This window comes from Oryzias latipes, chromosome 3 (assembly GCF_002234675.1).
Source record: "Oryzias latipes chromosome 3, ASM223467v1".
Lineage (NCBI taxonomy): Eukaryota > Metazoa > Chordata > Actinopteri > Beloniformes > Adrianichthyidae > Oryzias > Oryzias latipes.
In genome coordinates, this window is record NC_019861.2 from 21,002,495 (window position 1) to 21,276,363 (window position 273,869).

Below are 273,869 nucleotides of genomic sequence, written 5' to 3' on the forward strand. Positions count from 1 at the left end.
CGTGATGACAGAAAAAAACAGGCCATCATTCCAGCCCAATGTGTGGAAACACTTTTGAATTCTGCAAAGACGTGACGATACAGTGTGGTAGAATGTTGTTAGAATGTTCTGTTTGTATTTTTTTTTATGTGGAAAAACAACAGTGGGTTGAACTTTATGAGACTGAAATATGAATGGATTTGTCACTAATTATTGTTTACTAGTTTGTTTTTTTGTTCACATACTGTATTTAATTTACACTTTACTGTCTTGCAAGAAATAAGAAATACAAGGAATCTGGAAAACTTCACCTGCACTGTTCAATACCCATTTACTGCCCCTGGAGATGTATAATATTTGCATTTTTTCCTGAATTTATCCCCTAAAGGCCACAAAATGTCCCCTCTAAAACAAAGGAAAGTCATATTGATGTTCATTCATTTTGTGTTTTGCTTCTAAAAGGTTTTATACACATGTTGGCAACCAAATGTCAGAGATGCATTGAGTTTTCCATTTAAAAAAAACAATCACATTTCTGAGTAGACATCAGACTTTCATACCTTCACTCTCTAAATCAAACAAGTACAAATGACAGTGTGGATCCAAGAGGGATCTATACAACTAGTGAATCCATAAAAAAGGAGAACAAAGACAGACGCTCATCCCTTTTAATGAAGTCAAAAGGCAAATGTCACATGCCCTCCCCTGCAGTGAGGCGTTTTACTTTACCATTTACCTCAAATTTAAAACAAAAAGGTTAATCAGACATCATGCATGCTCGTCTCCTGTTTGTCCCTGTGGTACCTGTGTGGTATTCATCTGTATTGAATGCCAGCAGTTTGAGGATATTGGGAGGAATATCCCAGCATGCAACCCTTGATCACTTCTTTGACTTAATTGACTTCCTTTAAAATAACGTGAATTTTTCCCTAAAACCACAAAAACAAAAAAGATGTCAGATTGAGTTGTTTGTGTCATCTTTGGATTCTTCAGCTGAAATGATAAAAGAGGAAAGAAGTGTTAAGTGTAGGTTCTGAGAGGAGATTGAATGTGAGCCATCTAAGGAAATATACTGTTAAACAATACAACACCAGGATTCAGGCATTTAAAGGATAGTTTAGCAAACACCAAGAAAACAAAAGCACACCAAACTTCAAAATAAGGAAAAATGAAAAATTAACAGAGAACTTCTGTTATATTTTTAGTAAAGACAACAAATGCTTTAGGGTCCGACTCCAGTCATCTTTTAATCTATTTTCAAATCTTTCCCAGAGGTCTTTTAATTATGATTATGTCGTTTTAGCCAAAAACAACAAATTCCAAATACCTGTGCCGTTTTCTAGGACATACACTCAGGACCATAAATACTTGGACAGAGACACATTCTTTCTAATTTAGTTTATGTACATTACCACAGTGAATTTTAAATAAAACAACTCAGATGCCAACTGAAAGCTGCTGCAGTAAAGGCCTGGCAGAGCATTGAGAAGGAGAAAACCCAGCATCTGGTGATGTCCATGAGTTCAAGACTTCAGGCTGTCATTGCCAACAAAGGGTTTTCAACCAAATATTAGGAATGACCATTTTGTTTTCAGTTATTTCATTTGTCCAATAACTTATGAGCCCATGAAATGAAGGGACTGTGTTTAAAAAATGCTTTAGTTTTTCACATTTTTATGCAATCTTTTTGTTCAACCCATGGAAAAGGTCTGCACTTCAATGGCATCTGAGTTGTTTTATTTAAAATTCACTGTGGTAATGGACAGAAACAAAATTAGAAAAAATGTGTGTCTGTCCAAATATTTATCCGGACTGTAGTTTCTTCAGAGCGGCAGTAGTCCATTAGAAATTCCCCTCTGAGTTGTGGGCATCTGCTCATGATTCACAACGATTTGAATAAGAAAAAATATTTAGAAATGTGATTTTTAGTTTAATTTTCTTTTTATATGTCCTCCATCGGAGAAAAATCCTACAAGAACATGTTGAAAACACCAAAAACACAATTTGCTTTGGAGCGGGTCTTTAATTAGTATCAGCCCAAACATATTTGACTAAACCAGTGAGTCAGATTGTACTACTCTTGTTTTTCTAAACATCAGTGAAAATCTTGTTTCCAAAAACTGTAAACAAGAACATGTTCCTTCTTTTCAGTCAATGATATTTTTTATATTTGTAAATAAAGTCATTTTCTTTTTTTGCCTGATTCTATAAGTTTCAGACTTTTAATCAGATGTTACTGTAACTCAGTACTTGAGTATTTGTTTCAGTTACTTTTCCATTCTTGAGCAATTAAATAACCAAATGACTACTTTTTTCAATCTTCTTGTGTAAAGATATTTTGAAGCAACACTATTCTTACTTGAGAATTGATACTTTTCTTGCCTCTGCAAGAAGCCAGATTTTAATGCAAACACTAAACATGTTTTCATTGGAATACTGATGCAAACACACAGACATATATAAATATCTCTTTTGCTTAATTGCTATGGTTTAGTGTTAGCCTTTAGAGTATTGAGTTCTGAACAAACTGCATTGAAGACAAATTAATTCAAAGCTCCAATTAACCTTATTTTCTACGGTAAGTGAAAAGAGGATTTGTGAGTGTTACACATTTCATAATCAATAAAATTGAACGATTCTTTCAAAGCCTTCTATTAGCCACTAGCTATTAGTGGGAGTTGTAGTCATTGCTTAGGCATTCTTGACTTAATGCATTTCTATTTTTCTGTAAATTCAAAACATTTTGCAGGCGACTTTTTCCAGCTGACCACTTCAGGTCAACCTTAGTTTACATTTCTAATTTTCTTCATTATTAAAACCTCCGTCTGTCCTCTAATTGGGTCTCTGTTGATCTGAATCAGCCCTTTTCCTTGCCTAAATAATTGAAGAAGCTTTACCACTAAGCTTTAAATCCATATAACTGCAAGGGAAATGTATTCTTATCTCTTAATTCAATCTATCTGATCTTTGACCAGATAGTCTTTTTTTCCTTGTTAAACTGTAATCCCCAGCTGCCTCATCTGCCTAAACGAAGCGTGCAATTTGCAGACATTATCGCCTGGGGTCTGCACAGCCTCCACAGCAGCAATCAAACACGGGCAGGATGCACTTCAGAGCAGCATAGAGGGGAGACCGAGTGCCCAGTGTGAAATTAGCCAGAGGAGAATGGTGGACTTTGGTTTTCCACTGACCACTAAATGCTTTAATTAAATGGGGAATTTCCTCTTCCTTCTGAGTAATAACCGACATCCTCAGACGCCCTTGGCAGTGACAAACAGCAGGGAGGAATCCATGTATGTGTGATTTTGTGCCCTAGTGGTTTTGATGTTCAGAAATTGTGCCCAGGTACACAACTCTGAAATCACAGAGGTAGAACAGGGCTGTTATTGTGCTTTCTGTCTTCAACAAAAATGACCTCTTTCAGGAAGCTGCACAGTGCAAAGTCATGCTTGTACTATTTATTATACTTCATAGAACAACTGGGGCTGTAACTGTTGTCTGCTTACAATGAGCAACTGCCAACGTAGTTGCGTTGTTTTCATTGAGTAGAAACTGGAACATTTTATATTCAACTATACAAGATAAAAGACTGACATTTTTCTCTTTCTAAAAAAGAAAAAAAGAGCTTGGTTATTTATTTCAAATGTTCATCAGCATAAGAGGCACAGCAGTTTGCTTCCAGTCATTTTTGAAAGAGTCAATTCAAAACGCCAGTACATTCAACCCAGTCAGTTTCAGTGGCAGAGCTAGAGGATTTTATATGGGGGGTGGGAGGGGGGGCAGAAGACTTTGGAAGGGTGGCAAATGAGAACAGCAGAGTGGAAGGCCATTACAAATAAAATGACAAAAAATTAGCTTTTCAAGCAGTTCCTGTTTTTAATGCTTCTTTATGCATTTGCGATGCTGAAAGCAGCTTAAATTGATGATTTCTTTTTATTTTAGTCAATATTAATGCTACTTGACTCAAAAATTGGGGGGCATGGGGCAGGGACAAAGCTTTTTGCTGGGGGCAGCTGATGCCTTCTACGATTTGGTCGTTCACAATCAATACAGTCCATCTACAGTTTGCAAAGTACAATGTGGCTGTTTAGGTTTACTGTTTACAGAAGCACAAGTCAAAGTAGGCTTTAACGGCGAAGCATTCCTAGAAGACACTATCTGTATGTGACTGTACTTCTGTGTTTCTCTTCAAATTAAATAAGATCCAGTGTCCACATAGTTTGACAAAAATACATCAGAAACCAAAGAATCAGGAAGTGGACATTCGATATTTAGCATACCAAAAAAAGCTGTTTTTAAGCCTGAAGTTTAAAGAAAAAAAGTATGGATTATTTTTTATATGCGACTTCAGGACTCAGCCCACAAAATTTGAATGAATCAGAAGTTTTCATAAATATTTAAAATGTCTTACATTCAAAGGGAATTGTGAATCAAATGTTTATCTTCATTTAAAGAAATAGTAAAATGAACCATAAAAACAAAGAATGATAAAAAAATCCCAATTTTTCATGTCTTTGTGCAGTGTGCATGGCTTATCATTTATTGACTTTGCAGCGATAGGCAGAGAGCAAAAGTCTGTTAATAATTGATATGCCTGACCATGAGTAAATATGTAATCTGCATTTTCCTAAAAAGACTGTCACTTCCAGCTCCGTTGAGTGAAGATTTGAAAATTAAAATCTTGACTTTTTTTCTTTAATTGGTATCTATAGCATGCTACATTATTTATTGCAAATAATTCATGAAGCGTAGACACTGCACAAACAAAAATCGAAATCCCAACATCCTTTCCTTACAGACTAGTGCTAAACAAAGTGAGAATCTACAGAAGACTTTTTCCTAAGATTGGCATGGAGGAGCAGACCTGTAAAACAGAGGGACCTGACAGCCTCGTCTTCGCCCCAGCATGTAGTTAGATGAATGTACTCTCTTGCAGAAAGTGCCTGATAAAAGATTACTGTGACACTAGGCTGTGTTTGACTTTATTGGAGCAGGCTAAAATGAGTCTGAGCCCACCCAGATTGCTGCCCTGCAATATTATAGATAACGCTGTTCATAAACATAGGATGATGGATCCTCAACAAAGCAGAACCTACATCTACAAGCATCTAGACATCTGCCTGTTCTTTTGTTGTTTGTTTTTCTTTATAATGGCCAGAAAAACGAAACGTTCTCCTTTTCTGTGTCACTTTACCCGGGTTTTAACTTTTATTACCGTATATTTTTTAAGAACACAGATGGCCACCATTTCATCACACACCTTAAATGCAGCTCAATTTCTAATTTCACCTGACCTACTGTTGACTTATGACTTCCTCCTGAAAGTTCCTAGTTCTTAATCCATTAAACAACAGCACCCCCTGCTGGACAAAATGGATTAAATCTGATCAGGATAGTTTACTTAACCCTTGTGTTATCTTAGATGACCCCACACTTACATTGAGGTGTTCTCCCTACCATGACAAAGGTGGATAAAGGTGGAAAGATTTCATGTAATCCATGGACACCAGTGAAGATCACAAATCATTGAAGAAAAAAGATTCAGCGCACTGTCTACTGGGTCTAGATGACCCAACTCCCAATGTTAAAGTGCCTAGGATAGCACAAGTGTTTAAATATTCTCTTCCATATCAACTGTAAGAACAGCTTTGAATAATGTGGCCAAAACGATGAGTTTTTGTATCAGATAGTTTATTTAAAAGTTCTCATTGATTTAAAAAAAACGTCTTCTGACATTTAGAATTGCTTGATAGTGTCTAAACTCTGACAAGATCCAACACATTGTGGAGAAAATAAAATTGAGCCCTGTATTTTTTTCCACAAGAGAAAAAAAATCGTTAATGCAAAGCTACATGCTCGCCAGCAGAGTGCACCAAAACCTTGTTTTTCAACTGAAACCCCGGTCTGCTAACTTTTAGTTAACCGTTTGAGTTTTCTTGGCTGATGTCATTGCTGCTGCTCAAAATAAACAAAAAAAAAATATATCAAATTAACTTTAAAGGCCCAGATGAAATTTGTCCTTGGGTTCTCAAGCAATTTTTAAGGCATCAGTCAGCTAATTTTTTCAGTGAAAAATGGAAGCAAGAGAAAGCAAAGCATTAAGTTATCTCTAAGGGTCCATTTCTCACATTTTACAAGAGAAGAGAAACATGATTTTAAAATTTGCAACAACATGGCATAATGTGCTTTGCTGTGAGTCCTTGACCCATATCGAATTACCATGGAGACCCATCACAGCCATTTAATGCAGACTCTTAAGAAAAGTCAGCAGAACTTCTGACAATAGCTCACACACACCAGCCAGAACTCTGAAAAACAAAAAAAGATCAAGCAGACAACATGGAGCGAGAGTAGACATTACCAGTAGCATCATAAGAGGATAAACCAACATTTAGACAAAATCTGTGATAACAGGTTTTTAATTATGTAATGAAGAAGTCCCTTGTATTATAATACACTATAGTTTGAGCCCACAGTATTTACTATAACATAGATATTAAAGAGTTTGGCTAAATTTTATGTTTGTGAAATTATACTACAGGTGATTTTTTAGAATAAAATCTTTTCTATTAGATTAAATGTCAGCTACTTTGAATAACTTTTTAATGTTTTCGTAAACTTAATAAAGCTGGCATGTGCGTATGACCTGCTAGTATACATGTGTAATAGCCACCAACCATCTAACACGTCATTTGGTTTATGTTTTGCTTACAGACAGTTTACAGCTTTCTTTCTTACTAAGCATTCCCAGACTGCAGAGCAGGATATCCTCACTCATCCACCCGCACTCCCACATCCTCTTTTAACAGATACTAAGCCTTTTCTAAAAGAAATAGAAGATAACAGAAACAGTTGATGAGTTCCGATTTCACTGCTTGTCTTCACTTCATAAGCTTCAGTAGGGATGTGATGACCATGTTCTCAAAGGGTCTTTAGTGAGCAAAAAGTTAAAGTTCAGGGCCCTTGTCTATGTTGACTGTAACTGTTAACATTTTTTTTTTATTATTTAACCAGAAAACTGGAGACCTTTCTGAATTTGGTTTGTAGTGAAACTATTTTAAACATGGAGCAAACAAGACAAGAAGACCTGTAGACAAGATGGAGCCTGACGTCATTGGCCAGAAGTGAATATTATAGAAGGAATCTAACTCAAGTGTTCAGAATTGTAAACAAAACAAAAAAACAAAAACTTTAAGCTCAAAAACTGCAACTGGGGCGGCCGTGGTGCAGCGGTAGGGCGGTCGACCCATGATCGTAATACTGCAGGTTCGATTCCCGCATTGCACGCCCATGAGTTGAAGTGTCCTTGGGCAAGACACTGAACCCCACCTTGCCTCTGGTGGTAGGCAGGCGCCTGTGTTCGGCAGCGGAGCCACCACCAGTGTGTGAATGTGTGTGTGCATGGGTGAATGGGTCTGTGACTGTAAAGCGCTTTGGGCCTTGTAGGTAGAAAAGCGCTATATAAGTATACGCCATTTACCAACTGTTTGGGTCGCCAGTCAAAATAAATTTTTTTCAAGCAATGTTTTTAAATGAAATTTTTTTAAGCCATAATTTTTCCTAACTTTGTTGGTTAAATGTCTTGTCAACAAAAATAGCAAGCAGGGAATTGTGGAAAATGTAAAATGGTTTGTCAAATTTCAGTAAGAGAAAAGTGATGACGTGACAAGTGAAAACTTTTGTTTTCAAGCTTTGTAGACAAAAACTGGGACTTAGTCTTAAACAAATGTCATGCCTTAGAAGTTAGACTTAACACCCCTGTATTGGCTTTCTTTTTGAGGAACACTGACAGGGTACTTGTTGTTATTGCTTGTAAAATGTAAGGACAGATTAATAGTTTGGGACACTTAAGTAAGTAGAGTATACATACTCCCACCCTTAAGTCTGGAAGCTCACAGGCAAAAATCCTTTAAATGGTCACAGAGGCAGGTGGTACTTTCGGTGCTTGTACCCTTGAAAACCCTTTGAGTATGGGCAAAATTTCTAGTTTCACTTGTATTTATATCTTCTCCAGTTGTGCGATCAAATTCGGGCTCAAAGCTGGACTGACACAGAATTTCTCTCTGAAGGGTCAAAATCTCTTCCCAGTCAGTAGGGTGAAGCCTTGCATTGAAGTGGATTTCAATACTCTTTACATCAGGGTCTGCAGATCACCTGCCATTCAAGACTTTGAAAGTCCTACAAGATGAAGCAATACGCTGCAGGGAGAGATGAAACAAGATGAGTGGAAACTAAATGATTACAAGTAAGGCTTCATCTCAACTAACAACTTTCTGCAAACGTGACAACCACTTCCTCCCTTCTTTTTCATTCTTCTCTTATCTCTACAGCCTTCATCAGCAGTTTTCCCAGTCTTTTTAGATGCTTGGATTAGTGTTTTGACGACCCCACCCCCCCACCCGATGAATCACGAAAGTCGAAGCTTGCTCTCATCGGAGATGCTCGCAAGTCTTTTTTTGCAGGTCTAAGCCAAGTGTTCCCCACTAACCTACGATGGTCATACGTTTGAGCTCTGCAAAGTTTATTGTGTGAAACGAAACAGGAGCTTAAATATACACACACATGTCATTTGTCAAAATCTGAATCTTTAAAAGTGGTGTTGCAATTGATGCACATAAAGGGAACTCTGGTCACACTCCAAGTCTTAAGTCTAATAAAAACAATTCTGGATCCGAGTCAAGTTTCAAGTTAATGCATCTGACACTGTGAGGCCCAAGTCACAAGTCCTCATCCCTCCAGCAAACCATCTGACACTTTATGACCTTTCAGAAACAGACTGAGAGCTGCAGCAGAACACGGGCAGGCTTCTTTCTTTTGGACCACAATGAGAGTCTGGTAATGTGTCATCATACGAGCAGCAACAAATGAACATCAGCTGAAAAGAGGCTGCAGCCAGCCATCTTCACTTACACACACATCTGAACATGTTTTGGACAAAACACTTACTTGAAAAGAAGTGAGCAACCTTGGGAGCATTTCAGGCAGACTACTCTAGCAGTGCTTTACTTCGGTTACTCTTCCCTAGGCCGGTTCAGTTAATCAACTCACCTGTTCAGCGTCCTATTTAAGTCCAGGTGTGCAAGTTGTTCATTCTCTTCCTTTACTGCAAGCGCTGCGTTCGTCGCCCCACCCTCCTCCCCAGCTTCCACCTGTGAGCTCCGTTAGGGGTAGTTTATTTCCCTAAAGTTTTAAGGAGATCTTGTCTTATGTAATTGTACGGCGCCTTATGCCAAACTAAAAGAATGTGAACATAAATATCTTACTGCATGAGTTGTCTGACTGAAATGGAAAAACTCTGGAGCTGGTTCCCTCGGAAGTTAACTGCTGAGTGGCAGACATATTGAGCAAAGTGGATGTTTTGTCAGCCCAACACAAATCACCACTTTAAAGATAGTGTGCTGTTAATCTGTTCCACTCTGTTGTTTAAATTCAATTTAAATTAAAAAAACAAAAAAAGATATAACTATCTTCCAATCGGAGGTAGGCTGCTCTACCTCTCCATCACGGCCACCCCTTAGGAGTTCAATTACACTCAATCTAAATTGTTTTAATGCATGGACTTGCTCATTACAAGAAATACCAGCATTTTTAAACTACTTAATTGAACTATATAATCCTTTAAAGTATAAATGGCTGTAATACTGGGATGCTGCAACAAGGTTGTATTTAAAAAAGAATAAGTCCAGACTAGACTAAGATTTTAAAAACTTTACCAGTGCTAGTGAAAGTTGCAACTCCAAGTATGAATTTTAAACCAAAGAAGGCTGAAATAGCTTTTCTATTTTGGTTGGGGAAAAAAAAAAAAAAACTATGAAACCAGTTGGGATGCTCTTACTTTCAAAAGTTCATACTTTTTTTGACCACATTTTATTGTGAAAAGGCTGTAGCAAATGTTGCTGTAAAAACGTTACAATAAAGACAAAAGTCAGTGTGCAGTCTTAAATCTCTGGACTTTTAAACTTTTACAAAAGCTTTAAAGATAAACTATTAATAGCCGGTTTATATGGAAAAACAGGCACACAGATAGCAGAGGAACCAATAGTTCCTTTTTTATGTTGACCTTTTAAGGTAATAGAGCTATAGATCTGTTTTTGTTTTTATTAACATATTTTCAATACATCACACATGTTAAACATTCCCTCTAGATGCAATAAACTGCCAAAAGTAGATGAATTAAAGTGAATTATTTGTTTCCATAGGATTTTTTTCCTTTAAAACCTGATTGTAGCTCTTTTACAGAGTTTGAGTCTGTGGCAAAGACATGAATGCAAACCTTGCACAGTTCAACATAATCTTAAAGGACAGCTGCTGCACTGGCATGCATGCTGTTTGGAGAAGGGTATTCTGGGGGGAAAAAAGAAAAAAAAAAGAGTTCAGATAAAGAAGGCTGACTTTGGAACACTGCAACACCTGTGTTTGCTGAAACAAGGCAGGCTTGACTTTCTTCTCTGGAGGCTTCCAGGAGCTCCACACTCCCTGATTGAGTTTTACATTCGAAGACAGGAATCCACAGACTCGGGTAGCGCAAAGTGAGAACTCTGCCGAGTGCGACAGACCATCAGTTGGAAGTTTGCAGGGGAAACAACAGACTTTTAGTACTGTTTGACACCTCCACGCAGCAGTGAGAGCAGCTGCTTACACAGAGATGCAGGGAATCTCTCCAGTGGGACTGAACCGCAGTACAGACATCCACAGCCTGGGTTTTTCCACAGCAGAAAAGCAAACTAAAAAAAAAAAAAGAAACGTAGCGTGCAAAAATTAAGCACAAATAAGATCATTCACAGGATTTGTGTCATGTCTTCCATAATATTTCTGATGATTTTTTGTGTTTTCTTTATTTAATAGAAGTTTATCAAACTAGTTTCAGTCTTGAGGGTCAGATGCGTCCACAGGAATATTAATTTATTGGATTCAGAGCTGATCTGGAAAAATGATCTTTGCCTTGGACCCATGTATGTTTATGCTTTAGAGGCATAAATAACCCCCAGACAAGTCATCAAGTTTACCCTCTGTGACCAATCTCAGGCCTTTAACATTACTGTTTGATTTTGTAAAAGATGTGAAAGTTAAAGAGTTGTGTAGCAATTAAAGCCATAAGGTTCACCTTTGGCTGGATTCATCTGTCCTCTGATAACTGTCCTTAAACAAACACGGGTGTTCCACCATTTAATTCAACCGCCTGCTCTTTTCAGCACTTCAAGTGCCAACGCCAGCGTCAGATGGTTACCAAAGACTCTTGGAGTCTGAGCAAGAAAAACAGATGAAAAACAGGGGCTGAAGAGAACTGCTCGCTTCACATCAATCCAATGTGGCCTTCTTTTGAACCCACAACTACACCTGCCTTAAATCTGAAAACACGTGACTTTTTTTGTTTTCTTTTTCAACTTTGCAAATGTTTTTACTTTTGCTTTTGCATAGACCATAAAACAAAACTTTCCATGAAGTTCGTCCAAACCAATAACATTTCAGATTTTACGGTGGTTTGTTCAATCAGAAAGGTTGAGAAACCGAAAGGCTGAGGCTAGGTTTGAAGTCTTTCATCTACAGCTGATTTTGCATTTGGCCCATTTATTTAAGATTAATCTGGCCTACTGTTTTGCTAAATAAACAGTTTATTTTCTAAAGCTTCTTTTAATTTCACTATGGATGGTAAATTGTTCAAGACCACCTTTTAAAGTTTACATGTATTTAAAATAAAATTCAAGTATTATAGGCAAATGGTTATCGATAATATTCATTATACTTTTGGAGACAATTTGGATACAAATTTGTCCACTAAGAGTATCAAAGGAGCAACAATGTAATTTTTAATCAAAATTATTCACTTTTTTTATTAAAAAGAGTATTTTTCTGTGTTTCTATAGTTATTCAAAATGTATTGAGTCTTTTGTTAAAGTAACTTATCAGCACAGACAGGTACCTTCAAATAGTGAAACAAATTTAAATTATTTATTAAAAAAGGTTCATATAAACTTTGTTAATGTGGAACATAAAGAGACCTAACAAGTATCTTTTATGTTGTCTGACTCCCTCTGAGCATCTGGGATTACTTAACCTTAAATAAGACATTCAGATGCAAAAGAGAACAAAACATGCTAGGATTTCATGAGGAAAAGAAGGCAGTGTGTTTCTTTGGTCTGTTGATTCGATACGTGCATTTACATGTGAAACTCATTTATTTACAGGGTCAGACAGAAAAACTGAAACAGAAAGCAACCTTTGTTTAGCTTGTATTTCACTGTTTTATCTAGTTTCTTTTCTCTCTGTGATAAAATAGATGAAATAAGAGAATATAAACGTTTTTTGTTCAACAAAAATGGCGAGCCATTTTGGATATCCAGCCGTTCAGTTTAGAGCCATATGCCAGATTGGACGAGGAAAACAAAGATGTATGGATCCAGTCATCTATAAGTCGATGCATCAGAATTGAGCAGAGCAGGGAGTACATGGCCTTGAGGTTGAATATTTTATTTAACAACTACAAACTTATTCCAATGGCGTTTTTGTCTGCTCCTAATTCACAACAATTTGAATAAAGAAATACTCAGAAAGAGAATGTTAAGCTTAATTTTCTTTATATATATATATATATATATATATATATATATATATATATATATATATATATATATATATATATATATATATATATATATATATATATATATATATATATATATATATATATATATATATATATATATATATATATATATATATATATATATATATATATGTCCTCCACAAGAACATGTTAAAAACACCAAAAACAATTTTCATCGGAATGTGTAATTAAAGTGGTCATCCGAGACCACCATTGTATCCTAAAGTAATGAGGTCAATCCCAACCGTTTTTTTTTTTTTTTAGATAGTTCTCTTTCTCAAAAACTGCTCTCACTTTCAGTTTTCTGTTATGATTTATGTTTAACAGCACTTGGTACCTCGAGTATTTATTCTTATCATTTACTTGCACTAGTATGCAGCACTATACCCCCCAAGCATCTAGTTCACGTGCCCACTGTAACATTAAGTCTAACCTCTCGCTCCCCTGCTCCAGTAGTGTCCACATGCCTGCGTCACACTTCCGAGATGGGATCCAGATGGTTTCTGGGCTCTTTCATGTGTCAAAGCCTCAAATCAGGATCTTCATTTCTAAACTTGTGTTTGTTCAGGCAAAAATAGGGCTCACTTTCCTGTGTTTAAGTTCATGTCAATTTTCCAAATCAGAAGAACCACTAGCTGAAATGTTTTTCCATCTCAGCCACACATGAATACAAGTGGAAGAACAAAAAGTGCTGACGAAGAAGGAGAAAGAGACCAGGGACGCACAAAAAAAAAACCTATAACACGCAATCATCCATTATAGACCTCAGCTTGTGTTGTCTGAGGCTCAAGATGTGATTTTTCTTAAGGGATCTGTCAGTCCTAGAGAGAGGCATGCTGGGAGATTTGGATGTGTAGCATCATTCCTGGCAGCATATTTAGAAACTTTTGTGTACAAAAGTTCAGGAATTTAACCCTTTCTAAGGAAGCATATAATGGTTGAACTGAAAGTGTCAGCAGCCCTTTGAGGATAACCTAAAACAGTCTTTGTTTTTTAACCACTCACTCCAAGGAAAGAGAGCCCAAAATGAAGCCAGTTTGCTAAACATCAGAGTCCAGCCACCACTAAAGAAAATATAATTAACGGTTTGTGGAAAGACAGGTTTTTCATTGTATTCTGTTAATTTTGCTCACTTGGACTAGTGTCTGTACCAAATTTCAAAAATAGTTCTGCTTGCATAGTCATCCACCCACTATCATAAGTACAGTGTATAAATTGGAGAAGTAAAATAACACATAATATATATGGTCCTTCTAGACGAGAAATAGCACATATGAAATGATATCCAGACAGAGCTGGACAAACATTCATCTGGAGTGAAAATTGAATCTGCATACAATGTGGAAACAAGCATTCAAGCATTAAGCTCTATTAACCCAGGGATGCCTATTGACGCACTTCAGCTCTAAAATGAGCTTAATTAAGCATCTTCATGAAAGCAAAAAAAAAACAATGTTATGTTTTCATTACTGGATGTAAGTTCAGGCCTCAAGGGGTTAAAAATATGTTTTTGGAATTACTATACTTTTAATGTGTGCAAAATTGGGTCCAAAAAAGTGAACATCTTTTTTTAAATCAGAAGTGCCTAAGTATTTCAGCTTAAAGAAGAAAAAATAACATTAAACATGATTGTATAACTTCCTGAGGGCTACAAGAAAAGCTAATAAAATAGAATATCACTTGGAAGTCCACTGTAACACTTCAAAATGTGTCTATGCATGCTAAACCAGTGCTGACATTCAAGTAAGTAATGTAATTAAGACCCTAAAAAAGTTCTGAACATTCATAGCCACATAAAGAAGTCCCAAATGAGAAACAAGTACCTTTCTAAACATTTATAATAAACCACCTCAACTAATGCTCCACACTATGAGGAACTAAACCAGAACATAACTGTACACATCTTAAAGCTTTCTCTGTGGGCTATAAACAAACATGTGCTTGATGTCAAAATTCCAGAGTTTTAATAACATTAAAGACTCAATTATGATAAAAGATAAATGTGATGAAGATCAACTCAGTGTTTGCAATAAAAACAAAATTGTAGATCTGGAAACATGACTTTCCAAATATGTCTGCTTGTTGCTTCTTTGGATCTTCTATGGATCTCTGAATAAATGTCAGATCAGCTGAGATTCTGTAGGAAGCTGCATTCCTCTCCTCTTGCAGAGTTAAAGTAAGCATTTTTGTGTTGAAACTGTTTTATATATATATATATATATATATATATATATATATATATATATATATATATATATATATATATATATATATGTGTGTGTGTGTGTGTGTGTTTTCACACAAAAAATGTTTACTTTAACTCTGCAAGAGGAGAGGAATGCAGCTTCCTACAGAATCTCAGCAGCCATGGGTTCAAAACACAACCTCTCAATGCAAACGTGGTAATGGACATCAGTTAAAGACTCACTAAACCAGTAGTCAAAAAGAGCAGATTTCCCTTTTTTCCCCCACAATTCAGCTTTAGTTTGTTTTAATCATACTATTTTTTATCTAACCATTATTTACTCAGAAGGTATGATTTGAGCAGAGATTACAAATGTCATTTTTAGGACTCTCCTGGCCAAGAGCAGCAGCACAAAATACATATGTATGTCAGGTTGGAGTTAGACTTTTTTCATAATAAATCCTGTTTCATGTGAAACTCCACATGGCACAAGTGCTTCCATGTGTGCTTCACAAAAAAAACTTGCTTAATCTCTGTTGGGGTCACAGGGCTGCTGGAGCCTATCCCAGCAACTCTTGAGTAAAGTTAGGGTACCCCCTGGTCAAGCTGCCAGTCTGCTGCAGGGCCACACATGCACACACTCCAACAGCCTTCTCTTTGTGATAACCTGTGCTAACCAGTACACCACCACGCAGCCACCCTTTCTTAACTAGCCTACACAATACGTTTAAAAGGTACACAAAAGAGGATTTTTTATCTTCTTTGCACATAAATATTCAACCCATTTTGAAACTTGCAAAGTGTTGTTTTAGCAGTAGAGGCTTCTATAAACTAAGATCAATGGTCATATTGGAAACACACCTTCAGTATTACAATTTAAATACATCAACTGACTATCAACACAGACTGTGGATCATTAAAAGCATTTTTCATACTTCGGTGGCATTTCCAGATGCTCAAAAGTTCAACTTTTCAATTTTTAAACAATAATTTATAGAGGTAAAACGCAGAAGAAGCACACACAGTAATACAAGCAAAATGCCAGACCCACGGCGTGACGTGGATAAGCACATGTAAGGTAGAATTGCATTCCTTCCAGCTGGCGGAGTGGATACGCTCAAAAAGAAAATTATCCTATTACATAAAACCTGAATAGCTTAAGGCTGAAATGGGACACAGTGTGCTTGCTCAGGTAAAAAATAATTTGGTTTTGTGCAAAGCCGAGAGCCGTTTATATGATAGAGATTAGAACAAGTCATAAATAGGAATAAGAGATTTTGGATGAACTGATTTTATTTGGAATATTCTGGCGATAACGTCAACACCTCATTCAAAAGAATGCACAAAAAAAAAAGGAACAGCAGTACTTTTTTGCTGACTTCATGACCAATTTCTAAGAGCTGACATGTTTTCTCTCTCATCTGTATTTTTTTAAGCAAGTTATCAGAGATGTGGACAGATAGCCAGGTAGCTAGTTCCATGGCATCACTTACACTACTCCTTAAAATATGGCTGATTGTTTTAACTGAAATAGAATTGCAAAACTAAGAGCAAAATCGTGCATTACCAAAAAAAAGGGATCTTTTGTTGGCTTACTTATTAATCCTCTTTATATGTATCAAAATACACCCAAGAACACATGTATGTTTTTAAAGTAGACCTTTTCCACCATATGCTTTGTGTTTTATTAATAGGACAGGCTTGAAAACACAGTCCCCATCACAGAACAGCAGAGATTATTTGAGACATTCTGGATTTGGCTCTCGTAATCCCTGTTAGAGTGAAAAGAAGACTTAAAAGCAGAGGATTTGTGCAGCATCAATGAAAATGATGCTCTGTCCAACAGCCATCATGTAAGGGAACAACATGGCCCTCCTGATGTACATGGCTCACCTTTCTGACATAAGATATTGCCTCAGGTTTACATGCTAAATAACATAATAAAGATGCATCTGAATTATTTTAGAGCTTTGAAAACTTGACAGCAAAAACCGTCCTTTTACAGGTAGTTTACTCATAACGAGTTACAAAAAATGCGTTATGCACCTCAAAGGATACAATCTGCTGCGTATTATTTCATTGACGTGCCATTCTGAAGAAGTTAATCTTCTCATACAGCCACAAATTCCTCAAATGAGGTTCAAATCAGTTGAAATTTTGTGCCATAATTAATTTTTTTTCACCAACAACTTGCAAAAAAAAATAAGATACTGGCATTTACCTTTTCCTGCTTCCATTTCCCGAGCTTCCTAATATGTGCTGCTGTGACACGGCACTTTCAGGTGTAGGCGTGGCTAGTTGTTACATTTAAATGCTTCACCTGCGTGGTTTGTCAAAGAGAGATTAAAAGTACTATGTGCTGCTGTAAGTTTGTGCAAAGCCATAACCTAAGTTTGGTCAAAACCCAGCAGGTTTAGCTTCAGCAGTTTGAAGGATGAGCACAATTCTTTATCGCCATTGACAAAGGGAGTAAAGAGAGTCAGCACATTTGCCAGTTCAAGCCATTTATCTGCAACATTTCCAGCAGCCTGTCTGACCAGAGATTAACTGAGGCTGAATATCTGCCTTAAGGGAAAAGTTTGGATCTGAAGGCAGTTTTTACTGTAACATCACCTCACTGTAAGGAATAAAGACAATGTTTTAAATAAAATCTTTCCTTTATTTACATTAAAAACAATTTTAACAAATGGAATGTTTAATTTAAAAAAGGGTTTTGTGAGACGTTCGTCAATTTTTGAACTTTTATTAATAGTGAGCCTTTCATCAGTGAAGCCCCACTATGAAATGGTGTGATTTATACACTTTTTTTATTTATCACTAACTCACTTATACAGATTAAGTATCTGTTTGGGATAGGTATTGAAGCTTCTACCAAGCTATTTAATCTTTTAAAAAGTACTGTTTAAAAAAAACACAACACATTGAAATGTATGTAAAATACTTTACTTCCATGTAGTGCAAAAAAGTACAAACACATCCTATATTTGTTAAAAGAAAAAAAATATATATATAGATTTATAAACACAACAGAAGCAAATTCACATGTTCACATCATTTTTACTTAGGGATCATTTAAAAACAACAACATATTTATTTACATTAACAAAAGGAACATTTTTTAGCATTCCCAATAGAACAAACAATAGAAAAGGCTGTGTCTGCTGAGCATAGGGACAAGACTGAGGTAGAAAATAATTAGGAAGGTTGGATAGACTTCTGTTTGGCTTTTTGAGTTTTCATTGATTTATTTATTACACGTTTTTGAACTGTCCTGTATGCTTAGAAAATTTGACAAAACTTAAAATATCCTGGCATTCTGGCTTGAAATTAACATATTAGTCTTGGAAAAGCAAAAAATACTTTTATCTCTTATTTTGATTAGGAAAAAAGTCTTGTTTTCTGACACAGCAGTTGCGGATTGTTTACGTGTAAACAGAAATAGTATTGTGTCTGAAGCTGTGCAGAGCGATGCTGAAGTTTCATATTTTCTCCAAAGTGCACAAATTGCAGTTTACCAACCCTAATTTTAATGATATTTAACCTCAAATATAAAAAAAAACTTTTCATGAGGGAAAAAATGCAACACATTCAACAGTCTAGGATGGGGGGGGAGGGCAACGCTGCTTTTCTATAGACGAGAGTAAAAGAAAACAAGTCAAAGGAAAAAAGCAGAAAGCAGAAAGCAGAAATACTTGTTTAAAAAATGGATTTTACTTCTTTAACCTTGAGGGACCGGCTGCTATGAGGCTGCTGTTTTTCTAAGACCCCATCACCATCAACACTTACTTAACTCTGCTTTTCTCATCAGACAAATGCTTCTCCTCCTCAGTTCTGCGGCCGAAACCCCTCCAAACCCTCACTGATCACTTCTTTCTGACCACCCAACAAAAGCTCTTTTCTCATTAGAAAAGCTTACCGGTAGATGATCAAATGTTTATTAGCTATTTGAAGGGGCTTCACAGTCAAAAATGGAGAGGGTACATCTTCACTGGGTAAGAAAAAAGAAACTTAGGACAAATGTGAACAAAACAAACCTGTTGATATCCTATAATTCCTTTTCAAAGCGAAATATAAATGCTCTGTACATTGTGATTAAATACAGTGTTATAAGTATACATTCGCATGTATGTAAACCACATAATAACAGGAGAATATCAGTGTAAACATGATGGATCTTATCTCATTCCCAGCACCAGCTGTTCAACTCACTATAATGTGTATATATATATATTTTTTAAACTTTTATATTATTAAAATCTGCAGAAAGATGAGCGGACAAAACTGAAGAACTGTCATGGGGCCAAAGTGTCAAACTAATGAGCAATGAGTCAGAGGAATCCATGGGGAGTTGACTAAAGCCACAGAAGGATGAACGTCACTACATCCGACCATCCTGCCCGCAGGTTTCAGATGAATCCCACCCTCACAGCAAAGAGTCGAAACGAGCCTCCCTCCATGTTGCTTTTGCTGAGATTTTTCAAAAAAAAAAACACAGACATTTACCACCAATTAATACATCATGTGCTGACAGAGTTTTACAGAGTCTATAAATGTAGAGAATTGATGAGAAAAAAAGTCATCGAGACTGAAGGACCGTTTTCGAGAATTTTTAAAATGAAAACAGACTTGATGGAGAGTCGTGGTTTACTCAGTTCATTTCACTTACCACGTGTTCAACTGGACGACTGTAATCAGTTCATTAGTGGAGAAACCTTGAATCTAAGCCATGATCAATAATCACAATGGTGTCTGATCACAGATTATAGTCAGTGTAGAAAAGCTCTGACAGCATTTTCAGCCTGGAGTAACTGGATAGGCTGTGATTACCTCTCTCTGGCAGAAAGCAGACCAAACGTGCCATAAAACTGGCGCATGGTGCAGCCTTTCGCTCAGGCATTTACTGACCTCCTGTCCCAATGCCCTCACTGAAGTGTTTGCAGTTCTGCATTAGGTTTCAAAGAACCAACCTTGAAGCCATTCAGCACTTTGCACACTCAATTGAAATGCCTGAATAAAGTAAGCAAAGGTTCCATGTGTGGCCTATTCACAAACCAAACCACACCATTAGTCTCTCAACCTCATATTCCAGCAGAATGGCCACAGAGACTTCTCTGCCCAAACTGGAGCTGCCCTCAGACACAAGAGGGATTTGTAAAACATGGTGCGCATGCGGGAGAGCTGCCACATTCAGAATCCCCATAAACAGAAATTAAGAAAGGAGGGAGAAGATACATGACTTTACTTTGGAGATTTTTGTGTTTCAAATTTAACAATAACTATTTGGTTTTCAGTCTAACACTCTACTCCCATTTAAACATAAAAAAAAAGAGTGTGGACACACTTTTTCAAGTTTTATTTCGTTAATGAGTTGTTTTTATCAGACTCTAGTGCATGGCAAATTACAAAATTATACTTTTCTTCAATTAATATTGACATTTTTTTTTTACCTCTTTTTTAGTGTTGTAAGGAAAAAGGTTAAAAATGACATATGGTACCCTAAATACAGTAGTTCTATTTTGTTATTCATTCTTAAGAGGAAAATCTTGTAAAATGTCTCCTACAACGTCATTTTAGTGTACGGTAGTTTGTGAAAGTACTTGTGAGAGGACTTTTCTTTACCCCCACACCAAATGTGACCAAACTGCCCCCAAATATATGAATGTGTGAATATGACGGGCTACAGCCAAAAGGTAAGGTCTGTGACTGTACATAGACTATACACCCTCCCAACTCCTTAGGGCACATATGTCAAACTCAAGGCCCGGGGGCCAAATGTGGCCCTCCATGTCATTTTATGTGGCCCCCGAGAGCATAAAAGTTTTTGATTTCTTAAAATAAAAAATAAAAATTGGTGTGTATTTATTCATAACTAGGGGGAATCTGCCTTGAAATATCGGATTGGGCAACTATACATTAGGATTTAAACACTGTCCATATAACCTAACCTGACAGAATCAAATTTAAAAGGATTTATGGTAGAGTAACAAGTAAACATATGTTTTCTACGCAACTGTAACTGTCACTTTCAAAAGTTATAATAAATAAAGAAATTAGTTGTTTAACATTAAGGAGTAGTTACTTGTATGTTTCATTACATTTAGTTACATGTATAAGTTATATCCTGCCCTTTGAGGACAGCCGCTATACTGATTTGGCCCTCGGTGGAAATGAGTTTGACACCCCTGCCTTAGGGCATGACCTAATCACATTTACATCCATAAAGTAGCATTGTCAGAACAAAAGGAACTCAACTGTCTTTAAAATTTCTTATTTTAGCAAAAGCTCAGATTTTTCTGAGACACTTCAGTTTCATCATATGATATGTGACATTTTCTGAGCTGGAACACATCATAGTTTACATGGATTTTTAAACACAGTGGTCAGAAACTGATCGAAAAATTCGGCATAATCTGTTATTCACAAAAAAGGGAGTGCTACCTTTCAGACTGGATGCCGTTCTTCAGGACTCCAGCATAGCTCTTTCTCCTTTCTAGCGGCAGAACATCAACCAAACCACCAGAAGCTTTGATCACCCCTGCATGGATGGCTGCTTTACAAATACTGGAGTTCTGTTGGGGTATGAAATGTTTAAAAAAAAGAAAGTTAAAAGACCATGTTGCCAACATGAATATTGTTCATTTTTTCATTATTAAACACAGAACGCATCACATCAGGGCTGATTCAGGCTGTACAAAACCCACATGGATGTTCCCATATGGAGTTAGGTCTGAGTAACAGGCCTGGCTCCAGAACAGCAGACAATATGAGTCCTTATCAGCTGAGCAGCATTACTCAATCAAAACACAGAGGACACTGTGCACACACCCTACCAAAGACTGTAGCCAGATGTCAGCAGCATTTAGCCCTTGAAATTAGCTTGCCAGACGTCCCTTAGGCCCGAGTGGCGCTGTGAACTGTCCTTGTCTGGATGTCGGCAAAGCCTTGTTTTCGTTTTTGCTAAATCCAACATGAGCACAGAGGAATGCCATACAAGAAAAAACTCAAACAAATTTGGTCTTGTTGTGTAATGGTCTTGTTACGTACTGTTCTTAATCCAGATTTATGAGAATTCAAACGCTGATCTTAACCAGTCCTCCTTCTTAAGTCTACCTCCTCTGATGTAACTTAGCCTGGAATATTACTCAGTTGAGCATCATCATTGCTTCATATGAGTAAACACATTTTTGCCTTTGGATGGTTGCCAGTAGTTCTGTGGTTAAGGTTAGATTCCTACATCATCATCTTGAGATCATCTTCTTTGCCTGTGCTGATCATTTTGAGGGATTACCAAATGAGGTGTGAAATGCCCACAGTAATGTTTGTTGGCAGCCTTGATTACATTCAAACTCAAGCTTCATGTTCATGTCTGTCAGTGTTCAAGAACATTATTCTCCAAAGGACAGCCCTCAAAAATATGTTCCTGCAGTTCCCAGCCTGCTTTTTATTAGTAGCCAAACAAATTTATCATAAGAGAACAAAAGGTCTTAGATCAAAGAACAACAATAGACTTTCTGTCCTTTATAGCAAAAAGGTTGTTCCATTTTTATGTTATTGATTAATTCTGTTTATAATTCATACTTATTTTTTATATCTAAAACATCTCAATCATTTACATTTGACCCACATTTCTTGATATTTGAGATTTGGGGATTTTTTTTTTTCCAGAAACAGTTAATTTAACCTGTTGGTGTCTCTATAGTAAACTCTTCCATAGATTCTCCCTGTTGTCTGTAATGTAATTTGACAACACAATGGCTGTCTTAATGTTTTTTTTAATTTTTTTATTTCTAGTACTTTAAAATTGGTTTACGGTCGTTTTACTTTTTCACTTCTAATAGTGGTTAAAAAATTGTACTAGATCATTTGAACATGCTGGGATTCTAACATTTGTTATTGAAATACAAATATACATGTTTTTTTTGTCTGTGGTAAGATATGACAACTTAAGGTAAATTTTCCACATGGTGTCATAAAATGAGATCACCTGTGAAATTACATATGAATTTGGGTTTTTTGTATTACTGTAATTGTAATTGTAAATGTAAGGCAGAAGCAGGCATCTGAGGGTCTCATCAAGATAACTTATAGGATTAAAAAGATAATTATTACTCACATCTGCATAAACGTTGCTTCCAATAACAGGAGACCAGTAAGAAGGCTGTGTCTTGCAGTTTGCTGGACAGAAAACTCTGGAAGAGGAATCAGACATGAGTACAGCCGAACACTCATGAAAGCTGTTCATTTAGCATCAGTATTAAAAAGGCAAAACTTCAATCTGAACATTTCGACATATGCATTTATGTCTGTACAATCCAGTGTGAATAAACATTTTTAAGATAAACCCAATACAACAATAATGTTAGATACAGGAATTATTGCTTTAAAGAGTTTAATAAATCTTCAAATTGAAGCAAAATTTCCTTCTGGAATAAAATGATTGAGCAAAAAGTAAATGGCAGGATGTGTAAATGCACCTTGGACAGTGTGAGGAGGGTCTTTTGAAAGGGCAGATTTCAGCCACAGTGGTGTAGCAGTCAGCCGTATATTCTGTCACACAGAGGGAAGCACAAAGAACTTCAAATGTTAAAACCAATATGCAATCCAGAACAAAAAAAAATCTTCTGGGGAAGAATTTTCATACCTTCCACTTTGCTCACGATAAAGGAATTAGCTGGTTTGTATTTACTGTGAAGACAAAGTGTAAACAATGAAATCAAAATGTTTGTCTTTGTTGTAGTAGCTAAAGAAATCCCCACATTTCATTTTTTACGAAGCAAAATGAATTCAGCTTTGTGTTGTGTTTATTTAATGGAAAATAGGTTCACATAAATCGTTATTTGCAAAGTTTATACCTTTACTTTAAATCCTATTAGTGGTTTTCTGTTTTGTTTGAGTGACATTTCATATAAGGCTATATAAAAGAAAAATACATTTCTACCTGAGCGATTCAATTCCATTTTTTGTGGATCTGACAAAGAACGGAGACTTTTCTGTCCTTGTGATGTCGACCAGTCCTCCATTGTTGTCAATGACACCAGCATGAATAGCAGCACGGCAAATACTTGATTGCTGTATTGATTAAAAGTATGTTTTTATTCTAATATGCTGTGCATACAAGTGCTGATAATATGCTAATATGCTCGTTTTATCAGAAGACTCACAGCATCATAAGAGACCGTTCCCCAAACGTTTCCTTTTGCATGCAGACAGTGAGCTGGACACTTGTGTCTGGAAAAGATTTTACATTAGAAAGAAACTGTGCTGCCATCTTGAATGAATAACATTTTATGTACTTCAAGATACATTTGTAATATGTTTGTTTTACTTTATTTTAACAAACTGACCTGTTGCAAGTTGATCCTTTGCACTTATCACGCAGTTTAGTGTCACACTTGATGTTATGAGCTGCAACATTAAGGACATGAATTAAGTAAAGGGGAACATAATCCTTCAGCTTTTATATTTTAGAATAACTCTGTTTCTACCAAGGAAAGTTCTGCTGGAAGGCTTTGCAGCCGGCGCTCTGGGTGTGTGAGGCCTTGTTGTGGGGCGTTTGGACGCAGACTTCCTGGGAGCTTTTGGGGCCGGTCTCGGGGTGGTGCGAGGAGGCAGCAGTACCTGAGGCTTCTCTACCTCGTTCATGTCTGCAGTTTCTGAATGCTGGGAGTCTGTAAATAGAAGCAATGTTTAGAGTTTAGAGTATTTTGTAATAAACTATCTATTTTCAAAGTTTGTTATATGTTTAAAATTTACAAGTTCACATGAGTAGCAGGGACATGACACATTGCTCTAATTGGTCAGTAAATGGGCACGAAATGTGTGCAAAAAATTCAAAATTGAGTTCAAACCACGTAATACATCGGAAAATTTAAAAAACAATAATAAAGTCTCTTCAAAATATATTAATGGAAATGTCCGGGCTGACCTTTGTAGCACAAATTATTCCGACATCCTCCTCCAAAGCTGGGAGGGCACTGGGAACAGGGGCGGCCGTGCCGGTATGGGGCCTCCCCAATCCAGTTTCCCCTGTAGAAGTGGTGTACAATGAATAGCATTATGAATGGAGAAATTAATCACCTGTCAAGCATTCATGTACTCATAGCTTTTTAATAACTTCAGCACTCGTTGGCTTTAGTCAAAGCTCCAAAGCTTTTTGCTCCTGCAGACTACTGAAAGGACTCTTCCACTTCTATATTATCTGTTGTTTACTTTGGAAAAAGTTCTGATGAGATCCTTAAACTTCCAAAACCCAGCAATTCCCACACATCTACTAAACACTGTTAGCTTTGACAGCTCTGCAAGAATGTGTGCAAAACATTGAAAATGTATTGATCATACTTTGGGGAATAGTTGCACACAAGGTAAACAGCGGTCTCCCATATTTCTCCCCACACGTTCATCTTTGGACACACATGCACGGCACACCCCACTCGGTTAGTGGTTGCCCAGACGAGCTGTAATGAAGAAAACAACTACATTAGTGCTTTGCATTTTTGAATGAAACCACATCTGGGAAAGTCAAACACCAAACCTTGTTTCTTTGGTTCTTTTTTTTGTATCTTGTTTTTCTCTTAGTTGTTTAGAAGGAAGCTTTTAAACCATCACTTAGGATAAATGTGACTACCGTATTTTCCGGACTATAAGTCGCACCGGAGTATAAGTCGCACCAGCCCAAAAATGCATTATAAAGTAGAAAAAAACACAGATAAGTCGCACTGGACTATAAGTCGCATTTTAACTTTCACAACCTTATATGACACAATCATAGCAGACTGTTTATCTAATAATTTCACAGTAATTTTTTCTCAAACTTATTTATTTATTCTTTTCATGAAGCATCATTGGCCAACTAATACTCTGTTTTCATCCTGTATTTGTAGAAACAGTTGTCATTTTTATTGCATTTCTGAATCTATGAAATCATTGGAAAATAGAATATTATGTTGTTAGCCTTCAAGATCTTACTGTAAAAAAAAGTTTGCTGATTCTCTGAGTCACTTAACATCCTCTTAACACTTAACATACCTCATACATCAAATTGACCCAGGAACATCATCTCTGTTCCTCACAAATGAACATAACAGGAGGGTTAACAATGTATTTATTTCAATTTATTTCGAATATAAGTCGCTGCGGAGTATAAGTCGCCCCCCCTTGCCAAACTATGAAAAAAAGTGCGACTTATAGTCCGCAAAATACGGTAATAGGATTTCCAGGAGTGAGTGTTTTTTTTTGTCACAGTCAAAGGCACACCAACCAAACCTTTTTTTCTCCTTTTAAACATTTTTCTTAACTTGAATGAACCAGTGAACATATCTCAATTATTAGCTGACAGTTTAAGCTTTTAGAAAATAAAGTATGAGCTGCTTGATAAATATAGTTTTTGCCATTTAGACAAAAATACAGAGCAGTTTAATTTTAAACTTCTCTTCCGTCTTTACAATCAGGCTCTCTGAGGAACCTTCATCTTTTTTCTAGTACACTTGGACACTGGAAGTGGTGAGTCAGCACTTGCTAACACATGTAAGCATTTGCTGGCCATTCAGTAAAACGCAGCCAGACGTAGCAATAGAGTGTGACTGCCTGGACTGCAGACACATTAACAAATATAAGACAAAGGCAATGGTGTTGAGGCTCAGTTGTGGCACAGCTGACTCCCAGTAACATCTTCAAAGGAAACCAGGTCAACCAGTGCAGGATGTCGGGTTTGTTTGGAATTGACGGCCAGATGGAAGCGATCAGGTTTCAGGAGAACGCAAAAGGAAAAGAGTGGGTATTTCTGTAAACTCCACCCAGCATCAGCAGAGAACAGTCTTGAGGAAAAGGAGGCCAACTCAACAAATTCTGTTTCCTTTTGAAAGGTTTTTTTTTTTATTCACAGAACATTTTCGGCGTATCTCCACGTCTTCTTGCAATTCTTTCTTTTTTCTTAACTAACTGCTGAAGTAGTAAAGAAAACATTCTACAAATAAGTAATGACAAATAATCTTGTTTCTTTATTACATATCAACATTACCAATATCCTCGCTGTGGTTCAGCAGCGCCTTACCTGAGTATAATGTGTGCACATGGGCCCGGAGCAGCGCTCTGGACACCAGGGGTTGCACTCACTAGGGTATGGATAGGTGTAATCTTTGACTTCATCATACCAGGCCTGAACATGGAAGGCAGGCGAACGGTATCTGTAGGACACACACACAAAAGTATTAAAAAAAACAAATGAAAGACTACAAAAGGGGACAATCTGCAAGAGCTGTCAGGTGCTAGACTGTGCAAGCACTTTCTGAATCTCCCTTCACACTCTCAGTCTTCATGTGTGTGAATTTGACCTGAAGAGAAGAACCATTGAACGCTCGGAGGAAATCAAATCAAGTTTGAAAAAGGAAACGGAATCGGAGCAAGCATAAACACGGTTTCATCCTCTGATAAATCCATTTAAGCACATTATAAACATCTCTTTTTATGGTGCTGAAAGGTAGAGAGCTTATTAGTGGATCAGAGAAGGAGAGTAAGGAAAAAAATGCTTCAGCTTTAGGATTTACTGGCACAGGACAAAAGGAAGAGAGTAGGGAAGGAGAAGGAGGGTAGATTCCAGGAAGGGCACCTGCTGCTCTGGCAATATGCTCCTGGACACAGAAACCAGCTGTCCGCTCAAAGACCACTTCCTAAAGGTTCCTCAAGTTCTCTGGAGAAGATTATGATCTTTGCATAGTGGTTCATATGGATGTTAGTCTATTAATGAAACATATGTTTTAATCTCCAGGGGGGGCATCATCATTATTTTTTCATTTAAAGAAGGGAAAGCTTTTTTAAATGCTTGGCTGACATTTGTAAAGAGACGTAGACTGGCAAAAGCACTAGGAACACATTTTTTATAGTTCATCCATCATCCATCTTCTGATTCCACTCTGCCCTGATCAGGGTCAGGGGGGTCGCTGGGGTCTAAGGTAGAGCAAAAGCAGGGTACACCGTTAACAGTCTGTTGCATGTCCACACGCAGACACACTCACACCAAACGGACAATTAAGGGTGCCATGAGGCATGTTTTGTGCTCTGGGGATGAGAGTGGCCTGAGGGAGCCTGCACATTCACAGAGAGAACATGTACGCAACACACAGAGCCACTACACAGCCCTGCAGCCCTCGTGTTTGAAATAGTCTAAACTTAACTATTGTTTTTTCCATGAGTCTAAAGCCAACTCGGGCCTCCCCTGTTTTTACGGCAACAATAAGACAGAATGTGGAATACTAAAGGATATGCCTGTGTGTGCTCTGAACACAGAAGAGTCTGCTATGTTTGCAGAGTGAGAGTTTACAAAACCACCTGCTCCGGTCCGTCCTCTCACACATGGAATTGCAGTCAGCTGCTGGATGTGGGGAATCCATGTTGTTAAAGTTCATGTTTTTTTTAGCCTCTGTCCATGGACTCTGAAACCATGCATGGAGGTTTTCAAATGACTCCTTTTTTCTAAAGAAGATGCAAGTGTGCAGGACTTCAATGATGTTGCACAGAGGTGATCATAACCAATCAGAGATCTGTTATGGTTTTCAATTTTTAAAATCCGTTGAGCTTTGCTTTGACCATGAAAAGCTATTTTAAAGAACTCACAAAAAGCAAACACTGAATGAATTTTTCAAGTGGTAAAGCTGCAAGAAGACTACGTGGAGACAAAACAAAGCCGTAAAGATGTCAAAGAGGACTTTCCAGCTTTAGGACCTTGAGATCTGTCCAAACAAGTCCAGGTCATAATTCCCCCCAGATACTTGCTTAGAGACTGGTAATGTAATCATAACAGCTTTTGGATTTCATGGTGCTAAATCATTAAGAAAATCTGTTACGGTAATGAGTTTTTAATTATATATTTGTTTGCTTATTTATTGGCAGAAAGACAGCTAAACAGTTTTATATATAGACCGGGACCAGAAAATTTACAGCAAACTGAATTTCTGCTGTTTTATATAAATAAAACACTATTTCCACATAGTGATCATTAAAAGTCTGGCAAACTGTCCAGAGTGTACCCCAGCTTTCTGGGATAGGCTCCAGCATCCGCATGACTCTAACAGGAATTGAGTTTGGAAAATGGGTGGATCTTTTACCAGATGGACAAAGCATTTAGGAGGAGCCAAAAGAAATTTGTTTTAAATGGATTATTTGAATCGCAAAATGAACCGTTCCTTAATAAAACAGATTAATATATATTTTTTAGGAAAAAATAAATATTTTTCATGCTCAAAATAATTTGTAAAAATCTCATAATACCGCTGACCTTTTCTAGTAATAAAGACAAATAGAAAACTATGAGAGTCTTCATAGACACAAATAGAAAAGGTTTTATAATTTCTTACCTGCCCCAGTGAACTGCCAGGTTTTGTCCAATAGACATGAGCAGATCCTGAGGTCCATGCTCCCACCGACACTCCTCTGCCCACTGAGTGGCAGAGCGCTCCAACTCATCATCCCAGACCTGCAATCAAAACAGAAAAGTTCTAATGCTGAGGAAGAAGGATTTAGACACGTCCCTGCAGTAAGGTTCCCTCTGCATCATCTGGATCAAATTCTGACTGTCAACTGACCTCATGCTTCAAGGCTTTCATTTCCTCTCCATGTTAATGAGACAGATCTTTAACCTTTAATACTATCATTTGAGTTTCCTGGCACCTAAAGCTCTAAAAAAAAAAGATAACCAACAATAACAGCAGAGTCATCTAGGTTTCCTGAGCAGGGTTCCTTGCAAGGAAGGAGAGTAGCGAGGAAAGCTGAGACGACACCTGACTCCCTCTGGGGAGAGATCCACTGCAAATACAGTGAGGCCTGCACACAGCCTGGCCCCTCAATCCACAACTGCTCAGGAAATTTCCAGCCTTTTGCTGGTCGCTAAAATGTATACACACAGACACCACAATAACCCCAGTCATTTACTGATGCAAACACACACTCTGCTTGTTTCATGGAGTTTGAGAGCACTCACTTAATCTACAGACATTTTCCTACAGGTTTCAACCACAATCCAGAGACATGCAGTCTTTCCGTGGTTTCCAATAACCCTCTGTTTGTATCAAAAATAATCCTCCTGTACCATTGACAAATATTCCAGGGAATCTTTGTTTTTTGGTGTGTTCTCTCATTTATTCTACTAAACTAGGCCACTTGCAGGTTTGAGTCAGCATTAATATTCTAGCTGTAAAAATGTGGCACAGCAGGCTAGCAGTGAGGTGAAATGATGATCGTTTGTTTCCAGGAGGAACACCTATGATTTTATTGCAGCACCCACTCTTTTCTGAGCACCATTAAACTTTAAAGTCTCATTACTAACCTTGTTTTCACAAAATGAGACCTTTCAGATGTGAAGCCAAAAATTGAAACTGTTGCTCTGTGTTAGATTAACAAAAATCAAGAGCATGTCTAAAATAAATAACCTGGTCTCACCATGTGCTCCATGTTTGCTGCAGAAGGGTAAACACTGCTTCTCAGCTTGTTGTGCAGCAGAAGAATCTCTTCACGGTCAGACCAGAGAATGGCTCGCCGGCTCCTGTTGGCTGCTGCATCACTGGCGCCTTTCTTGCCTGCGTCTTGCTCATAGCGACTCAGCAGCTCCCTCAGCTCTTTGGAGTCGGGCATGAGGAGCGAGGAAGAGTTTGTGACACAGAGCAGCAGGAGCGAGAGGATGAGCAGTCGGTGAGCAGAAAAGCAGGTCATTGTGACACTCCAGCTCTGAGTTCCTTCCATGATGGCTCTTTTTCAGTGTGCAAGCTGCTGCTTATAGTCTCAAACACAACCTACGGAGAAAGGGTTACAGTGAAAGTTTCCCTGCTGGGCAAACAACACAGATGAACTAGTTTAAAGTAAAATTAGCGTTCTTTTTTTGTAGAACTTATGTTTGCTGGTTAGGATGGCCTAAACTAACTGTTTTATAATCTAGGTTAATCCATCATCAGAGAAGTTTTAATCTCTCCAGGTCTGTTTTAATCCGATAAACATTCAGTATCTAACTTCACACTGAAAGTTGCTGCCCTCCACATCAATCCCAGCACTCTCACCATGATCCTGAAAAAGAATCACCTGTTCTCATAGGCTGTACAGGTAAAGCACAAATTTATTTGTGCATTGTGTGAATATAGATAATAATTTTCGATTACTATTAAACTAATCTGGGTGTTGAGGTCAGACACTAAAAGTAAAGACCTGAGTTCAGCTGAGAATCTGTGACCTGAGTAAACCTTTGAGCAAAACATTTGATTTCATTCACAGAGAGCAGCAGTTCTCTGCTTGACTTCCTCCTGCAAGGCAGCAAGCAGGTGAAAGATAAAAACTCTGGCAAACATCAATTTAGAAAATTAATATGAAGAGCGACAAGCAGTCAGTCAGCGTGTGATCAGGAGAGATTAAAAAACAGGCCAAGTTCTCACTTGCGCAGGTTGTTCTTACCCTTGAATCCCTTCATGCTTTTCCTTCTGGCTGGGGAGGCAGTTTGAGGTCTGGCACCAGTTCTCTGTCAACATGTCGTGCCAACTCTGGGCACTGTGAGCCAGCGGGCAGCCTGGCACCACACCCTTCTGCCACTGAACCTCCACCAGCTTCCCTGTCTGGGCCCTTCTCATGGCTATCAAGAATTTTATACTAAAGTGACAGACAGCACAGAGATCTTGGACATGTGTTGTCCACATCATTTCTGTGATGTCCTCTTTGGCCCTGCCAAGCTCCTGTCTGACCCTGATGAGGACCTGCGTCCACTCCAAGCTTGAAAATAAACAGCAGCTGGTGCAACAGTGAAAATTTTTGAAGAAATGCACATTTGAAATATTCTTGTTCACTTCATCATAGTAAAAATCAAAAGCGAAGCTGAAGCTTTGTTGTTTTTTGTGTGTTTGCCCATTTTCTAACCTTTAAGATTACAATCTTAAAAATCTGGCAACTAAATTTAAAAGTATTACCTTTTAAATTTCTCAACTGTGCCTTTACAATGAACACTTGCCATTGAAATACATGAAAAGACTGTAAAGAGTGTTAAATCTCTCTGAACGTGTGAAATGCAAAACTGCAGCAGACTACCCTAAAGCTACATCTTGCAACCAAATGTGCGTAAAATCCCATCTTTTCCTCACCTCTGTTTTCCAGTCAGTGTCCAGCTGTGTGAGGATTTCTTAGCAGTTTTTTTTTTTTTTTTGAAGAGACTGTTTTTTTAAATTTCCTTTTGGGCGGACTGGGCTGCTGCTGCTGAATTCTGGTGGTGTTCTTCAGGCTCACAAGGACTGTGTAACTCCTGTGCAGATCGGAGAGCCTTATATAGCTAGAGAAGGAGACCCCTGAGGAGCACAGGAAAAAATGACTGCCTGCACTCCCCCACTCACACATCTTGGCACACAGAGCACCGTGCGCAAACTCATGCAGAGGACACAAAATGTAATTAGTGGAAACAACACCGTGAATGGAAAAAGTTAAAAGCTGTGCATTTTAGGAACAAGACTTAAGTTGCTGGAGCAGAAAAACTGAAGATTAAAATAAAAAGATTTTACCCAAAAAGGTTACCAATTAGAAAAATGTTAGCATTTTTGCAAAACTCACCACAGAAACTATGGAATAAGTTCAACAAATAAAAATGAGCTGTCAGCTTTGTCAGATTTAGGCAACTTTGCTGATAATTGCCGCATTTGTGTAATCTTCAAGTCAGAATTTACTATAAACAAATGTGCTTTTTGTGTCATTTAAAGGAATTCTAAATTAAATGCTTTAGAAAAGAAAAACATAAATATTAAATATGAATGATAATCCCTAATGTATACATTTTAAGACAAATATCATTTCTCTAACAAAATCCACTCGGTTTCCTTTTATCACAGCATTGATAAATGACTTCCTTTTGATTGAATACTATACAGCTCTTTGCTGTATTTCTGCTCATCCCAGCTTTCTTACAGGTAATATTTAAATGAATGGCTGTTTTATCTGGCAGAAACACAGGGTATTTGAGTTTAGTAAACACTAACAGGAATGGCAACCAACCTCCCAGCCACTCTGTTACTTTTATTCTTTTCCTGTTTAAAAACAACTCTAAAAGAAATGTGGGGCAGTTGGAACATTCAGAACACAGATGAGGCAGCGTCCTTTCAGGATTAAACCATCTTTTGGTTCCTAAATAACATTTTCTAATATTTAAGGAGTGAATTGTTGACTTTTCTTTAGGTTTTTTTTATGAGCACCAGTTGGTGCAACTTAACTTTCAACCATAGTGAGCACTCCTACCTTCATTAAATTTATTTCCTCAGACATTGTTCTGAAATAACCATGAAAATAAATGAAATTCTCTGGGCCTGCCTTCTATTATTGAGTAATATAGAACAGAGTACATTGTTTGCATGGGTGACATAGGAAGTCAGGTTTTACTTAAAGTTTTTCTTTAATATTACAAAATTGTTATTATTATTGATGATAATTATTTAGGATTAGGATTAACTGGGAATTTAGTAGATTTTGAGATAAAATGCTGTGTAAAAACATTTCTCCTCAATTCCAGCCCTTCTCTTTCCAGACATAGTAATTAGAGACTTGAAACATTTTCAGAATATTCTTCTGAAAAATTCTATCAATGAGGAGAAGGGTGAGATGGACTTCAAGGTAAATTGAGAACACATATATAACATGTAAGTATATAAAAAAAACACATTTTAAAAAGGATTATTTTCTAAAGCAAACATATAGGAAAGAAAGACAACAGAGCCTTCCAGAAAGTGACTAAATATGTATCTGAAAAAGATACACTGCTGGAGGTGCAAGATGAGGCTTTTATCACTGAGTCCCATCCTTAACCTTAAAGATTTGGCTCTTTTATTTGCTTTGCTGATCCCAGTATTGGAACATAGCCCAAACATTGGGATACTGTGGCACAAGTGTCATTTTCTTTTAAGATTATCAAAAAGAGATTAAAAAAAAAAACTAGAAGTCTAAGTAAATTTTACCTATGTAATGTTTTTCTTTTCGTAGAATAAAGGCTAAAGACAGGGTGGCAGAAAGGCAAAGGACACGAACTTCAGCAACTTAGTCAGGCTGGGAAATTTAACAAAGGTTTGCTTACACCCCCATTTTACATTTTTATTCTTTTTAGGTTTTTATTGCAACAAGTCCTTTAGGTTTTACATTTAAACTACAGATATGCAGTACATGTTATTTCTGGGGATTTTGTCACCACTAGATGGTGCCAGACTTTCCTTTTTGTTTTACTTCAATCACAATTAATTCAGTTCCACAACATGAATGTGATTTTTTTTTCTCTGCAGTTTCACCTTTGTAAAGCATCATCCACACATTTGAGTGCAAAACCACGCTAAACTAAAGGCACTTCCAATACAGAGTTTGTGTTTTTATAGACAATGCAGAGATTGGAATTCTTATTTTATTTAATCTTTTTTACCAGTACGGAGCCCCTAAAGGGCCATTGATGAAAAATTTAAAGTTGAAAAAAAGAAAAATTTAAATAGTTCCAATCTTTTTTATCAACTGGTGGTAATATAAATTGATATTAGTGTCACATGAGCTCAGAATGTTTGAACTTGCAAACTTTGATAATGTATACAAAGGTGAGAAAACTTGAAAGCTGTTGTGGAGGAACATGTGCCCCAGATGCACACATGGAGCCTTTAAACCTTTAAAGCTCTTCAGCTCAGCTGCTCAGAGGAAAGGGCCACTTTCCACTGCTGTGCTTTCACGCAGACGCTGAACTCTGGAGCTCACAGCCAATCTGAGCTCTGAACTACAGCTTGTAAAGATGATGGAGATGGTGAAAGCTGCCCCTGGTGAACACACGACTTCACCGCAGGTTACAAGCATTGTTGTCCTCCTTCCATGTGGATAGGGCTCCTGCCGCTCCTCTGAATTCTTCCAGTTCAGCTTTCAGTCGACAGTTTGTCGCAGAGGAAGTATGTCAGCTTCGTCCACCTTCTATTGTGTTTTTATGCAGAAAAATGCAGCAGGATTGCAAGAACGTCAAAGAAGCCACTGAACGCTTTCAGGCTGGGGGCAAAGGTCAAAAGGTCACAGCTGAGCTCCACTTCAGAAACGGTTCAAGTGTGAACACAGATCTTGGAGAGAGGTTGAAACCCAGTGGCCATGTTAGTTTTCATAAAAACCTGCACGTTGTGTGTCAGTGTGTGAGCTTGCGTCCTTTCTCCTAAGTAGACATCACTGTCTAAAGAAGACGAGGAGATAATGAGCAGGATCTGGACGGAACAGCACCCACAACTACCGTATGTAACTGCTGCTGGAGATGAAAGTGAGGCACTAGAAAGACAGTTTGGATTTCCATGATGGAGGAACAAAAAGGTAGATGTGACCAGAGCAGGAGCTTCTCTCTTAAAAACCCCTTCTCAGGAAACCCCTTCTCTCTGGAAAGCTGTGCTTATTCAGAGTTGACCTGACAAATATTCTGCTCCACTTAACACACGAACTTGGATTTAATGCTCACATCTGTCATTTTGCACAAACATTTTTGTGTTTTAAAGTCTGCCGTTTGCTGCAACTCACTCAACATGGTCATGTTGATCACTCGGGTTTAAAATTGCACACCAATGCTAATCCCAGACGTGTGGTTTTCTCACACCCCTTAACTACTGTGAGGATACAGTATACTGTACACAGTACATCTTACAAGTCTTCAAAAAAAAATCTTTTTGGTTGGAGTCAGAATTTCAGATCTTCAAGTGTAATTTTATCCTTTGTTTGCATCTAATCCTCTGCAGGGGATTTGATAATGATCCTGTGGCAAGTTGTAGATATAATAAAAACAATGCTTCATCTTCCAAGATTAGCAGTAGAACGGAGAAAAATACATTTGCCACAGTTGTTGATTCACAAGACTGGACTACCAAGTGTCAGCAGCAACTGTAAAGGCTTTCAAAAAGCTTCAAGTGCTGCTCTAGGTCACAGTACAACGATACAAACGCACCTTTTGAGAAGAAAAAAAAACAGTAAAAGAAATTAAGGATGAATAAGTCATCTGCATGTCACTCTTTGGGCATCTAACCTCAGAACTTGTCTGAAAAGAACACATGAACTAACATCAGTAGACATTTTGTAATTTTCTCTTTAAGTCTGCAGGACCACAGAAAACACAACTGACGTCTGACATTTACAGGAAAAGCTGAGCTGGTTGTAGAGCAAAGGAGGAAATAGCTAAAGCTAAAGGACAGTTTGACTTGAAAGGTCTCAAATTCAACCCTTATAGCCATGAGTCATGGGGAGCCGGCAAAACTTCAAACAGGAGTTACAATATAAGAAAAAAACAATTGTTTAAGTACATATCAAGAGAGACATTAAAATACACTAGACCACAACTCTGGATGGTTTTGGTTTATTGTGCATTGTTTTGCAGGCCAGTGTATGATGCAGAGGCTGCAGAGGTTTTCAGCATTCACTGAACTGTAGGAAAATCAAGTACTCTTCAGACTACACTTATTTAGCAAACTGCTTTTTGCACAATCCTTTATTGGTACAATAAAACAAAATAAAATGCTGGAGGCGTAAAATTAAACAGACAATAGATTTGCTTTTTGCTTTTGCTTTTTTTTTTTTTTTTTAAGATCGATATCCCAACGATTCCCAGCAGACAATAGTGTTAGGAGTACACTGAAAAGGGAAAAAAAATTGATTGAAGCTTTTCACCAGCACACTTTCTGACCAGCCATCAGACACCAAGCCCAAACTGTACAACAGAAGTTAAAGGTGTCCGTTTCCAATTCACATCTTTAAACTTTTGTTTTTAGCAGGGACAGGAAAATTGGCAAACGACGTCCCGTTTGAGGTGGCTTGCAAAAGCCAATGGAGTAACCAAACAATGTGAAAATGACGATGCATTAACCATTTACAGAGAATGCCATATCTTCTGTGCAATTAGGTATGGCAAGACATCAAATGACAAGGCATTACTGATTCAAACTGAACTGAGGGGAAGGCAGTAGGGCCAATATAATTTCCTTTGGTTTACCTGGGAAGTCTATTTAGAAACCCAGAAAAAAACTAAACCAATAAACAGCAGAATGTAATGGTTTGAAATAATGCTCCAAAAGATTTTAATCACATAGAGACATTATGACTGAACTTTGACTAAACCTGTGGAGACTTTTTGCCGATAAAAGTAATGGTACTCTGCACTGTTCTTTCATCACACATGGGAAAAAAATAACAGTTTAAATTGTGTTGAACAGGCAGATATGTAATAAAAGGTGAAGTCTGCATGGGACAGAAAATCTTTTTTTTTTTTTAAATAAAATAACTTCGAACTGTGTCAAAATACTAAAGCTGGTGTTAACACAGAGAAACTGATACTGGTGGCTGAAAAAAAGCCTTAAGTACAGAAAGAAATTAGGAAAGGAAAGACAAAAGAAATAAATATCAAACAAAACTACTATGATTTCATTTTTTTGTGCTTTAACCTTTAATTTCTTTCAAACTAATTTCAATGCAAGCCTATTTTTCCCAATGGGAGCGAAAGCTGTACTACACAACTTATAAAGAAAAAAAAAAATTTTAACACAAAAATCAAGAATTTAAGCAAAAGCAAACGCCGTGTTCTGCTGTGCGTCCAAGGTCTCTCCACAGAGCCAGTCACTGAAAGCGCCACACTTCCTTCAATGTGGCTGGGGAAAAGCCACACTTGTAAATAAATGTGTTGGGCTCATTACCTAAACTCTTACATTACACTTGCAATAACCACTCGGAAAGCATTAGACTTTCACAGCCAAAGAAAAACAAAAAAAAATTACATTTAAAAACTGAACCCGATGGAGACTGCTGTCTGCACAGATGGGTGACAGAGCTGTGTAGCTCAAAAACACTGATAAGCAGCAAAGACACAGGTGGAACCTTTACTGAGAAAGAGACAAAAAAAAGGAAATGTACAAAGTAAAAAAGGGCAGGTTCCGATGAGGAATTTGTCTCGACTGGCTGCCATTTCTCCAGAGTAAACTTCATCTAAGGAATTAGTAGTCCTTTAGGAAGCAAACGGCTATTCCATCAGCTAGACAACCTTTTTTCCTTAAACTTTAAACATCTGAGTCTAAATAGTTGAAAAATATGCATTTGCTTGTCATATTGTAGTCGGTTTATACTCTGTGCACAGAAGCATATTTATCATTAAATTCTAAAGCGCATTAATATTTTCTTTTCTCGATAATCTTTCTAAATCTTAACCAAAATACCATAACAAGGTTCTTTTTAAAACAATTAAGCTGTTACGATCTGATCCACCGCACCACGTTTTTAATTTTTACTTTCTGCTTTTGATGGCTCAAGATGCATGTGGACTTAAAAGCATCATAAAAGTGACAACATGGTGGAGGAGGAGTTGGTGTCAGAGAAGAATACAATCTGGCCTTGAGAGACTCATGCTGGTGCTGGGCCTTTTTGATGCACAAGGGCAAATAGGCTTCTAAAAGTTGCAATTTGATTCGGCCAACAGTTCTCTTTCACTAAAAGGCAAATAATATTCATTTTCTTAAAGAAAAAAAATTGTTTGGAAAAAGAAAAGACAACAAAAAAAAACAGTTCCTGCAGTCCGTGTTCGGTCTAGATAATCCCTCCTGTGCGAGTGAGTCTGCTGTTGGGCCAAACTGCAGGACAAGTCTCAGGTTTCTCACCTGCAACACCCCCCCCCCCCCCATGTCTGTTGATTCGTCAGTCTTTTCTTGCTGATTTAAAAGTATAACCACTGAGATAAAGAAAAATGAAAAAAAAAATCTGCCGTGGAGCATAGATTATTCACAGATCATTTTTGTGAATGCAACTTGTTTTCTTCAAAAAAAAATTTAAAAAATTGTGACGAGGAAAAATGCATTGGAAAAGCTGGTTCTGAGTAGAGCAGAGGCAGGAGGGAAGAAGAGGAAACTCTAGCGAGAAAACAAGTTGGGCAGTGTTCCTGTTCATTAGTTTGATGTGTGCATTTGGATGTATCATTTTCTCAAGTGTATTTGGAGATTGAAGGTGTGTTTGTGTGCATGCGTGCGCATGTTGGTAAGCAAGTTGTGTGTGTAGAGGTGTCATGTGTGCGTCTACAGCAGGTCTACGCGGCGATAGTACAGCAGGTATGCAGTGCGCTCCGCAGTCTGCTTCACCACCTGGTACTGGTTGATAATCTTCACTGTCTGGTCGTCAATACGCAGCCAGCCATTAAGACCGATGTGGAAGACATCCGTGGTGTAATGTCCGCCTGTTGCGCTGTTTCCGTGGTGATAGACAACTAATGGAGTTTGACCATGCAAAAAAATGAATTAAAACAAAAGACAATTACCAACTTTTCCAACAAGTGGCATCAACTTGCAACACACGTGAACTAATGCAATCATAAACACACCTGCAAAGAGCCTATAAGTTCTTTGGCCTTTCAATATTTTGCTTCTCACTCCAGAGGACAAAAGATCTAAAAGGAAATGAAGGCAAAGGCAACAATTAGTCCATAGTCAACAAGTTAAAATGAACATGTGGCTGATAGCGCGTCCTCATTGTTTTGTTTAACAGCAGAATCCTACTGACAGGCCGAAACAATACTCGGATTTTACTGAACTCAAGCAACATTAACCATCACTAGATTGATGCAAAGCTTCAGGGTGGATTGTGAAATGCTCGTCAAAACGTACCTTTGCTGATTTCCAGGTCAACAGGATAATCAACGTTCTTAGTGAGTTTCTGGCAGCCTCCAGTCTTTTCAAAAACAAATCTTTTAAGATGAAGCACCAGAACAGGCGGTAACTCTTCCAGGGTTACTCTTCGACTTATCTCAATCTGAAAGGAGACAAAGAAAAAAACTTGGAGGTGCCAGGGAGTACTCAACATGGCATTTGCCACAAAAAAGGGACTGCAGACACAAGCATAAACATAGACAATGCAGTAACAAATGAGAAACAAGAACAGAGCAACACAAGGTTTTGTTGGGCCATGAACTTGTAGAATCCTTCAAAGCAGTGACTCATAAATTATACAAAAAATATTTATATATATATATACATACACACAATAAAAAAAAGTTTATCATCTCTTACAAAACCCAAAAGACCTACAAAAAATGTCCATCATACAGCTGTGATGGAAATGTTTCCTCATGACCGAACGCTGATGCTTTTTCACCAGCAGTTATAAGATCTGTGCAAAAGCCAATTTTCTAAATATATTCTAAGAGTGATACATTTTACAATGCCTCATTTTATCACCAAAATGGTAAACCACTTGTAATGCCACAATTATAAAAAAAATAGTTGGATATACTTACAAGAATTTGTCCACTGTCAGGCTGAATAAGACAGTGACAGTCAAGATCACAAAGAATGCTTTCTTCCTAGTCTTTTTTTTTGTAAATATACCTGTAACCATTGTCAACATAGGATAAAGGGACACGTTTGACGTACCTCTTGCTTGGTTTTTGAAGTGTAGCCCTGGACTGACTCTCGAGCCACCAAGGTTTCTAGAGCCTCCTGGACTGTACGGATCTTCTCAGATTGGATGTCCAGCTGCAGGGTAAAGAAAGGCTGCAGAGTGGCTGACTCTTTGGAGTTTTGCTGATACACCACTGACCTGAGAAAGAGAAGCGTCCGGTAAGAAGCTACTAAAGTCAGGGAATGTTTTTAACGCAGACTGTGGTTTAAACCAGTGAATTTATTTTAGCATTTTAACATTAGCATTTTATCCTTAGGGTTAAAGGCAACAAAACTGGTCTAATTTTCTTTCTTCTTTGTACACGATGTTTGTTTTATAGATTAATTTATGCAAAATGCAGATCCAGTTTTTATTTTGAATGAGCACCAGTCAGAAAAACAAAAACAAAGGAAAACTTAAATTTTAACAGCTCATAAAGATAATAAAAACCATTCTGTTTAAATAAAATTACTTCTCAAAATCAAATACAAACTCCTGAACAGTGGCCAACTGCCTTCACTAATGTCTATAAAAGTCCATAGACTTAAGACATCTTTAATGGGCGGACACTGCACTCTAAAAAGACCTTCCTACATTCTGTTTCCTTCTGGCACACAAATGTTCCTGAAAATAAACTTTGAGGCAAAGTGCAACAAGCTAACAGCAGAACTTTGCCAGACCATAACCCCAAAGAACATATCATTAAGTAGACAAAATCCACTGATTTCTATCCAAACATTGAACTGAAAGTAAAGTCTTTACTTGAACTTCACCCCTGCTCAGCTTCAAAAACTTAAGACTACAGCAAAAAAAAGTCACTTTTAAATGCTCAGGTGATGAATTTAAACCCTTTTACTCCCTCTAATTCTGCAACAGCTCAAAATCCTCATCTGCCAACATACCTAATGTGTCCACCAAAGATATCAGTAATAGGTGTGCGAACAAAGTCAGCTTGGCGAGTGATTGAAATCTTATTTCGAGGACCAACTTGCTCCCACTCGTCATCACTTTCTTCTTCCTCCTTATCAGGAAGATCCTCCTCCACACCTGGCTGGGACTCTGGGCCATTGGGAGTCGGAGCTTCAGTTGGATTACAAAGAGGAAATGATCAACTATTATAAACTGTGGCATTTATATGCAAGAAACAGCAATGAAACTAATGGTTCTTATTCAAAAGAAACTTAATACCATTAATAAAACTGATTAAACAAAAATGTTTAATTGTTTGCTGAACTTGCATGCTTTGCACAAATTTCCCATTTGTAAAGGAATGTAATTATCAAATATTTAAAATGCACAAGAGATTTAAAGGGTTTTCATTTAAAAAAAACGGAGCTACGTTTTTAAAGCATCCGCTCTGTGATGAGATTAAAAGAATTGCTTACTCTCTTCCTGAGGCGAGATTAATTTTTTCAAAGCCAGCATTTCTTCATGCAGTCCATTGAGTGTAAACCCAAGATACTCTTCTGCATCTTCTTGTCGTCCCTGAGAGCAGACCACAAACACAAGAGCAGTGTTTAAAACCTTAAATGAAATGCATGTTGAACATAAAAAAGGTGGAAAACAATAATTGGAAAAATGTAAATACCAGTAGTTGTTGATACTAAGTCAATCTTTTTAAGAACTAAAGTGGGTTTTGTTTCATTTAGCAAAGTAACAACTGAGTCAGGCAATGAAAAGCAAAAATTGCTGATCCAAAATGATTTTATCACAAAAACATCTTTATAAGATAAATCAAGAACACAATGTTCATGAAGAAGCATGCTTCAAGAGTCACCATTAAAATTATTGTGAAACATTCAAAGACTGCAGTACCTTCTCAGAGAGACTTGATTTGATGAGAGTAAGGAGTCTGTAGATGTAAGTGGGTTCAAAAGGTACACCAGGACGAATGTCTTTTGTAACTTTTTCACCGGCAGCTGTGAAAAGCGACAAGATAATCACTCGCACCGATTGAACATAATCCCAGAAGTCTCCAGATGCACAGAGGAACACATTACCTTGCTGCTTGGTTTTGGATGGCACAGGCATATTGCTGAACTCATTTACCAGCCTTACACTGTAGGGAGAGAAGCATCAGCTTAATCTTAAGAATTCAAGGCATCTTGGGAATCTGGACTAAGCATAGGGATATGTAACTTACAAGTTGTCAATCATGGGTGTGGAGGTACATGTTCTCTGCGTTTCATTATGCAGAGTAATGGACTTCATCAGATGATACATAGGAGGACACGCGATCAGGGCCTGTAAAGTCTGAGTACTTGGAGTCAAAGAAGAAGAAGAAAATCAAAAGGTTTATTAAGCCAAGCTACACTTTTTATGGGCTACTTGATAAGTCAAAGAAATCAGTCTAAACTGTAACTGAGAACCAAATTCATTTTCAACTGAATAGAACATGATGTGACTCTTGGCTGTTATTACTAATACTGAAATCTTCCAGTTACTTTCAAGTTAGAAAACATGAAGGATGTCAGCATTTTGACTAAATGCAATAGAGGGATTTGAATACAAACCACACCATTTGGTCACATTAGTTGTGTTTTACTCTATGCCCCAGTAACATTAATATTTTGTGCAATTTTAACTTCTCTGCATTATTATGACCCCTAGGGCAATTCTCTAAGATTTGGTAATAATGATAAAAAATGTAGCTGTACATACTCATCCTGCTCTATTGTTGCCATCTGTAATACTGCAACACTGAAATATCCCCATCGTGGGACGAATAAAGGGTTATCTTATCTTATTCATGGCAAGCTTCTTTTAGTTACCGTAAGATTAAATTTAAAAAAGACAATCTGCAAGTCCAGCGTTCACTGGAAGTCTTGAAATGGGTATTAACAGAACTCAGTTGAAGCAGAAAAGGTTCTTACTGCCCTACTTTTCAACCTCAGTACATTATGCCAATCCAACACTAACAAGTTAACAAGCAATGTGTAAGAATAAACACAAAACTAGGAAGCTATTTTAGATTAGAGAAAAAAGCAAAAATAAACATCAGTCAAAGGATACAGCGTTGATATAGCACCAGTTTCCTTTGTTGATCAGACCTCTTGGCTGCAAAGACACTGGTTTATGCATCAACTTCACATTCTCAATAATTTCTGAGGATTCAAACAAATACAGTGTTTGTCAATAGGTTGCTCCGCACATACTTGAAGTCATAACACAACACCTGCTTTGTAAAGTTTTTGAATAGTCAGAAATGTTCCTTTTTCTCTTCTCGCCTTAGGTGCAAAACCACCAGAGACTAAAAAAGAGCCAAAGATTTTTTTTGTACCACGCCTAGGAAGGGATACTGTAACTCAGGAACAGTTCCCATGGTAACGTGGATTGTCTCAGCCAAGTTACAATAACAGAAAGAAATAGGGAGAGTCTACTTTTAAAATGTGTATAAATATCTGAGCTGTGAAAGGTGATCACTGAAGAACATTTTTAAAATATAAACTATTGACTATCTTAATTAGGCAAATATCACTATACATTTATTGGCTTTTCACTATTGGTGACTATTTATAAAGCTGAATAGGAGATGTCAAAGAAAATGTTGAAAATTAGAACTCAATACCACCTTCGGAGGCTTTGTTAAACTAATTCATGTTGACCCTGGTTACAAGGCAGAAAATGTGTGTGTGTTTGTGACAAACATTTCAAACTATGCCATAACAAGCCTTGCTTCATGTCCAGCTTTGTATTTTTGAACACATCCTCGGTCTTGACACATGGCAATTCTAAAAATGGGTTATCTTTTAAAAAAAAATATGTTAAATATATGCAATTAACAATACGATAGCTTTCAGAAACCCAGCCACAACTGGAAATGTCATTAAAATAATAGTGCATGACTGCCATCTAGTGGCCACCTTTTCATGTCTACATTTTGTTGAAGGCCAGCGAGAGCAAAGCCTAAAAATAATTGAAATGTTTTTCTAGCTTGATGTAATATGAAAATACCTACTTCTCAGAAGATGAGCCCCGCTGTTTCACCTCCTAACATTAATTTTAATGTTATTACCTTAATGATTAAAATCCAAAGCATTACTAATAAAATGAGTAGAAATTGTACTAAAGTTTAAAACCTAAGATGAACAACAATAATGCAACAAAGATGAACCACAACTATATAGTACCTGCAAGTTTAGGAGCAAATGGGTCCTCTGATACATGTATTGGACCTTCTTTAACCTCCTCAACCTGTTCAGGTTCTTCTGGAACAGCAGGGGAGGGAGACACAACATCCACAACATGTTTTACCTCTACAAAGGCCGGAGGGCCCCCAGGAAGAGGCTTTGAGTTGTGAAATAGGCTTGCCCAAGATTTGGGAAGATTGGCAGTGGGTGCAGCTGAAACTGCAGGTAATTGTGCCTGCTCTGACACTACAGGCTGAGCATTAGAGTCTGGAGCTAGATGCTGACTCTGCTCCACAATTTCACAGTCTTCTTTGAGTCCACCTGTGCTAACAGGCGTACTAGTTTGTTCTAGTCCATTGGTAACCCCACTGTCTGCTTCCTCTCTCCTCTCTAGTTCAGTAGTCGTAATGGAAGTGATATCAGAGGGAGCAGCCACAGATTCTGAAGGAGGAAGAGGCGATTTGGAGCGGGGACTGTGTGGGGAGACTAAAAGTTCGGGGCTCTCAAAAGCCAAATGATCTTGCTGCTGATCTGCAGTCCTTGGTCCCTCTGTCATCCCTCTACTTTGAGAGGAGGATGAAGAGGAGGAAGTTGCATTGTTACCATCTGATAAAGAGGCAGTGGCACTTGTTAAGTCCAAAGAAGAGTCATCTGGGCTATCACAAGTCCTCTGATTAGCAGTGGTTGTGGGGGCAAACACAACATTTGTAGATGTTACCAAGGAGACAGGTCCAGGAGTGGAAAGTTCATCCCCTAAAAATGCCTTACTGTCTACATCCTCAGTACTGTTGTGAGGGCCTCCAAGTACATGCCCATTCACAAGTGTTGTCACTGACTGTCCATCGGCCACAATGGAGCCGCTGCCGTTTCCCCCTCCTAATGGGTCCAGGTAGTTGTAATATCCTGGTGGACGTTTTTTCTTTTTCTTTCGCTCTCTCTGACCCAGGCTTCCAGGTGCATCCATGTCTTGGCACACTTGGTGATTGTCCAAAGCCGAGGCTTCAAAATCTGGCCCATCCAGGGAGTTGAAATGGCTTCCATCAGGAACATCCGGTGCTGGAAGTGTCGTCTGCGGCGCCTTCTGAACTGACTGACAGCCCAAGATGAACTCCGGAGCCTGGGGGTTGAGAGTACTCGAAACCTTGTACAAAGGATCGTTCACCCCAATTGGCTTGGAGTCCATTACCTCGTCAACACCAAACTCAATGCGTTGATAGTCCTCTGCTGCAAAAAATACTTCAGTCAGTTAAAAAGATATAGCAATCTTAAATGTAGTCTAAGACTTAAAATTAGAAATCTTTATGTATAGATAGAAAAAATACAGATAATTTTAAACTCTCAGAGCAATGGAAATCTTTGCATCGTAAAATGCAAACTTTGTGGCACATTTCTTTGTGACTTTAAACAAACCTTAACATTAAGATTTGAGAAATAAGTAATACAATATACTTTAACAGCCAGAAAATATTCAGCAATTTGCCAATTTAATTCCAACATTTTTTTTTAATTGACCACATTGTCTCATTTCTGTGCTAAAAAGGTCAAATGTAATCTTTGCTGCAGATCTATGAATTATTAATTTAATTGATACTTCAGAAAAGCTTTTTTCCCCTCAAAATAACCAAAATCCTTTTTATGTTTCATCAATATTTGAAAACAAAATGACACAAGTAAAAGTACTCCATGTTTGGTTAAAATGTATTGCACAGCCGCTAAGTATGCATTATGCAGCAAGAGGTGCAAGAGTGAATAAACAGAAAACATTAGTAAGTAGGAATCAAAGATGTCGTTCAACTGATTTCAACTGATGCTTTAACCAATTAATACTGCAAACACTGATATTCTGCAGGAGTTAAGAGGGCGTTGTGGTTACTTCTTTATAATAGATTTAGAGGATAGTCTGTTAGTGTTACTGACATTGCATTATATTACAATTAATTTCATTCAACAATGCATGTTAGCAACCACAAAAAACAATTCTATGCCCCTAGCAAATGTGCTAAAACTATGAAGTTTGTTTATTTTATTTCAATATAAATCCTCTAGATGAGAAAAATGCCTTAAATGCAAAAGGATAAAGTGTTTTGAGCATGCAAAGCTCTGCAGATTTTTGAACAACAGGCAGGAAGAAGAGTAAAGATGCATAGATTTGAAAGCCACCAGCTTTGGAAACTTGGATTTTTAGTTGTAAAGACAATGTACATCAGCTAGTCAAGCCACAAGGTGTCAGACCCCTGAACTCACCGCAAACCTGCAGTCCCATTGACTCCATTATATAAGGTACAGCAGGAGTGCAGTAACTTCCTAAATAATCAATACAAATCAAGGAAAGGCAAATGTTATCTGAAAATCAATTCCACTAAAACACAGGTGGCTGTTAAGACATTTGTTAACCCAATATGAATAGATATATTTCCTGGAATGGTCACAAATCTTAAAGGCTTCTCTGGTCTAGTCTACCAGATTAAGATGGTGGCTGAACAAGAAGGACAAAAGAGCTATTTTTTTTATTCTAAAAATATGTTTTTTACATTTGCGATATATTTTAAACAATATATAGCATTCAACAAAAACTTGTAAATTGTGCAAAAAGAAGTATATTTCCATCAGGTATTTATCAAGCAACAAATGGAAACAAAACCTAAGCTCTTGCATTTGTAAGATTTGCTGTAAAATGGAACAGCAGTTGAGACATCATTGGGTAATTTGAAGCAATTGTCTAGGGCTGATGGTGGGCTAACACCCACAATCTAAAATACTGTTGAAACAATAATAAAGATTTACATACCAGAAGACTGACTGATACATGGAAGCTTGTCATTGAATGGAGGAAGCTGTAAAAATTAATAAATTAGAGCAAGTTAAGACACATTTTACCAGGTGTTTTGTTTTTAAAGCTTTCATGATTTATTTTTTCTTGTGAGATTAAAGACAGTTACAAAGAGAGAAAGCTTTAAAGTAGAATTACTAAAACAATTCATCTGAATTAAATTAATTGTAAAACCTGTTGCTTCCAGAGTGCCTTTTTCTTTTTATCAACAAAAGCAACGAGAATGCCACTGTCAGTCATTGTACTTACCTCAACATAACATCGAGGAGTCACGAAAAATTGATTGATCTCATCAGGACTGAACTCTCCAAAGATGTACTAAAGAAAGGAAAAATGAAATTAATTAGTCAAAGAAAAAAAGTAGTGTCAAACACATATTCCTAACTCAATAAAACGACAAATGATTGGAAAACGGCATTAAAAATTGTCATTTTAAAATTGTATGAGCATTTTCCGTATATTAGATGGTAGAGCGACCAATTAAAGGGACTGAACAAAGGTTTTAGTTGGCAAAAAAAAGTTTTCAACATGTTAAAGAGAAATTTCTAAAAAGAAAATTAAGCACATCAATAGTTATTTACTAGTTTTTGAAAAATTCCTGAAATTCCAATTAAAACTAATTGATTCTGTACTAGAGGTACAAGACAGAAGTAGTATTTTTTGCCTTATAGCCCTAAATACAGACATTGCAGATTGTTTAAGAAATCTTTCCTTTTCCTCTCTCTCACAGGGTGTGTGACTGATTAAACATTTGAGATGGGTGTTTTTAATGCATACAGGAAGGACTATGGTAGTGAATGCTAAACAGCGCAATTCTATCTGGGTCTAAAGGATTTCTTGCAACATCAGTTCCAAGGATACAGCAAAAAGGGTCTCATCTTGAATTCTTATCAAGTTTTAAATAAGGCTATCTGAAATTCATGAGTACTAATATTTCACCATTTGTAAACTGTAAAATTAAGTTGTTCTATTTTTAGTGTTGGCACCTCAGAGTTCTAAAAAATGTATCACATTTTCAGGTAATCAATCCTTTTAACTTTTAGGATCTCTTGTGATTTTGTTTGTCCTTGATGAGCAAAAGCCAAAACATGAGGCATCAAACACATATGCAGTAATTGTAAAAAGAGCTAAAATTATGATGAGTTAACAACTGTCAATATATCAGTTGTATTATTCTTAACAGATGTCCCACATAACTTAGGCTCAATGCCACTGAAGTGTCAACATGAGTGCATGGGGGGGAAGCGCATGAGAAAATGAAAAAAGAACTCACTAGCTGTGTTGTTAATCCTCTCAGTGCAATAAACAGTAGAACGTGAAAAGAAAGGCATAGAAAAGAAAGTGCAGCCCAAGCATGTTACTCTTTGCAGATGAGGCCCCACACTCGGGCATGCATTGCTGAAATGGCACTACAATCAACAAACGGCCGGCTATAATCCAACGGCCTCAGGATGGCTCAACAGAAAGAATGTCCCTTGGTTTCTTCTGTAGGCATGCCACGCGTACCTCTCTAAGCTTTCTACACTGTTAGTTTGGACTGTGGGTTAAAACAGATTAGCCATCTGTATGATTTCCGTGTTATTTAGAAACAAACATACATGCAAGTGCAAATACATTTAACAGTAGAGTAAAATGGATACATTAGTTGTACAAGCTTAATCTGACCTATGTCTTTATCTTAGTTGATTTTGGGTTTGAAAATTTGGAAACATGATGAAAAAGCAGAAAACAAGCTGAAATCGACAAACGGATGTTAACCTCTAAGTATTAAGGATGCCTCAATTCTCAGTTTAAAGTCTCCCTTCAATCGTCTTTAGTTCTATTTTAAAATTGTTCCCAGTGGTCTCAATTATGTTTATGCCATTTATACCTGGTATAAATACAGATCACTAGCCACGCTTCAGGACACAGCAAGTTATTTTAAGTTTAGTGAGTAAGCGGACTTTAAATGGGCAAAGTGCTGTTTTGAGCAATTTCATCTCTTAGTTGGGAATTTTAACTCTCCACTGTGTTAACTTTTTCTGTTGTGTTTGTTTCCTTCTTTTATTGTTTGCATATGTATATTTTTTCCTTCACCTTCAACAAGGAGACCCATCTTTATCTGAGGCTAATCAAAAATTGTGTTCTCTAACCAAAAAGTAAATGACTAAAGCTGGAAATGGAATAAAATACTGGCAGTATGAGCAAAAAATTCACATATACATCATATATGATATAACTATCATATCTGATAGCTATATTGTTAGACATTTTGCCCACCAATTAACATACTAGTAAAAAAAAGCATTTGGTACGACACAAAAATTACATTAAAGTTGGTAATAAAAAATTATTAAGTGCAAAATTACTTAAGGAAAAATATCTTCAGAAGTAATTCAAAAGAATGCTACAGACCATTTGATCTAATCTTGAAAGTGATCATTAAGTCTAACAGAAACAGCACCTGGAACAACCAGGTTTAACTAGTAAGCCTTTCTTTCATATTTGCTCAGTTTTGTGAGAACAACTTTCTATGAATAACCCAGACTAAGTACAGACTGCAGAAACGTCTTTCTTATCCCAGTGTAAAGCTGTTTTAAAAAGTTATTTGCCACTCCAATAGGTGTCTTGCAATAATGTGCACTTTGCCACACTTGCTCTCAGTTACTATCACCAGGTCCTGGACAAAGGGTAAAATGATCACCTTTGTGACAGATTGAACTTAAAGTTTTTAAAAAATTTAAAAAAATAACTTTGTGACCCGGTTAAAGTAGACTGTTGGAGTGTTTTAAGTGACTGGGTTTACATTTCTTTGTTAATCCTACACAAGCTGCTGCTAGTCCAAACACTAATTTACCTGAAGTTGGGTAGAGAATAAAAGGGAATACTCCCAGACATACAAATCTATATGATATTGCCTGATCTGGTAGCCACACACTTTCTCTAAGCAACTAAAATCTGAGTTTGTTAACATCCAAACACTTCCAAACAAGTGAATTTGATATTTCCCACTAGGTAAAAAAAAAGAGAGAGAGAGAAAGAAAATAAAGTATATTTAGTTCACAATTTTTTAAAAACACCTGCTGTTTTCCAGCACACAAACATACTATTTTTTTAAAGGCCTATATCATACTTTTAAACCTTTCAGAATAATCTATATCCATATAAATGAAAATATATTACCATTGGCAAAGCATAATTTTTTTCTTTAAATAAAATGCCAGTTTTTGCAGTTCATTTTCCAAGCCGGAAGTAAGAAAACTATCCCTGGCGCTGGGTGTGTGGGTGCTGGCTGACCATTTCATGACATCAACCTAGACATGGCCTCAGCAGTATGTCTCCGTTTCATGAAAACGAACATTATCCGAACTTTTTCAAAGATGGATCTGCATGTTGTGTAGAGCTGCACGATATGAGGAAAACTTGCGATATGCGATATTAATGATCAGTATTGGGATAACGATAAAACTTGCGGTATGTGAACAAATAGCAAAAACTACCAAAAACATCATTCCCCTTTCATTGCAACAGTTTAAAAATTATACTCTTATTGACCCTCGTCGACATAGGAGACAAACATCTAAGATAAAAGGGGTCCATCTGATTGGTCAAATGCATAAATGGATTTATTTGATTCATTAAATACTTTAAACTGCCATAAGACTTTTTTAGCACATTTAAGGTAACTATTTTATTGCAATTTTCGCAGTCTTTTGCAAAATGCATATTGCACAGCTTGATGTCACGATAAACTTGCGATATATTGTGCAGGTCTAATGTTGTGCATATAAAATGAACGCGTTTTTGCCGATCATTGATAGCTCTGCAGAGAAAGAGTCTGTGTGTGTGTTTGTGTGGGTGAGTGTGTGTGTTAGCTTGGGGGCGGTGCTAGCAGGGTAGAGGCTGTTCCTCACGTTGTTACGTCACAATGTTAGAACCCACTTGTTTTTGTGGACTAAGAGGGACTGGTGCTCAGAGAACTGGGTTTTTAAAGGAATGCTTAGATATGCATGAATGGAGAAAAATAATAATTTGGGATTTCTTTTCAAGAGGAATTAACACTATAATACACCTAAAAGCTAAAGAAAACCCTGAATTTTACATGATATCGGCCGTCTAAAATCACATGTTTTAGTAATATGATTGCTTGTAATAGTTTGTGTTCTTAATAACCTATACTTAATAGATCAATGGGTATCATGATGAGAAAATGCCCCAACAGAAATTAGTCTTCATGGTTGTACTTCACTGATTTTTTTGGAATAAATTCAGGACCATTTTTTTCAATGAAAAATAATGACATTTTTGCAAGATTTGGCAACCAAAGCATGCCAACCTGGTTCAGGTAATCAGAGTTTTAACATCCTTTTGTCTACAGTCTGATTTTGTCAACATACCTTTGAAGAAGGAGTTATGTAGCTTCTAACCATGTGCAATGTTAGTGAAATCAAATTTTATCATATTAGCTAAACCCATTTTTGAGAAAGGAAAGTGCACAGATGGTGTAAAAATATTTTCCTCCTAGTTTGTTGAACCTTTTATCTAAACTTTGTCTTGTGCACACTTCATTGAGTAATTTTTCTACTTTGTACTATCTGCAACTCTTGTTTTATATATATATATATATATATATATATATATATATATATATATATATATATATATATATAAATAAATAAACAGGCTAGCAGAAAGGTCTGCAGAAAATATAGCAAAGACATGTGTTGAGTCTTACTGCCCATTGCGTAGTTAATAATACACATGTCCCCTTGATTAATCTGATACAAATCAATTCCGCCTGCGGGAAACATGGTTAGAAACGCAACTTCAAGAAAACAATTCCCAGTTAATGCTCAGCAGCTATTACTTTAAAGTTTAGACTTGACATATTATACACAGAGCAGTTTGGGCCTTCCACATGACGACTTGTTCTAGCATCTTACGACTGGCAACGGCTTAATGAACCACAATCCACGAAACTAGTTTTAGTAACGACCCCAAAACGGTGCAGACGAACACTTTAATCCCACACCACCATGTCAAATAAATGCGTTCTCCCGACGAAGGCCAAGGTTGTCACGTTGTATTTAGCTAACAAGCTAGCGGACTGTCAGCAAAGTACATGCACACCACCTGTATAAACGCGGTTAGCTTGCTAAGAGCTAATGACCTCGAATATATTTTTGCCCCAACTTTAAGCAACTCGGAAAAACAATAATTAATGCAGACAAAAGTGTTGAACAAGTTTACTACGACTCTTCACATCGTTTTCACAAGTTTTTGGTTGCAAAGCGAGTTATTAAAATGAGGCTTAAAGGACGAAGGCCTTTAGAATTACTGACAGTTGGGGCCATGTGAAAACACGCAGCAATTTTCTGACATTTCACTCGCAGAAAATGTCATGACAATCGTAAGATTTCACGTCGAAGAGTCGATGTTATTGTTAATTGTATCGAGTACGCTTTCTAATTATCAAATTAAATAAAATTATGGCTTAATAATAGGAGCAACGGAGGAGAACCACTGCCTCATATATGAATGGAGCATATGGCCTATTGGCTAACGCTGCCATTCTGGATGTTTGAGACTTCGGGGGGTATTAACAAGCACTTTTCACGACCAACACATTTACTGAGTAGGATAACATTCAAACAAACCAAGATTATACACCTAAAGGCATAACATTTTTGTGAAAATAAACTATTGAAGACTGACGCACAAACAACTCTTTTTGGTAAACCTGCAAGCGAAAGTGACGCTGCGTTTGCTCCTTGCTAGCTAACATTAGCCAAATAGCTTTTAGCTACCTGGTTACTGTGAGAAGCCATGCTCCCAGTGAGAATGTTCTCCTCCGCAAGACGAAAACTCCTCTAGGAAGGCGTTATGGGGTTGTAATGACAATTACAAGAGGTCCTCTACTCCATCGTAATTGTCAGCTCTCCAAACGGTTCTTGGCATTCAAACATTTCGATCCATGAAGCGGCCAAGAAATTCATGCTGCTCAGCTTGCCGTCGCCGCCATTTCTGCGAAGCATTCCCCTCGTTTGCTAACCATTGCACAGCCGCGCGGTCCGTGGAAAGCATGAGTGAGACGAGTAACCACAAATACTTCCGGTGAGTTTTGGCCTAACAACTTCAAAATAAAGGCCTCCTCGTATTATTATCATTATTATTAATAATATATTGTTGTTGTTGCGCTTTAAACAGTTCCCATTAGTTTATTTCTTATGTTCATGAAACTGAAATATAACAATTTAAAAATCATACAAACAATAAATTACAGACAAACTTGTATCGGTTCTTGGATGTCCTCTAGAATTAGACTGCTATTAACCCTTCAAAGTGTGAATTTGTATTTATGTATTTGCATAGTGCTTTTCCCATCCCTTGGGTGCTCCCATCAGGGCTCACCACAGCAGATCAGTTGCCACAATCCAACTCTAGCTTCTGTACCCATTCACTCCTCTTGGATTTCGTCCCAGTTGTAACCACAGCCTCCATCTGCCAATTTATTAAGTGTCCCTTCTTTGAATATGTAATCTAAACAGTAAAATGTTGTGTTCAAGTATAGCTTTGATCGTCTTTGGCTTCTAACTTTCTAAATTGGTTTTGATTTTCAGTAATTAGTGAGGAATGCTTGCTTTTTTCTCTCTCCATGTTTGAACTACTCTAACATTGTTAACACTGCTTTAATACTTACATTTGGTCGAAACTTAGTTGTCGAAGTAAAAGACACCCTCAGACAAGAGTTTACAGGCATATTTTGATATGTTTGTATTAGCCTCTTTTCAAGGAATTTGGGGAAAATGAACTACATCTAGTGTCTCCCCACAGATAGAGTTTCTAAGCCTCATTTAAAGACATAGCCACTTTTATTTACTGCGTTTTGATTTCCTCTGAGAGTCACCTATTTATTTATTTTTTTTCATACCGTGTTTATTGATAAATTTTACATTAAAAAACATTTATTTTTGGTGTCTAAACCCTTTGATTACTTTGTCTTTTTTGTTTCTTAAAATAGCTTTATTGCTATGCTATCCCTGCATTATTTTTTTTCTGTGCATCAATTTGGTGACTGATGTCTTTTTCCAGTTACTTCAGTAAAACCAATTGAGTATAAACACGACCTCCAGTTAACAACCACATTTATAATACACAAGAAGCAAAAAACATCAGCCAGAGATTTAATTAATGGAATTTTATTAAAGGTATTGACCTACCTTTAGATTAAAACCAAAATATCTTGTAAACCTGCAGCCGATATAAGTAACCAGTGGGTTTGCTGAGCAAAGGAGATGGACACATTTTTACTTGTCATTAAAAATACTTGATTGGATTGGTTCAAAGACTTCACAATAAAAGTGGTAAAGTTGATTATTAGAGGAAACCTTTATGCAATATATACAAGACACATGTTAATAAAACTAACATGTCATCAAGCAGTATATATTTCTTTGTTGCTGCCCAGTGAGTTTTCTTACATTTTTTTGTGAAGTTAACTTTTATTGTTCACTTAAAAAAGTACAAATAAATACAAAAATATACACGATTAACACTTGTAAAAACTGTACTTTGTCAGAAAACCTTTTTTAAAGTATCTAACTTAATTCAGTCAATACTAATTATAAAATTTTAAGTTGAAGTCAAATAAGATTACAGGTTCTTCTAAATTTCAGAAATGAATGAATGAAAACTTTATTAATCCCAACAAGGAGAAACTCAGTTCCAGTACATCTCGATGAAGAAGGTCAGATGTTATGTTACATTTAAGCAGTACCATTGTATACTTCTAACCAATATACATTGTGTTTGGATTTAAATTCCAATAGCAGCTGGTAAAAGTTCTTAGTTGTATGACTTAAACTCAATGTATTTCTTTTCTTTTTAACTTATTATAAATACTTTAGTTGATCTTTACATCTAAAGATGTCTCTTTTTTTACTAACAAGCTGCCATCAAAGTAGAACTACTGACTGTAAAAGAGAGCAAGACGTGTTATATCTTTTATTGGTTGAACTTTTTTTAAAGAAAAAAATGTCCTGTAGGAATTGAGTTTGCTTATGTTAGTTTCACTCTAATTAAATCGTGTAATTAATTTTATTATGAAAACCGGAAATGCTTGGAAGTGTCTGGGGTTGGCAGATTATTTTTTTCATCTGTTCCCGTTTTTTTTACCATGCTGTCACAAATGATAATTGTATTGATTTTTTTTATTCTTTTCTTTTCTTTTTTCCATTAATGTTTTTTTTTTATTATAATAATGTTTTTTTAAAGAAAACCAATTATTACACTTTGTTGTCATGGGACGTTTCAAATCCTAAGGATTTACTGACGCAGTAATCTGTTAAATACATTCTCGGATGTTATTCTATCATTATACTTGAAATGCTAAATATATTAACATTTACTTGATATTTTAGACAAATTACACACATGTGGTATACGACGCGCCTTGGTAGGCGTGGCACAGCAAAGGTGAACAGGAAGCGAATTTGGAAAAGTTGGGTTTGTTTTTCTCTTGCGTAGAGTTTGAAAAAAAGGTAAGAAAGAATTTTTGCAAGCTAGTCTTTCGCGATTTAGATATTTTTATTGCATTTTTGTCTTGTTTTTAACTTAAGTTTGATCAATACCTTCAGTTTTTTTTCTTTTTCTTTTACTTAATCCTCCATACTGTCTCTGACTTGTAGGCTGCTTTAAGTTTTTGTGGTCCAGGCCTCCACTTTGTTCGTGAGAATCTGTAATAGGATTCCTGTCCATAATCTTCTGTAAGCAGAAGGAGATGCCACAGAGGGAAACACACAAACAGAGGAGCAATGATGTGTATGCAGAGCACATGAACAGAGATTACAGTCACAATGGAAAACATTCTCTGTACCATGGCCAAAGTCCCTATTATGAGACAAAAGTTGTGGAGAAGAGAAGCTCAAATGATGACCGGAGGGCCAAGAAAAACACACATGAAATGAGAAGCGTCTCCCAAAAGCGGCCGTCTTATGAAGACACCGGAACAGCCTCCAGCATGTAAGAGACTTCTATGAATACTTCACTTTAATGAACATTTTGGATGACATGACACGATTCCCTGCATTGAAACATGACTTCCATAGGTTTACAGGAAGTTCAGTGTATCACTCTGAAAGAGAGTCCTATGAGCAGCAGCAGCACAGACAGGCTCTGTACAATTTCAGATACATCTTAACTACAAGAGGCAAGTGCATTTCATTTCTTTGTGAAACATTAAAACTAAAGCTACGACCTTTTTACACTTTGGATCAAAGTACTGATATACTATTATTCACTCTATACACTGTGCATACATTATATTCTACCCACAGATGAATCATTTTATAGCTGTGAGTTGGATATTAACTTCAAATTGAATTGGATGCTGTGCAGAAACAGGTGTAGCTTTTTTAATGGTCTGTTTATTTGCAGGTTGTTCGAAAACCAAAAACTTAAACAATTAGTGATTAATTTCCCCTTTTTTTTAAACTAACGGTTATGTAAAAATACAAATAGCTGGAAACAAAATTGAAAAAGTGAGTGTATCTCTAAATGTGTGAACAAGTAGGCATGCAGGTTGAACATTATCTCAGGTGTTTTATAAACTTGAATGTAGACATAGAATCATATATAGATTCAGAGTCCACTGTTTAATTGATTTTGTGTATTTATTTGTTTACATTTTGTTTTTACATAAATTGGGGTTACTAATGAAACACACAAAAGGAGAATTTAAAAAATATTACAGTTCTTTGGAGAATGTCCACATACTTTAGGGCTCCAATGTTTAAAACTGAGTTTTACCAACTAATCATCTCCTAAACTCAAAGCACCTGCACAGGTTTCTCAGATGTCATTAAATTGGTTCAGCTGGGTTCAATATGGAGAAGAATTCCAACTGAACAACTATCCAAAGGACCATCATTGATCCCCTCCATAGTCTGGATAAACCACAAACGTTCATAGCAAAGGAGGCTGACTGTTCACAGAGCGCTGTGTCCAAGCAGATCAATGGAAAGTCTAAAGAAGGGCAAAATGTGGCAGAAGAAGATGCAGCAGCAAAAGAGACGACAGTGGGCTTCAGGTCCCCAAATCCAGGTCTCCAGGCCCAGTGTCCTGTTGGTTTACCAGAAACCCTGCCTTATTTGCTGCTAATTACCTTGATCAGGTGTGTTTAGCCAATAATGAGTCTAAATGGCAGGTTGGTTGGAAAATATGTAGGTCACCGGCTCTCGAGGCCTGGATTTGGGGAACCCTGATCTAAAGATTCAAGAACCTGGCCGATATCCAGAAAGAGTGGAATGAGGTGAAGAAACGGCTTCAAAAACCACCACATTTAGAGGCTTTTTGCAGATGGGCTAAAACTGGGAGATTCCTCGGGTCAAGCCACTTCTGAGCCCAAATGCCCCAACTGGGCCAAGTAGATGAAAGACTGGACTGTTGGTCAGTGGTCCAATGTCCTCTTTTCTGATGAAAGTAAAGTGTGCCTTTCATTTGGTAATCAAGGATCTATGGGTTCGGAGGAAGACTGGTAAGGAGCAGAACCAAAGTTGCTTGAGGTCCAGTGTGAAATCTCCACAGTCTGTCATGATTTGGGCTGCAATGTCCAGTGTTGGTGTTGGTAAACTACACATACTTCAACCCAAAATTTAATGTTCTAGAGAACTTTATGATTCCTTTGGCTGAGGATCTGGATGGACATGTAGATTTCATCTTCCAGCAGAACCTATCTCCTTCCCATGCAATAAAGTTTTGAAGATGGACACATTATTTTGAAAATACTTTATTTAATTGATTTGATGTGATTATAATATCTTCATCTTTTTTGCAAAAACTGAGAAGTAAATGGTGATTTTTCCACAATATTCTATTTTTTTAAAATCCTGTCTGTATGGGTATACTGAGCTGGAACCCCAATTTATGTAAAAATAAACAAATACATACATTAAAATCAATTCAACAGTAAACAATGAATTTATATTCTGAAAATGAATACATGTTTCCATGACATTCATTTTTTTTGGAAAGGGTCTGTATGTAAATGTGTGTGTAAATATGCTCACTGGCCACTTTATTAGGTAGACCTTGCTAGTACCGGGTTGGACCCTCCTCATAGAGTTTGAAATGCTATCATCACACAGTTGCTGCAGATTTGTCGACTGTACATACAGAATAATAATCGCCCGTTCCACCATAGAGTTAGACATGGTCAGCAACAATACTGAGTTAGGCTGTGGTAACAGAACCATGCTCAATGGGTACTAAGTGTCCAATGTGTGCCAAGAAAATGTCTCCCACACCATTACACCGCCACCTGCCTTAACCGTTTATATAAGGCAGGATGGATCCATGCTTTCATGTTGATACCTAAATCAGACCCTACTATCAGAATGTCACTGCAGAAATGAGCCTGTGCGAATTGTAGCTCCAGTTTCTTGTTCTTAGCTGACAGAAGCGGCACCGAGTGTGGTCTTCTGCTGCTGTAGCACATCTGCTTCAAGGTTGGACGTGTTATCCATTCAGAGATGCTCTTCTGCAGACAGCGGTGGTTATTGGAGTTACTGTTGCCTTTCTATCAGCTGGAACCATTCTGGTCATTCTCCTCTGACTTCTGGCATCAATAAGCCATTTCAACCCACAGAACTGACGCTCACTGGATATTTTCTCTTTTTCGGACCGTTCTATGTAAATCCTAGAGATAGTTGTGGTGAAAATCCCAGTAGATCAGCAGTTTCTGAAATACTCAGACCAGCCGTCTGGCACCAACCATCAAAGTTACTTCAGTCCCCTTTTTTCGTCATTCTGATGGTCTGTTTGAACTGCAGCAGATCATCTTTACCCTGTCTAAATGCTTTGAGTTACTGCCATATGATTGGCTGATTAGAAATTAAATTAAAGATCAGTTGGACAGATGTGCCTAATAAAGTGGCTGGTGAGTGTTTATATAATGTGTTTTTTTTATAACTGCCGTTTTAGTCTTCTTCACGTGTGTTTCAGGTCTCTGCCAGATCACAGAAGTGTTCCTGAATCTGATCATGGTAATCTGTGCCGGAGTGCCGTACAGCAACAATGGGGGTTACCGTGACTTGGCCAGTCTCGGAGGAATCTACAGTTATTACTTTGGGGGTGCCGGTGCCTTCACTGGGACTGATGCAGAGAGAGTGAAACAGCTTGATCAACAGTTCCATCAGATCCAGAAGCCCCCTTATGTCATGCTCATGGCCTGTGGCGGGGCTTTTATGACGTATGCTTGTGCTATGCTTGCGCTGGGAGTTTTCAGAGTCCCTTACCGTTGGCCCCCCATGCTGGTTGTGGAGGCTGTGATGAATTTCCTGATAGGCCTTGGATACATCCTTCTAATTGCTTTTTACTTTCTTGAACTGAGGGGTGTCTACAGCACTGCTGTCTGCATTGAGAGAGAACAGATGTACAAGAGTAAAGGCCACAAAGGTTTTGAGTGCCAGTTGAATGGTGCAGATATCGCAGGAGGACTCTTTGGGGTTTTTGGGGTGTGTGTTTTCATCTTTGGTTCAGTGGTAGCAGTCAGAGCTTTTAGGTCAGTCCGAAAGCTGAAGAAGGAACGAGCAAATGAGGAAGCAAACGTTTAACACAACTCTTCTTGTGTTCGTTTTTTTGTTACTGATGTATGAACTTTTATCAATTTTTATGCTTTGATTTTACACCATTGTTTGTAGTACTTTTGTATCACATAATCAATTTTATTCATGTTAACTTCTTAATTCTTTTAACCCTGAATCTTTTGTAAAGAAACAATAAAATGCTCAAAATCTGATCATTGTTTTTTCAATGAAATCAAATGCCTCATTCAGACAGCAGCAACAGTGAAAACTAAACAAACTCTTTTAACCCCAACCCTTCTCCTTCAATGTTATTTGAATTATCATGAAAAACTTTTAATCCCACATATATAAACTATTAGCTTTTTTATGTCGATTTGTTTGTACTCAGTCAAAGATTTTGTCCAATTTATGATGTCAACTCATGTTTTGTAATGTTCTAATTGTTCAATAAAAAAATCATCTTTATGAGACAAATGTCATTTTTTTCATGGCATCAAAAGCAAACACTGTAAGCTTTAAAATGTAAACCAAGTAGATCGTAGGAACATAAAATGTCAACTGAAACAAAGAAGGTATTCCAATATTGAACTAACAGGAAAAAAATCTTGACATCATTTATTCAGCAGACATTAAGAGAAAGTAAAGGTGATGATTGCATTTATTGAATGAAATAATTAACTTGGTGACTACAATGTCAAAGTTTTATTGCTACTTGGCTTTAGAATGAACAAAAAATGTAAAGTAAATGAACATCCAGTATTCACTTCTGAGTAAGGTCTGAGGCGTATGATTCTGTTTGGCAAATAGCAAAGGTGCCGACTATGAGTTCAAATAATAAATAACAAATCTTACAAGTACTAAATGTAGTTTTCAGAGGCAATCTGCATGCTAGAAAAGAAACAGAGACCATTGATATGCTCAGTTGTGTACAAATAAATCACATTTGTTATGTTGACTGTATCTTAATGTTCACCTATATTTCAGACATGCTTTGACATTGAACAACATTTACATTTACACTTTCACTATTTCAATGACAAGTTTTCTGTAGAATCTCCATCATTTTTAAAGATGATGGAACTTATGTTAGGAGAGCATTTGAAATGTGCACAATACATTGATTTACAAAAATAAACATCAGCTTCTTGGCATAAAAGGAAAAGAAAAATAAAGCATTTTGTAAAAAATAATATACAAAAATGAATGGTGGCATTAAACAATGGCTGCTTTGGTCACATATTTACTAACCGGAGCATCTTTCATCATTTGCACTTTCACACAGATTTACAGTCGGCCAGTTGTTCACACAAGCATGCATACACCAATTTTGTGTGGGTGCTAAAGCTTTCAACTATTCACAAACATAGACACTTTGGAATATACTTGGACAAATAGCTTGCCGTGTTCAAAGGGAAAAAAGAAAACTGTAAAAACTCCTAAATGGATCATCCTTTGATCTATTTTGGTGAATAGAGGGACTCATTGCCTCCACACAAACACTCTACAAAGTTAAAGGGAAAGTCTTCAGAAAATGCAGACGGATTCACACCCCAGCACTCAGTTTGGGTATACAGTTTGCATAAAGTCCCTGTTCACCAAATGATGGACAACAACAAACAAAAGTTTCAGAATGAATAGGAAAAAGGAAATTAAAAAACTATAAAAGCCCCAGCTATGTCTATTATACATACTCACATAAATCTGTTTTCATTTTTCAGAGAACTATTTAAATTAGGGTGAAAAAAGACACTCTGGTTTACATTTAGATGTATTTTTTTATGTTTTTACTATAAACTTTCTCAAGGTTCTGCAATTGTCTTATAGGAAATTATTAATTAAATTGAACGTCTCACCAAAAATGAGTCACTTTTGCTAAAAAATTAAAAATGTTATTAAGTGAAAGTGCAGATATTATAGTTCTGATTTTGGCAGTCAGAGCCATACAGTCTAATGTGATTGGTATCACAAGCAGTGGATGATAAAGTGACTTGAGGCAAATCTATTATTATAATGCAAAAATAAAAATTCCAAGAAAGAATTTTTATATGTTTTGATAACTTAGAATAAAAATAGTTGAAAAACCAATGTGCAAGTCATGTTTTGGGATTACATTTTTTGTTTACTGCAAAAAGGGAATTTTAAAACTGATGTCACAAAGAAGAAAGAGTTAAAAGGTTTGTAGTAGATGCAAAGCATTTTTTGAACAGATGTTTTGATATTTTACTATAAATGTGCGTGTAAAACATAAAGAAACTTGGGAGCAAAAAATAATTACTTTGTGAAAAAAGCACATTTTCGCCTACCAGCAAATCCATCGTCATTAAATAGTTTGAAACGTTTCCCTTTTTCATCATCACTTGGACATCTTTGCACAATAAAGTGATCAGCATGTCCACTTAATAAAATAATTTAGTCTAGTAATCTGTTTTCTTTGTAAAAGTGCCTTGAACAGTGTTTCATCATTTCAAGTGGCAGAGACAACAAAAAGGTAAGGCCTCAGCATTGATTTCTTCCTCCTTCACATGGAGCTAAAAGAAAATACCCACAGAGCCAAAGATCTCACCCACAAACAGGACATAAATGGGACGATTCAAAGTAGTTTAAGGCGCGAAGGAAGGTCCAGCAATGCATTAGCAGTAGAATCCCCAAAAGAGTAATACTACAGGGCTGAGGGAGGCTACCAAAAATAAAAGTTTAATATCACTGACATGACTCAACTTTGACAGTCCAACAGTGCTGCTTCCTCCAATGGCTCAGAGTGGGGAGGGTCCAGGCTGGATTAACTGAAACTTCCAGGCTAAATCATCCATGCCTTAAGTCCTTCTTTAAAAAAGAAAATAATACATAATTTATAAAGCATCAACTAATGTTTACAGAAAGATCTGATATATTTTTTTATACTTTTCATTTGCTAGAATGATTGCTTATTAATTCCTAAGTGTCCTAAAGTTGAGTCATGGCCTCTGGACTTAAAATCTTCTTCCTTAGATGATACAGCATTCATCCCAGTGGCTTCATCAGTGTTTCACTCTAATTTACTTGTTACTTACCATTTTTTTTTTTTTTTTTTGGCAGACAGGGGGTCATGCGCTCCAATGTCTGTACATGTCCCAAATCTCTGCCACTTACAGGTAATAACAAACAAACAAATGAAAAAAAAGAGAATTTTAAATGATTGTACCATACATGTACCATGGATACATTTAAACAAAACATGTAACACAAACTCATGATAACAAATTAAAAAGGTTAGCAGCCCCGAAAGTGTCATAAAATGTGCAAATCTAGATACTTCTTAACAGTTCACAAAAATATGTCACAGAATGACGTCATGACTATTATTTATGACTATGTCTTTTTTTGTTCGAATTACTGACATAGAGTGGCAACTTTAGGGCCTTCAGATTTCTATTCTCTAATAAGTCAACTCATTTGCTTTGATTTTTCCAAAGAAAGCAGATTTTAAGGGAATATTTGGTCATGTGCATCAAACAGTTGAGAGTGTATGCTGCCTTGCAAAGTGCAGATTTATTCTGTATAATAGATTTCATACATATTATGTGGGATTTAAAAAATTAAACTATAAAATGTGTAGCAATGTAAATGTAGTTTCACATCTTTAAGGTCTGTGACACTTTTATTGTTTCTTTTTCTTCAAGGGGACTTTGGTGGAGGAGGAGAGGAGAATCTATGCCAGAGCTAGTCTCTTAGAGACACTGCCCCTCCTTCAAATGCAATAACAAACTCGTGTCCCAAAGCACAGTTTTCATTATGGAGCACTTGGCTGCATCATCTGTAGTAGGCACTTTTCAAGTTTCAGTCATGGTGCTTCTTTCCAGGACCTGAGAGACCACGGAGCCCCCCCGGAGAAGCAATTTGATCCGCACTTCTTAAGCAGCCTTCAGTTTGTTTTATCTTCCATGTAAAGGGGAATGCTGTTGATGTGTTCAAGCACACGAGGTATTCCATTTCAGGTTGTTCTTCTTTTTCTGTGCGACTCCCAGCCATCATCTCACACTCTGTTTTATGAACTGTAATCCTTGTGTCATCACAATCCTCTGGAATACCCCCTTTTTGTTTCTCAGTAATGGCACAGTGTCATTAGGTGATTATCAAAGTCCCGCTCACAAAATAATTGTATGGCAACTTAATTTGAAACATTGCACATGTGAGAAAAATACATGTGAGTCAATGAATCTGCTTTGCTCTAGAGGGCAGTATCGTAGACCTCCTGCTGCAGGATGGGAGCTGGGCCTGGGACCAGGCTGGAGGCAAGTGTTGGTGGGTGTGGATGATCCCACACGGGGTCTTTTAAGGACGTGGGTGTTGATGGCGCAGACAGACCTGACACTTGAGTGCTCTGGCCTTTTAGCTGCTCTCTGACTTCCTGCTCCAGACTAGGAGGCACAATCAATTGGTCCTCCGGGTCCTGCTGTGCTGGGGCTGTAAAGTAGCCAGACTTTTTCTTAGGCACCTCCAGAGCCACCTCGATGAGGTTGTGACTGTCCTCTGGGGCCACTACAGAGCCATTGGACAGCTTTTTCCCAAACAGGCTGGAGGTGGAAGGAGACTTCTTAAGTTCTGCAATCTCTCGTCCACATACAGCCAGCAAGCAGCCGTTTGTAGCAGAAACCACCACATTGTTTTTTTGGGGCATTTTGCCATTTTGATAGTCAGAGCAATGTTTTTTAAGGACCGAGTTCTTGGGACTCTCAGGGGCCCCTGACCGAAGTTGGAAAGCACAGCAGTGAATATCCACCTCCACTTCTAACTTGCTACCATTGGACATGACGCCCTCAAGTGGACCTTCATCATCACTGTCCAAGCCATTGTCAGATTGCTTACTTGAAAACATAGTAGAAGTTGGTTGCCGCTGGAATATTCCTGGATGGGTTCCTGTCCCTGCTGAGCCCGGTACCATGATGCCACACAGTGCAGAAGAGGGGTGCAGGCTGCAGCGCCTTTCTGGACGGGATCCTGGGACAGAGGAAGGGTTTTCATCTGAGGCGGTGGACCCCGCCTCACTCCCCACCTCTGAGGCTGATGTTTCACTGCTAAACTCAGTGACAACACCACTGCTGGAGGAGAGGCTGGCTTGATCATTGGGGGTTGGAGTCACAGAAGAGAGCACAGGGGCTGGGGGTGTTAATCGTGGTTCAGTGGTTGACACCGGAGCCTCACAAGTGCAGCTATCCTCCCCTATCTGAAGGGACACCACCACGGCTCCAATGTTGTCCTTGCAACCATAACTCTGGGCAAGTGAGCACAGCTTTTTGGCAGCAGTCTGTGGATCTCGCACAGCCTGCACAGTGCACACGGCTTCCTGGTAGGACACTCGTTCAAACAAGGCCCGATTCCCCAGGATCAAAAACTCATCCTGCGGACAGAGGGACTCGGTGTGCACCCACGGCTTCGGAAGCACCCAAGGAGACAGGTAGGAGCAGCCCAACAGACGAGAGCAGCATGTGACTCCACTCACTTTGTTGTCCTATAAAATGCCATTAAATCTGCAGATTAGTATAAAGCCCCCAAAGAATATGAAGCTACTTGCTAACTCTAATTGAGAAGCTGCAGATGATAACCAAGATTTGAGAGAAATGTACTAAAATTCTGTACATTACCTCTGTTATTATGGCCTTGTGGAGTTTCACCCTTTCCATCTCTTCGTGGCAGCTCTCTAAGCTGTAGACCTTTGAGAGCTGAACAGGTCGTCCGTTGCGGCACAGAACAGCCTGGCAGGTGCCAACGTTGGCCACAGTAAGGCCAAGGTAGCCTCCAGAGTCTGTGGCTTCATGATGAATGTAGCACAGCAATGCAGAAGCACCAAGTTTCTGCCCAGCCATACCAAGTTTCCTGTCAGAACAAGAGCCAAAAACTCAGCGGCTATTGCAGTCACAATTTGAAAAGAAAGACCAGTGTTGTGACATTGTGTGCTTAGAATCCAAAACTCAATGAATCTTTGTTACCTGTGTGAGGTGAGGAAGGTGTTACACATGTACACACTGTCAATGCTGGAGTGCTGCAGTTCTTCACACAGTACATCTCCCATAGTGCACTGCAACAGCCGAGGCACTTCTTCATTGCGATCACCGTCGAAGATACCATAGCATGCTTCCACGCCGTCTCCAAAGCGATCGACAGCCAACACAGACACACATAACCTGCCCCAAAAACATCCCCATCATCAAAAACAATAAGAACAGAGTTCTGCCAACTGATAAGTGTTAAGAGGATACTCTATTTATTTAGCAAAGTATCCCACTGCATATTTATAGATTTACAGTAAATGTGGTCTTAAAGTCCAAAAGCTTTATTTGCCATGTTTTCGAAAATGATAACAGTTTTTGTTGTATTAACCCACAAATTTGACCTTGATTTGAACTGGCATATTTTTTTCTAAAGACATTCATTATTGTCAGGTAATCATGCACTGAGATAAACTGAGCAACCCACAGGGGGCAGTACAGCAGCACACAGCAGAATTAGTTGTCCCAGTTTTATGCTGATGATATTCAGCATGTTTTCTTGGATGCTTAGGAGTAACACCTTCAGTTCTTGGATTAATCAAAATACTTGATGTGTGTATTTGGTTGTGAAAAGTAGCAGTCGTTTATTTCTGTTTTAAAACAGTACCAGGAAGCAGTGGATGCAGTTTATTTTTCCAAGACAATATACTTTGAAAACAGAAACAAAAATATAGCAGAATTTGCCTCAAAATATTACTGGCCATATCTTTGCTGAATAAAAAGATAAGTCCATGTGTGTCGCATCTGTACTTGTAAGGAGTAGTATATTTACAGCTCTATGTGCAACCAAAAAGAGTACTTTGTTAACAAACTATACATGTTTCCAGAAAAAGTGTAATCACGGGAGAATATATTCCAACAGTGGGAGATAATTCGTACAAAGCAGTTTAAAAAATACAGTAGGAAGAGGCGACAGAATCTATTGAAAATTTGAGGTGAATGAGATAGGTTCAGATAAATGTAAATGCTTTTGACCATAAATAAATAGAAGAAAAAAGCAGTACACACTTGTTCCTTTGACCGGTCATTTCAGAGTAACCATGGCTCCACGGACAGGAGGAGCTGAGCGAATCTCCGAGTGTCGCAACGCATTTCTGGTCTAATTTTAAGGTAGTGATGTGACTGGAAAAAAAAACATATTGCATGACAACATCTAGACTCCATGCACTGAGAGCCTGAGGAAGCACACTATCATCGTACAACACATTTAGATCAATTTGGTGTCAGAATGTCTTTTCTGCATATTTTTCGTATATTAGTTATTAATTATGTTTTTTTGTTTGTTATTTTTTATACACATATTTGTGAGTATTAGAACCAGGCTGGGTTACTCACCTGAAGAGGTTGAGGGTTTTGTGCTCTAAAATGAGGTTGCTGTTTCCCGTCAGATCCAGCTCTTGCAGGGTTGCAGGCAGGGATTCAGCGAGCTGGATCTCAGTCAGCTCATTGCAGCTTAGATCTACAAGCTGCACACAAAAAGGCAAATGTGAGCTGGGTGTGCTGGAGACCATCATAGATACTGTTCCCATAGGTTAGTTTACGTAGATGAAACAAGGCTGACCTTGATCTCAGGAAGACTGAGGATCTCTGGGAAGACAGTTAAATGATTCGAGTGTGCTATGAGGGTGTGCAGTCTCTTACAACTAGACACGGTGGAAGGGATACTCTTTAGTTTGTTGCCACTTAGATTTAGCTCCTCCAACAGTTCCAGCTTACTCAGCTTGCTGGAAAGAATAGATTAAAGCAAATAAGTGAGTGAAGAGGTAAATCTCAGAAATTGATCCATCAGAACAGCTTTATTTATTTAAATTCTCTCATACTGAGCAGTGACTCACCTGGCAGGAAATGAGAGAAGTTGGTTGTAGGCCATATGAAGGACATGAAGGTTACGGTGTCCAACCAGCAGGGCGGCACAGTTCTCGTTCAGGTTGTTACCTGACAGGTAGAGTTCCTGAAGTGTGCTGAGGTTCTCCTCTGATTGGCTGCTAGGAGGAATACTCTCCAGGGCATTGGCTGATGCGTTTAGAAATTTTAGACTGCAGCAAAAGACAAAGAAAGGGAATAAATGTATTCATTAAGTTTGTAGTCACCCAACATATTAAAACCTAATGAACCTAGTGGACCTAAACCTGGTGAATCAGATTGAACCAATATTAATTATAAATCATTTTGGCAACCATAAGTGATAATATGAATCGACTGTTGAAATCAATCGTAACACCCTAGTTATTGGGCTCATTCACTGTTGTTAAAGCACTTTAGCAGGACGATGGAATAAAATGCTGGGGAAAAAAACATTTTTAAATGTGTTGTCAAATGTAACTGAAACAGAATGACTTTAATTAAAAACATCAAATACATTGATATTTTTTTAATAACTTGAAATGTTTATTAACGGTTCAAGTTCAAACCAATGCCAAAAAAATAATCTTAAAAGAAAAACTAAAGGCCTTAAGGGTTTCAAATGTGCTTATTATTTTCATTTGTAGATAAAACTAAACTTAACAGAAAATCTATATTTGCTTTAATGGTTGATTGATTAAATAGCAAACCATAGAAGGGAAGAAAAACAAAGTCAACTTATCAGATTGAAAGTTTTTAATTTCTAAAATAGCTGATGTTATCTCTTCTGCCTGCTACTTGGCATTCAAGCAGTTTTCATTGACACTCTGTAAACTCCACAGGGATTGTTAACATCTTAAGGCCCAGAGGTCTTTATGTCCCATACACTGATTATAAATAATTTAAAAGTACTTTTCATGAGTTTAGTGTCCGTCAGTGTTTTTTTAATCAAACAGAACGGCTCTCTTTTGTGTCATACAGCCTTTACAACACATGTCAGGTAATCCATTTCCATAGGGACGTCCCTGCAGTTAGATCCTTGCATTAAAAGTGCAGTAGAGCCTTCCAGCAGCTAATGGGTGATGAATGATTCACCACAAAGGCAATAAGTGAGGAAATTATGTAAAGTTATGGCCTGCTATGCTCCATTGATCGTGACCATCCAGTTTCCACCTTATGATTTAGAGCAAAATCAAAGGAGACTTACTGCCAGCAAGCCTTTTGAAGCGAAGAAAAAAACAAAATAACGACTTCAAATAACTTCATAAATAAAAAAGACTCACTTTAAGGCCTTGCAGAAAAGACTCTCAGGAAGCTCTTTTAGCCTGTTATGCTGGAGGTCTAGGGCTTCCAAAGGAACATGGTCAAGTAGGTCAGGCAGTCTCTGCAAACGATTGTTGCCCGTTAGCAGCCTCCTCAAGCTCAAGCTGTTAAACAGTCTGTTTTAGGCCACAAGAGTAAAAGACAAAAATTAGGAGGATACAATGCTGACTTCTGTACAAATAGACAAAGAAAGTCATTGGCACACGCAGACCGACCATCTGTGAATTTCCTGTTTGATCACACTACTACTACCCTGTTCCCTGTTGGTCACTAATTTTGACCAAGGGGTTAAATGTGGATGAAAAACAGGGAAGGGGACATTAAAGAGAATAAAAATAGCTTAAAAAATTATTTTAACAAACAACGAAATTCTCAATACTGACCTAGATCCGAATTTTTACAATCAGAATATAAATTACTCAAAAAAACTACAAATCAGCTTCACATATTTAACTACTAACACAAAATTACAAATTATCTTTTTATCTAATCTTCCACCCATCATGAATTTTCTGAACCCGTTTTATCCCTTGGGGCACATGTGTCAAACTCAAGGCCCGCGGGCCAAATGTGGCCCACCATGTCATTTTATGTGGCCCGCAGAACATAAGAGTTTTTAATTACTTAAAATAAAAAATAAAAATTGGTGTGTATATATTCCAATCTAGGGGGAATTGGACTTGAAATATCTGATTGGGCAGCTATACATTAAGACTTAAACACTGTCCACATTACCCAACCTGACAGAATCAAATGTAAAAGGATTCATGCTAGAGTAACAAGCAAACATGCTTTCTATGCAACTGCAATTGTCACTTTAAAAAGTAAAAATATATAAATAAATGAGTTATTTAACATTAAAGAGTAGTTACATTTATTTTTCATTACATTTAGTTACATGTATAAGTTATATCTCGCCCTTTCAGGACAACCACTATGCTGATGTGGCCATCGGTGAAAATGAGTTTGGCACCCCTCCCTTACGGGGTCACAGGGCTGCCGGAGCTTAACCCGGTCTGTTGGACAATGCAGGGGACACCTTGGACTTGGAGGAAGCTGGAGTACTTGGAGAGAGATAGATAGAGATAGATAGAGATAGAGAGAGATAGAGAGATAGATAGAGATAGATAGAGATAGAGAGAGATAGAGAGATAGAGAGATAGAGAGAGAGAGAGAGAGAGAGACAGATAGATAGATAGATAGATAGATAGATAGATAGATAGATAGATAGATAGATAGATAGATAGATAGATAGATAGATAGATAGATAGATAGATAGATAGATAGATAGATAGATAGATAGATAGATAGATAGATAGATAGATAGATAGATAGATAGATAGATAGATAGATAGATAGATAGATAGATAGATAGATGTTGAACACTTCAGGGATGCAAAGGAGAGCCATAGTTTGGAAAGAAAAAGTTACAAATTAAAGACAAAGAAAGAGCCCCCTCACCTGGAAGGAAGTTCAGACAGGAGGTTGTGCGTTATGTCCAGCACCTCAATTTTTCTGCAGTCACATATCCAGTCTGGAAGGTATTCCAAGAGGTTCCTGTCTCATGCATGGTCACACAGAAAATACAGAATCAAACAGAGTAAAACAGCTAGAGATACTAAAACAAAACAGAAAACAGAATCTGTTTCTAACAGTATAGCTCAGAATTCATCAAACTCTGTGCTTGTGCATAAACATTATCTGCAAGCAGAATATGCGGCATAATCGGCAGAATGATTATGCCGCTTTTAGCCAGAGTAAAAAAACCTTCATCAAAACCTACATAGCACATACGTCATTGCTACAAACTGTTTTCAACAGTATTTTATGACTGATCTTGATTCACTACTTGTGTAAGGAAATACTCAGAAATGCAATTTAAGGTTATTTTCTTTATATATGTCCTCCATTGTGAAAAAAAGTGCTATAAAAAATGTTAAGAAAAACATAACTTTCATCAGAGTTGTTCTTTAAATAGTTACTCATGAAAAAAGGTGGTCCCAGCTTAATTTCACTGAAATGGTCTTTGAGGGTACTTAAAGTTGTAGCTATATATATACCTATATATATAACAGAACAACATCCGTGATGTGTGGAGGGGTCTAAAACACATCTCAGGACATGCTGAGGCTGGAAATGGTCGCCAGGTCACAGGTGACCAAGCCTGGGCAAATGAACTGAACCTGTTCTTTAACAGATTTGATTCTGCCCAGCCCCCAGTCTCCACCCACACGGCCCCCTCTTCACACCTTTCCAGCTCAGGCGTCTCCTCCCAGCTGCAGCTGTTACCACCTCAGCACCAAACAGTCCACTCTCCCCTTCTTCCAACAGAAGCAAAGGGACCCCCCCAACGACTCACAGCACCAGACCAGCCATCGCCCACCCATCCTCCAACCCCCCTCTGCCTCACCCTGAATCAGGTTAGGATGGAGTTAAGGAGAACAAAGGCCAGGAAGGCAACAGGCCCTGACAGCATCACCTCCAGGCTCCTTAGGGAGTGTGCAGACCAGCTCTGTGTGGTGATGCTGTTCATATTTAATATGAGCCTCAGACTGGAGAAGGTACCAGTCCTCTGGAGGACTTTCTGCCTGGTTCCGGTTCCAAAGGTACCTCGTCCTACGGAACCGAACCACTTCAGACCTGTCGCCTTGACTTCCCACCTGATGAAGGCTATGGAGAGGATCATCCTCAGCCATCTCCCCACTCAGGTGAGCTCAGCACTGGACCCGCTGCAGTTTGCATATCGACCAGGCATCGGGGTGGATGACGCCATCATCTACCTGCAGCATCGGGCCCTGTCTCACCTGGAGGCCCCTGGGAGCACTGTGAGAGTCATGTTTTTTGATTTCTCCAGTGCTTTCAACACAATTCAGCCATCACTGCTGAGGAGGAAGCTGGAGGTTGCAGGTGTGGACCAACATCTGGTTGCTTGGACCATCAACTTCCTCACAGACAGGCCACAGTTTGTGAGGCTGCGTGACTGTGTGTCTGATGTGGTGGTCTGCAGCACGGGGGCACCTCAAGGGACTGTGCTCTCCCCATTCCTGTTTACCCTGTACACATCAGACTTCACCTACGACTCCCACCACTGTCATCTGCAGAAGTTCTCAGATGACAGTGCCATTGTGGGCTGTGTATCAGGGGGGGATGAGCAGGAGTACAGGGGGGTCATCACTGACTTTGTTAGCTGGTGTGAAGTTAACCACCTGCTGCTTAACACCAGCAAGACAAAGGAGCTGATACTGGACTTCAAGAGGTCCTCACCATCACAGTCACCGGTGAACATCCAGGGTTCAGACATTGAGGTCGTGGACACATTTAAATATCTGGGTGTTCACCTGAACAACAGACTGGACTGGTCCAACAACACGGATGCTCTGTACAGGAGGGGCCAGAGTCGCCTTCACCTGCTGAGGAGACTGAGGTCCTTTGGCGTGTGCAGACAGCTGCTGAGGACCTTTTACGACACTGTGGTGGCCTCAGTGGTCCTTTATGGAGTTGTGTGCTGGGCGGGGGGCAGTGCAGGCAGAGACTTGAAGAGGCTTAACAAACTGGTTAAGAAGGCCGGCTCTGTCCTGGGCTGCACACTAGAGCCCTGCGCGGGACTATTTTCTTCATCCCGCTCCCGCCCGCACCCGCCAAATTTCTGACCAATCCCGCCCGCTCCCGCAACGTATGCGTTACACTCCCGCCCGCACCCGCAATATGTATGTCCACTCCCGCCCGCACCCGCAAAACTCATAGAATTTAGTCCCGCACAGTAATAGAGATGCATTGATTTTGTATCGTCTCCCGTCCCGCAGGAAAAAAAACACGTATTTTTATTGATATTATCAAAGAGATTCATGTCCCTCCTCCAGTCTCATCTTTTCATGCATTCCTCTTTTGTGTAATGTGCAACATAATCATTAAATATATTTTCACAAATCCTGTTCGGTAAAAAAAGTGTGCGTGTGTCCGCGCGCAGACAGATGGCCTGAAGCGCGCTGAACCAGCTGGGAAAGATGCAGGTCAAAGTCATTTGCAGGAAGAAAAACATTGTAATGGTTCAACAGAGCTGAAAATCTATGAATTATTTTTTTCCTGACGGAAAAATACTTTTTTTTTTTTTAGCTTCAGCCTTTTCCCGTTTTTGCTGTTTTGCGCCTCAGTGGGGCATTGGCACGCAGATCTGAACACGATGAACCTCGTTTGAGGTTCTTTTCTGCTTCATCAACTGACATCATGTCCCTGTCAGGAAACCTCTGCTTCTTCCTTATCCCGCGCAGTGTTGCCAGATAGATTGACAGCTCTTTCATCCTTCTGTTGCGCTAGAGCGTTCCGACTAACGTGTTAACCTGCTATGACCGTATTTTGCGCTCTCTGTGTAGAATACACTGGGAGCGCGGGGAAAATAACTCTAAGCTGCAGAAGATGTGAACAGGTAAACAGGTAGAGAGGAAAAGCAGGTAAAGAGGCGGGGGAGGGGCTTTGGCTTCAAACTCTGTCAGAGAGATGAAAACACGGCGTCAGATTCAGACGCAGCTTTCACTGCGGGAGTTGAAGCAGAGACTTTCTCTGGGATGATTCTATGAACTCAAACATGGAAACGTGATTATCAAGCAGAACTCTTTAAAATAATAAGTCTGATCTCTCCACATTCTTCGTGTCTACCATCATTGATGCACACATCGCTCCATGCAGCGATCAGACCAGAACTTTAGCTGATAGCTCCGCCCATACGCGACCGCGGTATCAGGCTTTAAAGAACACAATTTCTAAGAGGCGGGGCGGGGCGCTGCACACCCCCAACAACAGGTTAGATGAAAGTGGCCATTGGGCGTCTCTACCTGGTGCCTTCACGGAGCTTCAGTACATAAGACTCCAACAGCCGCACAGCCTAACGTAGTCCACTATTATATATTCATGAGATATTCATGGCTAAACTGATCCCGCAGAGTTTTTTTTTTTTGCCGCCCGCTCCCGCCCGCAGTACAATTCAAACCGCCCAATGCCGCGAGATTTGCGTTGGGTCACGCGGGACCCGGCGGGACCCAATCCCAATGCAGCCCTCTACTGCACACTTGAGTCCATCGAGGAGGTGGCGGACAGGAGGATGTTAGCTAAGCTGACATCCATCATGGAGAACCCCTCCCACCCCCTGCACAAAACTGTAGAGGCGCTGACCAGCTCCTTCAGCACAAGACTGTTGCACCCTCAGTGTAAGAAGGAGCGCTACCGCAGGTCATTCCTCCCCACAGCCATCAGACTGGACAACACCGTGTCAAAGTGACACTCCACGGTCCCAGGGGTGTTGTTTTTCAATTTTAAATTGTTTTTTGTTCCTGAACAGTTGTTTGTTTTTGTTTTTGGTGTGAACTTCATTAGTTATTTCTGTATTTTGAAAAAATTTGTAATGTGTTTTTTTTACAGTTTACATGTTTTGCAGACCGCATGTTTTTTACACTTTTGCAGCTGTATTTATTTAATATTTATTTCTTTATTTAATAAGAATCTCATTTTTGATAATAATTTTTCATAATAATTGTAGTAATATTTTTAATTATCTAATATAAATGTCATTTGTGATGTCCTTTATTGATGTTATATTATATAGATTATTTCTGAATGTCGTATTGCTGCCACAGAAATGAAATTTCCCCATTGTGGGATTAATAAAGTCATCTATCTATCTATCTATCTATCTATCTATCTATCTATCTATCTATCTATCTATCTATCTATCTATCTATCTATCTATCTATCTATCTATCTATCTATCTATCTATCTATCTATCTATATAGAATGCAAAGTTGCTAATCTCAAGTCAGGACTGATCTAAAGTGCAGTCAGAGCTCGTTCCATGTTGTAAAACCTGCTGCTGTGAAAAGATGTGTGGAAAAAAAAAGTTCAGTGCTGGGAAACTGCTGTTGAATTTATTCTGACTGCAAAATATCAGAGTTGTTTCATCAAATGACCCAAGAAATTACATCATCCTGAGAAAAAAAAATGCCTAAAATGTTTCCGTTAATACTGATAGTTCTTTCAACTCCTGAGTGTCTCAACCATCAAAAACCCTTGAAGTGAAACTCAGATCTAATTTTAAGGATGACAAGGACACTTTCATTCTGAAACTGCCTATATCAAACACTCATCTGTGCATTGGCATTCTCTAATTCTTTCTACTTAAATGCATTGTTCTTTGCTCTCACTGATTTTAATAAGCAACACATAAATAAATACAATACATAGAAATAAAGTGATGTGTATTCATTTATGTATTTTAAAACTCTAAGAATCTTGGCGTAAACCAAAAAAAATGATCAAAGGACAGCCAGTCTGGCCTCTCATCACTGCAAACCCAGACAACTAGAGCTCATCAAGATTCCTTTGAAGCTACAAGGTGTTGCACGGACTTTCGTCACCTACAAGACCAAACACTTCCTCAGAGCTTGTCTGTTGGTTCAAAAGTCTCACAACTATTTTTTTCAATTTAATTTCAGTTATCTGGTTTTAATATTTATCCAAAGTGAAGTGAAACCTGATCAAAGGTGTTTTGAAGATCCCACTAAACATAATAAAAAACTGCCTATTCGTGTTGCGATACAGAACTCACTGTGAGAGGTCCATGTGTGTCAGCTGATTAGGGACTGGATATAGGTTGACTGTTGTAAGGCCTGTGGAACAGTAGACAACATCAATGAGACACCTGGACTTCCTCTACACGCATTTTAGAGATCAATGTTGGCTCCATTTGAAGCATAACCATCAGACAAAAGCTCACTAAGGCAATCACGGCAGCTCAGTCATGCTCTGTTGGACTCACGGTTGCTGCTGGCGTGAAGCGTGCGCAGTGTGAAGCCGCTGAGTGTGAGCGTTCCCAGCTGGTTCCTTTGGCAGTGCAGAGTTTCCAGGTTGCACATGGAGCTCAGGTCTGCCGAATCCAGGAGGTTATCCCGTAGGTCCAGCAGGGTCACCTGACTCATTCCTGTTAGGGCTTCGCTTTTAACCCACCTAAGACTATTCAACCTGCATTTCAAAAGGGGGACAGAGGACTAAATATTAAAATCAAGGCATTATTATTAAGTAGAGAAAGTCATAAAGGGACAAAGGGAATCATTAAAAGCAAATATTCTAGCAGCACTCGGGCAAGATCAAACCTGTTATTTTATCGCTAATCTTAAAAAAACTTTAAAAAATCTTTTCATAGAAAAATATTGAGTTACAATGCAGTTGCAAGTGGCAAGGGTTACGGGTATGATGATCAGGAGAATAAAAACAGTAAAAGAACGGGACATCTGTGGCTCTGATCAACACACTGCTCCCCAGATGTTTCTCTCAGCAAAGGAACATGAATGACTGTAGTCAGCTATATCCCAGGTGTGAATGTAAATGTTAAATTACGTAATACTGTAAAAGCCAATCGTCCTGAAAAAATCTGGCTTCTCGAATTGAAACCTTTGTCCTTTTTTTAGGTTTGAAAGGAACTTCTGAGAAAACAGGGTTGAGCTACTCTATATCCGTGGCTTTTAATGTCTTATCATGAGTCGCTGACAAGCTACATTTACTTGTTTTATACTCTAAATACCGTATTTTCCGGACTATAAGTCGCTCTGGAGTATAAATCGCACCAGTCCAAAAATGCATTATAAAGTAGAAAAAAAACACAGATAAGTCGCACTGGACTATAAGTTTGAAATTTCCGGTCATTTTGACCGGAAATTTATTTGACAAAATCTGAGACGAAGAACTAATAACTTTCACAACCTCATATGACACAATCATAGCAGACTGTTTATCTCATAATTTCACAGTAATTCTTTCTCATATTTATTTATTCTTTTCATGAAGCATCATTGGCCAACTAATACTCTGTTTTCATCCTGTATTTGTAGAAACAGTTGTCATTTTTATTGCATTTCTGAATCTATGAAATCATTGGAAAATAGAATATTATGTTGTTAGCCTTCAAGATCTTACTGTAAAAAAAGGTTTGCTGATTCTCTGAGTCACTTAACCTACTCTTAACACTTAACACACCTCATACATCAAATTTAGCCAGGAACATCATCTCTGTTCCTCACAAATGAACATAACAGGAGGGTTAACAATGTATTTATTTCAATTTATTTCTAATATAAGTCACTGCGGAGTATAAGTCGCACCCCTTGCCAAACTATGAAAAAAAGGGCAACTTATAGTCCGGAAAATACGGTATTAGCCATGCAACTCTAAGGCTGGGTAAGAAAGAAGGGTAAAAAAGAAAAAAGAGACAGGGAGAAATGAGAACATTACTTCCCGGAGGTCGACGTTTCTTAGATGGCTCATTCTAATCAGTGTACATAAATCCAGACTCTCCACTCTGTTCCCAGCCATGGCCAGCTTGTCCACTGTACTTAATCTCTCAAGCACAGCTGGAATGTGAGAGAAATCATTGAAGGAGAGCCCCAGGCTGTTGAGTTGAGACAGGTCACCCAGTTCTTTGGGCAGAGATTGGAGATGGTTTCCATCCAAAGATAATGTCTGCAGGCTGCAGTGTGAAAAGGACATAATCTTTTATTCCAGAGAACTCATAATAAGTCTTGTGAGAGTTGGCACCACTCAGAATTTAAGATTTGAAAACGTTGTATGATTTCAGTTTTATGCGTTATGCATCTTCTGGTTTGAAAATGACAATCACAACCCTAGTTGATAAGACACAAGGAAGTAGATTAGAAAGGAAGGAATTTCAGAAAATCTGCAAAATATTCTAACAAAAAATGCTCAATAACTTAAATCGTTGATCTATTTAACGAAAATAAAAACTTTTGCCACTATTGCTTTACAGAAAAAAATATATTTCTGTTTCTAATAACTCCTTACAACCACTTGTGATGTATAAAAACTGAGTTTTTAACATGTTTTTAAAATGTTTTTCTGAAAATGGAGGACATATTTAAAGACAATTAAAATTAAAACTGCATTTCTGGTTATTTCTTTAATTAAATTGTTCTGAATCAGGTCCAGAGGAAAAAATGCAGTTGGAAAAAGAACTCTTTGTGACGTTGAACATATGCAGGGTGAGGCACAAGCCCCCTGCTTTGCTCCGCAATGGGGAGGGGAAGGGGGGTGAGGTTGATCGGGGCCAACAATCCCACCCACAACTCAGAGGTCAATTTCTAATGAACTACTGCCGCTCTGCAGAAACTATGTTCTAGAAAACAGCACAGGGTTTTTTTAAATGGCATACAATAAGTCGGTCTTTAATTCATTCACATGGTAATTGTTGTCTTGTGACTAAAAACATGTGGTGGATTGAGTAGGTGTGCGTCGAACCTCTGAAGGTTGCTGATCTGCTCCGGGATGGTGTGGATTTTATTACAGGACAGGTTGAGTTCAGTTAAGGTGAGGATTTCACACACACACTCTGGGAACACACCCAGACGATTGTGAGACAAGTTCAGGCTTTTTAGCTGGGAAAACCTAGAAACAGAAAAGAAAGAAACGACTTTAAGGATGCTAAAAGCGCCTGCTTTACTGCTTTTGGAGGCTGTGTTCCATTCAGCGTAGGCAAATGACTAACACATTACAGGGCGTAGACTCCAATACAATGTGGTACCCATACATTTCTGTGAAACACCTAATCATGATCCTTCCATTTAAAAAAGCCACAGATATCATAACAAAATATTATAGTATCGTATAGAAAAGTCATATAATCTGGCATGAACGTCAGGGTTAGAAGCAGCCCAGACTCTGATTGGGTGAAGAAAGCTACTAAAACAGAAGCAAAGTGAAGTGGATAGCACAGAGTGTTTCACTTATCAGACACATTTCACTTATCTGCTTTTTAACAGATAAGTTTAAAGTCCTTTTGCTTAAAGACTGCATGTTCTCGTAGTGGCAGCATGTGTTTCCAGGAACTGTTGAGCATTATCAGCAACTGCAATTTTTGAAATTCAAGACACAGATTGTGAAAATTACATCTCACACTACATTTTATCTACTGGTATATTCTAAAAGTTTGATGTGGTAAAAATATTACAGGCTACAAAAACGTGTTCTAATTTACTGGACAGACCATTAGTGCCAATACAATGAACTACAGAAATGTGTCTTTATAGAAAGACACCAATAAAGATAAATGCTCTTAACATCATTAACATGTTAGTGTGTTAAGTATTTATTAATGCAGGAATGCACAAACAAGCAGCCCACCAATGATAATAAAGACAAGAGAACTAGAGAAACGAAAGGGCTTCAAGATGATTCATTACTGTGTATTTAATAGTGTTCTGTTGGTTCAGTGCAGAAATATTTTGCAGCTAAATCACATTTTTTTTAAAAGAGCTGTTTTCTTCCATGTGATATCAGTCATTGCCTGTGTGCTGAGCAACAGGACATACTATGTGTGCTCAGATAAAAAGAGTTTTATGATTGGAAATCTGACAAGGTGAAGAAAATAAAAATCTGTAGATTTAGAAAAAAAGTGGGGTTTTCCACTGGTAGAAAAAAGCATTGCAAAAAAAACATCCACATACTGCTGGTTATAGATTTCACAATAAACCAAAAAACCATTGTTTTTTTATCTGTCACACAAAGTACTAAGACTATATTGATTTATACCAGTAAAGTTTTACATTGTTTTCAAGTTTTACTGTAACAAACTCAACTGAAGGAGGACAGCTACAAAGCACCTTGGGGGAATATTCCCAAATTCTGTCATGTTTAACCCTTGTGCTATCCTTGGCACTGTAACGTTGGGAGTTGGGTCATCTAGACCCACTAGACAGTGTGCTGAACCTTTTTTCTTCAATTATTTGTGAACCTCACTGGTGTCCATGGATAACATGAAATCTTTCCACCTTTATCCACCTTTGTCATGGTAGGGAGAACACGTCAATGTAAGGGTGGGGTCATCTAAGAAAGCACAAGGGTTACAAAAAATCCAAAGTTTGACAGTCTATGAACTTCCTCAAGGTCACCTGGGGAGGTTGAGCAGGCCTCCAGACCCCTGTAGGTTCATGAAGTTGTGCCGCAGGTTAAGGTGGGTGATGTCTTGACAGTAAAACAGGTATTCAGGCACTGTTTCCAGGCTGTAGCAGGACAGGTCCACCACACTTACTGTCTGAGACACTACCTGTACAGACACACAGCAACAGGAGGGATGAACAGTTCATTCTTGAAATGATTTATGCTGTTTTTGCTTGGTCTATATTACATCTTTAAAGAAACTATGTTGTTCTTTAAAAAATTAATTGAATAATTAAAAGTTACATTTATAGTCCAAAACTCAACTTAACAAATTCACACATTTCAGAAGTTTTACATTTTAAGTATTTTTACAAGTTTGTGTAATAAGAGTTCTGTGTCTTCTTCTGGTTTAAAAGGCGAGAGGCACCAATGACAAGGTGCAATACCGCCACCTACTGTTTTGGAGTGTACTTAAAAAAAACTTTAATCTTCTCAACAGTTCAGTTCTCCTCAAAAAAACCAATAACTCTATTGAAATTCTGCTCCCCTTTGATCTCTGATGTTTGATCTAAGCTTCATACATTTCCCTATTCTGTCTTGTTTACTGAATAGATGTTGTCCTTTCCTCTCCCATTCCCATTGTTTCTGCCAGTCTTCCATTATACACCTCCCAAAAATTGTCCTAACTTCTGTCCTTCCTAACAGAAAATCTATCTCCACACCCCGTTTCAACACCCGCTTTGCCAGAAAATCAGCTATGTCATTTCCCTCCAGGAAGAGCACTATCAGCATAGAGAATCTGTCGAGTTAACATCCATCACTGTGGAGACGATGCCTCCATGGGGCAGATCAGATGCATTCCCAGAGACAGGCAGCCATAGACACATTAAACCACTGAAGCTCACACACATGCCCAGCAGGGCCAGCTGGAAGCAAGAGAGCTGCCGAAAGAAAACACGGCAGATGTATTGCATAATGTGCACACACACTGTGACACACTCTTCATCTCTTGCTTACTTTTGATGCCTGCCGATGCCATCGCTGGTACTCTGCGAGTGAGTCGAAGTTGACAAAGTAAGTCTGGGCCTGTGAGCCGGCTGAGCTGAACATCAGACAGTGCTGCCTCCGCTTTACCTCCTCAACCTGGAGGCATCAGCAGAAAATCAAGGAGGGTAAACAGCGGGAGATTTATCCTGCTACAATTTGTGCAAAAATATATTCTGAAATATGGTAGGAGCCTAGCATTTGAAGCAATCGTTAGGTTTGAACTGTGAGCCAAACTGAATGTGTCTACATTCATTTATGGGTCTGGATTGTCTTTATTATGACTCAGCATTACCGTATTTTCACTTTTTATTTGTCTTCTGAACTCATCCAACAGTAACTCAGGTGATCTCAAGAGAGGAACCTTACTAAGCTCAATAAAATACAAATAATTGGTGGGGGGAAAAAAATACATTTTTTCAATAAAACACAAGAGCTGAATATTTTAGTTAATAGTTTATTATAGGAATATTTTTTTCCAGAAAAAAAAACTTTTTCAGCTTTTTTGAGTAAGAATTACCAGTAATAATTGAATTAATAAAGTTCCACCTATGATCCATTTATATAAATAGATATGTAGAAAAGGTTTTTCATAATCAAACACAGTTGGTTTTACATAAAGGTTTAGAAATATAAATCAATCAGTGCAATCTTATAGATAAATAATAAAATGTTGTTTTAGAGCTTCTACGTTCTCTTAGACCTGCAGTTGTTGACCCTCATCTAAACTCATACATGTACAGTATAATATAACATGCTGATTTGGGGTAAGATGTGTTCTCTTGAGATAATAAAGTAGCATTATATTTGTCCAAAGGGAGTTTGAAAAAATGTATTTAGGAATTGTGGTGGGAAATCTCACCTTTCCCCCCACCAGAGGCAGGATGTGCATCTTCCCAGTCAGACTGTCTTTCACAGACGCCACGATCAAACAGGTGCCACAGAGGATAACCTGCCGCTCTGCCCACTTGTGCAGCTGTGTTTTTCCTTTCCTCACGCTGAACACACCCTTCAGCAAGGTTCGCTCCTGCTGGTCCGCATTCACTGGACGTTCTGGAAGAAGGTTCATACAAACACACACGCTGATCAGTGCAGGTCCACAGGCATCAGAGAGAACCACCACCTCCCAAATTGAAGATGAATAATAATTCAAGCCAAATGACTAAACGTGGTTCCAGAAAATGAAGGTAGTAAAAACGTTAATGATAGAATCATGAAAACTGCCTCTTTTGCTCAATGTTATGTTATTGTTTTTTTATCCAACTCCTCGATTTTGCAGAAAAACAAGAAAATCTTCACTTCACTTTCAGTTTTTCCTGACCTAACAGTGTAAGCAGTACTGATGGATGACTCATGTTTGTCCCAAAACTTCACTTTGCTCAAGCCAATTATCACAGCTTGCACAGCGGGCATCTGAGTGCACTGCAGCAGAGACACATCAAACAGCAGAGCTCCTGTCTCTACCAAGCACACTCAGGTAAATGGCAGGTCAAATAAGTTGAGGAGGCTGGGCCTCCACCTCCCTTTCTCTGCTGGTACAGTTCCTTAAAACCCAGTTATGCTTCCTCCCACTCAGAGGCTCTTACTGGAAATCTGCTCACTCTCCCACTTTCTGCCGAGCTCATCCTTTCAGTCCACCTCCTCTTTCTCTCGGCGGAGGTGTCCAAATTAAGCAAAAGCATTCTTGTGTTTGTCTTTGCTGCAGAACCTAATGAGGTCAACCGCCTGGCTGGCAGATCAGTAGCATCTACTGAATTGGTGTGCCCTTATCACAACAGGAAAGATCAAACTTGTGGTTAGAAATCAGTTAAGACCATATAAGGTGACCCAAATCCTGGATAGCCATACTGGTGTTTTCAAGGCATGACAGGTGGTACTTTAAATTGAAAAAAAAATCAATAATTATCCATAAAAAAATATTATGAAACGTCTCAATTTTAAGTTAATGAGTAAATCTTACATTTAGCAGACTAATAGTTTTCTTTTACATCTAAATCCCAAGAGCCTTGAGTCTCATCCATAATAAAAATCCCTGTTGCAGACATTTTAATGTGTCAAGAAAAATTTTCTGAATAAAATCTTTTAAAACACTGAATCCTTTATTGAAATGAACACATTACGATGTTGTGCCTTGTGATTTTATTTAAACCAGAAATATTTTCCACTTTTTTTCCCCTCTATGTTCACGCTGTGTTTTGTCCATGTTTTGCATATTTCCAATCTCCTTTTCTGTGACATTTAAAAGTTGTATAACCCTTTTTATAAACCTTTTTTTTATTGTACAAAACTAAATGTAATCTGTTAACTACAAACATTCTAAACACACGGGAGAAAATGCCAATTGTTTTTCAAAACCTTACAGTCATCTGCTAAAATTTTATTTTTTCAAAACACCCAACTGAAAGTCCCAGCCTTTAGAAGCCATGTTCCAAAGTAAACACACAGGCAAACCCCAAGGCCTGCAAAACTGTTAGTTGCTAGGGAAACTTTCTGTTCACAATATCAAAGTCCAAACAGAGTAAGTAAATCTGCATACTGCCCTCTGCATCTTCTAACTGTTCTGCAAAGAACCCAAATCAGCCCATCCTGCCAGCAGTAAATAGAAAAGAAGTGCTGAGCGTTCCCGGTGGCTCAGTCTGGGTTTGGTTGTCAACGCAGCGACATGTTGTGCAAAACACTTTTCTAAAGAGATGGTGCCACAGAAGGCCCTGAGCTAACCAGAAGCCTGTGTGAAACATTTTTACAGCAATGTGAAAAGTAACTGATGGAGCGTGTGACTTCTTATCTCCACCATCCTAATCTGAAATGAGTTTGTGCTCTTTATCTAGTAAAATAAAAAATAAAAAATCACAGTAAAAGTAAGGGCTTCTCAATTTACATGACACATCAGAAAAACTGCAGGACGGCAAACTTTGCTGCTCTTTCATCTCACAAACATTTTTTTTAGATGACATGAGAACAGACAGAAAGATGGAAAAAAAAGTAATAAAACGATAAGAAAACTAAATCTAAAAAAAACATAATTTCAACACAAAGATCCACTGAGGAAACATGTTGCTTCCAAATTTTAAGAGATCAAAAATATCTACCTCAACACTTTTTTGCATAAATGTAATTGCTGCAGTCATAGCAGCTAGATCAGAAAGGTGTTGTTTACATTTACATACGCTTGAATAAAAGTCTGCATGCATAATTTAAGATCCCACCACTTGTCTTTTGACTTTAACTGAGGTGTTTGCGCATTTCTGGAATAAGCAGCAAGTGGAGCAACGCTGATTTGTAGATGAAAGCTATTAAAGGGCTAGTCAAAAAAAAAGATTCATCCAGACACTGATAAGAGACCAAAACATTCAAATGATTATTTTACGAGTTAAAGTGCAGCTATTTTTCCAATTTCAAATTATTTGTGAAATAGTTTTCTTTAGAAATGCATGGTCTTCCTGCCAGCCTTTGCCTGCCTGCCTGCTTGCCTGGCCTGCCTGCCTGCCTGCCTGCCTGCCTGCCTGCCCGCCTGCCCGCCTGCCCGCCTGCCCGCCTGCCCGCCTGCCCGCCTGCCCGCCTGCCCGCCTGCCTGCCTGCCTGCCTGCCTGCCTGCCTGCCTGCCCGCCTGCTTGCACACCACAGCTTATGCCTCACCCACGACTGCATGGACTGCATTAGCATGCACTGAAGGTTCAGCTACAAACCAAAACCCTAAACTGTTTTTGACTGCAAATTCAAGTTCAGTACAGAGATAACATATAAAAATGTGCAGCTTTTTCTTTTATTTTAAGTCAAAATAAATATGTAGCAACATCATCTAACATTAATAAAAAAGGACAGACTGCATAAAAGTTCCCAGAAATTAGGCAGTTTGGATGGTGGCCAGATTTTATTATCACCTCTATGTGAAAAACTGTACAGGGTTAAACTCAAGAAGAAACAGAACTCCTTCACAGAAACATCCCATTACAGGGAGCTGTCAGTAAATGACAGAGAGCTGGTTGTCTCTCTGCAGAGCTCTGCTGCTGAGGGCAGTTCTATAGGAGCCTGGATCTGAGCAGAATTTTCCTGACTGTTTCTCAGGGTTCACATCCAAGAAGTAGCTCCCCTCTCTACTGGGTATTCAAATCATGTTGATTACTTTCTGTGAGGACAACATTATTGTAACTCTGAGTTTTATGCACTTTGTCACCTATTTTTTTTAAAAGAAATCTCATTTTAGCTTTAATTAGCAAATCAGTCCCACTCAAAGTAATCATTGTTTGATGCTATCCAGCTGGTTTTGAACATGATGGCATGTGGCAGCCTGACAGACAATAGAGTTGGTGTGAACTCTCAGCACCTTCAGGATTCTGAGCTCAAAGATGAAAAAGATCCCACAGGCAGGAGGACAAGGAGCAGGGCCTCCTGCCAGCTTCATCTGTGCTGCAGCTGCAACTCAGATCCTTGTGGCTGTTGACATTAAGGTTTCTCTCTTGAAATCTTTACTCCCACTTTTTGTGTTTATTTTCATTTCATCTGTGCACCACAGCAGAAGGGTGTGTTTGTGTCAGATGCATGGTTACAAAGTTGACAACATCACCTGTTGCTCTGGACTTTGAGACACGACAGCTCAAGTGAGACAAAAAGGCAGTAAAACAACGGGATAAGAACTAAAAATCACATGGCACTTTTTCCACTTTAAATAAAAAAGGTGGGTAAAGATCAATGTGGAAAAACACAATTTCTATGCTTGTCTTGTTTCCTTTAAAAGGGCAGCAAGGAGCTCATGCTACTGCAGATCATTATTAATTGTTGCCAAGACTTTATTGAAGACTAATAAAAGGTGCACAGTTATTACTGCTGCTGATTCTTGATCTAAGATGTTATTGAAGGTAAACACCACTTTTGCATTTTCTGAGAATCAGTAGCTGCTAAAACCCCCAAAAATGTAGTTTCCTCAGTAAAAAACAAAACAAAAAAAAGGATCAAAATATGTAATATAACAGTCTTTTGTGTTGGAGCACAGAATTCTTTGTTTGATTCTGGTAACAGCTGAGAAGTAGGCAAGATCTGGCTAGAAGCAGGCTAACGTTTTTTTAATAAGTTAGTTTCCAGCTGAACATGTCACAGAGGTGAAGCTGCACAAATCAAAATCTCCTTTGGACTAAGAAAGGTTGCGTTTACCTTGGCACCATTACCTTTTCTAAAATACTTTCATCATATGAAATTTGATTGCAATTGTGGAAAATGAAATTCTTAAACGTTTAAGAAGTTTTTAAACAAAGAAATTGGAAAAAAGGAAAGTGCACAGTTAATAAACATAGCTCTTAAAGACAAGGAAGTTTTTTTAGCGCAATTAAACCCGGGTGGCATTTCAGAATCCTTTATTGAAAAAAAGGCAAATTTTTTAAGAAAGAGCACAGTGAGGATCCGTTTGATAAAATAAATCCAAACCACTTAAAGAGACAGGAAGGAATCTGGCCGCATGAAAGTCAAGAGGCAGATTTTTTTTTTTTTTTTTAGTTCCTCTTTCTCTGACACAGCAGTGGGAAAAGTCCCACACAAAAAAGATCCTGCTGACTCGGCATAATCATCAATTGGTTTATGAAGTTCAAACACATTTGTAAGGAGCAGGGCCTCTATGTAAGGGATAATGGCCTTTGAAGTGTGCATTATCAGAAACTAACGCACTTCACGGAAGCAACCGTCCTCTGCTTCACGCCAGATGGTTCAGACTTCCATGGTGTGCGTTAATTCTGATAATGCACACTTTGTCTTCCATTATTCCGCTTATTCCATGGTCACTTACAAAAGAAATAAATATTCAATTAGTTTTAGTATTATATTCTTGTTATTTTTTCAGTTTAGATCGCTTTTTTTCACAAAAAGTGGACTATTTGTTTGTTCCTGCAGCAGAGAGTGGAAATTTAAGGAATTTGAGATTACTGAGTCAGTACTTACCACTGTAGAAACGGATCAAACAGCTGAGGTCAGAGTTAGCAGCTTCATGCTGCACCCGCGTCAGGTCAGCGTACCCCATTGATGTCAAGTAGTCATAAACCATCTGGAGGGGTTGCTCAGAGGAGTCCATTCTCCTGAGAGACAAAGAATAGCATGAGTGTTATATTAGCGTGAAGTTACAAGCCATAACCTGGAAAAGAAACTGTTAGTGTGGAAAATTCATGTTTGGGGAGCTGCTTTGCTATTACAGATACATTAAATAGTATCACTGTCTATCATTTTAAATTCTGAGTAAATTTGAAAGATAGATGAATAAATTGTGTCTAATTTTGACATTATTAAGCTAAAAAAATCTTTTCAATGAGTTATTGTGATTTTATTTCTTTGACTATCAAAATTAACAGCATATTTGTGCATTTACAGTGGACCAAGAACCCTTTGTCAGTCCCTAATTCTGCAAGTTGTCTTCCTTAAAAGATGAGAGGTCTGTAATATTTATCATAGGTAAAGTTCAATTGTGAGAGACAAAATTTAAAAAAAGAGAGAATCCAGGAAAGAATTACTCACGCTGTGGGCTTCAAATAATCTTGAGCATAATAAAGAAATAAAGAATATGGTTCTTGAGGAAACATGGAGGAGGGAAGTGGTCAGTGACCTGAAGAAAACTGGGACCACAGTAACAAAAGTTACTATTGGTAACACACTACATGATCATGGGTTTCAATCAGCCAGTACAGATCCAGAACTCTCTAGATACCGTACTGATGATCCAGAGGAAGACTGGGAGAAAGTCATGTGGTTAGATGAGACCAAAATGAAACTCCTTCATATAAACGCCACTCATCATGTTTGGAGCGAGAAGAATGCTGAGTTGCCTACCAAAAGCATCATACCCATGGTGAAGCATGGGGGCAGAAGCATCATGATTTAGGACTGCTTTTCCACAAAGGGGACAGGACGACTGATTTGTATGATGGAAAGGATGAATGGAGCCATGTATGTGAGATTTTCGGCAAAAACCTGCTTCCAACAGTGAGAGCATTGAAGAGAAAACATGACTGGGTATTCCATCATTATAGTGACCCCAAACACATCACCTGGCCAGCAAAGAAGTGGCTTCATAAAAAGCGTTTAACGGTTCTGGAGTGGCCTAGCAGGTCTCTGGACTTCAATCCAATATAGAGTCTGTGGAGGGAGTTCAAAGTCTGAGAAGATCTGCATGAAAGAACGGTACAAAATAGCAGCTATGATGCGTGCAAACTTGTTCTGCAGGAAATGTTTGACCTCTGTCATTTACATTATTGAGGGGGAACTTTTGTTATTGAACAAATACCTATTTTCTGCACATTTGCGCATCTCTAATCTTTAAAAAATGAGATACACTAATGTCATCAACTGGATCCTTGTACATACTGTTTCTCACAGTTGAAGTGTACCGATGCAATCACTATTTTGGTTTACCATTGAGTTTGGTATCAAAACCTTTTAAGTCAACTTCTATTTTCTGTTTCTCACCACATCTGTCAAAATGTTTGAGGACTCCAACAAGTTTGATCCATTAGCCCTGGCAGTTCATGTTATCTCAAAAGCACCTCTGCATATGAAATCCTGTTAATGGGTTTGCAGTTTTAGTTTTGAAAGCACAACTGAGGAAGGCCAAATTACAATGTCAAACAACAACTGTGAGTGACTAAGCATGGAAATGTAGCGCTTGAAATGCATTTTCAGTTTGCAGCTCCATCCAACTATGAAAAGCCCCAGTATTAATAACCTTATGCTGGGCTGATGGATCTGCCAGCTGATGTAGCCGTTTACAGATATGTCTGTTCATAGGAAAAAACATGAAACATAAATCTCTTGGAAGAGCTAAAAAGGATTTCAAAAAGCTAACTAACACAGCACAACACTTCAGAGAAGCATCTCCTTCCCTCTGAGGATCGTCTTACTTCTCATTAGACAGCTGTGGCCTTAACACTTCAGAGAAATTCCTCTGCAGCTTCCAGACAGCAGTCAATGAGTGACAGTCCCATCCACAGCGAGCACAGACACACCTGACTGATTCACAGAGTCATCAGCGCTGGTTTATGCAGCCGGAAGCTAGAATCAAACCAGAATTTACAAATGAAACAGTGAAGACTTACAGTAGAAGAGCCTTTAACTCTTCACTTTATCATTTTAAAAATAAAACACCTAATTAGCTGTCTTAAATTTAGATCAATCCCGGCAAAATGAATAGATTTATGACTTTCGCAGTCATAAGGCTTTCTGAGAGGACCCATTGGACGAATCTGACAGGCTCCCTTATGAAATGACATGCTAAATTGGAAACTCTGGGCATACCCAGACTGAAAGAATGACATGCCCCATGTGTCCTATAAGAACATTTAATGAATCCCTAAGGAAGAGCCTGTTGCTGGGAAAAGAAGTCTGCTCTGCTTAGCTCACCCTGTGTCACCTTCACTGGATCCTAACCAGGAACAGGGTGAGTGGCTCATAATTAGATGAGTAGAATGAATGGATGTCTTCCATCAGCTCTATTGTAACCTTAAATCTATCTTAAAAAAGAGAGAGGGGCCTGACATAAGCCAAAACCCAAACCTTCCAGTAAGCAGCACATCAGCACAACCTATAAATGGAAACCCCTTGCCCAAAAAAGCATCCACCTCTTTCTTTATCTCCGTATTTGCAAATACATCCTCCATGTCCTGCTCACTGCTGTCAAGCCGTTTTTCACGGTTTTTATGCTCAGAGTAAAGCATCTCACAGTGATAAATGAGCTAAGCAGAGGTTAAAAGAATGCAAAAACAAAGTCTAAAGACTAAAAGCCTTTAAACGCAAACATGTAACAGAACAGAAGCCAATTCCTCCTTTAATGTAGCTTATTTTACTGGTTTATTGTCAAAGATTTTTTTCTTATTACTTTGTTTAAAATAAATGATTGTGCCTTACAGACAGCAAAACTCAAATTTCAGAAGTTGAAGATGCTACTGTGTCAGTCTGAAATCCATGTCCCTGCAGAGCTGCATGGATCAAGTAAAGGCTGAAGCTAAAAACCTGGCTCGCTCACTAAAATCTTTCATTGCTGCTCTGCTTAATGCTACAGTGCCTTCAGTCTTCAATCAGCAAACATATAATGTTTCATATGCTTCTGCTGACTAGCGGCGTATGAACTGATGACCAGTCTTCTGTCATGTTTCCACCATGGCCATCTGCAGAGTGAGCAAACATGACCTGCCAACATCATTTACCAACTGTCCCTTTTCTCCCTCATAAACCTGACAAATGATTTTCTTTCTTTAGGCTTTCACTTGAAAGTCCACATGTTCACAGTAAATTAAGGAGGCAGCACAGTTGCCAAAGACGGAAGGCCTACGCTATGGAGATTTAAACTGAGCCCTCCTTTTCTCTTTACTTCTATTTCAACAGGAGCTTTGGATCAGTGATCTACAAAATCAAACGATCGTTTTTCATTCCAACCTGCATGTCCTGAATGGAGCACACTGTCGGTTTGTGTGGATGGAGGATAACTTGATAAGCTTCTGTGCAAGAACATTAAGACAAACTTTATTTAAAATCACAATTTTTCTAATTTACTGGAGCTAGCTTTGATCACAAATGTGAATCTGTTTGTGTCTCAATCAGCTGAATAATAGCTCATATTTCCCTTGCAGAATGCTTGACCATTGAAAACCCAAAGCACTCATGGTATTCTATTTAATGGCACTGTGATCTGGTAAATGCCTGTAAGTGCACAGCAATGTATGCTAAGCAATTCCGATGAAGCAGAGCTGCAGAAACAGTGCCGGCTCCAGTTTGTTTCCCCAAAAATAGCAACAGTCTGCAAACAGCAGCTGGACACTGGCTGCTGCCAAAACGTACCAAGTAATTTCTTTCATCTCAGCTCAGCTCAGTGTATTCACCTGACAAGATCTCCATGGAGCTGAATGTAGAGCTCCTGTCCATCCCTCTGAGCGCAGAGCTCATCCACTGTGGTACTAGTGGAGCAGAGCACCAACTGCAGGTCCGTCTGGGGGTTGGAGGAGGTTTGTGGGCCAGAGGAAGGTGGTGGGGGCTCCGCAGTGCCCCTGTAAAGGCACACACAGCCCCGCTGGGTGTCCCCCTTCAGCCAGTCCCTCTCCCGAGACCCAAATCGACTTTTTCTAGTCACACAGCTCCGGCTCCCGTTCCGCTTCATGTTACGCTGCTGGCAGAGAAATCAGTCTTTTTTAGCACGGACAGTGTAAACAGTCCTGCATGATTATAACAGCGACAGACTTGGGATACTGATGTGTTAGCATATCTACTCAACACAATCTAAGGTTTTATTCTAAACAGGTTTGAGCACAAAAGTCACCTGAGACAGTTAAAACTGTTCCAACCACCATAAAAAAAAAAAACACTTTCTTGCATGAAATTAAACCGTCCACTGAAAGTCTGTGCTTTTCCACCTGCAGTTCCTTGTGTAAAGTCCAGTCATTTTAAACCAAAGATGATCTTGCAAATGATTCATTTCAGGTCCTTTGATTCTGGCATTTATCACTAAAATTAGGGCTGCATGATATAAGGAAAACCTGCCATTTGGGATATTAATGATCAATATTGCGATGGCAATAAAACTTGTGATACATGAACAAATAGCAAAACAACAAAAAACATAATCTCCATTTCACTGCAACAGTTTCATTTAGAGTCAACATCGCTTAAATTATACTCTAGTCTAAATGACCCTCATTTGCATAGGAGGCCAGCATCTAAAAGGGCTCCATCCGATTGGTCAAATGCATAAATGGATTTATTTGATTCATTAAATCTCTAAGCTGCCATAAGATTGTTTTAGCATATTTAAGGTTAGCATTTATTGCAATTTTCGCCATATTTTGCAATATGTGTATTACACAATTTGATACCGCCATAATGATAATCTTGTGATTTATTGTGCAGGCCAAAATAAAATCAATTATTTTCTGATAAACTGGGAAAAAAAATGAATAATTACATTAACACTTAAAGACATCAGAAGGGTATCAAACTTCACCTTTTAGGACACTTTTGAAATTATGCAATAAAAAATAGGATGGTCAAGTGGCTCAAACAATAGTCTTCGTGTATCCTCAGTCTTCCTAGAAGAAAAATGACAAATTACAATCTAATGTGACATTATATGGTTTAGGATATAGAGCTGGGTTTGAAATTTAGAATAATTAAGTTATTCTTTACTTATAAAACTCTAAATGTATTTATCAAATCTATTGGTTTTCTGTTAAATCCATTTTGTTGCTTTTTTTCAAGTAAAACCCAGCTTCTCTGTTAGTTTCTAATATTAGAATTCATCATTTTATCAACAAAAGTTCCTGATTTTCCCCCCCTGCTTTTTCATTACCAGAATGCACATTTGAAACTATAAACTAGTACTGAATTGAGTTGAAATGGAAATTCTACCATGATGAACTTGTGAATCCAGAATCAACTGTTTGGCAGTGATACCTAGTCCTATCTACCCCTAGGGTCATGTTTTCATATAACAACAAATGTTGAAGTGGATAAGCGTCTGAGGAGCTCCATGAAAGAGCTCATGTCCATGGCAGGAGGTCTCTTTTTTTGTTGTAGTAACACAACACGGAAAAAAACGTGCAGCTTTGACACAGACGCTTCCTCACAGAGGAGGCCCAGCAGTCAGGTTTTTAAGTAAAATATTTGCAGAGCATTCCAATCTAAGCAGTCTGATTGGTTCTTTAGAGGTTATGGGGACTAGAAACTGGTGAAAAACAAATAACCAGGAGGACTTTGTCACTTTGCAGTTATATTTGTGCTGCAGGTAAATGCCATATGCACAAATGTAAATGCACAAAGCAAATTTCACTAAATTAGTATGACATTCCTAAAAGAAAAAACTAGACTAAAATGACTAGTTTCATGTATATGTTGTTGCAATTGATAAGAACTGACTATTTCTAACACTTATAATCTGATTATTGATTTATATTCCATTTTAGTATTTTTTCATTTTAAGAACATTAAACTTAAAAATGTAAATAAATGTGGATTTAATTTTACTTTTAAGGTCTCTCCTCTGTTTGAGCTTTTCAACAGAGGCACATAATTCAATGACAGCAGGAGCAGAGTTTGAATGTCACACCTGTTGCAGGGGGGAAACATGAAAATCTTGGCAAGAAGAAAAAAGGTAATCATTGATATTCTTGCAACTGCTCCCTTCCAGGTGTGGCGAGTCTTGCTGTCTAATGCAAAACTTCACTGCATAGTGGCAAACGCATCAATATAACGTGCAAATGATGTGAAACTGGTTACACTTTGGGGAAAATACATTTACCTGAAAACATAATGACGGTATAATACTACTTATTCTGGATGTAATATGTGAGTAATGTGCACTGTCAGGCTGGCTGTCATCTTCTCAGGTGTCCGGCAGAAGGCCTCGACATGACAGGTCTGCCTGCTTTCTGGCTGCTGTGACTTTACCTCTCAATGAATGGAGATCAGCACACTTGACACACACGCCGTTACATAATAGGCATTCATCGCCTGCACTTTGCTCCGTTTCCGTCTTTCAGCGCCATAAAGGCATGTTTTCAGCACTCCGTGGTTCACGCGCAGCATCACGGGTCGGTCACGGTGGGACTTGCCTTTAGCACTCGGATCCCGGTCGCGGAATGAGCCCCGGGACCGCTGCGGCTGCCGCGACCAGTGGTGTGGTTGAGCCCCGCCTGGTGGACCACCGTGTCCGGCTGCCTGTCGATGCAAGCCCCGTTCCCTCCGACACCCCCTGCCTGCTTCTGTTGGATGTTGCGGGTGGAGAGCGCCGCGCTGCCGTCCTCGTCCTCCATCGTCATGTGGGATTCCGGTTATGAGGTCCAGAAGGCGAGCGGCTGACCGATTCCCACGGAGAGACGAAACAGCATCCCGCGTCCGCGCAGAGACGCCATGTCCCGACTGATGCGACTGGAGCCGCACAGGCCTGCAGAGGGCTGCTCAATAAACATGACATAGGCGGGGCCAGGCGCGCGGACATGGGCGGGGCTAGGATCGCGGACATTATGAGCGCAAATCGTTTTTATGGGAATATCTGTTGGCATGCGCAGTTTAAGGGGCTTTAAATAAACACAGCTTTCAAAATAAAATAAAAAACTTAGAACAAAAATTGCTATTAGATTCAGCAACAATAAAATATACTAAACTGGTTTACATACGCACTCTGAATATGGTGTTTTTTTACATGTTCTAGCTACAATTTTCCCATGATGGAGGACAATTATAAAGAAAACTTAAGCCTAAAATTGTATTTATGAGTATGTCTTAATTTAAATCGTTGTGAATCAGGAGCAGATGAAAGAATGCAGTTGGGGAAAGCCTGTAGGTGTGAGCCTATGACAGGCCACAAGCTCTGTGCTCCGCTCCATTCCATTCCGATGCATCCACTTGCAGACAAATAGATCCATTAGCATATTAATTTTCCTCTTCTGAGTTTGCGTCTGGCTTAAAACTGTACGGCTGGATAGCTCCAATATTGCTAACCATATTTGTTGCACTGCTAATGTTAGGTTGAGGAGTTTGTAAACAAGCAGGAGAAAGTGTAAAGAAGAGGATGATGGGAAGGTAGGGTGGTCTTACTCTGCACCAACAGTCCCACCCACAACTCAGGTGAATTTCTAATAAACTACAGCTGCCATGCAGGAACTGTAGTAGAAAACTACACTTTATTTGGGCTAAACCCAGCATAATTCTAATCTAATAATTACTGGAAATGCTTTTAAAATAGATCCAAAGATGATTTAAGTGGGACTTTAATAAACCTAACTCTGCATATTTTGGTCGCACGTTAATTTGAAGATATGGAATGAAAAAAGCAATAAGTTCAAGACATAAATCTATTGTAAACAGTCGTTATTGCTGACAAATATAAAGCATCCAAGACACTTAAGGTGGCAGGGTTGTTGTGTTGAGGCAATGTCTAACAGGGTGTAAAGACAAAATATTGCTCACTGATAAAATCTAATAGAATTTAAAGTAATTGTAAAAATAATTTTTATTTCATTTAAACTTGTTTTATATGTAATAGAGAATTTAAAAAAGAAGCTATACCATGATTGGATAACAGAAAGTTTCAGATGTTATTTTTTGGCTTTTTACAAACATATTGTTAGTTTGTTTTTGCAAACTTGTTGAATGAATCAGGACTTACTGATAAATGCAAGTGCAGCCATGACTCCGCATGATAAAATTAATAAAAAAGCCACCACACACCAAACTAAGAACAACAGTTCTATCATTGAACTCCACTTTTATTTGACTTTTTATTTGCTTGATCATTTTCTCCAACCCAAAGACAAGAATACACAGCATAAATTGAAAATATCCCATTTAATATTTTACAGCTTCTCATCTTTAATAAGTTCATACTTTCAGTCCGACATTCATTCACTCCTTGAAGCCATGGAACCGAAAAACTGGTTTGTCAAAGGTGACAAGAAAAAAAGTGAACCTCATGCCTTTGCCAACCCCAAAAATAATTTGGATATCTTTTTCTTTTCAGCCAGGATAAGTGTTGGAGGGGGCGGGACACCGATCAGGTTTTCAAAACACAGTGGATTAAATTATTTCTTAACAAACAGGGAGACAGATGCTCTTCCAAGCCCTTTACACAATGGCTTCATCCAAACAAAAGAAGCAAATGTCCCGAGGACGGTAATCCAAACGTGGGATGTACGCCTTCACGGCCCTCTCAAAGCATCAACAGTGATGAGGACTTTTGGATCAACTTCTAATCGTACAGGTTAGTATAAACATATGAAAGGGCTGTGACTGTAGTTATAACTTGCATTTCCAAAAAAAGAAAAGTTGAGGTCAAAAGTAGAAAGATGTTATTTACAGTTTTTTTCCACATGCTGAGCTGAATTTTGGAACTGCAGCCAAAAAAAAAAAAGATCCGTAAAAGACAAGTTTACACCTTGGAGGCTGATGGGCCTTCGTTTCCATCTCTTCCTCCTCCTCCTGTTAGTGTCCAAAGCACTTCTGCTGGGCTCATTTCCATTTGTACAGTTTAAACAGCATCAGGAAAGAAACGTATGTAATCAACTGGGTACATATATTGTGATTGAGACGATACAAACCACACAAAAAACATTCAAGAATGCTTGAAACCTTCCTTTCTTTCTCATCCAACCACTCATCCATTTGCACAGCCCCTCCTTGTGGTTATGAGCATGAAGCACACATTTTTCCTTGTTTATTTTGGTAAAATAAAAGTATTTAAAAAAAAAACTGAAAGAATGTTTCAACTCTGTTGTGATTCAGAATTATGTTCGATTACACTGCAAATAGGGATCACTTCAATAATAATTTCACATCACTATTCATGTTTGATTCTGAAAAAATTAGTAGTTAAAGTTGTGGCATGCAAACTATTGTTTTCTGTTGTTAAAATCTAAAAGAAAGAAAGCAGCAAAACAAAGAAAATTCCTATGAAAATACTTTCTGACAACAGGAAGCAGAAGACATAGCAGTGAGGTTAAAAAAAAAAAAAACTTTTGGTTTTGTAGTGTCCTTGCTTGTTCAGAAGGTGATATGCAGCAGACACAAACGTTACCAATAACAGGTAGCAAACTCGCAGACCGGGACAAAAATGAGACAGCCCCTCTCGAAACATTTGCAGGTTGAAGAAAATGTCAAGAATACACACAAGGCCAGATGGAGATGCATATTGGCAAGAGAGCCTCTCTTCTTGAAGGACATATGAGGCGTTTGAGTACTGGGAAGCTAATGAAGCAGTGACGGTTCTGCCAATGAGCTTCTCAGTGGTACGAGTCATCAGACACACAACCTCAACTCCACACCTGCTTTGTCGATCTTTGTAAGCAAGGATGACAAACAGTAAATAAAATGCGGCTCATTTGCATCCTTCTAAGATTGTTTTTTTTAAATATATGCATACAGTTATACTTTCTAACTAATCTTTAATGTGGTTTTTATTTAATCTGATCAGCAGTTGTTTGTTTTACAACTATATACAATGTACAGGCAGCAGATCGTATATCTCTTACAATGAGTGATGATACAGGGAATAGACTGATGCCGACTAAATCTATTTAGACAATATACATTGTGAATAATTATTGTTTTTTTTAGAAAATGGTATCTAAAAAAGGATGAAAGATAGTACAATAGACAAAAATTGTAAAAGCCCTCAATATGTACAGAGAAAGAAAAAAAAAAAGCCAATATAGCATTTATCAACAACAAACAAAAAAGTTTAAATGAAATTATTTTCTCCATATACACATTGCTCAAAAATATTTCCAAGGCTAATAATCTTTCCGATTTGGTCACTTAAGTTAGACGATAGTAAAAGTAATCAAACAGCCTGATTGAACATTTGAGGGTCTCTGCGCGGCATTGCAAGGCCGTGAGAGGAGAAGCAAAGAAGATGCTGTTGCTGTCATGCACAGCCTCCATTTGATTGCAAGTCAATAACAGAGTTGTCAATCTAGATAGAAAAAAAACAATGTGAGGTATCGGGGTCTTCGTTCCAGACAGCAGGTTCACAATTCTGATTTGGAGGAGATGAGAGTTGTGAAATTATGCTCAAATCGTCACACAGCCGACGCAAAATCCATTTCAGTACGTCTTCAGGGGATCTGTTTGCTCTTTCACAAATTCTTTATTTATCACTTGGTGAAAAGAGAAGAAGATTTTTAAATATTTCTCTTTTGAAAAAAAACGCGTAAACCTTACGTTTCTGAGTTGCATCCATTAGTTTGCAAACATCTTTTAAAAATTGCTTTGATTTTAGGGTTTGCCATCATCTTCTAACTTTTTTTTTAAACAGAACTATCTGCCACACTGCAAACAAAAAAAATCAAATTTGTGTACCTATAATTTATGCATCTGCAACATATTAGTGGTAGATTAATTAAGTCATACACACAGAAATTCCCCAAAAAAAAGAAAAATCATGATATCAATTCAAATCTAAGAAACCCGCTTTCCCTCAGACTGAGAACACGTTCATCACACAAAAAGCTCAAACAGAACACAAAAGTTCCAGGCTTTTATCTTGCCAAGTCAGAAAGGCACATCACTTTGATACCAGGCATAAATTAAGTCAATTACTGCAGAAATAAAAACCATTTTCACAAAAATAGTGCTGATAAGATGAGAGACCCATCAAAGAAGACATGGAAAGTAGAAATAAGCGGTAAAAGATGATACGGTTTCAGTGCATGTAACTACATTCATAACCTTAGTTTACATGTCAAAGGTGTATGGTGACCAAGTTTACTCAGGTTAAATAAAATTTCTGGCTTCTAAGTAAACTATCAACTAGACGAATGACACAAATGCAGGAAAAGATAGAACTCAGATCTCTAATAAATGCAATCAATGTGTTTGAGCAGATACTTTTAATCCTTGTAAATGAACATCCTAAACGATTAATTTACTCTTGGATTTATTTTACACCTCTAAAACTGTTCCTACAAATGAAAAATGAAAATTTGAATCTTTTGAAGTAGCCACAGATGATCAAAGTGAGCATTTTTGTAATCAATTCCTGCTTTTTTTGAACAGTTGTAACAAAACCAATGCAGGCAGCTTCCTACAGAAAAATGGAATGAGGACAGCTACAAGCAGAGCCAGTGACAGTTCATAAGATAGTACTGCTCCAACAGGCTTTAAGCAGGTAAATGCAATCAAAATGAACACAACTCCTACAAAGTTACATGAAGGAAGAGGAGAAACATGTTTGTGACTTAAAGATCTGTCAGAGCTTTTCCTGCTGCCATCCGAGTTTCTGCAAAAATCTGAATATAGGGCCAATCATAAATGTCAAGGGAGCAAAGAGCCTCCACAGCACTGCAACAGAAAACCTCTAGAAACTGCACTGCTTGTATTGGGCAGCACTTCCCTCTCAGCAGTTACTCGAGGTCAAATGCGCCACACTGAACGGTGGTCGTGTGCTTCTGCAGGTGGTGATGGTGTAGCAGAGGATGTGCGAAAAATAGTAAAGCTTACTAAGAGAGGAGAATATGGAAATCTACATGAAAGGACAAAGTGAAAGTTCATTAATCGATATGCTTTTTCCCCAATTACTCCTTTAGTGACAATAAGGTCATTGTAACATCTGTATTTTTCTCCTGCATTCATTGCGCTGCTGCTTCCCATGCAACTCCGGGGCTGTGGTCTGCAGTGACATCACAGGGGGATCCGTTGGAAGAAAATTGGGAGGTGAGAGAAAAATCATTTTCAGAGTTCCCTTGGAGGGGTTTGAAAGAAGCAACAGAGGCGGGTCATCATTGCCATGACTGGGGAGGGAAGTTGTTAACCTCTGCCAGGTCCTGCACAGCCGAGCCTTTGTGGATGTACGTCAGCTTGATCCTCATTCGGAGCTGTTGCTGAAATTTGGCGAGCATGATTGTGTTTACAAAGATAGGTAGCTAAAGAGCAGACACGTCTTAAAATTGCATGAAGATTGGTTTTAAACCCAAAAAAGGTGGTTCATGTAAGGAACTTACCTTCTGTTGGTTGAGAACTCTGATGACCTGTGTGACTGTTCCCTGGTTGAGCGCTGGGACAACATTACTACTGGGTGAGAGGAGCTGCAGCTGGAATGTCTGTCAAACAGGAGAGGAACAGATTTACATGAAAATGTTGGAATACTCAAAAAAAAAAAAAAAGTGGTTCTTTTCAATATTAATAACGTAAACTTTCCATTTCATAGCAGATCAACACAATTTCAGAAGTTGCCTTTTTCTGCCAAATTATTGTAAAGAAAATTTTTGTTTTAGGAATTTTTATGGCTAACTAGAAAAATTATTTTGTGCTACTAAAGCTGATGTTTTGTTCAAACCAAATCTACAACTTAAAAAAACAATGAAGTATTAGCTTAGATTTTCAATTGATGCTGCTTTCAAATTAATTAATTAATTAATTAATTAATGAAAATATTTCTGCTCATCTCTGCACCTAAACACGGAAGCTAAACTAAATGAAAGAAGAATTGAATCCGAGTGATTCTATTATGTCTGCTTACCTTTGGTACTGCAGCCTGAAAAACAAAGTCAGTCATATCTGCCTCGGTTGAGTTGGATGCATGGATGGTGATGACTGCAACATTTGGGTTGGGATTTGCTCTTTCAAATGTAAAATCTATTTTCAGGCCATTTTTGTTGTATGCCGTCATTGGAGGGATACCTATGGAGAGGAAATTAACCGTTTTAAATAGATCAAACAAGTAGAAAGCCATTAGACTGAGACCTAGTGATCAAAACTAATAAATAAGGGGAAATTCTTTGGTACATTAAGTTTCAGGATTAAAAAAGGAATTAAAAAAGAAGAAACCTTAATCCCTGCATAATGAGTTCTTTCAACGTTTCTGGATATGTGTAAACCACACTTTGAACTGCAAACAAATTATGTCTGAAGCTTCCCAGGTCTACTCAAAAATAAAGGCGTGTCTGAGAAGTGATGGTGGAGCAACAGCCGTACCTGCAGCTGCAATGTCATTGAACAAGGGTTGTGAAGAGAGCCCATCCAAAAGGAAAGGGGGCTGGGAAGCAGGAGCTGGGGGAGCAGGAGCTGGACCACCTGAGAGAAGAAAAAGTAACACCAGGGTTCACAGATGCTAAAAGATGCACAGAAATCAAGAACTTCCAGCTTATGAAAAGCTGCTGCTATGGTTTGTGACTTGTGAGACAGCATGACATTTTAAAAAAGCATGTATTAAATGTAATGCAATTTCTGTTAAAGTGAAATATTCAATCAGCAGCAGCTCCAAATATTTAAGAACCAAATTATCAGTAAGCGAGAATAGTGGGTTTATACTGTTGGAAGAGGGATTCCCAATAGGTTTTAGTTTTATTTTAGTAGTCAGGCCTTAAAACCACCACCTACCCACCTAATGATAGATCACCCAGAAGATCAAGAAGTTCTCCTCCAGCTGAAGCAGGCTTGGTGGGCATGGTGGTTGGGATTACTGGCACATCGTTACCACCCAGCAAGTCTAACAAATCATTACCCTACAGAAAAAAGGACAGTTTAAAGTTCCTCATATTTTTCCCTCAAAAGAGTTTTTCTATTCAAAAGTTAGAATAACAACATCTAGAGACGAGACCAAAAACTGTGTTCTTCACCTGACTGGCTGGTTGGCCGACAGGCGGTAGATGTTTTGGTTCCACAACAGAAGGCTCCGCCTCCCCATTTGTCTGTACAATTTCTGTGGGGCCGTTGGAAGCAGTCTTCTCCATGATGGGCATCCGCTCAAGAAGAGCTGGCCTATTGGGCGGAAACAAGCAAACGGACTAAGTGAAACTACTTTTCCTCCTAAAATGTAAACATTTTAGAATGTGAAAGTGATTTGGGGGTTAAGGGGTCATTCAGGCTTACCTCATGTGGTCGTATTTCTTAAAAAGTGCATTGTACTCCACAGCTCTCTGCTGAAGTTCAACGTCGATACTACTGCCGTATATCGAAACTACTTTCTTGATTCGACTAAAAACAGAAAAAAAAGAAAAACCTAACAGTTAGGAGAAAACTGACAACATGTGACAGAGTCCAGATGAGTACATCAATGGTAGGTCCAAAACTCACTTTACACTGCTGAAGCGAGTGGAAAGCTTCATTATAGCTGTGAGGGAATAACCTCGGGTCACAGGTGAGGACAAGTTGGAAACGAGAAGACCTTCCAACACATCAAGAACTTCATCCTCAGTCACCTTAAAAAAAAAAAGATAAGAAAGACACTTAACACGGAATGAGCGTTCTTTGCATGAGAATAATGATCACAAGGGTTTTCACTAAATGTACCTGTATGGGCTCCTCTTCCTCGCACTGCCCTGAAATGAGCAGGTCCCCATACTCTCCTATGCACCACGATGCTACCTGCACAAGAGGTTGCTGCAAAACAAAGGCACATATCTTTTATGCTCCTTAGCCATTAAACAAACGGGGGAAAAAAAATCAAAATTGATGACTATAAATATTTAAAACAAAAAAGCCACATTTAACTTAGAATCTGACCATTAAGACAAGTTCTGACCTGCGAGATGTCATCCAGCAGGGCTTTGTACAGTCTCTGCACAGTGTAAGCATGCATTTCAACACTGTTGGTGATAAGCTGGATGAGGTTGGGCACGGAGTCGTCGCGGACATAGCTTCCGGCCTGCAAAGATAAACATATTGAAGCTAAATGTTCCTAAAGCTTCGAGGAAATAAAATTTAATCCGAGCCATTCTAGCCAATTAGTTCCTATACATACTGTTGTCAGCACTCTCATGATGGTGTCTATGTGCCATCTCTTTGAAGGAGCATATCTGCAAAAACAATGTATAGTTTAGTCACAGCAAAGCACAGAGAAGGAGAATCCTATACAGGTAGAAGCAAATGCTGTCGGAACGTTACTGATGTCAGCAAAGTCAGTCAGACGATGGATCACTCTTTTTATCGTCATTCAGCATTTGAATCGGTTTTTATGGTAGACAAATCAGTGCATAGGCCAAGTTTGGGTTCATTTCAAGTGTAATATGTTTTACAGCTTGTGGCCCATGACCTTATGATTATGCCCAATGACTGGACATGACAAGATGACTGTATGCATAATGTGTTGCCATACTTCTCAGCAGCGAGGAAAACTCCTGATGCACAGTCTGCTTTGAATTCAGGGTCACAGGAATCCAGGAAATAGAGCAGCTCTTTCATCATGCCTCTGATATTGTTTCCATTCACAAGGGCAAAGCTCAGTTCCATTGCACGTCTATAAAACAATGCAAGCAGGAAAAACCCCAGAAGTAAGAAATAACAAGGCTGAATTTACAACGAAAACAACAAATGGCATTTAAATGAAGCATTTAAAGAACCTCTTGATGGACACATCCAGGTCTTTCAAACAATCCACAATGGTGCTCCGATGCCTCTGCACTGCATTGTGGTCTGTTTGTACAGTCTTTAGTAGAGATGTTAACGCAACATATCTGGAATGAAGAGTTTAATCAACATGCGTTAAAATGATTTGATTACATTTGAGATTACAAAGCTCACGAAAACATGAATCAGAAAAGAAATGTTACCTTATGTTCTTGTCATTGTTAAGAAGGAAGCGTCCTAGAATGTTAATGGCCAAAACCTGTTATAGAGAGGCATGAAAGTGGATAATTAAATAAATAAATGTTATCTATGAGAACAAAAAAAACAAAAAACTTACCCTCAGCCCACTTTCTGATTTGATATCCATTATAGTCAGGACAGTCTCATAGAGGATTGCATTGCCTACATTTTTACTTGTCTCTGTGTTTGTTGCCACCTGCCAGAACACGGCTCTGTTAGAATGAGGACTTTTTTCATCCAAACATATTATTCACTGGTTTTATCCAAACCTGTGCAAGAATGTCATTCATCGCTTCACTTGAGTCGTCGTCACCTTTGCCTAAAATTCGCAGTAGTCTCAATATCCGCACCTAGAAACCAAAACAGCCTTAATTAAGTCAAAGGAAGAATGAATATACTTCTTAAAATTGTTCAGCACAAACATTAGGTCTTTATTTACAGCTTTTAATGTGCGTTACTACCTGCAGGAAGGGGTCACTTATGCCTGACACGTCATGCTCTGGAGAGTATCCAGACATTATTAGGTTCTTCAGGATTCTCACCAACTGTGGAACCAGCTAGAAAAACACCAACAACACAAGAGAAAGAACAGATGTCACAATATTCTGCGTCAAACACCTAATGAGCTCTCTGTCTTATCATGACTAATATTAGTTGCTATTTTACCATAACAAATTAAAAGTAAATTTAACTCATAAGGGCAAATTCAGGTGGGGGAAGGGAAAAGGCATGTGCTCCACTAAACTGATATAATGCAGTTGGAAAAAATAAAATCAGGTAATTCAGTGAAGTTAAGAAAATTATAGCCTTGATTTTACAAAATAGTAGGTTAGAACATTTAGATTTGAGACCTTCCCTTAAATAAAACAATTTTAAACAAAGATGTTTGCAAGTGGGATTTCTAATCGTCAGGAATTAAAAAAGAAAAAAAATGAACACGATTTTTTTATGTGGTGGGGGAATATCCATCCAAAACAGCTTTAGTTTTTATCTTACAGTTCACCTTTTGCAGTTTTACAGATTTTTTTGCACGATTTCTCTTTTACATCACATTGTGTTTTGCATCCTGATTGGCTGTAGACCTTGCCAATCAATCTCTTGTGTGTCGTAACTCAGAATGCATTCAGCTTGCAACGAAGAGCTTTGTTTTCATTCTAAAGTACTGCACTTATTTTTCTACAAATGTTTGACCCTTTGAGCGTTTAATCACGAGAAAAGTGGGAAAGGGATAATATTGGTCTGAGAAAAGTTATCACAGGTTATTTTTAACTGCAGTGATTAACGGGGGACCACTGTAAATCCTTTTTAGTCTAACTGTGCCTTCAAGAAAAGAGCAAAATGTCAATATTAAATTTGCAGAACGCTAACATTTTCTAAAAGAGATGAAAGACAAATATAGCAAACAGCAGGTAACTGAGCTATAGCTAGATGCCGCTCAAAACTAATTTAAAAAACATTCAAATAACATTCAATTACTGTAAAAAAAAAAAAAAAGAAAAATGTTTTTTTAGTTTTAGTTGCCTGGGTTTGGCCGACAGTACATATGGCTGAATAAAGCTTTAAAGTTGTGCACGGTTTTGACTAAAAAAATATTTAACTTTGATTCCAAATATGGCAAAAATACGGAGAGAAAAATCCATTTCCACAAACACCTGTACCTATAATGTAAAAACAAACCCACAACGCTAAATTTCAATACAGCGACTAAACAAATTTAGCATTAAGCGAAAAACAAAAAAGTGAACAATGCATCCAACAAATGGACAGAAACTGATCAAATTGAAGACACTTACATAGTAATGATCACTGTACATGTTAATTAAACAAAAACTTTAAAAATTAAAAGGAGGAAATGACAATACTCAAAAGAAATGTTGTTACATCTGGACTGTGACTGTGAGGGGTGATTACTAAAAATAACATGCACCAGCTATGAGATCAGAATATACTCTTACCTTCTCATTCTAACACAATGCAGGAATTGTAACAAAGACAAATGACAGAAAAAATATGAAGTAGATGTTAGGGAGGGGAAACTGGAAATCATTTATTTTCAGATTTTAAAATAATGTTTAGATCATGAGTATGATAAATGGAGCTTTTGGCAGGTACAGGTACAGCAGCAATTGAGGAAAAACAGAGGAAGAGACAGTCGAAGGAGATAAAAGACTAACATGTTCTGAATGCAGAGGTTACCTCTGGTGCAGTCCATCCCCTAAGCTTTACTTTGTGTTTGTCAAACTAAACTAACAAAATGTGTAACCAAAGAGAGAATGAAATGTGATATGAGCTTTTGACAAATACTTTAAGACAGGGCTATTCAATTACACATTTTTTTAAACTTTACATTTGGGGGGGGGGGGGGGGGGGGGGGGGGCACAAATTCTCAATGGATGGAAAAATAAGGTTAGTGCCATGAGTCCAGTAGACTCATTTCTGTGACTTCTCTAAAACCCTCTGAAAACAAAATTACTTTTAAAATGAATCAAAAAAATAAGTAAAAAGGGATGCTTATCAGCCAAGTTTGGCACAAAACAACAGATATTTTATTGTTTGTACATTAAGATGCAAATATAGGCTAATACAGTATCATTACAAATGGGAATTGTTGTTGATTCCTTTTATGTACAAATAGCTCATGGTCTGGTGAAGCACTTCTCAACTGCACATGGTGTTGACATTTGGTAGTGCTGGATTCTGGGGACTGGCACTCTGGCACTTTAACAAAGCTTTATTACAGCTTTAAATGTTTTTAGTAAACATTATACTTTTTTGTGCCACTTTTATTTTACAGAGTTAACTAGGGAAGAGCTTTCCCTTGTTTTTGTGACTGACAAATGTTGGGCAATAGCTTTTTTTTTACTTACTCTTAATTAATATAAAAAGGAACCCTAGGTTACTCAATGTGTTAAATTCATGGGATAAACAGGTGTGAGGATTACTTAAAAAAAAGCATTACTTTTTTATAACTAGCACTGTGTGATTCTGCCCTGGGCCCATCAGAAGTTGCTCTTAGCAGATGTGGACCACAGGGCACCATTTGAATAGCCCTGCTTTAAGTTTTTAAATGAGAAAATCTGAAAATGTGTACCTTTCTGAAATGGGCCAGCATGTCAGGACTTCTTTCACACATCTCAGTGAGGAGAACGACTGACGTGTGGAGAACACCTGGGTGAAAAGATAGAAATCATCCGTACCATAAGAAAGCATTTCCAGTTCTCTAAATGCCCCAGTTTGCAGCTTGATTTGTTTTTATTCCCTTTTCTGTAAAACTACATTAAGAAAGAACCAAAGTATCAAAACTGGATTTTCTTTACTTGTTCATTTGGTCAACATTGGAAAAAAAAAAAGATTCATGTTTGCACTGCAAAACAGTCAATTAAATACAAGTCAAGCCATTCAAACAGTTTAAAAAGCACAGACTACATGTTTTTACAGGGAATCCTGAGTCTTTTTGTAAGCTGTGGTTCTGCAAAAGTATATTTCTAAATCTCACACCATATGGTCTCTTCCTGTGAAAGGATCCTGATTAATGAGTCATTCACAAACATCACATTCGCATTTACAGCTGTACTTACTAAGGTGAATTATCAAAAAGTTGAACTGTTTGGGTAATAATAAAACATCTCTTACTTGTATAAAACAGTTCTAGCTGCCATATTCCAACTGAAGGATATGCAGTGATTGACCATCAACTGCTCCCTATTTAAGGATAATTTACATAGTGACTAAAGTTTTTTTTTTGGTAAACATAGATTAAATTCCCAAAGCAGCTGGACTAAGAACAAACCTGCACTCTAACCTGTGACCTGCTGATTATCAGCCATGTGCAGCGCCCTCTAGGCTTTGCAGTATGCAAACAGAAGTTGACTGAGTAAATCTTAGATTCTGGGATCCTTATGCTGGAATTTGTGTTTAAACCAAACGTAACAATTTTCAGCAATGTCTCAGTGTTTTTAAAATGGCGTGTTTTTAAAATGTTGTTCCAGCCTGCAGCCTGCCTGTTTTTTTAGTAGACTTAACCACATTCTTTAAGGGTAGGGACAAAAACTAACTTTTTTTATTCTGTAGCATTCCAAGCTTGTAATAACTGAAATGTTTATCATTTTCCGCTAAACTAAAAATAAGTAGTAATCGCAACAACAAAAAAGTTAATAGGAAGTGGATATAACATTGTATTGTTAACCTTTTAAAGTGTGGATGCCATGCTTTGAACAACTTTGTCAAATAAAAAAGCCCTTTAAACGCTGATTCTATTGATACCAATAGTTTGCGTCGAAAAAAATCCGAAGCATATGAATAATAGACATCTTTCGAAGGAATCAGAGATTTGGATCTGCCGCTAGAGCGCAGGCTGGAAGTGAACCCGATATGACCTGTGACGTCATGAAAGGCGTTGACTTTCGCAGTTCCGCTTCGGACAGCATGTAAACAAAACAGGTAGTCTTCGTTTCTCTCGTGTTTAAATCTGTTAATCATCAACATGCCAAGTCTTTGTGTGGCAGCTGGATGTAGCAATACATCTAGTGAAAGTGTATCTGTGTATAAAATTCCCAAAACAAGAAACGCTGCTGAAAAGGGGAAAGTTCAAGAAGGTGGACGGCGAAGGATTTTTCCCTCCAGATCTGCAGGAGAGAAGTCTGCGTTTTCGAAGGGACAAAAACCGGGACACAAACGAAGAATTTTGAACGGAGAGTTGGGAGGAGGATCTTGGCTTCTGAGTCGAGGAAAGGCGGGTGAGCTGGAAGCGAGCGAGCCGTTTTCTGGGTCGGAGAGGACGGCGCTGGAGTCGGGAGCTGAGGCTGCTAAGCTAGTGTGCATCACGATGGATCACATTGAGGCGAAGTAGTCGTGTTTTCTGTTGTCCTTGGATCCAACTGGAGTATTTCAACGCACTCAATGTTTTGCAAGAGAAGCAACAGGCCTGCAACGTTTTTTTTCTTTTGCTTTTGAGGTGCCGGTACCGTGAGTAAACTGAACTGTGTGTGTGTGTGAGCGCGCGCGCGCACGAGAAAAGGTTTCAAACGGGTAAAACTGTTAATGTTCCACAGTTGTTAATGATATACAGTGACTTTGTTAACTAAAGAGTAGTACCATCTGGGAAACTTTTATTTTGTGACATTTATTTTGTAAATTGGGTTGAAAACCAGTGTTTACCTTTGTTTAGATTAGGCCAAAAGGGGACATTTTGAGTATATTTTAGGGTAAGTGGAGTAATTTAATTTTATACATTTTTAGACTTACTGGAGTCTAGCCGAATCTTCATGCTGGCTATCGTCATCGGCATGATCACTAGACCTACTACTTTCTGCTATATCCTCCTCACTTTTGCAAAAGGTTTCGAATCGATACGGTTGCAAAAGTGACTCATCATCATGATAATCTCCGCAACTTTCCTCTTCATCTTTCTGTTCATCTGATGATAAATCGCTAATAGAGACGGTAGCATCACTCTGTGCTTCGCTATCGGTGCTAGCCATGTTGTCTGCCTTGTCTTCCTTTCGTTACGTCACAAACAGGGCGGCGCGAATTCGGCGGAATGCGTGAAGCCGGCGGCCGTCCTCGTTGTTTATATTGCGTTTTTCGCTATTTATTCTTTTTCGAAAAATATTAAAAACAATCGCAACATGAAATAGAAACTATTTACTATATTTTGGCTTATTAAAATAGGCCATGTCACCCACACTTTAAAGTAGTCCACAATTCCTGACCAAGTCTGATATAGTTTTTTTTAATTTATTTACATAACTTTCACTGTGCAAAAACAAGACAGAGGATTCTAACTAACAAGATCAAAAAAGATGCAAACATTATAACACTTAGAAAAAATAATTACACCACATCTAAAAATGCCAAGGGTAAAACAAGTCAGGACCTGCAAATACAAAAAATAGGGTCAATATGTACTTCTAAGGCTGAATCCAATTTCCCCTATGGCTTCTCCTTTACCCCTCCAACTGTAGGGACATTTGGAAGGGCAGGGTTGTCCAAAATCGTTTTTCTAAGGGCTAACCCTTGGAGAGGATGTGCCGGGGAGGAGAAACGCATTTCTTCAGGTGGGTGTGCTTTGATGCACAGAATGTTACATTTAAATGTAAGCTATGACTTTTTGTTTTAGCATGACCTTTTCAAAGTTATAAAACGGCAGTTTTTATGCATTTTTTCGAGTGCTAGCAGCTCTGCGCGAACGCAAATGACTGACGACTATTGATGACGTCATCAAGTACGAGTCACACCTGAATTTGAAAATACTATTTTTTCCATAACTCTACATTTGGTGGGCTAAATGTGGGGGTAGGAGAAGAATTTGGATTCGGCCTTAGAATATACCCTATAACACCATTTAAGCCACCTAGTGCCATAAAGAGAGTTTGCTGTGCTTTTAATCAGTTTTCCCCCAAAGATCTCTGAACACATTCAAACAAAGTGCATTTCCTTACCGTGGTTCTTTTCACTCAGCAAGTTTTTTGTAGCTGGAAGGAACATTTCCATGAGTTCTGGAACCTTCCTGATCACATGAACTGCACACAATGCTGCCTGTCAACAAATAAAACAGTCAAAAATGTACCATCATCTTGGATTGACAGCAACAGTTCAGCATGCCTGCCAACATGTCCATTCACAAAAAGGAAGCAGTAAAGGAGAGAAAAAGAGGACAAGCTTACTTTTTTCCTCAAATATGAGTTGGATGTTTTGAGGAGCTTTTCTACTTCCCCTGCAAGGTCACGACACATTTCCGATGAACCCATACACCCTAAAGTGCACAAAGCCAGGCCCTGAACATATTGTGTGCTGTGATTTAAATCACTGTTGGGAATAAAAACAGAAGAAACAAGTTATAGAAACACAGTAGTATACAAACTAGGACAAACTCTAAATAGCAAAGAACATCTTTAGACTTGGGGCAAAAACATTTATGTAAAAAACCATGTTTTATGAGCTAAATGCAAAAGTTCATTTTAAAAAGGGAAAGCAATTCAATATCAATATAAAATTCTAAGATAAAAAGGGAAAAACTGTATTTGGTGCATGTCTTACCAAAATCTATGTCATTGTCAACAAGCACTAAAATAGAGTTTTCTTTATTCTAAACACCTAAACTATAAGCCAAGTCTAAAATGTACTTACTTCTTAATGCAGTTTGTCATTAGTAAATGAACATCTTGTCTTTCATCTAACAGCAGCATAGCTCCCAAATAGCCTATTCGTTTGTCTGTGAACTTCTGAGACGCAATTAACTTCAGACACTCCAGCTAAAAGACAAACAAACAAATGACAGAACATGTTCAGAAAACCCAGCGGTACCTAAAAAGCTGCCCCTCTCAGTTCCTCTGCTGCCTTTATCTTACACACCTGTCCAAAGTGTGCTGGGTAGCCCAACATATGCATATACAGCAGCTTTGCCACATTTCTGCAACGATACGTATTGTCTTCCTCTCTAAAAGAAGAGCGAATAGCAGCACACTCCTTCTGGATCATCTCGCGCTCCTCTGCCTGGGTCCGTGCTGTCCGGATGGTTCGGATCAGCTCCCGCAGTCTGATCGGAGCTGGCATGTTCTGCCAAACACACACAAAAAAAGATAAGAGGCACCTCATGGTTAAAGGCTAGATGACATAAGATGCAGGGCATTAGACAAATCCTCTTTTTATAGGTTTAATTTCAACATTTTTTGGCATAGATATGTATTGACCGCCAAATAAAAAAACAGTAAACATTACATTATTGTCTTAGAACATAGCTAAGGTCTAAATGGAACAGACTTCTGTCAACTTTAACTGTGACAAACCCAGTTCAAAATAAAGAGCATGGACAAGTTGCAATGTTTTTGAAGTAAACAAGTAATGGGTAATGTTTGTATTTATGATTCAGGTAAACTACTATGAAATGTTGGCGCACAACTGCAACAACACTTTTGGTTTCATACTAAGACATCCGGAGAACAGCAGCAGTGTTTAGTAAGAAGAAAGATAAGTTGGGCTGCAGAGTAAAGCAGCACGTCAGAAAAATAAATATCTTTTTACAATTTATTCTAAAGCACTAAAATAATATCATCAGAGATTAACATATCGAACTGCATTTGTCCATCTATACACATGTACAAAGCAGGGCTGTGTGATTCATAGATTTAATCAATTAATTCAAATGTGTTGTTTTAGACTATTTATTTAGGGGAACAACAAGATAAGGGAAAAGGGTGATTTTTCTGTAAATCTGCTCCCCTTTAGTAAATCTGTCCTTGTTTTCTAAGCAGGTCTGAATCTGACTTTACATTTGGTTCAGACTACAGGTGACTGACTAAAACCCCTCTTCTCATGGGGAGAGCAAGAAAACAGAAACAACTAATTTATGATTAAAAATAAAATATTTCATAAGCAGAGAGCAAAGATTGATTACAAAATCAATACAGGAAATCCTTAGGAAAAAAATGTTATTTTTATCTGATGTTTTCATTACGTTGTGACTTGCTCTCTGGTCACATTAAAGGTAATATCAATTTTCTTTTAAACAACACCTATAATTATTTTTTTTGCAAAATAATGGAATAATTTGGTTGATAGATTTTTTCATTATCTACCAGCCAACTTGTCTGATGAGTCAAAAATGAGATTTTGGTCACTGGGGTTGTAACTTCAAACTTGGAGCATCAAACACAGCTATATCCGTTTCAAGGCCGTTTCTACCAAAAATGCTCTGCCGAGTGCATTCTAGTGATGCACAAGCCAGCGGCAGCTCACAAAACATCTGCTGCATTGATCTGCAAACATTTTTACAGCTTTGTGTTTAGCTGAACTTTGTGTTAGAGCCAAATTCCAAAGGAGATTTTAAAATAAAAGTTTTTGTTAAATATCTCCCATCTGTCATTTTAGTTAAAGAACGTAAAAGCAGAGAAAATTTTTTCGATTAAAATAGAAAATTAAATTTGTAATGAAAAAAATCTTAGATTTTATTGCATTTTATTATCGCCCAGCTCTAGTTGCAAGTGACTTTTACTAGCAGAGGTCAGTGTTCACTTTTTCCAGTAGGTCATATGACATGACTAATGATTACTTTTGTCCTGCATAGTATGCATGTTTTTTTTTTCCTTTTGGTGCAAAAAGTCTTGTAAAAATACACCATCCCAATCGCAGGTAAGACTTTCAATATTTAGAAATTAAAAAGTGGTGACTACAGTATTGTTAGAAAACAAGAACCACAGAAATGTTCAAGTGAACAAGGAAGTAAAACAAGTTTAAAAAAGGGGGAAATTAAGGCAACATTTTAACATCATTGTGATGGTAATGAGGCAGCTATTGTTAAAAATCCAAAAAAGACTCAATTTACATAACACCTCAGGGGTTGACATAGCCCAAAAATTTGCACTGGCCCACAGGGCCAGTAGTTTTTGAAAGTTACTGGCCCGACACCGCGCACAGCGAGACCCGCCGCTCTGCAGGTGCTTGCAACTTTAGGGGGGTCCGGGGGCATCCCCCCCCCCGGAAAATTTTAATATGGTGCAATTTGGTGCATTCTGGTGACATCTAGCACTTATTTATACACTTTTCAATGACTAAAAATAGAGCATATTAAACTTAAATCTGCTCTAGTCTGTTTCAGATGTTTTGAAGAGAGCGCTGCAGTGAAGTAGTTAACACTAGTTAAGAAGTTTTCATGCTGCTTCTAATCACTGCTATTTCACATTTGTTCCTAATCAATAGTTAAGCAGTTTTATTGACTTTTTTGCTCTGACTGCCTTAAGGTTCTGCTTTTTGTTACTGTTGCAAAGTTACATTTACTTTTTAGTTACTTTAGTTAATTAAATTAAATAATTGAAAAACTAAATTAAATTACTGAGATCATTCAGCTAACTAGAAATACTTACTGCTTACAGTGTTGTAAAGAAAATCAAAATGAAGTACTTAGACATTATACTGCATTTGAGTCTGAGATTCAGGTATTTGGAGTTGCCTTTGATTCTTTGACATTCAGCTTAAAGCTTAGTGCATACAGTTTCATCTTCAATGCATTCATTAAATATCTTGCTGTTCATAGCACTAATTCCACCCGTCACTCCATCTAACATATTCCTATCTATTCCTGCCATGTCTTCCACATCTCTGACATGCTTCAGTCTCTCTTCAGTGACGGTGTTGGATTTATGATCATCGCGGTGAAAAACCACCAGGGGGCGCGCGCTGATATGTGTGTCAGTTTAAATATATCTGCATAAAATGTAATAATAACCCACTGGCTTGTTCCTTCGTTGTTGCTGTTTAACATTGTTTAGTATTGAATTGTTACATTCAATAAAGTTTGAAAAAAAAATTGAGTGAGCGCGTGCCGCGTGGTGCTCGGCAGTGACAGCCGCGCGCGCAGGCGGGAGAAGAGGAGAAGAGTGATAAAAGGTTTCCCATAGAAACCCTTGAAGTCTGAACACAGGACTAGCAGAAAAAGTGAATTATAAAGACGAGGTAAATCTACACGTTTTCGCAAAATATACTTTATTGAAAAGGGTGAAAAATGTATTAATTGTTAGATATTTTAGTGGCCCGAGCGGACAAGTAAAAAATAAAGTCTTGTGGTCCGTACTGCTCGAAAAACAGGACCGGGCCAGCGGACAAATGGCTATGTCGAGCCCTGCACCTTTAATCTATTTGATCTCTCAAACACTTTTACACAAGTCCAGTTGCAGGACAAATGGACTTGAAAAGGTTCATCTAAAAGACATGTCGCTGCTCTTCTAAAGAAGCTACAGGGATAAGCAACGAAACATCATCCAGACTAACCTTTTAAAGTCCAAATGCCCTGAAGAACTAAATCCTGCAATATCCTGACCTAGATGACAGAGAATTCTCAGACATAAAGCCACAAAAGACACTTTTCAAATGACTCTTTTTAGTGCATACAGTGTTCCTCAGCACATAGAGTGCTTATTTATCACACTCATACAGTTAAATGACTCTTAGGCAACACAGGTTTTAACTTTTCATCCCAAGAACCCATTAGCATGCAGATTGGTCAACTGAAACGGTCACTATCCAAAGAAGAAACAGCTGCTTCACCTTGAGAGCAGCAAACCTCCTTCCACTTAGAAAACATGTCTTTGTTACACTAATTGAAAAACAGGGGATCTGTTCTAAAACATAAAACAACTAAAATGTTTAAACACAATCACACCTAATTAATCCAATTTTATGATAGTTATGTAGTGTTTTTTGACCAGTGTGGGCATGGTGCACTAGAGTGCTGGAAGATATGGTCCGGTAAGGTGCGCCATCTGTGATATAATTCAATTTCACACAAAAAAAAGTATAAAAACGTTTAACATTGTCAGCACATAAACTCTGTTGTTTCCAAACAAGTCTATGTTTCACACAGAGTATGTAAAACATGAAAAATAAAAGACTTTTTCTATGTGTTTTTGTCTGTTCTTATTCATGCACTTTGGAAGAACAACTGTATATTGTCCATACAGACTAAAGAGTTTTTACTTTCTTTTTACATTTTAAGGTGCTGGTATTCCTTGTTATTTTCATCAAAGAAAAAGTATTCCTTGGCTAGAAAAAGATTTAAAAACAGAGTCAAACCCAGTCTTTCACTGCTGATTTGCACACAGACAACATATTTGGAACTACCAAAAACATGGTTTCCACATGCTTTAGATATTATTACATAAACATACAAGTCTTATCCCTCTGTCAATTCAGTTATACTCTGAATAAACCTGGTGTAAAACTTAGGGAATCAATCGATCTCAGACCTCAGGATAACAATTTATTTCTAAATAGGACCGAGCCCAAATATTGTCTGTTTTTTACCCCCGTCTACCAACATAACCGGTAATAAAAAAAAAACGTAAAAATTTTTTAATTTTTCTTTTTGAATGAAAGCAACCAATTTAATAACATTAAAGCAGGACAAAAAATAGCTAGTAGAGTAGAGTGAGCTAATAATGTTTTTTTTTTTTTTTTAATAAATCGGCAAATGCTGAGGGTCTAAAAACTCAAAGCAAAAGTTCTTTTAATTTAACCTTTGCTGACATGAGTCGGTAGGGCAATCAGAATAGGCCACACTTTAATCAAACCAGGAGGCCTCTGTTTTCTTAACACCATTTAAATGACCTCAACTGGAATAATGGTGTTCCGTTAATCATTTGCTTCATACTGTGCTTATAATCCCATCAGAAAACAAGAATGCAGCCACTGGTGTGAACATGTAAAAGACAAGTATTCATTCTTGCAACAGAACAGTCTGTTGTCGATTAAAAAGTTCATTTATATTTCACATCTCACTCTGCTCCACTTTGGATTTTAGTGCTGGTCATAAAAACCTGTGATGCCTTGCTGGCAGCAGGTAATGAGCCCCACTCATCACATGGCCTATTTTTGCCCTTTTATTTTACCACAATAATAACAAAGGTTTATGGAATTTTCAGGAATAAATGTAGCAATTCAAGACTCCAAAATGCTTCATCTATCTATCATTACTGTGCACAATGTTTCTCATACAGAGGAAGCAAGTACTTTGGTGCAACAAACAACATCAACTTGTTATTTTTTGGTTTAAAAACAAAGCCAATAACATAAGTGACTTGGTTTACAATAGCAGCTACATCCTACAGAAAGAACAATGTTAAGAAATTCTGCATAGGACTGCTTCCTCATCCATTCCCAGCATTTTACTTTAAATAAAGTTGCAATTGTGAAGGTTCCACATGAATACTGGACAGGAATGTGAGACATTTCTCGACAACCATCTAAGTGTTTTCTGGACGCAATGAACCAAGGTAGCATCATTTCTATGTCGAAACTACATTGTAGATTTCAAGAAAGGACACATATTATCTAATAGCCTTTTCACACACACCAACACACACCCAACAAATTCCTACATCTCCTTACAAGTTTTAAAAATAAATGTGTTATCATGCAACAAACTAGTCATGTTTTGCATTAATGTTGGCCATGTTTAAAGTGAGCATTTAACCCTTGTGAAAGGTACAGTGACGATTTTTGAACTACAGCACACACAAAAATACTTAGACCTCAGGCACCATCCAATTTAAAAATCCTGTTTATGTTGGGCAGCATGTTGGTCATTTTAAATAAGAAATATAAACCAAATGACAGGGCTGAGCTGGTTACCAGGCGCATTCTCTTAGTTTGTATCAACATTAGTCTAAAGATGGGCTGAGTTCCTGTGTTTTTTTATTGAAACGGAGAAAAAAATGTTTTTTCTTTTCTTTTTTAAATTAAAGCCCAAAGTACTATAACTTTCATATCTAAACATGGGGGCACATATACGATGCTAAAATAATTAATGAAGAAAAGAAAAATGTATCCCTCATTCATTTATATACCAGCTTCATCTTGTTTAAACTCTAGAGCATTGCTTGAGAAAATAGCAGCTATGATAATGCAAAGGCACCGTACTCCTGTGCAGGTCCCATCAGAGGACCAGGAAAGATGTTGAATATAAGTTATGGATCCAGTGTGTTTTTATATCTAGCATTTTTTCAACTATTCAATTTTTTACTATATTGTCATGTTCTCCATATTTGGGTCATGCTAATTATATTGTAAGAAACTGACATTCTTCGTTCTCCTAACAATATCATCCAGTGTCACCAGAAAATGTTCAAGCAGCTCTCCAAGCTGCAGGGATCAAAACCGTAGCAGCAATGGAAGGAATAACCGAAATAGATCCCCTGGCTACACTTAGAGTTTTCGCATGTGTGTGAAAAGTTACTGCTCTCGTGTTGTGGCAACTTGAACATGAATAAAAAGTGTAGTTCTTTACATCTAAAGAAAAACCACATTTTCCTCAACTGAAGGAAACCTTCTCCACTGTGGCCCTGCTAATAGCAACACACACAACTCGGAAGATCCTTTCAAAGTTTTGCTCCATGAGCATACCTTTCACTAAATATCAGAAATATGCACTTGGAGAAAAATGGCTTTAACTGCAATTTAAAAGACATTTAAACAGCTTCTTTTGGCTAAGCTGACACAAAAGTGTTAAAACAGAGTTTTAAAGATTTAAAGTTCTGTTTATGGTTATTCTAACTTTCCCTCTGGATAAATAAAGTATTTTTGCAATTGTTGATAACAGTGAATTCATTATTGAGACTACAGAGTAAAAATCATTGGTAGCCATTTCTTGGTTACTCTTGTAACCGTTGTATTTACAGATCTTTTAGGCTGTACTGGAAGTAATTTTAAGAAGTAAATGTAGCGTTGTTAATCTGGACAGAACTGGATCAGTATAAACAAATTCCACAAAAGCTAAGGATGAGCTTCAAGTGGGCTGTTAAACAAAAGGCATCTCTGAAGACTTTGCTCTCTTGTCAATTTCAGACTTCTGTTGAGGTCATACTTTTGTTTATGTGAATCTAAAACCTTTTTTTATTTGAAGGCCTCTCTTGCAGTTCTAATCACAGACTCAGCAGAAATGATCCTATCAGCCTGGCTGTCATGTTGCTGGAGCTAATAAATAATCATGACACTGCAGATTATTTTCACCTAAAAAAATTACTGACCCCATTCCTAAGAGAGCACACGACAGATTCTGCTGGGTGTTTTTATTTGTGTCCTGTCAAAAAGTGGCTCAACTTTTCATGAAACTGTGCTTTCAGATCTGTCCAAGAAGTGACTGATTTATTATTTTAAACTGCAGGATGAGCACTTCTAGAGATGAGAAATATGGTCAATCACATGACATGACATGTTTTAGGGACAGAATCAGGATGAAAAATATATTTTGGATTTTATTTTGTTTTCAATGAATTCGGGGAGATTGCAATCCAAGATAGACGCATGACCAACCCCCATGTCCCTGGGTGAAAAGAACAACCCTTTCAGATTGAATGCAAAACAGAGGAGTTGGCTAATGTGGGTGTGTCACAGGAGGGGACATTGGAGTTGTGTCCTAATGGCTAAAGTAACAAGATAATGTGGATTAATGGTGGCCATAATGCTTTGCAACTTTGTTAAGAGGAAATCTGCATTAAACAAAACTACATTTGGTCCCAGACATTTTATTTTGCTAGTCTTATATTAGCCAAGCAAATGCACAATATGTTCAGCAGATCTTTAGCCACTTCTTCCAGTCTACAAAATACTGCATTAGTGACAGGAGCAGTAAAACAATCGGGAAGCAGCCCCAAACAAAAGCTCAAATAAAACAGGACTTATCTGGGATCTTAATGATTCAATACTTGCCAAGTAGCATTTATTAAATTGGGATAACTTTGCATTTAAAAAGGTCAAATCCATTCATTTATATACAGATTTGATCCATCTAACAAAACAGTTCAGCATTAAAGGAGTTTCCCTTATTAACTCACTACTTAGTAATCTGTTGCTCATTAGAAAATTACCTCTGAGTTGTGGGTGGGACTATTGCCATGCTGTAATCTTTCCCTTACTTCCCATCATCTATTTACGTGCTCTCCCACTGGTTCCCTAGTACAGTACCTCACAGCACCAACGTAACATTAACGGTGAAACAAAAATGGCGAGCAATATCGGAGATATCCAGCTGTTTAGTTTTGCGCCAGATGCCAATCTATTTGGATCCATTAGTCTACAAGTAGATGCATCAGAATAAAGCTGAACAGGGGACTTATGTCACAGCTTCTTCCAAGTGCATTTTTTCTTCTGCTCTTGATTCACAACAATTTGAATAAAGAAATGCACAGAAATTCTATTTTTAGCTTAATTTTCTATGTATGCATATATGTACTCCATCATGAGAACAATGCCACGGGAACATGTTAAAAACACCAACAATTTTAACAGGAGAGGGCCTTTAACTCCATCTATTCAAAGCTGCTTAACATGCATAAACTTCCTTTGAACTTGAAAATACAAAATGGATTTTTTATACTTTGTGTTGGTGGTTACTAAGGCCTCAGACCTAAAGTAAAAAGGCAAGACACTCAATATTTTTCACTGACCATTTAATACGAAAGAGTTGAGAAAAACAAACCCCAAATGTTAATTAACAATTATTGTAAACCAATAATTAATTTATAGTATGATTGTAAGCCTATCCTCACCTACGCCAAGAGGCCCCTGAACTCCTGAAAGGTGTGTTGGTCCTGGTCAACAGAAACATTAACACTAAAGACAACCCAGCAGACACGTCGATACGCAGAACGTCACACTCGTAGCGCACTTCCTACTTATACCTCGACTTCCTTAACGTTAACCAGTCCTGAGCAACAAGTGCTATAATGGAAATTAATTAGATGTTTCATTACAGAAATCTACTAAGGAAGACGCTTCAATGACACCAACTGTTTTGTAAACATTATAAAAACAAATTCACGTCTTTAGTGAGCTATAGCTTCCTGGATGTCAAAAGCTAACTTGACTCGACATTTTAAAGTTTTTAAATATTTAAAAACCACATCTAAAGCTCCAGCAAACTGTCAAGTATCTTAACGACGAGGCACAACAACTGAGTAAAAAGTAGCTTTACAAAAAGTGCCCATTTTACTCGAAAGGGATCATGTTTGGACATCCTTAGCAACAACAGAGGCTTTACCGCTTACTCACGCTTTTTGATAAAATGCAAGAAGTTAATATTAACAACATGAACATACAAAATAATTAGAAAAGTGGTTTTGTTTAACCTCGAGCTACGACACCTGACTGAGTTCACCAAGTGAAGAGGACATGATGCGTTTAGGCCTTCGTGGAACATTTGGATTACAAACTAGCTAGCTAGCCCCCTGTACTACCGTCAGCTCGCTACCTGACAGTTCGCTGTTAACTAGTGTATAAGTTACAGGACAAGAGCTGTGGTCCAGTAGTGGAAATATTAACTACACAGTCATCGTTAGGTGCTGTCACAATAAATATTTCACAAAACACTTGGGAATTCTGCATAGCTAAGCCCGTAGATACCTAGCACTGCTCTACATGGTAGCTAACTTAGCTTACTGACAGGCACTGCCCCGGCGCACTGAGCGCTGCAACTTCCTATGCAGTGGCACTCTCTCTGAGATAACAACGCAGACACGAACACACGCGTAATGTTTTTTGTTTAAGAAAATTACATTTTATCACATTTCTGTCGATATGTTATTGTTTCAAAGTACTTACTAGCCGTAATGACGCCAGAAAAGGACTGGACTCGTCTCTATTAGCGATGGAGGGAGGAACACACTAGACATGCAAAATGGTGGCTACTCCAGCCTCAGTACATCTACCGCAGGCGGAGGGTTACACTCTCAGAGGATGGTAAAAGGCGTTCAGCTCAAGTTTGTCATCATCGCAGGAACGGCTGGAAGCAGAGAAGTCACCACTGTGACCGAGATTACACCTGATACAGCTCTGTTTACAGGACACCATGGGTAATAGTTCCGTTATGTCACTATTGGTCTTTTGTAATATTAAATCAATTATTCTATTTGATCAGTTTTCTACAATGCACGCTCGGTCTGTTCCCGTTATTATAAAGCGCTAGCAATAGAGCCTGTTGTTTTCTTTAACCATCTGGTTCTCGATTATCTTTTTGAAAAGGTTTCGAAACGTATTTATTTGAGATTGGATTCCTGGTTACACTGAGATGCGTTGTCTGACATTTTACATGAAACATGTGTTAAATGACAAGGCGAGGTTTCTTTTGTTGAGATAGAATATTATCCTTTAACCTTGCGGATGAGTACACTGTCCGTCTCGAAGGCGTGCTGCGGTCAGTTTACTCGTGGCATACAGTGATGACGACTGCATGCAATGTGAGAGTTCAGTGGTACCGTAAATTAAAGCGCCACCTAGCGGTGTCTCTTGTCCTCTTAAGAGGATCCTCTTGAGGTTTGATCTAAAACAATAATTTATTTTTTGATGAGATACCAATTTAGACTTGTTTTGTTTTTGTTCAATTGACCAAAACCATGCAAAGGTTTAATTATACTTAGTATATTTAGTTTATAAATAAAGATTAGGTTTGAAATTCAATGTAACAATTATTTAAAGAGAGAATTTGGATTAAATTGATATGCATTAAAATATCATTTAAAATGGAATTTGGCTCTCATAAATGCTTCATTTTATATTTTTGATGCTACATTTAAGTGTTGGTAAAAGTGATTTAAAGCAAAAACATTTTAATTACGGTATACATCTTTTTATTCAAGATGGTTGTACATGTATGCATGACTAACATGTCCTTGTTGTTAAGGTTATTTTTTGGGTCTCCCACAGGTGTCGGGAGTTGAACTTCAATAAGACGAATTACATATTTTGCAAAGCAACATATGAGGGATTAAAACTTAAACATCAATAAATAACACTTTGGACTAATTTGCCTTTATCCTGGATGGAAAAAATGATAGTATTTGTTTTATTAAAAGCAAATAACTAAACAAACAAAGTATGAGTTCAATAAATTTTCACGTTTTTTCTAACATACATATAGTACGCTAATTTAAAAAGAAATCAATAATTATTGAATTAAAAACTAGGGCTTTCTTTTTTGCCACACAAAATAAGATAAGAACCATAAAGTGTGTATGTAGTTATACGAAATGAAACATATATACGTATTTTTCATACAGAATAACAAAATTTATTAGCATCTGTTTCTATACAATTAAAATATTTGCTCCCCTGTAGAGAAGTTTATTGAAATATTTTTGTTTCTTGTTTTCTCCGCCAGAGAGCGCTGTTTACCCTGTTAAATGGATTGTCGTATCTTCTTATTCTCTACAAAGGCATAGGAAGTTTAAACGAAATGCAGTTATGCGTTTTTTTATGGGACACTTCATTAATTTTTTTTCTCCAGTTTGTTTTTTTCTGCTTGTTTCATATTTTTTACGTTGTGATCGGAAAATGAACCCTTTAATGAGCTTTAAATCAGTTTGTCATAGTCATTTGATGATGGGTTATGTTTTTTTTAAAGCATATTAGCTTCTGTAAACTTCTAAATGCTTGTGCTTAACTTACTTTTTAAAGTTAGTTGTCCATAATTAGTTTAGTCCATACGTTTTTTTTCTCAACATGTAAGTTTAATAAAGAAAGCTTTTTATTTTTTGTCAGACTGCTTCCGTTTGTTGTGGAGGTAGTACTGTAAACGGTTTTGTTTCGTGGTTCCCATATCTTGTTTTTCAGACGCCCCGTAAACGCACCTTCAGACTCGTCTCGCTGCCCATCCCACAATGCCTTTCGGCGTGGCTTCATTTGTTTTGCGTCGAGATCAGCTGAGCTCGCGAGTCGCTGCAGTGAGTGGACTCCTGCCAGCGGCTCGGGACTCCTCGGCGTCTGTACGCTGGCATGGACATCGTTTTAAACCTTCCGATTGGACTGGAAGCTAACATTATTTTATAAAACTTACATTTAAAGTCTTTTTTTTTTATCCTTAACGCATATCAACTCTGTATTTTAAATCATTTTTTATCATGCTTGGAACTATTACACTCGGACTATTTTCAAAGTAAGAGCATCCTTTGGAGACTGCATATTTTTTTCAATGACCCGGGAGCGGGCTGTACTATGTCCAGACGAAAACAGAACAACCCTTTCAAAGTTAACTGTAGGTATCCCACATTATTATTCTTCCACCAGCTCTTTATCCATGTTCTATCTCATTGCCAGGATCATTTATGCATTATCATCTTACTGTTTACCCATGATTGTGTTTACATTGTGTTCAGTGAGCCCTTCTTCAGCAAATAGCCACAAAATAAAGACTAACTTTAGTCGTTTTTTTCACTAACAATGACATGCTAACAGCACCTTCAGGTCATTGAAGTACGGAAGCTCTGCTCAGCACCATAGCTGCAGAGATGCTTGATCATCACATTGATGCTCTCTTTTACAACAATCAGGGGTCAAAAAAAGTTCTCCAGATGTTTTCTGAGCCTCTTTCTGACTTCAACGTGTAAAGATGGCTCCTGTATCAAAGGGAGGACTTGGAAGAGAGTCTGCTTTCAAATAGATGTTGTCTGCTTGGTAATATCCTGGCTCTGAAAGCCTTATTTGTGCAGCGATATACCCCGTTGTGTGCGCAGCTGCATGTGTCTGTTCGAAGGTGTTCGTGCTTTTATTCTGTTGGAAAAAAGGGATGCAACTTATAGATACATGTCCAACGGTAGCCTGTATGGTGAACACGTTTTCATTTGCAACAATGTTGTAACATCACCGTGCACGTGGTTATTTCATGATTTACTGGCAACATATTATTTTTGTCCAAAGTGGCAATCCAAATTTGAGGCAAAGACTCTGGTGTTTATCTGTTGTCGTTGTCCGACTCCCGCCTGGATCTCTTTGTGAAACAACAAGATGACAGCTCATCCAAAACATTTAGCGTCCAGTGAAGGGGATTGTCCTGTTTAATCTACTGAAGCAATACGTGGCACGGCCCTCTTTTCTAAACATAGATGTTTTTCAGTAGTTTAAACAGACTACTTAAGGTATCCGTAATCCCGTAAGAGATAATGAGGTCATTTATTCAGCCTGTCTGCCTGAGACAACATCTCCATACAGAGGCCAAATGAAAAGTTTTGACAGCACAGAGTGGTGAAGTTCTGGCAAATTCTTCCACTGTCAGAGTGCAGAAAGTTGCAAAAAAAAAAAAATTGCCCTTCTGGAGTGGGTCACTCCGGACAGGGAACTGTAGAAAAAGTTTCTATTAGTGAGTCCTGTAGAAAGAAAATACTTATTTGAGGTGATGGGAAGTAATTTTCTGCACTAGAATGAGTCATTTTTTCATATTTTTAGCATTGACATTTTTGTTTTTTTGTAAAATTGAGTTGAAATCTAAAATATTTTCAGTTCTAAACTTTTTGCCATATCTTTGTAAAAAAAAAAAAGTGATTTAATGTTTCCTGTTTTTCCTAATCCAAATCCAAATGCACATCTGAAATTGGTTTAACTTTTTGTGTTTAATGTTAAGTTTACCACAGGCAGAAATACCGGATCGTTAGAATCATTTTCAAGTCTCCGGTTAAGAGCGGACCCTGTGTGTGGCCCTCCATCTTTGTCCCTCTGACGGTGCATGGACGGACCTCCCGCAGACTCAGACGGTGTTGTTGTGAGTGATGGCTAGTAAGGGGAAGGTGGGGCTTTTGAATTGCGCCAGACCCCCATTGCTTGGCGTTTGAGCGTAGTTTTGGCATTCTGTCCTTTGTCCATTTTTGTTTTGCACACTACCCCTCCACCACCAACTCCCCTCTGTCTCTGCTGTTGGCTGATGAGTTTGCCTCTTTGTCTGGATTCAGTCAGACACTGCGTCACCTCCTGCCTACAGACACACAGACTCAGAGATAACATCACAGTGGCAGAGACTGGGGGAAGGAGGGGGAGGCGGCACGCAAGGAGAGACAGATGTACAGACAGAGGGCTGGCAGTGGGGGAGACGGTGTTTCTCACACATCAGTCATTGGCTGCGCGCCGAGAAGCCAGCTTAGTGTAATAGATGATGGTTCAATACCCGAGTCTTCTCAGCTGTAGCTAATAAAAGCTCGGACTTGTGGTAGAAAGTGCCCAGACTGCTCTCCTGTGCCAGTTTTCACAGGGATGAAGGATAATATCACAAACGTGAGCGACATGTCCATGTTTTCCACAGACACTTGGTAGGAGAGCAAGTGTTTGTGTATGTGTGTACACAAGTACCCCAGGATTGTGGTGAAAGCTATATTTACTGATCACATTCAACCTTAGTCAGGATCTCATGAGCAAGAAAGAAAACTTGCTTTTGAATTCCTTTTGACTTTAATAAGGAAGTGCGCAGAGTCAAACACAGGTTGCTGGGTCAAGTGTAACCACAAAAAAGGTGAAACATTAGACCACATCCTTCAATAATAAAAAAAATAAAAACCCTATCATAAAGCAGAAAGTGGCCGTACAGAAGGAGAGAAATAAACCGCATGCGGGCTGTCGTGGCAGGAAGCAATATCCTCCCCCTCAGAGCTGATGCTACAGATCTGGAAGAAGTCAGTGCTGCTCATGAGCACGGAAGGCAGAGGGCGAGCCAGGCTGTTCAGTGTGTGGGCGGTGTTGAGAGAAACACACCGGGTATCAAGGCAGTTAGCTGGAGGAAAAGAGGCTGCTTCTCCCACAGGACTGCAGCATGACTGTTTGAACAGCTAGCATGTATCTGTGTGTGAAACAGTGGGGGTTGGGATGCAAATGAAGCTGGTGCTCATGCATGTATGTCAGCCGTCTTGTGTGTCTTGTCTTCACATGCAAACCTATTATATTTTAATTTTTGTCCATAGGAAACCATCCTACTGTGTATACAAGTTACTCCTTCTGTATTTTAAAATTCGGAATATTTTGCGTCAAATCCTTAAGCTAAACACTTATATGCCTAAAATGTTTATAACAAATGTTTAACAGTTTGAGCTTTTATGGCTTTGCAACATCTAAAACAAAAATGAAACCCACATCTGGATTATTTTGGTATAGTGCATATCTTTTAAGCTCAGACTTTGAGTTTTTCACCTGAAGTTGTGTATATTTTTTGAGTAAACCTACCTGCAAAAGGGCCGTATATTTTAATTAAATAGACCAAATCACACATTTTTGCTGCAAAAGCTAACACAAACTCTATGCTTTAAAGATCTGCTCTGTTTCTGGTGTTTTTAGCATGTTCTTGGGGCATTTTACTCATGGAGGACATGAATAAAGAACACTAAGATTAAAACAGCATTTCTGAGTATTTCTTTGTTCATTGGGAATCAGGAGCAGACATAAAATACTGTTGGAAACAGCTTGTAGGGTAACATAGAACTTACAGTCAGTAGGCTACAAGCTCCACTCCTTTTGATGCATCTACTTGCAGAAAAATAGATCTGTGTACGTCTTTGTTTTCCTCATCAGATCTGGCATCTGGCTCAAAACTGTACGACTGGTATCAAGTCCACCCCTCTCTACTGGTTTCATTCTTACTTCTCAAGCCATACTCTGATTATCCAACTGAAATCCTTTAAATCTCAACTCTCATCCATTTCCTCTGGTGTTCCTCAAGGTTCTGTTCTCGGTCCCCTCCTCTTCTTTACTTACCTCCTACCGCTCGGCAATACATTTTCCATAAATTCAACATTGATTTTCATTGTTTCTTGAATGACACTCGGTTCTATCTGTCCAGTAAACCCAACTCTTCTCTTCCACCTGCCTCTCTTTCCTCCTGCCTGTATAAAAAAAAACCTGGTTCACCTTAAACTTTCTCAAACTCCACAGTGATAAAACTGATTTACTCCTTTTAGGTTCCAAATCCACTCTTTCCAAAGATTCCTCTTCAGTTTTTCCTTTCCCTCAGGTAAAGAGTCTGTTGTCATCCTTGACAGTACATTATCCTTTCACTCTCACATAGTATTACTCGGTCTGCCTACTTTAATTTATGTAATATTAATCGTCTCCGCCCCTCCCTTACCGTCTAGTCCCTTCTCGCCTTGACTATTACAATGTACTTCTCTCTGGTTTTTCCAATAAAAGGCTGAATAAACTTCAATTGGTCCAGAATTCAGCTGCCCGCATCATCACCAGAACTCCTTCCTTCCATCACATCGCCCCCATTCTCCAACAGCTGCACTGGCTTCTGGTCATTTTCAGGATTCAATTCAAACTTCTTCTCTGTATCTTCAAAGGCCTCCATAACCCGGATCCTTATCTTTCTAATCTCCTCCATATTAACTTCTCAACTCCTGAACTCTCTCCCCCCTGACCTCTGTGACATTGACCCTTTTTTTAATTTTTTAATCCAGACTCCAAACCTATTTGTTTAAACCTGCTTTTCCAAATCACACTTTTCCTTCATCTGTCATCTGATTTTAATAAGATGTCTATTTATTTTATTGTTTTTTTAACATTTTCTTAAAATGATTTGATTGTATTTTACTTTTGAATTTGTAGAGTGTCATTGAGTGTTTAAACATAATACATTATTCATTATTATAATTATTTACGTCATAACCAAAAAAGGAGCCAATATGTTCTGTTTTTGTATGATATCCATAGCTTAAATGACAATAAATTGAAATAGTAAATATCTAGTACTGCAGTTGCAAAAGGACTTTTTTTTTCTGACACACAAAGAACAAATCAAAGGAAAAATGAATATATTTGAGCAAAAATTACATTTGCACCTTACTTTTGAAAACCTTTATGTTTAGGGAGTCTGCTTTTGTGCTGAAACAGTTGTTCTTTATCAAGTGTAGCTCTGTTCTCAACAATTGAGATGCAGTTATTTGTAGAAGCATGCCACTTGTAAAATGAGTTTTTCATGGGGGAACCCTGCCAGGTGGAACGCTGTCACATTCACGCCTCTCTGTACATCTGTTTGGATTCGAGATTTCAACATTGTTTGCCAAATAATGAAATTGGGTGAACTTTTCCCTAAAATGGTTGTTTTTGGTCACTTTAAAGCTGATGGAATTCCTCTTTTCTTCAATCACAACACATCTGGCTCACTGCTGTCCCCTTTCTGCAGGGCCGTTCCACACTACAGGCTTGACAGGACTTCAGAACGCAGCCAACATGAACGGGGGGGATGATTTCACAGATGACGGTGAATGCCTCAGTCACAATTCCCATGGAGTCCAAGGACGGGATAGCCTCACAGGTACAGGATAGAGCGAACAGGGGTGGGGGACAGGATGGACTCTGTAGGAACAGCCTCGGATTGACGGGTGTTGGTGAGAATAAGCCCTGCTCTGTGTTCTGTTGTCTGTCTGTATTGATAGGGCTGTGTTTGCTTCCATAGAAGAAAGCGATAGTGACCCTGACAACCAGGGCGAAGACTCTTCCTCCAACACCTCTGCCGACGACCACATGACCACCAAGAGATCGCGGTGCCACCTGCAAGGAGCGGGGGTCAAAGAAGTAGGTTACTGGCAGTAAAGACGGCTTCTGTCTCGTTGTCTCCAGCGTTCACAGCCTCCCTGTGCCAGGACACTGCTCTGTTCAGGAAGAGCACAAACAATGTCCACATCCAGAGTGAAGAAAGATGTTTGGATGGCTGGGACTCATTTGACACTAAAAACATCTGTCAACTTGGAAGCTAAGATATTTCACTACAGTTTGTCATCAACAGCGTTGTAGTTAAAACAGATTTTGCATCAGTCTAAAGGTTTGACACTTGTATTTTCTGTTTTGTTGCCATATACGAGTTGCATCCATGACAGTGCGCAGCGTTCTCCAACCACTAATGAGTCTCTTGGGCTTCTAAGAGTTTTCTTTATTTCACTCTATGCTTCAGACCGAACCGGTTGATGGTTGACAAAGCTGTTGAATGCAACCAAAACACAATTTAAATATTTTTGTTTCAGAATGTTTGTGATTCTGGGAAAAAGGGTCTGCGTTTGTGCAGCATCAGAACGGCTCCTAAACTCGTCTGTTTCTGCCTTTAGGAGAGTGAAGAAGGCGGAGATTACATCAACAGCTTCGTTTGCCCTCTTTGCTCGCTGGATTTCAGCAGCCCTGATCGGCTCATCTCACATGTCTACCAGGTGAGAACTGCTACAAAGAAGAATGATGAAGTTTTTGTCTCAAGTATTTCTACATAGCTAAAACTGTAGTCACATGTGACGCCTGCCTTCTTGTTTTCCCTTTTTCCATCAGCACACATCTATGATGAGCAACAGCAAGAGCTATGTGTGCCCAGTATGTGGGCGAGCCCTCAGTTCTCCTGGCTCGCTTGGACGGCATCTTCTCATCCACTCGGAGGACCGCCTCTCCAACTGCGCTGTCTGCGGCGCACGATTCACAGACACCACCAACTTAAACAGGTTCTGCTCATCTACGCTGTTGCTGCGCTCTCTGGCCTTGCATGCCCATCATACTTGTTATTTTAAAAGAAAAAGCTCTTCTATGCCTCCACACTAATATATTTATATGTATGTATAAAAAATCTTCAAAAATAAAACGTTAGTTGGTCATGAGCAGATTTAATCCAGGCAGCAGTTGTTCTGAGAGGTGTGACATGAAGCAGACTGCGAAGCATGAGGGCCGCATAAAATTAGTCCTGCAATGACAAGAATTTAATGAAAAGAAACCTGGATGTTGCTTGGCAACATCCAGGTTTCTTTTCATTAAATTCTTTTCATGAAACATGTTTGCCTGGTAACATGTGACTACTGTTAGGCTTTTCAAATGCACCAAAATAGCTTGAAATGGCACACACATTAAAAGTAAAAACTCTTAAAAAGCACATAGGAGAAAGAAATAGACGGTAGCTGCCAGCCAGTTACGATAAAAAACCTGAAATCCACAGAAAAGATGCACAAAAGAAGTGTGTCAGGAAAGATACACAAATAGAGGTAACTTTTGCCAAGAAAGTTTTTCTAATTTTTCTGCATGCACTTAGCTGTGGTCCGCACATTTTTGTTGGTCACAAGTGAGTGGAAATTAGTTCTAGTATGGTTCAAAAACAGAGTCCATTGAGCACCGTCTAATTTTAAATGAACATATTGTAAAATTATAAAAGAAAAAAAAGTTACAAGTTTATGTTTAGAATTTGTTTTGACAGGTGAAACGCACAAAATGCACTCCAAAAAATACAAATAATACAGGTCGTCACTTTACATCTCATTTTGATCTCTGTTGTGTCTTTTCTTTTCCCAGGGAGAAACTTAAGGATGTTCTTGACTCCTGCAGGATGGATGCCAACAGTGCAAGGGATTCCTGCTCCATGTCCCAGTCCCTCTCCAGCAGCCCCATGAGCAGCCCGGGTTCTGGTTCACATCCCTGCCAGGAACAGGGTCCAAGTTCCAGTTTGTGTCAGGGTTCAGGTTCATGTCACGCTCCTGAGCTGAATCCCAGCCCATGCCACGCCCCTCGTGCATGCCAGGGCTCGGGTCACATGTCCAGCCAGTGTCAAGGCCCCAGAGCGTGTCACAGCTCAGATCCTACATGTGGACCGTGCTCAGGCCCAGGACCGTGCACAGCGTCTGACCAAGCCTCCTCCTTTTCTTCGCTGCCCGACAATCTCCTCTCCGAAGGGCCATCACTGGCATCCATCCCTGATGCTCTCAGCTCCTCTTCCTCTGGACTTCCTCCTATTCCTGACATACTGAGTCCAATGCCAGTGTGTCCAGCAGGAGTTCTGCTCGTGTGCAACAACTGCATGGCCTATCAGCAGCTGATGGAATCCCAGTCACCGCTGCGGAAATGGGCTCTGCGTCGGAAGAACGAACCGCTGGAGGCCCGGCTGCAGCGCCTCGAGCGTGAGCGCACAGCAAAGAAGAACAAGCGAGCGTGCGAGACGGAAGAGGAACGCGAAATAAGGAGGCTTCGGGACCGTGAGGCCAAGCGGATGCAGAGGATGCAGGAGACGGAGGAGCAACGGGCACGCAGGTTGCAGAGAGACAGAGAGGCCATGCGCCTGAAGAGAGCCAACGAGACTCCAGAGAAGAGGCAGGCCAGGCTGATACGTGAGAGAGAGGCAAAGAGGATCAAGCGGCGGCTGGAGAAGATAGACCCTGCTCTGAGGACGCAGATAGAGCATGATCCGGCTGCAATGGCTGCGCTCACAGCTGACATGAACCTCTTTCAGTTCCCTTGCCCCATGCCCGTCCCCTCCATTGATAATGGGCTCTTCATGAAACTGCCCTTATTGGACCAGGCCACAGGAAGGGAGGGAACAGCTGGTCTGTAGTTGCGTTTTGTACATTGTGCCATCTGGTCGCCATGGTTACAGTGGATGGTTTTATGCAGCTTCTTTTACGTGAAACGACTTCATACAGACTGAAGTGACAATTTAAAAAAAAAACATTTCTAATTTATTACAGTATATATGAAACCCTGGAATCAGGGTTAAGAATGTTCCTTGTTTAATGGAAAATGTTATAATTGCATGTTGTAAAGAGATTTATCTTTGTCAGTGGAATCACAGATTTTCCAGTTCACTCTACTGGGAGCAGTAATACTTCCTTGGAGGGAAAAAAAAATCTTTTGCACATGGACCATGAGCGTGGGAGTGGCCGTTTTAAAGCCACAGCGCTCTCTCCTTTCTGGTCCACCTCGCCAACCCAGTAACCCTGATGCATTGGTAGTTATACCTCTCTCCCTCAAGCTGCTACCGTGGACCGTTCAATACCAATCTACTACCTCAGCTGGTGCAGCGGCCGTGCTCCGGCCTGCGGCTCACTTCATTTCAACTTCAAGCTTCCAAAGCTCTGTCAGGACTGGCCGGGACGACAGAGCAGGCAGGCTTGCTCGTCTAGAGTTTGTATTTATCATTCCGGCACTTGAATAGGACATGCATTCACAGGAACAATAACACTAGTTCAGTGTGCTTTTTTTATTTTTTTATGGGGAGCATAGTGGTTGATGAACAAATGAATGGTTTGTCTTATTGAACATGCCCAGTGTTGAGCAAAATTCCATCATTTCTTTAGTCCAGCTTTCACATCCATTACACTCTGTTTGCTTAGTGTTGAATCTCTTTTATACACTCCACATATCAAACATTTTTCTGTTACAAAGTCCTACTTTGGCTCACAGGAACTTGATCTGTGCTGCTGTTTTTGTACTGTACAATACATGTGTTACCTCGTCAATATTATGGGCTCATCACATTAAGGTATAAGTGCTCAAATGTTGTTAAGTGGTTAGAAAGAGAAGGAAAAAAAAAACCTTAAATGTTACCTGTTGACCTCATAGTTGGATATATTACTTGAATTATGCCTGCAAGGATGCATTTGTTTTTGTGCTCATGAGCAAACATAAATGTTGGTTCTTAGTATTGCAAAAAGAATCCCACTTGAATAATAACCTCTGCTTTGTGCAATTTCTGTAGCATTCGGATGCTTAGTAAGCTGCAGTATTTTCAAAATGGGTATTGTTACCACTCGAGTTTTAAGCAATTGTAAGTAAGTTGGGGTAAGTTTCATTATAATAGAATATTGAAGTATACTCATTAATCTCATTCCAGTGCATTTATGCAATATGACATAATTTTGTAAAATAGTTTGGAATATTTTATTGGTAGAACATAGGGTTGTTGTGTCATTTTTTTAAATTTCTTTTCTTGCATCTTTTAGTGAACAGTTTTGGAACAGCTGTTTGAGTCACTCCTAGATCAGCCAGAATCCATATTTTTACTCTCAGTCCTGATATGAGTCTTTATTCTTGGTCTTCTTTGAGATCTGCTGAAATAAAAACTGCAGAACTGTAAAAAAAAAAAATCAATTATTAATGCAGAACCCAAAGGCTCTGGAAAAAAAACAAGAGATTTTTAAATAAAATAAAGTTCGTTGAACAAATGATTTTTTTTCTACACAAGCATCAATAGAATTGTTGTTGGTTAAGCTAAAATAAAAGAAAAATATTTTAAATTCTAGCAGTTACATTTAGTTATCTCCATTAACTGAGGCATACCTGCAACTTGGTTACGTTAAGGGTGTTCTAGGAGTGAATCAAACTTCTATGCAACAGCAAATAAAATCCCTTTTCACAGAAACTATGCAGAATGCAATTTACATGTTCTTTTTTTTTTTTTTTTTTATATGGCTTAGACTCAAAAATGAGAAAGCCACCTTCTCAGTCAACCTAACTCAGTGAGAAGGCTAAGAGTCTTTGGTTCCATGAGGTGCATTCATCAGCCTCACGCTCTGACATTGTTTTTAAGAGACATTTGGTTGTCCTTCATTCATTACATGGAATCAACAGGGTCTCACTGCCATTTGGTTTAGGCCTTTCTAAAAAGGGCAAATAATCATTTTGGACAAACGTTTCAGTTGTTCCTGCAATTTCTTAAATCAGGAACATTAGGTTTTCCCAGAGGTCGCTCGTTTGATCCCCAGCAAACGTCTAGAAGTGGGAGAACTGTGGACTCGGTCCTAAGAGCATTGCGCTCGTCTTTGATTAAGTAAACTGCATGTTATAAACTGCGCTTGTACTAGAATGGTTCGATTTTAACTTGTGTTCTACTTAAATTTTATTGCCTGCCTTTTTTTGTTACTGTTTTATTAAAGTGTTTTTATTTAAAAAAAAAAAAAAGCATCTTAATATTGATTGTCAGGATTTTCAATCAATGTCCATGTTTACACAATAAATAGCTGACAAACGGCCAAACTAATGAGAGAAACTGCCAACGTCCAGCTGGCTGTGGTATGAATGCATTCTGATTGGGTAGCACTTTTGAGGTGCCATCCATTGTTACTCAACTATTAGGAGACAGATAATATTGAGTCCTGGTAAAGAATGTGGTAATAAACATCAACTTTAATATGTGGGTGTCATTTCTTCCTTTATTTTTTAACTTGCTTTTAAAAACTTCATTTTAGCTCAATTTCTGGGTACAAGTGCAACATTGGGAACAATTAAGATTTATAATTTTTTCCCCATCGTAATTTAATTTATATAAAAATGTGTTTTAGTTATGTTTATAGATGTATTTTTGACTATAAAAGTATGCAATAATATTTACACTGAATTTGGAAATATGATTAAATGATTAAATTTCATGTTTTTTATTATCTTTGTATATTTATTTCCTAATCCCCTTTTTTAAATAATTTTACCTTTAAAAAGCATTTTTCCTAGTTTGATTTATGAATAAAAAACTTATCTTAAAAATAAAAATCTTTTTTTGCCTGTCACATTAACACCAACTTAAGCATTCATTTAAATTATTTTGATTTAATAAGGTGGGGGAGAATGCCTTTTTACTGATTTTTTGGAGAAGTAAATTTCCCAAAAGTCAAATGGTTGTAAAAAAAAAACAATTGTTTATACACTTGTGATTGTCTTCTTGAATTATACAAAAAAGATAACCGGTAATCTTAGTTTTGCTTCTCATCTGCAGTCAGTTTTGAGAAGGTAAAACAGAACTTGTTAAACCAGAGAAATGTGTGTAAATATCCACGAAATATAATGCACAACATTGTAAGAGGATCCACTTTACTCATTATTTCATGGAACAATAAAGACAGCACACAGGGTGTTTATATTTGTATCTGTATATATATATATATTTATATATATTATATTGTGTTTACTTGACAAACATGATAAATGCAATGTCTCCAAGTTAGCTGTAACAATAAAAATACAATATCTTTGTGTCCTTAAAGTACATAGAATTAAAACAGCAAAAAAAAGTCCTAAGTAGTTCACAGAGGTACAAATATACAGTACAAATCTATTTTATTCAAAAAGGGTACAAATAAAAATGCAACAAAATAGAGATATTAATGCTTTGTTAAAGTGGGGGCGGCGGGGCATTCTAAGGGAGCACTTTGGGTCAACAACTCTAAGGCTTCTGATAGAGATCAATACATATTGGTACGGCCATACGATATTAAAAGTCACTATACAAAGTTCATACCACCTGGATTATACTTGAGGATTGAATGTTACATTTACATAATTGCATATATTTAGCTGATTTAGGCTTTTTTTTTTCAAAGTGATGATGTCGTTATGATGGTTACATGGAAAGCAGTGTGTGAAAAATAAAGTACAATGTTTGATAACACACATACTGTCATCGATTTTTGGATTTTTTTTTAAACAAATCCAACTCTCCTGATTGAATTCGTCCCGAGCTGGCAGTTCAATACTGGATTGACAGAACGCAGTTTAACCAACGCCACAAGACCCCAGAAAAACCAGCACATTACCACTAGTGGAAAGCTAACTGACTTGTGCAGCTGGTCTTCTTCTATTTAGAGCGCAATTTCTCCTTTTCAGAGACTTTGGAACAGAGAAAAATTAAAATAATAACCCATTATTCTAGGGAGCAAACAGGAACAAAAATCCTTACAGATCTTGTGCAACACCAATACATTTAAAGATCTGTACATGTTTGTAAATGCGTTAATGCAGAGACAAAAACTCCATTGCTAACATCCTTGAATATTCACACTTTTGTTTGGGAGTCACAAATTAAGTTTTGAGCAACAGAGGGAATCAAAACTGTAACGGAGCAGAATGGGAAACAGCACAAAGCTGCAGATAATGAAATGTCTTTAGTTCTGCTCCAGAGTTTCTTTTGATTTAAACAAGACAACTTGAATATAAATGTCTCAGGAAACATTGCTCCAATATTTCCATCTCACAAATTGTACAAAGAAAAGAGTTTAAGGCATTATTGACAAGCGTCAAAGCTATGTACAACAAGAGAAATGCATATATATCTACAGAAACACAAAACCTGCGATTGCTCCACAATTTTGTGCGCTCTCATAATTTAGTCTTCAACTCCCCAAAAGTTTTCCTTTTTAAAACACTGTGAAGGACATTTAGTGCAATCACTTAGAGCAACAGACCATCAGTGAAGTTAAGGAAATTAGACATCTTTGCATGAGAATTTTACAGCACACACCTTTCAAAATAAAAGGAGGATCAGAATGATGGTCTGTATGTGAGCATAAACAGGAGGTAATGAACAAATAAACTCCATCGAATACATCCTGACCTAAAACACATTGAAGTGGCTGGCAACCAGGCCTAAACAACTTTAAATAACACTTCTTCAACGATTTGGCATCTGCTGTGTAGTAATCAGGGTTGGGTCAAAACGAGGCTCACTGAACATTTAACGAGTGTTAAACTTCTAAAAAAGACAGTGATTCCAAGCACAAATCCTAAAATTAGAACTGTATCAGCCAACCTGCTCCACGCATGAAACAATGAAGGGCACAGTTGTGGTAACTGCATAGAAAATACCAACACTACGTCAAAGGTTTGCAGTGAAGAACTCTCACATCCTACAAGAACTCCTGAAGCTGAAAATGACGACAGTGGCATATGGCTCTTTACATGCACAGAGGAAGTTGTAAGCATTCAAGTAAAAGTTCACAGAAACTTCTGAACCGATGTTTTAAAGCTCCTCGCTATGACAACCGTGTCCATCGCTTTTCAATGGGATCAAAGTGTTTGCCAAAGGCAAGCCTGAGGATCAATGGTAGACAAGGCAAAAAAAAAAAAAAAGAGTATTTAGTCAATTGGTGAGGGGAATGTCAACATATGGAATGATAATTTGATGATTTATGCATGATCTAATTGCACTTCTTTTCAAATTGTCCTATTTTAGACTTTTTTGTCTGATATAAAAACCTTGACGTTAGGAAGGAACTGCAGCATTCTTTAGGATAATTTGTAAACAGTTAGAGAAACAAGTCCATTTTAATTTTGCCACATAGAACCAACACTTCTTAAAATATTCCCTTTGTTTATAAAAAAAAACAACACAAAGTATTGGGAGTCCTATTTAAATTTTAAAGTAAAATCAAGGGGAGGGGGGTCAGATGTGCAACACAGGGCAGTTTAAAAAACCCTGCTGGACCTACGATCCCTTTATATAGGAGCAAAGGATCAGATCCATACAAACTAACCGGGTCTCTTATGCGCATCCACTTTCAGAACTTGGGTTACTGAAATTGCCAACAGTGACTCAGTCCACCTTCAATTTCAGCAAACCTGCCAAAGTCGTGCTATCAAACTAAAGCTGATTAATCCTTTAAAACAGAGAATTTACCCCTCAAACACAATGAAACTCTTGTGGTGGGGCAGTACTTTTAAAAATGAACTATTGCTTTCATTTGGTAACAAGAATTGAAGCTTAAAGCAGACACGTCTCATCACCGCCTCACTCATCCACAATATTATGAGTAATATGAAGTAGTCTATAAGGAGGGTGGAAAGAAAACATTAAAGTTGGTCGAAGCAAGATTAGATCGAAGAGAACAGGAGATTATTCCAACCGCTAACATTCCAGTCCTCATTCAGAGCAAGTGGGAGGAAGGTGGTGACACAACGGATTCGCTTGATTTGATTGTAAGACAAATATGAAATGGGACATGTGGCCTGAGAGAGCTTTCCAACCTTTGCAGAGCGGCTTCCAAAGGAGTAACGAAGGGAGAGTATTGCTGCTGACAGCGGAGGGTTTAGACTCCTGTTGTGAAAGCACAATTTAAAGCACACTGACAAGTGGGAACAACAACAACAGCGGGTCCTCCAAATGTCAGCAACCACCTTTTTTTAGGGTGATTGCTTTACACAGAAGCAGTATTTTGGCTGCGCTGTGATTAAAACATTATTAGCTTTGAACTTTTGTTTTCACCAGAGTTGGTTGCTTCAAACTAGTGCGATGCAATAATTTGTTTTTAAAGACAGTCATGAACTCAATTCTCTAGGATGTTTTACATAGCCAAAACCAAAAGCGAATGTCTCAGAAAGAGATCATTACGTGGTTTGAGTTCAAGAACGTGGAGACAAAGGAGGGACGGAGGAAGAGAAAAGCAGTGTGTATGGACATGCCAGCTACATGCTTAGCTTTTCACGTCCCCGTTAAGACTGCAGCAGGCTGAAACCAGAACTTCTCACCAGACAATAATGATTAGATGCCTTTGTGTATTTTGAAGTGTGCAAAATCTCCAACATTCTGAGGCTACATTCACACTGTTTTTTCCCTCTTTCTCTCCTTGTCAAACTCTCGTCTTACTCGTGGCAGTCCCGTCTATGGTTGCTACCAAATATGATGCTACTTCCCTGCATTAGAGCGCCCCTCGATGGACAGTTTGACCTCTTGGGGGATGAAAGACGGCCGTGGGTGAGCAGAGGTGATTATCTGAGGACGCGGCCCGTCGTCCACTTTCACGCTGTATCTTTGGAGGCCGGGTGAAGACCATCGTCTCTGAGAGGCACCATGGGGAGTTTGTATTGCTCCCATGCCTGCCTCTGCAAAAGCAGAGCCCTCTGTGTGCAAGTGATAACTGCTCTGACTCCTGGGATGCTCAGCAGAGATTCGGCTTGTTCTGATGGGTGATTCTGTGTGTCCACCACCGCCTAAATGGATGACTTCATCCTCCTCCACAAACTCTTTTTCTCCATCCCGCTGCCTGTCTCTGTTGATGCGATCCAACCTGAAATGAGACTGCGGCCGTGACTGCTGAGGGGCAGGGGGCCCCATGAGCTGGTGACTAGGTCCTGATGTAGCATTGGTTTTGTTCAAAGTCCTTGTGAGGTTCTGCTGTTGCTGCTGCAAGTGATGCTTCTGTGGCTGCTTCTCCTGCTGGGGTTGAAGCTGTTGCTGCAGTCTAATTGACACACACGTGTCCCCGATTTGCAGGCGGTGACAAACCAAGCCGTAAAGCTGGGCTGTACGCTCAGGGCTGCAAGATGACCAGCCCTGGCCAAACACAAAAAAAGGGTGCTCTGGAGGCACATCGATTGTCACTTTGCTCTGCTGCTCCCCGACCGTAAAATGAAGCGATGCTAGACCTGGTCTTTGCTGGCTGGCACGGATGTCCATCACCAAGCTGGAGTCAATCTTAAGACCCCCACTCACCTCAGCACTGCGCACAAAATCCTGAGTCTGCAGGTCCTCCACACGCTTCAGCTCCCCAGTGGCCAACTGAATAATTGCACCCTTCATGAAGTGTGATGGATTACTGGGAGCCTGGGCAGGAAGGAGACTTGCAGCTAAGGCCTGAGTCACATCTGCTGCAGGCTGGATCACCGGCTGCTGTGGAAGCTGCTGCAGAGCTGCTGTCAGCTCTGCTCTCTCAGGGAGGCACACTCTGGCTGAAGAATCAGAGGCTTTAAAGCTTGGGTTAGGGGAGGATGTGGTGGTAGCATGGCTTGCTGAAGCGTCGTTAGTCTGCCCTGGGTACTGCTGCTGTGGCAGCTGATGTTGCTGCTGATAGTCAATGGGTATAAGAACTGGCTGCCCATTGGCGAGCACCACAGCATGGGCAGGTTGTCCTGTCTGTTGACTAGTCAGCTTGTGATGGTCACTGTAGCTTGAAGGCAGGGCAGAATACACGGTCCTGGCAGAAACGGCTCCTGTGCTCTCGCCATGGACATCAACGGCTCTCTGGCCCCCCTGACAGAGGTTCAAGGGGGCAAATGAAACCTCCTTTCGTAATCCACTATTCCCTTGGCTCGAGGAAGCCAAACGACCAACCACCTGCTGCACCTGAAAGATAAAGAGGATCACTGAGGATTAGCAAAACTCATTTTCATTTACTAAAGGGTTTGATTCAACAGAAAGCAGTTAGTAAGAAGCAATACAACACAACATGACATGTATACTACACATGTATTATACTATACATGTATACTATACACTATACATGTATTCTACAAAACTGCAGCTCACCATAGTTTACACAATTTAGACAAAGAAATGCAGAAATATGAGAATGACAATTAAATCATAGAGGTGTCACTACAATAGAAATGTCCACTTAAGGGCAACACCTGTGTCAAATAAAAAAATGAAGTAGATTACTTTATATCCAGATACTGAACAATGTTTTTTTAAGTGTCAAAAATATTCAAACATTTTAGTCCATGACAAAACATGAGCATTCCTCTACAGCTTTTTTTTTTCATGTGTAACCATCTGTATTTTACAAATGAAATCAATCGATCTTACCTCTAGATCACTGTCTGGAGTGCTGCGCTGACCAGGAGAACTTCTGCCTTCTAGCCTTCGGGTTTGCAGGACTCTCTCCTGGCTGTGCTCTTGTGTTGCTGAAGTGGATGTCACGCGCGGTAAATGTGCATTTCTGGCAGTGTGAGTAGAGTCCTGTACACCTTGTTCTCTATCACCCCCATTCATCTCTGTTTCATTGGCCAACTGAGAACTGTGGCCATCTCTGAGGGTGGAGGAACCCCTGCTGCCTTGAGCATGGTACAATCCTCTGGAGCTGAGCTCGGCTGCAGGTAAAACTCCAACTGTACCAAGGTGCTGTTGGACTGCTTGCTCTGAGGGTAGCATCAATGGAACACCACTTGAAGCTTTGGCAAAGGTATGAGTAGCTACCTGAGCCTGCGGAGGTGGAGAGACAACACCTTCCTGTATGATAGATTGGTAGGGAACAAGGTGAGAAACAGAATGGGCCTGAGGAATAGGTCCTGAGGGAGAGATCAACGATCCTGGGACAAAGCCAGGTGGTAGAGCGTACGGTACTGCAGCATAAGGGGGGCTAACGAATTGTAGAGGGGAATGAGGGATCTGTGCATAACCAAGAGGGGGGTAGGGGAGGCCTGGATGCTGCAGAAGAGGAGAGTGAACTGTATAGGCTTGAGAGATGTGGCTTAGCACTGGGTGAAGACTGTTGGATGAGTAAGTAACAGATGGAACAGCTACTTTGTAAAGCATGCTATAATGGTCAACAGGAACAGTTGATATATTGTCTGAATGATCCACTCTATAATGGTAACCTGCTTGTGCTTGCAGCCACTCTCCAGATGAGGTCCCTCCTTGAGATTCACTGTTGGATCCAGAGTTCTGGATGGAAGCCGCCTCGTCTTCTCCAGCAACCACTCCAGTGGCCGTAGCTCCTCCTCCTCCTGTCCCCCCTGCTCCACTGCTGTTATTGACAGGGAGGTCCCTCTTTTTTGGAGGCAGGCACTCCTGGTTACGCTCCTGAGCGGGTTTCATGGTAATCCTCTGACCAAACAAGTCGCTCTACTGTACTGCACAGGAAGTGAAACCTGCAGGCCAGTCCGCCCACACAGGAACCAGTTCTGCAAAGAGGGGGCTGACTTTGTCTGCCAATTCACCTGAGAATATGAATACACATTTAACCTACAGTTAAACAAGGGAAACAAAAGGAAAGCAAAATTTGACAGTCAATTTGCAAACAATACTTGGGTAAACAGTCGAGGGTTTAACATGCTAAGACACGTTACAAGGGACAAATAAAAAAATATCAACTGCTATGCAGCAAAATTACAAAGACCAGATGCAAACATCAATACAAAATCTATCGGTATATCAAACTATCAATCTATAATAAAATAATATTTAGAAAGAGTTAACAGCTTGAAAACAGTAGAACTCAAAACACATTAATTGGTCGGAAAATCACAGTTGCCAGTATTCCATTCCATAAATCTCATGACAAACAAAACAATTCCCAAACTTAAGTCTAATATTCAAAAATGTGAAAGATCATTCTAAATCTTAAAACAGGACAAATTGCTGAAAACGTTCCCTGGACTGCATGTTCTATGCAAGTTCATCCCATGCTGGGGTTATTGATTTTCTGAGGCACTAAAAGAATATATACATATCTCAGTGTTTAACCACCACTTACCAAGATTGTCTTTATAAAGAAGAAGCTTTTTCCTGGCAAGGTTATTTGCATGGAACTTTATTATTTAAAATACAAAGATAGCCTTTCAAATGACAGGTAAGTAAACATATCTTACATAATTTGTATGGTTGAGGAGTGTTGATATTAGGGGCTCATTTTGAACTCACAGAAATGGCCACATGTCTGTATTTAAAGTAACAACAATTAATCATGGTTAATGGGTGTAGATACTGTTATAGTGTAACAGCTTTTGTACTCTTGACAGGTTGTAGATGGTTGCTAACCTGGTGTCATGCAAACAAGTTGCCCGGTTGAATTCATACTTATTAGTACACAATTCAAATAATGTATTCAGTTCTATAGGAAGTTATTGTATGCAAGGGACGCCTTAAAACAACACGAAAAGAACAGCGAGTCCAGCGTCACACAGTTGTCTTGTATCCTGCCGCTGCTGAGTGATTACCGTTTGCTTTCTAGCTTCTATGGCTAAAGTTAGCAAGCTACTTAAGTCTTAATTTTCTGGAACATATACATAAATGAAAGAGTGACACTTACTAAAACAACATGAAATGCACAAAGTGTATTCAATTCCAACTAATACACAAGGTTAATAGTCTGTGTGTGTAATTTATCGAGCACGAAGGTACATGCTAGCTAGCTGAACAGCTAGCAGTTCGCTCTTGTTACTGATTCCTTCTCGACTTGCATCTTATCACTGACGATTTTCGTCGCTGTTTCGTTCTCGATACTTACCTACAAATGTCATCGCGGACGGGAGTTTCTTGACAAAAAGTTTGACGTGCAGGATAACGATTAAAAAAGCAGGGCTAACGAGTCAAGCCCATTTCGAAGGCCAACAGAGGCGCTCACCAATGACGTCACCACTTTTGCTCAATTTCCTCCTTTTCCAGGCAAACTTTTCAGTTTCTTAAAATAATTCTGAACTCAGTCACATATATCAAAAAAATACGCGCTAAACTCTTCCAAAATGCATACAAATGACAATGTATGCATCCAATTATACTTTGTCTTTTTTTTTTACCGTATAAGTGACAAAAAGCAATATATTTTTAATTGTTAGATCCACATTAGAGTCTGTATAATTTTTTCTTTCATAGTATTAAAATCACAGTACCAGTTACTGAGAGTGGCATGCGGTGCAAATCCCGGGTCAATAGCAGAAAGTGGAAATTACTATATTAAGTGCCTTAAATCTAAAAGATAGTATGGCAGACAGCAGAGGGAATAAAACCACCATCTACTATACAAGACTTTTTCAAGCATCATGATAAGATAGATAGAACACCTTTACAGTGTAAGTGTTGCAAATTTGTAGTGAACAGGCCTTTGAGTCCTGCACAATTAACTATCTCCATCTTTAACTCTTGTGTCATCAGAAAAGTTATCCGAGGAAACCTTCATGGATAATTGAATTGTAAGATAATCAGCATTTGTTGGTTGGTATATACAATTAGGTTTGAAATATTTATTTCAGAAAGTTAAAGTAGAAAATTTCACTGTATTACAGTCATTGTGTTCTAGTTCCTATTTTTCTTAAAATAAACTTTTGTACATATAAAATGTCAAACTTCAGTAGGAAAGCAAGAATGTGAATGCTGTGCTGCCCTGAGGTTTTGCTTAGTAAAATAAACACAAGAACACAGTGATGGTTGAAAACTAATGTAATTGTTTCATGTTACATTGTTATAAACACTTGATCCTCATTTTTAGAAGAAAAACAACTTCAGTGCACTTCTCATGAAATTTACTAGATTTAGTAAAAGTTATTTATTTTAAAAGACAAAAGTAAGCCAAAAGATATAGATTATAAATACAAAAAAAGTAAATCTTCCCAAAAAAGGCACAGAGGATGAGCAGCAGCAACTCCATTCCTCTTACAGAAATATTCATAATTGAATAAATACATCTGCCGAATCTAAAAGTCAAACTGTGACAATGAGCACAGCCATCATACAATTACAGCAGAGAACATCATGGTGAATTAAATGGAAAAACAGCATATAAATATACATCCATAAGTATAAAGACTAAATAAGGGATTAACATTTTATAGTACCATTAATTAAAAAAAAAAAATGAATTGGAAAAACTTCAAGCATATAAAAGTATTTAAATCTGCAAAAAATATTTTCAACCAATCTCTTAAAATAATCTATATTTTGGGTAAAATGTGCAATTTAGCATTTGAGAGGGCAGATTTGCACTCACACTGTATATACTATGCAATAAAGAACCTGAAACATTTATTGCCAAAGAACATGTAATAGTATAATCACTACTGGATTGGAAGATTAATGCTCCTCGTTGACAGGAAAAATTATGTTTGTTGCCAGGTCTTTGAGGCATTTTTATAACATGTTTTGATATTTCTATGGTGTCCTTCAAATTATACAGTAATGGCCAGAGATAAATTCTGATGCATCTCTATTCATGTAATGTAAAGCTGGTGATAAGTTGTTGACAGTAGGAGAATCATCTTCTCGGTTCTCTGCAGAGATCATCACATGTATGCTAAAGGTTTTATTTAAAAAGAAATTAAGGTAGGACAAACAGAAGATTTCTATTGTCAGCTGTCATAATGTTAAAGACCCACTCCCTTGAATATCATGCTTTTGGTGTTTTAGCATGTTTCTCATGATGGAAGACATATAAAAGAATTTAAGGTTAAAACTGTGTTTCTGTGCACTTCTTTATTCAATCAGGAGCAGATAAAAAAGCTCATGTTTGTGTCACAGCAACTGAATTGGGCAGGCCAAAGTTCCCTGTTCCGCTCAATCCTGATGCATCCACTTACAGATAAATAGATCCATTAACATTCTTCATTTTCCTCGTCTGAGCTGGTATCCAGCTCAAAACTGTACGGCTGGATAGCTCTGATATTGCTCAACATTTTTGCACTTTTAATGTTAGCTTGGAATTGTGAGGGGCTGTAAGCTCGCGGGAGAGTGTGTAGACAAAGGGATGACGGGAAAATCAGCGAAGGGTTACTTCCACGCCAACAGTCCCGCCCACAACTCAGAGGCAAATGTCTGATGGACACCTGCCACTCTGCAGAAACAATGTCTTAAAAAACACAGTTTTATTAAAATTTTGGCTAAAATCTACGTAGTCATAATGAAAAGACCACTGGGAACGAAGCAATAGTTAAAAATATAGGTGGAATGGGACTTCAAGTAAAAAACAACCTGCTCATGTAGGACTTGGAATCCAGAAGGCTTATTGGTATTATGAAAGATGACAGCTGAGCTCCCATCACCAGATCCACAGCTTTCCTGCCTGAAACTCAAAACCCCATTTGTTCAAAACAAGATTAGCTTGGGTCCATCACTTCACACTTGTTTTCACATTCAGCTACGACTTTTTTCTGATCAGTGCCTTACCAGAAGGCCTTTAGGAAAGTTCAACATCTTAAAAACAACAAAACGAAAAAAAATTATATTTTAGTCCTCACTAACTGCATAAAGATTCTGCTTAAGTAAGATTCCTATGACAAAGAATAGAAAACCTTAGTAAAACTAAATAAAGCAGTACAATGAAGTCACTGCATTTATCCCTTATTGCAGGTTTCCTTCAACACAGGACCTTGAAGGAAGAAAAGAAAAAAAAACTTAAATATAAAAGGATTTTCTATTACATTTAACCAGGTAGCACACCGATTCCTTAAGCCATGCTTTGGGTTTTTAATGGTTCTCTTTCTAAAATACGGCTAGGATGAAAAAGGCACAACATTCTCAGCTTTAATTACATTTCCTGAACATCAAAACAAACTAAATTCTTGAAAATCAGTGTTTAGTGAAGTGCATCACAGTTTTAGAATTAAGTCATTCCCAATTTAAAATACGAAACTTAAAGGATAATTGGATTTAAAAAAGACAAACTGTTGGCAGAGCAACAGCCATATTTTTAACAGTTTATTAATTATTACTCTAACGCACAGTGAATCATGTCAATGGATGAGTCTTCTGAGTCTGATCGAATAGCAGTTATAGAATCTCTGAAGGTGCCATTTCTGTCACACAAAAACCACCATAAATATCTCAACAGTGAAGACATTTCTCTGTCTTTTTTTTCTTTTCAAACAAACAATCCGCTTTAAAAGGTGTAGAAGATGTTAAGGATTTAGTTTTAACAATTAAGTACTCCCCAAGATTTGGATGCTGCAATAAATGGTGCAGTTTTTAGCTTATATTTAGAAAAACATTTAAATGGTTGAATTTGATCTCTTAGGTTTCTTATTAGTATTTAACAAAGAAATAATAAAGAAGAATTAGATTTTCTTAAAAAAACAAATATAAACCCATTACCCTTAAACAGTGTCATTAGCAAGAGTCTCCGTTGAGAGCCAGATCTTTGCACCATTCAAAAATTTGCCAATTGGAGTTCCCTGGAGATTTCGCCGGCATAGGTTTCCCACTGGACTAAAAGGAAAGGAGGAGGTAAAGACGTCTGGAACGGTGGAAGGGTCACATGGAGGAGTCGCCTTAAAATACATCCTTCTTTGGTTAGAGGGGGGGGCGCTCGGGCTCGGAAGTGGTGTGCTCCCTGGACTGGAGCCTTTGTATTGCCTCAGTTGGCTCTGCAATATGTCTATTTCATCGACCAGTTGGGATAGCTTGTGGTAGGTAGTGATGGGGCCTCCGTTAGGAATGCAGGCTTCAGAGACCCAGCGCAGGAAGAAGAGCTTCCAGAGAGCCACATGTGATGGCATGAGCAGGGGAATCAGGACGCCGTGCTGGTCAGCAGGTTGAGAGAACCAGTCTCTGAAGAAGCGGTCAGACGGACTTTCCACTTTCACTGGTGAGAAATCTGGCTTCAACTCGGATACCAGAGAGCTCCGTCGGCGCTCTCCATTACCTTTTAGCCCGTTAGCCGGCAGTGAAGACGTTCCCCGAACTGTGGAAGAATAAACTTTCTGTTGAAGAAAGAACCAGAATTAGGCTATTGTAAGCTTGTGTCAACTATAGAGGCAGTATATTATGTGTCAGTAAAATAATATATAGATAAAAAGAATTAGACTGTCATAAGATAAGATCAAAGCTATAAGAGCATGGAACATTTTTTAAAGAAAGACTGTTTATCAATTTATCAGAGAATGTTTTAGCTGCTTATTTGAACGGCATGGCAGAAATAAAAAAAAAAAACTAAAGGATGGATGTTTTCTCCTTTGTGAGAACAGGTTTTTCTGAAATCTCTGAAATGCCTTCAGACTGTGTGCAGAAGATCATCACATCAACCAAACTACAAGCTAATGTGACGTGGAATTGGTGTCTTGTGTACCTTTGTGCGTCTGAAGGTTTTCACTTCGCCGTTCTGAACACGTGCAGATCCTTTGCCGACATACATGGGGTTGTTAAAGAGGGTTTGATCTTTGGTGGAAAACTGCTGTGACCACTCCCAAACTGCAGGGAAAAACCCAGCAGGGTCTTCTCCTGGAGGGATGGCTTTGTTTTTGGCAAAGTCCTAAAAAGTAAAAAAGACATTTCACACGCTGCATTCTGAAGACTATTTCTACAGAACAAAATGAAATGTTGTTGGGTTTATTTGTTTTTTAAGGAAAACCTGGGGGGCATAATGAGCTTTGTAGCATTTTGATTAATAAAGATTAGGTTAACACAATACTTATTAGTCTCAATATTATTATTATTTTTTTACCGTCAAGAGTTGAGTCCGTTGCTTAGGAGAATTAAAGAGGAAAGTGCTGAACAGTGGGATCCACATGCTATCACTCAGCACTGTCAGATATGCCTCTGTGAACTCAAACGCAGCTGGATACTGGTTCATCATCTGCCATACGCAGTCCAGGAACAATGTGAACAGCGGGCACTTCATACAACAGGTAACAACAGGAAACAACACATCACCACACATCCCAGGGAGATCTGGAGAACTGCTTCCTGTAACTAGAAATATTAACAAGTACAGGCATACCTCCTCTCTATCATTCTTCTTCAAGTGGTTGCATCTGTCCAGAAAGCGATGGCCAGCCATCACCCACTCCTTCTGCACCAAACTCTGAAAACCAGTGAGGCTGCGATAGTGAGGGTCCAACATGAGCTGCACCAATGAGGACACAACACAGTTCAGGTCTCGGTCCTCCTCCTCTACACAACAGAAGAAACAAACAAACGTTATGCTAGGCCTGGACAAAAATGAGAGAAACAAAAAAAAGAATAAATTCCGCCAAGTGTCAAAGCCAGACTGGCCAGATTATTAAGAACAAGCAAAATCCAAACTGCACAGTACGCAAAGCTCTGTGACTTTTGAAAGGGAAAAAGGAGTTACCTTGAAGAATTACAGAAACATTCCTTCCATCCAAGAGGTAGACTATTTCTGCTGACTGTCTTAAAAAGACCCTTGGTTACAGAAAGAATAACAATTTCAATGACAATGACTGGTGTAGAAAAAAAAGCAAGTCAACGGTTTAGAAATGATTCACTTGGGAAAAATAAATATATTTGTGAGCTCTGTTTAAAAAACGTTCATAAAAATAACAGAAAGGGGAAAACACACAATATTCTTGTCTGTAGATATATCCCAAGTAAAACATTGACTTCTAAAATGATAAATAAGTGACTGCTTGTATACCTGACATAGTCGAGCCATCTGGAGTTTTCAATAGATGAAAGCCATCGCTCTTCAGTCTCCTCAAATGGATCTGCAGAATTCAAAAGTATTTCTGAAATGCGTCTCCTTTGGTAAAAAGCTCAACCCTTTAACCCTGGGGATGTTGCCTAAATAACAAAAGCTCTTTGGTATGCCATAACTTAACTCGTCTTTTTACTTAGGGACCTTAAACCTGTCTGGGGACTAAAGATGGAAATTAGCTTAACAGGCTATAAGTCATGTATTTGCATTTTTAAATGTTATATTAATATATGCTGTCCATGTCTTAAATTCACAAACCAACTCTTCAACCGTTTAGGCGATCAACATGAATCGGTGGATTTAGGTGAAATGCATAAGCGCTTCTCTTCTGTTGCAAACCACCCTAAGGCTGCTTTGCTCCGCTTCAGAATTTGCTAGAATTACGTTCATTGCGTAAACAGTTGAAGAGTTACGACGGTCGAAGGAATGTTAACACTGAAGCTAAAGTTCCGGTGTTAGAAATATGTTGATTTCTAAAAACACAGAAAATGTAAATGCAGAAACAGGACAAATGCACATAGAATGTGTTTACTTTTTTGTGCAATACAACATAACTCACCTAAGACACAAATCTGCCTGATTTTGGCAAAGGCACTTTGGATTTCTTGAATGGTTGGAAGACCCTTGTCAAGCTCTAATCTCACAGCCTCAGAGTCTTGAGGATGGCTTTTTCTGATGGCACTGAAGATCCTACAGAAGAGCAAGAGTTGGTGCTCACACCGTTGTTGACGAGAGAGCCAAGTCCTTACAATATTAAGTTCAGGTACTGAATGTGGTGAGGAAGTCTAGATAAATAACATTACCTTAACCAAAGGAGTAAACGTTAGCAAAACAAAAACGAGAACACTGTCATCATGATGATAAATGGGCCCAGATAACACTTATGATGCCATAAACCAAATGCTCGCCCATTACTAGATTTAAAATCTTATTCACCCGGGATTTGCACCGCATGCCACTCAGATTCAGTCACATCTAAATGTCAGGTCAGCAGTAATTTAAGGAGCCAAGGAACCAGTTTACGAACACTTTAAACACTGATTTCCATATTTTTGTTTAAAAAAAGGGGGGAAAATGACTACAATACAACCACAGACAACAGCAACACAGCACAGAAAAAGGAAAACTTTGATCGTCTGTTATCAAACCACACTTTGTCCAAAATGTGCAATAGAAGATCAGCACAGAATCTGCTGTCTAAATCATTGCCAACAATCTCTTAGTGTTGACTGCCAACACTTGTTAAGGGAATTCAATAAATTGGTGTCACAAATGGACAAACCAAAATGTTTAAACTTAAGTCTATGAATCTGTATCTCTAACAAATGTAATCCTCTGGTCTTCATTGAAATAATAACACTTTTTAAATGACTGTCTTAAAGTGCAACAAATAGTTTTATATTTAAAGATGCATTTTACAGTCTTTATTAAAAATGCATCTATTGAATTGCTGCAGGTGAACTATATCATGAAGATTTCACCACAGACACATTAAAACCCTCTTCAAAGATGGGGGTCTTGTTATGACCAATGCACCGTTTTCTTTACAAACAAGGGAACTGAAAAAGACAAACAATTTTAACGTAGATTTCGAGTAAAGAAATGGACAATTTAGTTGAAACTTTTGGTCCAACAGTTTGAAAGCAGTGGAAAAATACCTCTGTTCAATCTTCCTCTGCTGCTGCAGGTCTGTGATGTTGGCCATGCGGATCAGAGCACTCCCATCACGGTTACTCCAGCACCACATCTTTCAAAAAGGACATTTTAAATTAAACAGAGATTTTAAAAAATGCATAATAATTCATGAATTAGTTTGGCAAAACAAATTTTGGAAGTCACAGATTATACAGGGTGGAAATGACCTTGTACAATGATTGAAGAATGTATTTGCTTAATTGTGCAGAGAGCAAGTGTTTAGCTCCTACGTGGAGATTGGAGCCGCTTCTTCACTGTTCTCAAGATCATTTGTGAAACATCACATGAGCTAAGATCTTGCATGGAGCTCCTGGTGGTGGGAAATTGTTAGAAATTTTGTATTTATTCAATCTTTTAAATAATTATTTAATAATTGATGTCTTCTTATCAAATACTTGTTTTCTGCACTGTTAAACAAATAAATTCTTTAAAAAAAAATCCTCCTATGTAATTCCTTAGGTTCTTATTTACATTCTAACAGTTGAAGTGCATCAGTAATGAACACTACTGAGCTCTGATCTTTGTAAGTTGTATGGCTTAAAATTTTGGGACTATCAAATACTCTACTGCCCAAGTGTTTTTTGTTTTACGACCTAAACATCATGCAAAGTAAAATCAGCAGCTGGTCAGCTGTCAGATCTTTAGTACTCACAGGGATGCGGCCATCATTATAGAATGATGAGTACTGCTTTAGATCCTGGTCTGCCAAAGAGGCCGGCACCACAATGTGCTCTGGAAGACTGGAAAGAAAGGATGGAAGAAAAACTGACATTATATCTGCCAATTTATAAATATTACATTTCGCATTATTAAAGCAGGACTATAAAAGACTGCTTATCAACTCCCTGTAATATTAGCATCTATTCACTTATTTACAAAAATGTATTTGCTTCAAACAGCAGGTCTATATGGGCCGTTTTTGACCGTTCCAACAAGTTAGGCACTAAATGAGAAATTCAGCTATGGAAATACGTATAAATTAGAAATAAGGAAAGACAATTAAACCGATATTCTTGAACATAAATCAAAGAAAACTTTTGACTAAATATTACCGTTATGTCAGCAATTTTTTTTAAAATGATTCATATTGTTTTTGTTTAATTTTTAAGAATCATTATTTCCCATCTAACTTAAAAAAATCATTTAAATATTTAAAAAAAAAGAAAGAAATAAAATGAGTAGAACCTTTTTGTATTTGAAAATTTTCATGCAAATAGCTGCTTGCGTAAATTTCTTAGTTGCACCTTTCAGGTTTATAGCGAACATGAATTCCAAGCATATTCAGACTTGAATAAATATAATCAACATTTTATTTCTGAGCTGCTTTGACAGACGGAAAATTCTGCTAGAAAAGCAAACTAATTTTCATCCATGGATCACATTTCTTTACCTGGATATTTGCACAAATGAAAAGGATAGCCTTGGGTGTTGTACTGTAAACAATAGAACCATTTTATTGTGAGTTCAAACTCTCCTTTGTGCTCAGGATCTTCAATAGCAGTTGTTTGTGGATGCAGGAGAACAAAGAATCAAAGTGTACGTGTCATATGTCCAGTCTGAATCAAGCCAGTGTTCTGCATGATGGCACCACTGATTCATGTATTGTGCTAAAGCACCATAAAAAGATATGCACTCTTCTTAAAAGCACACAGTAAAATATATTTCCTAAAGAAATAGCTAATGAAGAAAAAAGCTTGAAACCTTGGGGAGATGGCATATTTCTGGTTGACTGAGCAAACCCTCCACTCTGAAGCACTTGTCCTCTTGATCTCCCGATCCCAATCCGATGAACGATCAAAAATAGGAACCTGCAATGCTCCTCCCCTTTGGGTGGAACTTCTGAGTCGCTCCTCTGGAAACAAAGATACAATGGTTCAAGTTAAAAACATTTGTAGAGGAAGTCAAAGAACTAAAATTTTTAAAAAAGCACGAGGATCAACTTACACTACCTTTAGATTCATGGTATCGCCGTCCCTGATACTCAAAACCAAACAATAGTTGAATATCAGCTGGATGAGAATAGTGGGCGATAGCAAGGCAAACCTACAGAAAAGAAAGGCAGCAAGACTTTGACAAATAACGATAGAATATTTCACATTTAATTAGACATGTTTTATGGTGTACAGTTAATTTTGTAGTTTTTAATCTCCATGTTGCCATGTTGACAATTATTACAGTCCTAATAGCCATTTCATTGACTTATAGCATCTAGATCTACATAGCTTTAATATTGTTGCCCAGCATTTGCCAAAATCTTATGTTGAGTTTCTCCTTTCACAATAGTAATTGACCATCTATAGCAGGGGGTCAGCAATGTTTATGACATCAAATGCCTATCTTAAATTCTCTCCTTAACAACTGCGTCATCATCCACTATAATGTGAAATCTAATACAAAGAAATACAAAAACACTTCCAAATATATCTGAAATGTTATTGAATCCACAAACAGCAGGTCCAATAGCTTTTTAAACCTATTTTGGCATAACTCAAAAAAGTGCCTTCATAACAATATTGCACAAGGAAAATTGGCCAAAGTTGCAACTATGTTTGAAACTGTAAATACTGTGCATTTGTTGTATGTAATACCTACAGCAATTGGATTGGATACACCAGAACAAATTGCCATCAATATTTCTAAGAACTTCACTTTCATTAACATGAAAATAAATAAGCCTATTTTGATTTATTCATCTTTTGTTACATTGTGAGACAGTCCCCGAGTTCCTTAATATAGGTTAATTCTGTGGTGGTGCTTTTATTGCATGTAAAATTAATTATTTTTACTTTTTCATTAGTTTGCTAATTATAGTAATATAAATGTTCTGCAATTGGACAGTGTCATTATTAATTTTTTTCTACCCCAATAAATGGAATGATGATCAGCTGTAGTATTCCTTTTAAACTTGCCCAAATTTCATTTTAACATTTGGCAGAACAGAAGAGAAGTCTGGGTTTAATCTGGCCTTGCTTGGTTTTTTATTCAACAAACTGAACTTCTAACTTTAGAAATGTCAGCCGCTGTGACGCCGTAAACATGACCAAAATAACCAGCTGTGCAGTCATAAACATGTACTACAGCTTCTTGCATTTCCCACTAACGCAGACGCTCACAGTCCATCCACAGACACGCTCATTTTGCCCCACCTGTCATCTCACCAGCAACAGTTTGCAAACAGCACTTATTAGGTTTTCATTTCATTGTGATAAACGTAGTTATTTTTTTCCTACGGTGTGGATTTTAAATCGCCTGTTCATGAGGACTGACATGAAAAAGTGGGCGGGGTCACAGTAACAGCGATGCGTGAATGTTCCCTTTCCTTATGATCCAATAGGATCATCACTGGAGCCTAACAAAGCTGCCTATTCAGGAGAAACACTGAACACCACCAGAGGACACTGTGTGTGAGAGGGGTGAGGCTCTGACCCTGGAATTTCCTACACAACATGATGCTCTCACAGGTAGGAGAATTTCACATGTTGAGCAAGAGAACAAACAAAAAAAAAAAAAAAAACAAGTGCGCTCAGTGTCAGGTTCTCAACATTTCCAAAATAAAGTCATAGAACAAGAAGGGCAGATTTGTTCTGAGATCCTATGGAGTTTGAACATTTTCCACTGTGTGTTAACACATACAACAGGTACAGCATGACTTCACATCTCCATTAATGAAGTATTTTTAAAAAGCAGCTTGTAAATTCCCAAAATAAAAACAATACACATTTAAACACTTTAAGCTTTAGATTGCATTTGAAATTTAAAATGTACAACTAAATTTATGTAAACACATCTTAAGCCAGTCTTAGTCAAATGCTGAATAATATGGAAGTAGTTTTGGTAAATATTTTTGGGGGATTTCAGTCTTTTGAAAATTTTGAAACCTTAATTATTTCTGCCTTGATGTTCTTTAACAGTAAGGAATATTATCACATTTTATTCAATAATTTGTTAATCCATAAATCAACTTTCTCAACCGATAAATCTGAGAGTTAACTGATAACCTTTCCAATATTCTCAATATAAGAAAGTCTAGAAAAAGCCTCTTCTAAACCTATATCTAATGATTGAACAGTAGAGAAATTTTACATTAAAATACTTATTAATTTACCTTTCTTGCACTTTCTGGTCCCGCTTCATCAAAGCAGAACCGTATAATGCGCAGGTCTTTGCAGTACAGAATGAGCTCAGTGGGATTGAACTTTAGTTTCTGGTTAGAACTCAATATCTTCTTTTTTCCCTTTAAATCATTAACTGAAAAGACAAGAGACAAAAAAAGAACGACATTAGCTAAATATGTGAGATTACCTGTTTTTTAGATTAGCAAAGGTGCATCAAGACTCTTATTTGTAAAGCATCAAGGTAGATAAAGCGATACTTTGGACTCGTTTTCTCTTTTTCAGCATTAACACCTGGGAATCGTGAAGTTATTGAATAACCCATAAACTCTTCTGTAAACTAAGGTATTTGACTCCAATGTAAAGCCATGTGTCCATCAGCTCAAGACTAACCTAACATTGGGTCGCCAAACCAAACAAGAGTCAAGAGAGCATCAGCAACTACTATTTTCCGCTGCAAAAATACAATTTGATATCAAATGTCTTGAATCCACTAAAATATTTACAAATCCTCTTACTGAGCAATGCAAGAACAAGTGCCACCTAAATACCAGTAAATGAAAACAAATATGAACTGAGTAAGTGCTACACATTCGATCACAATGATGTAGTTAAGAAAACATCACTAAAATTATACCATCATTTATCTACATTAAAAAAAGAGTGCAAAGAAACATAAACTATACTGATATTAATGAATATTCATGACTAATACTGAGTAAACCAAACTCTTATGCTTCCCCACCACAAAACACACAACTTGAATGCTTCTGAAAACAACTGTCGCCAATGATGTGCAAAAACATTACCAGGCGTCATGACAACAGACCATTTCCTTAGATAACTTAACATACATGTTATCAAGCTCACTCGTGAAAAATGACTGCTTTGTGCTGCATCTGCTGTTCTGTTAAAGTATCATAGACATGACAAGGAATGCAATTCCTTATAAAGAAACTGTGTATAATCATAGAGTATGAGCGAATTAAGTTTACCCGTCACTACTTGGTCCAGACATGTCAGAGGGATATCATGTTCTCCAAGGAGGAGGTGGAAAAGCTGGGTTCTCTGTAAAGGAGGCAATCAAAAGAGGTTGACATCTAATCAACTGTGTTGTTCCTATAATATGTCATGCTGTTGGCTATATAGTATGCCAAGTTCCTCAGACTGAGCAATGATCTACTTCCAGTTTGTTATCAAGCCAACCATCTGCTGCAGCGGTGAAAATGGTTTCTGTTTTCTCATTTCTTGTGCAACATCGATGATCAAAAAGCATTCCTTCCTCTTCGCTAGGTGCATTTTGTGCAAAATCAAAGTTCTGTGCGTGTTTGATGATACAAAATATAAGCCATGCACTAAAGCTGCAATGCTTCATTTTGACATAATCACTTCTCTGTATGGTGATAACGAGATAAGGTTGTAACATCAATGTTTTTGTAAGTTAAAACATTTAAATATAATAATAAAATCCCATCAAATACCTGTTTTTGTGGAGGGTCTTGGGGAATGAAAGAAACCTTGAAGTTGGTGCATATCAGCTTCCCCCAAAGATCGTCCTGACTGTTGTCGGTGCTGATGCATTTCTTCACAAAGTTCACCTCATTGACCACTATCTCACCTGAAGCATGAAAGGATATTAAAAATAAATAAATCACAAAAGCATTAAAATGTCAGTCTAATGATGCATTCCTAATTTAAAATGTCAAGAAAAAAACAGCACTACAAGAATTTCAAAACTTATTTTTCTACACTATAATAACTATAATCAAAACTACACAATAAACAACATGTTAAATCATCTCCCTTTAAAGTGTGTGACTAGCAACTAACTATAATAAAAAAACATGAACTGATGATCGTGTCAAGTTAAACTTTCACTACACAAAAGACAGCATTGCTTCTTTTGTGCTCATAAAAAATGTAATGCAACAGGATTACGTGATTCCCCACAGAAAAAAAGCAATGTCATTTTATGTGCCATGTTTTGGAACCTGAAACAGTATTTTGCTTTCCATACTAAGCTTGCCTTTTCAGATAAGTTTGCAAAACTCTTAAACTGTGCAAAACAAATAAATTAAATCCGATTTCAAATGTGCATGCAACCAAGAAGCAGGCTGAGATCATAATTTCTAATCTTGAATATCTGCAGCATAATACCGGTAGTAAAAATGCAACAGCAAAAACAACCCGTGTGACCACTGAAATGTCTAAATATGTTAATACAAAAAGGTCAAATACAAATGTAAAGTGTGGTTGTACCCTACTATACTATACATGTTTGAAACATTTAATCTCTGACTCGTTTTACCATCACAAAACCATTTAGCTGGAACTTCACTCAAAAGCTGTCACTCAAACCAGTCTACATGATCAGACAAATAAAATGAGGAACCAGGTAATGAAACGATCAAGTCTGCCTGCCTGCCTGGTTCAAAAATCCATCCCAGCAAGTGAATTAAAACTGTAGCCAAAAAACTGTGCGGAGAAAAATGCAAATGCCTCGTCTCTCGTCGTGAATTTCTTCCAAAGCACGTAACGTTTCCAGAATTTGAGTGTACAAGCTGGAAAAACTACTATTAAGTAGCCCCACCCTTTTCTGTTAAAGACTTTCAAGCTACAGGTCAACTAATCACATTTAAAGCAAAAAAGTAGGTGAAAAGAGCATTCAAATTGTAACTAATGACCTATTAATGGTATCGCATTTGTAGTCTTCCTAAAAAAACAGCTTTTCTGGAGCTATTTTAATAGAATGAGTGAAAACAAGATGATGTGGGTGCTAGTGATGAAAGCCTGTAATCAGGGTCATTATTCACAGTAAAACCCAAACATGTTTTTCTGCCAACAAACAGGTCTGAGGCTTACCCAGAGATGTTCCCATAAAAAATCTTTATGGGAAACAGATATCTTTGATATAAATCCTATCATAGGGAACTTTAAAAGGGTCATAATAACACAACAGAATGCTTTGAATATCTTTTTGCCAAACATGCCGTTGTTGTTTAATTTACTCCTTTTGGTATTTCTCTGGTATATTTCAGGGGGGAAAAAAGAGAGAAACTTACCAGAAAGCAGCCTAGGCTCCAGTTTTCTTAGTGGAGGTTCAATTGTTTTGTTAACATCAGTCTGAGAAAGAAAAGGGAGAAAAGGCATATGCTGCATATTGGAAAGTTAATCAATAATAGCAGTCATGTGGCTGACCAAATGAAATAAAGTCTTTGAATGGGTTCTATATAAAATTAGTTTGACAACAATCCTACTTTTTAAAATGACAACTGACATCTTTTTTTAAACTGAAAACAGCAATTTAACACAATTCACAAACGGTCATGGAACTGTTTGAAAAGTAAAACTTGTTACAGTTACTTAACAGTAAAAGAAAAGAAAACTTGATTTTTATGTTGCTTTCATGTTATTACTACGTATACAAGACTTTTGCAACTTCTTAGTGGAGACAATTAAAAAATTAACAAATGAAAAAACACACACAATGTAAAACATCTAAATTATAAATGTTTTAGAAAAAAAAGAATTGTACATTTATTACTTTAGAAATGAATTTTAATAGTTTATTCAAAGTATGGTTATCCTACTAATTTATTTGTTTAATAATTTAATTTCTTTAAGTTTTGAAGATTGGAAAATGTTTATATTTGATTACCAATTAGGTATTCTGAAATACTACATAGTGGATTTACAAAATGTAGTAAAAATTTAAGTTTTTACAGTAATGTTGATATTTAAGGCAACTGCTGTTTTTTTAAAGCCCACTTCAGCTTAACTACAGGGTTTCCCTAAAAAGCTCGTTTAAAGAAAAAGTTTTAAAACCAAAAATACTACCAATGTTAATGTTAACCATTTCTCTTGAATAAATTTAAACAAACCTGCACTGGAGGAAGGTAACACTTGAAGGTGGGTTTCAAAGGTTTGCCAGAAAACATTGTTTATGTCCGCTCTTGACGTTCATGCAGTAAACTAGCGCCTGACAAGCGGGGCACAAAAACCAAAAAACTCCACAAGGAAGCCTTCAGGAAATTCTTTTTTAAAATGGTCCGACTTATTCCCAAACTCCAATGTGTCCAACATTCATTTAAATATCCCGAACGAGCGATGACACACCATTTCGTTAAGAAGTTCAGAGCTAGGAGAAAAAGTTGACAGAAGTTAACGACGAAACGACGGAGTTAGCTCAGTTAGCGAGCTAGCATAAAGTACTTAATAAAGTAAAAAATACATATCGTTCCAACGCAGAAACAAAACTGTTAGGGAAATAGAAACCTCCGTTGGGGGTCTACATTTTCTTAACACCTGTTCCAGTATTAGCTACCCTGGTCGACTTCCTCAAAGTCAGGCTAATTCAGTGAACGCTGCAAAGGACTCAACGGCCATGTTTATACAAAGCGTAGGTCCCGCCCTGCTTCCGTCCTCCGCAGCTAAAGCTGTGCGCCGATCGTTGCCGATACCGCCCGAACAGAACTTTCCAGATATGGTCCGTATAACTAAAATGCTTATTCTTTAAGTAAGCCAACCTGCTAATGTGTATTAAAAACATTTAAAAAACGTTATTACCTCTTTGTCCAACTTTAATCTCGCCTAACAGAAAACACTACAACTCCCATGATGCGCAAGGGAACGGTGGAAGTGGCAAAGGTCAGGATGAGAACTTGTGCGACAGGTTGAACACTAAGGATGAAGAGGTGGCGATGTACAAGTTGGCAGACAGGTCTATGGGTTGGCAAAGCAAAAAAATAAAAGGACGTGAAGCAAATTATAATCACCAAGACAAAATGGTGAAGCAGAGTGGAAGAGTTAGCTATGGAGCTTGGAGCACCAGATATCAGTAAGGATGGATGAAGTAAGGTACTGAAAACTTTTCAGTGAAAAGGATGAAGAGTGAAAAACAGTTGGTCTTGACAAGATGTTTGTGCGGAGAAGTTATTATATATATTATTTGATTCCTATGCATCTTTTTTTTTTTATTGAAGCAAATATTTAACAAACAATCACGGCATGTCTGTTAATCATGACAACAATATGAGTGCTGACATAAAGGTAAACAAATATGAAAACAAATATAACTTTAAAAAAATCAATAAAGATAAGGTGCTATTACAAAAGTTTAAATTGATCAAATAAATTACACAATGTCTGGGCATTCTTGTGATTCATGTACTGTAAAGATTTAGAGAATAGTTTGAGACGGTTTAGTAATCCATTAATGGGAGGTTTCACCTTTAAGAATTTACAAGTATGTAAAAAATGCTTTGAAATTACAATCAGTACATTAATCAGAAAGTCCAGATTTTTGTCAATTAATTGTAATCAAATTTTAATTGTATTCCAATTTAAAGGGTTATTGGTGATATTTTTTGATTTGAGCCAATTATGAAAAGAAGACCAAAACTCTTTTACATGAAAACATTCAAAGAAAAGATGTTCCACAGTTTCTACATCATTGCCACAAAGGAAACAAAGATCACTATCCTAGTTAAAGCGTCAATGTAAAAAATGATTGGAAGGGTAAATATCATTTAATATTTTAAAGGTCACTTCTTTTGCTTTGTGAGGGACAGAATATGATAGATATAATGTTCCTATCCTTTTAGCTTCTGTAGTGCTGTAATTCTGCAAAATTCTTTTTAACGGGGAAGGGTAAAATAAATTATTTAAAATCTCTCGTAAAAATGTGTTTGTTAGTTTTTTATCTCCCACACATAGCCCTTCCACATAGAGTGGCCTCATTTCAGAAGAATGTTGTTGCAATAATATTTTCTGAGCTATAGTTTTAGTGGGAATTGGAACGGATTTGATTATCTTATTATATTCTTTCAATGGGCAGACCACATTATATTTTGCGCAAAAAATGTTGTAAACAAGATAATACCATGTTTGTCCATTAAATGAGAAATCACCCAAACTCCTTTTTCCAACCAATTGCTCAAAAACAAAGACTTTCGTTTATACAAAATAAGTCTGATGTTCCATAAAGGTGAATTGTGCGGAGAGAAATTATGTTTGAATATTAAAGATCAAAAAAGAAAAACTTCTTTGTGATACTCAATTGCACAGGTAGTTTATCAACATCATAGTCACAACGTAAAATAAAATCAATTCCACCTTCTTATTTTTGGGACCATTAAGCCATTTGTTTATAACATATAGCTTTTAAATATTTACAATAGTTGAACTATAACAAGGTTATATTTTTCTATAACAACTTTAACTTATTCTACTTTTGCTAGCAGTACAGCCAAGTTCCTTTCAAAATAAAATCCACCCTGTGTCAAAGAGGATCCTCAGTCAGCAGCAGATTTACTTAAGTTAAACATGGCATTTCCTATCATTACAGATGGATGCATGGTCATGTTAAAAATGTAAACATAAATGAAAAAATTTGAATTAACTAGAGGAAATTATTTAAAATTGCAAACCTATTATTTATTCAAATTGCTTGCATTTTTGTCAAAGTCAAAAAAACACGCAGAAAAATGCTGCAAAAGTAGTGAATCAATTTCAACATTTATTTACCATTTGTTTTACACTTTTTTCCATTTGATAATGCAATGTCGATTGATATCCAGTGGGGGTCGACAAAACGCCACACAACAAAGCACAAAACGTTCATTATATTCAATGTCTGACACATGACACGTGAAACAGTCTGATATTGTTAGTCTGTGAAAATAGGAAGTGGTATTTATTTTTCTAGTGATTTCATTTTAAAAACAAACACACCAATTTAATGTAAATGTAAGCATTCTACACATACCTAACAGTTTATCATCATTTGAGGCCAGTTCTAATAGAAAATTGGCAGGGTGAAGTGTAGGGATGGGTATCGTTAAGGTTTTAACGGTACTACTACTCTTATTGATACTGCTTATCGATCCGGTAGTTTAACAATACTCTTATCGATACTTTTTGAGGACGAAAAATGAATAAATAAATAAATAAAAAAATTAAGAACATAAAGTGTTTTATTTCCTCATTATTCAACAACATTGTTTTTTGAACAAAGCATTTTACTTTATACATGAGAATGTTCCAGACAGGAGTGTATACCAGTGTCCCAAAAACAACTAAAAAGGGTTCCCTGAACAGCCTCTGAGGTCATTTTTTTTCTTCTTTTTTATTTTTTTAATAAATACATTTTGCACAACATAAGTAAGGCTCTGGGCCAGATTTTAAATTTAAAAAAATCCATAGACAGAATAATTTAATATTACTTTAATATTTAATACCTTGAATAAAAAGTGTTTTTACTTAGTATTTCATCAGAGACTTTGATACATAAGAATCTAGCAGAAGTTGAGCAAGTTAAATAATAGTCAACCTTTTAAACAATTGTTTGATTTATGAGTTTGGTGTGTTTTTGTTTAATGTGATATTGAACCAAATAGCTGATGGAATCATTAAAGAGATTCTGGAATAAACCTGTTAAAAGGATATAAGGCCTTTGATCCCTTAGCAAAAAATTTATTTTAGTAAGGAGTATGCTTAAGTACAAATATAGCAAGTATACCGACAGACCATGTAGGATAGGACAGGAGTGGACAAACTATGGCCCGGGGACTATATGCGGCCCGGTAAACTATTTGGAATAGATTGTATTGATAATCTTTGTTAATGTTTTATTTTCCCTGAATTTTGGTGTCTTGTCATAGATAATGCACCATAAATACACTAGCCTTTGTTTAGAAAGTTATTCTGTATACGTCCAGATTCCATGTTATCTTTTTTTCTTCTTTTTTAATCTTCTCATCTGCTCCTGGTTCGGCCCTTCTGTCAAATTCTAGAACCCTTTGTGGCCCACGAGGCAAAAGGTTTGCCCACCCCTGCTGTTGGAAGTATAGTAACTGAATTCCTTCTTTTTTTTCTTTTTTTTTTTTAGATTAAATTGGAACGTTTTAAGTTTACAACTTCAAGTATAGCAGTACTGCCTCACTTTTAGTATAGACTTATTTGTAGTACACTTAAATAGACTTTTTCCACTCCAGAACTTAATTTGTGTTCTGGAGTTTTATTGTTGTATGCTTATGTTTTTACATACTTTTTTACTGTGAGGCAACCTTGAGTGCCCGGAAAGGCGCCATATAAATAACATTTATTATTATTATTAATACTTCTTTGAGGAACTAGATTGTTTAAATAACATTTTTAAGATATAACGTTATGGGGAAAAGCATATATGAGAGTAGTGAAGTTTTAAAACTATAAAATAAAATCCAAACGAAAGGAGTCTTTAACCAAACATTGCATTTATCTCAGCGCGCCTGACACCTGTCTGGTGAGTCGGATGGTTTCAGGATGACACGATGCTGCCGTGTGAAAAAAACAAACACAGCTGAAGTTTGTGCGCATGCCCAGTTTTGAGGCACCCTGAACTAATGAATATGTAAGCGTATCTGGTGGCCGGCCTCTTTGATTGGAGCCTCTGGCTCGGTTTCCTGTGTTGTGTTTCAGTTGTAGGAGAGCCTGTAGAGCCCTGCTCCCCACGTCAGCTGCAGTGTGCGGAGGGATCGGATGAACGCGGGACTCGTCGGTGACCCTGCGATGGACGGAAGACGCCGCTGATAGAGTCGCGTCCATGCTGTCCGGTTCCGTCAAGGATTACTGCTGCGGACACCTCACATCCAACTTTACAAACATTTTCACGTCTGAATCTTAATCACAGGAGACGACCAGTCGTTGTGAAGGATGGTGAGTGATGTTTGTTTCCACTGGTTGCTAACATGATTATAGCACCACTTTTTTATAAAAAAAGAAAGCCGGGGGGGATTACATTCCCAAATATGTTGAGTTTTCCCAGATTTTAAATATTTATTTTGTTTAATGGAATTGATGTTTAATGTTGCCCCGTAATTTTAATTATTTAACAATTTCCTTACTTAAGGAAACTACAAAACTTCAAAATCTAAAATATTTCTCTCTGATTTCTGCTCACACTTTCATGATGATGATAGTAGTTTTCTTTGGATTTTTTTGTTTTTGTTTTTTTGCACAGCCCTGACTGCAGGTAAAACACTGTCCTTGAGTCATGCAGTCTGCCACTGACACTCAGATAAATGTGTTGTGTAGACACAGAGGTCAGGTGCATCCCTGCTGCCTTTTGGAACCGGTTAGTCAGTTAGGGAGTGAGTGTCAGGTGGAGTGTGTACAGTATGTGCAGCGCCTTGTTGTTTGGCTGTAAGTTGCAGGTTTTTCCTGGTGGCTGAATGCCATCGCTGGTACAGACACACCTGTAACACAAAGGCACTAGACCTTATCACAAGGCCAATGAATGCCATACTTATACCTAATACACCTACTATTTATTGTATGTTTTGCAGACATAATTTCAAAAAAGAATGTTTTGATAGGAGCTATCAGACCCTTTTTAAATCTTGAAACCTGTCCATTTCTTCACCTAAACCCAAAAAATGACACAACTGAAACCTGTTTCTATTCTGTCACCTGAAAATGTTCTGCTGAACCTGAAGGTCAGGTTGCACGGCGTTAAAAAAAAGGCCACCGTTTCTTCCAGCTGAACATAGCACTCCAAGTGAAACCTCAACACAAAGTATGAATGAGTCATATTTATGGTTTTACACTTTGAAAGTTTTTACTGCTCTCCTTGCTTTTCACTCAGACTCTTTTAGAAGTCATGTTTGGCTAAAAGTAAAGGAGACAACTAAACACAAGACATTTCCTGGCATGGGGGGGGGGGGGGGGGGGGTCTGTTTCAGCGATGAAGGTGCTTAAAAAGAATCTGACTGTCATCATATAGCTGTCTGGAACTTCAGACACAAGCATCGCTCACCGCTTCCCTTTCTGCCAGATGCTGGATAGCAAGTCAATACAACAGCAGATGGTTTGCATTAGCATCCCCAAAAGGGAGGTGCATACAGAGTACCCCCCCAAAATCCCAGCTCAGAAAATTCTGCTTTCTACTTCAATCCCATCACCGCAAGCAGAGATATGTTCTGGAATTCAAGCATTGTCTTTGAAAACAGGAGTCATCCTGTGGACCTGGAGAACTCGTTAGGCTTGTGCTGCAGTTCCGTCACCCACACTCCACGCCAGCCGTTCTATGTGTGTTCATGGTTACAGCAGCATCTCACAGCAAAAGGCTGCTGGTGATGACAAACTTCAGAGTTTACTTAGCTTATTGTTGCGTCTGCTGTAAATCATGGATTCAAGCGGCTGACCGGTTACTTATAAATGCTTTAAACGCCATTGTGAGGTGGTGGTGTGGCGGTCACCTCTGTCACCTTGTAGCAATCACATTTCTGGCTTTAAAAAAAAAACTGACTGAGGCCTTTATGTTTGCAGTTGTGGCTCTCTCCATAGCTGTGTGAGTTTTTTCCGGGTGATGTGACTTCGTCTCAAAGTCACAAAAGATGCGTTTCAGATTCAAAAGTGATTCTGCAGGAGAAAGGGAACGTGCAGGATTGTTTGCCCTGGATCCCTTTTGATTATCCATTCATGGTTTCGGTAGCTTCCAGCCATTCTGAAGAGGTTGTAGACTATAACTGGCTAGACTCTCAGGATGTGTACACAGGTTGAAAAATACAGGTTAAAAATACAACCTATAATTCATCCATTTCCAAGGAGTTGTGACAGGTAGCGAGTTTTGATAAGAGCGTGAATGACCCTAAAGGGGATTATAAAAGATTATACAATTCTTTAGTCTTTTCATCATAATAGAAAGTAAAATGAAAGTCTTTCATTTTGGAAATGAGAAAACTATAATACAGTACCAAGGAAAATTGCTTTTTACCTGAGTCAATATTTTGCCACCAGCACTGTCTCCTTTTAATGACATGTGATGCTTGTTTGCATTATTATACTTTATCTTGTATCATAAACTAAGCTGTGTTCTTCCCTCTATCATGGCAGGTTATTTGCACATCATTTTTTTGTTTTTTTTATGTTGTTTACTGTTGATTTTCTCACTGTTCAACTTTTTCCTTGTTCGGGAAAGTAATTGTTCACATTAATATAAAAATGTGATGTTTCTTTATTTGTAGCATTATTCTTTTCTATGTTTGGCCTTTTTACATGTTGCAGGTTAATTAAAGTGAAGGAAACTTGGTGTTGTCCTTCTTAGAGCCCCTTTCTATGTCATTACAAACTTAAAAATGTTCTATAAATGTCTCTATAAAAAGACAAACATGTATGTATATCAAACCTTGAATATTATATTGTATCATTAATTGATTAGAAAATTAAAAGAAAGAGAAAGTAAATGAACATGAAAACATATACACACATATATGTACATAAATGTACACAGACACAAACATCTTCATCTACATCGGCATTCACATGTAAAGATCCCACTATAATTACTCTTAATCATATATATAAATATTTACACATATACATACACTACGTGACACATTGAATCCGTTAAATGTTTCGGCTTGTGCTTCTCAGGTATTCCTCAGACAGACATCCTCATTTTGTGTCTACATTTAAGAAGTGATCACAAGGTTAGCTTTTTTGTTTTTTAGGGCCGGCACAGTATTTAAAGAAAAGTGCATGTCCCAAAAATATCAATAAAAACCCCCAAATACATACATTCCACAATATGCTCCAGTCATGTATCTATGTGATGTGGATAATCATGGACCAAGTCCGAATATAAAAAATAAAAAAGGCTGGTCAGCTGGTGTATGAATATTTGGAAACAGAACTAAAAATGGCTTTAGTGGTATGTTTCTGAGTCACAGCATACTTGTGCAGAAAAAGGATTCATATGGTGCACTCTATCTCTCCATCCTCAAAATAAATGGCACAAATGCCATTTGTGAACTAATGTTCACAAAAAAGTGTTTTTTAGGAGCACTTATCCTTCCTTTGTGTTTTTGTGTAATCAATGATGTAATGCAGTCTTTTATTTATTTATTTATTTTTGGTAATGCAAAAGTAAGTTGGAACTTATTTCACAGTTGTGTTAACATTCACTGTGAACCATAAAAACTAGTTTTCTTGGAGCACTGTTATCTATTTAAACAGGCAAATTCACCTCGTTACCAAGCTGGTCAGGACACGCTGGCTTCATTTAGTGACTCCAAGCTGATCATGTTACAGCTTTTTTATGCGTTCTAATAAATTTCGTGACTATGACGGGTCAAATTAGGGCTTACACGTTACCATGGCCGCATTGGTGGTGTTGATGTTGCCAGATTTGCGATGGTACTGGTTAAGGGTTAGTTGGTTTTCACCAGCTGTGTCACTTTCAGGGAGATGCAGTTTGTTCTATGTTCTGTCATAGTAACTAAAAGAAAATCTTTGTTCTTCTAGTTTAAAGTGTGGCTGGTTCCTCTTTTGTGTTGAGTTGATGTCAGCACTCTGAGTATGTGCCACACCCAGTTTACCTGCAGGGAGGCAGACTAATGGTATTTGTCACCATCCTAAATATGTGGTGACCATTTTTGTAATAGTTTAACTTAATGAAAAAAAACACCTGTGTCCTTGGAAATTGTTGAACTAACTCGGGTTCTTTGTCTGAATAAATCTTACCTGTGGTAGGATGCAACTTTGACATTTCTATTGTTTTCGTGTTTATTTTTTTTTTCACTTAAAAAAAAAACACTGACTTCATAGTAGCAGTTTATGAAAAGCTGTTCTACAAACACTTCCATCCATGATTTTCTTGAAACTGCCTAAAAAGTGATTAGCAGAGCTTGTAAAATCTTAGCCATGAAGAAAGTTGAATTAATTTTAATTTCTATGAAAGATTTCCTTTTCAGATGACAGATTCAGAACTTGTGAAAAATTATGAGCTTTAAAAAGATAAATTTCAAACAGTTTAATTGCATTATCGAACAAATCTGAGCCCCCCCTTCCGAAGGACATATTTTATCCATTCCTCTAAAAATAGATTTGCCCGAGATTTTCCAAGTTGGTGCAAAGTTTTTACAATAAAAAAGGGTTTAAAATAACAGATTGGAACTCCATTTAAGTTACAACATTCTCAGTACACATCATTCACCTTGTGCATCATTTATTCTTGCACATTAAAACAGTTTTAGGAATGTCTTTAGACTTGTATTTCCTGGGTAAATGTTGCTTTGGATTTTATTGGCTGCACACAGTCTGTTGTGGCATATGGTGTGTTGATGAGTTTGTTTCCACTGTAGACGGTTTACATTCAGCTGCTGCTTCGGCTGCTTTGACTTTGCAGCTCGTCTCCTGTTAAGAATATGAGCTAAGAACCACCCTAAACCACAGTGCCTTTTATATTAGATTTTATTGGCAGCCTTACTACTGCTTCTATTCATTTAAGAGACCCATTCAGCTTGACATGTTTAAAAATAGCTGCTTTAAAGTTTCCATGGAGAGTTTAGATAGTGTGTAGTTCGGCTTTAGATGTGCGAAAAGTCACACCATTTTTGTTCATCTTTAACCATTTTTTCCTGCTTGAGTTGCAGGGATTTGCCTTGCAGTCACAGCAACATTATAACCAGTCGGGCCTCATGCTTTTCAGTCAAATGTGGTTTTTTGTTTCTGTGTTACTTCAAGCATCTGAGAACTCGTGAAAGTTTGGCTGTGAACAAGCCTTTTTTGATGGCGATGTAAAGAGCTCATCACTGCTCCTCTAATTTAGAACAAAAACAACAAACGCTTTTCTATCGTTGTTACTGTGTATGTATGTACCGGTAGATACTTTGCATTTTGTGGAAGTATACTTTCGAGGAATGACGCATTCATGCCCACAGGCATGTTTTAATAGTAAAAACTCTTGATTTACAACTAGAAAATACTATGCATATATTCATCCAAGAATTATAAAAGGCAGACAATGTGAATGCATGGACCTCTGCTTAATTTGGGTGAGTCAGCAAAGGTTTAATTCTAAATATTCTGTTCAGCCCACCATGACTGATGAATTTAGTCTAAAAATTATGCTTTTGTTAACAAGAAACATAAATCTTTTTTTGCATCAATACATTTATAAAAAAAAAAATCAAGAGCTAATTACTTCACTTTTGGACAAAAGCATGCAGCAAGTTTCTGAATCGGTCAGCCTGAAACTGGTGTGCAGATGTTGAGATTTGGAATTTTTTTCCAATACAGTATTACACTCTGATGAGCTCCTGTTTAACATTTTTGTACAAGCCAAAGTTCCTCTCTTTATGTCAGTGCATCCTCACTGACTCTTCATCTGCATCCTTAAACTTGCTGTGATCTTTTCTTTCTTCTCAGGGCATTGAAGCAAAGGGTAACTGCAAATCTTTAATTTACTTATAAATAATCTATTTGGTTATTGGTCTATTTGGTCTTATTAGAACTTTGCTGCTCTACCTTTGGCCTACAATTCAAACAAAAGAGAAAAATGTAGATGCTAAAGTTTATGTTCTTCGGTGTGCCACAGTTGCAAACCTGACAAGCAGGGAGACACTAGAGTTCTCCATCCATCAGTTTTCTAAACCAGTCTTGTCCCTTGCTGAGTCACGGGGCTGCTGGAGCCTAACCCTGCCACTCGTGGGCGAAGGCAGGGGACGTCCTGGACAAGTCGCCAGTCTATCGCAGGGCCACATACACACTAGGGACAATTTAGACAAATTAACCTATGAAGTGGGAGGAAGCTGGAGTCCCCGGAGAAAACTCCCCACATGCACAGGGAGAACAGCCAACTCCACACAGAAAGGTCCCCCATTGGTGATTGTTACAGGTCCTCCAGCCGGGACTTGAATGGGGGCCTTCTTGCTGTCAGGCAAGAGCGCTGACCCCGCCACTGTGCAGTGGTCAGTTCGGCTGTGAATGCGACTGGTTTTCTTCAATGACTTGTTTTCGTTGTAACCCAGCTGCTGTGTGTTTAGTGAGTTGTGTGTGGCTGCGGGTTTCGCTGTAACCTGAATAGGCATCTCTTGCCTGGAACATTTGCGAACAGAGAAGGGTTTCACCACACACCCATCCGTGCCCACACACAGACTCACACTTGGAATGTGTTTATCTTGTCCTTTTTATCTTGGAAAGCCCAACTCTCAGTCAGCACTTTTATTATCCTCTGGCAGAATTTCCCAAAGGGAATCAGTCTACAGCAGGTGGAAATGCAGTTCATCACCTCCACCCAAGCTTTGTTTAGGTTAAACCACAGAGGATTTGTTTTCCATCAGAGTTTGTGGAAGAAAATTTCATTAATGACCCACGGCTTGACTTGGTGTTGGGGGGTTTTCCTGAACGTTGATGGTAATATATTTAAAGTCATTCTTAAAGAAATGCTGTTTGATCAGTCTTTGTAATCAACTGTTTTACTGGTAATGGTTGTTGCCTACTTTTTTTTAATCATTATTATTTTTAAGTGCCATGTTGTAAATGAAATGACAGACCACATAATCCAACTGTTACTGAGGTCCAAATGCTGTTTGTGAAGAAATAAAAGCAGAAACAGTTTACAGTAAGTCCCGCAGTCTTCAGATCATACATGAAAACTTTTAAATGTGAAGGAAAAACAACAACACAAAATAAGAACATTTTACAGAACATGATCCTTAATTGTTATGGCAACTGTTTCCCATTACAGTGCACAAGATGCTTTACATGACATAGCATCTGCTATAGTTCTGCTGTTTCTGTCTCTTTGATCACATCTAGCCACGTTTTCTAGGGAGCATTTTTTCAATTGCTTAAAATATTCATATATAATGTCAAATTATCATTATTTTTACCTGAGGTTTGCCTCAGGTGTTTTTCTTTCTCTATCACAGATTCATACTAACTTTGACTGATATAGCCAGGAAATAAGGTATTAATAAATATCAGAATACAGACAGCACAGGCTATTGATGAACCACATGTTAGGATAAATAAAGTCAGAATTTCAGTCAACTTTTAAAATATTTCCCTTTCTCATTTAGATAAAAATCATTTCGGGGCTTATTCTCACCTGTTCCTCACTATTATAAATGATTATTTTTTCGTATATACTTTTACGCTCCTCAACCAAGAGGTGAGTGAGAAGATGGACCACTGTCTGGTTCTTCTCTAAGCTCCCTCTTTTGTCTTTTTCTTACTCTGGACCACATATGTCAAACTCAAGGCCCGGGGGCCAAATGCGGCCCTTCATGTCATTTTATGTGGCCCGCGAGAGCATAAACGTTTTTAATATCTTAAAATAAAAATGGGTGTGTATTTATAGGTATCTTGGGGGAATCAGACTTAAAATATCGGTTTGGGCAACTATACATTAGGATCTAAACACTGTCCATATAACCGAACCTGACAGAATCACATTTAAAAGAATTTATGCTAGAGTGACAAGCAAACATGTTTTTTTTTTTTCATTGCATTTAGTTACATGTATAAATTGTATCTGGCTCTTTGAGGACAGCCACTATGTTGATGTGGCCCTCGGTGAAAATGAGTTTGACACCCCTGCTCTGGACTATGAATTGAAAACAGATTCTTTGTATTACTTTTTATTTTTATTAGTATTTGATTTTGTTTTAGATAACAGGTTTTTTTTTCTGGCCCTGTTGTTGAAAAACCCGTTTGACAGCTGGTGAAACCACACATCACTCTTCTTTTGTATATAGCACTCGATAAGTCTAGCAAGAACGTGTACATATTTCTGTACATGCTATATAAATGCAGTTTTGTTATTGTTGCAGTGTCAACATGTGCGGTCCTTATTGTAAAATATCTAATTTATTTAGATGTTTTTCTCATACATTGTTGTTGGACAATTTTATTACAATTTATTTTATGGTTTTTCAAATTTAAAATGGATTCTTTTAAACATTTTCTAGTTAACAGTAACAGAATGTTTTTGTTTTCCTTTGCTGGCATCGTGAAGTATTGAAATATCTAAAAAAACATACTACATCCTGACTTAGAAGCAGTTGTTGCCAGGTTCAGTTTTTTTTTTCAATAAAAGTTTTTTATAAGAGTTGAATTCTTTGTCTGTATAAACTGTTCACTGTCTGGTGACAGTGTTAGGGAAAGCAAAAGGACGTTAACACAATGTTCTTCATCTTTGTTTATGTATTACAGTTGGTACTGTCATCACAAAGTTTTATCAAGTAAAAACATGACTTTTTTTATTCTAAATATACAAAGCTCTACTTGTTCCAATTTATTTTACCTAAAAACTTTTATTTTTTAGAAATAGTCTTGATAATGGACAGATTTCTTTATGGTTTTACACTGAAGCACTAAGAGGATCTCTAGAAGTATTTTAATTATTTGTGTTTCTTGAAAAGTGTGTTTACCACATGAGGTTTTCTTCTTTGCTTTCTGATTTGAGGTAGTTTTTTCCTGTTTTTTGTGTTTCTATTTAATTGTTGTATATTTGGTTTTTTTTTTCCTCCCCCAAAAAATCAATTTGCGATCAATAATTTTAAGTCAACATGTGGCAAATTTTACTTTTGCATCAAGGCTGTAATTGCAGTCAAGCTCTATAGCTGGATTTGTATATATTTGATATAATACTGCTTATGTTAAAAGACGGTTTTATCTTTACCTAGCTAAAAATCAAGCCACATCCTGTAAAAATATTCTAGATTTTAATCTATTCTGATAATAGGAGTGCTAAGTTCTGAACAGCTTTTTATTTTATTTTTTTGCATTGAAAGGGCCTCTTTTCTATTTAAAGACTAACCAGAAGATGTGATCTTGTACAAAGCTATAGGTATTTCTGGCAAACATTAACCTCACTCTTGTTAATTATTGTTTGTGGTCAGATTATTGACTTGGTTGTGTCAAACCTTTTCTTCTGTAGTTGTTTCTTTGTTTATAATATCATTTATTGTGTAGAGAAGTATCCAGATTTGACTAACAGGCAGGACAGAAGATTATTCCTAACACGCGGTGGGCTGTGTGTCATTCCCTGATGTGGAAAAGAGGGAAAAAAAGGAAAAGGGAAAAACGAGGGGGAAAGTGCCGCTTGTGATACTGAATCAAACCCAACTATTTCCTGTTTCAGGAGCCCGAGCTGCTGAGCAGTCTCCTTATATGGTATTGGTATTTGCATGAGAGGGAAAGCCTGGGCTTCTGGATTAGAACTGGTGCTGAAATTCCTTTTCTATTACCTTCTGGGAAAAGCCTGGTTCTGTTGTGGTGATGGAAAGGCTGTTGTTCTTTTATTGGAAGAAACTAAATAACCTTCATGTCTGAAGTTCTGTATGTGTCCACATCTTTTTATTTGACTTTTTTAAATCATAATCTTTAAGTTTTCAGATGAAATGTCTTAGTCCATGTGGTTTATAATGTTGTGGTGTTGTTATGGCTACCATCAACTCGACATTGTCCCACATGTCCCCTGAGGTTTGCCTCAGGTGTTTTTCTTTCTCTATCACAGACTCATACAAACTTTGACTGATATAGCCAGGAAATAAGGCATTAATAAATATCAGAATACAGACAGCACAGGCTATTTATTAACCACATGTAAAGTCAGAATTTCAGTCAACTTTTAAAATATTTCCCTTTCTCATTTAGATAAAGATCACTGATTTTAATTTTGAAAAAAACTCTACATGAGTGGATGCATTGTCTTCTGAGGATGATGACCCTTAGCTCTCCGTCACCTCTGCTTGGGCAGCAGCTCAGTAAATGTTTCAGGCACCCCCTGGAAGTCTTTGTGTTTATGTGCAGCCCTCCTTCCTTGTGCAGCCACTCCCTCATTCCGCTGCAGTAGGCAATATTTTCATAGTCCACTTGCATCTTCAACAGGGGGGGCAAGGAAAAACAAATGAATCCATCCTGAGAACATCTGACATCCACCTCCCACGTCTCCTGCTTATTAAATCTTCCTTTGGAACACTTTCATCTTGGCATAGCACAGTGAAGTTGTACAATGTGTGTTGTTTTCACTTTGAAGTCAGGCGGACATGTTTCCTGGTTTTGATTTGCCTTTTTTGAAGTTAAACTTTGAATAGGTGGAAGCAAAATCATATTCATCTAGGTGGGAAAGTTTTAGATATCTTTTTTTTTTAAGATGAAGCAGATAAACACTGATTAAAAAAAAAAGGAGAACTTTAACTATCGCCCATTTCTCCAATGCATTTTGTTTGGTTTTTTTGCACCCAAAAACAATAAAATTAACAGCTTTCCTGCTTGCAAACACGTTTTTATATTCCCTTCTTCCCAACTCTTGTCAACCATTAACCATTCTTATCATTAAGTGGGGAGGATGCCAAAACAATTCCTGGCTCACTTAAGGCGCAATAACACAGTGTGATCCTGAAACTGGGTCAAGCAGCCGCTTGATGCATCCCTGCGACGGGAAAATACCCTCTAAATGAAGTTGAAAAGCTGTTAACATTCCTTGTCATCTCCCATATAGTATAACTGAGTCCGTAAAGTAGTTTTATTTTGCTGTTGTAAAGAATGAAGCAATCCTGGAGGATATTAAAGACTTATTGCCCTCCTTCATAGAGTAAATTGTAATCAGTTTAGGCACAAGGATTTCCTTTTTACTTTTTACTGTATGTTGCAACTTTGTAATCCCTGACATTAGCAGAGTTTTGCTTAATTCCATTTTGATTTAATCTTGTGAAAACCATTTATGGATTCAATGTATAGATTCAAACACTAGTGTTTACTGACTTGCTCAAGTTAATGTTGACATTTTTGAAATATCTTCAGTTGGAACCTGCACAGAACACTTTAAAGTTCCACTTTGATCATCTTTTGATCTGTTTTAAAAGTGTTCCCAGGGAATATTTCATTGTGATTGTTTTCAAGGACATAGTTTCTGGAGAGTGGCAGTTGTTCATTAGGCTGTTGGCATTAAGCAACCCCGCCCCCTTCCCCTCCCTGTTGCTCAGAGCTCAGAGCAGGGAGCTTGTGGCCTGCCCAGAGTATTTTCTATGTCACAAACTACGTTTTTTCGTCTGGTCCTGATTAACAATTTGAATATATGTATCCTCCATCACCAGAAAAATGCCACATGAATATGTTAAAATATGTTGAATATGTTATTTCTTTTCATTGTTGTGGGTTCTTAAAGGCACACCCTTTGCCACATGATCCATAGACTGACTAAGATAGATAAAGCTGAGTTGTATCAGTGTTTTTTGTTTTCCTTTAGATTGTTTGGCCTAAGTCGTGTACAAAACCAAAATAAAGCTTGAAACTTTATGTAAAAGTATATAGCAGAGCTAAAATTTCATTATTCATTAACAGAAAAATGGCACATCAGGATGAATAAGTTGTTTTATACCTATTAAACCACAAAAAACATGTCTTTTTGTCTTACAAATGAGCATGGATGGAATTTTTCAAGAGTTCTAAAATAAATGTTAAAAAAAGCAACCAATTAGAAGGTTATTTAGATTAAAAATTAAAAGGTTTTGTAAAATAAAACATGCTGTATTAAAAAATTTCAATTATTATTACAATATATAAAGTAAACGAATACCATTTGTTAATTCCAGATGTGCGGGCAACAGTTCACTTATGGAAATACTGTATGCAACAGCTTGTGTATTTATTTTTTTATGCATGTTACTCAGAAAAAAATGAGACTCTTGGGTAATAAAGGAATGAGTTTGCATTCGCCAATCCACATAAAAGACCTGGATACTGGCAACGTCTGTCCATGTGGAGCAACAGGTTTGCTCCATCTAATCTGTGTGTCTTCATAGCCGGAAAGCCAAGTGTTGCAGTTACCAGATGTTGCTGACTTGTGGAAACCACATTTAATGTTTACACTACATCAGAAATGCGGGATAGAGGAGGGTAGACCAGTTATAACAAAGTTACTCACACTCAGGTAACTTAATAAGTTGTTTTAAGTGAACATTACACGGATAGAAAAGTTAAGATTTTTTTAAATAAATCTTAACTCTCAGTATCAATTTAAATATTGGTTTACATGCTATAAAATTGTTCAGTTTGTTTCCTGCAAAATCTCTCAAATCTAACAGGTTAAAGGAAAAACATTGCAGTTCAGTTTTAAAGACAAGAGTTTGAATCTGCAAAGTTCATTAACTCACCATATTATCACATTTGTGATTATATTTAGCTTTGAGCAAAAAGGTAAAAGAATCAATTTACCCACTGATTTAATGTCATTGAGGATTTCAAGACAAAGTGATATATATATATATATATCTATATATATATATATATATATATATATATATATATATATATATATATTTTTTTTTTTGTGTGTAGAAATGTTCAGCTCTGTAATTTATTTTATCCACCTCTGTGTGTTTCGGCGTTATCGCTGAATGAATTAGACTTTTCCTTTGGTAAATTGTTTAGCTTTGGTTCTGCCTCTCGCCACACTTCCTCTGTAAAGGCTGAGGAAGTCTAGGGTTAATGTGTGCGTTGACTAATGTTCTGGATGCTCTCTATGGCTCTGAGTAGTTCTCATCTGTGAGAAAGAGGATCACTCCTCGCAGCACATTGTGATCTTTGTGCACAGTAGCTAGACTCCTCTGACTCATAGCGCATGATGAATGACCTCAGTTTAGACCAACACTCTGAAGAAAAACAGGGATGTAGGGGGAAACCAAAGGATGTGGATTAAAGTTAAGTCAAAGCATCTTTAGCTCTTTATAAAAACAACACATGCAGCACTTTTCTGGAACCCAAACCTGCAGTGTTTCAAAGTAAACATGACTCATCATGTTGCTGGGATCAGTAGATATGCATGCTGTGAGGTTTTTTCTTGGTGTGATATGAACCGTTTCTCCTTGCCTTTTATTTTTGTCTGATTAGCTCAACAGTGTGGTTAAAAAATCCACCACATCAGGCTTGGATTTTGTGAACAGCTGTGAACCTGATGTTGGACTTAAGACTCTGTGTTATTTCTTTTTTAGGACTGAACTAACATTGTACATGTTTTGTTTTCAGGGAAGCCGGGGGCACTTCCGGTACCACTGGCAGAGCCATAATGTCAAACTCACCGGCGTGGACGACATGGTTCTACTCACCAAGATCAATGAGGACGCCATTGTGGAAAACCTCAAGAAAAGATACATGGATGACTATATCTTTGTATCCTTTGTCCACATCATCTCTTCACATTCTGTGTGAGAGAGTTATCTCATTCCTGCTTTTTCTGGGAATGGTGGGTTTTGTGAATGAATAAGGGGTCAGTGTTGGAAGGTGAGACATTCCTCCTGAGATTTTGACGTGAGCTGAGGGAAAACTGGTCTCTCTGTGCGTCCCCTCACTCACATGCTGAGGTCTGTCACTATAGTCAGACATGCGAATGTTTTGTCTCACTGTGGTGCAAAAAGGAACCGATTACATAAAGGGGAGCTGCTGCCATCTTTTCTAAATCTTGGGGATTGAGAAAGTTTTCTAACTTGCAGCTGTGGCTGCACAGCTGTTCCGGACTTGCCAAAAAAAAACCTAAAGATTAGCCTCTTTAGTGCTCTTAAAGCATTTTTTTTGGGTAGACTTCATTCCACGCTGGATTATGGCATTTAGTAAATGCTGGCGGTTTCAAGTTTGGCAGCACCGACTTAGGCCTTTCATTTGACTCAGTGAATGGCCGTAACTGCGATATCTCTGCTCCAAGGCTGTGGGTCACTGTGGGCCACCCACAATGGCAGCTTTATTTGACTTGAGTGGAGTTTTTTTTTATAAGGCACACAAACCTCAGCGTTGCATGGAAGGTTTATTCTCTGTCATTTGTAAGCATTTCTTTAGGCTCAGGCCTGATCTCCAAGACTTTGCTGCACAGATGCGCACAAAGTCTCATGCAACGTTCACACCGGGCTAAACATGCCTTCTGGACTGTCACTATCTAAAACCAACACACGTACCTGCAGTTGGAAGAGATTGGATGCAAGGCTCTATTCCAGTAAATGAAAGTCTTGGTTTCATATAATCTGGCCAGGCACAAAATGCGAGTTATAAATTCTCCCCCATGATCAATTTTCAAATGGTTGGCACTTCCGTGAATTAAAAGAAATGCCGTGCATTCATTACTACCAAATCTGAGTCCCTCAATCATTGTGCGTTTTGCCCGAAAAAGGTCTGTGAAACTTGCGAAAGCATTTAAAAAGTCTAAATGTTCATATACGCGTGTTTACATAGACTTTTAATTGGGAGTGGTCGTAAAATGAAAGTGCATTGCTGAGGCCGTTGTAAATGTAGCTTCAGAGACCGAAATGTTTCCCAGCATAGAATTGCATTTTTTTGTAACATTGTTCTATAATCTTTAACTCATAACCGCTTTAGACGTACATCGGTCCTGTGCTCATTTCCATCAATCCCTTTAAGCAGATGCCATATTTTGGAGACAAAGAGATCGAGATGTACCAGGGCGCAGTAAGTACATCTGTAATTCAACACAAGCTGCAAACAAACTCACTTTATTTTTACAAAAAAAACAGCTGGAACATTGAGGTTAATGGACTAGAAGAGAAAAGCTAGTGCTGTACAACCTTCCCAGCAGGTGCTCTTAACAGATACTTGACGCATTTAGTGAGCAGGCTTATCAAGATCTTCACCAAACCACCCAAGTGAGGGTGACTCTTCCTTTGGCCAACCTGCCAAGGGCTTGTTCCCTTCAGCTAAAAACAACAGGCTTTGAAATCTCTTACACACTGCTCAGTTTGACAGCTGACCTAATCAGATCATACACATTTATGCTGTTGTTAAAGTTATTTCAACACTCATCAAAATTTGATTTTGAATTTTGGCAGGAAGTTTTACGACTACAGTTGAGATTTTTTTTTCACCATGACACGTTCATTTTCACTTTTCTAAAGCAAATCTTTACTATTATTAACTTGGTACTAAACAAGTCAGCTTGCATTCCAACAATGTCACCTATCAAAAGCTGTAGAACAACTTGAGTCCTAAATCGGGCAAGAACAGGGAACCCACTGTTTCCAGTGTCCATAGTTACCAGACACAAACTTAAAAAGGGAATGAGAAAACACATTAGTTAACATTACCAGGATCACCATCTCCACCTTTGACTTTGGCCATAAAAAGCAACTAAAAAAAGATTTAATTCCCTTTCAGGCCCAGTATGAGAATCCGCCTCATATCTACGCTCTGGCAGATAACATGTACAGAAACATGATGATTGACAGAGAAAACCAATGTGTCATTATCAGGTAAGATTTGTTTTGTTCTTCGCTTTTCTTACATGTGAAATACTCGCATGTGAAAACATATCAAATCCATGCTTTTACATTCATTAAAACAGCGTTAAAAAAACTGTATTTGTACATTTTCCTGCTTTACAAAGCAATGTGAATTATCCAGGATGTGAGACAAAAGCAGGAGGTGGTATTGTGTGCAAATGGATCTGGAAATGTCAGATCCTGCAGCACTGTACCAGCTGGGATAATGAATGGGAAGGGAACCAGAGAACAAACCAAACTGGTTCCACTGCATCTTTCAGTTCAGCTGACTGAGAATAAAGTGTTTCATTGGTGCTTTTCCATCACATTGTTTTCAGCTCACGCCTGCTTTTAACGTCAGGCAAAATTGGGACTACAGGTCAAAAGGAAGCAAAGTGTGAAAGGTCAGCTAGGATGCGACGTAGAAACAAGGCAGCTGTGAAGCTGTTTTTAAAAAAAAAACTTCCTGGTTTGTGAACACCTGCAGGATTTGTGGCCCAGGATCTCTCCTCCTTGAGTTCATCCCTGCCTTAGGTACTTGCTGAGTTTTAGCCTCAGAGCAAAAATGGTGCTGTCATGATTTATGCTGTGTTCCAGTCACCTGAGCGGCGTGGTTGCTGTAGTGCTTACCTCATGATAAACAGCCCCTGCTTCAGCAGTTTTAGCCATTGTTTGGACAGCCTGTTCAGTTTCCAGCACCACAGGACTGAAGTGGATTTTGTGATCAACTGAATCAGCTAACAAAAGCTTTGAAGTGGTTCTACGATGAACTGGATGTTGGTAACTAAAGACTGCTGCCTGTGCAGTGTGGTGGGGGGCTCAGTCGCAGGTGATGACAGTGAAAATTCAACATGAAGTTGTAGAAGTTGAGCTTCCATTCTTGTGCCAGGCTTCCTTAAGGATACTGAATTAAACTTGATGGATAAACTGGAATTTTTAAAGTTAACATATTTGTTCTTGTTGTCTTGTTGAGTACGGTGATTTTCCTTTCCTTTTTAGGGCTCCCTTTTGTCAGCGTTTTGACATACCACTAACACTTTTCAAACCAGCTTCTCCTTATCTTCTGTCTGCACAAATATGTCCACAGTCTCCAAGTTCGTTGGCCTTTGGCATTTAAGATGTAAGCGAAAGTTTCCATCTTTCACCAAAGCATGCGAACCAGCTCAATGAGCTGGTCAAAAAACATAAACCTGCAAAAAAGGTGTGCATAAATTCAGGAGTGTGGACTTTTTCCTGCTTTCATGATCCTCCATCAGCCTTTTTTCCCTTTTTATTTTTAAAAAGTAAATGTGTGGACAGAAATCTCCTGATTTCAATCTCATGGCTGTTTAAATTACTTTACATTGACTCAGTTCAATACATGGACATTTCTGTTGGACTTGTTTGGTTATTTTACACTTTTATTTGTTCATTTTGTTCATTTTCAACCGTAAATTCCTAGGTTTTTCTTAAAAAAAGAGACAGGCCATTAAACACCCAACATTAGCTGTTGCATTATGTTAGACACAACTAGGCGAGGTTAGTCTCTGAACAAATACCACAGCTGCTAAACCTGTCTTTGGAACACGTTTTACTGTAAATTGCTTGTCTGGATTGCCATCTGTAAAATACCAATTCTTATTTTTAGGTCTTTGGCATTTCAAACTTGCAGATAATGAAAGTTGCACTTCACACAGCTCACAAAAGTTAGAGATGTTCATTTTTTTGATGAAATTTCAAAATTCCTCTTTGTCCTGTCACAATACATTTTGTTTTAAGAAATTGTTTACAAAAAAAAAAACAACAACAAATTTTTTAACTTTGTGTAACTCGTGTCTGTTGGAGCTGCTGAACATTGAGAGCTGAAGTCTGTGCAGAGTGAATAGGCCCTCCACTGCAGCTTTTGCCTAAAATAGACCCTCAAAAAATTGTTTGGAGGAGAAGCAAAGCCTTTTTACAGCTTTAAGGAAGTTTTTTTGATTAAAAAAACAATGTGGAGTGTTCACATTGGATTTCAGTTGGTTGAATTTTCAAATTGAGCAGAATTTCCTCACACACTGCTTTGCGATCTTCTCTTTGCGAGTTCTCGTGGAGGATTTATATAACCATCCAGAGACTGCTGTGTAATAGAGTTGCTCCCATTACTTCCCCAGGCAGCCTCCTAACAGTCTGCAGCTGTGGGTCCCAGCGCCTTCACTAACCTGACTCTGTTTTAAGGCAGGAAAAAAAAAAAACCTGACTTAGCTGGCATTTGCTCTCAAACCACATACAGCAAAATAAATAAGTTCCTGGCATAGTGAAAGACATGGAGGAAAAGGAGAGGGATGAAAAAAAGAGAAGCAGAAAAAAGAACACAGAAACCTTAACGTTGTGACTACAGCTTCACATGCCCAGATGCAAAGAGACTCTTGAAGAATTCTTCTTTTGTTACAAATTACATTTCTGTTTAGGTCTTTTTCCTGATGTTTTCTTATTTTTAGAAAGCCTGTGAAAACATTACAAGTTTCTGCTTTGGCTTCAGAAGGTTTGTCAAAATGTGGGCTCAGTGATTTGCCTTTTTGCCTTGATTGCAGTAAAGAGCTGGGAATAGGCCTAACAGGAAATGACAGCATTTCTATTTATAGGCGATTAGAGAAAATTTGAACTTTTCTTAGTTTGTGCCACCACTAGCAACCATAAATGCAAATATATTTGACTGTTGTTTGACTAGTAGTTTTGATTAGTTTTTTTTACACTGCAAAATCAGGCACCTTAGAAATAAGTCAAAAAAAGTCTTTCAGATTTTCTTGGCAGATTTTCTTTAAATAAGCAGAAAAGAAAGAAAAAACTGCCAATGGGGTTAGAAAAATGGTCTTACCAAGAATTCTTATTTCTAAGAAATAAATGTTTTCCCAAAATAAGATTATTTTGCTATTGAAAAACTTAATTGTTAAGAATATTTTTCTATTATTACAGAAAATAACACCATTTTTCTTGAAACAATCTTTTTACTGTAAGATTCAGTTTTTGCAGTGCATTTCAAATCAAACACAACAGCTACAAGCATCTGATGAAGTTCATTTTGCTCCATCTCTGATCTTATTGTACTCTGGGAAAAAGAGCAGAGATTACATTTCATAATGTGGTTGAATAGGAAGGAAGTGGGGAAAATCCAGAATAAATCCTAAAGCTGAGGGATCTCTTCATTCACTCTACCTTTGGCAGGTCAACAGGTGCTGGATGGAGATAGAACATAAAGTTCTGAAAAAGGAAATGAGAAACTCTTTCTGTTTCTGCTGGGACCAATTTTTCAACTTTTTTGTCAGCTTTTGAGTCTAAGAATGAATCCAGTTACCATTCAGCTTTTGATTTCGTCTTTCATAGTCAGGCGTAACTTTGAATATAAAAACGTGTTTCAAACTTATTTCTTGGGTGCTGAAAATAACAAGCAAACAAGTAAACAAATTATTTGATTTCATTTCACCTTTATTTATCCAGGTAAGACTGATTAAAAAAATGTTATTTTTCAACTGTGGCCCTGCAAAAGACAAGAACTTTTCATAAAGAAAAATGAAAGGAGTTACAGGAGAAACAGTTATGGAAACGATCAGGATAAAACAGCAATAACACAAACAATCATTAAAATCACTCACTGGCTATCAAAATATTAAAACACATACAGCTCATCGTTGATTGTTTATTCAAATCTTAGAGGCTAAGTGCAATGCAAAGATTGCAGTCTGTGATGGTTTCAATGGTTTCAGGGTAGAGAACATGTCAGGATGGGTATTGTGGAATATAAGACCACACTAATAGGTACTTTTTGTTTATTAAAGTCAATAAGTAACATTTGACAAGGCAGTGTTTTATTCAGTTGGAGAGCAACAAAAAGTTTAATTGTGTTTGATTAATTTGTGAAAAAAATAACTGATGTGTGACAGAATGTCAGATGATGTTCATATTTGGAGAAGCTCATAAACTTGGTTTACATGTGTTTTTCAGTGGAGAGAGTGGCGCTGGGAAGACTGTGGCTGCCAAATATATCATGGGCTACATCTCCAGGGTGTCTGGAGGCGGACCCAAGGTCCAGGTGAGAAGAGCTTGTTGCCTCGATCAGAAACGTTCAAACACATAAATGCTGAGCCAATATCTTCAAAATGCAAAAGATATAGGTCAAACTGTGAGACAGGTGTAAAAGAAACACCAAAAAAAGCTGAGCTGTTGAGGAAAAAAGTTCTTCTTAGTATTTGCATTCTTTTAAACTACAACCGTGGAAAACTTTGGAAAATCCTTGGAAAAGTGTCATTTTATCAGAAAATATGAACTAATATTGAATTTGATTGCAGCCATATGTTAAAATAATAGAATAAGGGTGGCAAAAAGGCTAAAATAAAAACAGAAAATAGATTAATCTGGAGGGAGAGCTTATGTCTCACCGGAAATGATGAAAATAGCTCTGGAAAATCAATGGTTTTTAAAGTGGATCAAAAAGAGGCAGGATTTTTAAAGCAGTAAACTTTGGAGACACCTTTCTGCAAAAGGACAAAGACTGAAACTGATTTATGGATGTATTTGATCCTCAGGACATCTAGCTGCTTTGTGTTGTTCCTTATCGTGCCAGCTTCACGTCAGGTGTCTACATTTTATTAACAGAAATGAACAAATCTGTTCGTTTTTTCAGGAAACCTGTCTCTCTGCTGTTCCTGGGTTTCATCATTCTGGCTTCAGAACATTTTGGTTGCATTAATCATAAAATCAAACTAATCCACTTTATTTTCAGCTTTAACTTGAAGACAATTTAATGTTTTTACTTTAGTTCAAAAACAGGCCCAAATAAGGATGCTGTCTCAGACAATATACAGCTTTCAGACTACCGTAGTCTTTCAAAACACCCTATACAACAAAAAGGCACAGTATTTGCTCTCTGTTTTTTCACATCAGCTTCACCCCATAATAGGTTTTGGCTTTTATGTTTTAGACTTGTGGAAGTGTTTCTCCATGTGAGGGAAGCTTTGAGTTTCCTAGAAGGTAACACAGAGCTCCATGGTGAGCCTGCACTCTCTTTCTGGAGTGGCCTTTGTCGGTTGATCACCCGCTGTAATGGTGGTTTTAAATTTCCTTCATTGTTACTCAAAATGGGTGCGGTCCAACCTCCTCATACATGAAATCTCCTCTGAAAGGGTGTCAAACACACCTGGAAAACATGTGTCATGAAACCTGAATGTAGATGAATCCCAGTAAACAAACAAAATGTGTACCTGCTACACTTATGTCACCTTTATATTGTAAAGTTTTACATCTTTTTGCTTGCAAATTAGCAATAATGTTACTCAACCGACTCCTCTGAAGTATGTTCTATGTTCTTGTGTTGATTACGTGTTGCCTCTGTTAAGTTCTGATAACTTTTGGGCACCGACATATTTTTTCCACCGACTTTTAAATGGATGCTAAACAACCTGTTGCTACTTAATTCCTGGTCAATCCTCCTCCCCCATCCTTGATTGTCATCTTACCCTCCTCATCCTCCGAATTCTGTTATCAGCCCATCAACATCCTCTTATTCATGTAGCCTCCCCTTCAGCCATCTGGCATCCCCCTAAATAGCAGATGTCATGTCCTTAAGCTTCATAAGAGCTAAAGTTTGCATTTAAACCCATTTTCCTCAGACTTTGTCAGGAATCATTTTAAGGGCTCTACGTATTTAAATCAAACATCATAATTGATTCAGTTCTCTTAAGTTACAGTCATGATGTTGTTCCATATTTTGAAAGCTAGATGTATATTTTTTACCTTTTTATTTACTTTTAACCATGGTTTTAAAATGGTTTTTATATCCTCAGTATAAAAACTTAAAGGTTTCTTGCCTCTGGGTGTTACACTGGACTAGGTTGAGGCAACACAAAACCGTTCCACTCGCCGTCTGGGAATAATAGCGGAAGAGGGAATCTCTGTGTCTGCTGTAGAGATTTAAAAGGCATAAGTGTCTGACCTGCACATGGCGCAGAGGAAAGATAATGCTCTCCAGATTTCACGTGTCTGCTGTCTGCAGATCAGCGTTTCGTGCACACGCTCATGCTCGGATGTTTGTGGAAAGCTCCTAAAGTGTGCAAAGGTGTCTCATCTTGATATACTGCCCGTGTTTGATGTGCTCTGTTTCTTCCTCTTGCAGCACGTCAAAGACATCATTCTGCAGTCCAACCCACTGCTAGAAGCTTTTGGAAATGCCAAGACTCTGAGGAACAACAACTCCAGCAGATTTGTAAAGTTTTTACCTCAAATTGTTTGATTACATGTTTGCTAAAACTCATGAAACATTGAGACGAATTCCATTCCAACAATTAAAAGATTTATAAGAAGTTTTAATATCCTAAATCCAACCTTTTTTGTCAGCTTTAAAACTTTTTTGAACTTCTGGAATAAAACTCTCAACTCCTCAGCAGTATTTCCATCTATAAGTTTACAATTTTTCATCTTTGTGGTTATATAGTCATACACTTTAGCAGTAGAGTTGAACGTTCAGAAATCCTATTTTTCTGTAATAGAAACTGAGGTTTGCTGATTAACAGTATTTTCTTTACCGATTAGATTAAAAAAGATATGATTTAAATTTCAGTTTAAAAAATGTAATTTCTGCTTTAATGGAAATCATCTTTAAAACACTGTTGATTTCTTAAAAGTTAGTTTGGGATTAAATGGGATTAAAACATGTTCACATTGTGAGATTAAATCAGTTTATATACACGTAAACAGAGATCTAAAGAAATTTGGGCGTCAGACTAAAAAGCGGCTTTTCTTTCACTAAAGTGTAAAATTCTTTGATCCAACAGGGGAAATATTTTGAAATCCAGTTCAGTTCCGGTGGAGAACCAGATGGCGGGAAGATCTCCAACTTCCTGCTGGAGAAGTCGCGTGTCGTCATGAGGAATCCTGGAGAAAGAAGTTTTCACATATTCTATCAGGTGAAGTGGGCTTCAGCAGCTGTAATGATGCTTTTAGTGTTTTTTGCTTCAGACTTTGAGGATAAACGGGCTCTTTTGAGTTTGACTGTCTCATAACTATGAGCATATAATTTGTATAGATTCAAATGCCATTGTCTTTAAAAGTTGGGATACATTTTTAATACACAGAAAACAACATATGTCGTGTTAAAGCCTAAAGTTTAGAAAGAGGTTAAGGAATTTCTTATTGTTGTTGTTCATTTTTTATGATAAGAGACTTGAAGTATGGAAAAACTACCTGGTAAATAGATGCTGTTACAACACGTGATTGATCAACCTCTGTGCACAGTAATGGGAAAACAAATATTTTGTTTGAGTTTCCCAAAATGTAGTACATTTTCACAAAGGAGTTAGTTAGCTTTTTGATTCAGTCTTTAAATGGCTCTGTTTTACCTCCAGCATTTTCCCCATATTTCTGTTTCTAAATCACAACTTCAGGCAATAGCTGTCTAAAACTCCACATCTTAGTGGTTAATATTTCTGCATTGTTCATAGACACATTAGGGTTTAAGAATGAGTCACGTTGGATGACTTTTAAAGTTCTAAGCAGTCTATATTTGTAAATCAATTAAAACTGAATTAACCTGGTATTTAAAATTAATGTCTGTGACCGAGCTAATTAAGTAAAATGCAACTGAAATCAAGGATTATTCGGCTTACTAGTACAAAAACACATTTAATCATTAACTCTCAGTTCATTGTCTATTCAATTAATTGGAAACATAAAAAAACAATAGAAACAAATGCATAATTTGTGTAAGAAAGCCAAAAGTGTTTGTCAGAAGGATTTTATTCTGAAATCCGACTCCACAGTTGATAGAAGGAGCCGGTGCGGAGCAGAAGAACAGCCTGGGAATCACCAGCCTGGACTACTACAGTTACCTCAATCAGTCTGGTTCCTACAAAGTGGACGATATCAACGACAGGAGCGACTTTCAGGAAACAATGGTACCGTTAATTTCCCACTTTAGAACTTCCTGGTTGGTTGTGCTCACAGATCTTTGCCTCTTTCTTTCCATCCTCATTTTTGTTTCACTCATAACAATGAAAGTTAAGACGGTGCTTTGTAATCTTGATTTTTTTTTTAATGGTATGATGTTGCTCTTTTGTTCTCAGCATGCCATGGGTGTGATCGGCATTGCACCAGCAGATCAGTCCATGGTGCTTCAGATTGTAGCCGGAGTCCTTCACCTGGGAAATATCACATTTAAAGAGGCAGGGAACTATGCAGCTGTGGAGAGTGAAGAGTGTAAGTAGGCTCTGAGGATCAAATAAGTCAAACTCAGACCCATGAATCCTCTGGCTAATGAATGCATGTCCAATATACATTCGACATTTGCTGAGAAATCCAGTCTGAAATAAAGTAAAGATGGCCATTGTTTCTATCTAATGAGCTCCATCGCTTCAGGACAAAGAAGCCTTCAGTGGCCTCAGCTGGACTTCTGGAGCTGGTTGTGGAGGACATTTGTCTCCAACCACTTTCAACTGCCTAAAGTTTTACTGTGTTAATGCAGGGCTGCAGCCAGCTGTGTGCAGTAATCCAGACCATGTTTGATTACCAGAACATAAAAAAAAACATTATTGCAGGCCGGCACTGCTGACATCAGAGGCTAAAAACTACTTGGACCTGGTTCTGTCGCCTTTCCTCTTGCGTTTCTTGGTTCCTTTTAGTTTTCCCTTTTGCTTTATTACCTTTTTGCTCTCTCTTTCTAGAAATGTTTGTCTATGGTGTGGAAGAGAGACAGGGTTTCAGGAACCTGCTTAAAATTTACAAACACCGACTAGTTCAGTTTATGCTCATATGTGTCTATTTATGTCTATTATGTTACATGTATTATTATACATTTTTTCTTAACTTGACTAAATACTAATTTTTTAACAAACATTTGGTCACACGTGAGATTTTGCTTTAATATTTTACATCATAAGTTTTTATTATGCTTTATGTTTTTTTTACCTTCAAACTTTTTATTATGTTTTATTCACTTATTTATTTAATTCGTTTTTTACAGTTTTTATTGTGTTTAACTTGAATGTTTTCAATTTTTTAATTGTGTTAAAGCTCTTTAATAATAGCTTTTTTTTTTTTACTTTACTAGACTGAATGAAAGATCTGTCATCAGGGCTTAGAAAAAGTCTTTATCTAAGAGCAGTGGATCAAGTTTATATATTATTATTTAAAAGCATTACCTTATCCAATGATTGCTCATTTGGTATTCCATGTTAATTTTTTTTATTATTATAATTAGTTTTAGTTCTAGTTTCAGTAAAAAGCATGTTGAACATATCCATGTTTGAATTTACAGTCACTAGGGGGGAAAAAGTCCCATAATTCAGTGCAGGATTGCATAAGTTTGCAAGAACTATTTATGGCTTTCTTTGTCAAAACGCCTCAAAACTGAGCTTGCTGAGCTAGCTTTAGATAAATAAATGTCAGTATATTTGTAGCAGAAAAGATTCAAGAACTGAATCATTTTGCTAAAATGACCATGCTTGTTCCAAAATTAGCCTCTTTTTTTCTAATTCTGTATCAGTCATCTGTTGCATTATTTTGGGAAATGCTCAAAGCTGCTGACTCCCTTTAAAAAAAAAATGCTTCAGAATTTTTTTTATTTATTAAAAAAATAGAGTGAGTTTAATGGAAATGCATTAGGGTCACATTTAAAACTGCAGTTCATTTTCCTGTTGGCATTTCCAACTATGATCATAGTAATTTGCAATTCAAAAAATGTCAGTTACATTTTTTGTTTCACTGATTCTAGTTATAATTACTTACATTTCGGACTTTTCCCATATTGCCATTTGCAATCCCCGCGACAGGCTGGCAGCCTACCCTGTCTGGGCATAACCTGCTGAGTTTGGCTCTGGCAACCCCGTGACCCTGAAGGGATCCATTGAGCAAAATGGATGGATGGAGGGATGCCAGTTGCAAAATACATGTTTAAATGATAACAGTTGCTATTTAAACAATGAGTTTAAAATACTTTCATTTTAGATACAATTTTACTTTTGAAATTTTGGAAAGTTTTGGAGAAGGAAAGTGTTTTTGTAGTAGAAAGATTTTTTTTCTCATTTTCAGATAACGATAAAACTGCTTGCCTAATTTCTTTTCTCATCATTATTGCTTTGTTTCTGATTGAAATTTCCCTCTATTTGAGGTTTGTTTCCAACAGTCACATAAAAAAACGTAGGGACTCTCGCAGCAGCTTATGGCGTATGGTCAGTCACACCCTAATGTCCCAGAAGGGGAGCTACTACAGAGTTCTGATGCATTCCCAGACGCAGTGAGTCTGCAGGCCTGAGAGCCATTTCCTTTTAGGAGAAGTGAGTCACTCTAATAAGGCAGGGAGGGGTTCTCCTGGGACAAAATCAACATCAGCTCATGGCAAATACTGTGTGGTGTATACAACTTTTTTTTTTTTGTAAAAGTGAGCCTTGTACGAATTTTCTTTTTCCTAATTTAGCATTGAGCTGTAGTTCACCTCACCTCCAGGCTAAACTGCCAAATAGTTCTGTCTGAAACGAATGCTTTGAAATCTTTAGCTAAAGATTTTTATATTTCAGTTTCAAAAAAACAGACAAACTACAGGTTTTCCAGCACAATAGCAGCAGGAGGCAGGTGTGCCCGGTCATTTGCATTCTGGTTTTCATAGAAACGCCTTTTTGTTTACCCACACTGGCACCTGTTTCCAACATGCTTCATTAAAGATTATTCATTGTTACTTCATCATCCCACATATAATTTAGGAACACAACCTGCTAGGGTTTTATGTTTGGTCCTAATGTGTTCACTAATAAAGGAAAATAAAGAACTTGCTAGAATGATGGCAATGTATCAGAATCTCCAGAAAGGGTCTCCTATTTGCCTGAGTTCATTCTCTTTTATGCACTTTTTGACTTTCTTTATACATAAATAGCATGTAGTGTTTTTTGTAAAAGTTCAGTCTGTCAAACTAAATACATTGCTGAAAATGACTACTAATAAATGCTGCTGTCTTTCATTAGTTTTAGCCTTTCCTGCATTTCTACTTGGAATCGACCAAAATCGTCTGAAGGAGAAGATCACAAGCAGGAAGATGGACAGTAAATGGGGAAACACAAAGGAGTCCATCGATGTGACCCTGAACGTGGAGCAAGCGTGTTACACCCGAGATGCGCTATCCAAAGCCCTGCATGCACGTGTGTTTGACTACCTAGTCGAGGTATTTTTTTCCTCTCTTGAATTGATCACTGTCAACAGAACTTGTGTTTAACGGAGTGCAACCATTCGATTTCAGTCCATCAATAAAGCCATGGTGAAAGATCATCAGGAGTTGAATGTCGGAGTGCTGGACATCTATGGGTTTGAAATTTTTCAAGTAAGTGTGACTCGGCTGCTTCTGCAGCAGCTCATGATTAAGATTAACAAGTATTAACTTTGAGCATTTTAACTGATTCTACTTAAAGGATCAAACTCATTCATAAAGTATGTGGATTTGGACCCATCTCCTGATTGAGATATCAGCTTTTCTAATCTGATTACTTGTGTTTCCTGGTCCGGCTGTTGAGAAGTCTGGGACTTTGAGGAAGAGGGAGTGTCAGATGGTGTAATAAAGCTTTTGTGTAACTATATTGTGATTAACCGACCTTATGTTTCTGTCTGGCTGGTGTTCACAGCTCAGGAAGACTGACTTTTACTGTTGATCTGTAGTCTTCCTGAGCCTGTATTTGTATTTCCCAGAAGCTAGATTTGGTTCAGAGTTTGTGAAACTTGCTTTTTTCTGTTGACATCTTTAGAAAAATGGATTCGAACAGTTCTGCATCAATTTTGTGAATGAGAAGCTTCAGCAGATCTTTATTGAGCTGACTCTAAAGGCAGAGCAGGTGAGGCTTCTCTACTTTCTTCTTCTTCTTTAGCATTGATGTAGATTTTCTGAGCTTTTCTTTTTAAATGTTTTCTTTTTCATTGCAGGAGGAGTACGTGCAGGAAGGCATCAAGTGGACCCCTATTGACTATTTTAACAACAAGATCGTGTGCGATCTCATTGAGAGCAAAGTAATTTTTTATAATTTATTTAAGAATACTCATTCAAAACAACCTCTGTTAATTTTACTGGTGATGTCATCAGGATATACTTTTAGTCCATGTGAATTATTAAACAAATTATCTTGAAATGAACTCCAGTTTTCATAAAAGATTTTGTTTGTTAAAATAGTCTTAATTTGATCCATTTAGGGATCAAGAGTTGCAATAAAAAGGGAAATTGCTGAAAAAAATTACTCCAATTGACTAAAATGAAGTCAAATAATAAGAATAATAATGAATCTGATGAAATTCTGAAGTATATGTCTGCAACACAAACATGCAAAAAAGATGACAAGAAAAGACAAATATAAGCCAACTTGAAGTCGGTGTTACTTAAATATTGTGAGAAAAGCTTTGATTTATTATCTTGTGAAAAATTTAAATTCTACTGTACTTGTGGAAGTGTAAACACGCTTTTTTTTTTTTTTTAAACTGTACTAGACCAAATTAAAGATCTCCCATCAGGGCTTTGAAACAGTCTTTATCTAAGAACAGTCGATCGAGTTAAGAGCCTGAAAATGTAGCTCCTTGCATAACTCAAAGATTAAATTAAATTAATTAAAAGTTTAATGCATCCTGTGAACATTCTCCTTTGTGAACTAAGGAACACCACAGTGTTGCTATGAGGCTTCGGAGAAATAAAATAAAAACTACTGCAATATATCTATAATGTTGTTAAATCATTTTTTTAAAGCTTACATCCCTTTTTGCCTCGTTCAACTTCTCTTTGTAAAATAGCATTATCCTTCCAAAGATACATTAGAAAGAAAAATAGAATGGCATTTATGTGCAGATATAAAAGATGAAGGTAAATCTTTCTTGAGCACCAAAGGTCTCCTCTCTGTCGCCCTAGAATCCTCCAGGTGTGATGTGCATCCTGGATGACGTGTGTGCCACCATGCATGCAGTGGGAGAGGGAGCTGACCAAACCATGCTGCAGAAGCTCAGAGTCCAGATCAACACACATGAGCACTTCAACAGCTGGAACCAGGGCTTCATCATCCATCACTATGCTGGCAAGGTCAGGTGAAGTTTGCTTAATGCCAGAAATGTTTTGGGGCAAAGTTATTTTCACTTCGGAAAGACAATAAAGGTAGATTCACGTCCATTTTGGAATTCCTATGCAATTTTTTGCTGTAAAAAAATATAGGAACGCTTACAGTTAACTTCTGAAAACAGAAACCTAGTAAAACCTCGTTTTCTGTGGTTTGAGGAGGGAGATGCTCTTCTGCATCATTTACGTCATCGTCTGCTTCTTTCCAAGATTTCCCAACTTAGGTTTGACCTTTCCTTTTTTACCAGTTGCATTTGAAAACACTGTAGTGAAGTCATACATGCGTAATAGTCAGAATGTCTCAGTTTTCTATGTTTGCTAATGTAGACTTGGGCGGTCAGGGCTGAGGTTGTTCTGTGTCATTCTGCAGATGTGCCTCAGCCTCAGCCTGGCACACATGCCGCAAGCTTAATGAGCCGTGCCATATAGGCTTGAGCTCCCGTGACCGTGCTCAAAACAGTTTTTTCTCAGCCTACAGTGCTGCAGAAAAAGCATATACTTTTACAGTTTGGGGGTTTATAAGGATCCTGGATCATTTTGTTAGTTTCTCTTGTAAAATTCAAGTTGTTGATTTTTGTTAGAACATGATTTCCCGTTTTTACTTTCACACAGGTGTCACCGTCCAGTTTTCCGAAGGTTTTAAATGCTTCACTTTCTCCTCTTTGGTAAACGTAAATCTGTGCGTCTCCCTCCAGGTGTCGTACGATGCCGAGGGTTTCTGTGAGAGAAACAGGGACGTCCTCTTTACTGACCTCATCGAGCTGATGCAGAGCAGTGAGACGTAAGTAACTCCAGTTTGCACACTTGAAGGGAGCCGTCTTTTTTTTATGCATATGGTTATAATTGAACCCATGTGAAGGAAAACTGCAGACGTGCATCTGGAATCAGGCGGGACACATGAGGAGTGTGCTGGGTGATGCTGTGCCCCCTTTTCTGAATCGGGCCTAGCTTCTGCCCTCTCATGTGGCTTTCTGAAACTGCCCAATCGATTCCTTCGAGCACCAGCTCCTTGTGTGGTTGTGTTGGGTCAGGTCTCTTTCTTTCTTTCTTTTTTATTTTGTGATACATTTTTTGCGTCAAAGTGGCCATCTGTGCAAACAGCCTTTGTTATCTGTGTAAGCTCTTTGCAAGCAAGAAAAGTGGTTTTGTTAAAGTCCAGCTGCTTCCCATGCTTGAAAATATGTAGATGAAATGGTGATTTCCATAAAATAAACAATAATAATCTAACATATACAAGGATGACAGACTCACACGAGGGAAATCTAAGCCAACATTTAAAATTTCTGCTAGTAAATATTTAGAAAGTTCCACAAAGACCTCCATATGAATTTTAACCAACATCTTTTTCATTCTTACTCGTGAAAAAGCCGGATTTGACCAAATTCCAGTTTCCAAATGGAGTTAACCTTTGGTATATTTACCATTCAAGCACAAATACAGAGTGTGCCAATCCATGTGCATTCACACACATGCACCACCTGCCCTACTCCAGCTTTCCCAAATGTTTCAGGCATTTTAAGCGATGACCTCAGTCAAAGGTCCTTGTAGATTTAATCATTAGCTGCATTTTCTTCTTTGTGGTTCCCAGGGAAACCGCTTGTTATTTTTTTCTTAGCCAATGTTTTATTGTGCAGACAATGTCATCAGGTCTAACTCTTTGTTTCTGTTTTTCCACAGTCCCTTCATCAGAGCACTGTTTCCAGAAAACCTCAAAGCTGATAAGAAGGGTCGGCCCACAACGGCGGGGAGCAAAATAAAGGTGTGTAGAAAGCCCTTTTGTGTATTTGTGGGTTTACATTTCCCCATCAGGGTCACCAGGAGAAAGACCTTGGCAGATAATGTGTTTTTGCTGTTCAGCTGGAAGTCCTTCAGCATTCCCGGTTACAAAAAAGACGGATTCCAACACATTTGGAGTTTTCGTGACTTTGGTCTAACTCCTCACTTATCCTCATTTCTTCCGCTTCTGCTCCGACTTTTTCTTTAAGATACAAGCAAATGATCTGGTGAGCACACTGATGAAATGCACTCCTCACTACATCCGCTGCATCAAACCAAATGAGACCAAGAAGCCCAAAGACTGGGAAGAGAGCCGGTGAGTGACTGACTGACCACAACCCACCGCTGTCCTGACGCACCCACACACACACACACACCTTTTATATGGATAATTGTGAAGAATTACACACTTAAAACTCAACTGTCACTATTAATACAAAATATAGACAGCAGCAAACTTGTTAAAAATAGAATAATGCTAAAGATTTAAAACAAAATTGGCCAAAACAAAGCAGAAGCAAAATTTCAGTTTATTTTTAGTTTTCAATTTCTTGATTTTTTTTTTCATTTCCACAAAACGACAAAAACAAAGGATCATGCACAAATGTACAAGTTAGGCAAGGGAAATGAAAGGGAACAGAATGAAAAAAAGCCTGGTACCTTTGCCCCTTTTATAATTTTTGGATGAGACAAACAATGCATTAGTTGATTCTGCTCAACTGGGGCCCTGTGACTATGTGTGCAGAGGGTTAGCTCAAATATTAGAATCGGAATCTTTTGTTGTCAGTGCACAGAGTACAACGAAGTTATAGCAGCATCAGACTGGCGCTCCAAGTTCAAATACAACATAGAGTGTCATAATGCTCGGATCTTTAGAGGTTAAAAAGAACAAAGCTGGTAGGAAAATGGTTGCTGCATAGAAACTAAGTGAAGTTTTTTAGAGTCTCTGCCTCCCCACAGGATTCTGGGATAGGGTGATGTTGTATTGTTCAGATTGTTTGACCTTCCTGTTGTGAGTTGGGCGCAGAGTGCCTTATTAATTGGGCCGGAACAGCTGTGCTCGCAGGAAATCTGAGTGTACCGAGCTGGTCTCAAGGTCTTTGTTAGGGAATAAGTTTGCAAGAGCAACTGTTTTACATACAATGATTCACAATTATCGCTTCCGCCAGTGTACAGAGAGCTTCATGTGCCATGGAGGCATATGAGACAGAGTTACCAGACGATGGCTGTAACACAGACAAAAGCCTCAGCAAAATGCAACAACAGTGTAGAAACCGGGCTAAAAGAAAAGGAAGTCCATTAGTGCAGCTGGTGAGATGTTTATCTCTGACCATTTTTGTTGTGTCTTAGAGTTAAGCATCAGGTGGAGTATCTTGGCCTGAAAGAAAACATCAGGGTGAGGCGTGCTGGCTACGCCTATCGTAGAGTCTTTCGCAAGTTCCTCAACAGGTATCCTCCTAAATCTGCACTTTATAAAGCATGAGTGATCCAAAAAAACTTCACAACCATCTTGTTTTATGAAATCTTTTGTTTCCAGGTACGCTATTCTGACCAAAGAATCCTGGCCGTCGTGGCGAGGAGATGAGAGAGAAGGCGTCCGTCATCTCTTACGTTCAGTCCAAATGGACCAGGATCAGTTCCAGCTGGGCCGCACCAAGGTCTTCATAAAAGCCCCTGAATCGGTGTGTTTCTTCCCCCTGTTTGCAACTACAGAAGCTGACTGAGGAAAATGAGTAACCAACTGAATAATCCTCATATGTAAAACTAAAAACACAGTGTCTCCCCAAAATTCCCCTCTGAGCATCAGAAAATGCAACAGTGTCCCAAATCAGTGACCGAGCCTGGCTTGTACAACGTCAGCAGTAAATCAACACTGCTGGGAAAGTAAAACCCAAGCTCAGCCTGTGGCGGTGGCAGGGTTACTCTGGGGGGGGAGGGCGTCGTGAAGGTTGTCCTTTTACACCCATAACTAACCTTCTTCATGGTTTTTATGAAAGCAGCATTTGTGTGAGCCTGCTCCCTTGCTTATTAACATTTGCACACATCAAGCATGAACCGCCATCACACACAGAGCCATGTTTAAAGGCTCACACACAGGCATCTCAGTCTTACATCAGGCTATACAGCTGATCCTGAATGACTACTTATGTACAGCAGCCTTACACCTCCCAGCGCACACACATACGCACATACACACTCACACAGACGCACACAGTCTAAGTCATTAAGAAGAGCTAATAAAACACAAATATCACGTACGACAGACAGCTCAAATGAGCTGCCAAGCCTCTCATAACAGCAGCTCTCTGATAAGAGTCTGACAGCAGTTCATTAACTTTATGACTGAAGTTGTTCTGTTTCTCTTGAATTTGAGGAGTTTGTTTGACACACGGCCAGATTTTGGAGAAGCCATTCTTTTCAGGTGTCTCTCAGAGATCTGTCCGCATTGAGGCAAATTGATTTCTGCACAGTTATTGCTAGCATTTAAAATGACCAGACATATTCATCACATCTCTTCACTTAAAATAAAGTTTTGATATAGCTTTAATTAAGATTTAGTTCCTTTTTTCTTAAATAAATGAGTCTTTTATAAAAAAAAGTGGGAAGACTAAAGTCATATGACATAAACTGGTATTCAGAGCTTTAAAGTGTATGCAAAATAGTCAAATGTAAACTTTAAGACTCACTCCAATCATCTTTAGATCCATTGTAAAAATGTTTAATTATGATTATGCCGTTTTTAGCCAAAATCAAATAGCCTGTGTCATAGGACATAGTTACTGTAGAGCGGCAGGAGTTCATTAGAAATTCAGCTCTAACTTGTGGGTGGAACTGTTAGCACAGAGTAACCCCCCCTCATTACCCATCATCCCTCTGTTTACACTTTCTTCAGCTAGTTTACAGCCCCTCACACCCTAAACTTTACATTACCGCTGCAACAAAAATAGAGAGGGATATTGCAGCCATCCAGCCGTACAGTTTTAAGCCAGATGCCAGCTGGAAGTGGATGCATCAGAATGGAGTGGGAGCTTGTGGCCTACCCAGCGTATTTTCTACATAACAAAAAAGATCCTTTTTAATCTATACTTTTTTGCCTTCTTCTGATTCACAACAATTTGTATAAGGAAATACTCAAAAAATGCCATTTGGAGCTTAATTTACCTATTGTATGGCCTCCATCTCTAGAAAATGCCCAAGAAAATGTTAAAAAACACCCAAAACATAATTTTCATTTGAGTGAGTCTTTAACCTATGTAGACCAGAGCTAATATTTGAGCTAACCCTCTATAAACATAGTCACAGGGCCCAAGTTGATCTGAATTATCTTATGTGGTAATATAACCCAAAATGTCCATGCATGTAAATGCTAGGTCTTAAAGGGTAAAGACTTAAAGACATTAATGTTTTTTTCTAATATTGATTTTGTTTCCCATTCTAAACTGTATTGGCTTTTTTCCTAGTGGAGAATATTTCTGTTTTTACTTCAGATAACACCTTTGTCTAACTTGGAAAGTGTTTGAATCTTTAACTAATTTTAACTTAGATTTTAAAAGCTTAAAGAAAAGTTTAAGACCGGGAAAGTTTCTCGGTTGTGTTGAGCGTAGCCTTGTTTGGTCTTAGTCGAACCGTTTTGGATTTTCAGTGAACCGAAGCGATCCTCTGTAATTGTGTGGCGTCACTCTTGCATGCCGTAAGTTTTGTCGAGTTGTGTTGGGGCGGTGCTTGTGGTTAGCTGGGCTACACTGCAGCCCGTGGCTGTTTGTGTCCAGGCCGGGGCTGTCGCTGCATTGGGCAGGATGTTTAGTCTGACGTGGAGCAACCCCAGACTTTAATTGCTTTTGAAAAGCACCAGCAGGAAATTGTAAATCGATCAAGAAGGTGCACGAAAATGAAAAATCCATCTTTTTGTGCCCCATCATCATCAATGGCTGATTGAAACACCTTTAGTCACAGAGGGAAACAAAAACAGAGTCAAACGGCAAACAGGAGGCATTCTTGGGCGCCCCTCTACATGTTCAACATTACGGTCCCTCTGCTGCTTTTGCATCGACATGCTCTTGACATGCCGGCTGTGTGTTTTTTTTTAAATAAAGCTCTTCCTGCTGGAGGAGACGAGAGACCGTAAGTTTGACGGCTATGCTCGGACCATCCAGAAAGCCTGGAGGAAACATGTGGCGCGCAAGAAGTATGTTCAGATGCGCGAAGAAGGTAAGTAAGGAGACTGTTTTTTTTCATCCTGATGTGGGTATATGTTGCTCCTGACCCACCTTTTTCCCGGCTCATTTAGCCTCTGATCTGCTGCTGAACCGTAAAGAGAGGCGGAGACACAGCCTGAACAGAAACTTTGTGGGTGACTATCTCGGCATGGATGACAGACCGGAGCTTCGACAGTTTCTGGGCAAGAGAGAAAAAATAGATTTTGCTGACAAAGTCACAAAATATGACCGCCGATTCAAGGTCTGTACTGTCCTTTTTCAGTCTGATTTAGTGTTTATTATTGCCAGTCCTCAAGTAATCATAGCATCTTTGCGTTTGCTCTTTTATTTTTAGGGAATCAAGAGAGATATGATCCTGACCCCTAAATCTGTGTATTTGATTGGAAGAGAAAAAGTGAAGCAGGGACCAGAGAAAGGTCAAGTGATGGAGGTCCTAAAGAGGCAAATTGATGTGGGAAAGATCTTAGCCGTGTCTCTCAGGTAAAAGTCCCTCTTGTTTTTAAGCCATATATTTTTGCTTCTGTTATTTATTTCCACGAGGGCCCAGGCTTTGCTTAACAGGTTGACTGTTGGAGGTGTGTTTAGATGGTTTTGAAGCTTCTCACTGAACATTTCTGACATGAGCTCCCAAATAGAGTCTAGCTATCTAACCAAACATTTTCTATTTTGGGACCTGATATCAAACACTCAAATGAGAGCTGGGAAAGTGGAGCAGGCCTTGTCCTCAAAGTACGATTTTCCCTGAACAATAGGTTGACAAAGCTGCTCAAAGGTTTCCAGTCACACAAGTTCAGAGGTTCTGGTAAAAGTCAGACAAAAAAAGACACAGTATTGGTGTCCATCTCACAAACAGCAGTTTGTTGCTGAATTGAAACACGGTGAACAGGGACACAAAGAAAACTGCCAGACTAAAAGAAAAAAAGTGGAAGACACAAGTTTTGGTATTTCGGGGGGTTTTTTTGGAGGGGGGACTGTGTAATTTGCTTCAGGAGGAGGGCAGTCTATACAAGCATGAGGACTTTGAGTCAGTGGAGTAATACGGACCAGGTGGCGCAATGAACAAAAGCAGGAGTTGTAAAAAGTTTCTTCACAGGGAAAAGGAACAAAGTATTTCTGTGTGGTTTGGAGGCACAGGCTGTCATCCCTCCTCAGATGTGAACCACTCTGTGAGCCTCAGGATGCAAATGTGAAAGCGGACTCCACATCTTAGCTTCCACTAAACCGCTCCGGGAATGAACAGAGTGTCTCAACTCTGCACTTTTGTTTCAGCACAATGCAGGATGACTTCATGATACTGCACGAGCAGGAGTACGACAGCCTGCTGGAGTGCATCTTTAAGACCGAGTTCATCAGCTTGCTGGCCAAGAGGTTTGAGGAGAAAACTCAGAAGAAGCTACCACTCAAGTTTAACAACACGTAAGTATACCGTGTACACAACCGCTTTGGTTTAAGATTTCAAATAAATTCACTAGCCTGGAACCTTAAATGGCGTATACTTATGTAGCGCTTTTCTACCTTCGAAGGCCCAAAGCGCTTTACAGTCACAGCCCCATTCACCCATGCACACACACATTCACACACCTTAAATAAAACAGTTTGTTTGTATCATAAGTTGGTGGTGTTTTAGAAACTTCAAGAAAACCTTGTATAAAATCTTTGAAAATACTTAAAACTGCAGCCCTAACAATGTTAAGAATACAAATGAGCATTAGACAGAATTATTTGCCTGTAAAATTAAAGAAAAACTACATAGAACATTTGAAAACATTTTAATAAATCTGTTTTTTTATGTTTTCCTCTTTATCTACTAATGTTATTGCTATCTTGTGAATGCTGCAAAATGTGTTAATGTGGTTAAACAAAACAAAAAAAAAGTTCTTTTTTTTGTGCATGTAATAATAAAATGTTCCACATCTGTGTCAAAATGCTGAAAAAAATATAAACTTAAATTCAAATTGGACAAAGATGCATGAACCATGAACAGGGTGTGGGTGGTAAGAGCTTTTCTGGATTTTCAGACTAGAGATGAAACTGAAGAAGGAGAACTGGGGCTTCTTGAGTGGCGGCAACTCCAGACAGGTAGAGTTCATACACGGTCGGGGAGATATTCCCGAACTGAAGCCTTCAAGCAAATCGCTGCAGGTCAGCATCGGACCTGGGCTTCCCAAAAATACACGTGAGTGTTACCAAACGTCCAACAAAAATCCATAACAATAATTTCTTTTTAAAACCTATTGAAGCATCTTAGGTTTGTGTCACAACCATTAAATGTTTCTGTAAATCTATTTCAGGTCCAACCAGAAAAAGCTTTAGCCAGAGTCGCTCCAGTGTTTCCAGAACCAACCATCACACGCCGTCACGATCTGCTCCAGGACCTCCAGGTTCCTCCCCGGCCCGCGTTAGCACAGCTTCTCTTTACTGCAAACGCACTCTCCTCATCACTCGTTTTGACTCTCTTTGCAGTATCGCACCAAAACGGCGGTCTGAGAAACACCAACCATGTTGCCAACCAAAGGAACTCCCATCATCACAACCAGAGACATCCGTCGTCCGGCAGTTCCCGCCCAGTCCTGCCCAGCAACCCCAACCAGCTGAGGGAGCGAGGCAGCAGCCGCCCGCAGCCAAACCTGGACTGTCTGAGGGTTCCTGATCAGGGAGCCGCAGGGTGAGAAGCCCAGAAATCCACACAGAGCAAGCAGTGCTCCTTAACATCCAGTATGTAAAATGTCCCGTTTGGCGACAGAAACAATCTTTTTTAGTTGTTTTGAGGTGGAAATAACCTGACATGCCACAGAAAATGGAAGAAAACCTGTATTTATATTTGTATTTGTCCACAGTGAGCATTTTATTTGATTTTAACCTAAATAAGAAAACTCACTTGATGTATTATTTTCATAATTAGAATTTAATTTTTTTACCTTTTTATTATCCCCACCATAAGACAAAGTAATTTAAAGAAAATAAATGCGAGTAGTGTGACATTCCAATTAAGTTAGCAAATGTAGAATATGAGTTAGATTTTTTGCATAGTTCCTGGTACAGATGTGAGTGTCTGTCATAACTGCACTTTACAAGCACACTTATACTGGAAAAAAGCTTGATAACTCCCCCCACAACCCTGTTTGTGTTTCTGTCAGTGACATAATTTGGATAATTTATTCTTTTGTAGTTCTGGAGGCAGACGGCCAGATGCAAACGGAGAAATGTGAGTTGGAGTGTTTGCAGTGTTTTGGTGGTGGTTCAAGACGAAAAAAAACATCCTGCAGCGAGAAACAATCAGGCTCAGTCGCTATGATGCCACTTCATTCTCATTTACTCGACGTCAAAAGAAAAAAGTGTCCGTTTTTCTTGGCTTGATTGACCTTTTTTGATGTAAAAAGGGAAAGACTGCTGATAAAAGTATCCTGCTGATGAACGTTTTCCTTTACATCCATTCAAATTTGAAACACCTGAGGTTCAACCATCAGACATGTTTCAGCCATTTACTCCTTACTCGACTGGATTGTATTTGCATTAAGATTCAAAAGTAATTTAAAGGAATGAAGCTGCTGCTGTCAAACCTGGTTTCCTCTGCTGGTAAAATAACTTCATGAACAAACAGCACCACCTTCTGGATGGTTTAGGCATCTGTGTTTTCAGTTATTTAGTTTCACTAAAATAAGAATAACACTTTCATTATGCAGACAATTCAAATTACATATAGTAAAATACATTTGCACTTTCACATTTGACTAAACTCTTATTGAGTCATTGATTTTGACCCCTGAATTAAAAAACATGTAGTTATTTAGTTAAATATGAGTTTTTGTCTTAAAGCTTTGAAAGTTAACATTTTTAGGTTGTATATATTAAATATATACAGTAAGTTATTCACTGAAATAAAGGTATTCTTTACTTAAAAGGTTAATATTAGTCATTAAAATCCATGATTAAATTTTTTTCGTTTTGAAAAAAACTGCTTTCGATTGGTTTTCATGTAGTAAGTCTACTTTTTATTAATAAAACTTCAACCTTTGTTTTGTTTATATCAATGAAAATGTGAAAATGTTATGCAAAATTAATTTTACATAGAAACATTAAATATACAAGCGATATTAAATGGTATATTGAGTTTTAGTGTTTTGGCAGTGATTTGCAGCCTGAGCTGCTCCCAGTTCCTTCAGAAGACTTTAATAAAGCTGTTGGAGTTGTAAATTGTTTTTTTTGTTTTATTAAATTATACACAATAATTTAAATGTTAGAGCTTTATAAATAACTTTTTAGAGAAGGATCTTTTAATTGTGGAACCTTCTAGAAAAAAACAGCAGTTCAAGGCAAAAAAAAAATCCCAAATGATTGGTTGTTTTCTCTGTTTACAATGAGTGTTCAAAAATGTATAAAAATCTGTTTTTATTATATCTTTATTTGTGCAGAGAAATCCATCCCTAAACCTTTCTGTGGCTCATATAAATCATTAATCCAAAACACGTTTGGCTGCTTAATCTGACAGTTGTGCTGTTCCTCTGTTTTTTTTTATGCCACTTTAGGGCACACAGACCATCAGTCAGCAGACCTGCACCTGGAGGGGGGCGACCTAAACCCGCACCCAAGCCCAAACCCCAGGTGCCTCAATGCAAAGCCCTGTACGCCTACGATGCTCAAGACACGGACGAGCTTAGCTTCAACGCCGATGACGTCATCGAGATCATCAAAGAAGGTTCGTGCGTAAAAGAATAAAGGCTTGGATTCCAAGCATTTGATGCAACACTTATACAGTACATGTTGCCTGAGCAGATGCATCCGGATGGTGGATGGGACGGCTCCGGGGAAAGCAGGGACTCTTCCCCAACAACTACGTCACCAAAATCTAGGAGCTGCTGGTTTTGGAGTGCAGGACAGTGCTGTGTCCCCGCTGACCCCCAGAGGAGGACACGGAGCCCGGCAGCAGAGAGCGCAGCACAGACTTCCACCACTGCGGCCTTAGCGTCAACGAATGTAATGCTCAGTTTTACCAGCAGACTGTCAGGCATGAAGGCGTGGCTCTGTTCCCAAAATGAAGACTCTCCAACTCCTGGGTCTAGCTATGTCTTGCAGTCCGTTTGAGTGCTGAACAAAACTATTTATTGTATTTATAGCTTTGTTTTTTTTTCTATCTGTCGTTCATATCTTGTTGAGGATATTAGCGTAAGTGTTGGAATGAAGTCTGCTGAATCTCTGGGACCAGGCTGTGATTTTTACTTTGCTTTCTGAGGAAGGAAGAAGAAAACATGTTTTTAATCGATGTCAAAACTGAAAAGCTGTTTTACCAGGAATATTTATTTTTATGCAAAAACTGACTCCAGGAAGACTGTTAATTACATGTTGATTCACTATCTTTTTTCTTTTTAAGCAGATAGACTATAAAAACCAAAGCAACAGTTTCCTGTTTTTAAAGCAGTCGGGGCATTGTGGTAAACTGGCAAATCACCTGGAAAAACCTCCGTCGGCTTTATTTCGTTGTTTTCGTGTCACGCCAGTAAGCCGCCGCCACGAGCACTGTAACCTGAGCATGCTGTCTGTGCTGTATTAGCACTTTATTGGTACAGGTACTACCTTAGACACAGACACCATCACTCAATCGTGGCGCTGCTAGAAAGTCAAACCTATGCGCTGACAGGTTGCCATTCTTGCAATAAGCCTTTTATTAGGAACTTGTTTACGTAAAATAAAGAACAGGCTTTTTTTTAAAAAAGATCTGTATATGTGTTGATATGTAGGAATACTCCTGTTGTTGGGTAGAATTTAAATTAAGTTTTTTGTATTTTTTATCTGAAGGATCTTGGTCTGTTACTTTCCTTCTGCTTTTGATACTCGTGTTTAGCTGCAGATACATTATCTAACATTTTTGGTGAATGGGTTAGTTTTTTCCGAATCAAGTGTAAATGTTTGTTTTACTTAGAATCCTCTTGGCTTTTTTCTTCTGTGTTCCTGCACATCTTGTGCACTCCTGCAGTACTTATTCTTTAGTTGTTTTTTTGTTTTGTTTTTTACAATAACATAGCCGAACTATGCTATAGTCTGTACAAACTGCTGGGACTTCTGATATAAAGCTGCATTTTTTTAAAACAACATTGGTCTTGGATGATTAAGAAGATTTTTGTGCAATAATATACACTAGTAGAAGTCTTTTAATAAAGCATTAACACAGCATCCCAAACTGCCTTTTTTTCTCCCTGTTTTACTGACTGAAAGCTTTCTTCAATATTCCTAAAATAATGTAAGAAAAATTGATTTAAAAACACAAATGTATGAAGAAAATATTAATGACAGGAATATATCTAGTTTTTAAAGGCCATCTGTGGCTCTACTTTTGACCATTAGTTTTATCAGGAAAAGCTGCTTGTAAACACCAGTGAAAGGTAGTTCTTCACTGTGGACTGCAGGAAGGAGAGGTGACATACCTCCCCTGATCCATCCAACACCTAAAGACCTGCTAGTGTTAACCATTGTGCTATCCTAGGCACTTTAACATTGGGAGTTGGGTCATCTAGACCCACTAGACAGTGCGCGGAACCTTTTTTCTTCAATGATTTGTGATCTTCACTGGTGTCCATGGATTACATGAAACCTTTCCACCTTTATCCACCTTTGTCATGGTAGGGAGAACACGTCAATGCAAGGGTGGGGTCATCTAAGATAACACAAGGGTTAAAGCTGTAGCTTAATTATCAGGTATAATCACTTGACTACTCGCATTACTCTCATAGACTAAAGTTCCATTTATCTGGTCCCTGCAAACACAACTCTAAAACCCAGATTTTCCTCTGCCCCTGTGTTGAGTCAGCCTGATCCCACTAAACCTTTTGCACTGGAGGTGGATGCTTCAGACATAGGAGTTGATCTCTAAGGTCTCACATGTGGACCAGAAAATATATACAGAAATCTAAACAAGAAATGCACCTATAAAATCATACAACAAAAATGTATGAACAAAGTTAAGAGAATTTCCAATAAATGTGAATTAGAGATTTTGGGGAAAATAATTAAAACTGAATTATATTCTTTATTTTCAGTAGACAGAAGCTAAAATTGAGCAGTTTATTGTTGGATTCACAAATCTCTGACAAAAAGGCCTGAACACTCCACGAAGATATAGCTCTATCTCCATCTAGTGGTGTCAAAACGAACTGCACCCAGATTCTTTTTTTAATTCTTCTTTCTTTCTCCATCATCTATGGGTACCTCTTAGAAACTAAGTATCAGAATTGATTTTTTTGTTAAATAAATTAGTTTGGTTTCATTAAATCCACTAAAGTAAAACTGTTTACGAGCAAAACAAAAAATGTTTACTCTCAACAGAGCAGTGTAAATCATCCCTGCTTGATATTGGAATATTTCTGCAACAGTCAAGTTCTCTTGAAGCATTCTTTTAAGTATTGAAACAATAAGAAATAAATACTGCCAAAAATTTGTGTCACAAGGCAAGCATTTAAGCTTCTAATCAGCAGAAAAGTGGGCTTTTTAGTGACAAAACTGATGTCACCACAGACCTTAAGAAACTAGAATTTATGGGCACAAATTAATTTAGCAACAAAAAAAATCATAGTTACATTCTTTTGCCTTCTTCAAATTAGATATGTTGTATTTTTTTTAAGTTAAATGCATTCTTGTGATTGAGGAAGAAATTTTGGTCCATCACTGAGCAGCCGGACAAGAAGAGCACAAAGAGGAAGATGTTAAACCATCATGCTGCTTCTGTGAGCTTCAGAGCAACAGTTCCAAAATGTTTCTAGAATACGACAAGAAAGAAAGGACTCAAGAGTTCTCCAAGTTTATTAATATTATTTTCAAAACTAATATAAATCCCACAGAATATGATTCTGGTGCTTTGAAGTCAATAGATGCGTTGATACCTGCTTCAAGTACTGCATTTTAACACTCAATTCAAAAGTTCTTTTTTCTTTTTAACTATTGTTTTTAATAATTCAGAGTGGAAATACTTTGCTTTAGCACACTGTCAAACACTTGAATCCTCTGACCCTTTGCTCTCTTGTGAAAATATATGCAATTTATTCCCCAGTTTTAGTGTTCTTCTGTCTGCAGCGTCCAGCGGACCCTGCAGCTCAACCCCACAGAGAGGAAGAGGAAGGATGGGTAAAAAAGTGGTATGAAGTGTCAGACCAAGCAACGTTATCCGAACTAAAGCTGCACATTTCCCTCTGAACACACACACACGGGATGAATTCATAACTTGGGCCGCTGCCCGTATCAAATGGATTACAAAGACCCCGATTCTCTGGCCGAGATGTGGTCCTTTTAAACACACGTAGGCCTGAGATCACGTCACAGAAAAAGAAACGCCTGTCTGCCGAAGAGGAGATTCACAGCAGTTTACTAACAATCGCTGGGTTGCGAAAGAACAGTCGAGGGAGGATTTGACATTCCTTTTCTTGCTCTCCCAAACACATCAGATGGTGGCAATGACGGTGTTGTGATATACTGAAGGTGCAGGAGGGAGATGGAACGGTGGCAAAAGCAAGTGCATATTCTGGAAGGGAACAATAGAGTTTATTTCCACTTCAGGAATACTGGGTGTGCATTAATACAGCAGCTGATCTGTTAAAATATATCCCTAGTCAGGAATGTCTTGACGTACTTACAAAACGAAACGAAAAAGAAAAAAAAAAAGAAAAAAGAGAAATAAAATTTATTTTTACCAACAATCCACATCTTCTAAAAATAAGCTAATCAATACAATGATTGTTAAAATGAATCCTGCAATGTTTTTTTTTTATGTTTTCTAACTGGAGGTTGACATTCTAGTCTAGTAAAGCAAGGCATTAGGTTTTACAGAAATGCATCTTTACTAGAGCAGCTTCCCTCAACTGCAACTGCGAAAAGCCCAATTATATGTGCAAAGAAATGCATTGCAAGGAAACATGCAAAGAAACAAAACAAATGACACTTGAGGAAACAATTGAAAGCTACATAAAAGCTTTATAAATACAATAAAATCTTTAACCCTTAATGAAGAAGTCTAGCCCGTTGTAGTAATGCGAGAGCCGGCACTCTAGGGGTCAGTGCTTTTTCTGTCAGATGTGGGGTTTTTTTTATACTTTTTTATTTCTCATAGAGTTGCGCAGGTAATTCATGCCATCTTTGGTTGACTGGAGAACTGAAGAGGAAATTAGTATGATCTGAAAATAAATTCTTAAGAATTTTTAAAATGTTAGAACAACAGCATCAACTCTCAGCGGACAGCTGCGCCTCGATGTCCACTCTGCAGATGGGGCACTTCTTATTGGTAAGGAGCCACTGATCCACGCACAGCTGATGGAAGAGGTGCATGCACGGCAAACGTCTGCAGTGGAAACACAAGCGGGAGGGAAGGTCAGCTTTGAAAGGCTTTTCCTGAACTCCTACCAAAAGTGGTGCTGCATTTCTTCACATAGGGATGGTAAAAGCTGGCTGACTGCTCGTCCAAAGAGGTTGCTGCTGTTTAGCATCATATTTGATTAATCTGTCATCAGGCAGTTTATTTGGAGGCTTTTTTTGAATAAAAAAAAAAATATTCTTTAGCTCACTTAAAGTGCCAATTCGTGCAACTTTTGTTTAGCTGATCAGTTCTTGATTGCCATCAAATGTTACACGTGCTCATATTAGGGGCTCTGAGGTAAGTTGAAGCCCTTTTCTTCTAGTGTTCAAAAGAAGCTTTATAAATAAAGTTGATGTTTTTGAATGTGGCTGACCTGTACTTTTGCCTTGTTTTAACCGTTTTACACCAAAGAGGTCGCTGGCCACACCTACATAAGACACGCTCTTTGCCGTAACCATAACTCCTCAACCATTAATGTAATTCAGCCCATTCTAATGTTCAAAATTCCCCAGATTTACGCGGTTAAAGGGTGACGGCAGTCGAAAGAACGTCAACATGGAGCTAAAGCTCCGGTGTTAAAGGGGTAACCAAATCAGAAATGCCAACAACACTGCCAACCAACCAATCAGAAGAGGGGGTTATTTACCTGACATCCTCGCCCTCCTCCAGGATCGACAAGCAGATGGTGCACTTCTCTTCTGTGTCTTCATCTGCACCTTGGTCTTCGTCTTGTTTACCATGCAGCTTTCTCTGCATGAGAGAAACATTTGAAACACGACTTTTAATATGTAGCATCTGTCAGCCAGGCTCCAGATGACTCATTACAGATGGTCGATAATCCTACCAACTCCTTCAAACGGCTCAACTAAATCACTATGGCAACAATACAAATACACAACTTTTCCTGAAGAATATTACTCTAGAGAATTAAATAGATAAAAAGCATTCAAATTTGTTAAAAAAAGAAAAAGTAGACTATCAAATAAAAGAAAAACTTAAATATTGGTGACAGAGAGAATGGTCATTTTGTCCAGAAACTAAAATAAAACAACAAAGACTTTCTACTTGGGGTCTTATGAGTACACAAATAAAAAATAAAAAAAAGTTACTGAAATCAAAAAAGTCTTCCCTGGCCGAATTCCCTGGCCCCCAAGAATAACTATAAAAGCTAACGTACAAGTGAGCAGAGACATTAATCCAAATTGATTTTTTTGTCATTTCTCACCGATTCTGGGGTTGGGTGCATATTTTTCCCAATAGATGCCCAAGCTTCAGGGGTTAACTGTTGGTCAATGTCTCTCTCCAACACCTTCTGTATTGGGTGGCAGGGTGTTAGATTGTTTGTTTAGATACATTTAATTAAAAAAAAAAAACTACGGAGACTTTTCCCCAACAATCAGTTCAAAGCTGCAATCTCTGGTAAAAGACACTACAGTATCATCTAAATTCTGAGAGAACATCAGATGTTTGAAAAGAGCACAAAAGACCAATGTGCACTCTGTCCCAGAATACACTGCAACAGACATGCACAACTACACACAACATGTTCAAAATCCAACGAGGGGGGAATTACCTTTTTGTATTTGTGCGGGTAGGTGCACCTCTCTATGGTTCCCTGAGAGGCTCCTCTGTTGACAGTCCCCAGCCGTTCCTCTAAATGCAGTAGGTCCTGATGCAGGCGGTACGGAAAGACACCATCAGTTTGACAGGAAACCCTTCCCTCTTGGATTTCATCAGCTGAGCATGAACCCAAATCTGTTCTCACTTTCTAAAATGTTCTACTGTTATTAAAACTCATTGATCGACTTTTGGTGTGAGATTTGGTGTGATGCAAATGTGTGAGGGTAAGCCTGCATGCTTAATAACATTAAATGCAAATAAAATATTTATGAAAATGGTGTTGCAATATTTGCGATACTTTTTGTCTCTTCACATAGGACAGAAACAAATCTAAACACAAGAAGCAAAATGAAGAAAAATTCTGTCTGAAAAGTGAATAAATGCTTTATAGTCAGAAATAAATCTGCATTCACATGAAAATATAGTATTTGCTATTAAATGCTCACTGTAAACGTCCAGATTTTAATTATGTGAATAACAAAAAACGGTTATCAAAATTTCAAACCACAAATACAATTGTTTTGTATTGAACAAAAAAACTAAACTCAAATTTTCAGTGTCTTGCTTTCAACCTTCCTTTTATTATTAACAGTTGACTTTTTAGAAATAAATTAGAGTCTCAGAAGGATCCATCAACAGTGTTACCCCACAGGTATTCAACAGTTTATATTTAAGCCCATAACACTCAAGAAATTTGCACCGTGGAGAGCTGCATACTATTCATTTAATGATGGGAGCCTGCATACCGGAAGAAATTTAATTCGGCCATATTTGGCCCACAGGCCGGACTTTGGACATGCCTGTTCGATGCTGCTCTGCGGTGGGATTACTATACTGTTGGATTTTTGTTGTTGTTACAGATAACGTTTTTAACTAAACAAATTTTCACCTTTGTGTAGTTTAAGACACTAGAATATTTTAATAAAACATGTAATAGAAAATCTACGGAAACTGAACCAAACAGGTTAAAATTTAAAACTGAATTGTGACATTTTTCCAAAAATAATTTAAGCAAAATGTATTAATTTAGAAAATTGGCAAAATGGGAAAATTTGATAGCATGATGATGCTATAGATCAGTGAAATGACAGAACATAGTTAGAAGTTTAAATTCTTATTTACATGAACATTTGCATTCGTTTATTAATAATTTTCTAGTTTCACAACTTCTGTCAACTTTGACCTTCAGCAGAAAGACTGAATCACTGCCAACTGTCAACTCTAATCCACAAAAGCTGCTCTACCTGCTTAACTACACACCAGGAAATGACTGACTGAAGCTAGTTTAATCCCATTACATTTGGGCTTTTTCTAACTTTTGCAGTCAGTGAATGTTGGAGCTCTGAGTGAAGGTTGGAGGTCAAATCTGCCATTGTGACTCTAAAACAGCCCAACTATGATCCAAGCCCCGGTTTTTCTACTTCTCAATACTTATCATTTCAAGTAAAACAACAGACTGATTTATATTTTAAGTTTTCTTCAGTTATTTCTGAACAAAATATAAACACAATATGAAATAATTTGTTGAAAAGCTTGTCTTCCTTTTACTATTAAAATTCCATTGGTTTTGTAAATCTATAGAAAATTGGTTTTGCATTTAATTAGATTTGACCCTAATGAACATTTTAGTGTATCTTTGCAAGCACATGGTTATAATTATCATCCCTTTCACCTCTAAGCAAAAGCTCAAGCAATCCAGTAATGTAAGTCAAGTGATATAGAGCTGCGGGATGAAGAAAGCAAAAACTCCCTGCGGCTCCTCATTTGCTCGTGACTTTATGACAAACTTCCTTTTGGAACAACAGAACCAGTTCTCACCTCATATGTTCTTCCAAAGCCAGTCATTCTAGATGAGATGTACCTAATATGCGGGTAGGTCATATCAGAAATGCCAGCGTGCTTTAAAAAAGAGAAAGAAAACACACACAGCACAGAATGAGCTGTGGGAAAACCCTGCAGATGTGGAGTGGACAGATGTGAAAACCTAGTTGGAAAAATGTTTTTAAATGCAGTCTGCTTAAAGTTTCAGGGAAAACGTAAATGTTCTGAAGGTTATAGGACTGCAGAGTAAAATATGTGCTTGAGGTCATGACTGATGTGCTAAAAACACTTGATAAATCACAACTAATTGCTAATGAATATTCATGACTCAGAAAACTATCCTTGAAACTATTCATGTCATAAAAAAAGAGGTCAGTACAATTAGTGTCAGCCAGACTTGATGTATCAATCTGCATACTAATGAGTGTTCTCACCATAACAGAGATAGGAAAGTGGTGCAGCCTTGGTGGGGCATGGTAGTGGGGCAGGTGGGAATGCAGATGCCCTGAAGGGTAAGGGGCCACAGGTACTCCAGCCTCGATGCCAAGCTCCCTGTTGATGAGGAGCCACAATTCACAACTTCATGATGTTTTTATTCATAATACAATCAGCAGCTGATATCAAACCTGAGTTCAAGCTATAAACTACCAACTGACACGCCTCATAGCTGAGAATACTGACCATGCTGTTCTCTGCTCCGGCTGGCGAGGATGGGAAGACATGGTTTGTGGCACATGGATGTGGTGTCCATGGCCATAGTTGGGGTGCATTCTGTGAGGGTGTGGAGGTGGACGCTCGTGTGCTCGTCTGAAAAGACGAAGGGAAACTTAAGTCAAACAAAGACGGCTGTAAAAAACGCCCGACCCCCATGAACCCTAACACTCACGTGGGATGCTGCATCATCCTGCGTCTCTGAACTTCCATCCTCTGAAGCATCTCGTGTTGATGGAGCCTCTGCACCGAAGGTCCCAAAGGTGGCATATGGTGCAATAAGGTCTGGTGGTCTGCGGGAAGGTGCTGGGTGAGTGGGGCACTTGAATTAGAGAGGGGGTGAGTGGTCAGAGCAGTGGGGGGGGCAGGGGGCACAGTGTGACTCGACGGATGGGATGACAGTGGTGTGGGGAAGGTGCGAGGAATCAGAAACCCGCCTTGCTGAGTGGGCTGAGGTGTAAGCTGAGGGTTTCCATGGGAATGAGGGCAAACAGAGGAGGACTGGTGATGCAGTGAGCGTGTCAGAGAGCCATCTGAAACAAACAGAAGAGAGAAAAGTCGCTAAATCCTTCATTTTTAAAAAGATGATGAAAACTGGAAAAATATCATTTCTGTTTTTGATTAAAAAACAAACAATGCTTTTTAAGCATGAGAACTTCACTGTTTGTTGCAGCACACATAAAGAACTACATAAAACTAAAGTTTATCAGATACTCCAGACTGATCTAAACATTTTTAATATATATATCACTGTTTCCAAACTTAATGGAACCAAAGTTAAGGTGTGTTGCAGAAGTTTCTACTCTCTACTACAAGTCTTGAGTTTTAGAAACAACTTCCTCCATCCATCCATCTTCCAAACCCGTTTTGTCCCTTTCAGGGTCACTGCAGGGGCTGCCGAAGCCTAACCCGGCCACTTGTGGACGAAGGCAGGGGACACCCTGGACAGGTTGCCAGTCTGTCGCAGAGCCAGAATCACACACCCTTGAACACTCACATACACACCTAAGGAACAATTCAGAGTCACTAATTAACCTATGAAGCATGTTTTTGGATGGTGGGACAAAGCCGGAGTCCCCGGAGAAAACCCACTCATGCACGGGGAGAACATGCAAAAGTCCCCCCATTGATGTTCTGTTTCAGGTCCCCCAGCCGGGACTTGAACTGGGGACCTTCTTGCTGTGAGGCAAAAGCGCTAACCACTGCCCGAAACAACTTCATTTGATCTGAAATCATAGTGATTGTGTTGTAACCAGGTGGTTTGCTTACAGGTTGGGTGCATGTAATGTCTGCAGGGCTGAGGTTGTGTTTGTGGTTGAGCCACCATGGAGGAGCTGAACGAGTCAACCACAGCAGGCTGGCTTGGGCCTGGGGGGGCATGTGAAACGTAAGCTGGGGGTCGCGATGTGGAGCCTGGGCAGCATGGGTCAAAAGCTGAAGTGCTGCCATGGAAACTCGGACCACCGTTTCCACTGCTTCGAACGCTGCTGTTGCTCAGGTCTACTGGCAGAGTTTGCTGTGGGAGGAAAACAGATGTTAAAGAATAATAAGATTAACTAATAACATGGAGCTTCAAATGTGGTTTTTTTAACTAATTTTTTTCCATGACTAACAATTTAAGTCTGCTTTTAGTGCTCTTAACTATGAAAATAAATGGCAAAAATTTTATATTTGTGTAAAATACATAACCTTCTATAACCTTCTCGCTTGGAGGAACATAAAGCTTAATCTTTAACTAAAGAACATCCTCCATGTGTACGCACGGTACAGTAAAGCCATACCTGGTCATGGTAATGAACGGCATTGTTAGCACTGTTGCTGCCAATTCCAGCGCACGGTGCAGGGAGAGCACCGGGACGCTCCACGGGGCAGCTGGGCTCTATGAAGGGCACGGTGCCTGGGGGCTGTGGAGCAGGATGGTGCACATGGTGGTGAAAGTGATGAGCACTGTTGTGAGTGTGCTGAGAATTGCTCTGCTGAGATGAGGATGCCTGCAAACAGCTGGGATGGGCGTGGCTCAGGGACAGGTGAGCAGGGGAGGGGCCTCCTCCGCATGAGGAGTGCTGCTGACAGCAGGATGGGAGTCTGGGCATTGCCGTGCCTGTGTTGTCTCCTGCTGCTCCAGACAGACTTGCTCTACTGTCATCTGATGAAAGCAAGAAACAGTTGGTAAAAAATTTTTAAAAAACATAACACACCAACAGGTCTTACAGAAGTCTCAGACTTCAATGAGCAAAATATAAAACTAAAGCCTTACAAAAAAAAATCTAAACAAAATGTGCAGTCTTCGTTTTTGGTTTTCTTACCCTCTGCAGATGTGCGAGCAGAACCACTTGGTCTCTGCATGTGCATACTTTCAGGTAGTGAACTAGAGCAACTAGTTGAAGGGCCTGGGGCATCATTGAGCTCTGAGGTAGACGTGTGATGGGAGGACGAAGAAGATGACCTAACTGTTTGAGTGTGAATGCTCCCAGAAGTTGTTGGCACAACAGTAAGGTCTGTAAAGAACGTTTTAGAAAAACGCATTAGCAGCAATCAATGATTCTTGGTGAAGCTGCAATAATGATATTAAAAGAGAATGAATAAATAGAGGTAAAGATGAAAATAACCATTTTCAGAATGACTGCATCAAGCTCCTGTCAACTATAGGGTTTGTCAAGAACAAACCTAAAGTTGTCTGTTTGACATGAGAACACAAAGGAAAATCCACATGACAGCTTTAAACACAGAAGCTCAACTATATTGTTTTACTGATTTTAGGATCAAAATAATTTAGCTATTTGTTTTTAACGGTTATTACTACAATAATTTGCTGCTGGTCTTCTCTGGTTTGTTAGTAGACTGACTGGAAGCACTCTGCATTTAAATCTCAGTTTCAGATCATTTCGTACCTTTTTTCAAGGTTTATTTTCTTATTTTAAATGTTTAATTGTTGCAATAAAGAGTAAGAATGTGTCTTTCTTTTTTGGCAAAAAAATAGAAAGTTCTAACCACAGTTAACTTGTAATAGCACAAACATTTTTTTAAGTATATGATAGATTATTTTATCGAGTTTGGAGCATCTTTGAAGTTTTACTTGTACCATACCTTGTCAAAGGTAACTGTCTGACTAGCAAAAACGTTTCCAGCTTGTAATTTTCTAGGTGCTGCTTGGGAGCTCAATTTTCCGGCATTAAAGCCAGAGAGCCCCCATTTTGACACTTTTTCTGTAGTAGAATAATTGTAGTATCAGCCTGACAATTGTGTACTTCTATGGATATATTTTCCAGTTGACAAGTAACGACTTTGCGCACTGCACTGCGTTAGTACTCCATCTGCTTTTCATATTTACAAATTCACTTTTCTCTCCCTCTCTTTAGGCATGCAAACAGTCTTTGCTCTACATCATGGGCGGATTGGACTTATGACACGGTCAAAGTTAAAAAACAACTTGCTTTTAAAGAAATAACACTATTTTGTAAAAACAAATTTCCTTTTAGTACTTCTACAGTCAACAGTTATTTAGAGGCAAATGTTGACTTAATTTAAAGCTTTCAAATTTTTTGACAAAGGAAATCCTGTCACGGAGCAGACTAAGCCTATTGAAAGCCTGCAAAGGCAGGTTGTGGATTTTTTTCATGCTTGGCAAAGTTTTTACTATGTTCATTATTTTAAGTCCTATATTTTTATCTTATTTTTATTTTATTTTTTTCTATCTCTGGGGAGCACTTTGAGATGCTCTGTAGCATGAAAAGCGCCATATAAATAAAGTTGAATTTGAATTTGAAAAGTAATGTTTAATGTTTAAGTAATGTTTTAGGACAACGTTCTGTTTTGTTTTCCAGCATGACATGGAATGCCCTTGCTATTTTTACCCCACTTGATTCATAATTACCATCTTCATCAACAGTGAGATCCACGACCTCCCCAGCATTCTGACGCAGTGGTTGGATAACTGTGGACAGTCGGTGACGTCCTCGGGGCTCCTGCAGGCGATTCTGAGAGCAACTACTGGGCCAAATTCTGCCAAGACCCCCCAGAGATCGTGACCTGCAGATACACAAAACATGTAACTGTACCACTGGGCCAACATGAGGGTTGGTACAGATGTGTTTGTGTAAAAAGTTAATGCAGTAAATTATGAACAAATCAAGCGCACACAAAAAAAAGTATAAAAGCATTGTACTTAAGTGAGGACAGAATTTCATGCCTGCATGACATAATAAAATGACAAGACAATAAATTGCAGTAATGTTTGCTTTAGGTGGACAAAGATAAAATGAAATCCCTGGCTTCATGATGGTCCCTGCAAAGCTTTTGCCTTGATGAATTGGTTAATGTCAACTGTTTGCTTGTCATCAAAATGCTTTACATTCACTTTAGCTCTAATATTATTTTTTTTCCCCTTTTTAATGTATTTTTGACTTATATTACTGCTCTGTCTTTGGTATTTTTCTCTGCTTTTTTTTTTTTTAATTTTCTCTCTCAAAGGCTCCTATCGCTCTACTCCTTGGCCTTTGAGACTGAAGTGAGAAACAAGAGAATAGTCACATTTCCCCCAACGGTGCCGTAAAGATCAGAGAGAAGAGGAAGGAGCTCAAGGGACGAGAGGCTGTGGGAGTGTCGTAAAGCTGGATGCCATGGAGCTTTGTAGCTTTGGGATTTTACTGGTAAGCGAGAGTCCTTACAAATCTACAGCAGAGATGAGGAACAACACGTACCTGGGGAGCCAAAGCACAACCCTGCTTCTTCCCGTTTGTGATCAATTCATTTGTAATCTTGGTCTGCTGTCATTTTCACTATCGTTTTATAGATGCTGTAAAAACTGCTGGCGAGTCAAGTGACCTGGAAGCTATGAGTTGATTCTTTAAATCCCCACTTTTGTTTTTTAGTCAGTTTATGCAGAGAAACCTAGTAAGACTGTCTAAAACTGACACAAAAAATGTGCAAAACTTGCAAGAAGCTGTTGGAGTCACTTTACTAGAACTGGCACGCTGTAAGGTTCTGAATAAAAATGAAGGATATAAAGACAGATGTTACTTTTTAAGTCTTCTGCATCACACCTTGTGCTATTTATAAGACAAGATAATACTTTATTCATTCTAGGAGGTGAAACTTCTTTGTTTTTAGCAGCTGTACATAAATGGGCAGGACAGAACATAGAATCAGCAGCATATCATAGTAACCATTGTGCTATCTTAGATGACTCCACCCTTGCATTGAGGTGTTGTCCCTACCATGACAAAGGTGGATAAAGGTGGAAAGATTTCATGTAATCCATGGACACAAGTGAGGTTCACAAATCATTGAAGAAAAAAGGTTCAGCGCACTGTCTAGTGGGTCTAGATGACCCAACTCCCAACGTTAAAGTGCCTAGGATAGCACAAAGGGATATTATGGAGCACAAAAAGAGAGAAAAAAAACAGACAATGCAATGCAATAAAGAAGTGCTACAAGATAATACTACACTATCTGACAAGTACACAAATACAACGTTGGTCAAATGATTGGTTAGATTTGATTGAAATGGCTAATCAGTATTATTTTCATATATCAGTATTTTTTTAAATACGGATGTATCCATTAGGGAGGGATTCTTGTAAAAGAATAAAATGTTTGTGAACAGTTGGGGTGTTTTCGATTGCATACATATGAAGGTAATGACAGGAATCAACACAATGGATTGCTGTATTGATATAGCACAGATGATGCTAGCTCTTAACAGCAGCAAAAATTGTGGATATTGGTGTATTTTGAAAAGACAGTGGCACTCTAGGGGGTAAAAAGTATGGTCTGACCAAATTTCTTTATTTGTTAACAAAGACCTCCCGTTTGTTTAAGTTCATTTGTTTGCGGTTCTTTCAATTGGAACACTGATGCTGACTTAAAAAGGTCAAGTCGGGGCTTCAATCTTAACATTTATTTTGGAATTTATTTTCTTTTGTTGCTTTACTCTTCTTTTATAAATAAAATAATAAAAATGGCCAAGGCTTCTCATCAAAATCCATCTGTATTTTATCACAATGCAACATCAAATTTAATTTTTGCTACATCCCTAGAAAAAAGTAAGGAATCCATTACAAACTGACTGTGGTTAATTTACTAATGGATAAAAGTAATAGTTTTAGTCACATTCAACAGATAATGCGCAAAGCAGCAAATGCCTTTTCTTGCTACCGTTTGTGATAAGCCAGACTCCAAAGTGATCAAACAGCCAGCTTCCAACTCAGTTTCCTGTCAACTACAGAGCACAACCCAAGTGGAAATAAGAGCAAAGCCTAGTTTCAGACCTCAATGATTGCCAGCGTAAATATACACTTCAAATACAAATCAGCACCTAGCAGTAAATAAGTGTTTCAAAGCTAGCTGTCAAACAGTGGCAGCCTCAACACTGGTGCATTTCGAATGCGTCTCAGAACCACAATGTTCCACTGCAAAGATCTGCATCCACTCCACAGAACCAAAAACACTTCCCACACAACCAACATGTCTCCCTCATTTCTCTTTGCTGTCAGTATAACTGTACTGGTTCAACGCTTGTGTCCTGCTGTACACAATTATCACAGCTTTGCTCTTTAACCTGACCCGTTCTGACGACAGCTCCCATCATGTGAGCGTAAACAGATTCAATCCACTTGTTTCTAGATGTTAGGAACCCCAAAGGCTGAGTGACTGGATGCATCCAGAAACTGGTTTTAGAAAATGAAATTGTTAAATCTTATCCAAGTCTGTTAACAATATGAAATTAAATTTATACACAAAAATATTTAATACGCAAGCATACAGATGTAGATCATATTGACCATAATGTCTTCTCTGAACTCTTATTGCTATGGTGGGATTAAAATCTTTAGTGTGAGCATGTCAGGGTTCTCATAGCTTCTGTCGGACAACAGATACCGTTCTGTTTGTAGGGCTGCACGATGTTAGGAAAACTTGCTATGTGCAAGATTGGTAATCAACATTGCAATGACTTGCAAAACATCACCTTGTTGTAAAACTACTAATACATCATTTCCATTTCACTGCAATGCTTTTATTTAAATAAATTCGACAGAAATTCAATTTCACTCCAAATGACCCACCTCTACATAGAAGGCGGACATCTATCATGAAAGAGGTCGTTCCAATGGGTCAGATGCGTAAAGGGCTCTTTTTACTTTGTTAAATACTTAAAGATGGATTAATCGGTCTGAATCAATCCAAGCTTAATAAATCAATAATCGCTAAATAAAAGTAGAGATAGATATTTTATGCTCTCTTTTCCAGAGATCTAACGCATAACAGCAGTAAAGCCAAAGTCTCCTAGCTTGATGCTAACGTATAATGGAATTTCCCATAGTACAGTTGATGCTAACGCTTGTTCGACCTAAACATACTTTGCTAACTAAATGAACAGTTTTATACACTCAGCTATGAATTTTCCAAACTCTTTTTAACAGTAACCATTTGTGGTCTAAAGCGCCGTTTTTTGCTCAAATCTTCTGAAATACAGTGTAATGCTATAGCGCAAGCTTCACCTTGGGGTCAAACTGTAACGCCCTCCAGGAGAGGCAGAACATAATGATCTGCACATTTTTTTGTTTTTTTTTGTTTTGTTTTTTGTTGGAGCTTCTCCTTTTGGGAAATCCTGTAACACTGTGGTTTATTATATCACTAATAAATTTTACAGTATGTGAACTGTGTCAGAAAAATATAAATATATCTTCAAAACTTATACATATTTATATACAAATATGTCTAAATGTGTCTAAACCATGCAAATTCAAAATGGAATCGAATTGAGTAAACCAAAAAAAATCGTGAATCGAATTAATTCAGGCTCTGTTAAACTGAATCGGTTCTGGAAATTATTGGTGATACCCAGCTTTAACTTCAAGCTACATTTAATGTAACCATTTATCACAATTCACGCCGCTTTTTTAATATGTGTATTGCACAGGCTGATATCGCGGTCACGATAAATTTCTGCGTAGGCCGAATTGTTTGACTGAAAACTCACAGCTTTGTGTGAAAGCAGGTATTGAGTCAGAGGACTGGGAGAGTGTGTGAGTGGAGGAGAGACTACGGTAAATGGCAGCTACCTCTCTTCTGGGTTGATCCCAGGGAGCAGCATTTGACACCAGGGATGTGTTGCTAATTAAGCAGACCTGGGATTATTTTGTAAATATCTGTTTACCACTACGATCCCTTAAGGGAGAGGAGACGCCAGCAAAGAGGAAAACAGTATATTATAAATATGATCACTATGGGAATGGCTGGCATGGCAAAGTTGAGGTTTTGCCAAACCCAAGAAATGTGAGCCACATACCCCTGGGACAGAAGGAGATAATGGTTACATAGTGTGGAAATGTGAAGAACAACCAATAGTAGGGAAAACCTGGATGGGAGTTTTTAAATTGAAAGGTAAGTCTACTGTGTAAGGAGAGGTAACACCATTTTGGAATGATTTAAATATATAAATATTTTTTAATATATGATAAAATTACAAGGTTTTTTAACTCTACTAACACGAGTGCACTACAGTGACAAACAGAATCAGGGCAGAGGTCGATCAAAACTTTTTTTCTCTAATTGATCTGTGTCAGCTGAATTATCCATGTTTACAGATACCCATTGTGCTCTGGGTGAGCCACCTCCAAATTCAGCCAACGCTGCACTGCTAAAGCTCTGGAATATTCTCCTTTAGAACTGATTTGCTAGTTAGTGACATGTTGAGCTGCTCTGACAAACAACATCCACCAGTTCATATTTACTCATTTCAGCTGGCATGTTTTTACTGAGTTCTCTGCATGAGAGAATGAATAAATAAAAATTGGACAACAACTTTAGCCTCAGCCTTGTGATGAGGTGGGGAGAATCCAGTGGTTTTCCAAAATGAAACTTATTTTATAAATCAGATTATAAATAAAATGGAAAAAACGTTGATTGTGTTTTTTTTCTCTGTGGCCCAGTACCCTTGGTCCCATGGACCAGTCCATTTAGCATCATAAATTAACTAAAAAACACGTCTGAACTGTGGAAGGAAGCCAGAGTCTAGAGAAAAACCAACACAAGTACAAGTAGAACACGCAAACACCACACAGAAAAGTCAAAGCCAGGTTTAAAACCAGGGCCTTCACGCTGTGAGGTGACAGTGCCAACCACTATACAACCGTGCAGACCAATAATAAAAAAATATATATATTTTAAAAATCCTTTCTATGTTATGTTTTTACATTGTTTAAGCAACTCATTTGGTAACCAACCCACTGGAAGTAAAACCAAAGACATCACTGCTTCTTCTCCTGGCATTCAGTCTTCCCACTCTGCTTTACCATCCGCTCTTTTAACATAATGACTGGATACATTTTTCCATAGAAGAGCAAAATAGAAAGCCAACAACCAGTTAAGCAATGATGAATGCATTTTAGAAATGGCTTTAAGACATCACCAATGAACTAAAGGGGTATATATTATTGTAGCAACAAGAGACACAAAAAGGGAAGCACTGGAAAGTAAACGGTGAGCCAAAGGGTTGGTGAATACTTCAAATGAGAACCCTTCTCTTTAAGATGAATCAGTATAGTGTTTATTGAGGCTAAAAGTTCTTTAAAGAAAGATTCCACAACTAAAACCAATGAAAATGAGTGCCGTTAACAACAACGCTATATTGATAAAATGGTAACAAATCTGAATATTGTTATACTTTTATTAGCTTTTACAAACAAATAATCTGATCTTATTTTTTTGTTGATTGTATGCATTTATTGATGCCATATTTTGCAATACTCTTAGACATGCCAGTCCACAGTCTGTTATTCTGAAGCCTTTCCTTTAATACAGTCAAAAAACCAAGGCACTGTAGCTACCACGAGAATCGTGTCAAACTTTTTTTTCCAATGGTAGTTCTTGAAAAAGTCAAATTATGTAGTAGTGATTTAATTTTCCTTACTCGTTTTACTCTTTTGTGTCAACACAGAAAAAGGTTGGTAGTTGTATGGTCTTAAAACATTGTCATTTAAGGCTTAAAGAGATGGAGATGGAATAGCCCACTTCACATTAGCCGGTACCAGGGGTAGGTTTGTCACTGGACCACAACAGCTACTGACTTTACTGACAGTTGGAGACATACAACGGGGTCAAAATAAGTGAATAAGCAACAATTGGAATCACACTGAAGTTGCATTTCAGGAATGTTGCAAAGGCTCCTGGGAAATATTGGGATTATGTCCATTTTGCCAGTGTCTTTTTACGCCACTAATTTAACTTCCCAATGAAGAGTATCAATTCTGCTAATCCTAATCTGATCCCTAAACATGTGGAAGACTAACCGCTTTTTACTGCAAAGAGGAAGTCATAAGGAAAAAGTTTAGCCATACATGATCTTGGACTTCTGCTAATACCCAACATACTAAACTATTCTGAGATTGAAGAAACTGGAATAAAATACAAAGACATATTAAGTAATATTTTGTTGCCGAGCTTGATATTGATGAGGTGTTTTATCGATTAATATAAAAGGATTAAGCGCCTACCTGAATCCATCTCCGACTGTGACGATCTCCACCTCACTATCGGTTGAGGTGACGTTGATCTCCTCGCTTGCAGGAATGGTAGTTGGAGGGGCTGGAGACGCCTCAATCACCACCACATCCTCATCCAAAGTCCCTGAAAAAAATGAATAGAAGGCAGCATATCTTAGATTAACTGTAGATGATCATCTGCTTTTACAATCTGTAAAAAAAAAGTACTTAATCGTAACAAAACTAAAAACCTTTTTTAATCAACATTGGACTTTTTTGAAACCGTAACCTCATGGAATGAGTATTTTATCGAGCACAACAGCTTTAATCAAAATACCAGCTAAAATCTCTGCACAGGATGATGTTTGTTCCAAACTATAGATATGTTAGAGACTTTAAATTCTTTATTTGTTAGGAACCCTAAAGATCACACCACTTTTAGCTCTGCGTGGCTACAGTTTAAGGCCTGCTTCTAATTACTGCAATACTTTCTAAGTGAGAACTGCTGACTTATTCATTAGGTGTATGAGTCAAACGTCTCCCACATGGTTAAACCTTCCTTGTAAATCTCTTTCTGTTTATTGCAGTTTTTCTACTGTATCTTTACTATCTTGTATTTTGAAAGCAATGCACACTGAACTGTATCAATGAGGTGAAACGAAGAAACATTTCCTGACATCTCCAAGGATTAAGCAAATATGATTTAGCATCAAGAAAAATTCAACCAAGAAAGAAATTTGTGTGCACTGTTTAAGCATCAGTGAAGATCTCAAAGAGACTCGTTCATGCAACCCATGCTGGTCCTGTGTGACTTCTTCACTAACTGTCTCTTGAGAGCTGCTGCTTAGCACCCTCTGCAAGTCTAGCGGTCTGCACAAAAACAACACCTCTCTTCAAGTTGGTAGAGACCTTGAAACACAAGTAATACATTTAATGTAAAGAATAGGCAACTTTTTTTGTTTTCTTTCCCCCTTTTTTTTAGGATTAGGATTTTTTCTCAAAAATCAAGTGTTAATGATGCTGCCAATTTGATCAAATCAACTATTTTAAGTGTTACTTATACAAACCATCAGTTTTTGTTGTTTTTATGTTATTTTTTCTCCAACCACACCACAATAATCCTGCATTATTGCTAGCTAGTACTGACTTCCCATTTTACCAAGTCTCACAGACAAGAGAAGACTGTTTCCAAACCACACTGTATCACCAGTTCAGCAATGGACATTTCGAGGGCAGGTGTCATCACTTGTCTCTATGCTTTCCTCTGTTGTAAACACATGTCTTCTTTTTCCTTTGAGACCTGACGTTTCTATGTAAAGGCTGCTTTGAGTTTGGGTTCCCTCCCAACTGCCTCCAACCACAGATACACAACAACTAACTTTCCATTCTCCCTTCGGACCACAGTGGCAAAACATATTATTGAGGTTAAATGGTTACATGGGAGATAGTCTGAGCTGGGGGGGGGGGGGGGGGGAGTACTTTCTCCAGTTCACAACAAAGCAGTTGTGCTGTAATCTGAAAGTGCTCACGTCTGTTGTTCCAACAAATAGAGGGATAAATTCTATTAGCACATGGATGTAGAGCGCTGAACATTACTAGACAAGATCTTGAAACATGAGCTGTGTCTTAAAAGGTTAAATCGGTTAGTGGAAGCAATGACTCCATAAACCCAGATGAAATCAGCCCAACTTTTGTAAACCTTCACAGGATGAATAACTCTGGCTACTGTCTCCTGACCTTCTTTCTTTTTATTAATTATTTGCAAGACCTTTCTGTTTTATTAATAAACACTAAACTTGAGCAAACTTCTCTTCATCCTCTTCTCAGGCTAAAAATATCCTCCCAACTCTAGAAGATTCACTTTCGGAATATAAGTCATCAATGTTCATCTGATAGTCATCATTGGAAATTAATATGACTGAACATGATTGTCTCACTATTACAACATTTTTAAAAATATGGACACTTAATAAACAGTACATTTGGAATGTCATATTTACTTGAAAATAACCTCAACAGTATGGAAGCGATTTTGTAGCATAATTAAAATTAAAAGTCAAAACCAGAAAAGCTTGTTCATTTACAATATAAAGCTGCATTTTTTGACTCAAAATTAAAATGAAAAAGCAATCCACCAAAATGTTTTTTTCATTTTCTTCTTCAACACTGCTTATTCTTTCACATAAATAAAATGATAATGAAAATGGTATTTGAAATTTCATTTTCAAAAAGTTCTCTAGTAAAAGTGTAGCAAAATTCATTTAGAAATGTCATTTTGAAAATGAAATCTAAATAAATTTTATATATAATAAATTTTATAAATCTATTTTATAAATATAAATGAGATGAGAACTCTGCTCTAATAGGGTGAGACTTTTACACTGAGAGTTGATTGTTGAATTGTCAGTTGTAATACATGCCTCCATTGTTTTGTTTTTTAACAATTTAAAGACATGTTTGTATCACCATTTTCTCCCTTCAATTGTGTCACATAAGGCCAAAATGGCAACAATTATGGAGCTGGCCTCAAATCGACCCATATATAAAGCTTTGGGTCACACGATCACAGGGATCATCAATGTTAATAAACGTGTCTATGGTCTAAACCAGTGCAACAAAACAAAGACTATATGTCAGCCTTCTGCTTTCAATAAAAGTTTTTACCTCAAACAAGTAAACCTAAGCCTTCCTCTGTGCTGTACAACAACATTAAGTGAATTCATAACAAAGAAAGCAAAACTGTTATAGAGTGGAAGTTTAGAGTTACCTGTGGTTACAGTGGCACTGTTGGGCTGGCTACTGGTGCTGCTGACGTCAACATAGAGTTCATCTTCTGCCTCAGTAGAAGAAGGGGAGGACGAGTCGCTGCTTATCTCTTCACTGGAACTACTGGTGCTATGAAGCAGAGCATATTTCCTACTAGCAATCACTTCCCGTTTCTTCCTCTGCAGCAGCAGTCGTTCCTTTTGTTTCTGAGTCCGCTGGCCCTCTCCAGAAGCCGCCTTCACAAAGCGTTTCCTATGCACTGGCCGCCGGCTGCTCTGACAAGGCCGTTTCAGCAGCATGGGCTCAGCCTCGGACCTCATCCATTTATGAGCGCGGTTCCCCCGAGTTCGACCCAAATTAGGACGCAGGCCAACTCCAGCACCTCCTCCTGCTGTTAGGGCAGAAGCCTTCCGTTGCCCCCCTGTTGCTCCAGCTTCCCCTTCATCGTCAGAGCTCAGAGTGTCCGAGTCCCCAAACCGCAGGCTAGATGATGGGGATGAAGCACAGTCACTAAAAGAGGACTCGTGGTTGTGTTCATCCTCGCTTGGATTTAAAAGTTCTACTCTGGGACGTTGAGGGGCCAATGAGCTCTCACTGATGTGGCCCTCCTTTAGCGAGCAGTCCGATGGCCCTGCCTGTTGGCCTCTCCTTTTTCTGCGCCCAAGAAGGGTGCGCTCGGAGTCTCTGCGGGCCCCTGTGTCTCTCAGGGGACGATGCCTGGATTCACATAGGGTTTCAAAGTCGCTGCCCGCCTTTCCAATCACCTCCATGTTGTTAGCAAAGCTCTTAGCTCCCTCAATGGGTTCTGGGTTTACCAGCGGCTCCTTTAGGTGTTCTTGTCGACCGGCAGTCACAGGCGGCACCTCGCTCTTCATGTTGGCACGTCTGTCCTCACCAGGCAAACAAACAGGGCACTCAGACTAATGCATAGGCTTCTGCCCGCTGCATCTCACAAAACCTAGAAGAAGAAAAAGAGCAATCATTTTAGTGATAAAAAAACTCCCCAAAAACTGAAAAAAAACATTAATAGATGCCTGACCCAAAAACTAAATAAACCCTACAATCGTAGCAATTTTACAATTATACTGCTGAAAATTCCCTCATAAACAAATCAGTAAAAAGTCATCCATGCTTAATTTAAATGTCTGATAAAGTAGAAGCACAAATATCAAATCATTTGAACTTTTCAAATGAAAATGCAGCTTCTTTGATTTATAAGTGAATTCCAGCACCATGACACGTATTATAAAATGTGTGCATGCAGCCAACATAGGAAACAATCTATTTACACTCTTTACAGGTAAAAAGGCAACAACATACTTCATGGGCAGGAACTTGTTTTTTTTTGGTTTTCTGTTATTCAAGTCCACACCTGCAAAATGATAAAGGTAATCCAGACAACATTTTTTTAAGAGTAAAAAAATGAGCTGTTTATTTACAATCATTAATTTGAGATTTTTTCTTTGACACTAGGTTTTTGATAGTTATTAATTCTTTATAGGAACTAAAAATCAACACAATACTTTGTGACTTAAATTAACATAAAAAACTTGTTTCTGCACACTAAGAATTTTTGATTCAAATCTGTCTAATAGAGACAAAAAAATTGGCTGAGTCAAATGTGACAGATGAATCAATGTGACTTAGCTTTAGGCAACTGATAAATGAAATGTAATATTTTAATACTTAATTGTAAAACTTTGAGACAGTTTGAAATGTTATTAGATCCAATAATTGTGTCCTGAGAGAAAAAGGTTTTAGGGTTTAAGAGGGGAACGGTTTAATTTTTAAATAATTATGTTAGGAGGCTAAAAACACTAAACATAACCTTTCCATTTTACACGCACGCTAGTTCGTTGGTATCCTAAAATGTTGATCTCAGAGATCCCAAATGTGCTTTCGGAAAGCTCATGGCTGACTTTTTGTTTTGCCAGCCAAAAGTGGTGTTAACACTGACAGCGATTACAATGCTGGGAACTTGTCCTTCCAAGTTGGCAAGGGAAAAAAAGTTTCAATGCCAACGGCTGACAGACAATAAAAGACAGTCTCTTCTGATCAAATACATCAGTTCAATTACTGCAGAAAACGTCAAGTGATGTTTATGGTTCACTGTTGACGTTTTAACGTGACATCAACTGCTGTGGAGTTGATGTCAATGCAAAAGAACCTGTGAGACACAAAACACTTCAGCTGGATCTCATCCAAAAAAAGTCTTCAAAAGCAAACCAAGCAGACTCCTCAGAAAGATCTCAGCTCAGATCTGAACCACTAGCTGGCTCTGTACTACCCTGTCATTTTAACTTTACTCAATGAAACTTCTACCAGTTTATTGTTATACTGCTAACCAATGTTTCTACACGAAAACTGACAGTGTTCAATAAAAGGAAATGGGGGAAAAAATGACTAAAGCAATACCCACAGTATTTTCAGGTCCTAATAGAAAATTATTTAAAGACCTGCTCTGATGAAAATGGTGTTTTTGGTGATAATGTGTTGTTCTGCCATTTTTCTCATGATGGAGAACATATATAAAGAAAAGGAAGTGCAGAATTGCATTTCTGAGTATTTCTTTAGTCAAACTGTTGTGAATCAGGACCAGACAAAAAAAATGATGTTGGAAAAAGCTTGTAGCTATGACACAGAACCTACGACAAGCCACAAGCTCCATGCTCCACCTTATTCTGATGCTACATTCACGGCAGGTATGTCTTCCAAAATACGCAATACGCGTTTTCATGAAATCACGTTCAGTCCATGGTATTCACATCAGACAAGCATCATCTGAGTATCATGTAATTCCGGCTGGGCATAAACCACAATTATTGATTTCTCCTCCATGATCACGTTTAGAATGCTTGGCACATCGTGTTTTGAAAATGACGCTCCCCACACATCACCACCAAATCCGAGTCTCTGGTTGGTCAAAGTTTAGCTGTATGATGTTCAAGCAGTGGAAGGTTCAGATGAATGAACTTTCAGCGTGCGTTCCGGGAGCCCATTGACGGTATATTATAACTGGACGAATGGCGTGTGACATCACCCATAGAAAATGCTTTGATTCTGGTTCCAACCAATGAAGTCAATTCAATTGCCATTTTTCCCTTAATGTGTCCGCCGCCGTGTTGGAACCAGACTGCAAGAGCAAGAATAGCCATTCAAACATTCTGAATGAGTAATAGCTGTTTATTTCTTAAAATAAATTTATGGGATTTTGGCTTTTTGGGACCAGCGGGTACTTCCTATTTGGAACGCACAGGGGGGAGGGATTGTTCAGCTGTTTACAGGCTTTTACATAGACTTTTCCTCGAAAGTGGCTGTCTGAACGTGAGTTGACGCAGTCGGTGTGACTGTAGCTTCATGCATCCCACTGTGGACGATTTGATTCGTGAACGTCTTTGTTTTCTTCGTCTGAGCCGACATCCGGCTCAAAACGGTACGACTGGATAGCTCCAATATTGTTCACCATTTTTGTTGCACTAGTAATGTTATGTTGGGGGTGTGAGGGGCCGTAAGCTAGCCAGAGAGGGTATGGGGGGAGACTTACGGAGCGCTGACAATCCAGGCCACTATTCAGAGGTGAATTATTGATGAATTGTTGCTGCTCTGCAGAAACTATGTCCTAGAAAATGACACAGGTTATAGGATTTTGCCTAAAAACAGCATAATTATAATATAGGCTCTTTGAAAATAGATCAAAAGATGATTGGAGTGGGACTTTAAATATAGGTTCCAGCTTTAAAATAGTACAAGTTAGCATTTTTAATTGGCACAACCTCAGTACTACAAGAGGATCTCAAATCTCATTTGTCAGACGTTTCTGGTCCGCATTGATATGTTGGACTTGCACATTAAGTGGATGTTTTCTCAGTTCATTTAGTTAGTAAATACATTCACTTCACCTAAAGATGAGACCCCCCCCCCCCCCTCAAAGCTGTAAAAATGGCAAGTTAAGTGAATTAAATCATGAAGCATATCACACACAGCTCTCTTAAAAGCAAAGTTGTAGGAGAGAAATGCGAAATGCCAGAGAAAAAGCTGCGCAATGACAGGCATGGAGCCGAGGGCCTCAGAGAGGAACCCTCAAGGGGAAAACTAAACATCGATGCAGAATAACCGGGTGTTTTTATATTTGCCTTATGCGCAAATACGAGCGGATAACTTTGAACAAGTTGGACATGCTACTGTCACATCAAGTCGGCCTTGCCAACGTAACATTTTGGTGTCACTGAAGTGGCACAAGTACAGCAGCTCCTGAGCTGAGCTCTGCCGTCCGACCGCTTCTGTCTGTGCAGCAAAATAAAATGACCAAGTGCAAGTCCTCTGATGAGGCGAGCAAAACGCCAATGGAACCGGACTGACATCGAGCTGAAAGCAAAGGCTTTGCATAGTTTCTACAACGCTAAACAATTCTAATAAGCCAGCTGTCCGTATGTATGTCTGTGTCCCACAAACGTTGCTAAAGTGACTGAGGCCAAAGTGATGTTATATCAAAATAACTAGGATACATATAAGCATAGTTATTCATTAATATTAAATTATTCGATATATCGGGTGTATGTCCAAATGAAGAACATGAAGAATATTTCAGACAGAAGACAACAAAGACACCACGTACTATAGTCTAAGACCTTGTTTTAAAAATATGTCATCATCTTTTTTTCTCTGTCTCTCATTTAAAGATGTAAAATCCCAAAGGAAAGCTGTGGCTAACGTTAAGAGCAGATTTGTTTGTAAATATGTTGACTCTTCCTGCATTACGATGCGCCAACAAAGAAATCGCAGCCAGAGGAAGGCAGTGGCTGGGATTGTGAAACTGACAACAGTCCCAACCAGAGCCGAGAAACAAAATCAGGCAACGGGGCCTGGGTAGCGGCGAGCTAAGCTAAGGCTAGCTGCACTCCACTGGTCAAATATTCGACTATATTGAGTAATTCTGATCTATTAAAAGCTTCTGACAACCTCAAAAATATGCTATAACCTCTCTATCATGTTTTTGTCTTAGAAAATAGAAGTGGCTCACTGTTTGCCCTCGACGAAGTTCCATTCCAGCCTTGCGAGACATTCACTGTTGTTTACCCAGCAGGTTGTCTGCTGGAAGGCTACGGCTAAAGCCTCTGCGTTTCCCGCACAGCCGCACGGGGGCGTCAGAGATCCCAACCTGCGAGCAGAATTTTTACGACGCTTTGCGACAGTTCGTCTCCTTTCTTTCTCTATTTTAAAACAGTCCCGAATGGTTACGGTACATACACCGATACGATAGCTAATATTTGCATTCAGAGAATTTTTGTTTATTATTTTTTTTTCCAAGAGAAAAAAAATCTTATATTTCTTAAAATAAAATAACTGAAGTCTTTATACGTATCATTGATTTCAATGGACGTCGTCCATGTACAATACCACAGCACCCTCTAGTGGATCAATTTGAAATAAACAACAACAAAAAATAACACAACTCCCTAATTTATTTGGATTGATGGTTTATTACAAACTAAATGAAATTATCAGATTTTAAGATAATGTCATATTATGGAATGTTTACCTGGAGAAAATTAGATTTTTAATTTTATGCCAAATATCTTTCCTACCAACAACAGTTAATACTGTTTGTCAATTGGAAATCAGAGTCAGCTTGCAAGATAAATAAATTATATGTTTTCATGGGAATTCTTTCTCAGAGAACGTTTCTTTTATCATTAAAATTTATCATAAACATCTCTTGTACACAACATATTAATAAATATGCGGTTGACAGACTTATGATCAAATTTGATAAATTTGGGAAAAACAAAACCGTAGAACACATTTGTAACTATGACGACATGTAAATATTTTATAATCTAAGGGCAATTCCTTAAGTAAATCCTAACTTCCATAAAAAAAAAAAATTACTTTTTATGTCTCTAAAGGGTTTTTTGTGAAGGTGCCTTAACAATAATGGATCCCATGTCAGTGTGGAATCAAGTCTTCCGTTATCCTGTATATTCTGTATCACAATTTTGCTTTTTTTTTTTAGTCTTTTCATTTCCTATGCTGCTTCTACTTAATCAGTGCAGTCTGTCAGTTGTAATTGTTATAGTGAATGGAGCACATTCAACATCAACAAACCATGGTTCACTGCTAAGCTGAGGCAACTACGTCAGGACAAAGAAGAGGCCTACAGGAGTGGTGATTGGGACCGGTACAAGGAAGCCAAGAATAAGCTGACAAAGGAGATCAAGGCCACAAAGAGGACCTACACTGCAAAGTTGACATACTAGTTTTCTGCCAACGACTCTACTGCAGTTTGGAAAGGCCTGCTGACCATCACCAACTACCGGAGACCATCCCCCCGCCCCTCAGACAGTTACCACCTTGCTGAGGAGCTTAACGACTTCTACTAAAGGTTTGAAAGAATTTAACCGTCCCCCTCAGCCATCATTTCCATCACACAGGATCGACCTGCAATCCCAACCTCCCCCACACCTGCCCCTCATCTGCACGGAGGATCTGTGAACGAGATGTGCGCCAACAGTTCCAGAAGCAGAAGATCAGAAAAGCTCCAGGCCCCGATGGAGTCTCTCCCTCCTGCCTGAAAGTCTGTGCTGACCTGCTAGCTCCCATCTTCACCAGGATCTTCAACAGCTCCCTGGAGATGTGTGTGGTCCCTGCTTGTCTCAAACTCTCCACCATCATTCCAGTCCCCAAGAAGTCCCCAGTCACAGGATTAAATGACTACAGACCAGTCGCCCTGACCTCAGTGGTCATGAAGTCTTTTGAACGACTGGTGCTGGACCACCTGAAAGTCATCACTGACCCGCTGCTAGACCCCCTGCAGTTTGCCTACAGAGCGAACAGGTCAGGGGATGACGCAGTCAACATGGCTCTCCACTACATCCTGCACCACCTTGGATCTGCAGACACGCATGCACGGGTCCTATTTGTGGACTTTAGCTCTGGATTTAATACCATCATCCCAGAACTTCTCCACCGCAAAATGTCCCAGCTCACTGTGCCTCTCCCCACCTGTCAGTAGCACCAGTTTCCTGACTGACAGGAGGCAGCAGGTGAAACTTGGATGCTTTACATCCAGCACCCGGATCCTTAATACTGGCGCCCCCCAGGGGTGTGTTCTCTCCCCTCTGCTCTTCTCCCTCTACACCAATGATTGTAGATCAGGAGCCCCCTCTGTGAAACTCTTGAAGTTTGCAGACGACACCAAAGTCATTGGGCTCATCCGGGATGGTGGTGATCATGAACCTGCATACAGAGGAGAAGTGGAGCGGCTAGTCCTCTGGTGCAGCCAGAACCACCTGGAGTTGAACCCACTTAAAACGGTGGAGATGACAGTGGACTTCAGGAGGACCCCCCCCCCCCCACTCACAATTCTCAACAGCACTGTACCCTCAACAGACTCACACAGGTTCCTAGGGTCCACCATCTCAGGGGACCTTAAGTGGCCCACTCACATTGACTCACTCCGGAAAAAGGCTCAGGAGAGATTGTACTTCCTGCGACAACTCAAGAAGTTCAACCTGCCTCAGGGGCAGCTGACCATCTTCTGCAAGGCAATAATCCAAGCTGTCCTGACCACATCCATCAAGGTCTGGTTTGGATCGGCAACTACACACGACAGGAACAGACTTCAGAGAATCATCAGATCTGCTGAGAGGATTATTGGTTCCACTCTTCCCTCCATTCAGGACCTGTACCGGTCCAGGGTCAGGAAGCGGGCTGGCAGAATTGCAAAGGACACCTCTCATCCCAGACATTGCCTTTTCGGCCTTCACCCGTCAGGACGGCGCTTTAGGACTATGCGCACCAAAACCACTCGCCACAAGGACAGCTTCTTCCCCCGGGCTGTGTAACTCTAATGAACTCCTGACTCCAGACCACTCAAGAACACTGAACAAAACCACAGAAACTGTCACACCAGAACTACTGTTGCATTTTTTATTTAGTTATGTTTAAATGTTCCTATATCGACCTCATAGTACTTTCTTTTTATTTTTTATCCTCTCCTGTCTTACTCCTTTAAACTTTTTTCATATCTTTCTAGTTTGCACGAGAGCACAAGACACAGAAGCCAAAGTCCTTGTACATGCAATGTACTTGGCCAGTAAAGCTGATTCTGCTGACATTTCTCTAGAACAGTCAATTCAAATCAACAATAAATAGTCAAAAAATCTTTTCAAAAATATTTAAACTGTGTTCTGTTTAGTTTTTTAATTAGTACTAATTCATGGTCAATTCAAAGATCACTTGGCCCACTTACTAAAACTTAGGTCTCATTGAGTTACATTAATTACATTACATACAATTTGATCAATTTAACTGTCCAACTTTTATGAATGCATGTAAGGCAACCACGTGTCTTATTTAATGGCAGCTCTTACTGTGCATTACTTTAAAAATTAAAAATGTTTCATGCACATTCAAGCATAATTGAGTTCTTGTATGCCGTGGATGGATGTTTTTTTCAGCATGAAGGGGAATAAAACTTGTTTTGACCATCAGTTTTAAGAAGTCTCAATTGATTACATGATTCATTGATCTTCACTCAAGATTGTTGCCCTGCAAGAAAAGATTTTTTGTGCTTTGGTTAGAATAAACACTAAATCTGATGTTGACGTAAACGATATATTAACTTATAATGATATGGTATGTAGCCTTCTGTGAAAGGCTACTTTGCGTCATTATGACAGTGTTCTTCACTGGTAAATTAAATTGCTATCATTGTACTAACTTGTGATTGCTATTTTTATTTTTGTTTTGGCAACACTTTGGTACTAATGGTCAGTTGACTGAAACAAAGTACAAGTTTCAAAATAAAACAAAGGCTATTGGTGGCATTCAACATTTCAAGAAATGCAATTGTTAATTTATAATCAACTGCTCAATATGTCATGTTAACATTTCTTTAAAACTGTGTTTCAAAGAAGAAGCAACGATTAAAAAAGTGAACTACTGTGTTAAATTTGATTAACATTAAAAAACAGTATGCACCAGAAAACACAAAAAACAGTTTTCGAGGCCACACGATTTATGTACAGTATTTCGTGCAGGGAATTCGAAATCCCAAATTGAAAGTGAATTTCCAATTGTCACCAGTAGTCGGTGCTGTGGCTGCTTTTACAACAAAATACACGAAGAAAAAAAATTGATCAAATGAAACCTCATGCGCGCGCATGAGCCAGTGATTCCGAGGTAAAATGGCGTCGGGTGCCATTTCAACTGGCTTTAAGAAGATTTCTGAATTAAGGGTAGTTGATTTAAAGTCTGAGCTCAAGCGGAGGAACTTGGACACTATTGGTGTTAAAAGCATTCTACTTGCAAGACTGAAAAAGGTAACGGAACAAAAGCTGTACCTAACTCAGGCAGCTGTGGGGTAAAACGATGACGAGGAGGAGACGGCTGCTAGCTTAGCTAATATCATGTTGTGACGACTTTCGGCTAGCAAGCTAACCCCGTTATTGACTGAGCAATTTAGTTGATATGATCCACGTTTTTTTTCCAAATGTCAATAAACAGTGTTTGTGTAGGGCTGAATAAATGTTAAACATATTAAAGTTTAACTAACAGTCCAAATTTCCTGGTCTAGAGTCTAGTAGTAGTAGGTTTCATCCAAATACGAACGCAGTCACTCACGTGTGTTGAAGTTGTAGTCTCAAGTCTGGGATTGCTCAGAGTAGGTGTCGTCTGTGGTCCTTTGGACAAAAAAGTAAACGAGCAGTAACAAATGCGGTTTTTTATGCACGTAATAATTCAGCCCAGCCGTAAAAATGCAGTAGAGAACTGTGCATGATGTAGGCATGTCAATCAATGCTGCAGCAGTTTGCTTTGTTCCTAAACATATCAATAAGTGCAACTAAAACTTTGCTAAATGTAGATCATGTCATGTGTGTTTAAGACTAATTCTAAGTTATTACGTCTATTTTCATGTAAAATTTAAAACGTTGCCCACTATCTGACCGAACACTTTTCAAACCACACTTTTAATGTTATTATTGGATGTTAATGCATGCAAGCTTTTAAAAGAGCTGCTGCATTTGCAAATGAATCCTTTGGCAGTACAGCTAAAATGAGACAAGTGTGGCTGTCCCGATTTCCCGATGGCATCAATTCTGAACCACGTCTAGGTCATACAACAAAAAAAATGGTTTATACCCTTCTCATGTTCAATGTGTCAAGATATAAGGGATGGTTTGATACAGATTTGTTTCATAAACCAAATTATTATATCAAAAAAAGATTTTTAAAGACCCACTCTGAGGAAAATTGTGATTGTTGTAGGTGTAACGATTAATCGACAAATCAGTTTATCCTACAGTAAATGTGTGGATAGTCTTTGAATTTAAAAAAAGAAATGTGTTCATACAGTGTCTGGATCGAAGAAGGTCCGTTTTTGTTTTTGTTTTGATGTGGACAAACAACTGTGGGCTGAACTTACTGAAACGTGAATGGATTTGCCATGAATTCTTGTTAACTTGTTTATTTGTACACAATTTTACCCGTACTGTTCAGTACCAAGGTATTTATCTCTTAGTCATACTAGTTGAAATTTTTGGCTAAAGATGCCCTGGATCGATTTTAGGTCAGTGAATCGAATAGTTCAAAATGAATCATGTCGTCAACAAATTATATGAATTGAAATGTTAGAATGAACCGTTACACCCCTGGTTTTATTAAGCATGTTCTTGTAGCATTTTTCTCATGATGGACGATGCATTGAAAGAAAATTGAGCTTAAAATTATATTTCTGGGCATTTATTTATGCAAATCATTGTGGATCAGGAGCAGACGAAAAAATGCTGTTGGGAAAATCTTGTAGCAGTGACGCAGGTGCTACAAGCTCCCTGCACAGTTCCATTTCGATGTATCCACTTATAGACAAATCGATCAATGTACGTCTTCGTTTTCCTTGTCAAAGATGGCAAAAGGGCTCAAGACTGTAAGGCTGGATGAGTCCCAAATAATGCTTTTCATTTATGTAGTACTGGCAATGTTCGGCTGGGGTTGTGAGGGGCTGTAAGCTTTTGGGAGAGCTTTTAAACAGAAAGATGTCGGGAGGCAGGGGCGGGCTTACTTTGCACCAACAGTCTGCCCACAACTCAAAGGTGAATTTCTGATGAACTCCTGCCACCATACATAAACTTTCCTTAAAAAGTAGACCTTTTTTTTCTTGTTTTTTTTTTTTGTTTTTGCAAAACAATATTTTTGAAACGGTTGCCAGTAAAATGATATTTGGGGTGAAATGAGTGTCTGTTGATTGAACCGGAGCGCATGGGGAAAAACGCAGAGAATCCACGAGCTGCAGCTTATGACTGCACAGCTGTTTTTTCTTGGTCATGTTTTTGGCGTCCCAGCGGCTGACATTTATAAAGTTACAAGTTCAGTTTGTTGAAAATAACTAAGAAAGGGCATATTAAACTCAGTTTTCCTTTTTGTTCTTCCCAATAAAATAAAATGTGAACAAGTTTCATAATTAATACTACAGCTCATCGCATCTGTAACTGACCGTGTACCTCCACCCCCCCAATTCCATCTGGATGAAGCCCATCTGCTATTCTAATCAAACATGTTGAGTTAGATAACGTAATTCTTCTCTAAGGCTATGTTCACACTGCAGGCTTAAATTACCCAATTCTGATTTCTTTACCCCTATGCGACCTGTATCTGATGTTTTAATGACAGGCTGAACGACACAGATCTAATCTTTTTAAAAGTGACCCAGGCCACTTGGGTATGTGGTCCTGAATCCGATACGTATCCGATCTATTGAAATGCGACCTCCGTCTGAGCGGCCAGGCTACATGTATCCGACCCGTACATCATTGATACGCTACGAACGTCATAATTCTGCGTTGAAGTAGGCAGGAACTAGAACATAAACATTAACCATGGCGGACGATGCTGATGAGACCAGTCAGTGGAAGGGAAGCAAGGTCGCCGATTTGATTAATATTTGCGGTGACAGCTCTATTCAGGGCTCTTATCGCAACCAGGTGGTTTTAGAAACGCATTCCACCGAAATGGCAGAGCGTGGTGTTGAACCTTCCCAGAGATGACTTTTTTCCCCCCTTTTTGACTGTGGTCAGAAGCACGGGGAACCAAAGGCGGATCCTACTTCGGGATTCATTTCCCCTTTCGGACCTTCAGATTCTCCAGAGCGGGTTAATAGAGTCAATAGCAGTTCTGCTGAGTGGATTCTTCGTTTATTATCGTTGTCCTTCCTCCGTGACGCACAACGTGAATGTGCGCCCCACTGCCCCTCAGAGAGGAGAGAGCGCGTGCAGCGCAGTATTCTCTCCTCTCTCTTACACACACGCGTGCTGCCCCAGCACATTCACATCCCCATTCCACAACAGTGGGCACAGACGATCCTGGCTCCATTGCCTTCTTAAAATGAGAAGATTGTAATTGTGCTGGCTCCTTCTGTGAAAATAAATTTAATAATGCAAAAAGAGCTCTACTTTGACAACACTGTTGTTGACATCCATTGTTAACGTTAGCTACCTCTGCAACCAACGAGTGACGTTGTTCACCGTTGAGTTCTCTTCTGCACATGCAGGTCACTTCTGGGTAATTTCACGGTCACACAGGAGATCACAAAAGTTCGCATTTAATTGGAAAAGTGAACGGCCGTGCAAAAAAATAGGACTTTTTTCAAAAAATCGGAATTGAGCATCAAGTCCTGCAGTGTGAAGGTAGCCTTAGAGTTCTGGTACACCGCCTGTCCGTCCTGGGAAAGGATCCCTCATTCATGTGGACATCCCTGAGGTTCTTCTATTTTTCCCCGGAATCTTTTTTCTTTTTAGTTTTTCCTTACCAAGAAGGAGGGTCTAAAGGCAGGGATCCCCAGTTGAACTTAGTCTGTTTAGTTTAGCCATTACCTATTGAGTTTTATAACTGATTTCATGTTCCTATACAATGATTGGTATGATAAAATTGAATTGAAACACCACTCCATTTACTCGGGTGAAAAAAGAAAAATGATGCTGTCCAATTGCAGAATATTTATATTAATATAATTAGCAAACAAATGAAAAAGTAAAAATATTTTTTAAACGGCACATAAAAGGACCGTCACAGAATTAGATAAAGTTAATCAGGCCGTCTCATAATGTAACAGAAGATGAGGAAAACAAATTACGTGTATCTATTTCCTTTTTAATGGCTGTGAAGTTTTTAGAAATATTGATGGTAATTTGTTCTGGTGTATTTCCTTGTGTATCATGGTTTTGAAAGCACCTTTTTGAGTTTATGCCAAAATATGTTTAAAAAGCTATTTGACCTGCTGTTTGTGAATTCAATAGCATTTCAGATATATTGTAAAGGTTTTTTTTATTTCTTTGTATAAGAGTTTTCATTATAGTTTGTTATGGCACAGCTGTTAGGGATACAATTTTAAATCAGCACTTCATGTCAATCATTGCTGACCCCTGGTTTATATTAACATAAACAGCCAATGTAGCTAACAGTGACACTAAAACTTTTTCAGGCAATAGAAGATGAAGGTGGGGATCCAGAAAACATTCAAATCCAGCTCTCAACTGACTCTACAACTAGAAAAAGTGGCAAATTCAAAGGTAAACTCCAGTATTATCTCATGCAGCAGTATCGGTGACTTATTTAATTTGTTGTATAAGTTTTTTTGTTTTTTATTGTTATATTTTAGGGAAAAAAACGGATTCTGATGTGGAAACCACTACAGAAGAAGATAGTTATGTCAAGGTAATAAAACCATGTTTAATTTTAAATGTTTTTTTTTTAATTTTTTGCTCTTTTGGTGCAAATGTGTCTAGATTCTAAATATTGAATACATCTCAAGAACCATATTGCCTTATAAGCAGATTATTCTAACAATTTCTATTCTCTTTTTGAAACAGCAATATTTAAATGACCTGTTCTTTTGTCTTGTCTTAAAATATAAAATGTTACAAAAATAATTTATTGCGTTAGGGCTGGGCGATTAGTTGATTTAATTCGAATTTGTTATTCTAGACTGTTTTTATTTTTTAGGAAATTAAGATTTTATTTTTCCTGCTCTCAGCTCTCTTGTGCTTCCACTGTGTAAGTTAAATTCAGTACTCCAGTCTCTTGCAAAGCGCAAATGTGAAACGGCAGCAAGCAAAGAGGAGCTACTTGCACAAGACTGATAAGAAGGGAAAAAAACCACTAGCGCACGCGCCGCAAGAAGCACCCCACCCCTGTAACTTCTGCTGGTGGCCTCCGTGTAGCTTCAGTCTAAGCTGAGGAAGCAGAGGAACATGTGAGGACTTTTTAACAGGATCCAGAAAGAACTGGAGGATAAAGCTTTTGGACTTACATCAGCAACAGAACGTTTAGTAAACAGTGATGATTTGGAGACAGTGGTATCGTTACATATTGATGCTACCATGCTAACGAACTGTTCCATGTGTCGCCTACATGTAATCACAGATCGGTTTAAACCATGCAGTTAAATCAAATAGCCAGGCTTGACTTTACATTTGGTTCAGACTACAGGTTGACTGACTGAAACCCCTCTTCTCTTGGGGGCGTTGTTCAGCAAGAAAACAAAAACAACTCCTTTGTGATTGAAAAGAAAACATGTTATAGACGGCATCAAAACGCCTAAAGCAGAAGGCAAAGATTGATTAGAAAACCAATACAGGAAATCCTTAGAAAAAAAAGTAATTTTTATATGATGTTTTCATTATGTTATGACTTCCTCTCTGTTTGCATTTAGTGAAATATCATTTTTTAAATAACACTTAGTTTTTTCTTTGTTAAATAATAGAATAATTTGGTTGATAGATTTTTTTTTATTATCTATCAGCCAACTTGTCTGGTGAGTCAAAAATGAGATTTTGGTCACTGGGGTTGTGACTTCTAACTCGAGCATCAAACACACAGCTAAATCCGTTTCAACGCTGTTGCTGTCAAAAATGCTCTGCCGAGTCACTTTCTGTGCAGACGCAAAGCCAAACCATTTTGAGTGCTTGAGACATATCGAAAGCAGCTGCAGAACTATTCCAGTTCAAACAGCCGTGTCTCTCAGATCGGGAGTCCTGTGTCATCCTCTCAAACCTGATAGAGAAGTCCGTACATTCCAATGCAAAAAGAAAATGAAACGGTGTTAGTTATTCACCTTTCGGCATATCCATTCAGGGGGTGCCACAGCGAATTAGTTTTCACTGAGTCACACAGGTGGTTCAGCAGAGATTCTTACGCTGGATACCCTTCCTGATATAACCCTGTATTCTATCCAGGCTGGAGACCGGCACAGGGGAAACCAGACATGAGCCTCTTTGTGGCTACATGGGTTGACAGTAGGGAGAAGGGTCTTGAAAGTCATGACTTTAAATTTTGTTTTCAATCAGGATGACAGTTTGACTAGTAAAGAGGCCAAAATGTTTCTAGTTAAAATCATGGAGAATGAAACTGTTTCTTTGGAGGGGTATTGTGAGTGGGGATGTTCTTTTAAGAAAATTATGTACGTACGTAAGAGAGAACTTGTTTTCAAATGTCAGATTAGAAATTCCACAAACTACCTAATTGTCTTATTTTATATCATTTTAACATTTGTTGTAATGAGAATAAAAAGTCTAGTAAAAGTCTATTTGTAAGGTAACGTAAGAAATGATTCAGCATATTCAGCCAGCTCTTAAAGCTGGGAACCACAACAACCACATGATGCAGGTTACATAAGGGCAAAGGTTCTCGTCTGTCTCCAGATTATTGTATCTGAAGACACAGCTAATATTAAAAAAGAAAAAAGAAAAAATCCGATCTGACTTCTTTGAAGCTGTCTGCCCTTCAGGGACTTCTTCCTTTTTCTGGGCTATTCAAAAACTGAATGGATTACTGCAATATTAAGCCCCAAAACATCCTTCCCAATTGATTTATTTTGTTAAAAAAAGGACATAAATGGATGAATTTTAAATAGATATACTAATGGTTTGGTCTCCTTGTTGTTTTACCCTTTGTGTTGGAAAACACACTTTTATTTGCAGATAAGTTATTGTATAATTTACATAAAAGGCCAGTGTGGTATATACTGCAATAAACCTCTTTTTTTCTTACTTGGGTATGTTTCTGTTTTTAGGAAAATGAGGAGTGTGAATCTGAGAAAGGTATGTATCCTGGCTCTAAAACCACATCTTATTACCGGTTGTTGTCTTACTACTTTGCCTTTTATAACAACTATCCTGTGAGACCTACAGACTCATGGTATAATGGCTCCTTTTTACCTGTGGTATTTTGTAACTCTGCAAGCCACTGGACTGGATCACTTTTGATGTGAAAGAATAAAAAACACAGCGAGCGTTTCTGAAGAACCTGTTTCATTGGCAGATGGCTGCCTTGATTTGTGGGTACTCCACTACCTTGGATTCCTTGGTATTTTAAGGAGAATTTGCTTGCATTCTAAAGTTGAATCTTGAAAGCATTCTGGACCCAACATCCTGCACCTAACAAGGAAATGAATATTTACAGCTATCGGGCTGAAGTTTTTATGTTGCATCCGTTAAAAGAAGCAAGAACATGGACGGAAGATGGATTTCATACATTGTTCCCCTTGGATTGGTTGGACAAACCTGAATGCACTGTTACCTTTGCCACCACATGTTTACACCTTGGTCCAGGGCATGTTTAGGTGATGAAGCTGGGATTTGACTTTGCTGAAGAACTTGGACTCTTCTCCTCATCCTTCATTGGTGCCAAAGTTGAAAGGAAATCGGTTCTTTTCAGCCCTGCAGCCTCAGCACGAAGGTCCAGAGAAGAGGACTTGGAGCACGCACAGCTTTGTTCCACTCAAGCGAAGGCATTTTTCATGTTACAATGACTGGACATCCAACGAGTTATGCAAAGACAATAATCCTTGGTTTTTATTTTTGTTTTTTTTTGTTTTTTTTTTGGTGAAGACGCTGACCTCAACGAATTTTTGAAATGTTTTTGGACCGATTCAGTTGCAGCTGCTGTTTGCAAAAGAGAGAAAGCATGAAGATTTTGATCACCATCAGTTGGACATGCCTAAGTATTCAACTCCAGAAAGTCACTGCATGCTGTTGGAAACATCTGGATATTGCACATGGACCAAGATATGGTTCTATTCCCTATGGTATCAAGAAAGGACCACCAAATCACCCTAGTGTTTTGTGTCTACCTGTGGTATCTGCTCCCCCGATGACCATTATGACTGAATGTGCTTTATCTTCTACTTTTTAGGTCAAGGTACATGCAACTTGTTCATGTTAAAAGCTGTGTTTTTGCCATGTTTATCCTTGTTGAATCCCTCAGATGTAACTGATACAGATGATGGTACTCGTGAAAATTCTAAGCCTCCGCCCTGTGGGGAAAGCCTTGCTTGCTCCGAAGCTGAGCCCGAGACAGAAGCCATAGCGCCTGAAGATGATTCAGAACCTGAGCCAGAGGCCGAGGTCGAACCAGGAGACGAGGACGCAGAAGCAGAAGCTGAAGCAGAGAGCGAAGTGCCCGAGCTGGATGCTGAAGCAATGAGTTCCTCTAAAGATGCGGAGGACGATCACCTATTTGTTTCAATGCAAAACGAAGATGCCATCACCCTTGATGTTGATGGAGACGATCTCCTGGATACAGGTAAACATGTGAAACTTCTAGATCCAGAGGCAGAGAAGAGCATTGATGAGCCAGAGGCCTCTGCCGACACGTACCCTGATGATGACATGAAAGACAAAGAGCTGGAGGGCCCTGAAGATGGTAAGGATGAGGACGAATCTGGAGACAAGACCACGAAGAAAGCTGAAACCGGAGATAAAGATAAGGATTCTGGAAACAAAGGCCCCTCCACTTCTGGGGCATCAGGTCAAGAAAAGAGGTTTGTCTTTCTATGTCAGTTCTTTGATTCTACTACCAAGTCCAGCTCACTAAGATCGCTGCATTGTGGGTAGCATCAAGATTTTTTTTTTATTTTTTCGCCATAAGAGAAGTTTTCACTGATGTACCTAATCCTGCAGTTTACAACTTTGACTTACTTCCCTGAAGTTTGTTAAATTGTGGGATTAACCTGGAGCTGCAAAAACAACTCTTTACTTTGACCTTCCCAGCAGCTGTAAAGCCATTTCCCATTCCTACACAAGGCAATGTAAAACCCCTTTAGACTCCCAAGATGACCCCCATTGCCCTCCCCCTTTTTCAGTCAAAAGATTCACTGAAGTTGAGCAAACCTCTGAAGAATATTGATCCAGGGAATGAATTGGCTGACAGCTTCACCCATCTTACCACTGGAAAAACAAAGAAGCCTTTTGAGACATTGGTTCTGATCCACGTCTTGCATTACGGATTTTTTCCCCCCTCAACACAGCTAAACAATTTTTTTTTCAATAAATGTCTTTTCCTTGCATTGCAGTATTAATTACTTTTGCTCATTTTGTGGTGGTTTTTGTAACATTTGCTTCGCAGTTCTTCAAGAGATCGAGATGGAAAAGCTGCCAAGGATGAAAAGGGTATGGTGTCCTCCTTGTAGCAATGTGGAAAACTCTTCTAATCTTCCTCGATTTAGTTTAAACATCTCCTCTATTTTGGCAGCAGCTGGAAGCAACAGCAGCTCTTCTCAGAACCTGTGGGTGAGCGGCCTTTCTTCAAACACCAAAGCAGCTGATCTAAAGAATCTGTTCGGCAAGTATGGGAAGGTATGGAGCTTTATTTCATTTGCCTGTTTAAAGCATACATCAAATCATCACAGGAACTCCATGCAAAGTTTCCCTCCCACTCTTTTGGACAGGTTTTAAGTGCCAAGGTGGTCACAAATGCCCGCAGTCCTGGTTCCAAGTGTTACGGCTTGGTGACGATGTCTTCCAGCACAGAGGTGACCCGCTGTATCACTCACCTGGACTGCACAGAGCTCCATGGACAGGAAATATACGTTAAAAGGGTAAGCAAGACATCACATGTATATTATCTTTTTGATGTATTTTGAAATTTGATAAATTGTTGCTGTTGGGTCGTGTCATTTAGGCCAAAAATGATCCGTTCAAAAAGGGACCCTCGAAGAACGAAGAAGAGGACAAAGCAAGTTCCAGCAAATTAAGCGATAAGCGCATTTCTGCGGGGACAAAAATGGTTAACAAGTCAGTAACTTTTAAGTTTACGTGTCAGTCCTTTGCCTTTTGCTAATGGAAATATTGTTTTAAAATTATTTTTTTTTTATTGTTTTTAAATTAGAGCACAGTCATCAAACAAAAAAGCTGAGAAAAAACCTGAGAAATCATTAGAGAAAGACAAGGATTTATCCAAGAAGCAGGAAGCCAGAAGTGGAAGATCTGAGTCAGTTTCATCGAACTCTGATCAAGACTCTTTAAAGAAGGATGACAGGAAGCATGGACGTAAGTCTACCTTTTATTATGCTTCTTGGATTAAAAAAATAATATGGTCATATGTTTATTTTCCATCATCAATTCATTTTTAATATATATATTTTAAGGCTCAATAAGTCCAGGAAAGGTTATGATGGTAGATCATAACAGAGGTGACCCCAATTTCAGACCAAGACCTTTTAGAAGGGGACGATATTTTGATCAGGTAACATTTCTGAAATATGTATTAGTTTATTTTTGTTTTGAAATGATAACATTTGAACTAAATATGTTTTGTAATTTTTTTTCCCAGCCCTTTCCAAATCCAAATTTTCAGAGGCAACCAAGATGGTTGATTCCTCCTGAAGAGGTACATTTAACAGCTGGGAATTCATTTGACCAGGTCTTATTTCTATTCTTATTTATTTTTCTCTTTTTCCCCAAGTTGGAGATAATAAGGCAAAAACGGCGACAGTTTTCAAACAAAGATGAGGTTGCAGAGATATTGCCATTTGAAAAGATCAAGGAGCAGAGAGAGCAGAGGATCCGGGAACGCATGGAGCGTGCCCGAAGAGCTGTAGATCTGCGCAGGTAACACCTGCTGAAAAAGAAAAAGGTTGAATTTTTTTCTTTGAAAAGTCCTGAAATTGTCCGTATTCTTTGTCTCTAGACGCCGGGAAATGGCAGAACAAGAACGGCGGGAACGTGAGCGTGTTCGTTTGTTGCGAGAGAGCGAAGAACATGAGAACCTCCTTAGAGAACGGCAAAGATTGGAGATGGAGAGACAGAAACTGGAAAGAGAGCGCTTGGAGCGTGAGAGGCTCGAAAGGGAAAGAATACGCATAGAACAGGTGGGGCGAAGTGGTTTCAAGTCATCAAATGCTTCATTTGTACTTTGGGGCTACAATATTTATTAAAAGTAGCGAGATTTGGAAAGTTCTTTGTGAAAGATAAAGTGTTTCTTTGTCTCTGACTGCACAAATATGTGCAGGCAAATGGAAGTGCACAGAAAGTCTAGTTAAATCATGAATGTTTCAGGGTATGATCAGTATTTTTAGGTGTACTAAATACATATTGGAACATATATTTCAGCACAAGTCTCATCCTATGGCTTTCTCATGATGCAAAGTTAAGTTTTTATATTTTATGACTTAAAGGAAAGACGTAAAGAGGCAGAGCGGATGGCGCGGGAGCGGGAGGAGCTCCGGCGGCAGCAGGAGCAACTGCGTTTTGAAGAAAAGAGAAACAACTTCAAAAGGGGCCGTGAACCAGAACATGGGTATGCACTTATATTTGAGGGGAGGATTCAGTGCTAATACGGGGGAATACAATTTGTTAAATGTTGTGTGTTGGTCAGAACAACTGGGTCAGAAAACGTGCATCTTTTTATTCTTCACATATGCCGACAGTCAAGTCTGTTCTATTATAACAGTTTTTGAGGCAGATGTGTGTTCTGTCATTCCACCGACGTGGAAAAATGTGAGTAGTCAGGACTGAGAATGCTCTGTATTGAGAGAAACTGCAGTCTGATGAACTTCCTATGAAGACTGCATAGTATAAACGTCATATCTAAGATAGGGGGTTAAGAAGCCAGTATTGATTGAGTCTTTTTTACATGGAGGAATTTGCTGAATAGGTTTTTAAGTGAAACATGTTCCAATCAAAAAGAGTACGTAATCCTTGCTTTTTACCATTTTTCTTATTTCAGGCGAAGGGAAGGTCCTTTTTGGAATGGGAACAAGAAGATCCAGCAGGAGTCAGAAGTTCGTTCCAACCAGGGCTCCAACTTCAACCGGCCGCAGAACCGCTTTCCAAACTTTAATCCTCGCGAGAGGGGTCGGTTTCCAGAAGCTGCTGCTGCCCAGCAGCCAAACACATTTGACAGGTACACACAGAGGGAAAGTTTAGACCGATTCAATTACCGTATTTTCCGGACTATAAGTCGCCCTTTTTTTCATAGTTTGGCAAGGGGTGCGACTTATACTCCGCAGCGACTTATATTAGAAATAAATTGAAATAAATACATTGTTAACCCTCCTGTTATGTTCATTTGTGAGGAACAGAGATGATGTTCCTGGGTCAATTTGATGTATGAGGTATGTTAAGTGTTAAGAGGATGTTAAGTGACTCAGAGAATCAGCAAACCTTTTTTTTACAGTAAGATCTTGAAGGCTAAAAACATAATATTCTATTTTCCAATGATTTCATAGATTCAGAAATGCAATAAAAATGACAACTGTTTCTACAAATACAGGATGAAAACAGAGTATTAGTTAGCCAATGATGCTTCATGAAAAGAATAAATAAATAAGTTTGAGAAAAAATTACTGTGAAATTATTAGATAAACAGTCTGCTATGATTGTGTCATATAAGGTTGTGAAAGTTAAAATGCGACTTATAGTCCAGTGCGACTTATCTGTGTTTTTTTCTACTTTATAATGCATTTTTGGGCAGGTGCGACTTATACTCCGGTGCGACTTATAGTCCGGAAAATACGGTATTAATATTTTCAATGAATCCAAATGTTTTGTTCATTTTTGTTTGGCTAAAAATGTCCATAGTGCCATAATTGAAAAAGCGAAGATGCTGAAAGTGCTTCTGTCACTTAGAGTATTTCTATTATTTCAAGGGATCATGCAAAAGAATGCGAGTGACAAGAACTTTTGCCCCCCCCCCCCCCCCCCCCCCCCCCCCCCGTTTTTGCTTTACATAAATAAACATAGCTTCTGCCATTTCTTTGAAAAATGGCATTAATCATTTTATGAAGATGTTATTGGGTCTTCTATCACCATATTTCTTTAAGTCACATGTTGAGTTTACAGTTGGCTTTAGCTTGGATAAATCCAGGTCTCCACACAGCTTAGCTTTATGGCTAAACTTTAAAACTGCTAATAACTAAATCAGAGCCCTCTCACACCAGAAATCTGTACCAATCTGTGGTGGAGCCTGATTGTTTGCCTAGTTTAACTTTCCGAGCGGCTGTGGCGCAGAGGTAGTGCAGTCAACCTCCAGTCTTGCCCGAAGTGGGCAAGACACTGAACCCCACTTTGCTCATGGTGATTGATGATGTCGCCCATGTATGGCAGCGCAGTGTGTGACTGTGTGTTCATTGGTGACTAAAGTGCTTTGGGTCATAATCAAGGCAGAAAAGCGTTATTGCTAGTATACAATCATTATTCTATGGTCAACAATCACATGGTCTTTTGCTGTCCATGTTTCACAAATTTCATACAGTAGCTAACAGTGTGGTGGCTTTTTTTTGACGCCAAGCGTTAAATGAGATGCATAAAAATCTTAAGGAGTTAAATGTACATCTTAAAGATGACATTTTTTACGTTATGGTCTCTTGTGGAACTCGGTGCTGTTTGCATTTTGGTTGACATTGGTTCCCATGCTGCCTCTTTGAGCAATCGATACAATAGCTTTGAGGAATGGTCAGGTCTGTAACATACCAGGCCACCTGGATCTGTGGCCATCCTCTGCAGTCATCATTCCCTCTGAGAACTGAAAAAGGCCATCTGTCCTGCCAAACAAATGACATTCTAAAAATAAAACAACTATTTAAAATGTGAAATGCAGGGTTATTGCTGTGATACTTTGTCTAACTCAGTTTCTCTGTTCTAAGGCGCAACAGGTTTGATGGTGAACCAGAGATGAAGAAGAGTCGCCCTGCTCCTCTGAGAGAGGGCGCAGCCTTTGACCGCTACCCAAAGAACTTTGACGCAATCCGCAGGCCTGTGCCCCCCACACGCGGGGACGTTAGAGACACCGACCGCAGGGACAGAGATGACAGACGCCCTGCACCCATGCACGATCGCCCCGTGGGACCAAGAGCTCCACTGCCCACCATGTCTCACACACGCACAGCACGTGTTGGGGGGCACGGACCTTGGAAGAATGAAGGACTAACCACGAAGGGAGATATGAGGTTAGGTAGACTTCTGTTGCAGAATCATTTGTGGGAGCTTTGTTTTAGTGTGTGTGTGTTTTAAACAAAGTTTCTTGATTGTGCAGAGCACCCATTCGCGTGCATTCAGAAAGAGCGGGCCCTTCAGTCAACCGGGGAAGAAGCAACTTCAACGATCGAGAGGAAGGCAGACCGGTCATGATCAGTAATCAGGTGAGAGATGATCCTTTCTTTGTATTTTTATGTTGTATCTGAACAGTAAATGTGGTGGGAAGGCTATCCCTGAACTCTTCCAACAAAGTAAAGAGGATAGAATTAATTGCAGCCTCTTGGTATGCTGAAGCAGTTCCTCTGACTCCAAAAAGATAGTGGCTGTTTCAGAAACTTTACGATCCCCTTCATCATATAATTAAAAAAAAGAGCTTTTCCTATTTCACAATTGCTTTCAGCTACAGTATTAAATTGTTAGGCTCTATTTTTTTTATCAACCTACCTTGACTGTCGCTCATCATTCAAAGGGTTGAAGCTACTTATTGTTTTAAACATTGTACTTTCTTTTGCTGCCGACTAAAGCCTCCATGTGTCCACAGACCTTCGGATCTGGTCGCCAGGTTGTGGTGGAGCGTCACGGCAGGGAGCAAGGACTGAGAAAAGACTGGCACGGCAGCTCTAGCTCTCAAGCAGGAGGCTTCACTGACAATCGCAGGATAGTAGACAGTCGAGGAAGCGTCATGACTTCCAGGTAGTACATAGATATATACAATGAGAACGGACAAAACACTGATGACTGAGCGTAAAGTACCTTTGCCTCTCCACAGTCACTCATCGGGAATAGGCCGTATTGTGCAGATCACTAACTCCAATCCCAGTGGTGGCGCTGTGGGTGGATTCAAGCCCTTCAAAGGAGTTCCACGGCCGTTTTGATTCCAACTTGTTTGGGTCCTTTCTAAGAACTTTACTGAACTCTTAAAAATTGTTTCTAGCGTGGGTGTCAGTGGCTCATTTGTGGCAACGGGGTTGTAACACTAGTTTGTTGTGTAGATGGTGTTCATGTCATTGTAGTTTTCCTGACAGTTCCGTTGTTCTGTAAAACTACCCTGTGCACAAACTTCAGTATCTAGCTCAATATTGTACAGCCCCAGACCTTTCTAACGAGTTTTAAAGTCACTTGAGTTCACTTTTTGAGTGGCATCTGTGTATTTTCAATAGGTTAGAGCTGCAGTTTCTGTCTAATGTTATATTTTAGTGTATTACAGAATTCCAAATGAAGAAAATGTATTCATTTGGTTATTATGGAGAGCGATTATTCAGTTTTTCCTTTTTTTTTTATAATTTGGTGCTGATGTCTTATTTGAAAAGCGTTGGATAGCTTTGCTTTAAAAACATTGAGCTGCATAAATTACCTGCTCTGTAGCACAAAACCTGTTAGTTTTTTTGTGGTTCATTTTATATCTGTCCAGAGCTATTAAAAAAAAAGAAACTTCTGAGCATTCATTGGACAGAGAGGACCAGTAAAATCATTAACTACTTCATGGTTGAATAATATTTTGTTCATCTTATTTTTTTAAACACTTTTTAAGTTGAATGGCTCAACCCTCTAAACAAGTTTATAAATGTATTCCATAACACAGAAAGTTGAATCTAAAGATGGTAAACAATCTCCAGTCTTGCTTCTAAAGACATGGATGACATTTGAGTGTAGGGAGCATTGTGTTAGGATGTACTGTTTGACATTTCAGCTAATTTATCTCTCCAATTATTTTGAAACCTGCCAAGCTTTTTTGATGCTTTCAGTTGGACCAATAAACAATGCTGTTGTGCATGTATGTTGGACTTCCCTCGTTCCTTATCTACATACTATTGCTAAAGGAGTTTGATAAAACCAACCACTTCAATTTGTGTGAAGTTTCTTTTTGTGCAACCTGTTTAAACTGGTGTATACATTAGAGAGCCTTTCAAAGGAAATCTGTAAATGACTGAAGAGCTTAAATTATTTTAATTAAAAAGCACTTGATTTTTAGGAATTATGGTTTAATTGTTTATCCTCCAGATATTTCTACAACCTTATTTTATGGAAAAAAAGTATAGGTATCATTACTTTAATTCCACAAGTCAACATTTTTTTTGCCAATGGAGGGAGTCATTTCAATGTTTTTTGCAGCTCTAAGGACGAGTGAAAACCGGTTTTAGTTGAGAAATCAAGGTGTTCCTGCTGAACGTCCAATAACGTGCTTTCCTTGTTAAACTTCTCTGCCATACGGTGTCCATATTTACACTCAGGTCTGTGAACATTTGGATATAACAAATCTGGAAACTGTAAAAGAAAAAGTTGCACGTTTTATTTCAACAATGACAGCAAACCCAAGCATTTATTTTAGTCTTTTATTATCCAGGTAACTTCTAATCAGGTTGAATATCCTTCGTCTATAAGGCATTTTGTTTTATACATATATATATTTAACTATATACAATGTGACTATAATGTGAAAGGCTACATACATTATTTGGTCATTTATGTAAATAGATGAACAATGATGACACAAAAGGATTTACCTTCCATATTCACAAACGCGTTCCCTTTGTTTATGTCAACTATAAACACGGTGAGGGCGTAAAGTAGATTTTCCAATTTTTGGAGTTGTGCTCAGCACAGAATTCCACACTGACAGACTTCACAAAGTCAAATCCAGGAGTTCGATTAGATTATTTCCTGGTTGTTTGGGGCTGGATGTGTCTGAAAACTGTTTCTCTGTGATGTGAACAGTTTTTTTTGGAATAACTTGGGTTAGAAGAAGAGACGCTACATATATTTGTTTCTATGATTTAAGTACCAAATTTGTTTTGTTATTATGCCTCTCTTCAATCTACCACTCCTATCTTGAAATAATCTAAAGAAAAATGTAGTTTCATTCATATGTTGGAACCTTGAACATTTTTTTTTTTATCTTTAGGGTGTACTTTCATTAAATTGCAGCAAGTTCAATTAAATGAAACACAAATTAATTTAATTAAAGCAAAACATTTAAATAGGCCTTCCCTTCTTTTATAAACCACAATTGTTTTTTCATCTTTCAAGCAGTTACAACCAACACATTAGAGACTTTTCCCCCAAATCTTCTGTTGCACTTTTAGCTTCCGGACTTCCTGTAGAAAATGAGGTATGTGTCTTTCTCCGTTAGTGCATATCAATGTAACAGTGCAGAACCAATGACAGGACCTCCATGTTCCAACAACCACCTCACCTCAATCAAGAGACTTTACAGAATCTACCTGACCATCACTTTTACAAAGAAACCACTTTGAGACACCAAAAACAACACGACAGCTTTCTGATCACTTCGTCACAGGGATCGGGCGAGAAGCAAATGTGTTTGAAACAAAAACAATTATTTTTAAACAAAATGGGAGAAATCTGCCAAAGTAGTGAAAGAACATTGAACCAATGCAGTCATACATTTAAAAAGAGGAAGAAAAGTGGGTCATGATGTCACTACAACACTACTGAAAGCTCCTACAAACAACGTAAAATATACAAACTAACTTAAGTGTCTTTATTAAACTTGTACTGGAATGTTTTATATATATATATGTGTATTTAATGAGGCAAAAATAACAAAAAAACTCCACCAATATACAGAGCTCTTTTATTTTCTTGAAGCTGTATCAAAAACTGCTATGAGGTTGAAAAGTGCATATAATTATCAAAATCCTTAATGCTGCCCAGAAAGATCACTCCTACACATCAAAGAGAGGCAATGAGTTGGTTCAAGTCCTATCTAGAAAACAGGAAATATTTTATTGAAATTGGGAGTTGTGTCTCAGACTGCATGGCCTTGAACTGTGATCATCCTGGGACCCCTTTTGTTCAACCTCTACATGCTGCCACCAGGTCAGTGAATTCGCAGTCATAACATATCACAACTACGCAGACGATGCTCAGATCTATGCGTCACTGACAGCAGGTGAATATGAGGGCCAGTGGATTCACTCAGTCATTGCATCCAACAAAACAGCTTTCTCCAGCTTAACTCAGACAAGACTGAAGTCATCGCATCGTCTTTGGTCCACAGAAACAAAGAGAAAGTATCAGCAGTTACCTTCACTCTCTGTCTCTAAAAGCTTCAAATCAAGTCAGAAACTTGGGGGTAATCATGGACTCTGACCTGAACTTTAACAGCCATATCAAGTCGGTAACATCAGCAGCATTTTACCATCTAAAAAGTATTGCCAAAATCAAAAACAGTTTCAAAGCCATACCTGGAGATACTTATTCATGCATTTGTCTACAGCAGGTTAGATTACTGTAACGCCTGCTCATTGCCTCCCCAAACGAGCTGGAAAACAGCTTCAGTACATCCAGAACGCTGCTGCTCGAGTCCTGACTAGAACCAGGAAGTCCCATCTCATCAGTCCTGTGCTCAGGTCTCTGCACTGGCTTCCTGTAGCTCAAAGAATAGACTTTAAAACAGCTCTGCTTGTTTACAAGTCTCCCCATGGCCTTGCACCTAAGTACATCTCTGACATATTAGTGCCATATGAACCATCTCGGACTCTTAAGACTTCAGGGACCGGCCTCCTGTTGATGCCCAGAGTCAGGACTAAACAAGGGGAATCAGCGTTTCAGACTTATGCAGCTTAAAGCGGGAACAGTCTCCCTGAGGTTGTGAGACAGGCCTCTTCTGTGTTAAGGTTCAAATCTAGACTCAAAACATTCCTATTTAGCCGTGTATATAACTGAAAGGTCCTTATCGACACCTTTTTTCATTTTCTTTTCTCTTTCCTTTCTTTTAAAGTAAATTTTATTACAACTATGTATGTTTTTAATCTTTGCACTGTTATATATTGGGATTTTAATGCATTTTCCTGTTTTGTGAAGCACTTTGAATTATTTTCTGGACGAATTGTGCTATACAAATAAACTTGCCTTGCCTTGAATCTTTAGTGAAAAATAAGGTCTTTAATAATGTAGCGTTAAGTTTTTTCGAAGTGTAAAAGTTTGTTTTTTATACATATATCCATCTAGATTTCCAAAAAGTATGACTACGAAAAGGACTGCAGGCCTATAAACTGTGCCAATAAAAAGCATCTGAAAAAGACACAAGAATCTGTCCCTTTACAAAAGGCCTGAGAGTCAGTCTAGTGTTGAAAAATGTATGGATTGTCTCCGTTTGTTACGCCTGTTTCTTCTATGCCATGTAAAACATGCAGAAATGAATGTACAAAGAAAACACAAACGAAAAGCGACAAATCCACGAAGCCTGGCCTTCGCTTATCACTGAATGCATGAGAAATATCTCCTAAAGAGTGCTGTGTGCTGCCTGACTAATCAAAAATAATGCAAAACCGCTTTATGAGCACTGCACGTCATCTACAGAGAGCATGAGTCAAGGCATCCAGCTGGAATGTGTGGAAAGTGTCTCCAGAGGCAGCCTCATGGTACGATAATGGCACAAGCAAAAACACAAGGCGTGAGGTCAATATGTACACCGTGCTGGATGCTGAAGGGAAATGCTAGCTTGAAGGTGATGCCTCCCAACTTCTGAAATTAACTTTCTGCTACTCCGTTTTTCGGGTGAAGCTCGACAACGCCTAGAGGAACTCCGTTTGTGGAAGGTCCTCTGCTTTGCAATGGGATCTGAAATATCTTGATGAAGATGCAAGGACGAAGATGCAAGAGAGAGATAGAATCCAGTGCAGGTTTGGAGTGCACAACTTATTAATACATCTAATAATACTATGCATGGCTACATTTTGTGAATTTTAGTTGCTCTTAAGCAATGGCTTTTTTCTGAATCATGAACTCCATGACACCCCATCATCATCACCACCACTCAGCACAAAGATGTGTGACAACAGAAAGAAAAGATCTTGGCAGTGAACTCTGATTATAGAGTCTTTTTGAATAATGGAACACTTACTATTTATTATTTCAATGATCTTGGTGGAGTCAAATGATACAATTTCTCAATGGTGCCTCCTCAGAGGCTTTCTAAGACCGACTGCTCTCATGACACCTTCACAATAAAGGTTATTACTTCTCGACAAAGATCCACAAGATCCTCTCGTTGCAGAATTTTTTCTGTAACTTCCTTTTGCAGAGGAAATTATAGAAGACAGGAGCTCAAGCAAGCAGAAATGCAAGCAGCAGCTAGTAGAGGCTGTGAGAACGAGAAGGGCCTTCTTAACTATCATTAATACTAAAGTGAGCGCCATCAGACACACAGAGCTTATGTTTCAGAAAAAAATGTTTTTAAAAAAACTCAAAGAAACAGAATATTTGAGAGATGGATCCACAAAAATAAAAGACATCAGATGTCTGTGAAGCTGAACTTGTAAAGCACAAAGCATTTGGCTATTTCCAAACTGAAACGCGTTGCACCTAGAATGCACAACAAATGAGACGACGTACACCATCACATCCGGCATACATCACACCACACATGAAAACTAGCACGCGTTCACATTCAGACAGAGCATTATACAATACTGCTATACATCGGTAAGGCAAATCTGAACAGGGCTAGCTGTGATTAGCTCAGTTGGTCACAGCTACAGTGTGTGGCAGCTATCTTGTATTAACTCTTAGCATGTAGTGTACACTGATTTCCAACAGACGGGAAATTTAAGAAAGAAATCCCTTCTCCAAACTAAAAATATTTTTTTTTATAAAGCTACGTGTTGTCACTGATAAATAAACATGAGTCATGGCAGAACTGAGAACTAAACAAGATTTTTCTAAACCTTAAAAGGTTGATGGAAATGCAGGAGCTTATAATCTGCGACAATGAAAACTTCAATTATTGTATTTTTTTTCCTTCCTTTTTTTGTTGAAAAAGAATTCTACTTCCCCCTGCGCTATAAAACACAGCACCCCAGAGAAATTTGACCCCACTCACAAATATAGTGCACTGTGCGAGTTGTAACAAAGTTTGGCCTATTTTATGAAAGATCAGGGGTAGTAGTTGTTTCTGCAGTGTCCCTTCCTCTGATGTCCCGTTTCCCACTGAGGAAAGAGGACAGCAGGCACCAGTGGTTTGAGGGGGAGGGAAGAAAAGAAGCCAATCCTGTTAGTCACCTTTCTCCTCAATCACCTCCTTTTGCGATTGAGTAGCAGCTGTGAGATGTGTGCAGTCCATGGAGAAAGCGACTGCTGTCTCCTTTCACACAGATGAGGACAAAACGCAAGTGCGCGAGCTGTACGTTACAAAATAACACACTTGTCTTTGTCTTTTGACTCCTTCTTGGCTTTTCGCTCCCCGCTCGTCGACTGTTTTCCGGGGCTGGATGTGTTTCCAGCTGCTGCTGCTGCATTTGCCCCACTGACTGCTGCTCCAGCTGCTGCCGCACTTCCTCTCTGCGTGGCCCCTCCCTCCAGAGGCTCCTGTTGGCCCTGCTGTGTAAACAAGACAGACAACGTCAAAGTTCAAATATGGACACATTCTTTCTCTAACACACTGGAGGTTTTGGTTAAAACAAGCTGCAAATTGTTGGTTGTTTCCACATCAGAACTGTGTGCTGAGAAGCTGTTTAGTCCCATTTTTTTTTCAACCAGACGGTCATGATGTGCCTGTTTTACAGGGACTTTTGTGTTTTGACAACCCTACACTTGCTTGTTTTTCATCCATCACTGCTTTTGAGGATCAAGATCTCAGCACTGTAATCCTGACTCTTAATCTGGTCTCCTCTACAGAGATTCGTCTGGATTATGAGTCTTTTAAAGGCGTGTATCTGATGAAGAGGCGTAACACACAAGTATGTGTATGACACGTCAACAAATGAGGAAAACATGTACCTTGAAAAATAAAATTAGACATTTTCAAATGAATACAAGATTTAGATGCAGTTTTAAATATGACCACATCTCACATGGCATACAATATTTTGTTTGGGGTTGCACTCTGCAATCTGTTGTGACCTTTAATTGTTGGCAGAGTAAAACTTGTTTTATGTTATTTTTGATGCACTCTCCCATCTTGTCTTGTTCTTGTCTTGCAGAATGACCCATTTTTCTTTGCTTTAAAAACTGCTAGTAAACATTTAAACAAAGTTTTTCTTTTATTAATTGCACGATTTATCACAGGATAATGGAACGGCCGCGTGCACAGAGTTGGAGGCTTCAGTTTTCACAGTTTCTTTTCTTTTTTACAAATCTCACACACATTCTTGTTCTGGCAACAATGCTTTTTTTTTTCTCTTCAGCAAACTTTAGTCTTCATTTCAGAGATCATAACAAGCACTACTAATTTAAACTGAAGTTTAAATGTTATTTAAAAAAAAAAAAGGTGTCGAAACGGTGCTCCTGTGGGCCTAACATGGGGGGCCTTTGTCAAGCGCAGAGGTACTTGACCCCTCCCAAACTCTCCAACGTAATTACACCTGTGCCTGTTCCTCATAGCAACATCGCTGTTCCAAACTTAATAAAGTCTGGCTTTGGTCATTTACAAGCCCAGTTGCTTCTGGAGAACATAAATTAGATTTTCACCTTTGTTCTATAGGATTGCAAAATCTGTTCTTCAACGATCTAAGCTTTGCTTCAAAAACAAAACAACAAAAAAACCATCTGTCCCATCCTTGCTACCTGTGCATGTCCAGCAGCTGCAGCCTGCTCCTGTTCCTGCTCCTGATAGAACTGCGAGGCTCGCCGGTCCTCCTCTTCTTGTAGCTTTTTTGCCAGGTCGAGGTCACTGATGGCTTCAGGAAGCTGCTCCCACTGCAGGTCCTGGCTTTGCTGCTCCTGCTGTAGCGACAGCGCCATCAGATAGTCCTGAAAACATCACGAATGGCAATGAGATTGAGGTGTTCAAAGCTCATTTGACAAAGTTGACTTCATTGGATTTCAATTTGCAGTTCTTAACTGGACTGTTTTTTAGCAACTGAGTCAAAAAAACCTGTGTATCATGTGGATGTGCTCCATGAAGTTTAGGCTGCAACCCAGAAACATTTCTTTAGAACTTATTACATTAGGGGTTTAGAAATTATTTTTATGGAGTACAGACTTCCTTAAAAGGCCAATGTTTTATTGGAAACTCTCAGGATAATATTTCTGGTTCTGCTAGTCTTGTCTGTACAGTGCTCAGACCTGATCTATCTGATCCTGCTGGCCGTGGTATACAGTCTCTGGATCGGAGGGAGGCCGTAACCGGAACTCCGAATCACAGAAGTTTCCATCTCCATCAACATTGTGCAGACTCTCCCAAACAACCTTCTCCTCTGTCAGGAATCCCTGGTCTGTAACCAGAAGGTACAGCTGGCCCTGAAAAAAAATGAAATGTCCTTTTTTATTGCACATGAATACAATCTGTCGTGTTTTAGTCTCATCAAGGATGTGATATTCAACATGAAAACTTCTACTGACAAAGGTGAGTCACAGGTTTTGATGGTTTGATTTTTTATTTTTATTTTACAGAAAAAGTCTTTGAAAGTCTTTAAAAAAAAAAACAAGTTGAAAACTGGGAGCAGTTATAACACATCTAACTTTATGAAAGACCCCAAATCTGCTAAAAAATAATAATTGTACATAACTTCTTTCAAAAGATGAAGGATCTTCCCGATCCTCATCCCAAACTGGTTGGACAAGTGTTTATACCCCAAATCCTTTTAGATCACTGTGACAAACTCATATGAGGGTTGGAACTAATCTGACAAGCTCCTGAGGTAGTGATCCTTGTTTCTGTGAATAGATTATCCACGTGTTTGGTGGGTACCTTGTGTTTGATCATAGTGCTGAAGTGGTTATTCCTGAAAAAGACACAGAGCTCTCCCTCCTGGACAGTGGATGTGAGCTCACACAAGCCGTGGTACGTCAGCTGAGTGGCTGTGCTGCTCAGAAACTGCTCAGCCACGATACCTAAAGAAAAAAGAAAAAGAAAATACCAATCTGACATTTTTTTTTGCCACAATAAAAACATTTGGAAATGAGTGATATGTCTTCAAAATCTTAAGGTGCGTCTTCTGACTTTGTGTGAAGCAGAGATCATAAAAGTATAAAATTATAATAATAAATGGTTTATTCTTTAGTATTTTGTAACTTCTGATGCCAAGAAGGTGAAATAAAGTTTTCTTTTTCTAAATACCTGGCAGATCCTTTACCAAGCTCTGAGAAGATTAGTTTTCTTAGAACTAAAAATTGACCTTTCAATAAATTTGGCCTAACCAGAAGTTTAGACATGAAAAACACTAAATGATCAAAAAGTTTTCTGAATAAAGAAATACTCAGAAAAGCAGTTTTAATTTTCTTTATACATGTTCTCAATCCTGACAAAAATGCTACAAGAACATGTCATTCAGTTATACCTTGCTTATTTTAGATGCCCTGAAATTTAAGCTCTCACCCTCTCCTGCCAGTTCACTGTTGTCCGACTGTTTGCAGGATATTATCTTCTCCACCAGCTGGTTGTAGCTGCAGTTGCCCACCGCTTTTACAATGTCCTGCATCTGCAAACAGAAGATAAAGCACTGTGAGAAAGAACAATTGCCTAATGTTTGGGTGACTGATTTATTTTAGGCTAATATGGATTTTTACAAGCTTGAAGCAGGAAAAAACCCCACAAGTCAAACTTGCTTACTTCTACAAGCTTTGGGACATCCAGCAACTGTAGCTGAGACGTGTCCCTGATTCCCCCTAATTGATCTGACATTAATCTGTCAGTGCTAAAAAAATATAAAGTATATAAACTTTTTTTTTTTTTAAGTAAAATTGGTCATTGTGACCCATGAGGAATCCAAACATACTGGTTTTTATTTTAGGGATGCTTGGTGTAACATTAGACTCTAATGGCGAGCAAACTGATGAAGGAAGACTGGATAACAACCAGTTTGAGCCTGCTATGCTCACATTCTTCACTAACTCCTGCGGTTGAGAGCTTTTTCCTGAAACTGAATGTCCTTAAAGAAGCATATTTCCAATAGTATCTTAAAAAATAAATCTAACAAATCTATTTTCAATAAATACTTTTATAAATTCTTGCCAAATGCATTCATATAGTTCACAAAAACATTAGTATTACGGTAAGTCATTGTACATTAGTACAACGACTTAATAGAGAGTTAATACCAGCTATTGTTCTACCATTTTGGCACATTGTGTTTTAGTTTATCTATAGAATCATCATTTCATGCCTGACTAATAACCAACTTTCTTCCTGAGACTCACAATGTTGTTTTACTTCTTTGATTTTGAATGTGCGACATAAACTGTGACTTGAACTGTCCCACTTGACAGAAGTTTACTTGAAACTAGCCCTCGGAAGGCCATGAACCTGAGGTATCAGACTTGTGAATGTTTATTATTTGACATCTGACATCAAACGTCTCTGTTAAAGTCTGACAAAAGCGGAGTTGGCACCATTTGTGTCAGTCCACATTCAGTAAATGCATGCTATTGGCTTATCACTGGTTCTGGTGGCATAACCCAGTTCCTATTGGGTCCACTGTGATCATAAAACCCTCACTTAAACTTTCATTAGGGCACAGTGGAACTGGACTTTTCATTAGAGACTTAAAGATCCACTTTGAGGAAAATTGTGTTTTAACATGTTTAAATGTTTCGTGTTTTAACGTGTTTAAATGTTTCGTGTTTTAACATGTTTAAATGTTTCATGTTTTAACATTTTTCTGATGACTTGAGACATGTATGAAGAAAATTAAGCTTCCAATTGCATTTCTGAGTATTTCTTTATTGAAATAGTTGTGAATCAGGAGCATACAAAAAAAAATCTGTTGGAAAAAGTTTGTAATTGTGACGCAGAGGAACTGCTGGCGCTCTGCAGAAGCTATGTCCTAGAGAGCGACACAGGTTTTTTGGGTTTTGCCTAAAACAGCATAACCATAATTGAAAGACCACTGGGGATACTCTGACAATAGATGAAGAAATGATCAGAGTGGGTCTTTAAAAAACACTTGGAACACACTTTGTGTCCTTTTTTCTTTTTAAAAGAAGAAGAAAATCTGCATATTTACATTTTTTTACAATATTTGAGCATATTTGGCAGTGAACATAAAGTTGTGTTTCACAGGGAAGAAATCACAGCCATCTCACCTGAGGGTCAACAAGCCAGCCGTGATAAAGAGGGATGTCAAGCAGATCAAAGACGATGCATTCGGGGGTGTACTCAAAGACCCGCACGCCCGTGAACTTCACGTTAACATCCAGACCCGTCTGCAGCTTATGTAGCACTGCCATGGCATCACTCATGTTCTTGGAGAAAAGAAAAACAATGCACATACAAGTCAGCTTTAGGAGGAACAATCTGGAAAACATGGCTGCACACACTCTACCTTTCACCTGTATAACTGCTCATTTGAGCAGGTCTAACTATGCTGAAGTGTATGTTCGGGGTACAAAATTAAACAGAAAACGCTATATTTTCTGTGATTGAGAGAATAATTCTGTGTTTAAAGTGGCAAAGAACTCAAACTCTATTCACCTCTATGGATAACTCAGTCAACTAGTTTCACTGTTTACTTGCAGCAGTTGAAAAGTTCAACTTTACAACTTTACCCTTTAAAGAAAAAAGCTTTACATCCAAATTAGAGAGGAAGGCATGCACTGACATTTTCATATAACACTCCCTCCTGACAAATCCCTGTAGCAAAACAAACTCACAACAGCTGCTGTGGATTAGCAGAACTCTGACACTGTGAAGGAAAGGAAAACCATGAAAATGCAAACACTGTACCAACACAACAAATGCAACAAAGGCAAAAAAAAAAGCTGAAAAAAAGAGGTTGAGAGGAACCTTTTTGCTGTTTTACCTGCAGACAGATACAACACACTTTGTTTAATTCAAAATTAATGGGATCAAAGAAATTTAGAAGAAAAAAAATTACCCTGTAAAAAGCAACACCTAAAGGACATTTGTAAATGTCCGTTTACTTGGAGCATTTACAGAGAATAAATGCTTTTAAGGGAAAACATAAACTGTCTTTTAATAAAGAAACACTTAAAAACGGAGGACATGTATATCCATCTGGTATAAACATAAGGTTTTAAATCCAGCATCTTACTAATTGGCAGTTAATCAAATCAAAAATTGTAGTGCTTAAAGCACCAGCTTTTAGAGCAACATAGTGTGGTGACCTGGGGCCACTAAGACTCCTGGGAAATGTGAAATCCTGCACCATGAGTGAGAAAGCTGTTGAGGGAAGTGACCATCATGTCGCATATGTGCTTAAGAGAATGGGCTCTGATGCTAGAAAGGAGATTGAGTACTTATCTTATCTGACTATCACACCCTCTTTGAGACTGTTAGGGACTGTGCAGTGTATGGGGCCCCAACATCTCTCCAACTCAGCCAGATAGTTGGTAGCTCAGCTCTACATCAGTGGGTATCAGTGGGCTTAGCCCTCTGCAAATTATGTACCATCTGGGTTGTTACATCGGTGTCAGAAGTGGGATATCAAAGACGGTGTTGTTACACCATGGAGCGAGAGACGGCAAACAAGTCCGAATGCCTGGAGACAACTTGGGACAAATGAGAGCAAAGGCCAACCATCTCCATCAGGGCACGAGTACACGCCTTCATCTGCAGCCAGTCCCAGCAAGTCTGGTCACAATGCCGGTGATGACCCGTCCACAGCAGTCTGTTCAACAGCCAGTGATGATAGCACGCACACTTATCAAACTTCCTCAATATGATGACATAACACCAGTGGAACCATAGCTGGCTCAGGTCAACCTGGCGGACGCCTATGGGGGTTGGAGCCCTGGAGAGACTGTTACCCACCTAGCTTTGGCACTTCAAGTACTGCTGGACCTCTCTTCTGGGGAGCAATGAGACCTGTCGGATTTTAACAGCAGCATTGGAGCGACGCTTTGGAGAGCGGGTTTTAGCAAAATGTAACCGAGAGCAGCTGGAGTCTCTGTGCCGTGGAAATCATGAACGCCTAGGGACCTTCAAAGCCGATACGCAGCTCTTTCGACCTGCAGCAGTGGAGCAACTAAGCCTCCATGCTTTCCTCACAGAACTTGCTCCAGAACATCTGCGCCAGATGACTGCAGATGAGTTACTTCAGCCAGGTGGTGCAGCTAGCAGACTTCTACTACACCGTGCTCTGGTTCCAGCAGCTAGTGTGGATCATGGTGGAGAACCAGTCTTGTAACTAGCAGCTAGTCGAGCAGAACCTGCTCCCCCAAGGCGACGTGCACCCCGGGAGTTGCGTTGCCACCGCTGCAGGGACCGGGGGCACTTAGCCAGGGACTATTTGGCCCCAGCATCCAGAGGCATGAGCAGTTGGGCGGGAAACAAAAGCGGGGCGAGGCTGTACGGGAACCCTCATCCTGTCAACAGACACTCCTCTGTCCAGTGGTGGGACCCTGTGAGACATCACAGGGACTGTTTGTGGAGTGCAGTGTTGGGGATTATCACTGTAGGGCAATGGTTGACACTGGAGCAACTATTAGCCTGCTATACAGGGGGACAGTGTCTGACTATGCTGGCTGGGCCCCTACTGAGACAGAACTTTTGACAATAACGGGTGAGCAAACCCGGCTAGCTGGGAGAAAGAGTGTTATGGTGGTGGCTGGAAACCAGAAATGTGAGCATGAATATTGGCTGGCTGACATCCAGGAGGGCTGCATCCTGGGGCTGGATTTACTAAGCCGATGGGGGGCACAAATCGAGATGTCGAGGGCTCACCTCCACAGATTGTGCCACTCTGGTTCAACCAAACCTACAGCAAAAAGACTCACAAAGCAGGGCGTAGGAACCAGCGTACTCAAGTCTCAGCACACACCAGACAGCCCACCCTGTACAGCAGAAGCTGCAGCTGCAGTCAGTCATGGACCGAGTGAGAAAGCTGTTGAGGGAAGTGACACTCATGTTGTACGCCGTTTGTGTGTGTACTCTAATATATGAGCTTTGATGCCAAAGGTAATCAGAGTAATCTGCTCATCTGTCTACCCTCTCTGAGACTGTTTGGGGTTGTGCGGTGTATGGGGCATAGACAGGTCTCCACTCAGCCAGATAGTTGGTAGCTTAGCTCTAACTCCCCCTCTGCAAGTGACGTACCAGCTGGGACGTTACAATATGGTGCCACCGGAAGTCATTTCTTTTTCCAGTGAAGTTGTCTCTTAAACCAGGAAAATAATGCTAAACTTCAATTTATGCGCATTACAGCAATCTGGGCCGTTGAAATAGGAACAATCCATTAGGACATTACTGTATTATGACAGTATCAGATCTTAATCTGCTGAAGACCTTGAGAACATCCTGAATATAAAAGCAAATTGATCCCAAAAGTACGACGGAGTAAAAATACGACTTTTTTTCCCCTAAATTTACGAGTTTTTATCTCCTAAATTTACGAGTTTTTATCTCCTAAATTTACGAGATAAAATCTCGTAATTTTACTTTTTTTTTTTTGGTGGCTCTAATTTTTTTTTTTTTGGTGGCCCTAATACTCCGTCGTACAAAAGTATGTCGCAACTGGAAAAATTAATTTCTTTCAATTTAAAAACCGGCCTTTTAAATCCTAAAATTTAGATCCATGACCTGCATGTATGGTACTGTGGAAAATATACTATTGGAAAAGTGTGTAACTTACATCCAGCATTCAAACAGATAGAACCTGAAGTCCAATGAGAAATATCAACGTTCTCTTTGCCTTTTTTCTAAATTAAAAGATAATTTAGAAATTTTACATCGTTTTTTTTCACATTATGATATACAAGTTGGAGCTTTAAAACAAGTACAGTATATACAGGCAGAAAAAAGTTTTTTATTCTATTTATAAAATCCTGTACATTAATTATATACCCCATAGATAATTCTATCTTGATTTCTAAATTTTATATATACGGGGTTAGAGGAATCGCCCTAAACTGGCTCAGCAGTTATTTACAAAACAGACAACAATATGCGCAGTTTGGAGGTAATAAGTCTGATCACATGAATATTATTTGTGGACTTCCACAAGGCTCAATTACAGTACCTAAACTCTATTATATACATAAATGATATTCATGATATTTCTAAGTTGTTACAATTTGCTTTATTTGCAGATGACACTAACTTTTTCTGTTCAGGGGTTAATCTGAAAACCTTATCTTATAGTATTGAAAAGGAAATGATAAAACTTAAAATGTGGTTTGATTACAATAAATTATCTTTGAATCAAACAAAAACAAAGATTATGGTATTTGGTCATAAAGAAAAAAAACAAGTGACTTTATCCATTAACAACATAAATATAAAACAAGTGTCTGAATTAAAAATTTAAGAGGTTATGTTGGATAACAAATTAACATGGAAATCTCATATTTTATGTGAAAAATAAAGTACCGGTAGCCAAGAGCCTTTTTGTTTTGAACAAATCCAAAAATATTTTACCATGTCATATTATGCACATGTCATATTGGTTTTACCTTACTTTACATATTATATTGAAGTGTTGGGAAATACATATGAAACTAATATAATGCCCTTAATTTTATTACAAAAGAGAGCAATTCAAATTTTTCACAAAGCTACATTTAGACATCATACAAATGAACTTTTCATTAAGTCAGATTTATTAAAACTTAAAAATGTAATTGAATTGCAGATCTTATTAGTTATGTTTAAAGCTAGAAACAGATATTTACCAGAAGACTAACAAAAGCCTTTTATTTTTACTACAGGAGATGAAAATCATAGAAGATTTAATTTCAAACAACAGTTTGCTGGAACAACACTAAAGCAAAAGAGTGTGTCTATAGAGGGGTAAAAATGTGGAATTCACAGGAGAATTAGTTACAAGGTAGTCAAAATATATTTCAATTTAAACGGATGTATAAAACAAAACAATTAGACTGTACAAACTTGACTGTTGAATGGAATGTTTGGAATATAAGTGCTAAGGAATGGAATTTATTTACTAAATATGTGTTCATTTGGACTGTACATGGTGAAATCTGAGCACAGGTGATGGTGTGAGAAATGTAGAAATTATGCAATGTTTAAAAGGGGGCAGATAATAATAAGAATTGTATTCTTCACTTCTGCTCCTTTTCAATCATGAAAATTTTCAGTTGTACAAAAATCCCGTAAACAGATTTGGCATTCAACAGTTTTCATGAAAGGAACAAAAATAAATGAATGAATGGATATATAATTACGAGACGATCTGATAGCAAACCTGCCTTTGAATGCACCTTTTTTTTTTTTTTTTTTAATCACGTGCACCTCCCACACCTCAGAAACCAGTGAAAGAAGCAGTGCGGTCCATGCATTGAACCACAGAGGCTGCTTTGCCGGATGCCTCTCAACCTCTGCTAGAATTTCATTCTGTCATTAAGAATGGCTCCCAGCTAAACCCAGAGAGCCAAGTCCACTGATATTTGAACTCTCCAAAACTGGTAGATGTGGGACTTCTTCAGGGTTTCCTGTGATTTATTGTTCATTCTGACTCCAGTGGTTAAAACAATCATTGCTTCTAGAAAGATTTTTTTCTTGAATGACTGAAGTGGTGATCTTTATTTTCAAACCCCGTGAGCAGTCCTGACCCTGTAATTGGTGTGCTGAGCTTTCAAGGTTAAAAACCTGCGACTCGTTCATCAAGGTGCGTGGATTAGGATGTGCACGTCTTCACTGTAGGATTAAGGATCCCAACAGCAGATGAGTGCTCAGAAATCAAACTATGACTGCATCTCTCTTCTTCATCTTGCCTGGAACTGCATGCATCTCTGCATTGTAGCATTAGCACAGAACTCTGCTGGAGGCCTTCCAGCGTTTTCACTTTGAGTGCTCAGTTTGAGCGTCTAGACTTTCTGCTGCTCGCTTTCTTTCTTTCGTTCTGTTCCAAGTGTATCAGTATGCAGAAAAGCTGCAATAAACTGGTTGCTGGCAGATCATGATACGTTGGGAGACTTGTGGAGTTTCTTTTCTTAACATCACACAGAAACTTCACATGAAGCAACCACACAAGTCTTACTAGAACTTTACATTACAGGAATGTTTGCCAGAGCTTTTCAACCACAGCATGTTACAGGTTTCTTACAATCGTGATGGCCCACAGAAATCTGCAACTAACTAAGAAATAAAACGACAAAACAACCGGCAAAATCCCCCAAACAACCCCCCCCCCCCCCCCAATAATATAAAAAATAAAATACAAAAAAAAACATAAGGATGATCAGACTGACAAATGGAAAAATAGACATAAAAAAACACACAAACCAGTGTCTTGCTTGTGCCTGTCCCAAGCCCGGTGAATGCAGAGGCTAGTGTCAGAAAGCATTCAACATAAAAGCTTTTAAGGCATATCAAATAGATGAAAGGAGAAGACTGATATATGGATAGATGAACTGATATATTGATAGTATGGTTTTCTAAGCATTTTAGGGGCTTGGAAGGACATCACACCCCAAATTCTCAGCACACAGACTTGTCCCTCTGATATTCTACCTGCACCCTATAGTGGGGCTGGCTAAACCTGGGCCTGTGCAACATGACTTTTCAAAAAGAAACCAAGAGTTTGATTCAGGAGAATCTTATCTTCTCACCTAGCCAAAAAAGATTTTACTTTGAAAGGCTGAGATTCCACAGTGGTGGTCATAACTGGACCTTGATAACCGCTTTGGCTCTACGGTTATGTCAGATGTTTTGATTCAGTTGAACGTGTCTAATGCTCCTCAACCCCATTTCAAGCTGTGCAGTCTGTTCCCAGATTCAGTCACTTATGCACCTCATAGGAACCAGTTATATAAAAAGCACTGCTCAATTATGCTGAATTATTGAATGTTTTGAAAATTTTAAGTTTTTAAATCAAGTGACAACTGAAAAATCATAGAAACTGAGTAAGTACTGTCTTCCAAGTCATCCAGATACCTCTAAAAGCAAATATTAAAATCCAGCAGTGTTAATAGATTAACAAAAAATAGAGTTTTATGGAAGAAGTGAGTTTTTAAAACACTGTACTTTAGATCTCTCAGTACTTCAAAAAACAGCATCTGAGCAGCTAAGAAAAGAATTATTTAGTGCAGCTTTATTCAGCAGTATAAGAGATGGTCAGGTGGACTGTGAGAAATTATTCAACTTCATCTAATTGGTCTAAAAAACAGTCATCATTCCCTGGATATCAGCTCTGTTTTCATTCAAACAGGCCTGGGTTTCACACCGAAATATAAAGGATCATTAAATACTGTTTTTCTTTGCGTATTTTTGAAGCTTAGTTAAGACACTTTTAAAACAACTGTATAGTGTTACTACAGACTACTAAATTGTTTTTTTTTTTTTGGATTGGTGGTAAATATTTTTGTTGGAAAAAAAAGTGTATCTCGGCTAAAAAAGATTGAAAAATGTAATTTTAGCAAAAAGCCACAAACTTCAACAAGATGGGTCTAAAGGAAAAATAACTAACTTTTTTTTAGTCATTATGGATATATATCATCCTCTCGAGCTGGATCCACTAAAAACAAAAGATCAAAACGATCCTCCCTCTTCACCGTCTCTGCAGGGTGAATCTGTGACAAAAGCTTAAAGCAGCTGCTATTTTTATGCTTTATGATAGGTGACGTTTTACCAAGTTGAAATTATTTATTAAAAAAAAAAAGGAAAACATGTCTGATGTCCTGTAATTCTTTACGAATAGAAAGAAATAACTGAGCCACAAAAAATGCTTTTTCCCTACAAATTAAAGGGGAAAATACCATTTCTTTGAGATAAATATTCTAGTATCTCATATGCCTGCCCACTGTGATCTCCATATGTGGTGTAAGCCAACCAAAACAGACGGCATAGCGGCATGACGCCGCCCACATGTAAAATAATGTCTAAGACTGGATCTTCATAATAACAGGGCAGTGCTCACTGTTACCACTCCTTAACTCTAACCATGCATTCTAAGGACACCACTGATTTATTTATGAGGGTAAATACCAAGCTTCAGCTTAGGAAGCCTGTTACAGCACACTTCTTTTAGGGTAGAAACACATTTTTGAGCCTTCCTCGCTGAAGAGTAAATGAGGCTTCAGATCATTCACAGATGTGATGGTGTAGCTGCCGTGCAAGAGGAGAAGAGGCAGGGCCCCTCCCACAACATCATCAGGCGGCGGGGATGTTAAGAAGGAGATGAAGCTCCATCTCCAAGTGCCTTTCATGGTAAGCCACACACTCACCGCCTCAGTAATAGCCCCGAGATGAACCCAGCCATGCATGCGTCTCTAAGAATTTGCTGCCATGTGAAACAACATAATCTGACACTTCTGACCTCTCGTTGTTCCCTCAGTCCTCCAAGGCTTGCTTTAAGCAACTTTAGGGAATAGGATAGAAAAGCTAAGATGATGAAGATCTGCTGACCTCTGCTACATTGAAGCAAATCTGCAAACCAGCATTAGTGTGAGCTTGCAGCTACACTGGGAGGTTTCAGAAGAACACACAGTGGATACAAATATTAACAAAAACGGATCACAGAACAGGACAGAGTGAGAGCTGCCTGTAAACTTCCACAACTGTGACTTTAGACAGTTAAATAGAAAAAGGAGCGAACTCGTCCCAAAAGCTTTCCGCTCCATCAACCACTAGCAGTCAGCAGTGCGCAAACACACACGCAGAAGCAAAAACACATGTCCGTTTAAAAATGAATGCAGCAGGCCTTACCTGCTCATAGTTTAGCCTCTGGGCCTCTGATATCTCTTTAGGTTTGGTCTCCAGAATGTAGTCACCTGCAGAGCAGAAAAACAGAGATGTTGAGTCACGCCAAGAAAACACGGATTAGCAATGAAATAAGCTCACCCCACAGTATAAGCTTTTCAAAGAATCTGTAACCTGCTCTCAGATGTTTCTACTGCTTACTGGTGCATTTTGCATTGATCGTCTATCAAGAAAAGCCTGTGCCAGTGCTGTAGATCTCGGTCCACTGTGGTGTCATCTGAGAGCTTTGATTGGCTACAGCAGACGGCCTTGCGGATGTCTGCATTCTGCTGTGTTTCAGCCAAAATCCAGTGCTCTGCTCTCTAACCACGGGCACAACTAAGCACTGTGAGTTTTTACAAAGTAAATCTGACACTCATCCATTTGGCTCTCAAACTGTTTACGGCTCACGTTCACTTCAGCGATAGCATGAAAAGCTTTGCAAAGACAAACGTACTATTATTTCCACGACTACAAGTCTTGCACACACATTTGCTTTATAAGACTTACAGAAAAAAAAAATCACCAGAGGGTGATTAATTTAGCAGGAAGAGGCGGGAGCATTGCGCTCCACTGTCAACGTGCGCTTTTTCCAGACATTTACTCAGAGGAACAACATCGACCTCCAGTCACTGGTATGTGAAAACACAGGAGAATTCTGTCACGTGTGTCTCACATTAAACAGCTACATTAAAAAGACTTAAATTATTATTTTTTTAATAAAATAAAGATTTGTGATTTTCATTAACCTTAAAAAAATGTTGTCAACTATTTCACTATGAGACACAACTGCTCTATACGGTCTCATGACTGACAAAGAGAATCCAATTTAGACTCATGGACTGAACATGATAGTAACTCTGTGGTGTGGTAAGTTAACACACAGGGAAGGTTATTTTACAGGCGGTTTACATTGTCCGACAGACTGTTCCTCTTGCAGGCTTTTACCCCAGATAAAAATGTTACTGCCAAGCACTTTTAGGTCTATTGCCAGCCAGGGTCAACTGAATGGTTTCACCACAGAGTCTCCACAAAAAAAGGAATACCCCCACTGGTCAGATTTTGACTAATCAGCAAGAGTGGCTGTCAATAAATTTGAAATGTGATAGTTTCATCCTGGACTTTCCCGGTTTACTCTTTCAGAACTCATTGTTATAAATCACAGCTAAACTATGACAAAAACAAGGAGTGTAAGGGATCCATACATGTGTGAGTGGATGCTACTTGGTGCGTTAAAAGCATTGTGTTGTCAACAAGATGAGGAAAGAGCCGCATTACTACAGTTCACTTCCCATTTTCCTTCCCCTTAACCGCACAGTCTCTGCAATCTGCGACCAGGCCCTCCCTTGATCTAAGCATCTCTCTGATCCTACGCTGCAAACCGCCGAGATGCCCACTGATGACCACCACCCACTTCAGCACCTATCAGCATCCTCTAAATCCAGTGTTGGGGGTAATGAATTTAAAAAGTAAACAATTACTGTAATTTAGAGCTGGACGATATGGCCAAAAAATAAAATCTTTGATTTTTTTCATTCCAAATTCGGTTTTTCGATTTTATTCCACCACCACCACCACCCTGCTTTTTCTGTTTTTAACAAAAATGTAAAAAAAATGATAGAGTATATTTAACAAAAAACATTTTATTTGAACATCTCCTATGAAAATTGGTTCTAACACGAAGTTCAACTGAACACAAGCTGTAAAGATGTTTGCAGAACAATGCAGCAAATGTTTTGTGAGCTACCACTAGCTTGTGCATCTCATAAATAGAAATACTAGAACGCACTCGGCAGAGTTTCAAACTTGATTCATCAAGAAATATACATCAAAGACAAATAGTGCAAGATCTAACAAAAAGTTATATTATAGTTCTAGCAATTAAGGTACACCTTTACTACAAGGGCTGTCAAAGAGCTAAAAGGATGAGGAACTGCCGCTAGTAAGGCACTATGTTTTGATCCTGAAGGGTAATTTTAGTTACGAGGGGCAGGACACAAACATAGAGAAGAGATATCTCCTATTTCCTTTGCAGCAGCAGAAGACTAGCTCATGGGGGATTCCCCTGTTGACTCTGGAAGCTGCTCACTGGAAATGACATAAACACAAAGTTCACCAGGATGTTAAAACTTCACTGCAGTGGTTTTTATGGGCAACCATGAACACAAATAGGAACTCAAACGCCACGCTTTGAATTCATGTTTAGTACAAGCAGCCTGCCATACAAAAAGGAGTTAAATGATTCATGTTTCGTGGGAAAGGGTTTTGTGGCACGTGTGCCAACCACGAGAAACTCCACTTTAGGTGAGATAGTACACTCATTTAGAGAACTAGAAAGGCCTTCTTGAGATGGAGATGCAAAGACTCACCAAGATACTCCATTAGCTGTTCTGCAGTGATGATTTCCATCATGGGAGGCATCTTCACCTGCGAGAAATGCATGAACATCCATTGAGGTTGAATGGTACACATTTATTCAACACAGTATGCACCGCTGCCTCACACAATAACTGTACACAACCTTTCGACTAGCCATATTTATGTAATATATTGAAAAAACATCTACCTGAAGCCTACATTATAATGGTGTGACGATTAATCGACACTAATTTTATTATTAATTCCTACGATCCAACCAGATCAATCTGTCTGAGGCAAGTTGTTAATCGAATCAAACTATACCATTATAAATAGTTTAAAAAAATCATAAATATCGATATTGGATTGAGGCATGGCAGGTTTATTTTACTATAACGTGAAAAACGACCAAGCGTCATCACAGCGGACTACACACATGTGATGGCACTAGCAAAGACATGACCCTACAGTGTGGTAAGATGTTCTAATAATGTTTTGTTTGTATTATTTTGATGTGGACAACAACCATGGGATGAACTTTATGAAACTAAAATGTGAACAGATTTGTCTAATGTTTGTACACATGTTTAATTTACACTTGATTATCTCACAAGAAATACCAGGACTCTGGAAAACTTTGCCTGCACTGTTCAGTACCATGTATTTATCTCGGAGTCACACTGGCTGAAGTTTTGGCTACAGTCAGCTGTCCTGGACTAATTCTAGGTCAGTGAATCGGATCATTCAAAATGAACCAATAGATTCGTATTGTCAACCCCAAATCATGAAATGAATCGAATTGTTGTTAAACTGAATCATTACACCTACTAAACTGTGAAATAAATTGATGGCTGCTCATATTTAATGTTAAATCCAGTCATAACAACAGAGTTATGATAATAAGACCACAGTGGTGGTTTTAGTTTAGGGATGATAGATTGTACCTTCCCTGCAAGCATCAGGACGTTCATGATTGCCAGTAACGGACAGGGGCCATTCTCGTTCTGCGTGATGACCGGCGTGTTCTCCTCCCGCCACTTGATCCATTTAATGTGATATATGGACTGGCCCGCCGCTCGGTCCTTTCCACAGGAAGTCTTTATCCCATCAGCTCCGTAATCGTTCTGCAGGGCCAACGCGAGCCCCCGCTCCTCCAGCCCCTCGCTGTTTAGGTCGGAGCTGGGGCACGAGTTCAGGTTGGAGAAGGACTCGAGCGATTCTATGCTTCGAGACTCTCCGGCGAGGCTGTGTTCAGGGTCACTCCCACCAGGCAATGCTTCTGATAAGGTGTGATCGCCAGACACCCCCAACTTCACGCCCGCCGTGGTTGCATTGTTGTCCGGACACAGCTGAGTGGGTTTGGCAACTTTGGTTGGTTCGCTTTCTCCACAACTTGAAGGCTCCGCTGGTGAATTGCAGTCCTCTTCGATTGTTTTGTCGCTTTCCAACTTTGAGGCACCTCCCTGGTTGTCCTCTGCCAGCAGCACAGACTCGAACCCCATCATCCCATTGCTGATCAGACCCACAGACCCCGAGCACGCTCCGCTCGCAGGCGCACTGCTGGCTTTCCTCTGGTCCTGCTGCTGCATGGGAAGGACATCGGTCATTTCTGGCACGTCGGCTTTCCCAGAATTGGAAACAGCGCTTAGCGCACCAACATGTGTGGTGCTGATACCACAACTCACGTCAACCAAAGTACTGAGAGGAGCCTCGCTGTTCTTGTATTTGTCGGCTGTTCCTTTCACTCCACCTACTGTTGTAACGTCACCCATTTGTTCCGCAATAGTGGCACACAAAGAGCTTCCGTCGGTGTCTCGATGCAGGCTCGCATTTTTCTCCATTTCGATATACAGGCTGTCGACAGTTTTTAGCTAAATTGTAGCGGTAGCTTCTGTCCCAAAGACGCCATGACAACTCTACAAGTGACGTCATTAGCGTGAACAGCTTTCAGGCCCAGCAAAGGGGCGGTCGAATAACCGGTCGTGGTGCTGTTACGTCCTCACGGTTTTTTCAATGCCCAAGTCTGGGTTCAGCACCCTCAAAAATGGATAAGAAAATCTCTAATAAGTCAAATAATTTAACAGTGTTTGTGCTTCTTAAATTAAGCGAGTATTTATAGATAAACGTACCTTTAAAAACGTCCAGTTTTGCTATTATGGTATTTCTGTCACTTAAAAATTACCATGCGCGTTCCTACAAAGTTAACTAATCCCGGCGTCCCTCCCATTGTGAACAAACGTTCCGTGGTGGATTTGAACTATTCACGTTTTACAAGCAATGTATTTTTGAGTCCCTAAAGGCCCGTACACACCGGGACGAATATTCGCCAGGCCAGCGTTTTTCGCCACGTTTTTTGTGTTCACACCCAGGCGATTTTCGCTGACGATGAGTGGAGTGAACATGCAATTTCATTCCCTGACATTAGATGGCGCTTAATGTAAAACAGAAATACTCCTGTACACAAGGTGGCGCTGCGCAACTTTACGCTTCTTAAAGTCGCTTTTCACTCAGAAGAAGAGAGCAAGTATTTACACGCTAGTCAGAATCAAACAAAGAAAACATGAATATTTCAAGCACCAGTAGCTCCAACTGGTGCTTGGTTCGGGGATGTTTTAGAATGTCCGTCATTATTGCTTCGCGGCTGTGTAGACGCTACTTGGCGTCTATCTTCTTCGCTGGTATGTGTGCTCAGCAAGGCAGTTTTGTGTTTGAGCGCCCCCAAGTTGTGTTTTACTGTAACTTCAGAAGCTCCAGACACGTGAGCAAAAGCGCCGTTCTCATTGGTCGAGTAGATTTCGACGCGACGCGTCGAAAAAAAAAAACGAACCCGAGGCGTTTTTTTTTTTTTGACGCTTTAACGCCTGGCGTTTTTTCGCGTCGGTGTGCACACTCTCATTGGTGCCCTTTGTTTAGTCACGAGGCGTTAAACGTCGGCGAAAATCGCCGGCGAAATTCGTCCCGGTGTGAACAGGCCTTTATACAGTCAATGAGTGGCAGCGAGTACCATAGATTACTCTCCAGAAAATGAGACTCTTTCAAAATAGTAATTTCCTGTATCATTGTTTCATTATGATGATCGAGAAAATCAGTCAAGAGTAAAGTCAAATCCCCTTTTATTTAAACTATGGAACACAACGTGCTTTCTGGGAGAAGTATTTTATTAGTATAATTAAACAAGAGGAAAAACAATTATTGCTATAAAAAGCAATAATGAATGTCTATTTCCAATGTGACTTAATTTCATTTAGACAGCTCATATGGTTCATAAACAATTTATTTTCTAATTATTCTTTATTTTCTTGATACTGCTTGTTGCTGCCTTTTCATCGCTGTGATCTGTGATTTAAAAAATACATTTAAAAAGTTCCTTTTATTAGGTGTCCTTATTCCTCTCTGGCTGCTGCCTTTAGGGGTCGCTACAGCACACAAATCAAATCCAGTCGACCCAATCTTCTAAATCTTCGCTCATATCAGCTACCACGACTTAATATGATAGACATGTCATGGATTGAACACCACGTCTTCTTACTTATCCACCAATTTTTTGTCTTGCATTGCACCAAATTCTGCTAATCTGCTCTTGGAATTTGTATTCACACTAATGCAATTTTGTTATACATGTAGTTTAAAGCGTATGGAGGTTTTTAAAAGGACATATTTTGGAACTTTGTATGTAAATATAGACAAACAGAAACACTGAATGTGTAATAAGACACACACAAAATAAAAACTAGTTCGAATATTTACACTGAAAGTAAAAAAGCAAAAAACTGCTGTTAATCCTTAAAGTTGTGCATTGGTAAAGCACTGAGGGTATAGAACAACAAAAGATTCTTAAAATAATTAAAATAGGGAGGGATAAAAAATAAAATTAATGCTATAAAAAGATGACAGTAAAATAATAAAAACAAATGAGATTGTCTATTTCCCATGTGAGTTCGTTTATCAGAAAAATCATGTGGTTCATAAACAATTTATTTGTATTTATTTTTTATTTTCTTGATACTGCTTGTTGTTGCAATGTATCAAATCTTATAGCTCTGATCTGTAATTGAAAAAAGGATTCCCTGTCATCACATGTCCTTCTTCCTCTTTTGACTGCTGCCTTTAGGGGTCGCCACAGCAAACAATTCGCTTCCAATCAACCCTATGTTCTAAATCCTAGCTCACATCAGTTATCACAAATTCATATTAACGGCTGTCTTGGGGAACCCCTGGGGGGCTGCCGCCTTGGGAGGGAAGGGGAGGGTTATTTGATGATTTAAGTTATGTTTTGTACTGTTTTCTGAAATCGTGCAATAAAAAATTGTTCACAAAAAAAAAATATTATCATAAATTCACAATTCCTTGACAGAAATACCCTTCTATATTAAATCCATAATTTCTTTATTGGTCTTCCTCTTGGCCTTGTATGTGGCAGCTCTAGCCTCAGTATCTTTACACTTTTATTTCTCACTGTACCCCTTTTAAATGTACCCAAACAATCTCAGTCTGCTTCCCAGAATTTATCTTCAAAAAACTT

At 38.5% G+C, this 273,869-nt stretch overlaps 12 protein-coding genes across 26 annotated transcripts; 4 read left to right on the forward strand and 8 right to left on the reverse strand.

The window, feature by feature from the left end:
- Nucleotides 1–17,689: 17,689 nt before the first annotated feature.
- On the reverse strand, nucleotides 17,690–32,434 carry crispld2 (cysteine rich secretory protein LCCL domain containing 2). The gene is made up of 15 exons (XM_004067317.4): nucleotides 31,874–32,434; nucleotides 30,198–30,547; nucleotides 29,117–29,235; nucleotides 26,818–26,950; nucleotides 25,107–25,222; nucleotides 24,694–24,794; nucleotides 24,254–24,436; nucleotides 24,113–24,173; nucleotides 23,930–23,996; nucleotides 23,707–23,837; nucleotides 23,410–23,453; nucleotides 23,243–23,315; nucleotides 22,882–22,957; nucleotides 21,207–21,337; nucleotides 17,690–19,235 (listed from the first exon to the last, which is right to left on the reverse strand). The coding sequence occupies exons 2-15, from the start codon at nucleotides 30,495–30,497 to the stop codon at nucleotides 19,175–19,177; spliced, it is 1,596 nt and encodes a 531-aa protein (XP_004067365.1). The 5' UTR covers nucleotides 30,498–30,547; nucleotides 31,874–32,434; the 3' UTR covers nucleotides 17,690–19,174.
- A 3,661-nt stretch (nucleotides 32,435–36,095) lies between these two features.
- On the reverse strand, nucleotides 36,096–53,171 carry usp10 (ubiquitin specific peptidase 10). Of its 6 annotated transcripts, none has more exons than XM_020714131.2 (16): nucleotides 52,910–53,171; nucleotides 47,373–47,441; nucleotides 47,082–47,127; nucleotides 46,538–46,597; nucleotides 44,294–45,514; nucleotides 43,176–43,267; nucleotides 42,307–42,416; nucleotides 42,164–42,222; nucleotides 41,979–42,082; nucleotides 41,549–41,648; nucleotides 41,066–41,243; nucleotides 40,157–40,322; nucleotides 40,021–40,041; nucleotides 39,392–39,536; nucleotides 39,109–39,174; nucleotides 36,096–38,994 (listed from the first exon to the last, which is right to left on the reverse strand). In XM_020714131.2, the coding sequence occupies exons 1-16, from the start codon at nucleotides 52,928–52,930 to the stop codon at nucleotides 38,807–38,809; spliced, it is 2,646 nt and encodes an 881-aa protein (XP_020569790.1). In that variant the 5' UTR covers nucleotides 52,931–53,171; the 3' UTR covers nucleotides 36,096–38,806. The 6 variants fall into 6 exon arrangements, with proteins under 6 accessions (XP_020569790.1, XP_020569787.1, XP_020569800.1 ...); XM_020714128.2 differs by having other exon boundaries at nucleotides 44,294–45,517; XM_020714141.2 differs by lacking the exon at nucleotides 46,538–46,597.
- A 2,186-nt stretch (nucleotides 53,172–55,357) lies between these two features.
- On the forward strand, nucleotides 55,358–60,155 carry LOC101174577 (MARVEL domain-containing protein 3). 2 transcript variants are annotated; one of them, XM_020714149.2, is made up of 4 exons: nucleotides 55,358–55,642; nucleotides 55,790–56,123; nucleotides 56,210–56,310; nucleotides 59,103–60,155. In XM_020714149.2, exons 2-4 carry the CDS (start codon nucleotides 55,882–55,884, stop codon nucleotides 59,711–59,713), a joined length of 954 nt encoding a protein of 317 aa, XP_020569808.1. In that variant the 5' UTR covers nucleotides 55,358–55,642; nucleotides 55,790–55,881; the 3' UTR covers nucleotides 59,714–60,155. The 2 variants fall into 2 exon arrangements, with proteins under 2 accessions (XP_020569808.1, XP_004067367.1); XM_004067319.4 differs by having other exon boundaries at nucleotides 55,876–56,123.
- A 171-nt stretch (nucleotides 60,156–60,326) lies between these two features.
- Nucleotides 60,327–93,960, reverse strand: phlpp2 (PH domain and leucine rich repeat protein phosphatase 2). Its single transcript, XM_020714164.2, has 19 exons — nucleotides 93,421–93,960; nucleotides 90,700–90,983; nucleotides 86,780–86,913; nucleotides 81,717–81,907; nucleotides 80,828–80,953; nucleotides 79,822–79,976; nucleotides 78,173–78,319; nucleotides 77,157–77,387; nucleotides 75,684–75,886; nucleotides 75,474–75,534; nucleotides 70,339–70,434; nucleotides 68,838–68,993; nucleotides 67,548–67,748; nucleotides 67,274–67,436; nucleotides 67,048–67,178; nucleotides 66,721–66,834; nucleotides 65,653–65,847; nucleotides 65,308–65,539; nucleotides 60,327–65,174 (listed from the first exon to the last, which is right to left on the reverse strand). The coding sequence occupies exons 1-19, from the start codon at nucleotides 93,625–93,627 to the stop codon at nucleotides 63,894–63,896; spliced, it is 4,308 nt and encodes a 1,435-aa protein (XP_020569823.1). The 5' UTR covers nucleotides 93,628–93,960; the 3' UTR covers nucleotides 60,327–63,893.
- A 1,098-nt stretch (nucleotides 93,961–95,058) lies between these two features.
- Nucleotides 95,059–120,079, reverse strand: ap1g1 (adaptor related protein complex 1 gamma 1 subunit). 2 transcript variants are annotated; one of them, XM_020714169.2, is made up of 24 exons: nucleotides 119,978–120,079; nucleotides 110,243–110,446; nucleotides 110,018–110,142; nucleotides 109,555–109,696; nucleotides 109,330–109,426; nucleotides 105,981–106,057; nucleotides 104,845–104,853; nucleotides 103,351–103,446; nucleotides 103,159–103,239; nucleotides 102,987–103,085; nucleotides 102,853–102,908; nucleotides 102,643–102,756; nucleotides 102,399–102,539; nucleotides 102,045–102,099; nucleotides 101,826–101,948; nucleotides 101,594–101,683; nucleotides 101,378–101,502; nucleotides 101,174–101,278; nucleotides 100,921–101,062; nucleotides 100,686–100,806; nucleotides 100,277–100,375; nucleotides 99,822–99,982; nucleotides 99,304–99,402; nucleotides 95,059–99,183 (listed from the first exon to the last, which is right to left on the reverse strand). In XM_020714169.2, the coding sequence occupies exons 2-24, from the start codon at nucleotides 110,441–110,443 to the stop codon at nucleotides 99,082–99,084; spliced, it is 2,460 nt and encodes an 819-aa protein (XP_020569828.1). In that variant the 5' UTR covers nucleotides 110,444–110,446; nucleotides 119,978–120,079; the 3' UTR covers nucleotides 95,059–99,081. The 2 variants fall into 2 exon arrangements, with proteins under 2 accessions (XP_020569828.1, XP_011489535.1); XM_011491233.3 differs by lacking the exon at nucleotides 104,845–104,853.
- A 38-nt stretch (nucleotides 120,080–120,117) lies between these two features.
- znf821 (zinc finger protein 821) lies at nucleotides 120,118–133,045 on the forward strand. 3 transcript variants are annotated; one of them, XM_011491217.3, is made up of 6 exons: nucleotides 120,118–120,228; nucleotides 127,305–127,436; nucleotides 127,578–127,696; nucleotides 128,224–128,322; nucleotides 128,435–128,601; nucleotides 129,437–133,045. In XM_011491217.3, the coding sequence occupies exons 1-6, from the start codon at nucleotides 120,225–120,227 to the stop codon at nucleotides 130,467–130,469; spliced, it is 1,554 nt and encodes a 517-aa protein (XP_011489519.1). In that variant the 5' UTR covers nucleotides 120,118–120,224; the 3' UTR covers nucleotides 130,470–133,045. The 3 variants fall into 3 exon arrangements, with proteins under 3 accessions (XP_011489519.1, XP_011489515.1, XP_011489526.1); XM_011491213.3 differs by lacking the exon at nucleotides 120,118–120,228 and adding an exon at nucleotides 121,212–122,405; XM_011491224.3 differs by lacking the exon at nucleotides 120,118–120,228 and having other exon boundaries at nucleotides 127,334–127,436; nucleotides 127,558–127,696.
- Nucleotides 133,046–133,705: 660 nt separating this feature from the next.
- atxn1l (ataxin 1 like) lies at nucleotides 133,706–141,760 on the reverse strand. Its single transcript, XM_004067322.4, has 3 exons — nucleotides 141,625–141,760; nucleotides 139,203–140,335; nucleotides 133,706–138,740 (listed from the first exon to the last, which is right to left on the reverse strand). Exons 2-3 carry the CDS (start codon nucleotides 140,211–140,213, stop codon nucleotides 137,304–137,306), a joined length of 2,448 nt encoding a protein of 815 aa, XP_004067370.1. The 5' UTR covers nucleotides 140,214–140,335; nucleotides 141,625–141,760; the 3' UTR covers nucleotides 133,706–137,303.
- Nucleotides 141,761–142,535: 775 nt separating this feature from the next.
- On the reverse strand, nucleotides 142,536–157,761 carry mtmr10 (myotubularin related protein 10). The gene is made up of 16 exons (XM_023953485.1): nucleotides 157,226–157,761; nucleotides 156,407–156,467; nucleotides 154,826–154,962; nucleotides 154,340–154,412; nucleotides 153,338–153,480; nucleotides 151,182–151,275; nucleotides 150,934–151,084; nucleotides 149,885–149,972; nucleotides 149,196–149,284; nucleotides 148,097–148,227; nucleotides 147,478–147,547; nucleotides 147,175–147,245; nucleotides 146,821–146,993; nucleotides 146,545–146,715; nucleotides 146,170–146,352; nucleotides 142,536–145,804 (listed from the first exon to the last, which is right to left on the reverse strand). The coding sequence occupies exons 1-16, from the start codon at nucleotides 157,280–157,282 to the stop codon at nucleotides 145,199–145,201; spliced, it is 2,298 nt and encodes a 765-aa protein (XP_023809253.1). The 5' UTR covers nucleotides 157,283–157,761; the 3' UTR covers nucleotides 142,536–145,198.
- A 4,006-nt stretch (nucleotides 157,762–161,767) lies between these two features.
- On the forward strand, nucleotides 161,768–202,619 carry myo1e (myosin IE). Of its 2 annotated transcripts, XM_011491251.3 has the most exons (29): nucleotides 161,769–162,041; nucleotides 175,143–175,286; nucleotides 176,481–176,570; nucleotides 177,273–177,367; nucleotides 181,337–181,424; nucleotides 183,504–183,593; nucleotides 184,162–184,293; nucleotides 185,146–185,280; nucleotides 185,449–185,581; nucleotides 188,338–188,534; nucleotides 188,610–188,690; nucleotides 189,109–189,195; nucleotides 189,284–189,367; nucleotides 190,251–190,418; nucleotides 191,147–191,232; nucleotides 192,129–192,210; nucleotides 192,437–192,543; nucleotides 193,578–193,676; nucleotides 193,765–193,909; nucleotides 196,322–196,436; nucleotides 196,516–196,685; nucleotides 196,779–196,924; nucleotides 197,714–197,860; nucleotides 198,463–198,620; nucleotides 198,736–198,825; nucleotides 198,908–199,109; nucleotides 199,614–199,649; nucleotides 200,971–201,140; nucleotides 201,218–202,619. In XM_011491251.3, the coding sequence occupies exons 1-29, from the start codon at nucleotides 162,039–162,041 to the stop codon at nucleotides 201,292–201,294; spliced, it is 3,357 nt and encodes a 1,118-aa protein (XP_011489553.1). In that variant the 5' UTR covers nucleotides 161,769–162,038; the 3' UTR covers nucleotides 201,295–202,619. The 2 variants fall into 2 exon arrangements, with proteins under 2 accessions (XP_011489558.1, XP_011489553.1); XM_011491256.3 differs by lacking the exon at nucleotides 199,614–199,649 and having other exon boundaries at nucleotides 161,768–162,041.
- Nucleotides 202,620–204,217: 1,598 nt separating this feature from the next.
- Nucleotides 204,218–228,308, reverse strand: rnf111 (ring finger protein 111). 2 transcript variants are annotated; one of them, XM_011491267.3, is made up of 15 exons: nucleotides 228,201–228,308; nucleotides 223,182–224,138; nucleotides 220,427–220,559; nucleotides 213,805–213,959; nucleotides 212,237–212,428; nucleotides 211,712–212,076; nucleotides 211,200–211,446; nucleotides 210,106–210,463; nucleotides 209,901–210,026; nucleotides 209,654–209,771; nucleotides 209,217–209,297; nucleotides 207,352–207,447; nucleotides 207,004–207,090; nucleotides 206,425–206,528; nucleotides 204,218–205,763 (listed from the first exon to the last, which is right to left on the reverse strand). In XM_011491267.3, exons 2-15 carry the CDS (start codon nucleotides 224,053–224,055, stop codon nucleotides 205,646–205,648), a joined length of 3,054 nt encoding a protein of 1,017 aa, XP_011489569.1. In that variant the 5' UTR covers nucleotides 224,056–224,138; nucleotides 228,201–228,308; the 3' UTR covers nucleotides 204,218–205,645. The 2 variants fall into 2 exon arrangements, with proteins under 2 accessions (XP_011489569.1, XP_011489574.1); XM_011491272.3 differs by lacking the exon at nucleotides 207,004–207,090.
- Nucleotides 228,309–232,327: 4,019 nt separating this feature from the next.
- On the forward strand, nucleotides 232,328–248,206 carry sltm (SAFB like transcription modulator). 2 transcript variants are annotated; one of them, XM_004067175.4, is made up of 20 exons: nucleotides 232,328–232,503; nucleotides 236,658–236,745; nucleotides 236,835–236,890; nucleotides 239,247–239,274; nucleotides 240,440–240,995; nucleotides 241,580–241,623; nucleotides 241,706–241,809; nucleotides 241,902–242,051; nucleotides 242,135–242,247; nucleotides 242,342–242,502; nucleotides 242,601–242,698; nucleotides 242,786–242,842; nucleotides 242,918–243,063; nucleotides 243,143–243,323; nucleotides 243,630–243,751; nucleotides 244,181–244,357; nucleotides 246,099–246,401; nucleotides 246,488–246,593; nucleotides 246,971–247,122; nucleotides 247,199–248,206. In XM_004067175.4, exons 1-20 carry the CDS (start codon nucleotides 232,369–232,371, stop codon nucleotides 247,302–247,304), a joined length of 2,883 nt encoding a protein of 960 aa, XP_004067223.1. In that variant the 5' UTR covers nucleotides 232,328–232,368; the 3' UTR covers nucleotides 247,305–248,206. The 2 variants fall into 2 exon arrangements, with proteins under 2 accessions (XP_004067223.1, XP_011489584.1); XM_011491282.3 differs by having other exon boundaries at nucleotides 241,709–241,809.
- A 542-nt stretch (nucleotides 248,207–248,748) lies between these two features.
- Nucleotides 248,749–271,402, reverse strand: mindy2 (MINDY lysine 48 deubiquitinase 2). Of its 3 annotated transcripts, none has more exons than XM_020714243.2 (10): nucleotides 271,033–271,402; nucleotides 270,292–270,927; nucleotides 269,359–269,416; nucleotides 266,957–267,021; nucleotides 258,418–258,576; nucleotides 256,712–256,814; nucleotides 256,085–256,227; nucleotides 255,460–255,633; nucleotides 254,959–255,144; nucleotides 248,749–253,773 (listed from the first exon to the last, which is right to left on the reverse strand). In XM_020714243.2, the coding sequence occupies exons 1-10, from the start codon at nucleotides 271,186–271,188 to the stop codon at nucleotides 253,582–253,584; spliced, it is 1,872 nt and encodes a 623-aa protein (XP_020569902.1). In that variant the 5' UTR covers nucleotides 271,189–271,402; the 3' UTR covers nucleotides 248,749–253,581. The 3 variants fall into 3 exon arrangements, with proteins under 3 accessions (XP_020569902.1, XP_011489597.1, XP_004067372.1); XM_011491295.3 differs by having other exon boundaries at nucleotides 270,292–270,930; nucleotides 271,033–271,401; XM_004067324.4 differs by having other exon boundaries at nucleotides 270,292–271,402.
- Nucleotides 271,403–273,869: the final 2,467 nt, after the last annotated feature.

Bases quoted from the DNA above. Each gene is read 5' to 3' on its own strand.
- crispld2 (XM_004067317.4), bottom strand. From the start codon at position 30,497: ATGGAAGGAACTCAGAGCTGGAGTGTCACAATGACCTGCTTTTCTGCT. The intron at 23,838-23,929 runs GTGAGTCTTCTG...TAATCAATACAG, and splicing joins GAACGGTCTCTTATGATGCT to CAATCAAGTATTTGCCGTGC. The intron at 19,236-21,206 runs GTAGCACTCCCT...GAAAAATCTCAG, and splicing joins AACGGCATCCAGTCTGAAAG to CAAAAGCAACATGGAGGGAG.
- usp10 (XM_020714128.2), bottom strand. From the start codon at position 52,930: ATGGCTTCTCACAGTAACCAG. The intron at 47,128-47,372 runs GTAAGTACAATG...TAATTTTTACAG, and splicing joins CTCCTCGATGTTATGTTGAG to CTTCCTCCATTCAATGACAA. The intron at 41,244-41,548 runs GTAAGCAATTCT...ATCCAACTGAAG, and splicing joins AATCTCGCCTCAGGAAGAGA to CTCCGACTCCCAATGGCCCA.
- LOC101174577 (XM_020714149.2), top strand. From the start codon at position 55,882: ATGCCACAGAGGGAAACACACAAACAGAGGAGCAATGATGTGTATGCA. The intron at 56,124-56,209 runs GTAAGAGACTTC...TGACTTCCATAG, and splicing joins ACCGGAACAGCCTCCAGCAT to GTTTACAGGAAGTTCAGTGT. The intron at 56,311-59,102 runs GCAAGTGCATTT...CGTGTGTTTCAG, and splicing joins ATACATCTTAACTACAAGAG to GTCTCTGCCAGATCACAGAA.
- phlpp2 (XM_020714164.2), bottom strand. From the start codon at position 93,627: ATGACGATGGAGGACGAGGACGGCAGCGCGGCGCTCTCCACCCGCAAC. The intron at 79,977-80,827 runs GTAAGCAAGAGA...GTGTCTGTACAG, and splicing joins GGCATCGGCAGGCATCAAAA to GTAGTGTCTCAGACAGTAAG. The intron at 78,320-79,821 runs GTGACCTTGAGG...TTCTGTTTCTAG, and splicing joins GGCCTGCTCAACCTCCCCAG to GTTTTCCCAGCTAAAAAGCC.
- ap1g1 (XM_020714169.2), bottom strand. From the start codon at position 110,443: ATGCCAGCTCCGATCAGACTGCGGGAGCTGATCCGAACCATCCGGACA. The intron at 110,143-110,242 runs GTGTGTAAGATA...TTTGTCTTTTAG, and splicing joins ACCCAGCACACTTTGGACAG to CTGGAGTGTCTGAAGTTAAT. The intron at 100,807-100,920 runs GTGAAGAACACA...TTTTTTCTGTAG, and splicing joins TCGGCCAACCAGCCAGTCAG to GGTAATGATTTGTTAGACTT.
- znf821 (XM_011491213.3), top strand. From the start codon at position 122,366: ATGTCCAGACGAAAACAGAACAACCCTTTCAAAGTTAACT. The intron at 127,437-127,577 runs GTACAGGATAGA...TTGCTTCCATAG, and splicing joins AGGACGGGATAGCCTCACAG to AAGAAAGCGATAGTGACCCT. The intron at 128,602-129,436 runs GTTCTGCTCATC...TTCTTTTCCCAG, and splicing joins GACACCACCAACTTAAACAG to GGAGAAACTTAAGGATGTTC.
- atxn1l (XM_004067322.4), bottom strand. From the start codon at position 140,213: ATGAAACCCGCTCAGGAGCGTAACCAGGAGTGCCTGCCTCCAAAAAAG. The intron at 138,741-139,202 runs GTAAGATCGATT...TTTATCTTTCAG, and splicing joins CTCCAGACAGTGATCTAGAG to GTGCAGCAGGTGGTTGGTCG.
- mtmr10 (XM_023953485.1), bottom strand. From the start codon at position 157,282: ATGTTTTCTGGCAAACCTTTGAAACCCACCTTCAAGTGTTACCTTCCT. The intron at 146,994-147,174 runs GTAACTCCTTTT...TCTGTTGTGTAG, and splicing joins TGTTTCTGTAATTCTTCAAG to AGGAGGAGGACCGAGACCTG. The intron at 146,353-146,544 runs GTAAAAAAATAA...TTTACTTTTTAG, and splicing joins AACGGACTCAACTCTTGACG to GACTTTGCCAAAAACAAAGC.
- myo1e (XM_011491251.3), top strand. The intron at 192,544-193,577 runs GTGAGTGACTGA...GTTGTGTCTTAG, and splicing joins AAAGACTGGGAAGAGAGCCG to AGTTAAGCATCAGGTGGAGT. The intron at 198,826-198,907 runs GTTCCTCCCCGG...CTCTCTTTGCAG, and splicing joins ATCTGCTCCAGGACCTCCAG to TATCGCACCAAAACGGCGGT.
- rnf111 (XM_011491267.3), bottom strand. From the start codon at position 224,055: ATGAAGAGCGAGGTGCCGCCTGTGACTGCCGGTCGACAAGAACACCTA. The intron at 220,560-223,181 runs GTAACTCTAAAC...CATTTTTTTCAG, and splicing joins CAGTGCCACTGTAACCACAG to GGACTTTGGATGAGGATGTG. The intron at 205,764-206,424 runs GTAAATAACCCC...TTTCCACTGCAG, and splicing joins GAGGAGGGCGAGGATGTCAG to ACGTTTGCCGTGCATGCACC.
- sltm (XM_004067175.4), top strand. From the start codon at position 232,369: ATGGCGTCGGGTGCCATTTCAACTGGCTTTAAGAAGATTTCTGAATTA. The intron at 232,504-236,657 runs GTAACGGAACAA...AAACTTTTTCAG, and splicing joins TACTTGCAAGACTGAAAAAG to GCAATAGAAGATGAAGGTGG. The intron at 236,746-236,834 runs GTAAACTCCAGT...GTTATATTTTAG, and splicing joins AAAAAGTGGCAAATTCAAAG to GGAAAAAAACGGATTCTGAT.
- mindy2 (XM_004067324.4), bottom strand. From the start codon at position 271,188: ATGGAGAAAAATGCGAGCCTGCATCGAGACACCGACGGAAGCTCTTTG. The intron at 267,022-269,358 runs GTGAGTCTTTGC...TCTGCTCTGCAG, and splicing joins ACAGCTAATGGAGTATCTTG to GTGACTACATTCTGGAGACC. The intron at 255,145-255,459 runs GTCTGAGCACTG...TGATGTTTTCAG, and splicing joins AGCAGGATCAGATAGATCAG to GACTATCTGATGGCGCTGTC.